The sequence below is a fragment of the Ambystoma mexicanum genome, chromosome 1p, assembly GCF_040938575.1.
Source record: "Ambystoma mexicanum isolate Mex_15411 chromosome 1p, UKY_AmexF1_1, whole genome shotgun sequence".
NCBI classification, from domain to species: domain Eukaryota; kingdom Metazoa; phylum Chordata; class Amphibia; order Caudata; family Ambystomatidae; genus Ambystoma; species Ambystoma mexicanum.
In genome coordinates, this window is record NC_090921.1 from 1,325,665,928 (window position 1) to 1,325,954,285 (window position 288,358).

Sequence of the window (288,358 nt, forward strand, 5' to 3'; positions counted from 1 at the left end):
CTGTTTTTACATATACTTATACAGAAAGATAACTTTTCACAGAGCTACCACTGAATATTAGTTGGACAAAAAGAATTGAAATCAGCAGACTGCAAGGGAGTTGACTCTCCCACTTTAGTTTTTAGATCCACCAGAGCAAACATAAACCATGCAAATGGAAGCAGTATAAAGCCTAAAAATAATAATTTAGCATGTGTCTCACAGAGCAAAAACCTTACAGAATTGTACACTTCATCAGCCTGCCCTGAGACTGTGTGGAGGGGCTCCACTTGGCCCGGCGAGGCCTTTCTCAGCATGGCCGACAGACTGCCTGAAGACGATTGGCCAGCTATTCTAACATAGCCCCTTGCTCCGGGAGCTGCATGCGAATGCCGACCCCATCCAAGGGCCTCATTTAAGGGCTGCTTGAGACCCTCTTTGCCCGTATGGATCCTGCAGAGCCTGGAGGGTTGAGATCCTCGTTGGGGATGTTGCTGCCTTCTCTGGATCCTCTGCACTTCTCTGCTGGAAGGCACTGACTTTCTGCAACACTCTGCTCTTCAAGATTTAGATTTTCTTCCATTACAGCCTGGAGTGTGAGGGTCGTTGTGCTCCCCGTTACTGATCCCAAGCAGTGTGCTCTGGTTTCCTGATCAACCTGGAGCGCATATACTGAAGGTAGAGTTTCGACAGTTACATTTACACTGTCATAAACCGTCACCTGTGTCCATTCTGGACTTTGTGGTCCCTGACCTATAGAGGACTGAATGCCCTGATCCTCCCAACATGGCCGCCTGATACAGAACGCAGCTTGCCAGTCTTTACGCGCCACGCTCAACGTTCTACTAAACAGACAACCCCTGCTGTAGTTGGACATGTGTTGCCGGAGTTCGCTCGGGACTTTCTTCTGTATCCTGTTTCCTGATTCCTTGAATCTTCCTCCTTTCCTTCCCTTTCCTCGAACTTACCTTTGAGCTTCCTTCATGGATTTTTGCCTGCACTCGGGTCACGGCGTTCCATGCTTCCGAGCCCGGACATTGTTCCTTCCTGATTCCCGTCCTGGACATCTGAACGTCTCCTGGAGTTGGATTACTATCCTCACGCTGGACCCCGAAGACCTGCACACGGGTTTATACAAATCCCGGAGTGTGCGAAAGAAATCATCAAAGAAGGTCGCCAGCAAACAGGAAAAACAGGTGAGAAAGGGAGAGACTTGTGACAGATTGAGACACCTAAAAAAACAATACGGATACAGAAATGGAAGCCGCGGTTCAAGACCTCATGCGAGGTATGCAGGAACTAACCACAGAAGTCCAGAACCTTAAGGCAGAGAATGCTGCTTTAAAACAGTTAGTCTTGTCTCGTGACTCTGCAACTAAGGAAAGTGTATCATTGGGAGGAGTAGTAGACAAATATGATGGCTCTTCAAAGGACCTTTGTGCCTGCCTTGATTCATGTTTGGTGCACTCCACCTTCAAGCACTACTACTTTTCCACCCCAAAAGCAAAGGTGGGGCTTATGATCTCACACCTCACTGGTAACGTCTTGACCTGGGCAATCCCCCTAGTTAATTCGGGCGACGCCCTCCCGGATGATTATGATGGGTTCGTGGAAGCCCTAAAAGCCATGTTTGATCGTCCAGAGCGGGTTTACAGTGCTCAAGAACGATTACTGGAATTTCAACAAGGATCCCAGGATATGCTTACCTATGTGACCCGCTTCAAACAACTTGTGAAGAAGGCTGATTGGTCCCAAGAAGTCAGTTTCATCCTCTTTCGAAGAGGCCTGAATGAAGAAATAAAGGACGAGTTAGCCAGGGTAGCTCGCCCAAGCTCCTTCCAGGCCCTCATGGACCTTTCCCTACAAATTGACTTTCGAACCCAGGAAAGAAAGACAGAGAAAAAGAAGTCTAAATCAAATTCCAAAAGGCTGCCACAGACCATCCTTACAGACCAGAGCCCACAGCTTCTCCAACCTCGGATCCAGAACCCATGCAACTGGGGGCCTTCCGTGGACCCATTACCCCACAAGAAAGGATGCGCCGGATTCACACTGGTCTGTGCATGTACTGCGCCTCCGATAAACACCTCATGAGAAAGTGCCCTATCGCTCCTTCACGGCGTTCAGGAAATGCCAGCTCCCGATCCTAGATGGGGCACAGTTTCGGGAGAAAGGTGTCTGCTCCACATCAATTCCTTCCTTGAACTCTCCTGGACAAAATAATCTTGTGATTCTACAGGCATTCCTATTGCCTTCCAAGAAAGACTCTTACCCCATCCTGGCTTTAGTGGATTGCAGAGCCATGGGCATATTCATAGATCATGATTGGGTTACTACTCACAACATTCCACAAGAAACAAGAGAGACTATGCAACCTGTTGAACCTATTGATGGAAGACGCCTGTCTTCAGGACCCATAACCCTTCAAACCAAAGAGATTCTTCTTTCTATAAATCACCACCAAGAGAGGATTAAATTTGATATTATAAGATCTGCCCACTATCCAGTGGTTCTAGGCATGCCCTGGTTACAGAATCATAACCCCTACATCAATTGGGCAGCAGGCTCTTTGTTTCTTGGTTCAGAATATTGTATGTCCCACTGGTTGTCCCTAGACACCTCACCAAGGTCCTCTGAAGACTCTGAAGAAACTCAGCAAATTCCAGTCACCGTCCAAGAAGGATTCCAAGGAGCTTAGGCCATGTCTGTATTACCGTGGCCTTAACCAATGCACTCTCAAGGACCGTTACCCATTGCCTCTCATCTCGGACATCCTGGAAGCAGTCAGAGGTGCAGTCATCTTCACAAAATTAGATCTCAGGGGTGCCTACAATCTTATTCATATAAAAGAAGGTGATGAATGGAAAACAGCCTTTAGAACACCCTTCGGCCATTTTGAATACTTGGCCATGCCCTTTGGACTTGCTAATGCCCCAGCAATTTTCCAACGTTTTATGGATCGGGTGTTTTCTGATATGCTGTTCCTCTTCATCATTGTATATCTAGACGACATACTGATCTACTCCAAGGACCATTTGCCCAGCCGACCCCTCCTGCAGCACGAGAGACTGCAGCCACGACGACTGCAGCAACAAAGATCCACCTGGATCAGCCATCTACAGCCCCAGCAGCCCGTGCCTACCATCTGCCCATACAGATCTGCACATTTCTTTGTGCCTAAATCGCCCGAGGCACCCGATCCCACACTGCGCTGCTGCCTGCCTGACCCTCCAAAATGGCCGGCGCAACGCGGCATGAGAGCGAGGCTCTCGGTTGCTAGGCAACCCAACAATACATCTGCGATCCCACCCCACCGGCAGGCGGAAGCCGGCGGCAGAACAAGGCCAGGATAAAGGCCATCGCCCCCTGTTTGCCCCTGTTCGGCATCGTGAGCCCACCAGAGACCCTCCGACCTCGAGAGCGATCAACAATCTCACATCATCAGTCCAAACCACAGAGGACTTGAAACACAATGGTAAGGTTCACCGCCGAACCCGAACTAACCCTAAAAGGACTAAGCAACTCTGCCCTACTGTTACACTAGTGTGTGCTCTAGCGACACACCACAAACACTATGCAATTCCGCACTATACTACCGCTTGTTTTGCTAACGTCTAACTCTCCCACTACGGGATTTAACTCTACAGCCGCCTGAGAGGTTGTAGCCACCCTCCCTCCCTCTTTCTCCTTCATGTACAGGTTCCTCCGGTAAGGCCGCCGCCTTGCAAACCACCAATGTTCTTGCAACGTAACTATGATTCCTGTGATATAGCTAAAATCTACTACCATAATGTAACTAAGTAAGCTGTCCTATGATGTAACTAAGAAAGTATGCCTGCTGTGCAATTATAAAAGTATTCTTGTAAATGTAACAAACTGACCATTATCATAACATCAGTGAAAAGTATTCCTGTCCTGTAACTAAGAAAGTATTCATTCATGCGATGTAACCAAAACAGCATTGCTGTCATGTATCCCTGTTACCCCTCCCTGTAACTTAGATCCCTACAAGTAACAGTGCCACAATGCCCGAGGGCTGCATGTGCGCTATACAAATTTAAATAAATAAATACATTTGAAACACGAAGAGCATGTAAGAGCAGTCTTACAACGTCTACGTGAACGTAAGCTCCTGGCCATCCCAAGAAGTGTCTTTTCCATGTATCTATATCTACTGTTCACTATCTCGGATTCATCCTTAGCCCAAAGGATATTGGAATGGACTCTTCTAAGGTTGACTATCTTGGCCTGTTCCAACCACTGTAAAGCAAATTCAATCCTTCCTGGGGCTTGCTAATTTCTACAGGAAATGTATGCCAACATTTTCTGAGATTGTGCACCCTATTGTCACATTACTAAAGAAAGACACCCCCTTTCAGTGGACCTCAGCCCATGATTCGGCGTTTCAACAGTTGAAGTCGGCGTTCACACAAGCTCCCATCCTGGCTCAACCCGACATTGATCGACCTTTCCTTGTTGAAACTGATGCCTCCAACTATGCCATTGGGGCAGTCCTGAAACAGGAATTTTGCAACAAGTTAGAATACCCCATCGCCTATCTCTCCCGCACCTTCACTCCCAGTGAAACTCATTATTCCGTCCTGGAGAAGGAATTGTTAGCCATTTGTCAAGCCTTCACTGATTGGCGTCATCTCCTTCTGGGAGCCAAATACCCGGTACAAGTCCTCACGGACCATCGGAATCTTCAAGTCCTACAATCCCTAGAATGTAGAAACAGTCGCCAAGCCCGTTCGGCCTTCTTTTTTGCCCAATACCAATTTCAAATCCATAATTTCCCTGGAACACATTACATTATAGCCGATGCCTTATCCAGACGTCCTGATTATGAAACCCTTGAGGATCGAACCTTCCCTAAGATGTTTCCTAACACAGTATTTGTTGCTCAAGCAATTACTCTCCAGGAGGATATTCAAATCCAAACTCAGTCCTCTGAACCTTGGAAGGAGTTTAGGAGAAACCACCGATGTAATCTCAAAACAAAAGACGGATATCTAATCAAGGATAATTGGTTGGTCATCCCTACTCCCGGACTGAGACAAAAGATCACAAGTCTATGTCATGATACTTTCCAATCAGGACACCGTGGCATAACCAACACCCTCCATTTAATACAAAGACAGTTTTGGTGGCCAAGGATGAAGGATGATATCAAGATCCATGTCCAGACTTGTGCAGTCTGCAATCAGAAGAAACATGACAATAAAAGGCCAGCAGGTCTCCTGCTCCAACCAGCACTACCAACAAGACCCTGGGAAATCATTGCCACTGACTTTATTGTGGAACTACCTTCTTCCAGGGGCTACACAACTATAATGGTTACCATTGATTTCTTCACACATATGGCTCATTTTACACCACTATACAAACTACCATCCTCATCCGAACTTGCTGGCATTTTCCTAGAACACATATTCCGGCTTCATGGGCTACCTTCCAAAATAATTTCTGACCGAGGACCCCAGTACATATCCCAGTTCTGGAAACAGCTATGTCGTATACTGGGAATCCATCGTGCATTGTCTTCGGGTTATCATCCTCAGACCAATGGAGTTACCGAACGAGTAAACCAAATCCTGGAACAATATCTTTGTTGCTTCGCCACCAAAGTCCAGGATGATTGGTCACTTTTAATACCTGTGGCCGAATGCGCATTCAACAATTCGGATCACTCTGCTATCAAGACCAGTCCCTTCTTCTGTAGTCAAGGATTTCACCCTTCATTCCTCCCGTCCATTCTTCCACATCCTACCCCAGTTCCTGCGGTTGATTCCTGGATTGAAACACTAATCAATGTGCACAAAGAAGCAAAGCAACACCTAGAAAAGGCCCGAAGAGACGTTAAACATTATGCTGACTCCAAAAGAAGGCCTAGGCCTTCCTATTCAATAGGCGATAAGGTCTTGTTATCCTCGAAACTCCTTCCTCGTCACCTATGACCAAACAAATTGGCTCCCAGATATTATGGGCCCTTTTCTATAAAAAGAAATCGGCAACCCAGTGGCCTTTCGACTCCGACTACCAGAGTCATGGAAAAGGATTCATCCAGTATTCCACACTTCTCTGTTAAAACCATATGTTCAGCCCTCTCGAAATGCTCCAAGATCTACCCCAGTGATTGTCAATGACCAACTCGAATACGAGGTCTCCAGAATTTGTGACTCTAGGTACTGACGTGGTCAACTACAGTATTTGGTCAAATGGAAAGGGTATCCTCCCAGTGAGCGCACCTGGGAACCCATGTCAAACATGAATGCTCCCTGGCTGATACGAAGATACCATCTCATCCATCCAGGCAAACCCGGAGGAGCTGGGCTTCAGAGGAGGCATACTGTCATGAACCGTCGCCTGCGTCCATTCTGGACTTCGTGGTCCCTGACCCATAGAGGACTGAATGCCCTGTTCCTCCCAACATGGCCGCCTGATACAGAACGCAGCTTGCCAGTCTTTACGCACCACGCTCAATGTTCTACTAAAGAGAGACGCCCCCGCGGCTATGCGCGTCTCAACGCTACTGCTCGCTGTAGTTGGACGTGTGTTGCCGGAGTTCGCTCGGGGCTTTCTTCCATATCCTGTTTCCCAATTCCTTGAATCTTCTCCTTTCCTCCCCTTTCCTCGAACTTACCTTTGAGCTTCCTTCCTGGATTTTCGCCTGCACTCGGGCCACGGCGTTCCATGCCTCCGAGCCCGGACATTGTTCCTTCCTGATTCCCGTCCTGGACATCTGAACATCTCCTGGAGTTGGATTACTATCCTCACGCTGGACCCCGAAGTCCTGCACACGGATTTATACAAATCCCAGAGCATGCAAAAGAAATCATCAAAGAAGGTCGCAAGCAAACAGGAAAAACAGGTGAGAAAGGGAGAGACTTGTGACACACACTGCACACAAATCAATAAGGTCCATGCATAAATTGCATATATTTTAATTACTTGGAAGTCAGCCTGACACGTGTTTCGAGCTATGAGCTCTTTTTTTGGAGGCTTTTGGAATCCTGGTCTCAATCGATGTCACAATTGTCAATTGACCGTAGAATCACTGTTTGTGCAATCCTTAACTATATAAACTGGCGGTTGCGTGCTTCCATAAGCTTGTTCTACGGTCAATTGACAATTGTGACATAGATTGAGACCAGGATTCCAAAAGCCTCCGAAAAAGAGCTCATTGCTTGAAACACGTGTCAGGCTGACCTGCAATCAATTAAAATGTATGCAACTTATGCATGGATTCTATGGATTTGTGCGCAGTGTGAATGTAACTGTTGAACCTGTATTCTCTAATTGTGGTGTGCTTGGCAGGCTACCCACACTTCACATTCACCCGCAGCCGTATCTATATTTAATACCTCAGTACAAGCGCTAAGTTTTCCAATTTCTCTTTCTGCCACACTTTTCGGTTTTTATACTGAAGGTAAGGCCTTCTTCTACGTCGAATCCTACAGTGAGGTGTTGCACTTGTGTAGTGGCATAAAATTGCATCTTTATTAGTATATTCACCACGCTGCTATCTTGTGTTGCCTTCTCCATGCCGCCGCACCTGCGAGCCTGCCAGACCTTGCTACACACAGAACTAAGCATCCCTGCCTCAGGACCATGAACAATGTGCCAACACTCTGCACCATTAAACATGCCAGATCATCTGCCTTGACCCAAATATCTCCTTCTGGTCGCTTGCTGACTGTTGCCTCTCATGTCCCACACCCTCACTGCTAACTGCCTCCTCCTCCCTCTCGACATGGTTTCTTTCTGTACACCTCATTCATAGCTTTCTTCTGCAGCCTAAGGGCCTGATTCATAGAAGCATCTTACAATGGTGAAATCCCATTGGAAAACGCTGTGTGAATCATGCCGTAAGTGTGCCACACCCGTTTTTCCTAGTAGAGCACCTAAACTTCTTTACCCTCTTTTTATGGTGCACTGGTGCTCTTTGTTAAATCTAGGTGTGCTTTCTAAATTGTTGCATCCTTCATTTTGAGCTATTTTTGTGCTCTTTGGCAAAGTTAAATATAGGTGTGGTCGGCCGATACTCTATTTTTTTTAAAAGCTGGCTGACAGGTTTTGAACAGGTCTGCCTACGTATAAGTGCCACTTATAGAGTTGTTTTCAAATAAACAAGTTTTAGACTTTAGACATCTAAGACACGTTTCGGCAATAGAGCCACCTGCTGGGCAAAGAAAATCAATAAATTGCCTTCCTCAGGGCGAAAAACAGCTGGACACTGTGGGGAAGCAGACATAAAAAGTAAAATTTAAATTGGAAAAAGAGAAAAGATAATTTATTCTTTAGTTAATAATATCAAGATTGCTTTCAGAGTATGTTAAACCATATTGGCAACTGCCAATTTTCTAGACTGTAGCTGAATTCTAGCCCCAAATGTGATGCCTACCCAAATTTCCAGGGAAGAGCATGTGAGGAAGTCAGCCGGAGTTGGCCTCAATGACACAGCACCGACATGGAGGGGCGAGGCAGGAAAACAACCTGTGTGAACAAAAGGTAATTGAACCCTGTGTCATTATAACGTTGTAAAACGGAATAATGAACCAACACAGGACTGAGGAAGCATATACATTTTAGGTAAAATATGTTTAGATTATGTCTAAAAGCTTGATAGAATAAATGAATACAAAAATAAATTGATAGAAAGCCCTATCCACAATACCTTGTTGCGTTGTGCCAAAATACGCAGTCCAAAAAGGTGGTGCTAATGAAGAGTTGTGGCTCAAAGGTAAGTGGAGGCAACGCCGATCAAATGGAAGTGGTTTTGCGGGGGGCAGTGCCCTATGAAATGGGTAATAAATATGAAGCTGTAATTCCCTATACTACTAGGTCGTCATCCCAAACATTAAACAAATTACAAAATTTCAATCATGAAATGTCAGTGGCAGAAACGTGATCTGTAATACGATTGAGCAAGTTATCCTTTTGTTGACAATAACAAAATACAAATTATTATTTTTGTGAAATGTCCGCCTACCTGGGTTGGTGTTAAGAGATCCAACTGTATATGATAATGTGCTATCTGGCGAGTGAAGGACTATGGTCTTTCACCTTCCACTGGTTTCAAATGCGGGTTTTGCTAGAAGACGGCGGGCAGGAAGCCTCATGCCTCTATAATTGCTTTCATGGAGCCGCACTATCGAAAAAGAACAGAACACGACTGAGGTGCACCATGAGTAAAAAGTTGTGGTTTTGAGGTGAACTGACATGCCTGATAGCGAATCAATAGAGAAAAACAAAGAAATGTACCTTAAAGCATTGCATCAGACTCCGGTTTCCAAGTCGCACTCCAAGGGTTGCCAATGGAGACAAAGGTAAACCCAGGGGCTAACGAGGCTCAGCAACGTGCTGCCTGCATCCCGATTGGATGAGGACGGACGTGCCTCTTAGACGTCCGCGTCTGAATCGGATGCGTGCAACCAAGCCCTCAGTGCTACTCGTACACTTATTGGATGAGGTTGGACGTGCCTCTTAGACGTCCACGGCGGGATTGGATGAGAGCAGCCAAACCCTCACTGCATACATACCAACTCGGCTGGACACACTCTCAATGCCTTCATCCACACTGATCTCCTGCTCTCTGCTCCACTCTCCACCTCTCTCCTTGTCAGACCACTCCCTCCTCTCCCTCCACCTGCGTCCTCTCGGCCCTCTGACCACACCTCCCCCCAGCTCTATCAGCCTCGTTCACGGACATCCGTCCAATGATTCTAACTCTACTTCTGACTCGGCACTCAACAACCTCCATCTCACCATCACTAAAACGCTGGACATTCTTGCGCCTGTCATGACTGTCCACTTGAAACCTGCTACCAAGCGTAACACTTGCTACGACTCTGAGCTAGCAGCCTGGAAACGCAAGTGCATAGCTGCTGAGCAGAAGTGCCAGACCTCGAGCTCATCCTCTGACAAACTGGCCTGGATCCTTCTCCAAAGGCAACATTATCTCTCCATTTGTTCCAAAAAGACAAAAAGAGGACCCACATCCATGCTTGCATCTCTGGAACATCCAACAACACGGCTGAACTCTTTAAAGTCTGCAAGGAACTAGCCAATTCTTCTGTAGTCTCCACCTTGCCTCTCCCCTACTGCACTGCACTGGCCACCTGCTTCACTGCAAAAACTCAGAACAGCATGAGTACTCTTATATCTTCCCTTTCCCCCTTTCCTCCTCCCATCTCCTGGCCACCGCTGGCCTCTCATCCTCCCTCATCCTCTCTCTCCTCCTTCTCTCCTATCACATCTGAAGAGGTCACTAGAGTTGTCTGCTCTATGAAGGTCTCCTCCAAACAGGTCTGCCCCTGTTCTTCCAGAACTATTAAGGACAACACCTGCTCCCTTGCCCCTGCACTCATTTATGTAATCATTCTCTTGCTACTAGGTCTTTCCCATCCTCCCTCCAGCACTCCCTTGTGCACCCCCTCTTGAAAAAGCCTTCCTTCGACTGCCACTGCCACATCTCTATCACTCCCTTCCTCTGAAAACCTATGGAGAAGTTGGCCTTCCCCCAACTAACCCAGCATACCTAGCTTGTTGGTTGCCTACACGACCATCAATCTGGATTCTCAGCATCCAGAGGCATGGAAACTCATCTCCTCAACACCCGTGAAGAACTACTCACCTCTCTTGACTCTAACTCACCTGCTGTTCTCATTCTACTCAACCTCTCCTATGCTTTCAATACGGTCAACCACTCTATCCTCATAAAGTGGTTCCATTATACCCTGGGTATCTCAGAGCAGGCACTGGACTGGCTGACTTCCTTCCTCACTGACAGTCCCTCCCAGATAATCCTAGGTTCTTTCTCCTACCCCACCTTTATCTCTACTTGTGGCGTTCCGAAGGCTCTATCCTCTCACCCTGGTTCTTTAAAATCTACCTTGCACTGCATGCTCACCTTATTTCCACTTTCTCCCTGCACTTCCAGTGCTATTCAGATGACTCTCAACTCTTTTCCAAACTTCCCTCTGAACCTCTTCCCACTTCCTCTACCATTCCTGGTGGTCTGCTAGCCAGCCTTGGTGTGCCTCTAATGATCTATCTCTCAATGCCAGCAAGACTGAGATCCTTCCTATTGTGACTCCTGTTCCTGATTTCCTCCCTTCATTATGGCTCCCCCCTCTGCTTCATCTGAACTCCAGAAACCTTGGAGTCATCTTCGACTCGTCTCTCTCCTTCCTTCCTCACATCCTGGACCTTGCAAACAAGGCCCATTTCCAAATCAACCTCCTCAGAGGTACCCTTCTTTTCCTCACTTTCCCCCAGAAACTCAATGGGCCTGATTCACAGAGCATTTTTCAATGGGATTGCACCAATTTAAAACGCTTCTGTGAATCAGGCCTAATGTCTTTAGAGCTCTGGTACTCTCCAGGCTGGACTATTGCAACAGCCTCTTCCTTAATCTATGCTCTTCCTCTCTCTGCCCCCTCCAGCTAATCCAGAATAGGGCTACAAGATTTATCCTTGGCCTCAAGCACAGGGACCACATCTGTCCAGCCCTAAAATCTCTCCACAGGCTCCTGGTTGCTGCAAGGATCAAATTCAAATCCCTCTGCATCATCTATAAGGCAGTTTGGGGCCTGGGACCATGCTATCTACAATTTGCTCTCACGAAATACTCTCCCTCCGGATCTCTCTGATCTTCCGGCTCAAACTCTCTGCTTGTCAAGCGTTCTCTAAACAGCAAGCGGGTGGCCGATCTCCCTCCTCAGCTGGCTCCTTTTTCCGGAATAGCCTTCCCCTTCCTCTCCAAGTTGAGCCGAATCTCCTCAAATTCCTCAAGCTCCTCAAGACTTTCCTCTTCTCCTCCTCCTTCCCTCTCTACCTCCTGTGCTAACCCCCAGTCACTGGAATTGGTGGCCCGGGCCCCTTTGTGTCCTTCTGGCCCCTAGCCTTCTGTCCAATCGCCTGCAGCCTCCACCCTCCTCCTGCACTTGCCTTAAGGTACCAACTGGCCTGTGTTGTGTCACAGGCCCGCACATTTTGTACTTGCAGGTGACCACTCCCCTACTTAGTGGTAACTGCCTTGCAATTACGAGTTGCCCTTCAAGTGTCTCTCTGGCACTTCCACTTCTGTGGAACCTCTAGCGCTTACCCTCCTCACCTGTCCTTCTATCTCTCTGAACTTGCATGTTCCAAATGTTCACAAGGCCTAGTAGGACCAACTCTGCCTTTTGCTGATCATTGTTATTTTATTCCAATGTCTTGTTTTGTTCCCTTGTTCCCTCCCCTTTGCCCTGTAGGCGCGTTAAAACACAATTTCTTGATGTATAAGCACCTTACAAATGCAACATAAATAAATAAATAAATAAATAAATAAATAAATAAAATAAACAAAAGATTGGCGAGCTGCTAAATTCATGGGTTATTTTTGGGGATGCTGATTAGTACCCATGGAACACCTACCATTCACATGGTCTTCCTCCTTAGCGCTGGCTCCCCCAGAAACTTGCAAACCTTCCTGATTATATATTTCTTTTGCCAGTGCAACAGTGATGGAAAAAAATGTAAACATGCCCTACTGACAAGGAGGAGACTGCCAGGACCCCAGTAGGGGATTGGGGCATGTCGCAGGGCTCTATCGGGGATGGCAGGAGCATGTCCCCTCTCTCAGGGCCCTCATTTTTTACCCATGAGTGAACTCGAACCTTTTCGGGATGAAACTCAATAAAACGTTCTGAACGTTTGTGGAAATGAAACCACCCGAAATGTGTGTTGTGTGCTAAACTGAGAGTACCATTTTCACCTTCTACTGACTTTATGTACGTTTGTGGTAAAGTGTATAGTTTAAAGTGTACCTCACTGTTTAGGTCCAACAAGGTGGAAATAAGTCTGGGGTAGCTTGTGTTCCGTTACAGTGGAGACATAACCTAGACGTTATGACTATACTGCTCCAGGACCAAAACTGGTTTGCAAATGGTTAGTTGACCTCCATCTCTAACGGCACAGACCAGCTATAACATGTATGCTATGGTTGCTCAGTGCAATACCAGTGGTTATGTGTAATTCAAAACCTTCCCTAAATCACTTTATTTTAGTGGAAAGCAGAAACAAGGCCTAGACAGTGCCTCGGTGGCACGTGTCTGTGCTGTCACTTCCTGTGATGTCAGTCTCGTTATGTCACTTTCAATGACATCACATGTCTCAAGGGCTGTGCCCTAAGGCCATCCACACCGCTATGAGTTTAAACATTCCCACTGATGATACTAGTGTGGGGCAAGAATCTGGGTGAACGGTTAGACTGTGTGCTCCTTTCTGAAAGTCTGAGAAATGGGAGAGAGTCGTACAGTACAATAGAATGCCTGACGCTGGGCTCTTTTTTTTAGTTAGATCTGGTCAAGCGACCCGTATTAGAATTCTCGGCTTAAGCATGGCTATTTCAAACCCCGTAAATTGGTCTGAGTGAATGGTTAAACAATCCCTTCTTCTGCTGTTAGCCGAGTTGCCCGGTTCCCTGTGTGTAGATCAGTGTAACGGATGTTGCAGTGGCAATCATTGTGCAATACATATAAACAACTTTCAACGCAGCATTCTTCACTCCCCTCACTAGCTTGTGGCCGGCGGCTTGGCATAAAGGCTGCGTTTGACGGGAATCCCCCTCTGGTGGCGCGTTTTGTTTTTGTCTGCCAGGTTCCTGGTAGGTACTGAGCGCTCACGGAGCAGCAGATTTTGGCATCAGTGGAGGAATCTGACGAAGGGCAAGGCGCCATCCTTGCCAAACGTTCAGACAGTGAGCTGCCAGATAACACGGCAACCACGGAGAGGAAAGGCATTGCTGGGAGCCGTCGTGTGGAGAAAGACACGCTCGCCACCTTCTTCCATCAGGTAAGGGTGCCGCCCTTTGTCTCCAAAATTCCCCTGTCTTTCGACAAAATTCAAGCACATATTGGGATTTCTAAAATTGTGTTCCTCGTAATGGGGACAGGAGGGCATGATTGGCCGTTGGAGAGGGTTTGTTTGTTTGTTTATTTATTTGTAATGCGCGCCAGACCCATGGGCATTAGGGCGCAGGAGATACAAGAAAACTTTCCGCTTAGGTTAGACAGTAATATACAGAAATACAAATAAGGATATACGAGTTCAAGATATACAGGTAATGGTAGGTGCATACAATACAGAAGGAAAAATATACAGCAGGAACAACATTTAAGATGGTAACCTGGGAATATTTACAGTGCGGGTGTATTAAGAGACAGATAAGGGACAGCTGGTTCGTTAGTGCATTAGTGGTCATTTTCTTTAAGCCAGTTGATAAGATTCTGTCTGAAGTTCAAGTAGGTTTAGTCAGCTCTCAGGGAGGGAGGTATGGAGTTCCAAAACTGTGATGCTTTAACTGGAAAGCTGCTTCCCCCGACTTTAGATAGTTTAAAAAGGTGGTTTTAAAAGGTTAATGCACAAATGTCAGCGATCACAGGAACCATGGATGACAACTTCTCAGTTTCGCTATGGGGGGCGAGCAGAAATATTCACACCGAGAAAAGTGGGGGTGCTGAATCCAACCCCAGGTCCAAAGACCACTTTTTACAGCACATTTAGCATCAGGAATTGGAAAAAAGGTATAGCATTTACACATAGGCCTAAACATATATAATCCGAGCAACAGTCGCCTAACCCGCTGATCTGCCTTTGGGCAGCATTTTGCTTTAGAATTTCCTACTTCTCTGATTCCCTCAGCCCCTCCACTCCCCTCAGGCCAAACAAACTGTAAATCCGAAAGGTTAGTGAGATGGCTAATCACGCCGCCCGCCACACCGGTGCGGCTGGCAATCCCCCGCCATGTATTTGGTAAGCGCTCCTGCACGGAAAATTTTGAAGAGAAATAGTATGGGAAGCCACATTCGTAAAAAATGCAAAATCAAAACAAAGCAGTAATTTTATGAAACGAATAGAAATTGCATTGCAATGCATGCAGTTCCCCCTTATTTTTTGCATCCACGCTCTGATTGTAGAACAATAGCACAGGGTTGCACAAGATGATTTATCACCAGTTGTCGGCAAATGCAGAAATAACACTCTGATCCTCCCTGATCTCCCTTTCCAATAAAAGGGGTGCTGGGCGCACTGGCATTATTACCTTTAGTGCGGCCAGCCCCTCATTTTAAATGAGAGGACAGACTGGGCACACCAAAGATGCCACACCAGTGCTCCCCAACTCTCACATGCAGCAGCCAGCCCTGTCATTGAAGGAGCTGCATTGTTGAAGGGTTTCCCGCAGACCCCCACAGGCATCCCTTTTATCACACGACTCCTTGAGTGAAATGGCTGGCTGCTGTGTGATGCCCCTGTGCTAAGAGGCAGGAGGAGGGCTGGAGCGCCCGGCTCTCCTTTTGTTTCTGAGTAAAGATTTGTAGCATGAATCCTTTTAACCTTGCAGTTTCACCACAGGTATCGGTACTTCGGTATTTAGAAAAAAGAAGTGCCAATGCCTTTTCTTTTTCCCAATCTGCAGTGCTTACACCTGCATGCAGCTCTTTAACCATGCAGCGATTAGGCTACAAAGGCTGAGTGAGGTGTCAGCATGGCTGGGGCTAGTCAGGGGTGAGACCCGGGAGGGCTTTATCTTGGAAGACCTTTTGGGAGACTGCCAGGCTCTGCCCCGTCCCAGTTAATGTCCTGGAGCCTGAGTCGTTTAGAAATGCAGATTTGATATCTTGGTTTATGGTTGCAGAATCTGCACAGGTAGCAAAATGACACTCCTGTCCCCACTGCTCAAGGAGAATGTTAGGTTATTGTGATTTATACTGCATACTGCTGCCGTTTTTATGGTCTCCAGGCACCCAGGCGGATCTTAAATGGATCGGGGTGGGCATGGCTTTATTTAGTGAATTGATCGGGAAAAGTGCAAAAGAGCCTTGATGTGCTGTTGGTGGCTTCAGTTCAGAAAAAAACAGTCACTGTGTGCTGGTATGTTTTTAGTTGATCGAAATTTGTGTGGTGTTTGCTGGGTGGTTGTATGCAGGTGTTTTATGTGGGTTTTGGGTGTTGTGTAGAATTGGCAGAGTGTCTGTAGTTCGGGGTGCTTTTGTTTTTGTGGCAATAGTATGTGTCTTGTTTCTTCAGTGTTGTGTGCTGGGAACAGAGATATTAGAGAGTTTTTAGTAGGATCAGTCAGGTTTGTCTGGGTCTTTTTCTGTGTGTTGGGCTGATCCATTGGGCTAGTCTTCTATTGAGTTTGGGGTCGAGTTTTCTTTGGGTGATCCGGCTTTGTAGATTCTTATTGTGTATCATTGGTGTTTTGTCTCTCTCCGGTGTTCTTTCATTAGCTTCGTGCATTCAAGAGCCATGTTTTTACCAGTTGTCTGAATTTTAGGTGATCTTCTGTTATTCATATGTCCTTTGGGAGCAAGTTCCAAAGTCTCACCACTATTCAGGAGAATGGTAATCCCCACATTTGTGTTTTGCGTGTTGTTTCAGTTCGAGGCAAATGTTGTTGCTGGACCTTAGTGTTCGTGTTGTTTGTAGATGACAATTTTTTCCTGTATGATTTCTGCTCCTTGGCCATGGATTGCTCTCTGTGTTATGCAGAGTGTTTTGAAGAAGATTCGTTTTTTGACTGGTAGCCAATCTAGTGTTCTCAGTGCTGGGGTGATGTGCACTCTCTTAGTGAGTCTGAGGAGCAGTCTTGCTGCTGCATTCTGTGTTTGTTGTAGTTTCCTCATAAGGTTGTCTGGCATTCTGAGTCAGATGCTGTTGGCGTTGTCTACTCTTGACATGACGAGAGAGATGATGGCAAGTATTCTGTGTGTTAAGGTGAAGAAGGGAAGTATCTTGATTTTGTGGAGGTGGAAAAAGCATTTCTTAACTACTGTGTTGACTTGTGACTCTTGTGTTAGTTCGTTGTCCATTGAGATTCTAAGACTTTTGATCACTTTGGATGGTTCTGGTGGGATTCCCAGCTCGATGGGCCATGAGTTGTGGTGGTTGTTCAATGGGTCATTGGATGCGATCATGATTTCGGTTTTGTCCGGCTTGAGTTTAAGGCTGTTGGTGCTCATCTACTGGTTTAATTCAGTGAGGCAATTGGTGAGTGTTGGGTTTTGTTCTTCACTGCTGTAGATTATGTAGATGATTGCGTAGTTGTAGCGGTGAGGCTGTGTTTTTTAATGAGGTTAATCAGGAGGGTCATGTAGATGTTGAAGAGTAGTGGTTATAGCGATGAGCCCCGTGGGACTCCCCATGCTGTTTTTCAAGGTGCTGACATGAATGGTGCTATCCAAGTTGTTTCCGTTCTTTCTGTCAAGATGGATTTTAGCCAGAGGAGAGCTGTGTTGCTGATTCAAATACCTTCTAGTATGTAGATGAGTGTATCATGGTTGATTGTGTTGAAGGCTGTTGACAAATCAAGCAGTACTATTGCTGAACTGACTTTGTAGTAATAGTTGGTCTTTAGGTCATCCCATATAGATAGTAATGCAGTTTCTGTTTCTCTCATGTGTCTGACGCCTACTTGTGCCTGGTCTAGTATCTGATTGTTTTATACATGTTCCATAATTTGTTTGTAGACATAGCTTTCTAGTAGTTTCGCTGGGGATGGGATATTTGAGATTGGGCATTAGTTGGTTAGGTCTTGTGTGTTTCACGATGGATATATAAGGAGTGGCTTGATGTATGCCGATTTGAAGGCTTGTTGCATGGTTCCTGTGGCTAGTGAGTGGGTGAAGAGGTTGAGATAATATTCTGCAGGTGTTCTCTGGATGAAGATGGTCTTGTAGACATCTAGTGGGCATGGGTCTGCTGGATAGCCGGCTCTGTTGCTTTTGCTCACCAGGCTGTTGAATTTATCTGTCGAGATCGGCAGGAGGTGGTTTAGTCTAGTAGGTGCTTCCGGTGTTGGCTGGTTGAGGTGGTCAATGGTGCTTTTTGGCTTGCTCTCTATGATTTGCTGTATGTTTGTGATTTTGTTCTTGAAGTGGTTAGCAAGGTCATCACATAGGTTTTGCAATGTGGTTGGTGTGCTATTGAACACTGGTGGGTTTCTTTTCTCGTTAATGATGTTGAACATCTCTTTCTGGGTGTTGCTTGAGTTTGTGATCTGGTTGTTGTAGAATGTCTTTTTTTGCTTTGAGCATTCAGCCTTGTATAATCTAATCTGTCTTTGATATGTGTTTCTTTTTGTAGGTCATAGTTCTTCCTCCATTCTTGCTCCAGTCTTCTTTTAGTTTTTTCAGTGCTCTGGGGTGGCATGTGAACCATTTTTCCATTGATTTCTTTAGCAAGGGGGTGAATGGTTTTTCTTGTGCAATGTCATCCAGTGTTTTCACGATTCATTTATGAATTGTTCCTTTTCTTTCTTCTATGCTGGCTGAGTCTAGAATAGTGATTGATGTTTTTGTAGCTTCCAGTCTCGTGTTAAGTTCCACAATGTTAATGCATTGCCAGTTTCTTTTCAGAATTGGAGGCTTTTTTGGGGGGTGATCAGGTATTCATGTCGGCTGCTGGACCACAAAGGGTACAATGAGGTGGTTGCTCCAGAGCAATTGCATTGGAGGTGCAGTTGTGGCCAGGTTTTCGTTGCAGAAGATTGCATCTAGTATGTGGCATGCTGAGCGTGTCGCACCTTTCACCAGTTGTTGCAGATGCATTGTTGCAAAGTTTTGAGTGAGTTGATGTTCTCTTCTTCGAACCAGATCTTGAAGTCTCCAAGTATGATCAGATGATCATGTTTAATGGTGATGTTGGTGTTGGCTTCCACGAAAGTGTCTATGTCGGTAGGGTTGTAAGTCGGTGGCTTGTAGATAAGTAGAAATGTTAGGTTGGTTTGAGGACCTAAAGCTGGGTGCAGGAGGAGTGATTCGCAGTTTGGGATGTTTGGCTGTGTTGCTGTTGTTATTTTTAGCTGGCCCTTGTATGCTACGGTAAGATCGCATCCTCTTTTTCCTTCTCTGTTGACTTGTTTAAGTTTGAAATTGTTGGGTTGGCAGTCATGCAGTATTACATTATAGTGCTTAGTTAGCCAGGTTTCAGTGAGGAATAGGATGTCGGTTCCTCCATCGCTAGCAGTTTGTATATTTCTGTTGTGTGTTTGGACATTGATCTTGCTCTGACTAGGTTGCAGTGTGTCCTTTTGTTTCGTGCAGTTTGTTTGGTATTTGGCTGTGTATTTTGGTGATTGTGTTGGCATTGGTAATTATTTCCACCAGCTTGTGTGTTCAGCTCAGTTGTTGCTGTTTCTTCGTTGAGTAGTTCAGCTAGGTTTCTTACTTGATTGATGTCTTCTTCACAGTCCTCTCCCTGCAACGTTGATGATTCAATTTGTCGCGCCAATTATTTGTGATGAATGGCGTGTTGGTGTTGTTTCTTTCCCGTTTGATTCTGTTTGTTTCCCATCTTTCCAGTGGGTTTCCAGTTAACCTACTAATGTGTTTACGGTTCTTGAGGATAGATGGTTGTCTGAGTGTGTGGAAGTTGACAGGTAGGGCAACAAGTAGAACAATTTTGATCTTGTTCTGGCGAATGTACTTGTTTGAGTTGAACGTGTAGGTGTGTCACCTCTTGGTATATATAGGTTGGTTCTCGGGTTTGGTGTTCTGAAATCGTTCCACTTATTTCTGTGTTGGTTATTTCTTATGCGTCAGTCTTTCCTGGTGCGGGGGCATTTTGTGATTGGGTCATCCCAAGAGTGGGTCTATCTCAGGGAGGAGGACTATCACTGGGTTGGGCTGTCTCAGGAGATGGGGCTGTCCCATGGGTATCACAAAGGTTGTGAATCTGTGATTCGGTCTATCATGAGGATGTGCTCTATCCCACGGCAGGGCTATTATGGGGTCAGGCTGTCCTAGGAGAAGGGGCCTTCCGAGGGGCTGAGGGTATCCCCCGGGTTGTGAACTAACCGTGGTGGTCGGGGACTGACCCTGGTAGTTGGGGACTAACCCTGGCAGTTCGGGACTAACCCTGGTGATCAGGGAGTAACCCTGGCAATAGGGGGACTAATCCTGGCAGTTGAGGACTAACTCGAGTGGTCTGTGTTGTGGTTCCTTATCCCTTGTTCTGAAGGGTGACTTAGCTTTGTTTTAGTCTATCAATGGTTTGTTTTTCCTTTGTGGGGTCCTGCATGGTTATCTGCTTCACAGTGATGATGGCCTCTCTGTGGTTGTTGTATTTCAGTCTCAGAGTCTTCTGGATTTTGGGTGCTTCAGGTTTCTGGGGTTTTGTAGTTGTATTGGGCTCACAGTGGCAAAAGCCTTGTGGTGTCCCATTCAGTTATCTATTTCACAGTGGCAACGATCTCTCCATGGTGGTTGTATTTCAAACTGTATTTCAAACTCACAGCCTCATCATGCCGAGATGTAAACTCCAAAAAGCTGGTGGGGTGAGTTTCCCTGTCCTAGCTTCCAAACTTTGGAACACTCTGCCCACACCTATTAGAACTGAACCATTGATCCACTCCTTCAAGAACAATGCTAAAACATGGCTGTTCTCCCAAGATCCATGATACCCTTACTCAGTCCAGTCTCCCTGTGCGGTACAGGACATGTATATACATCTCTGTCTGCTCTGTACTTGTATTATATTTTGTTAATGGTACCCCTCTGTTCATGTATATATGCTGTATATTTTGTAACTTACTGTGTAACTACTGTTTTTATTGTAACATGTTTAAGAGTATGTGCCCGGTTGACCCTGGGCTTTATAAATAAAATAAAATCAAATAAAATCAAATTCAGTTTCAGAGGGCTTGGAGCCTCCGGTTACTGGGGTTTTGTAATTGTAGTTGTATCGAGTTCACAGTGGTGAAAGCCTCCCTGTGGTGACCTGTGGTGGCCTGTGGTTTAATCTTCCCTGTGGGGTTCTGTTTAGTTGATTCACCTTGTGGGGTCTCTCCTTATGTAGTTGTAGTTGCATCGGGTTCACAGTGACGAAAGCCTCCCTTTGGTGACATGGTGTGTCCTGTGGTTTGATCTTTTCTTGTGGGGTCCTCTATAGTTGTCTCCCCTTGTGGGGTCCCGTAGTTTTGTAGTTGTATCGGGTTCACAGTGGCGAAAGCCTCCCCGTGGTGACCTGTGGTCGCCTGTAGCTTGATCATCACTTGTGGGGTCCTGTTTAGTTGTTGTCTCCCCTTGTGGAGTCCCATATAGTTATCTGCTTCGCAGTGGCAAGGACCTCTCTGTGGTGGTTTTATTTCAATTTCACAGTCTTGTCGGGCTTGGAGGATTCAGGCTGTTGGGGTTTTGAAGTTGTTTTGGGTTCACAGTGGAAGAAAGCATCCCTGTGGTGGCTAGATGCTTGGTAGCTGCAAAGTGTAACCAATCTTGCATCCGAACTGCACTGTGGGAGGAAATGCAATGTGGTGTAATACTCCATCACTAGAGCAAATTGAATCCAAGCCCAATTTAAGGGTTTTTTGTGGACAAAGTTTTTACTTTGGTGGATCTAGTTTCAGAATGCAGCATTATCACTATGTCAAAGTACCTTAGCTGTGTGTCGCTGCAGATGGCTACAGCTATCCCTTGCGGGATGGGACGCCAGGGCCAAACAGCAGGCAGGTGCTCTAGTGGGGTAAGCTGCCTTTGGTGTTGCCCCAATTTCAGAGTGCAGCACGATTTAAAGCAATGGGAACCTTCACAGGGAACCCGGATTCAACACAATCTTGCGCTCCCGTAATGTAGGGTGCCGGTACGGGACTGGCACCCTTCATTACGGGACTCCCTATTACGAGGTTCCCTTGCGGGACCCTTTAAGGACGCCTGGTAAAACCAGGTGTTCTTAGTGAGTCCTGCTAGGGGACCTGGGAGCTAATAACGGGCCCGTTATTAGCTCCATCCCCATTCCCTTTGAGCCCTATGGGGGCTGAAATGGGAAAGGCGATGGGTTTTTCCACTGAGGACTTTCCATGTCCTCCAAGGTTGGAATGCCCCGGTAAGTCCCCATTGGAAGAATTCGGTACTGGAACCCGGTATGGAGACAGCCATGCCCTTAATAAGGGCATGGCTGCCTTCATACTCGTAATGTCTAACTTCAGAGCGCAGCAATTTATAAAGCAGTGGCACATTTCACAAGGCACCTGGATTGAACAAAAATGGCTAGCTTCAGAGTGCAGCAACTTTAGGGCAGAAGCAGACTTCACAAGGCACATGAATCGAGCAAAATGGCTAACTTCAGAGCGCAGTAACTTTAGGTAGAGTAGTAAACACAATGGCAAACTTCAGTGCGCAGCAACTTATAAAGCGGTGGCAAATTTCACAAGGCACCTGGATTGAACAAAAATGGCTAGCTTCAGAGTGCAGCAACTTTAGGGCAGAGCAGACTTCACAAGGCACATGAATCGAGCACAGTGGCTAACTTCAGAGCACTGTAACTGTAAGGGCAGTAGTAAACACAATGGCTAACCTCAGAGCATGGTAACGTTTAAAGAAGTGGGAAACTTCACAGACACTTGGGTTCAACAAAAGGCTAACTTCAGAGCACAGCAACTTATTAACCAGTGGTAAACGTCACAAAGCACCTGGATTGAACAAAATGACTAACTTCAGAGCGCAGTAACTAACACAATGGTGCATGGATTCAACAAAGCAGTTCACTTCAGAGCGCAGCAACCTTTAGAGCCGTGGCAAACTTCGGAGGTCCTTGGGTTCAACAAAAGGACAACTTCAGAGTGCAGCAACTTATAAACCAGCGCCAAACTTCACAAAGCACCTGGATTGAACAAAATGGCTAACTTGAGAGTGTAGCAACTTTTTACACAATGGCAAACTACACAAAGCAGCCAGAATTGATAAAATGGCCAACTTCAGGGCACAGCAGATTTTAGTGCAGTGTCCATCTTCATAAGGTGCCTGGATTCAACAAAGCTGCTAGCTTCAGAGCGAAGCAACTTTTAGAACGGTGGCAATTTTCATAATTTTCACAAGACACCTGAGTTCAACAAAATGGCTAACTTCAGAGTGCTTATCCCACTCAGCACCAGAGTGGCTATACTGTAAATGTTCTCCTACATTTGACAGTGGCTATACTGTAAATATCCACCTATTTGTATTTATTGTTTATTTATATAGCGCTTATACACAGGTGAAGTGCTTCAAAGCACTTCAAGGTGGGAAGAGAACAAGGGAATACAGTAATCATTCTTAGGCCTTTAAGATTCCGAATGATCTAAACAGGAAGCTAGCATACTAAGCCGGACAACCTTTCACCTAGTGCAAGTGCATGAAGTGGTACAGTTGAGACTAAGCCCGGGAGGTGGGGCGGAAAGCGGTTGGGGGGGCAGGACGGACGAACTAACTGGTCCAAGTACATTTAGGTCATGCATACGTACAGATAGTGGTGCAGAGACTCGGGGTGGGGGTGCGTGGGAACAAAGAGTCCTGTCCAGCATGGCCCTGAGTTAAGTACAGAGAGGTTGCCCCGCTCAAGAAGCGTAAACTGTAAGTACAGTAATGTTGAACAAAGTACAGCGGCCCGGAGGCAAGTGCAAAAGACTGGCGGAGGAGCCCAGGACCTGTAGGCCCTGGAGGAGAACCAGGCAAACGGTTAGCAAAAACTGAACAGAGTTAGGGTGGAGAAGGGGGTGGAGGGAAAAGAAAGGATGTTAGCAGGGGAGAGGGAGGGAGAAGGAGGAAGAGAAAAGGAAGGTCTTGAGGAGTTTCCGGAACGTAAGGTGCTCACGCTCAAGATGGAGAGAGTCATGGAGGCTGTTCCAGAGTAGAGCACCTGCAGAGGATAAAGATATACCCCCAAATCTCTGTTTGTGAAAGTGGCTCACCCGCAGAGGGTTGGAGGAGGACGATCAAAGGACTCTTGAGGGAGAGTATTTAGGAAGAGAGATAGTGTGGGCCCCAGCCTCAGAAAGCCTTGTAGATTATGCAGTGGGTCTTGAACTTGATCCTTGCAGCCACGGAAAGAGCCAGTGGATGGATGTCAGCACCAAAGAGATGCGATCCCAGGGCTTGAGGCCAAGGATAAGTCTTGCGGTTCTGTTGTGGATGAGTTGTAGAGGACTGAGAGTAAAAGTAGGAAGATTGAGAAAGAGGCTGTTGTAATAATCCAGCCTAGAGAGTACCAGGGCTTTCGAGGTGACGAGCCTCTGGGGAAAAGTGAGAAAAGGTAGAATATCTCTGAGGAGGCGCAGTTGGTCTTTTTTTGAGATGTCTGAGATTTGAGAAGAGAAGGGGAGAGTGGAGTCGAAGATGACCCCCAGATTTTAGGCCTTGTTGGCAGGTGAGGGTGCAGGGCCAAGGGAGGCAGGCCAGTGAGAAAGTGGGAAAGCAGGTGCAGGGGTCCCAATGAGTACGATCTCTGTCTTACTCGCATTCAGGCATAGATCGTTAGCAGCACACCAAGCTTCAAATGCAGATAGACAGTCTGGGATGAGCGAGGAGGAGGACGGTAAGGGTAGCTTGAAAGAGAGCTCTGTGTCATCTGCATGACACTGAAAGTTAGAGGTCAAGGTAGAGATTCTGTGGGCCAACGGGGCCATGTAGATATTGAAGAAACAGGGGGAAAGGGTAGATCCCTGGTGGGCACCACAAGTAGAAAGAGTGGTAGATAAAAGAAAGGGCCCAGGTTCCACCTGGGAGTGCCGGTCAGAGAGAAAGGAGGTGAGCCGCGCAAGGGCCTGATCAGTGATGACCAGGGTATCACGGAGATGGGTGATCAGGATGTTGTGGTTTACTGTATCTAAAGCAGAAGAGAGGATAAGGAAGAATGAGGACAGAAGGAGAGTTGGAGTCAAGATTTCAGAGCAGGTCTTCATCAGTGTTCAGAAGAGCAATTTCCATGCCTCTGGATGCTCTAAAGCCAGACTGATGGTCATGGAGACAACCAAAAGATTCAGTATGGAGGATAAGTTGAGTGATATCCAGCTTCTCCAGGAGTTTCCCCAGGAAAGGGGTGATGGAGATCGGGCGATAGTTTGTCGGAATGGATGGGTCGGCAGAGGGTTTTGTGAGCAGAGGGTGCACAAGAGAGTGCTTGAGAGGAGAGGGGAAAACACCAGTGGCAAAAGAGAGGTTGCAGATGTCGGCCAAGGTTGGAGCGAGAGTGTCAATATTGCTCTTGATGGTTTTTGAGGGGCAGAGGTCCACCTGTTTGGAGGAGGCATTCATAGACCAGACTTATCTAGAGACCTCAACAGGTGTGACAGGGGAAAGGGAGGAGAGAAGAGGGGGAGCTGTGCGGGTGGCCGAGGGGTGCCCACAAGATGTTGATGCTGGGGTGGGAGTGCAAAAGATAGAAGACAGGCCATCCTGTGTTTCGTTGGTGAACTGTGCAGCCAGGGCCGAGCAAAGTGCCTGGGTAGATGTAGTAGTGGATGCGGCTGCGGTAGGGTTGGCCAGTTCTTTGCAGACTTTGAAGAGTTTGGCCAAGTTGTTAGACGCCGCAGAGATGTGGGCTTGAATGTAGACTATTTTCTTGTAGTGGATGCAGAGTCTATATTGCCATTGAAGAAGGCGGCAGGCCAGTTTGGCAGGCCAGTTTGTCAGAGGGTGCACCTGAAGATCCCCTTTTCCCTTCTACTGCTCTGCACTTGCGTTTAAGGGCAGCCAGATCGGAGTTGTACCAAGTGTTGCATTTATCGCCAGGCTTCAGCCGGCCCCTCATGACGGGCAAAAATGTCAAGAGTGTTGGAGATGGAATGATGAAAGTTGGAGAGGGCTGTGTCAGGGTGGGAGTCAGCCGCAGGAACAGAAGGAGGAGAGTAGGTGGAGACAAAGGCAGCCGCTGACACTCCTTTCATGGGTCAGATGACCTTGAAGGCAGGAGGTGTGTATGGAGTGCTATTGCCAAAGGAGAAGAGAGCTTCACGTGAGAAGAGAGAAGAGAATGATCAGTCCATGGGAGTGTAGTAGTGAGAGGAATAGAGAGTGGGATGTCTGTGGTGCTGAGAGCATCAACGGTCTGGCCATCAGTGAGCATTGGACCAGAGGGTAGAATGGAAAGCGAAAGGGAGTCACATTAGTTTCAGAAATGTCCCTAAGAGTCAGGAGAATCAAGGATGTTAAGATCCCCCAGGAGGAGGAGTTGGGAAGAGGAGGAGAGGAGAGAAAAGGCCAGGTCAACCAATTCAGAGAGGAAGAGGGTGGACTGGCCCGGTGGCCAATAGAAGGTTGTCAGAGTAAGAGAGGCGACCGGTGAGAGAGTGAGCCTGCATACTAGGTACTCAAAGGATGATTAGACCTGAGTGGGGATAATGGAAACAGGGATCAACTCAGGAAATATCAAGGCTACTCCACCTCCTGGCCTGTTGGGCCTGGGCATGGAGAGGATCGTGTAACCTTCAGGGAGGAGTGTGTCAAAACCTGTGACAGAGCTGTCCATAAACCATGTCTCACTAAGAGAAACAACATCAAGGTCCAGGAGTTCCAGGAGATGGCAGATGTCAGAGGAGTGCTTGACAACAGAGCGAGAGTTTAGTTTGGCGACATGGAGCAGGTTGCCACTTTTGAAGAACTTATGTGGGGGGATGCAGGGGACAGAGGTCCCCCCGAAAGCTGCAAGAGTGCTTGAGAGTTAGAGGTAGGAGGAGACAGAGGAGGCAAGGGAGCTCCAGATTCAGTGGCAGTGGGTGGCCATGGCAGCAGGGTGGATGGGGTTGATGAGGTTGTCAGTGTGGTGTGAGTAGGCAAGGGAGCCTGTACAGTTGAGAACGACAATGGGGAAGTTGTGAGGTTTGAAGGAGACACAGTAGCCAGGGTGTGCATGGTTGGCGGAGGAGCCTGGGCGGCCGTAGGGGCAGGTGGCAAGGGAGCCTGTGAAGAGGAAAGAGAAAAGTTGATAAGGCGAGGAAGGAGCCTATCAAAAGTAATAGGTTGGGTTGAGGCCCTCGACGATGTCGATAGACATTTATGATGGCCCTGAAGGAAAAAGAGGAGGCAAGAAGGGTCTGCCAGCGGGTGCCAACATTTATGTGTGACGAAGAGTAAGGAGAGAGAAAGGCGGCCATATGGGGAGTCCATAGGTTGGGGGAAGGAACGACAAACAGGATGTCAGTGAGAATCTCTGTGGCAGAAGCACTGACATAGGTGTCAGTGATGGGAAGGCCTGGGTTGGAGGCAAGTATGTCCTTCTTGAGTTTCTTCCTGCCAGACCTAGTGAGAGGTGAAGGATAGAAGATGGAGAAACAGTTAGAGTAGATGGGGAAGATGGAAAGTGCCATATTGAGGGGCAAGGTGTGGTACACTTAACCATGCAGAACAATTGAGTTCCGTGAGAGGAGGTAGGCAAGGAGGGAGCAAGCGCACAGGGAGACACAGACAGGATAGGGAAGAGACAATAGGAGATGATGAGGGAAAGGAACAGATAGCAGACCAGACAGAGAACAGAGGGGGCAAACCTGTCAACACATTCTCATGAAAAGCAGGATGGTAGCACAGCTCAAAACGATTTCGAACAGCAGCAAGACAATCAGGATGTGCAAACAGCTAAATCCAATTTTAAACAGCAGCAAGACAATCAGGATGTGCACACAGCTAAATTCGATTTTCATTTTAGGTCAACAGGTATAGCAGCACAACATTATAGGGGTGTAGTCAGTGGAGGTGAAAGTCCATGGAAGGAAGTGGGTGTTATGGTTCGGTGCTTTGAAACAAAAAGAGAACATGAACAGAAAGAAAAATGCCTTCTGAAGATAGTTTATAGAGCTTGTCAGGAGAGTCAAATTCCAGAGGATGAGGAATGCAGCGTAGAATAGTCCACACCTACGTGATAGCTCAGGGGGCGATCACATAGCCCAAGAGTGTCTGGATACTGTCCCCAGCGTCCTGGTGCATATTGAGAGACTGGCAAAAGTAGTGGGGCCCACAACGACCTGCCAGGGCCAGACAGGAACAGGCAGGGCCTTAGATGAGGGCCTTTGATTGGATGGGCCGGCTCCCGCCTCCCGGTGCAGAAGATTGGCTCAAGAAGGCAAGGCCAGCCAATGGTAGAGGAGCAGGCTGAGGCCAGAATAAATGGCTTCAGCCCGGAAGGGCTATGAGCGCAAGGTCAATGCAGGGGAATGAGCCCTAACAACGTGTGTCTGTTTGTTTCAATTGTAGGTGATATTTGAAAAGTATAAAAACGTGGCAAATAAATGCCCTAATGCAGATTTTACAATCCCCTTTTGAGAAGTGAAGGGGACGGAGCACACCCATGTGTGAAGCCACAGATAGGCTTACCTTCTTTATGGAGGTTTGCGAGCTAGAGCAGAAGAAATGCAGGCCTGCCGGAGCACGTGGATCAGCTGTTTTCAAGGTGAAGATCGACGAAGGTAGGAATTCCCCAGGGCCTCCTAGACCTAGATTCAACTCTTATACTGTAAATATTCCCCTAGATTCAACAGTGGCTGTACTCTAAAAATTCACCTAGATTCAACTGTGAGTATGCATAGGAATGTGGTTAGTTAAAGATAAGTGTCACCAATACAGTGCTTACCATGGAACAAAAGTCGTCTTTTATCTGGAGGTTGCTGCACACAGCTTTAGAGTGCCCCCTTTGCCTCCACGCACTCGGCACCCATGACAGGGTCATTTTTGGATATGAAGGTCATTGGAAAACACTTTTATAAAACGTGAATGTTTTCATGAGATTAATCACAGCAGTGGGAATTGTACTCAGGACTTGGGGAAATGTTTTAAGCAGGAATTGTGCAGAGTTAGTCTAAGCTCGGGAAGGAGCACTTGGGTGAGCCTAAGGGAACTGTTCTAAAAAGGAGACTCTTTGCCCTCATTTGAAAATGTTACGTCTCCATTTAACACTCCAGCCTATTTTCCAGCACTGACAAGGCAGCGAGGTCAGAGAGGAGCAGAGATTGGATCCCTGTCATTAATTCCTCCTCTGTGTCAGTGAGTTGTTTCACACCTGCATGAGGTTTTCATGAAGGCTTGAAACTATTGATTCTTATGGAATCCGCCTTGGTTTAGCACTGTCTAAAGACCAGGCCGATTCCTTAGAAATCCATTAGCAAATGCTGCCTGCAAATTGTATTTGCTAGCAACATTTACTTTTTCATAACACGGAAAGGAAAATGAAAGAGCAAACGTGAGTTCACTGCGCTTTTACTCTTTCTGTCTCCCATCGACCTAGTGAATTTGTACAATTGCATGCAGAGGACCCCCACATAAAGTGAGGGCTAATGTTGGGGGTCCCCTGCATTCAATTAACACGTTTAAGACAATGAGGTTTAAGTGCTAATCATGTTGCATGCAATTAGCACTTATTATAACATGATCCACTTAGTATTTAAGGAATCCGTGAATACATTCAGAAAAAAAAAAGAATGGGAGATTTGTTCGAAAATTGGCTGTATGGAAATTACGTACAGCCAAACATTTCTAATAAATCCCCCATTCGGGTCATTATAGTGAACAAGGGGAGCGGGGCCAAGATGGCCCCGGCGGTGTTCTTCACCACTCAGCATCCTTCCTTTTGAGGCAAGGGAAGAAGTACTTCTAACAGAGACAACCAAGCACCCCTCGGATGGGCAGCAGCCCCCAAATCCTCTCCAATCTAAGGCGCAGCTATCCCATCTCCCAGGGTGTGTCAGTTGGGCGAGGGTCAACAAATTCAGAGGAGCATGGGCAGATACCTAGATTAAATGGGTGATGCAGATTGTCTCCTCTGGTTATACCATAAAGTTCAGCCCTCTCCTACCAGAGAACTGCTCGCTTGTCCCTCACCTTCTGCTGGAGTGAGTGAAGAGGCACATACTGTTGGTTGGGATCCAACGATTGCTGGTGAAGAAGACTACTTCCAACGTTTTTGGGAAGACAAAGGTCAGTGAATGATCTTAATCTTGTTTTTTGGTCAGTAAACCAAGGGGGGATTATAGACCAGTGATGGATCTGAAGACCATAAACCAGGACGTCCACTACAAGTTGTTCTAGATGGAAATACCTCCATATGTCATCTTGCCGATTCAACAAAATAATTGACTGATCTCAGTGGACCCTGATGAAGCTGGCCTGCATACCCCTTTCTTTCAGCGACATTAACCATTTCTGAGGAGTGACAGGATCGACGTACCAGTTCAGTTCTGCTTCCTTTTAGGTTGACAGCTGCATCATGGGTGTTCACTAAGGTGTTGGCCTAGTGATGGGTGTCCTCCAAGGAAAAGTCATCAGAGAGCACCCTTATTTGGACTTACTGCTTGTCCAAGCCTCTTCCCATAAGGGAATGAGAGTACAAGTGGCTCAGGTATTCAATTTAGTTAATTTCAAGGCATCTCACTCTGCAAAGCCACACAGGATATTGGGCCTCATTATGAGGAGGGTGGTAAGGGGTTAACAGCGCAGGTAAAGGTGCCGGAGCCGTTAACCCCTTACCGCCCTATTATGAGGTCTGCTCGCGGGACCCGCTAAGGACAGCTGATTCACCAGGCGTCCTTAGCGGGTCCCGTGAGCAGCCCAGCATGCTAACAACGGGCCCGTCATTAACGGGAATGTTAACAACGGGCCCGTCATTAGAATGGGAATGGGTTCCTGGAATGGGGAAATACCGGGCCCTCCTAAGTCGGAATGGCCTGGTATTTCCCCATTCAGGAAACCTGGACCCAAGTTTGGAGGTGGCCATGCCTACTGCGAAAATCGTAATGAGGCCCATTGTCTTTATTGAACCCTGATTCCTGATGAATATGAGCAATTCCCTGAAGGAATTACTTTCCAGGGAGCAAGCACCCTCATGATTATGGCTGCTATCCCACAATGGGATGGCAACCTGTACCAGCACAGTTACATTTGGCCAGATTTAATTTCTGTCCATTAATATGTCATCTGAGCAGCCACTGGTCTCCATTGACTGGGCTATACATTAACTGATCTCTGTATCAAGACAACTGATGATGAAGCTGAATTAGTGGTTCGCTTTATTTTATATCCCTCCTTGATCATATTTACAACCGGTTGACAGCCATCTAAGAATGGGAGTGATGTTAGGAGATTGGACTATGCAAGGAAGATAGACCTGGATGCTTGTGAGGAAGTCTTCAAATTGGAGGGCGTTATAGGTAGGTCTTCAGACCCTGGAACCTAAGGAAGAGAATACAGGTTCATACCAATAACCAGAGCAATGGGGCACAAGATCGCAAACCCTTGAGAAGGTTGGGGCAGAGATTGGAGACTGCAGTGGGAAATACCTTCTGCATCATCTGGCAACGGCGCGCCTGTTGACTTTTCCTCAGGATTCTCCTCCAATCGTCTCGCCAATTATCCCACTGGAGACTTTAAAGAGACTTTGACTAGCAGAATACAGTTTGAACAGCCGGCTTTCAGGCCTTGGAATGCCAACATTAACAGCAAATTCAGTCCCAAACCTTTGCCAGCTGGCATCCCTGAGTCGTACTTTGAGCATTGGCTGCCTTTTTATTGCTTGTTGTGCCTTCGGAGGGGTGGACCCAGTAAAAGAAAACCACTGGTGGATCCTCAATTTTCTGTTCACGGTGTTCATATCGCAGTAGAGCTATGTTGGACGGGCAGTTGATAGCAATAAGAGCCTGCCAGGAACCTTCAGCATTCTTAGTTCATCTATTGCCTTCTGTTATCCGTATCCTCAAGAGCAGCCATGTGAGAATCCCCTGAACTCATTGTGGATTTTACCACTGGTCCTCTAGCAGCTGTAGAATGTCTCCTTTGAACCACTGAGGGAAGTGAATCTGATGTTTCTGACATGCAAAGTCCCCTTCCTGAATACGATTACATCCACTGTGTGGTTGAGTGAGCTGGTGAATGTATCATATCGTAAGTTCTTCACAGACAGAGTGGTCCTTTGGGCAAGCTCCAAACTACCTTCCTAATGCCTGTTCTACCTTTGCCATGGACCAGGATATAGTTTTGCCTCCATTCTACAGCAATCTAAGTGGTCTTGTTTAGAAGTTTTCTGTCACGTTTGTTGGCCTTGCTGCACATTGCTCTGTAGGAAAAATGGGGTCATGGGCCATTAGTTGGACAGTGAGAGAGGCAGGCGTGAAAACTGTGGTGTTGGGTGCAGGTCGGAAGAACCTGTTTCTGTGTGCCGATCTGCTTTTATAAAGGTTTGACACAGGCACTTGGGAGTATGGTATCCATAGGAAAGAGACCAAGGTCTGATAGACTAAGTACTTTGGGTCTGGTTAGCCACTAATGTGGGAGGGTGTGGCAGAAATAAAGAGGCGAGGTTAGAAAGGAGCACTAGAGAAGAAGAAAGTGTGCATGCCCTCGATGTTTTCAGGGCATTGTCGATCTATGAAAAATGTACAGATGCGTTCAGATCGGTGGAAAGCATCTTGGAGTCATTTGAGGTCCACTTTAGAGAAAGGGAAGAAGCAGATGACTACTAAATTCTACATCCTTGAGTAATACACTCAGGCAATCATCGATCCTCTGCAGCAGTTCAAAGAAAGTCTACCCAAGGATTCACAGTCTCCTGGGCTAAAGCACAAGGCATCCCAATGGTGGGCCTCCGTAAAGCTGCCAAATGTCTGTCCCCCTTGACCTTTGTGCAACATTACATGCTTCTTTTATGTGGAGTCTGGTTTTAAGTGCTGTCCTCCTCTCAGGGAATAATTGTCAATAAAATTCTATTTTTAGGCATCATTTGATGTTCTTTTTCTCTTGATTAGGCAACCCTGTGACACTGCTGGGTATATCTTCATGAAGTAACAACTGGAGTCAGGAGGGAAAATGGGAGTTAAGGCTTCATCATGCATGTTAATCGACATCACTCCTTGATCCTCATGACTCACCACAAACCTGCCTGGCCATTCCTGCTGCTCATAGTTGATAGCCCTGCACAAGCTGAAATATGCAGGAAGTAAAATAGGCATGGAGGGTTGTATAAGTGAAGGAGGAAGAGGGAAAAAAGCTGTTGTTTTTGCAAGCTGTGCAACATCAGCATCTGTCCAAGAGCATCTGCCCTTCACAAAGGTAGGACTGCAGTGATTTGTGAGGATTGCTGAGTAATGCTGATTATCATATGTAACAAGACATTTTTATAAGGTTGACAAACTATACCATTAATCTGACTAATAATAACATCACCTAGGACACAATGAAGCAGGAAGAATCCTCCTTGAAATGGCATACAACAAATGTATACTACTAATTGATCATGCAATCAATATACCATTGGTAATGGTTATAATTATTTGATTTTTTCCTATTACCTCAAATAATTTTTCAGCATTAGCCTCGCTAGCTTATGCCTCTAACACTAGCCTAATGAGAGATTGACTGCAAGACCCTCTATAGAGTAGGGCTTGGATTTTGAGATCTCACTGTGTAGAGGGACTTTGCCTTTGGGACCCTGCCTCTCATGAGAGGTGCTTTCACTGCAATTCCACTAGTTTCCTAGTCTTGAGAGCTGCAATCTAGAATTTTACCTAGTCTCATCCTTCACGCCTAGTTGGAGGGGCTGTAACTGAGACCATTCCAGTCAGAGGTGCTCTGACTCTGAATGCCTTCTAGCTTGGGTATTTCCTCTGAGGTCCCTATCTCAGAGGATAGCTGCATTGAGATCTTCAAATTAGGGTGTTGATGTGCTCCACATGGGGATTGGCTGTGACCCTGTGGACTTCATACTCGAAGTATCCTCACTCTAAAAACACTTTAAATTCTGGGAGAAACAACTCTGAACCTCAATCTAATCTATGGGGATGTGATTCCTTGCTGGAGAGCTACTGACACTGATAGCCTAGTAGTCTGAGGGGCCCAGACCATGAAACTATCTTGCTCTGGGAGCATCTGTTTCTGGCATCCTCCTGACTTTGAAATTGAAGTTATTTAGAACCCTAAAGCTTAAACAGGGTTGTGACTTGTAGAAAAAGTCTAGACCCAGAACATCTATTTGCAGAGGTTTACATTTGTCCATTGTTAGGTGTGTGATTTCCACCCAGTACTGCATTGTTTCTTTACATTGTAGCACTTTCAGTATTAAGTGTCTTCTATAAGAAAGGCCAGCCTACAAATACCAAAGAAAAACTAGGGCAACTGACACCAGAAATGGGTTAATTTTCTAACCCTCCCTGGTAAACTCCCTGGTAACCAGTGCTTCAGAGACAGTCCTGGCATGACAAGACCCTCTCAAACTGAGCTGCTGTTTACTGGAGTTCTTTTGAAGTAGACAGATGAAGGGGGTGGTGTTAGAGTAGCACAGAGAAGCGCTTTGGTTCAGAGATGGGTTCCACCATCCCGAATTCTGTTGAAGGCAAAGATCACGTGTTACCGCAGTTTGAATTGGATCCTTGACAAAAGGCTTGCTTTGGATCAATGCACTGTAGCATTTTGCCTTTAAAGGGGGACAGAAGGATTCACCTGGAGCCCTGTTGGGGATACAGTCTACTCCAAATTTCTCTGCCATAGTAGTGAAGACAGAGGACGCCAAGGAAGAGGTACGTTTTTCTCCCCACCCACTGTGAGACAGGCATGGTATCAATAGTGACACAGACTCAACGATGTTAGTTTCAAAACCTTTATTTACTAAGGTTCTTGGGTTGGTATAATGCCTAGCTGGTCCTAACTCTAAAGGGATGGTTCCCTGAACTGATGTTTCTAAGTCCAAAACAATAGTCCCCTCTGTGTCTAAACCTATGCTCTCCCTCACTCTTTACATAAATGTGTTGGGAATTCTTCAAAAAGGAAAGATAGTGGTTCAACAAAAATAGGAAACCAAGGTTGGTTTTCAGGTGACTTTCCGACCAAGTGTGCGGTGGTCAGCTTCACATAAATGAGTTCAATCAACAAAGGGCTGTTCTTCAGACCTTCTCCATAGTTCTTGTTGCAGTCTTACTCTTTCAAATGGATTCCCTTCCCCAAGCTTTAGTTCTTCCAAGTTCCAAAACACAACCAAAAATGGGGGTATACAATTAGAGACTTTTGAAACCGCCAGGTTCTTTGCTTCTCCTAGGCGTGACCACTTTATTGGTATCCCCTCTTTTTATTCCTTGCTCTTTCCTCTCAACATCTCTTCCTGCACCCCTTTCTTGCTTTCCTTTGTTTCTTTTACTTTCTTCTGCATTCTTGCACCTTCCTCTGCTTAGTTCTATCGGAATTGTGCCTCTTGCACACTTTCCACACTTTCCTTTCTTTAACATACACACTTGAACGTGGTTAACATGCACACTTGCACCTGTTTGTATTCTTCCTGTGCCTCTGCACACTTTACACACTTTCCTTCCCTTAAGGTGCACACTTGCACCTGTTCATTTTCTTCCATGTCTCTGCACACTTTAAATGTCTTTACTTTCCTTCTGCACCGCTAGCACCTTTTCCTTCTTTCTGCTTTCCTTGAACGAAGTTCTTAAGCTTCTTTTCGCTTTCTGCTCTGTGCAGCTTTATAAACTTTCTCTCGTTTTTCCATGCCGTGCCGCTTTACAAACAGTGTCTTTCTCCCGCTCTGCTCCAATCAACTGCACGCTTCAGAGTTTCTCTCTCACTGGCATAAAACTCTCTGGGCAGCGTCGGATTAATGAGCGGTCTCTCTGGACACACAGGGTTGAGGTTAGGTTCTCGCCATCTGCCCCTCAGGCACCTATGGGACAGGCACCAGTCCCAAGGGAACGAGCATTTCGTCGGACACCAACAGCAGAATGCTGGCTGCCTCACTTCGGCTCCTTGGAGACACGGGTCCCTAGTCACGCTGAAGTCCCTCAGAAACACTGGGCCAGCGTTTCGGCACATCGTTCTCCCCCAGGCTTCAGATCCTGCGGCTCTCTGCTCCATGGCCTCTCTGGTTGGGACAATATCCCCATCTCGCTTAATCCTCGGTGAAAAACCACACCTTTTATAGTTGAACAAACAGTCAAGTGGAGTCAGGTGTGAGTGGTTGTTAGGAAAGATTTCGTAATTGTAGGGAATTTTCCTTCCATGTGGCAACCCCTAAACTTTTTGCTATTGTTTTTAACCTTGTTCTTGACTTTGCCAGAGAAGTACAGCCTTCTGCCGCACTTCTCTGGGCTTTCGCTCCTTTTCTTATGGGGAAACTGACATGCCCTTAAGACAGTCAGTACCGGGGAACGCTGTTTCCCGTAGTTTCTTTTATCATGTTGCGGCTTTAGTGCAACATGACACAAGAGGGCACTGTAAGCTAAGTTACAGCTCTCTTGGGTCTCTAGCCTTCTACAGGCCCTAGATACTCTTTTAGGATGGTATTTGATCGGTGCAAGTCATTCAGGGACTGGAATGGTGGCAGCGATCGTTTTGTTTATTTTGAGCTCCTTTTGGCGTTCTGAGCACGTTTTTCGCACTGAACCCAAAATGGTGGCCTGGCTCCCAAAATGGCCAGTCCACGAGGCTCCTTTGTCCTGTCCACTGACCGTCTTGCTCCCTTCACCTTCCCCAGGTCGGGCGACCCGGGGCCTTCCTTATTTGGGCATGTACTTTCCCGCAAAACGTGGTTGCTTTCGCGGGCTTCTACATGTCGTTTGTGTGCCTCCAGGGTGTGGGCTGGGATGTCTGGTCCCAATACACATCCTGGGTGCCAGAGAGTCTGGGGTGGTGTGAATGCCTGGGACCACCGTGGTCCGTGATTGGTCCACGTATGGTATGTGTGTTGATGTGCGGATCTCCCATTGGCTCCCCTCCGTTTTGGCGCGAAGGGAACCGTGGATAAGAGGGGGCTGGAAACACCACTACCATGTCGATCTCCTGAGTTCTCACGAACGAAGGAATACAGGAGCCAAGTATCCTGCAACCCAGAGGCTGGACCGAGGAATCGCTGGTGACCGCTGAAGGAATCCTCCTTTACACTGCTGTCGTCCTGTGAAGCCCTTTCCTCCTTGGATCGAACCAGAAGGCCTGTACTGGTGCTTCGACCTTTGGAATAGCAGGAACAGCTATTCCCGGCGACTTCATCATCTCCTGCCAAGCCTTCGGAAGTGTCTCTGGGCCATCCAGTTGACTGACCAGCTTACAAGGGAGTCCTGCTCTGTAACTGCCGCCAGGTTGTGTTGTATTTCGAGTCCTTGTCACTCTCCCACGCTTCGTACACTTGGCGTTCCCAAGTCTGAAGGGAGGAGTGTACATTTGGCTTGAATACACACGGCCGCTCCGTTGTCCTGCTGCGGCAACAAAACTGTGCTGGTTTCGTCGATTGGGACGTCTTTTTGCTCTACACGACTACGAGGCGTTCCCTGCTCTTCTGAACCTGCCAGCTGCTGAAACTAACGTGGAGAAGCCTGGGTCTGCTTGCTTCGGGGACCGGTGAGTAGTTTAGCTAGGATCTGGTCGCCCTCCTGCAGTATCCCATTGCTTTTCCCTGCTGTGTAAAAACAGCACCCTTTTTGCCGTACTAGCGCTCTGCTTCTGCCCGCTGTGGAGGCTGCGCTTGAGTTGCGGAACCTGTTCTCCTTCTGCTGTGCACTAACCCGAACTGCCTGACTTCCTCCGAAGAGCTTCCCCTTTTGCCCGTTGGCACCGGCGTGGCAGGTACTTTGAGCACAAGGCTCCACTCTTCGCAGGGCTCGGACTTCCATCTAGTTAGGTGCCTCTGAAGGCGAACTGAGTCTAAAGCGTTATCGCACTGCCTGTTTTCCTTTCCTTTCAGGTGGACTACATATTTCGTGCTTTAAACGCTTGCGACTGTGTATTTGTATATATATTGAGTTGATATGGTATGTGTTGGTTTAATATTGTGATATTGTGATTTTCTCGCTACGGTCATTATTTTAAAGGCCTTAAAATAAATGTGTATCTATTTTTGATATAACAACTGTTTGGAGTAGTTTGTAAGCGCTCTTGCTTTGTGTGCTCATTGCGGGCTTTCAGTCACCCTCACCCCTCTTGAGACCTAGTCTTGACCGCCGCGATCGCTACCTTGATTGGTCTGGCTTGTCCAGAGGTTACCCTGTTCCAAGTAATTAGGTTGGCCTTCTGAACTTCTGCGCCACCAGGACAGAGTTCAGAAATCCGTCTTAACAGTGGTCATTATCAAATGCCTTACCCTGCCTGACTATTAAGGGGACAACTTGTGTTCTTTATATAGTAGGTTTCCCTTACTTTCCCCATGTTATTTTTATGGGTAATCTTCACTGATCCTAGTTGCATCCTCTTTGTCTCAGTATTTGCTGGAAATGGGGAGGGGGAGATGGTGTGAGATTGAAAATACCCCATGCAGGCTATGGGAAAGTGGGTTGGGGTATTATTGGGAATGGTGGAATACCATGTCTCGCCTTTGGGTATCCTCCTCCCAATCCCTCGTAAACCCTCGACTCAGGTGATCCTCCCTCGATTCTCCAGCTCCAGGGTTGGAATTCCAAAAGCGATGGCCCTTCCCTGGCCACCTGAATGGAAGATCCAGAAGGAGTAGATGGGAGAATACCATCAGGTTTCTCACACCACCTAGGCCTCTGTTCTGCATGTGCAATGTAACTAGCATCTGGCTCACTACAGTTGAAGGAAGGTGGAAGCATGGAACAAAGGAACAAAGGACGAACCTTGTCCTGGAGACCTGGGACTGGGTCTCACAGAAACCCAGATTACCAGGAGCAGCTCAGAACCCTATTTCCTGCCTCTGGACACTTTTGAGCTTGTGCAAGCCCAATCAACTCAATTTGAGCTGTGAAAGGACCTGCAGAGCTGCTTTTGGCTCTCTACTAACCTCAAACCACTTAACTGCTTATTCGAGCCTTTTAAACACCGGCCCTCATTAGGACTCCGGCGCTAAACCATGGTGCTAATAGCACCATGGTCCATGCCGGAGTCCGCCAAGGAGAAAGGGGGAATTACCACCCCATTCCAAAGTTGGCGGGGCGGTAATTCCCCCTTTCTCCATGGCCCTTCCCCATTCCCATTTTTGCCCCATAAGGCTCAATGGGAATGTGGAAGGCAGCAATTACGGTACCGCAAATTGCGGTACCGTAATTGCCATCAAGGTCCCTTTGCGGGTCCCTACTTTAACAGGTGGTCCAGACCAGTCGTTCAGGTCGGGTCCCGCAAAGCGACCTCGTAGTAAGGCGCTAAGGGGTTAACGGCGCCGCAGCCTTTTACGGCACCGTTAACCCCTTAGCGCCAGGGTCGTAATGACCCCCACTGACTTGATCCAGTGAAGTGCATCACCACTTGTGCTTAACCGCCGGTTTGTTGCTGTGGAAACACTCAAATTGCAGAATCTCAAGTGCCAACTTGAACCAACAGAAGCATTGGGCCTCATTATGAGGAATGCGTTAAGGTGTTAACGGTGCCGTTAAAGGTACCGGAACCGTTAACCCCTTACCACCCCATTACGAGGTCTGCTTGCGGGAACCCGCTAAGGACTCCTGGTTTAACCAGGCGTCCTTAGCGGGTCCCGCAAGCAGACCAGGATGCTAACAACGGGCCCGTTATTAACGGGCCCGTTGTTAGCATCCACCCCATTCCCATTGAGCCCTATGGGGGCTCGAATGGGAATGGGGATGTACTGGGTACGGGTTCCTTGAATGAGGAATTACCGGGCCCTCCAGGGTCGGAATGGCCCGGTAATTCCTCATTCAAGGAACCCGGACCCGGACCCGGTACCCGGTATAGGGGTAGCCATGCCGCTAAAAGCGGCATGGTTACCTCCATCCTCGTAATGAGGCCCATTGTATTGACCCGACTTGAAAGCTGACTGAACCCGTGAGAAGCTATCGACTCCCCTGTCTCAGATGCCAATTGGCACCAGCGGAAGCATTGTCTCAATCCATCTTGCCTGCTGACTCAACCTTTTGAGAGCCATCTACTCGACCTGTCTTGAATGCCGCCTCGATCCACAGAGAGCCCTGTTTCAAAGCCACCTTGACACTGACTTGTTACTCGAACAGGACAATCGTCTATCTCAAAACCATCGCTACTGCAGAAGAGTGCCAAGAAACAAGCCATTAAGACAAGAAATAAATATTATTGCGTTGATCCTGTACCCATTGTCTGCCTTAAAGAACCCCAACTAATGGCATGTAAGGCCCCACTTTGTGCCTTTTCAAGACACTTTCAAGTACTTTTGACATCTGCTGATTAAATCAATTGCCTGCACCCCTGTCTTCATCTACAGTGCCCGCTTTGCTCTAAAAGTCTGCATTCTCTGTGAATCCTTTACAGGACTGGGTCGTAAGTGTATTTAATTAGTTGTGTGCAGGGTTAGTTGTATTAAAGTTCCAATTTATTTATAGAGCATTGGTTGGACATTCTTTTATTTTGGTACCACCATACTATTGTTGTTTGGGTTGCATCTGTATCAGCTCTCACCACCCCTGATGAGTATAGTCTGCATCACCGAAAGAGCCTAAGGAGGTATATCTGACGGGGTGTGCCTGTTTGACCATTATAATTGGGATCACTGCTGGTTTACTACTAGTGTGAGACTGAGTAGGCACTATAGCCACTACTTATCCATGCACTCCTTCAGAGCACTAGTCATTTCCTCTCAGTGTAGTAAGTAGCAGCAGAGGGAGCAATGCATGATTGCATTTGTGTTGTGTGGTTGTTGTCCCTTCTCCATTAGGGGGAGACCTTTCCCATAGGGTCAGGGTGGTGCGTCCACAGTACAATAGTCCCTCTGGGGGTGGTGCACCGAGGGAGGATCACATGGTGGAGGAAACCCCTTATGGGATTAAGGACGACCATGTTCAGAGAACACGGTACGTCCCCGCATTCGTACACCTAAATCTTTCTACAATGTTCAATCCTCCCCTCCCTTCATAAAATAGGGCCAGTCTCTGTTATTGTCAAGTTAGTCATCCAGATATTCTTGACAAGATTCAAACTTCAGAGATTGCAAAGTATGTTACATCTGACTCTGTCATGTAGTGAGAAGAAGAATATGACCATGAGGCCAAGGATCACAATGGAGAAACAGAATGAGCACACTTATCTTCTCAGCGACTGAGAAGAAGAAGATGATCAGGAGTTCAAGGATCGCTCTGGAGAAGCAGAGTGAGCTCTCTAGCTTCTCAACAAATGGTATTGGCCCAAAATGATTCTGTTTTCCAATGCAGGAGTTTAACATCACCATAGCTGAAATGCGAAGGGAGAGCTGTCCTCCAAAGAGGAATCCAGCAGGCCGTGTGGTACACGAAAGGGACTAGAGCCAGCAGGAGGGAAGCCGAGTGAAGGAGGAGAACCTGAATGGGGTCCGAGAAGCAAGGATTGCTCGGGCTGCTGCTGTGTGAAGCCTCCGGCGCATCCAGAGCACCGGGGAAGTGTCCATAAGAGAGGATGCACCGCTGAAGAGAAGCAGACTTCAGGAGAATTCCGCAGGCTGCGAAGGAGCCCCTAATGCTACCAGAGCATAAAGAGACGCAGCAGCTGCTCAGGAAAGGACGGTACCTACCAGAAGGAAGCAAACAGGTCCGCGAGTTACCCGAGTGGTGCTGGAGGTCCCGGGGAGCAACGGGGTGAAGGCGAAAGCTGGATCAAGATGGTCTGGAACTCAGGGAACTAAGTGCCAGTCTGGGATATACACCCATATGAGAAACTGAAACAAAGCCAAACAGAATATTTCGAGTCTTGGACCCGCACTCAAGGAGAGATTGGCAGGAGAGTAATCCAAGCAACTGTGAATATTACAAGTCTGGGACTTGTACCCAAAGAGGGAGAGTCCACGAGAGGACGAAAACTTGGCAGCAGAGTATAACAAGTTGATCCGAAAATTTTGAGTATGGGACCCGCATCAAATGACAGTGAACCAAGCAGTTATACATATTGCGAGTTTGGGACTTGCACCCAAAAGAGGGACAGTCCATGAGCGAGCAATTGCTTGGCAGAGAAGTAAACCAAGCCATTCGGAATACTGAGAGTCTGGGACTCGCACCCAAACCTACACTTAGCAAAAGGAGTGTGCCAAGTTGGTGGGATGAATAGGAGAAACATAAGGAGAATATTCTTGTGAACTGCCTACTGGCATTTATATAAGCAAGAACAGGCCTGAGAGGCCCCAACAGGAGAGAAACACTAGAAGGAATCTAGGGAAAGGACTCCCACCTAATCTTGGAGCCTATAGTGTTGAACATTTCTTTATTCTTGCCACTTGTTATTACCCTAGAGACTGGGAACATTTCTGTTGATTGGATCTACAAAGAACACTTTACCTTAGGAAGAGATCATCTTTGCACAGTTGGTTTAAGTTAGTATTGTTAGGGACCGAAGTAGGCTCTTTGATACACAAGAGTAACAGACTTTATAATTTGAACATTATGACAATTTCCTTAGTTTTCGTAGAACCAGGAAAACCTCTCTTAGTTTTAGGGACAGAGGGGCATTTTTCCAACCGAGGGGCATTTTTCCAACCCTTTTTCATATACTAAAGGTTTCTGCCCATAAACATGCCACCATTGTGTCTGAGCCTTACTTCTGCACCCTCACAAATCATAGCAGCTTTGTGGTATGTGTGTGCGGAAGGAAGCTGCAGGTGTTGCTATCCTGAAGGTATCCCGGTTGCTGTGTTACTAAGGAGGATTGCCCTGCCAATGAATTGTGGTTTACTTGATGATTGCGTGTGACAATTTGATGGGGGATAATGGTATTAGTGTGTGCCGGGGAACAGGGTTCTAACTGCTGTCACCTGCAGTGACAATATGTTTAGTATATGGTGGGCAGTAGACCTGTAAGCAGGTTATTTAATGCAACAAGGTGGTTAGGTGTATTCATAAACCGCAACTAAAGAAACGCATTTGCCATATTGTGAGTCAAAGGGGGGACACCCAGGTGTGAAGCCCCCTTTCAATTGAAATAGGTCACATGCCTCATTGGTGGCACTTTTCACAAAGAACTGAGTAACATGTCTTCAAAGGACAATGTTCTTCTACAGTAGGTTTTGGAAAGGGGCATGTTGGGACTTTAAAATGATGATCTTAAAAGTGTTCCTTTAACAGTAAATACAGATAGAGGGGTATTCTTGGACTTGAGGTTGTCTTAAATTGGCAATGTTCTTGTAGTATATTGTATTGTATTGTATTGTACTTGTCATTTGTATAGCACCTTTTACCATTATTATAGTCTCAATGAGCTGTTAGTGGGAACCTCCTCAGAGGACTGAAGTCCAGAGTGTTGAAGGTAATTGGGAGGGGTCAGAAATGAGAGACGGACACAAAGTTGTAATGTTTTCAACATTAGATATTTTCTTAAAATGAAAGGGTTTGAATAAAGGCATTCCTGTCCCTTTCCAAATGAGTTTCCCTGCCTATGAAATCAAAACTAGTGAACAGTCTGTGTCTCGTCATCCAACTTAAGCAAACTGTCCTTGTGTCCAAAACATATGTGACCCTCACACTAAAAATGGACAACAGAAATGTGCAAGGTAAATGTCTCTGCTTTAAAAATGAGTGCAAAAATGAAGTATGTAATTCCAACAAAACAAGCCTTGTATCCAGGCAGGGAGGATTCCCTTCCCCTCAAATGTTTCAGGTAGAATATTGGAAAGATTCAGTTGACACAATAGTCCTTGAAGAGTGGTAGAAATATCTCTTTCACACAGCACTTCCTTAAAGATGAAAGTGTCTCTTCCAAACAAATGATGTTTTAAGGATGCTAATGTATATCTTGACAACTTAAGTAATGAGGTTTTAGCATTTTCATAGGGATGATGAAAACATCCTTCCCAAACAATGGCTCCCCAAGTATAGTGGAAATGTTTCTCTTATCCAACACTTTCTTAAGCATGACAAAGAGTATCTTCTCAAAGCAATTCATGATTTTTGTAAGGGTGGCGAAAAAGTGTCTCTTCCACTCTTCCGCTCAGTGACTTATTGATGAGTATTTCCAGGTATACTCCCCTGCCAGGAACTCTTTCAAAATGTCTTTTCTTCTTTCACATACTTTGGCTGGATTACCTGGTGTACTCCCCTGCCAGGTATACCCCCTCTCCTTGTCTTGGTAGATCCCTGATATACTCTACTGCCAGGTATCATTCCCCAATGGCTCACTGCCGGATGCAATACCTTCACCAGGTAAATCCTTTAATTGTTTTGTATAACACAGTTCTTACTCTTTCACTGTTTTATGCTCTTTAGGCTTCAGTTATTACTTGTTACAAACATGCCCCATACTGGCATCCCTTATATGGAGGCTTGTTCAAGTCTTGCTTGTTCATTTAATTAGTAATGTTCATTGGCGTGTGGCAATGTTGGTTCCAATCTTCCCCATATCGACCTTTCATACATGAAGATTTGTACAGATTTTGCCTTTCAATTACTTCACTAGTAATATTCATTGGCTTGTGGTAATGCTTGTTCCAATCTTCCCCATATTGAACTTTCATATATGAAGAACCTTTCAGATCTTACCTTTCAATTACTTCATTAGTAATGTTAATTTTCTTTTTACAACATTTACGCCAACTTTCCCCATATTGGCATCCCTTATATGGAGACTTATGTAAACATAGTCTTTCAATGTTACTTGCTGGTACTCAAAACAGCTTGGTAATTGTGTGTACGCCTGTCTGTGTGCTCTAGGCCTTCTAATACTGCAGGGCAGACTTACCAGTGTGTTCTGGCGTTCCCGACCCTTTGAGTCTGCTGCCATGATGTTTGTGCGGTGGGAAAGCATTACCCGCTCTTCAGACATTTCTCTGGTCTTCCCGCTGGCTCCTCATTTGCTTGAGGGGGGATGGTTGCTTCTCAGCGCGACCGCGCTCCCCGACAGCCTTCTCCTTGCTACCAGCTCTCAAACGGTCCCCTGTCTGCACCTGCAATGCCTTTCCCTGCCTCCTTCAGCGTAGCTTGCTTGCATGTGTCTGCCTCCAGTTGTGCTTCCTCTGCGCGCGCTCTGCATCTCTTCTCTCCTATTGCTCTGCATTTCTAAAGGCACACCATTTTTAAATGTCCAGCACAGCTGACTAGTTTCCCAACAACTAGTCTGCACATTCAGCGTGGTTTGCTTTCCGCTACAGATTACCTCCTTTCACCTCTTCCATGTCCCAGTACTAGACGTTTTATGGGATTTTGAGTCCATTGGAGTTTGAGACTCTGTAAAGCTATCAGGCTTTGGATTTGTATTTAAGTCCAGACTGTCAGATATAGAAGATGTTATATGAATATTATGTGCACATGAAGTGTGAATGTTATCCTGCTTAAGGTGTCTGGCAAGAAGAGGTCTGAGTTTTATTATAAAAAGGATTGGTATAGTGACAATATGCCATCATTAAATCAGGGATTATAGGATCTTCTTCATATGGAAGAGGAATACGTTGTGTCTCTCCTGATGGGGTCACCACATCTCCCCGGCAGCCATCTCCTTCCATGTGATCCACCCTCATAATACCTCCCCCAGGATCAGGATCAGGCAGTGGCTGCGTCCCCTGGCCACATGGAAAGAGACTTTAGGCAGGGGAACAGTGATGACTCCACAGGATTCATCCCATCATGGAGTAGTACGCATGTGTGCGTTTGGCCAAAAATAGTTTAGTAGGGCTGGTCAGGCTCCGGTAGTGAAGGAACCCATGTGGTCAGGCATGTGGATGGGTGCTGAGAGGAGCCGGGAGAATGCATGGGTGCTAGAGACTTGCTATGTGTTCAGCGTTCCCAAATGTGTCCTAGGTATGCGCTGCATTCTGCTGTTAGAGATGTTGAGGCATATTATGGTGTAAGTAGGCAGAGAATTATGTGAACAGCACAACCACATTTTGTGATATAGTCCTTGCTGTATACTGATTTGTGTGGATAGCCATGTCTTCGGCCAGTGGTGTGTAATATGTACCTTGCCGAAATCGATGGCGCTTTGTTGTTTGGGCACCCGCTCAGGTACTTGGCTTCTTCTGTCAGTTCCTGCGGCTGTGATAAAATGGTTATCAAAAGTGACAGTCTGTTTGTTGGTATGTTTATTTGGTAATGCGCACCGAACCGTTAGGTAACTGGTCGCAACAGGTACAAGGATACTTAAAGCTTAGTTACATACTGGTATGAGTACAATACATGAGTCTATGCTCCAAAACCTACTCATCCCATCATTCCTTCCAGAGTGACGCAGTGCTTGTTTTCGATTGCCCCCTGTAGTTATTATAGTTATTATAGTTATTATAATTATAATTGATCTTTTATAATGTGCTTACTAGCAGAGATTGGTTTCAAAGTGCGGGTATCAGGATTTGAGCCTGTGTTGCGCTGAGTTGTCTTGCTTCCAAGACAGATACTTTGCCCTGGAGCTATCTCCCGTGCACAGGTGACCCCCACCTGGCCTGCTGGTTTGGGACATGGCATGGCGGCACAACCGCCCATGACAATTCCCTGTAGTGCATCCCAATGTGTCCGATTGGGATGGTGGTGGGTCTATCACACCACTGGGCTACCACCATGTTTGCGATTTGCCTGCTTTCCCATGCATGCCTGGTGCAGTCATTCATCAATCCTATGACATTGCATATATCAGGGTTGTGATTCAGCTAGTGGTGCCTGAGGGGAATAGGTTCATGATAGGTGTATGATAGTGTGTGTGGTCCGGGCTCGTCAGGTGCTTAGAGGTCGGTGTCGCTGTGAACCCAGCTGGCACCGCCTGGGGTGACTGTTCATATGCCCGAGGCTAAGGGCGAGGCATTCTCCTGCAGTTGGTCCTTGGATCTGGTGCTGGGAAGCGCTGTGGGACCCCTCCAAACTGGCTGATAACTATGGGCAGTGCTTAAAGTGGGCCGGGGCCTGCCGGGGCCGGGCCCCGTCAGTCTCCAAAAAGTGGGACTGAGCCGGGGCCCTGCCGGGGCCCCCCATCCTACACAACATTGGCGGGATGCATTATCCCGCCGCGGCCGCAGCTGCGACGGGAGATGCGCCCGCCAGTTTAATTTCAGGCGAGCTGACAGAAGTGCCAGCCAGGCACAGCGTCGCTGAGGCTGGCTGGCTGGCACTTCTGTCAGTCACTGTAACTTCCCTGATGACCCCTCATTTGAGGGGTCATCAGGGAAGTTACAGTTCCTTTGTTTGCCCTCGCCAGGTCACTGACCCTCAGCGAACCTGCGGGCTCCATGATCTAAAATGCAGATTAGATCACGGAGCCCGCGGGTTTGCAGAGGGTGAAAGGCGCCTCGGGCTCAGTGATTTATCTGCTCTGAGCAGAGATCAAGGAGCCCGAGGCGCCTTTCTCCATCAGCAAAGCTTTATAAAAGATGCCTTGAATTGTATACGTTTCAAGCCATCTTTTATAAACGTAGAAATATTTCTATGTTTATAAAAGACCGCTTGAAACGTGCACAAATCAAGGCATCTTTTATAAAGCTTTGTCGATGGACAAAGCCACCTCGGGTTTTGTCCGTCCTCAACGCTTTATAAAAGATGCCTTGAATTGTTTACGTTTCAAGCCGTCTTTTATAAACATAGAAATATGTTATAAATCTCTATGCTTATAAAAGGTGGCTTGAAAAGTGCACAAACCATAGTAAGGTAAGCACACAAGTGTGCGTAAATTACTATGGTTTGTGCACTTTTCAAGCCACCTTTTTATAAACATAGAAATACGTAACATTGGTATGTTTATAAGGCTTGAAAGGTACACAAACCATAGTAGTACGCATACAAATATATAAATGCTCACATACATTTATATATTTGTTTGCGCACCTTACAATGATTTGTGCACGTTTTAGGCCACGTCCACAATGGAAGCCACGCCCCCAAACGAGGGCCGTCCCTCAATTTCTTACCCCACTTAAAGCACTGACTATGGGACAAGCGAGCCCTTGGCGAAGCGTGAGGCTAAGGGAAAGGCAGTCTCCTGCAGTCTGCTGTGGGCCGGCTGGGATACTCGTTGGAGCTTGTGAGCATTGGCTGCAATTTGTGATTGCCCGTGATTATCTGTCTATTGCCATCTTTGGGGTTAAAGTGTTTGGATAGTTTAAACCAGACTAAGTTAACTGTCGCACTCCATCGATGTTGTGTCGCTGAGGTTCGCGCATGCGCGTGAAAAATAAAGGCGGTGCCCACGGCAGTTCATGCCGGGGACCGGAGCATCAACACGTCTCCGGCGTGTGTTCTTGTGCGAATGCTGATGCATGCATGAGAGCGAGTGCGAGGGGCCCCAGGCCGTGTGCTACCCACACCAGCACACAACACTGGCGACGAAGTGGGATCGGAGTCGTTCTCTGCTCCGACAGCGTCGGAGAGATGGAACGTTGCTCCGTGATTACGGACCCGCTTGAAAGGCCGGCGGGCATCTTGGATTTTTTTTTTCTCAATTCTCATACGCAGCTGCAGTGGTTGCGGCCCGCGATGGTGCTCGTGCGCCATCTGCCAGCTGCAATTTTTCCTGCCAATTTTTGGACCCTCCACAGCCAGCTGGTGCAAGGCTGTGGCACCATTTGAAGTAAGAAGAAGAATTGTGAACTCTACACGTTGAAGCCACACCACCTCCTCACTTGGTGGCAGCAAGTGTGAGTACCGGTTGCCGTAGTGGGGGAGGAGACAGATGAAGAGGGTGCTGTTGCCCCAATACCACGCAGAACGCACAGCACTCTAGCCCCCATGCCTGAATTTGATACCACAGGGCCCCCATCCAAACTGGGCCCCAAGTGGCTTTTGTGGGTCAGGAAACTGGAAATGATTTCAGAGCCTTGGGGGAAAGAGATGATGAGGCGAAGGTTGCCATTATGATATACTCGGCAGGGACTGAGGTCCACAAGATATATGACTCTCTCAACATCCCCAGAGTGACGTATGATGCAGTCAAGCAAGCACTTCGGGGCCATTTTCTTCCCATGGCAAATGTGGATTTCGACAGATTCGTCATGGGTGCTGAAAAACAACTGGATGATGAGTCGTTGGACAAGTTTTGTGCCCGCCTGAGACACCTAGCGAGCTCCTGCAGGTGGGCGAACGAGGAGGAAATGGTTCGCAACCAGCTGCTGCAACGGTGTATGTTAAGACGGATTTCTGAACTCTGTCCTGGTGGCGCAGAAGTTCAGAAGGCCAACCTAATTACTTGGAACAGGGTAACCTCTGGACAAGCCAGACCAATCAAGGTAGCGATCGCGGCGGTCAAGACTAGGTCTCAAGAGGGGTGAGGGTGACTGAAAGCCCACAGTGAGCACACAAAGCAAGAGCGCGTACAAACTACTCCAAACAGTTGTTTATATCAAAAATAGATACACATTTATTATAAGGCCTTGAAACTAATAACCACAGTAAAAGCAGCAATATACAACGATATTAAACCAACACATACACTATCCACCCAATATATATACAGAATACACAGTTTCACAGCATTAGCAGCACGAAATATGTTATCCACCTGCAGGGGAAGGAAAACAGGCAGTGCGAACCAATGCGTGTGATATGTCCGCCTTCTGAGGCCCCTAACTGGATGGTAGTCCAATCCCTACGAAGAGTGGAGCCTAGCGCTCAAAAGTACCTGCACACGCCGGTGCCAATGGGCAGAAGGTGAAGCTCTTCGAAGGACGTTGAACAGCTCTGTAGGGAGCTCTAATGAAGGAGAACACGGTCCGCGACTCTAGCGCAGCCTCCACTGTGAGGCAGAAGCAGGGCGCGAGTACGGACAAGGGGTGCTGTATTCACAGCGGGGAAAAGCAAAGGGGCACTGCAGGAGGGCGACCAGATCCTAGCTAATCTACTCACCGGTCCCCGAAGCAAGCAGGCCCGAGCTTCTCCTCGATAGATGCAGCTTCTGGCAGGTTCTGAAGAGCAGGGAACGTCTCGTCGTCGTGCAGAGTAAAAAGACGTCCCGATCGAAGAAACAAGCACAGTTTTGTCGCCACAGCAGGGCAACGGAACGGCCGGGTGTATTCAAGCCAAACGAGCACTGCTCACCTCTAGCTTAGGGTTGCTAAGCAAACAAAGCGTGTGAGCGTGCCCCGGACTCAGAATACCACCCAACCTGTCGGCGATTACAGAGCAGGACTCCTTAGTAAGCTGGTCAGTCAACTGGATGGCCCAGAGACACTTCCGAAGGCTTACGGCAGGAGTTGATGAAGGTGCCGGGAATAGCTGGTCCTGCTATTCCAATAGGTCGAAGCGCCAGTACAGGCCTTCTTGTTCGATCTTAGGTGGAAAGGGCTTCACCGGACGACAGCAATGAGGAGCAGAAGTTCTTCAGGGGGTCACCAGTGATTCCTCGGTCCAGCCTCGTGTTCGCAGGATACTTGGCTCCTGTATCCCTGGGTTCGTAAGAACTCAGGAGATCGACATGGTAGTGGTGTTTCCAGCTCCCTCTTATCCACGGTTCCCTTCGCGCCAAAATGGAGGGGAGCCAATGGGAGATCCGCTCATCAACACACATACCATACGTGGACCAATCACGGACCACAGTGGTCCCAGGCATTCACACCACCCTAGACTCTCTGGCACCCAGGATGTGTATTGGGACCAGACAGCCCAGCCCACATCCTGGGGGCACTCAAACGACATGTAGAAGCCCGCGAAAGCAACCGTGTTTCGCGGGAAACTACATGCCCAAATAAGGAAGGCCCCGGGTCGCCTGACCCGGGGGAAGGTAAAGGGAGCAAGACGGACAGTGGACGAGACAAAGGAGCCTCGTGGTCCGGCCATTTTGGGTAGCCGGGCCACCCTTTTGTGTTCGCGGCAAAAAGGTGCTCAGAACGGCAAAAGGAGCTCAAAATAAACCAAATGATCGCTGCCACCAGCCCAGTCCCTGAATGACTTGCACCGATCCAAAAACCATCCTACAAGAGTGTCTAGGGTCTGTAGAAGGCTAGAGACCCAAGAGAGCTGTAACTTAGCTTACAGTGCCCTCTTGTGTCGTGTTGCTCTAAAATGGCGACACGATAAAAGAAACTACGGGAAACAGCGTTCCCCGGTACTGACTGTCTTAAGGGCATGTCAGTTTCCCCGTAAGAAAGGAGCGAAATCCCAGAGGAGTACGGCAGAAGGCTGCACTTCTCTGGCAAAGTCAAGAAAACAGGTTGAAAACAATAGCAAAAAGTTTAGGGGTTGCCACATGGAAGGAAAGTTCCCTACAATAACGAAATCTTTCCTAACACTCGCCCCTCCCAGACTATGGACAGGGGGAACTAATCCACCCCTGGATGAGTCTCTTGTTCAGGTCGGTAAAACATTCTGGACAACCCATCAGCATTGCTATGTTGGACACCTGGCCTATGCTCAATAGTGAAGTCGAAGCCTTGTAGACTTATGGACCACCTAAGCAACTTTGGATTCTCCCCCTTCATGTTCATTAGCCACTTTAACGGCTTATGGTCAGTCTGCACAGTGAAGTGGGTCCCATAGAGGTAGGGCCGCAGCTTCCTTAGGGCCCACACAACAGAGAAACATTCTTTCTCTACCGTGGACCATCTGAGCTCTCTGTCCTTAAGCTGGCGACTAATAAAACCGATAGGGTGTTCCTTACCCTTCTCATCTACTTGTGATAGTACAGCTCCTATCCCAGTGTCAGAGGCATCCGTCTGCACGATAAAAGGTCTTTGATAATCAGGGGCCCTGAGCACAGGGGCCTGGCACAAGGAGTCTTTCAAGCCATTGAAGGCCTTCTCACACTCGTCAGTCCAAGTTACCTTCTTGGGTTTCTTCGGAGTTGTGAGGGCAGTCAGAGGAGCAGCTATGGTGCCATAGTCTGCCATAAAATTGCGGTAATAACCCGTGAGTCCTAAGAAGGCTCTCACTTGGGTTTGTGTAGTGGGGGTAGGCCAGTCTTGTACTGCTTGTACTTTACTGGGGAGAGGCTGTATCCTTCCTCCACCTACTTCATGCCCAAGGTAAACCACTGAGCCTTGTCCAATCTGGCATTTACTCGCCTTTATGGTCAAGTGGGCTTTCTGAAGAGCCTGGAGCACAATCCCGAGGTGTTTCACATGGTCTTCCCAGGTGGCACTGAAAACTGCTATATCGTCTAGATATGCAAGACAGAATTCGTCCAACCCATTCAACACATGATTCACAAGCCTCTGGAAAGTGGCAGGTGCATTCTTCAATCCGAACGGCATTACCCGGAATTGGTAAAGCCCGTCGGGAGTTGAAAATGCTGTCTTCTCCTTGGCATGTTCTGCTAAAGCTATTTGCCAATAGCCCGCAGTCAGGTCAAACGTGCTGAGGTACTTGGAGGCACCCAAGGTATCCACCAGCTCGTCAGTTCGAGGCAAGGGGTGAGCGTCTGTCTTGGTGACAGCATTCAGAGCCCTGTAATCCACGCAGAACCTCAATTCAGAAGTGCCTGCCTTTGGAACCAGAACCACAGGACTGGACCAAGGACTACTAGAGGGTTCAATCACCCCAAGGTCTAACATCTTGTTGACCTCGGTCTTAATATAAGACCGTACTTTATCCGACATCCTGTATCCCCTACTTTTGGTAGGTACACTGTCTCCTGTGTCAATGTTATGTTTGCACCAAGGTGTCAAACCAGGCGACTGTGAAAACAGGGGGGAAAACTGCCTAAGCAAACTTTTCACCTCAGCCTGCTGATCAGAAGTCAGGTGAGGGGCCACTCGGACACCCTCAACGGAGCTATCTGAAGGACCGCTTTGGAACAGGTCGGGGAGAGGTTCTGACTCCTCTTCCTCGACGTCTGACGCCAGTAGCAGTGCTGCGATTTCGACTCTTGGGACGAAAGCCTTCAGCCTATTTACGTGGAACACTTTTGGAGCCTGTCCAGGCCTTCCAAGGTCCACTAAATAGTTCACCTCACCCAGGGGCTCCACCACTGTGTAAGGGCCTGACCATTTGTCCTGTAAAGCGCGAGGCCTTATAGGGTTCATGATCAGGACTTGCTGACCAGGGGTAAAGTGAATTAAGGAAGCTTTCTGGTCGTACCAATGTTTCACCAGCGCTTGTCCTGCCTTCAACTTTTCACTAGCCAAGCCCATCAGGAGTACCATCCGTTTTCTGAGCCCTAGCACATAGTCAACTACATTGGTAGTAACAGGGGGAGTGGGCGTCTCCCATCCCTCTTTGACGATGGCTAAGGGTCCCCGTACGGGATGACCGAACAGAAGTTCGAAGGGGCTGAAGCCAACACCCTCCTGTGGTACCTCTCTGTAGGCAAACAGCAGGCATGGTAAAAGAAGATCCCATTTTCTTCTCTGGGGCTCCTCCAGAGCCCCAATCATGCTCTTTAACGTTCTGTTGAAACGTTCCACCAGACCATTGGTCTGGGGGTGATATGCAGAAGAGAACTTGTAGGTGACCCCACATTCTTTCCACATAGCCTGCATATACTTCGACATAAAGTTGCTGCCACGATCTGACACAACTTCTTTAGGGAAGCCAACCCTAGTAAATATGCCGAGTAAAGCTTTTGCAACTGACTTGGCAGTTACAGTCTTTAATGGGATGGCCTCAGGATACCTGGTTGCATGGTCGACCAGTACCAGGATAAACCTATTGCCTGAGGATGTTTGCGGGTCAAGGGGACCAACGATGTCGATCCCTACCCTTTCAAATGGTACCCCCACAACTGGGAGCGGTACCAACGGAGCTTGGATTGTCGCGCCAACCTTACCAGACAACTGGCAGGAGGCACAACTCCTGCAGTGACTTTCTACTTGCACCCCCATCTTGGGCCAGTAGAAGTGCATAGATAACCTTTGCTTGGTCCTCTTCATTCCAAGGTGACCAGCAAGGGGAACTTCATGCGCCAACTGCAGGAGGAAGGGTCTAACAGAAAGGGGAACCACCAACCTCCTATGGTCTCCTTCTGTAGACTCTGTGGGCTCACTGTACAGGAGTCCACCTTCCCAATAAATCCGATGCTTCCCAGGAGGTTCACCCTCAAGCTGGGAGCAGGCCTGTCTCCTTAGGCCTTCCAGAGATGGGCACTCACGTTGGCCCTTACTGAAGTCGTCCCTATCAGGACCTCCTTCAACTAACAAGTCTTTTAGTTCAGGATGGTCGTTGGGGTCGAACACTTCAGGCATCGCCACCTCCTCGTCAGGCTCGGGCGATTGACCAACTCCCTCCACCGCAGTGGTAGGCGAGCTCGGGGGAATATTCTCTTTCCCCCGTCGGGACTTGTTGACTCCTTTCGCCTTGGGTTTCCCCTTCGGCTGGGGCGGCGTATTGGACTTGGCCAATGCTGCCCGTGCTTGAGACCGTGTGTAGGGTCTTTCGGCAGTGTCTCCTACGAGCCCTAGAGCTCTGAGATCATTGCCCAACAAGACCTTTCCCGGGACGTTTCTCTGAATGCTCACTGGAATCCTAACTGCTGTACCATTTAAAGTTAGATTAACAGGGATCACGGGAAACATACGGAGGGGGCCGTCAGCCAACTTAGTGGGCATCAGAGGAGCTCTGGCAACTTCCTCTGAGTCTACCAAGGTAGAATCCACTACAGTTCGACTGCACCCACTATCCCTAAGAGCTGGAGTATCCACTCCATTGATCAGCACACTGTCTTTAAAGTAGTGCTTGGTATTATCCGGAATCCTAGCATACGCCTCTGCGACTTTAGGCTCCCAGGAACCCAGGGACACTAAAACTACCTCAGCCTCTATTCCGCTGGGAAATGAGTCTGAGGAGAAGGATGCTCCTGTAATCTCTTCTTCCTCGTAGGAGGAGAAGGCCAGATTAGCGGAGTGGACCCCCAAAGGTCTAACCTTACAACGGGGATCCCCCTTCACATGGTCAGTTGCTCCACAAGAAAAACAAGCCCCAGTGGGTCTGTTTACGTAGGGAGGCTTATTATAACCAGAGTTCTGTTTCGGAGGCGAACCTCCGCTACCCTGTGAGTTCTCGTATGGCTTACCCTTATTTTTCTTTTTGTGGCCCTTATGGGAAGAAGATTTGGCAGATTCCCCACCCTCCATATCTTTGGACTTTTTCCCTTCCTCCTGCTTACCAGGATGAGTCTTGTCCTTATGGGACACTCGATGTGACACCCATAAGTCTGCTGCAATGGCCAGCTTCTTAGGATCTATCTCCTTCGAATCGGCCAAATGCTGCTTAAGCTCCGGGGAAGAAGAAGCAAAAATGTGTTCCAGCATGACCAGATTGATCATGCCTTCGAAGGTAGAAACCTTATAACCTTCAACCCAGCCAGTCAAGTTTTTCAGGGACTCAGCTACATACGACACCCAAGTACCACCTTCCTTTTTCTTATACTCTCTAAACCTTTTCAAATATTGGGTCGGAGTCTTCCCAAACTTTAAAATGAGAGTCTGCTTCAACATTGCAAAATCAGCGCGCTCAGCCTTCGACATTTCCATAATGGCACTGCAACCAGAATGGGGCAGTCTGCTGAGTAACCATGCAATCTTATCCGCATTATCAACCTCTTGAACCTCGCATGCATACTCAAACGCATTTAACCAGTCCATAATGTCATTTCGTTCCTCATACACACTGAGCAGATCTTTTGGAAACCGTGGATGAGAGGAAGCCCCAGAACCATGTCCCGGACCCTTGGACCCATTTGCGAACTGAAGCTTGGCCAGTTCCAACTGGTGATCCCTGTCTTTTTGTTTTTCTGCCTGGTCGATTTTCAGTTTGGCTATGCTGAATTCAAGCTCCTGCTGCCTAAACCGCAGCTCTTGCTTCTTGAATTCAAGCATAGCCTCCCCATCAATACTGGCAGAGGAAACGTTAGACATTACATCCTCCCTGTCCTCGTGGTCGTGATGGATCAGTGCAGCGGCAGAACCGTCGGTTCTGCCAGTGAGAGCAGCCCCACCACCTTCTGCACTGTCCTCGGAAGTTATAGCGTCAAGCTGCGCTTCTTGCCACGCCACGATTCTCTGGATCATTTCCAATTTAGTGCCTTGAGAGGAAACCCCTCTCTCCGCACACATCTTCTTCAATGTTTCAGATTTCGAAGCATTTAAGGTTAATAAAGTATTCGTTTCCATACTGTTGATAGGACTATGGCCTTTTTAACGTTATATTCAATACTATACTGCGTGTCCTGGTTGGAATAACCTGAAAACGCTTTAGCTCGTACGCAACACTGGATACCTTCAGTCGTATCCCACCGCTGTACACCAATTTGTTAAGACGGATTTCTGAACTCTGTCCTGGTGGCGCAGAAGTTCAGAAGGCCAACCTAATTACTTGGAACAGGGTAACCTCTGGACAAGCCAGACCAATCAAGGTAGCGATCGCGGCGGTCAAGACTAGGTCTCAAGAGGGGTGAGGGTGACTGAAAGCCCACAGTGAGCACACAAAGCAAGAGCGCGTACAAACTACTCCAAACAGTTGTTTATATCAAAAATAGATACACATTTATTATAAGGCCTTGAAACTAATAACCACAGTAAAAGCAGCAATATACAACGATATTAAACCAACACATACACTATCCACCCAATATATATACAGAATACACAGTTTCACAGCATTAGCAGCACGAAATATGTTATCCACCTGCAGGGGAAGGAAAACAGGCAGTGCGAACCAATGCGTGTGATATGTCCGCCTTCTGAGGCCCCTAACTGGATGGTAGTCCAATCCCTACGAAGAGTGGAGCCTAGCGCTCAAAAGTACCTGCACACGCCGGTGCCAATGGGCAGAAGGTGAAGCTCTTCGAAGGACGTTGAACAGCTCTGTAGGGAGCTCTAATGAAGGAGAACACGGTCCGCGACTCTAGCGCAGCCTCCACTGTGAGGCAGAAGCAGGGCGCGAGTACGGACAAGGGGTGCTGTATTCACAGCGGGGAAAAGCAAAGGGGCACTGCAGGAGGGCGACCAGATCCTAGCTAATCTACTCACCGGTCCCCGAAGCAAGCAGGCCCGAGCTTCTCCTCGATAGATGCAGCTTCTGGCAGGTTCTGAAGAGCAGGGAACGTCTCGTCGTCGTGCAGAGTAAAAAGACGTCCCGATCGAAGAAACAAGCACAGTTTTGTCGCCACAGCAGGGCAACGGAACGGCCGGGTGTATTCAAGCCAAACGAGCACTGCTCACCTCTAGCTTAGGGTTGCTAAGCAAACGAAGCGTGTGAGCGTGCCCCGGACTCAGAATACCACCCAACCTGTCGGCGATTACAGAGCAGGACTCCTTAGTAAGCTGGTCAGTCAACTGGATGGCCCAGAGACACTTCCGAAGGCTTACGGCAGGAGTTGATGAAGGTGCCGGGAATAGCTGGTCCTGCTATTCCAATAGGTCGAAGCGCCAGTACAGGCCTTCTTGTTCGATCTTAGGTGGAAAGGGCTTCACCGGACGACAGCAATGAGGAGCAGAAGTTCTTCAGGGGGTCACCAGTGATTCCTCGGTCCAGCCTCGTGTTCGCAGGATACTTGGCTCCTGTATCCCTGGGTTCGTAAGAACTCAGGAGATCGACATGGTAGTGGTGTTTCCAGCTCCCTCTTATCCACGGTTCCCTTCGCGCCAAAATGGAGGGGAGCCAATGGGAGATCCGCTCATCAACACACATACCATACGTGGACCAATCACGGACCACAGTGGTCCCAGGCATTCACACCACCCTAGACTCTCTGGCACCCAGGATGTGTATTGGGACCAGACAGCCCAGCCCACATCCTGGGGGCACTCAAACGACATGTAGAAGCCCGCGAAAGCAACCGTGTTTCGCGGGAAACTACATGCCCAAATAAGGAAGGCCCCGGGTCGCCTGACCCGGGGGAAGGTAAAGGGAGCAAGACGGACAGTGGACGAGACAAAGGAGCCTCGTGGTCCGGCCATTTTGGGTAGCCGGGCCACCCTTTTGTGTTCGCGGCAAAAAGGTGCTCAGAACGGCAAAAGGAGCTCAAAATAAACCAAATGATCGCTGCCACCAGCCCAGTCCCTGAATGACTTGCACCGATCCAAAAACCATCCTACAAGAGTGTCTAGGGTCTGTAGAAGGCTAGAGACCCAAGAGAGCTGTAACTTAGCTTACAGTGCCCTCTTGTGTCGTGTTGCTCTAAAATGGCGACACGATAAAAGAAACTACGGGAAACAGCGTTCCCCGGTACTGACTGTCTTAAGGGCATGTCAGTTTCCCCGTAAGAAAGGAGCGAAATCCCAGAGGAGTACGGCAGAAGGCTGCACTTCTCTGGCAAAGTCAAGAAAACAGGTTGAAAACAATAGCAAAAAGTTTAGGGGTTGCCACATGGAAGGAAAGTTCCCTACAATAACGAAATCTTTCCTAACAGTGTAGCTCAGGCAAACTGAGAAGACAGGTTCCGAGAGAGCCTGGACTGACTCTACAGCAGACTTTGGACATGGGGAGAGCGTATGAGCTGGCGGAAGCCAGAGGGGCCAGGATGGATGCTGCCACACATTTCAGGAAAGATGAAGAGGCATTCGCAGTAGGACGATCCGCCCCTGGGAGAGCGAGATGGACTCCAAAGAGAGCAGATGGCCCTTCAACGTCAGGTACCACTGCATCGTGCTCTTACTGTGGGTATGACCTTCCGCACGGTGGCGAATGCCCGGCGAAGTCGAGGGTGTGTGGCCGGTGTGGTACGCCAGGACACTATGCGAGGATGTGCAGAGCATCCACACCTGTAGCAGCATTGAGAGGGCCAGAGAGAGTTGGAAGGGGTGGCACTCGTAGAGTAAGAGGCATATCGTCTATTGATCAGGACATGCAAGACCTAAATATCGCTGAAGAGGAAGAGGAGGAGGAAGAGATTTTCTTCATTTCCAGCATTGTGAAAGGTCCTGGCACAAGACGCCAACCCACATGTACTGTCAACATTGGTGAAATTCCCACTCCTGTCCTCATAGACACGGGTGCGTCGGTCTGTGTCTTAGCAACCAAGCACTACAAGGCTCTCCCAGGCCCACCAGACCTGTCACCATCCAAAGCACAAATATATGCATTTGGGGGAGATGCGCCCCTGCCCATCCAAGGTGTGTTTGTGGCTCCGGTGACCCATGGACAAAACACCATTAAAGCAAGGTTCTTTGTCACCAGCGTAAGCCCGCACTCCCTTCTAAGCTGTGCCGCATCGGAAGCGCTGAACATTGTACATTTCACCCTTGCGGTGTACCACACTGATCTGGACTGTCTGTTACAACAATTTGAGACACTCTTCGAGGGCATTGGAAAACGGAAAGCCCCGCCCATACGGCTACACATCGATGGGTCTGTGAGACCGACTGCGCTCAAACATCGCCGCATTCCCTTTCACTTGAGGGCACAAGTGGAAGAAGAGTTGCAGCTACTGGTGGATCGTGACATTATCGAGAGGGTAGAAGGGCCCACTCCCTGGGTCTCTCCCATTGTGGTGGCCCCGAAGCCCAAACAGCCCGGGGCAGTACGTATCTGTGTAGATATGAGGTTACCCAATGTTGCAATCAAACGAGAACGTCATCTTACACCCACCCTAGATGACATTGTTGGGGAACTCCAGGGAGCAAAAGTCTTTTCGAAACTGGATTTAAGATCAGGTTACCACCAGTTGGAGCTCCACCCCGAGTCGAGATACATTACGACATTCACAACTCATGAGGGGCTATACCAGTATAAAAGATTAAGCTTTGGGATCTCATCTGCGGCAGAGGTTTTCCAAAATGCCATTAGAGGAGCCCTGTCCGGACTAAAAGGGGTCATCAATATGTCGGATGACATCCTAGTCTTTGCTAAGTCTGAAGCTGAACACCTCAAGCGATTGGAGAGCACTTTTGAAAGGTTACGCAGCGTGGGGCTGACTTTGCACAAAGAAAAGTGCGAGTCCTTGAAGGACAAATTGGAATTCTTTGGGTTCGTATTTCATGCCGGCGGCATCTCCCCGGATCCGGAGAAGGTGAAAGATATCAAGGAAGCCTCGCCACCAACATCACCGGCAGAAATCCGAAGTTTCCTCGGGATGGTTAATTATTGTGGCCGTTTTATTAGAGACTTGGCTTCGTTGTCAGAACCCCTAAGAGCGCTCACAAGAAATGAGATAGCGTGGTCATGGACGGAAAAGGAGCAAAGGGCCTTCACGGCCATCAAGGAGGCCTTGTCTGAACAAGAAACCATGGCCTATTTCAACCCTGGCCGTGAATCTGAGATCGTGGTTGATGCCAGCCCGGTAGGGCTGGGGGCAGCCTTCATGCAAGCAGATGGACAAGGGGCCATGTGACCCATTGCATATGCCAGCAAGGCCCTCACCGACACAGAAAGGAGATACTCCCAGATTGAGCGAGAGGCCCTGGCCATTCTGTGGGGGTGCAAGCATTTCAGAATATACATCCTGGGTAAACCCGTTGTGGTCGTCACCGACCACAAGCCTCTAATACCTATTTTGTCAGGCACCTCATCCAAGCCACCCCCTCGAATAGAAAGGTAGATGCTGTTGCTGATGGAATACGGCGTCAGGTTGCTGTATCGCCCAGGGACCCATAACCCAGCAGACTATCTCTCCCGCCACCCAGGCTCAGGACGCTCCAGGGACTTAGCAGAAGTAGGGGACTGTGTGGATGTCATTCGCCTGGTCATCGAATCCGCAATGCCCCTCGCTCTGTCAAGACAGGATATTGCCGACGAATCCAACTCCGACGAAGCATTTCTAAGAGTGAAGAGTGCAGTGGCCACGGGAGAATGGCGGGAGATTCTTTTGAACAATGCTCGAAGGAACATGGAGGTACAAAGAGACCTACAAATTCTCTGGAAGGCTCGAAATGAGTTATCGGTGACAACAGACTGGCTGTTGTTGAGAGGACACCAGATCGTAATACCAAGAGCATTGGTGGCGAAAGTCCTTCAACTGGCCCACAAAGGACATCAGGGGATGGCCAAGATGAAAGCGCGCCTCAGGCTTAAAGTTTGGTTTCCCCGATCTCGAGCATAGAGTGGCAGAGTTTGTGAGGACTTGCATTCCCTGCCAAGCCACATGCCCGGTGGAGATGGGGCCGCCAATTCAGACCATGGAAAGGAGCAATGTACCATGGGGGACGGTACACGCGGATTCCGGTTCCACAGGCAGGGGACTATACTTCCTAGTGGTTACCGACCAGTGGTCACGATATCCGGAGGTGGAGCTGGTCGAATCCACAGCTAGTGACCACACCACCCTGGCGATGGACAAAATATTTGCCACACATGGTTTCCCCTTTGAGATATGCTCGGTCAATGGGGCACCCTTCCGAGGACAGCAATTTGCTAGATATTGTGAAGAAAGGGGAATAAGGCATCGAAGAGTTACGCCGCTCTGGCCGAGAGCAAATGGTGAAGTAGAGCGCTTCATGCGGACGCTGAATAAGGTGTTTCGCATATCGGCAAATGGAGGGGAAGACCTATGGCATAACCTATTTGAGTTTCTCCGTGAGTACCGCACCACTCCGCATCGATCCACTGGGATTGCCCCCGCCGAGGCGCTTTTCAAGAGAATACCAAGAGGACTGATTCCTGAAGCCGAAGGGAGAAGCCCGGGAGTGATCGACAATGCCCAGGTGGAAGCAGAGAGAGCGGATCAGAATGAGCATGAGACAGCACGGCGAAGACTACCTGAGAGAGAGAGATCGCAGTGGGAGACACTGTGCTCGTCCGCAATAGGAGACCTGAAGGAAAGCTGTCGATGACATACGAGACACAACCACTGGGGGTGACGCACGTAAAAGGGTCAATGATCACCGCTGCCAACGTCCGGGGTACCGTAACGAGAAATGTCTCATTCTTCAAGCGCATAGGGCCAACGACATGTGAGGAAGAACCCCGTCAAGGCCCGGATCAAACTACTGAAGCACCGCTGGAAGATGACGCACCGCCAGAGAGGCCAGGGACACCCGAAATCCCCGCTGGCGAAGGCACGCAGGTACCCGAGCCGAGTAGGGCGAAGGCCCCCGCAGAGGTTCCAAGACTTTATCATGGACCCGGCACCGTGAACGGTGACCCCTGACAGTGGAAGTTTTGAATAGAACCACGTTGGTTCGCCAGTTGTCCATTATTTGTTGTTTGGGGGGAAAAGGAGGGATGTTGTGTACGGCGTACACTGTTGTACGCATGCGCGAGCCTCGCTGAGGTTCGCGCATCTGCGTGAAAAATAAAGGCAGTGCCCACGGCAGTTCGCGCCGGGGACCGGAGCATCAACACGTCTCCGGCGTGTGTTCTTGCGCGAATGCTGATGCATGCATGAGAGCGAGTGCGAGGGGCCCCAGGCTGTGTGCTACCCACACCAGCACACAACAATCATGAAGCAAGGCTCTGCTAACGTCTGAACGTCCAAGGGATCGCTGAAAAGTACTGTTTCTCTCTCTCTCTATGCTTGTTCTATTAAGTTCTGAATCCGGGTTTGTCTGCTGCACGCTGCTGTAACTTGGACCCCCGTCCCCCACCACCCCATGAACTCCTAAAACTGCGGCGCCTTCAGTTTGCTTACCATTGCATTGAATTAATGTTTTTCAGTGCTATAGTAAGAAAACTGAAGGCGCCGCCGCCGTAATTATAGTGCTTTCAATCCAATGGCATTGATTGAAAGCACTATTATGAAGGCGGAAGCGCATTCAGCCTGCTTCAGTTTTGCTTACTATAGCATTGAATGAATTATTTTCAATGCTATAGTAAGGAAACTGAAGCCTACAACAACCGTGTTTACCTTTTGGGCGTGTGGGCGGAGCCGTGTGCAAATGGGCGGAGTCTTGTGTGGCTGTGGGCGGGGCATAAATCTCAGGAATTTTGATTTTGAAATGTAGGCAGGTATGGGGCACGGGTGTTAGTGCCTGCCGGGTTTTCACACTCTGCAGACATCCAGCTTTGTTCTATCCTTTGACTGGAAGCAATTCCCCCTGGTGCCCCACCTGCGAGCTTCAAAGGGGGCTCCCGAGCGGGCGGCGGAAGCCGTGAAAAGTCTGCAGGTCATCAAAGTACAGCGGGATATGGAAAAGCCAGGCACAGTGACAGCGTCAGCTCAGTTAAGAGTTAAGGTGAGCGGGCAGGGCTTTAGCTGTTTACCACGATCAACACAAAGTTCAACAAAGACTGCTGAGAAGTCTAACCTGTTTAGGAGCATTGCGTCTGTTAAAGAGGATCAGGCAGATTAAGTGAAATAACAGTGGTATAGTGTCCTGCAAGCGTTCAAACCCACAGGCATCTACTCATGGCCAGTTCATCAGCAGCTATGACAGCACCTGCCATTTATGACTCTCTAACTGCACCTGCACCAGCGCCAGTATTTAAAGCACAACACACAATTTATTTTGTGAAAAGAAAATTTGCGGCAGTAGATTGAGTTACCTCAGCAAATGCAAATGCCACAGAGACTAAATCAGTGAATCCTGTAGGGCCCCAAGGGAAGCCCATTGTCTCACCATAGCGATCCATGATATGATATGATTGTTTATTTATAACGCGATTAATTCCCAGAGGTTTCTAAGCGCGGTCCCGGGGATCGAACCCGTGTTGCACCGTGGCATCTTGCTTCCAAGGCGAGCGCGTTACCCCTGATCGTTTGGTGCCCCCGTTAGTTTTGATCCTTGGAAAAACGATGTTCATCATATCATGCCCACCACTGAAGAAGCTACTGAAAAAGCTACATGTGCGAACAAGGAAGGTCTGGACCCAGTATTATCTGTAATCGCTGCTGTAGGTCATTTGAGCGGGCCAGTGAGGGGCGCCACTGACCATGTTGCAGATCATGTTTGCGATACTAGAATCCCGACTCTGACTCTGATTGTCGGCAACCACCGTGTCTATCGTGGGTTTTGCTGTTCTATGGCCTAGTGATTGTCACTGGCCCCCACTGATAAAGATGCACTGGAGGCATTCCTGCCTACATTTCAAAATCAAAATTCCTGAGATTTATGCCCCGCCCACAGCCACACAAGACTCCGCCCATTTGCACACGGCTCCGCCCACACGGCCAAAAGGTAAATACGGTTGTTGTAGGCTTCAGTTTCCTTACTATAGCATTGAAAATAATTCATTCAATGCTATAGTAAGCAAAACTGAAGCAGGCTGAAGGCGCTGCCGCCTTCATAATAGTGCTTTCAATCAATGCCATTGGATTGAAAGCACTATAATTACGGCGGCGGCGCCTTCAGTTTTCTTACTATAGCACTGAAAAACATTAATTCAATGCAATGGTAAGCAAACTGAAGGCGCCGCTGCGTCGAAATAATGCTGCTTTTAATCCATGTTGTGATGTCGGGCAGCGACTACACATGCAGCCCGACTGTGAGGATGGGGCCTTGATGGGCCGCGAGCAACGCGCAGCGCAGCGGGGTCGCGGGCACAGAAGAGACACGACCACAGGGTTGGATGCATAAACCCAGACTGACGTTCTAACGTCAGTTCCGGTGATACCTTTATTTCCCGTGTGTCACGTGGCCCGGAACTAACTGGGCACGTGACACCACATTCCTTCCCAACTTGGAGGTGTTTGCACTATTATTTAACATCAACAATAATAACAGGACATTAACACATTCAGGTGCCTCGTTTCGTTGGAGTTCATCTCAGCGGGTATCTGTAGGTACACTCCGTCCACTACGTATCCTTGGAGACGGGATGACGGTCTGGGCTTTTCTCTCAACAGGTATCGGGTGCTGCCTCTCCCCAGCGCGTCCGCTCTTGGGCTCACAAGTTCAGTCCGGTCGTCGTGCTGGTGTGGTATTTCGGGGCCTACTGGCATGGCAGGGGCTCTTGGCGGCGCCTGGCCTCGGGGCGTGTGTTGCACCATCGTTTCCCTTCTCGGGGACTCTGAGTGCTCTTCCCATAGTTCGGATGGTACTCTTCGGAGGTGTGACACGTTTCTTGTCACGGTTTCAGTCCCTCGGGTAGCAGTGACCATGCTGTGGTTCGTTGCACTGACTGTCCATGGTTGGAGCTCAAAATTGAGGGACATCTTCTTGGGCGTTGCTCTGTTTTTGACAATAACCGTATCGCCCGGTGTTAGCTCTCTGTGACAGGCTCGCCTGGCGATGCTTTCTTGTTCGTTCCGCTTTGTTCGCATGGCATCTATGGCTGGGATGTCCTGTTCGGGAGCTACCCACTGAGGGTGGATGGGAAGTTCTGCCTGTATGGGCACTCCGAGCATGAGCGCGGCAGGGCTGATGCCTGTGGAGGAGTGCGGGGTTTGCCTGTGGGTTCTCAAGAACCAATATACCGCCTTCAGCCATGGGTGACCTCGTTCTTTGGCAATGCGAATAACTTTGTTGAGCGATCCCATAAATCTTTCAGCGTCGCCATTCGCCTGGGGCCATCTCGGGGTGATTCGCTGGTGTTTTGACGTTTACGTCCTTGAAGTACTCGCGTAGTTCTTGGCTAGTGAATGATGGGCCATTGTCGCTCTTTATTTTTCTTGGGATCCCATGTGTTGCAAAGATCTTTTTTAGCGTGAGAATTGTGGTCTCAGCATTGGTAGATGCTACGTGTTCCACTTCAGGATACCTGCTGAACTCATCAATCACTACGAGTAAGTATCCTTCACCGGCAATTGTGCAGTGGTCCATGCTGACCGCATCCCATCGCTTGCTGCTTCTTGGAGCATTGCTGATGGGTTCTGGGTTCTCCAGTCTTCTGGATGCTTGGCAGGCTGCGCAGGACTCTACTAATTCCACTACTCTTTGTTGTATGTTGGGCATCCACATTCTGGACTTTAGATATGCCGTTGTTTTGACAATGCCTTGATGCCCGCTGTGAGCTAGCCGGAGGGCCCTCTCTTCCAGTGACGCAGGTAGTATGATCCGGTGTCCTTTGAGGAGCACCCCCTCGGGGGCAACGGAGAGTTCATGTCGGATCCCGAAAAGTGCTCGGAGTTTGACTTGAGCTGACATGGTGCGTGGGGCCATGGATGCGAGGTAGTTCTTCCAATTCCCTCACTTAATGGCGGCGGTGGTATGTTGCAGGATGGTGTCTGACTCCGTCTCACGTGCCACTTTATGTAGGGTCAGGGCTCGTGGTCGGGCGCAGGCGATTACGTGACAGACATGTTCATCCGTTTCTTTTGCATGGCGTTGTTCTCCCTCCGTGGCTGGCCTCGGGTGGCGGGACAGGTAGTCGGCGGGGTTGTCTGTTCCTGGGCGATAGCCAACTTCTATGTTGTAAGGTTGCAGTTGTAGCATCCATTTCTCGATGCGTGCTGGTGGGTGGGGAGCAGATCCTCGGAATATCGGGATCAGGGGCTTGTGATCCGAGAAGACTTTCGCTCGTTTGCCAAGCAGGTACACTTTGAAGTGACGGCATCCCCATAGAATAGCAAGGGCTTCTTTTTCTATGTGAGCATAGTTCTGCTCGGGCTTAGTGAGTGCCCGACTGGCGAATGCAATGGGGAACACATTGCCGTCGTTGTCCGTTTGGGTTAGTACTGCCCCTAGGCCAACCGGGCTGGCATCAACGAGGAGCTCGGTCTGTCTTTCTATGTTGAAGAATGCCATGGTGGTGGATGCTGACAATGTGTCCTTGATTTGTTGAAATGCATGTTGGTGGGTTGGGGTACATTCCCATTTTTGGTCTTTCTTCGTCAGTTCTCAGAGTGGGCTTGCGATGCTGGCGAGGTCTGGAATGAAAAGCGCGCAGTACGTCACCATCCCCATGAAGCTTCTCACCTCCGTGGCCGACTGAGGTGCTTTGGTTTTCTTTATGTCTTGCACCTTGGAAGGGTCTGGGGATACACCTTTGGCGCTGAAAATGTATCCAAAGAAGCATAGTTCTTCTTTCTTGAACTCACACTTTTCCGCATTTAGTGTCAGGCCCGCCTCTTCCAGCCTGCTTAGTACTGCTGCTAAGTGTTTGTGATGCTCTTTCTCATTCGATGCTAATACCAGAATGTCGTCACTGATGTTTGTGGTGCCCTCTAGGCCAGTGATGACTCTGCGGATTTCGTGTTGGAATACCTCCGCAGCTGACGATATTCCAAAGTTGAGCCTTTTGTACCTCATTAAGCCAAGGTGAGTGGAGAAGGTTGTGATATATCTCGACTCTCTGGCTAGTCTGAGTTGATGATAGCCAGACCTAAGGTCAAGTTTGCTGAAGATGGTTGCCCCTGTGAGGTCCACAATGAGCTCATCTATTGTTGGGGTCACGTGACGTTCTCTACCAATGGCTGCGTTGGGAAGCCTCATATCTATACAGATCCTTACTGCGTTAGGCTGCTTGGGTTTCTGGGCCACCACCATGGGCGATACCCACGGGGTCGGGCCTGATGGTTTTTCTATTATGCCTGCATCTTCAAGCTTGGCCAGTTCTTTTTCCACTGCTTCTCTCAGGTGAAATGGTATCCGTCGGTGTCGTACGGCCTTTGGCTCTATGGTGGGGTCTATATGCAGCTTGATGGTACGATCTTTTAGGCATCCTATGCCTTGGAACAGTTTCTTGTGTTGTTGTAACAAGTCATCGAGTTTGTTGTGTTGAAGGTCGAATGCGAAATGGATCAGCTTCAGTTTTTCTGCTGTCCGGCAGCTGAGTAGTGTCTCGCAGCCGGCATCTACGACATAGATGCGCGCTCGGCAATTAGTGTTTTTGTGTGCGAAATTGGATTTGAAGGATCCTTTCACGGGTAGGGGTTTCTTGCACCCATATGCATACAGTCGGACCTTCTTCTTGTGGAGCATGGGCTTCGGGTGAAGTTTGCTGAATGCTGTTGCTGGCATTACGTTCACTGTTGCCCCAGTGTCAATGACAACTTTCAATGGCTCCCCTTTGGAAAGGACTGTGCACGACGGCCTCTTCTTTTGTCGTGATCGGTGTGGTTCGACAGCGGATATGAGGTGTATTCGGTGTATCCTGTTATTCCTTTTCTTCCGTCTCTCTTTTCTCTCAGGGGACGCACTGTCGTCGCTGTCGTCGCTGTCGTCGCTATCGCTCGTGTCCGGAGATCTTTGCGAATGGTCAACGGCTCTGGCTTTTCCTTTCCGGTTGTGTTGGTATGAAGACTCTCTCTTGGTGCAAACTTCTTCCGGCGCTCTTGTGCCGGTCTGGAGGGAGTCTCCTTGTCATTTCGGTTTGGCGGGTTTAGGCAGACTGCAGCATAGTGATTGAGGCGGTTGCATTTTCTGCCCGGGCAGGATTCTCCTTTGTGCCATGGGCCGCCGCACCATTTGCAGGCTTTGTTACCTTCTTGCGGCATATGTGTTTTCTGGCTATGTTTCGTGCGAGTGTTCTGGTGCTTAGATATGGCCGCATTGTCCTCTGTTGGCTTGGGGTTGTCAAGCGGCAGTCTTTGGATTTCTGCCTCGATCACCGTGACTTGATCTTCTGTCTGCTCACGGGGGCACGCCATTTCCAGAATGCGGGACAGGCGCATGTTCCTCTCCGAGAGTATATCCCTTCTCAGCTTTTCCAAGGATATGCCATTGATTATTTGGAGGCGGATTGGGAACTCCTCGTCGGGGAACTCACAGCCGACTGCCATCTCGCGAAGGCGAGCATGAAATTTGTCTACAGTTTCTTTTTCACGCTGCCTGGCCATGCAAAAGTGAAAGCGTTCATAGTCAGGGTTAAGATCTGGCCTAAACATATTCGTGAGTACAGCTTTGGCCGCGTCGTAGTTGTTGTGGTCTCCACGGTCTGGGGTGGCGTTGAATAGGCGTAGGGTGGCAGCCCCAATGTTGAGTAGAAGAAAAGTTCGCTTCTTCTTTGGTATAGTGATATCTCTGGCATCGAGGTGCATTTCGAACTGTTGTAGCCAGATTTCCCATCTGATGGCTGCTCCCGTGGTGAATGGGTCAAATGGCGGCATTAACGCGGTCAGCGCTGGGTCTGGGTGGTCCGTGGTGAGGCTTTTCCTCGCGGAAAAACTCGTGCTGGCCCTCGCGGGGCTGGATTCCGAGCTGGACATGTTGTAGGGGAGCGTTGCACGTTAGTGAGGGTGGTTGTGGCCTACTCACCGGTGCAGTTTGCTTCTTGCATTAGCACTGGTCATTTCTGCATGATGTGCGATGTGAAAGATTGCACAGCTACTCAGAAAACGCGAAGTATTATGCAGCCAAAGTTACTTCTCTTTTCCCAAAAATAGTGTTCAGTGAGCGTAAGACATGCATCTCCCTTCTTCCATGCTGTAGTAGTGTTTGGGGATGGTTTGCAGGAGCTTTGATGATGTGCGTGTACACGCGCGGTGAATTGGAACGTTGGGTAGGCTTCCCGCCGTTACTGCAGCTGATACGCGGGTGAATGAAGACACGCGTATGACACGCGGTTCGCGTAGACGTTGTAATGCTGGTGGAGCGCGTATGATACGCGGCTCGTGTGGATGGTGTGGCCGACACGCGGCCTTGTGGAGCGTTCCACCCTAGTGAGGGTTGATGGTCTGCATGCGGCGCGCGGAATTGCCGTTGGCTGGTCTGACCTGATTTTCCACAGAGTAGCGTCGCTCCGTAGCTGCAGCCGGTGCAGGGCTGGCAGGTGCGTGTTGGGTCGCGCAGGTTCTTCCTACGGCCTCGTCGCCAATGTGATGTCGGGCAGCAGCTACACATGCAGCCCGACTGTGAGGATGGGGCCTTGATGGGCCGCGAGCAGTGCGCAGCGGGGTCGCGAGCACAGAAGAGACATGACCACAGGGTTGGATGCATAAACCCGGACTGACGTTCTAACGTCAGTTCCGGTGATACCTTTATTTCCCGTGTGTCACGTGGCCCGGAACTAACTGAGCATGTGACACCACACATGTAATTGGATTGAAAGCAGCATTATTTTTGCTGCGGTGCCCCCTTCATTTTGCTTTCTATAGCATTGAATTGAATGATTTTGGTAAGCAAAATGAACGTGGCACCGCCGCCGTAATAATACTGCTTTCAATCCAATGATATGGATTGAAAGCACTATTACGGGGCTCAGGGGCTGCATTGAGCGCCGTTTCCGGGTCAGGGCCACTTCTCCACCCGGTTGGCTACCGGCGGCAGCCAATCAGGTGGAGAATATGACGGGACCCGGAAAGAATCTCAAAATTCCTGAGATTCACAGGACTTTTCCGGAGACCCGGAGAAATGCTTAAAATGCCGGAGTCTCCGGAAATATTCCAGAGGTTAGGCAGGTATGACTGGAGGCGGGGCGGGCCATAAAGCAACTTAAGATGAATACAACTGATGAGCCCTAACGCCTTTGAATCTATGTTTTGCCCATTTGGGCCATATACAGGGTCACTGTAGGGTGGAGGAGCAAATCCCCAGAATGAAAACAAGGAAAGGACGGTAGAGTCCTCGCAGTTCAAACTAATAGAGTCTGATAACATCCTGTCGCCTAGCGGACCATCTAGCCCATTATTACCCTGCGAGCAAGGGGTCAAATCCAGTTGGAACCGGCTTGATGAGGGGAGCACTGCGCTGAACAAGTGCCTAGGTAGCACTGTCCTGGCCGAACATTTGACACTAAAATACGTATCCCTGAATGCAGTGGTTGGAAAGGGAATGAGTACAGAGAGGTCCGTGCATTACCAAGAGGGGGGAAAAATGGACATGGTCAAACTGGTGGAATCCACATTTTCTTTGTCCGATTCTTGTCCCCATTGAGTCTTTATTAAAAAACAAACTCCATAATTGTTCCAATGGATGATGGGGTATCACCTAAATTGGACCTGAATGGCTGTTACTCTGGTTGGAGTTCACAATTCCCTGCCCCCCCACCCCTCCAACCCAACTGATACAGAATTCCTGGCCAAAGGAGGATGGAGCATCACGGGCGAATAACCCACTTCCCGAGCCTACTAGTAAGTTGGGCCATGTCTCTTTCGCCTCCTTTGGTAAAACCAATGAATCACTTACATCTAGGATAGGAAGGTCGATACACTTGCATAGGGTCCCTAAACTGGTTTCAAGCCAGTATGATGCTTGGGATGCCCCCTGGACAAATGTATATATTGGCTTCTGTGAGAGGGACTGTCTGTTTGTAACACAGGAACAGATTATAAACTGTACTCGGATCAGCGGGGGGGGGGAATTACCTTGATTCCCTCAGAATTGATATCAGGAACAGCTGAGTGTATAGTGAGTTTCAGTAGGAGGTGCCACCCCCCGACGAGCAGCACATTACAGCTTAGTGTTTCCCCCCTGGAAAGCACGCCACAGTGGCCCGTGCTCTGGGGAGCAAATGCTATCCCACTGGGGAACAGGCCCCAACGTGTCTCCCTCTGTCCTAGATTACCACAGCAGACGACTACCTAATACCAGTATGACTTTCTGCAGACATTTCCTGACTAGTCCTTCCCATAAACTAAGTTACTTCAATGAAATCTACTCACATGAACTTGAACAGGGTGCAATTGGCTCTGGGTCAAGCCTCCACGATCTCGGGCCCGCTGGCTCTACTGCAAATAGATTTTGAAAAGGAGTTTGATTCAGTGTATTAGGAATCGCTATGGGAAACTAGAGTGAGCATAGGCTTTGGGGAAGCTGGGTGTGCCTACTATACAAATTGCCCGTTGCGGAGGTGCAGGTCAATGGGTTTTGCTCTAAGACGTTTCCCCTGGGCCGGGGAATGAGACCGGTCTGTCCTCTCTCTCTCTTGCTCCTCACCCTAGCAGTGGAACCGCTGGTTGTGCAGCACAGTTCAAGCAGGGAGTGGGTGGGTTTCAAGTGGCCCTGGGAAGGTGAGGAGAGGATGGGCCTCATTACACGGTAGGCGGTAACCATGGCGCTATTTGCGCCATGGTTGCCGCCGGTATTTTACCATGTCCGCCTTGGTGGATGGCGGAATTACCGCCCTACTCCAAGGTGAGCGGGGGCGGTAATTCCCCATTCACCAAGGCACTTCCCCATTCCCATTTTTGCCCCCATAGGGCATAATGGTAATGGGGAAGGGGCTATTTACGGTACTGCAAATTGCGGTACCGTAATTAGCACCAAGGTCCCTTTGCGGCACCCTACTTTAACGGCTGGTAAAACCAGCCGTTAAGGTCGGGTCCCGCAAAGGGAACTCGTAGTAAGGTGGTAAGGGTTTACCGGTACCGGTGCCCTTACCGGTACCGGTACACCCTTACCGCCTACCGTGTAATGAGGCCCGATATCTCTATACTCAGACGACCTATTGATATACATGGGGAAACCCAGCTTACTCCTGTCCGGCGGTGACAGACATACTAAGGGAGTATCATGGTGCCAGCGGCTTGAAGATCAACTGGCAGCAATCGTTTTTTTTCCTATACAGGGAGGGGATGCGGTGCTCCCGTACGACTGTCCACACCAACTGTCTAGCACATCCTTCAGTACCTCTAGATTCAGCTAGGCGACCAGTTTGTGACATTTCCCGATTTGAACCTGAACCCAATTATTGTCAAGGTGAAGTTGGACGTCACGCACCGGCAGTCTCTTCTGCTGGGTCTATTAGGGAAGGCGGCCCTTTTCAAAATGATAGCACTGCCTGGGTTTTTGTATGTGCATCAGAATGCGCCAATCATAACCAGGACGGTCTTTAAGGGGATTGATGGGGCACTTGGGGAGTTTCTTTGGTGAGGTAAACTGACTCTCATTGCCCTCAAGACCCTCCAAAGGTCTGTTTGGGAGGGGGAAGATTGGCCTGCTCAGCCTGCATTAGTACTACTGGGCAGCACAATCGGGAGTAGTAAACGACTGGCTGCACGGAGACCCAGGGTTGCTTCTTATTAGATCTGAGCAGAGCTGGAAGGGGGGATGGGGAGGACCCCAGTGCAGGTGTTTATGTGGTAAGGAGGGGAGCGGAGGGGCACTCCTACTTATGTCGGCGCATGTGTGGCAGGCGTGGAAGGAGGCACATGCACACATCGGTTGGAGTGGCAGGCAGACTCGAATTCAACCCTTGTGGGGCAATGCATATCTTCCAGAGCTTCTTAAGTTAGGTCACTTTAGGCAGTGGGAGAGTTTGGGGAATCAGTCCCTGTGGACGTTTTACAGGGGGATGGTCTCCTTCTTTTTGAGGAGCTGCAGGAGTGGTTTTCCCTTGGCAGCGGCGAACGTTTTAGGTGCATACAGTTGTTGCATGCTGTGAGTGCCCAGTTCCCTATCTTGAGTGAGATCCCACAGTGTTCCCCATTGGAGGCGAATGTACTCCGCAGGCGAATTGAGGCAAGGGTCACATCCACATTATACCATGTAATCAATGCTTAAGGGACTCGGCATTATCCAGCATCATGGATAGGCGGGAGAGAGGTGTAGGCTCTATGGAATCAGAGGAATGGGTGGAAGCGTTGATGTTTCCCCGGGAGATTGGCATGTTAGCCAGGCGTCGCCTTATCCAGTATAAGATCTTACACAGGGTTTACTATTCTCGAGGTGCATGTTCTATCATGCCCTTTGGGATTGCGCTGTGGCACAATGGTTTTGGGGGAAATATATAGGTAATCTGTCAAGGGTAATGAATGTGGTGGTCCCTAGAGACCTGAAATGTGCACTACTGGGAATATGGGGTGATAAGGGGCTGTCCAAGCACGAAAAGACATTCCTGGCAGTCGCCCTGGGACTAATAAAGAAAAGGTATTGCTAAAAAAATTCAACCTAGCTCCATTGGAACGGAAAATTCCAAGTCAAACGGTTGCGCCCCCTAATGTCAGCAAAGAGAAGATGGCAATCACTCGCCATGAAAAGAAAAAAACAAAAACTAGAATCTGAATTGAGGAACAATAACACCGCTGCAAACAAATTTAAATTCCTACAACAGATCCACGCATATAAAAAGGAAATACAAAAAGCAAAGAGGAAATATTACGACAACTGAATCTTCAAAGCACCAAACGCTCAAAAAGAACTATTCAAAATCATAAACGAAATAAAAAACCCACCGGCCTGCAACAACACGCCAATCCCATCGACAAAACTTTGCGAGGACCTCGGAGACCACTTCAAAAATAAAATAACCTCCATACAACTCACCATACAAAACAGACCAAGCGTTTACAGCTCAAACCCCAACGACACAGACGAGGAACACGCAAACAAGCTACGAAACTTCCCAGAAATATCAGTTGAGGCTATCGTCAAACTGGTAAACCAAAGCAACAAATCGGGCTCTCCTGAAGACCCTTGCCCCCCGGAAATATACAAAACAATTCTCAAACAAGGAACCCCCATGGAATACCACAGGAACCTCCTCAACCTCTCAATGGCAACAGGTAAAGTACCTCAGCCCTTCAAATTGGCTTACATCAAGCCGCTACTCAAAGACACCACAGGAAACGTAGAGGACTTATTTAACTACAGACCCATCTCCAACATACCCTACATAGCCAAACTGCTAGAAACGTACGTCTACCAAATAACTCAATAATTCATAGAAGAGCACTGCCTACTAGACCAGGCACAAGTCGGCTTCAGACCCATGAGAGGAACAGAATCGGCTCTCCTCTCAATATGGGACGACCTAAAAACAAATTCAGACAAAGACAACAGCACCGCCCTGATTCTCCTTGATCTATCTGCAGCCTTCGACACTGTCAACCACGCCATACTCATAAAGAGATTAGAAGGACTAGGGATAACGGACACTGCCCTACTATGGATCAAATCCTTCCTAACAAACAGAACAGAAACAATATGGATGCAACCTTGTAAATCCAAACCCAGAGTCTCCATGTGCGGAGTACCACAAGGATCATCCTTCTCCCCGCTTCCATTCAACATCTACATGTACCTATTAATCAAACTCATCAAAAAACACGGCCTCACATGCTACAACTACGCCGACGATACCCAAATAATCTTCAACATACAAGACACCCGAGAAGGAAACACCACACTAGAGAATTGCCTTTGTGACATATTCAACTGGATGAACCTCAACCATCTCAAAATCAACCCAGGCAAAACAGAGATTATGATTGTTTCAAAAAAGGGAGGAGACATCAACTACATCCCCTGGCCAAGAGAGCTTGGCACCACACCAGAACCATCAACTGTAAAAAACCTAGGGGTCCTGATGGATAACAACCTCACTCTGGAGCCACAAGCAAACTCGGTAATCAAGAAATGTTTCTTCCTCCTGCGAGCAGCAAAAAGGATCCTACCGTTCCTGTTGTTCGCCAACAAAACACTTACCATCATCGCTCTGATCATGTCCAGAGTAGACTATGCCAATAGCCTATACCTGGGCATGCCCGAACGACTTCTAAAAAAACTGCAACGCATACAAAATGCAGCAGCCAGACTCCTCCTCAAGCTACCCAGAAGAGAACACATCACACCCACGCAAAAAATACTACTACTACACTGGCTACCGCTGAAACAACGAATAAAGTTCAAGGCCATGTGCATCACGCACAGAGCAATACACAAACAAGGCGCAGAATTCCTAAGCGACAAACTACGCCTACACCAACCGACAAGAACACTAAAATCAAGCACCGACATACGCCTGGAACCAAAACCCTACAACAGAAAAAAACTCGGAGGATCGTCTTTCTCTCACCAGGCACCCAAAACCTGAAATGACCTACCTAAGAATATACAGAATACAACAAACCACCTAGCATTCAGGAAACTCCGCAAATCATGGCTCTTCAAAGCATAACCACAACGGAGACTCAATAGAATGCCCAGACATTAAAACAATGACGAAAATAACTTCAACCTCGACCACTCTCAAATTGGACAAACACTCAAACCAAAGAACCAACCACCCGACAGAGCATAAGACATCATGGAAAATAGCCACAAAGGAAGGCTGCAGAGACTGACCACATACCTAGACCCAGACGAAAGCCTCAAGTGACTCTCCCACTCGTACGTACCGGACGAACATATCCAGACCGGCAGAAGCATCTAGATAGACGCTGGCCTGCGTCGCATCTAGATAGGATCGATTGAAGGATAACATGCCCGCACCTAGAAAAACCTGAATGCTAACATGTGCCACACCTAGAGTTGTGAACACCAGCCTGCGTGGCGCTCAGATGGAGTTGTGAATGTTAGCATGCCCACACCTGGACGGGTCTCTAAACACTAGCCTGCGCCGCATCCAGATAAAAGTGGGAATGTTGGCATGACCACACCTGGATGGAGTCCTAAACATGGCCCTACGCTGCGTCTAGATGGGAATGTGAGGGCCAACAAGTGCCACACTCAGACAGAACTGTGAATGTTAGCATGGTAAAGGTCAAGTAACCCACTAACCAATATAAGCTTAAACTCTGCATACTTATCTCACTCAAAAACTCACACAACCATCTCTCGCACAACAAGCCGCACGCACTTCACAACACTGCAACAACACATAAGCCGGAACAACAGTACACGCAGACTGACTCCGATCCGATACCCGCACCAAAGCTCAGCACCCGGTGTATACTGAGTTGAAGCTGCCAACAGAACACCACTCCTCTCACTATCCTACTCTCTTCTTCACCTTACTAACCCATCCCACCTTTATTGTTTACAGATCCGCCTGAGCGCCTGGGCAACAATTCCGTTGATGACGGTGCACGGTACAAATACCTTTAACATTTAACATTAACATTTCATTGGGTCCCAGCACCATTCTGTTAAATGTAGTGAAATGTATGATTGGAGCGAACTGTTTTCTTATGTTTCATTTTGTTTGTTATATTTGTCTGACATTTGTGGTGATATACTTTCATGGCTGTACACCGAATAAAGTTATGAAGAAGAAGACTGTTCATATGCACGGAGTGGGGATTAGACGTTTTAGGGAGGTTTTCAGGATAATGCAGTAGATAGTCAGGTTTTTAGTGCTTTTTTGAATTTCGGTGCACCGGCTGTGCAGAAGAAGAGTGTTCCAGATGGTAGGAGCTAGGATAGACAAAGCCGAGCCATCAACTCTGGAGAAGTGTTGAGGTGGAATAGCCAAGAGGAGAGCTGAGCCCAATTGGAGGTCTCTGGGGGGCTGGTAGTGGATGATTTTGCTCTGAAGGAACTCGGGTCACGTTTTATGGAGGGCTCGGTGTGATGCACATGATTTTGAAAGTTGCTCTTAGGCTAACTGGGAGCCATTGCAGAATTCTGATTGTGAGGGTGATGTGTTCTCTGGGAGAGAGGGCAACAAGCAGTCTGGTGGCTGCGTTTTGGATACATCGAAGTTTCCTGAGCTGGTGTGCAGGGATGCCGAGATAGAGGGAGTTGGCATAGTCCAGGCGGGAGATAAGAATGGCCAGTATTGTGGAGACTCTTTGAGGGTAAGAGAGGTAGGGGGAGATGTGTTTTAAGATGTGTAATTGTTATTGGGCAGATCAACTGCTGTCATTTTCATTATGGTTGCTTGGTGCCTAGGACATGCAAGAGAATGGGTTTGGTTTGGTACGTATAAGGAGATGCAGTATACCTCAATACTGCTTTTCTGTTGTGTTGATGGGTCTACAATGTAAGGTAATCAAGAAACCACAAATAGCAATCCATAACATGTCTGAGCAAGGCATGACAATGACCAGAATGCACAACCAAGCTTCAAAAGGCATTACAAAAAATGAAAAGGCATATCAACACACAACATGACAACCTGTGCTCACACTACTGGCCTCTTCGGGCATGGCATATGTTCCCTTTCTCACTTTTTTTTCCTACTGTTATCCACCTTTAACGTAATCAGTGGCCAATAAATAACCACATTTCTGTGTGTTGACTGAGCCGTCTCTATGGGCCGAAGTAAGTCATTGTATCTTGTTTCTGCTGTCTGAGTAGGAATGTTTGATTGCCCCTCTCCAGGTGGCATTTTAGTATGGGGAATGCTCATGAATGATTGGTCTATGCTGACATCTGGGTGATGGGTTTGCCAGTGAACTGCAAACAGGTCATCAATGGCTAAGAAAGTTCTGAATCTCTAATGTTTTCTAGGATCCAAATCCTGATTGGCTGAATTGGGCTTCCCACATACATTTTTCACATATGCAATCAAGGAGCTGTATGTACTCTTCTTGTACGCCAATCTAGTGCGCTCTCTACGTCTCTCTCTCTCTCTCTCTGTCTTTCTCTCGCTCTCTCATGCTATTTCTGCCTCTTCCTTACATTGCCACCAGGTGCGTGTTTACTGGAGCCGCCCCATCAATTTCTGGCACCTGAGCGAGCATAGAAAACAATACAGGCATCTTGAAGGGGACGTGGCTGTGCGTTTCTTTTTGTACAAAAGCAGCTATTTAAAAAAAGGAAACGATGGATGAGATCACAAAGGCAGGTGTGCCTTTGCTAGAGCCTCCCCAGTTGTTGCTGATAATTGCCACACAGAGAAATAAACGGATACCTTGAGGGGGCCTGCGTTTCTTTTGCAAAAACAGCTATTTAAAAAAAGGAAATATTTAATTGTGCTTAACTGACTACACTTGAAACGTTTTAGTGTTTATTTCTAATGATCACTTACAGTACATTTTGTAGTCATAAGAATGTTACATTTCTCTTATTATCCAACTGAGAAAAGCATATGATCAAAACCTAGAATAACTGTTTAACTTATTTTCTAATATAAGGGTATTGTTCCAAGATAGACAGTCTGGTGCACTCCTATTGCACTCTTTCGAAATACCTCGATGAGAAAGGGAAACAACCAAATAGCACCAGTGAGGGTTCCCTCCTGCACTGAATACAATCAAAGAGCATTTTAGGAACATAAGAATGAACATAGATCTTTATATTTGACAAATATGTCTCTGATAAAAGGGTTTTATGCTTGAATCTCTAAGTACATAATGCGCACTGGGATTGGTGCTCATTTAATTTTTCACAACAATCACCCTAACTTTACATTGTTTGTAGGATTAAAGCATATATGCTGATTTAGACAACCACAAATTTGAAGTAACAATAAAATGTCTTTGACAACATTCACGTCATTGGAGCCCAAAGGCCATTTGGAGATAATGTTTCCTTTCACATGCAGGTCTTTAGCTGGGTCTCAGACATTGGTGTCTTCTTTGTTACTGCGCTGCCCTTTCTTTTGGTTGAGAGATGTACGTTTAGGTTAACATTATATTGTACATTTCAAATGCTAATATAAACGCACATCATCTCTCGTCCGAAGCACAGTGCAAGGCAGCACAGTCAACCTGAGTAATTCGTTTGCAAGGGGGACTATGCTGCCTGCCTCTGTGCAAAGGCTATGTATTTATATGTATTTATTTATTTATAACATTTATGTAACACGAAATCCAAGAGTATCACAGCGTTTGCACAATATACAGGTTAAAGACACAAGGTACAACCAGTTGAGGCTGGCATGTTTGAAGCAGGTGGTTACAATGGTTTTAAAGACAATATTCATATTTATTGAAAAGCCAGGTTTTCAGCGAAATCTTAAAGGTAGTATAAGAGCGTTCATCTGTGATGCTTGGTGGTAGTGAGTTCCAGAGTGAATGCGCAGTGACAGTAAAACGTACACCTCCAGCTTTGGACTGTTTGTATCATGGAATGACAAGAGCAATGCAGTTGGAGGAGCGGAGCGCATGTGAGTGGTGTTTCTGAGAGATGCTCTTGTTCAAGTAGATGGTGGCATCATTGTAAATGCAAGCGTGTGCCAGAGTCAGAGTTTTGAACTCGATGCATGCCTTTAAAAGTAGCCAGTGGGCTTTGCGCCTGGAAGCCAAAATGTGGTCGGATTATCTCAGACCCAGTGCTGCCCTGCCCGCAAAGCTTTGTTTTGGAGAAGTTGCAGCTTTGAAAGATTAGCTGCATAAGGGCCAGTGAGGAAAGCTTTGAAATTGTGAAGTTTGCTGATAACAATAGCTCTTGAGTGTGAGACAATTGGAAGGTGATAGAAATTGTCTGCCCAGGGAGATGAGTTTCGCGGTGTATGCAGTAGAGGATGTTAATGTGTTAATGTGCTTAGACACGTTCAGTTCCGCGTCTAAGTAGACCCTCAGGGTTTTGACATGTTTGAGGACTGGGATGAAGGTGCCATCGATGGAAAACGAGGAGGAGGTAGGCAGTGGCCAGCTTGCTGCCGTGAGCTGGGGGCCCCACAATCAGTTGCTCTGTTTTATCGTCACTTAAACAGAGATTGTGAGAGGCCATCCAGTTTGGATAGTGGAGTAGATCTTATTGATAATAATAGTGTCCTCGGTGTGATTGCCAGTCATGGGGATGAGGATTTGTGTATCGATTTGTGACGCCAGACAGAGTGGTGCACATGCGAGACCCACTGAGACGGAGGCAACAACCCCAGCCAATCCTTACCATCCCCTACCGCCCTATAGCTACAACTAGGTACCACTGGGTTGTGTAACTGACGAGATACCACCAATCACCGCACTAACTGAGATATGGACACTGGCAGGTGCACTAGCCATGTGGGTGGGGCCGAGGAACATGCAACGTTGATGAAGGAACGGGCGGAAGAAGCAGCAAGATGCTCAAGGGGCCTCGAATTAAAAAAATGAGCACGAACCTCCAGAGGCACGTGGTGCCCAAGCACCCCATCGAGCGAGATTACGTGAGCCCAATTGGTGAACCCAGGATAGAGATGCCAACTAACCGATACCACTAACAATTTCCTCCTCTGCATACACCTCTCAAACTCGAAACCAAACACAACCACAAACCGCCAGCACAACAAACCGCACAAACTTCACTACACTGCAACAACAAAACAATAAACGCACATAGACTCGCACACCAATACACGATGACTAGCGGCCGCATACACCCCAGGCCCAGCCGACGGACCCACCGGGCTGAGGCTGCCAACAGTACATCACTGCTCTCTTGCACTTTTCCAGCCTCCACCCACTAACTCACCCGCCCTCCCTCTTTCAGAGCCGCCAGAGCACCAGGGGACCCAGAGCACCAGGGGACCAGTCCGGTGGTGATAGTGCGCGGTACAAATGTCCTTTAACATTAACATTAACATATCATCTGCAAAGCTGGTATACGTAATGTTGAGAGAGTCAAGGATGTCAAATAAAGGTTTAGTAAAGGTGTTGTAAAGAGTTGAAGACAGACAGGAACCTTGGGGACACCTAGAGGAGCTGGGATATGATATGATATGGCATTTATAACACGCCTAGACACAAGTGTTTCAAGGCGCAACGAGGCAAGGGAGGGGAACAGAGGGAAGACAGAGACAATGTTCTTACTAGGCCTGGTGACATTGAGATCGTGCAAGTGCAGGGGGGGAGAAAAGTGTGAGGGGGAAAGGGGGAAATGCAGTACATAGGATAAGAGTAAATAAATAAGTACAATAAATAAGAACAATAAATAAGAAGTGCGGCCAGCTGGTGGCAGGTGCAAAGGTAAGTGCCGACTTCAGGTGACGGGACTGTATGGATACAGAAACAGCCCCGGAGAGCAAGGGTTGCCAGGTGGGCAATGTAGGCGTGCAACTGGTGGGAGGGGACCTGGGCCCAAGAGCAGAGGGTAGCCAGGTGACCAGTGCAATTTCAGTTTCAGCCAGGAGTTCAGCAGGGAAGAGGAGGAGAGAAAGCAGAAGCAAAGAGAAAGGTCTTGAGGTGCTTCCAGGACCAGAAATGGTTCTCCTCAATTTTCAGAGAGGCAGGGAGGCTGTTCCAGAGGGAGGCCCCTGCCAAAGAAAAAGATCTACCACCAACTTGTTGCTTGGAGAAGTGACTGACCCTGAGGGAGTTGGAGGCGGATGAGCGAAGAGCTCGGCAAGGAAGATATTTCGGAAGAGAGAGTTGAAGGTATTGAGGCCCCAAACCCCAGAAGGCCTTGCGGACAATGCAGAGGGTTCTGAATTGAATCCTTGCATCCACTGGTAGCCAATGCAGAGATTTCAGTCCTGGAGAGATACGATCCATGGGCTTGAGGCCAAGGACAAGTCTTGCAGTCCTGTCTGGATGAGTTGCAGACGGTGGAGAGTAGAAGCAGGCAGATTAAGAAAGAGGCTGTTGTAGTAGTTCAGCCTAGAGAGAACCAGAGCTCTAGAGACAATGAGCCTCTGGGGGAAGAAGAGGAAAGGAAGAATCCCTCTGAGGAGGTTCAGCTGGTAGTGTGACTTCTTAGAGATTTCTGAGATGTGAGTAGAGAAGGAGAGTGTGGAGTCGAAGATGACCCCAAGGTTTTTAGCCGCACAGGTGGGAACAGGAAGAGGGGCAAGGGGTCAGCTGGGGTGAGCTGCAGAATTCCCTATGCAGATTCATGAGGTGCGATCTCCATGAAAGGATTCAACCCAGGCAATGGCATCTGAAGAGAAGAGGAAATGAGAGTCAAGGTGTTGGCAAAGAGTATTGTGGTGAACCAGGTGAAATGCAGTGGAAAGGCCAAGGAGTAGGAGAATGACCAGATTGCCTGCATCCCGGATACTGTCAAGCAGCATTTTAAGAACCAAAAAAGCAGGTTCGGCACTGTGTTTAGGTCGAAATCCCGATTGTCTTGCTCCAAGGAGATGGTGGGATTCTAAGAAGTGTTGGACTTGGGAATGGACGATGCGGCCAAGTATTTGGAGCCGGAAGGGGACAGAGGTGATGGGTCAGAAGTTGGTGGGTAGGGAAGGATTGAGAGAAGGTTTGTTGATGAGTGGGGTGATCCAAGCAGATTTGATGCTGTCTGGAACATTACCTGACTTGAAGGAGGCGTTTTCAAACTCAGTGATGATGAGTGACAATGTAGGTGCACAAAGCTTGATAATGTAAGGTGAGCAGGAGTCACCCTCGCAGTTCGATGGTTTGAGAGCCAGGATGGTCATTAGGGCAGTCACTTCAGAGACTTGTGAGAAAGATAAAGGGGTTATCTCAGTGAGGTCTGGGAGTTTTGATGTTAGTAGGGTGGTCAGGGTGGGAGCTTTGGAAGAAAATTGGTGTTTTTTGGCAGATATCTTGTTTCGCAGGAAATCCATTTTGTTTGCCAGGGTGTCTTGAATGATGGTACATCATTCTTTATCAGCCTTGTACTGGTTGTAAGGACTGACAGGGTTTTCCAGCTCTCACAAGATGGAGAATAATTATTTTGAATTAGAGCCGGCATTGGTATATTGTTCCGTTTGCGATGTGTGCAAAAGACATAAAGCTCAATAATGAGAGTCTGGCTCTCATTATTTCGCCAAACAATATGTGCGTCCATCAGCACACGCTGACTGACAAGAGACAAGTCATATCCTGGTGGCCATGGTGCTCAGAGGAGAAGAGAGGTGGACCATCTGGTAATGTTTGATGACAGTGTGCTGAGTGTGTGAGCGGTAAGTTAAGTAGTTATGAAGGTGCATGTTTGTGAGTTTGTATGTAGACGTGCATGCAAGGGGGTTGTCTGAGGGTGCATGTATGAATGCATGTGCATATGAATGTGTGTATGTTTGTGGGGTTCTTGTTGTGTATGTGTGCATGTAAGGAGTTGTCTGAATGCTGGATGAATGCACGGATGAATGTGAGCTGTGAAGGACCATGGAATGGGTCTCTAATTTTATGGTGGGGGAGGGGTTGGCTACTTGTATCATGGCATTTGTTTACTATGAATCATGTGCAAAACAAAGTAAGTAACAGTTATTACATGCCTAGTCTGGCCCACATTCGCATGGCCAGTCTGGACAGGTTTTCATACTGTGGCATGGCATCTTCTACTGTGCATCAAAGGTAAAACCGATATGTTTTATTATGTTGGTAGACTGCCCACATTGGTGTAGCACATCTGGATATACTTTCTAACTGTATCGTGGCATGTTTTACTAGATATCAATAGTAAAGCAAACATTATGCATGTTCTTACGTGGTCATACTGGCTTACATTGGTGCAGCCAGCATGGACATGTTTTCTTATTGTGCCATGGAATAACTAAAGGCAAAGCCAACAGGAGTCTGTTCTTATATGGTAATAATGACAAATATTGGTGCGGTCTGCATGAACATATATAGGCACTGCCAGCATGAATATGTTTTATACTAACTTATACTGTGGGTAAAGGCGCCATACAAATGTGGTAGAACATCTTCCTATACACTGTTGGTGGCTTGCAGCTATTGTATGTTACCACACAAATCCGATTGCGGACTGTGTGGCTTTATACCCAATTTTTTTTTTTAAAAGACACCATTTTAAACCATTATCTTGACGAAAAAAATATCGGGGATCCCCCAAGCACCACTCTTTGTTGGTTCCGGCACTCCCGCTACACTTGGTCGCTCCCATGTATTCGTGGGGATCATTTGCACCTCTCTAATTAAAAAATGATCCAACAGCCACTGATCTCAGGGTAAGGATGGCTGCGCACATGCTCAGTTCCCAACGGACACACATCCTAAGAGAAAAGTATACAACGAATGATGAAGATTGTGCGATTTGTATTACAGTTGATAAATTGATCCATGCTGATTGTCCGTAATGAACAGAGCGTACTTTGTTCTTGGCTACGGAACAGAGTTTGCAGTTCCCATTTATTAAACAGCCCGTTAGTATGTGAGATAGGCAGTTCCTCTAATACTTCCTGTTCTAACTTCCCCTTAAACTTCTCTAGCCATTACATTTCAGGACACCGCTCATCTTTATGTGCTTGCTAGCGGAGTCTAAAACCAAATGTAATCATTCACCCAGCAATGTGGCCCTTCTCTATTCTGATCAAATTCAAATTAAGGCTTGAATGCCGGCACCTTAGGTGAAGAAGGGGTCCCATACCGCAACTTCCCAGCGGTAATGACAGAAATGACTTCCTCTGACGAGGAGCCTAAAACTCTCTGACAGAATGTCCCTCTTCGCACTTGTTGCCAGTGTCCGGAGTGTACAAAAAGAAACCGTGGAACTATGTCTGGCCCCGCTCTCCACAAACCCCTTCGCTGCACGCCCCCTCCCACGCGCAATTCAAACCCCCAAACAAGAACACCTGCTGTTTAGGGGATGTTCAACTGCAAGTTTCAATTTATTCCTACACTTTTATTTCACAACTAAACCATTCCAGACCGGTTTCTTTTTAAAATAAAAGTATAGGAACAGTACAACTTAAAAAATAAAAGTAGAGGAGCACTGCTCCCAACCGCTTCGACCACTGCTTGTTACACTGAAGCGAGAAATGTATAAACAGGCCAGTGCTCAACCTCATTGCAGTCCCAACATACGAATGGTCCTAACTGTCAAGCCTGGTCCTCGCCTATTATTCTGGCGCTAGTAAAAGTTGGCATAAGACACTGCAGCAATATATTGTATGTGTTTCCAGCCCAGTCCTCATCGGGGCCATCACCTACCGCAGAATTCCATGTCAATTTTCCCCAAATCCACACCACCAATCTTTCAACCATCTTGATTCAGAACTCGTTTTCATCCTTCCCCGAATCCAAGCAAAATGGTTGTGCTTACCACGTGTTATACCTCGCCCTCTCTGCATAACATTCACTGCATGCGCTTGTATGTTCCAAAAGGGCAGAAATCCTATTCTCGAACTTTACAGTCACCGACTGCTTCTTTTCCAGGTCATTCTCCTCCCGGGCCCCTCCTTCCACCTAACCTAACAAAGAACAACATCGCGAATATATGCTTTCGTGAGATATAGAGCCTGATTCATGGAACGTTTTCCTATGGGATTTCAGCATTATAAAACACTTCCATGAATATGGCCCACAGTGTCATGAGTCAGTTATTATTATTTATTTTTTTTTGTTTTATTTGTATATAGTATTTAAACTTTTACAAACATTCATATTAGCACTTTAAAAACCACAATAGAAATTATTACAGCCAAACAAACAAAATCACAATCTTTTAACATACCACATTTTACCATGCTTCCATATTTGGCAGTCAGTCATACTTTTAGCTAGGTTAATACAATTCTTAAAATTCAACATTACTAGGCAATATCAGATTATTCCACTACTAATTAAAATCTACCCTCCACCAGTCTAAATGAATACCAGTAAATGTGCCAAGTGGATATAGAGTATTTAAGAAGCCATCAGTACACACCTGTGTCCACCCTCTTTTCACAATTAATCATCATAGGAACAAAAAAAAATCCAACGTGCCATAATGTATTTGCATTATGGCACTACGGCACTGCATCGATAACAATGTGATGTGATTTGGGTGAGGTGGAGGAGAGGCGATGGTGGGGCAACAGTTCCGGGGGTTCCCCACCTCGGATTTCATCAGATATAATTAATGTAGCAAGAGGACTAAAGAAAACAAGAAAACAACATGTCAACAAACACAGATGAATGTCCCTTTTTCCTTTTTTTCACTGCCACTCAAATCACCCGAGCACCTCTAGGTGACCATGAAGAACACCATTTTAGGCACGATTTTCTTTTGCAAGGAATGAGGAACGATTTTCTGGTAGCAATATATAGCCATATTTCGAGGGAGCAGTGATTTAGGACTGATTAAATTCCTACAATCCAAAATGCCTCTCTTCTGCCTCTCTCCTGCTTACTGCGGAAATATGAATGACACTTCCCTGATGCCACAATGCCACCACTCTATCAGCCCTATTTATTTTATTGTTTGCTTGTTAGGCGCTTATGCAGCAAGTAAAATACTGTTTCAAAGCGCCCACAGGGCAGAGGGAACTAGAGAGTGAAACACATTATAAAACAAAATATTTAAGAGCATTAGCAGGAAAAAGGGAAAAGGACGAACCTACTATGCCCTGTGAGTATTCAGAATGTGCAAGTGCTGAAAGGAAGAGGGCAGAAGGGATAAGTGCTGGGGAGTCTGAGCTCATGGGTGAGCCACAGATGAAGTGCTATGATTCTTGAGTGTGACACGGCCAGAGCCACGTTAGGTGTAAGTGCGAACCTCTAGGGCACAGGATGTGCCAATGCAAGTGCTGAGGGTAGACATGTGCTGGGCCAATTGGGTGTGGGAGGTCAGGGGCCCTGAGAAGGCATAAAGGCCCCGGACACCGATCACAGCAACTGTAGGATTAGCAGAGGAGAGTGGAAGGGAAGGAGGAGGTAAAGAGGAAAGTCTTGAGGAGCTTCCGGTATCTAAGAACATCCTGCACAAGGTACAAAGGGAGGGGGAGGCTGCTACATAGGAGAGAGCCAGCTGAGGAAAGCAAACAACCACCTACCCTCTGTTTAGCAAAACACTTTACACACAAAGAGTTGGTGCCAGAGGAACGTAGTGGTCTAGAGGGAGAGTATTTAGTAAGATAAAGTTGAAGACAGTGTGGTCCCCGGGCATAGACAGCCATGTGGATGATGCAGAGGGATTTGAAATTAATCCATGCAGCAACCGGGAGCCAGTGAAGACATTTTAGGGCAGGAGAGATTCGGTCCCTGGGCTTAAGGCCAAGGATAAGTCTTGCTGCCCTATTCTGGATTTGCTGGATGGGTCGCAGAGTGGAATAAGTTAGATTCAGGAGGAGGCTATTGCAATAGTCAAGCCTAGAGAGAATCACAGTTTGGGTAACATTGAGCCTCTGGGGTAAAGTGAGAAAAGGGAGAATTCCTTAGAGAAGTAAGAGCTGAAAGTGGGACTTCTTGGCAATGTCCTGAGTGTGAAGGAGGAAGGAGAGAGAGGAGTCAAAGATGACTCCAAGGTTTTTGACTTCAAAAGAAGGAGCATGGGGCAAACTGAAGGAGGAATGCCAGAGTGAAGGGAAGAAGGAGGGAGCAGGGGTCCCAATGGGAAGGATCTCAGTTTTCCGGGCATTGAGGCAGAGATTGTTGGCTTTGCATCAGGATTGGATAGCAGATAGGCAGTCAGGGATGATGGAGGGTGCAAGAGGGTCAGCAGGAAGTTTGAAAAAGAGCTGTGGGTCGTCTGCATAACACTGGAAGTTGGAGGAGAAGGAGGAGGTGAGGTGTGCAAGCAGAGCAAGGTAGATGTTAAAGAGCCAAGGGGAGAGGATAGAACCCTGGGGGACACCACAGGTGGAAAATGAAGTAGGAGAGAAGAAGGTGCCCAGAATGACCTGGGAAGAATGGTCAGTAAGGAAGGATGTCAGCCAGTCCAAGTGCCCTTTCCGAGAATACCAAGGGTATTGTGGAGCCTTTGTATGAGGATGGAATGGTTGACTGTGTTAAAGGCAGAGGAGAGCTTGAGAAGGATGAGGGCAGCAGGAGAGTTGTAGAACAGAGATGCAAGCTGTTCTTCATGGGTGTTCCGAAGAGCAGTTTCCATGCCTCTGGAATCCAGATTAATGGTTGTGTAGACCACCAACAAGTTTGGTGTGTGAGTTGAGTTGGGGCAATGCCAACTTCTCCAGCAGCTTCCCAGGGAGGAGTGATGGAAACAGGGCAGTAGTTGGCAGGGCAGGTCGGGTCTGCTGAAGGTTTTTAAGGAGTGGGTGCACAAGGGAGTGCTTAAGGGAGGAGGGGAAAGATCCAGTGTCAAAAGAGTGATTGCAGAAATTAGCAAGTGCAGTGGCAAGAGAGCCAATGTTATCCTTGATGGCCCTGGATGAGCAAGGGAAACCTGTTTAGACAAGACCTTCATGGAGCGGACAACTTTGGTAACCTCTTCAGGTGTAACACAGGAAAAGGAGAAGGCGGAAGGAAGAGGGTGTGGGGCCAAGGGAAGTAAGGGGGCGTGTGATGGGTTGTGAGGGTGTGTAGCAAAGTTGATCAGGATGTCCTGTATTTTGGTGGCAAAGTGTGTGGCCAGTGCATTGCAGAGGGCCTCGGAAGGAGAAGGGGAGGAGGAGACTACAGAAGGGTTTGCTGGTTCCCTACAGATCTTGAAAACTTCAGCCATGTTGTAGGATGCACTGGAATCCCGTGCCTGTATATGAGATCTTTTCTTGGCACGGATGGAGAGCCTGTATTGCCTTTGGAGTGGGCGGCAGGCCAGTTTGACAGAGGATGAGCCTGAGGTTTGCTACTTCCGTTCTGCCGCCCTGCACTTTTGTTTCAGGGCCGCAAGTTCAGAGTCGTACCAGGTGTTACGCTTAGAGGCAGGTTTCAGGAGGATCCTCATGACTGGCGCAAGAATGTCAAGAGTATTGGTGATGGAAAGGTGGAGGTTGCTGAGGTAGAATCAGAGTCAGAGGTAGAATCAGAGGTTGCAGGGTGAGGGGGATGAAGGTGGAAGCAAAGGCAGCAGCTGACACTCGTTTCATCGGGCGGATGTTAGCGAACAAGGTTGGCAGGCTTTTGGGAGGCAGTCAGAGGGCCAAAGGGACCCAGGTAGGAGGATAGGAGAGAATGGTCTGGCCAGGAGAGAGGGGTGACTAGTGAGGGGTGGGGAGAGAGGTCAGAGTGTATGAGCACATCCAGAGTGTGTCCAACTCAGTGGGTTGGCCCAGAAGGGAGAATGGAGAGGGAAAGCGAGGTGCAGAGGTCAGTGAAGAGGATGGATGCAGAGCCAGAGGACTCCAGTTGGATGTTGAAATCACCCAGGCGGAGGAGGTTCGAGGTGGATGAAAGTAAGGAGCAGCAGAAATCAGCCCATTCAGAGAGGAACAGGTTGGTGGCACCTTGAGGCTGGTAAATGGTAGCAATGGTCAGGGTGGAGATGGGAGAGATATCCAACTTGCAAACCAGGCTCTCAAAGGAAGAGTAGAGCTGGGTGGGTAAAATGGAAGCAGGAACTCACTCAGGGAAGATTAAGGCAACCCCCGCGCCAGTGTGATGAGGTCGATGCTTGGAGATGATCTTGAAGCCATCAGGGAGGAGGGAGTCAAAAGCCGTGACTTAGCAGGCATTGAACCATGTCTCGGTAAGAGCGAGAATGATGAGGTCAATGTCTTCAAGAAGGAGGCGGATGTCAGTGGAATGTTTGTTGGCTGAGCGGGCGGTAAGACTCACCAGGTGGAGGAGGTCTGTGCCTTTGAAGGTTTTCTGAAATGGTCTACAGGGGCATGGTACACCAGTCAGAGGAGGGAGAGAGAGAGTAGAAGGGGAGATGCAGGAGAAGGAAGGATGTTGAGAGAAGGCAGGATCTGGTCAGAGAGGAGGAGGTTGGGTTGTGGACCCTGAACTAGGATAGTGCCTGTGTGATAGACATTAACGAAGCAACGTGAGGATGAGAAGCCAGCCAAGAACACTTCCCACTTGGTGCCACCATTAATGATAGAGGATGAGGAAGGAGAGAGAGTGGACATGAGATGGGGTGTCCATAGACCTGGAGATGGGACAGAGAAGAGGATATCAGTGAAAACCTCTCTAGAGGAAGCGCTGACATAGGTGTCTGCGATGGGAAGTCCAGGGTTTGCACTCAAGATGTCTTTTTTTGTGTGCGTTCTTCTACCAGACTTTGTGAGAGAGGGGGGATAGGTGATAGTGTAGCAGTTAGAGAAAATAGGAGAGATGGAGAGAGCCATACGGGTGGCAGAGGTTAGTTGCGGAATGAGAGGAAAGTGGCTGCATTGCACAGAATTACAACAGACAAGAGGTTCACAGATGAAAAAGTAAACACCTAAAAAAAATATATATATTTTTAAAAAGGAGGCACGGTGCAGGGGGTTCACAGATGAAAATGTAAACACACCTAAAATATTTTCTTTAAAAAGGAGGCACAATGCAGGTGGGTTCACAGATGAAAAAGTGAACACCTAAAATCGTTTCTCTTTTAAGGTGCCCCTTTGTGACTGTCTTTTTTTAATATAATGGTTTTGTAGCTGAGAAGACATTGGTTAGTTGCGGCAAGGATGGTAGAGTGTCAGGGCACAGAAAAAGGTTCAGCAGAGGTTAGTGGAGGAGTTCCGCCATAGCTCACTTGCAGATCTTCAGGGTGCATAGATGTCCATTAATACAATAACATGGGGAAGTAGTTATTAGTCTGGAAGCCGAGACATAGTTTGAGGCGGGATAGGCAGCCCTCCAGGCCCTCCTCGGCCCGGACAGGCACAGACAGGGGCCTTAGAATCGGGACCTTGGGAGGCAGGCCGGCTTCACCTACCGGCTCACCTGATTGGTCCTTTGATGGAAGAGGGGCCAAATCACAGCAGGGCTTTCCAACCCAAGGCAGGCATTCCAGTGCTTACAAATACAGCAGCGGCCATGATGGAGAGGATGGCCCTCAACTGAAGCCAATAGATGGTAGAATGCACACAGCAGCAATGCAGGGGCAGGCATTTTTCTTTTAATTTAAAGTCTTGCAAAAGATAATTAATTCGTTTTTCTGATATTTAGGCAAAAATGCATGTGCGCCCAGAGTGCTTAGGGCTCCCCAAAAGCCCAACAGGGCTTACCTTTCATCTGGGAGGTCAGGGGACTCCTCCAAGCCTCGTGGGGAGGAGAATGCAATTATTTTCTGGCTGGATGACTTCAGGAGAGAAAGGATGCATGGGAGGGCACAGGCAGGTGCCTTAGAATCGCCTTAGAAACCCTAGAGATATTTATATAAATAGCAGCTCAAGGGGGTAAGCCCTTCCGTTGAAAGAACACTACTCAGACAAAAATCCAGACAAAATGCATCAGTCAAATTGATCTTTGCAAGATACTACAGGATCAGGAGAGATTATTACAATGACTCACATGGAGGTGTGTTGTGATACATCTTCCAGTCGGCAGTTCTGTATATACTGCTTTTAAACCCTCAAAATAAATGAACTGCATGTCCACCATGACGTTTGAGAAAACGCCTACCCATTGAGCATAATTATAATTGTTCATTTATAATGCGTTTAATACCAGGAGTGGTTTCTAAGCACGGGATCAGGACTCAAACCTGCGTTGCGCTGGGTTGTCTTGATTCCAAGACAAACGCGTTACCCCTGAGTTATCCTTCTTCCCCGTGTAATGCAAGTATACCTATGAGTACTGGCAGGCACATTACAATTGGTAAACAAAACACCCACTGTAAAGTACTTGTCACCAATATTTGTAATGTTGGCAACACATGAGGTGGCCTTTCCTGCAAGACAATACCCAGCATCTCAATGAGCCATCACACGTGCATTAATTGATGTTTTCCCATTTTCAATACATCAATAAATGCACAACTCTCTCCACTCTCTCTTCAGCGTGGTGCAGAGTGACACCACGTTGCCTATACACAAGGTTTGGCCATACCCAGAATGTTGCATTTCCTAATACCCTTCAGTGTAGGCAGTGAAAGCCATCTCCAATATGGCGCCTGGTGCATAGTGATATATTGTGCAGTGTTTACACTTTATATGCCTATACAAGCTTCATGTTCAGAGCATTGATAGTGCAGAGGAATGGATAGAGACTTTGAAATAAGGGGTCAGACTTATGAGCTGAATTTCAACCTCTCTGCAAGAGCGCTTGTAAACACTTGTGATCCAAAATGGCCTACAATTAATGAACATTGTTTGATTAAAAAGTGCATTATTGTTTTTCAAACCAATTGGCTAAGTAGAAAATAAAACAATAGATATAAAATAAAGGGTATGTTACATGGAATTAATAAAAGAGATGAAATGGGAGCTGTGTTTGATCCCCCTCCCTACCCCTGTGTTTGACCCCCCTCCCTGCCCCCCTTGCTAGAGTTCTACTTTTTCGGTCTGTTTTTAATTTTCCTGAATGCAAACTGACCCTTTCCCTTTCCACATGCCTGTCATTATGGAATGTATTATGACACCACACAGAGTGCCTGCCGAAAATGGAGGTGACAGGAAAAGGAATGGAGCCCTAACAGAAATCATGGTGGTGGGACCCTTCTCTCAGACTACCTCCCCTCTCTGGCTATTTTAACTTTGCCCCTTTCCCAGGCCTGATCACTTCAAATGGACTCCAGGGGCCAGCACGCAGGTGTGAGAGTGGGTTTATTATGTCAGTCCTGCCTCTGAAGCACAGGTTCACTTGAGGCCTCCTAGAGGAAGTTCCTGTGCCCTGATGGAAGGGGTTGCTTCCCTGCAAGTCCTGTCATATCTGAGCATTGCTCAATGAGCTGACACTAGTGTGATATCAGATTGCTATGGTGGTTTAGATGCATGCCCTTAGCAGTCACTGTGTCACAAAGAGGCATGTTTGTATTTACGCAAAACAAATGAGGTGATGGCTGGAAGGTTTGCAATGAATCCTAACCACTGGCATTGCTCTAGGCAATCCTCCAGACCATTGCTCTTCACCTGCCAAGTCATTACAAAAGGGGAAAGACCATACGCAAATCAAGTTTGGTCCCACCCCAAAAGGGGCAGCCAAGCCAGAATTGATTGGTCACATCCCTTCTGCACGAGACCACAGGCATCCCCAAACATGTTTCAGCCTTGTTGGACCCCATTCGTGAGGAGTAGCTTGGGTATCTAGGCGAGCAGGCACAGAACTCAGGTCTGGGCATTTCCATCCCACTGAGGGTGACGTACGCAAAAGACGTGATGGCTGTAAGGTTTGGAATTCATCCTAATCTCTGGCATTGCCCATGACAACCTTCCTGACCATCGTTCTTCAGCTGCCAAGCCATTGCAAAAGAGGAAAGACCATATGCAAATCACGCTTGGTCCCACCCCAAAAGGGACAGTCCCGCCCGAACTGCTTGATCACATCCCTTCTGAACAAAACCACAAGCATCCCAAAACATGTTTCGGCCTTGTTGGGCCTCATCAGTGAATAGTAGCTTGGGTCTCTAGGCCCAGCAGGCACGGGACATATGACCGGGCATACCCGTCCCACTCAGGGTGACTTACGTAAAAGAAAAGAGGTGATGGCTGGAAGGTTTGGAATTAATCCTAACCTCTGGCATTGCTCTGGTTAACACTCCAGACCATCGTTCTTCGCCTGCCAATCCATATAAAAAGGGAAAAGACCATATGCAAATCAGGCTTCGTCCTGCCGCAAAATGGGCAGTCCAGCCCGATCTGCTTGGTCACACCCCTTCTGCATGAGACCACAAGCATCCCCAAATATGTTTCGGCCTTGGTGGACCTCATCAGTGCTTGTATTTAAACATTTACCTGTCACAAGACAGACTAAGGAATACAGTTATTATAATTTTGATCATTGGTGCAGATTAAAACGCCAACGCTTCCAGGAGGAAGTTTGCGTTGAAGCAGCTGTCAGAGAGATTATATTTAAAAATGTCCCCAGGAAAGTGTAGTCATGTGAAAATGTAATCGGCAAAAAGTCGTTTAAAATGTTTTTGTCATTCAATACAAGCAATGCGAAGAGTGAAAATGTTGCCAGTGTTAAAGTTGCCAAAAAAGCTTAATTTTAAATAGATAAATGTACAAGGCTGTAACCTTAAATATGGCATTAACCTCTAACGAAACCTCCACAATCACCGTAACTCCCTTCCTAAACCTTCCCCTAACACTTTTTACAGCCCTTATCCTACTCTGACCTCTTAGAGAACACGAACCCTTCAGCGTGCTAAAGCATTTTATTTGCATGCTACCCAATACAAACTAAATAGAAAATGAGCAGTGAACCTACCTACAAACTCATCACCAGTTTGCCATACATTATGTAGCCCTTGCCCAAACCCAAACCCTTGCTCTAATACTGACTTTAGTCTTACCGTAAATGCAACTCTACCATGTACCCTAATGCTTTCTGTACCCTAAGCACTAGGTTTTTTCCTAACTGCTATCCTACGTCAACATCACCAGCCCTGTCCATTTCTTCAACATTTACCCAAACCATCACTCTATTAGCCTTGGGCTTTCCATAACCTCTACCCTAACACTTACCATGACACTTCAAACCCCAACATATTTACTCTAACCCATATCCTAACCCTAAACTAAACCAGGCAATCAAAAGCCCACTAAACCCTCCCTAATCCTACCAATGACCCTAGTAGTACTACATTTTTGGCCACCTTTCAGCTGCATGCACTCATTACTTTTTGCTTGGCAACCTTTTCACTGCAGAGGTATTTTCAGCACAACATTTTCTCTGACTACATTTTTGTTGGCTAGTTTTTCACTGGATACCGTCAGGGATTGCCAAGGGACCTTTGAACCTGTTCGGTGCTACGGGAGAGCTGGGGCTGTAGATGTCAGGAAACTGGTTCCAGCAAAGGGGCATGCCTAGTGTAATTTTGGAACTGATCATTTTATGAAAGGCAGTGTGATTAGCAGGCCGCTCTTTCGGGGTCAAAATTACCTGCAGCATTGTAGTATTAAAAATCAAAAAAGCTAGAGCTTTTACCCAGGTATCATCACATCAGGATTAGGGACTTGCTTTGAATTTTCCTCCTAAAAAGAACGCAAAGACCTGTTGTGAAGCATTTTCCCAGTGTGGCTCACGACTGGTTCTTTGATGGTTCGTGACAGCAGATGAGAATTAAAAGATTAACTCGTGAAGTGTTTGGTGCTCATTTTAGTTTGTTTGATTGAGCATAGGGCATAGCCAAAAGGGGTTTAATAAGAATATAGTAGAATAGCAGGAGTTAGTAGGCAGGACACTCGCATTGGCATCAAACCCCCTAACACTAGAGTGTGAGAAGTGCAAGCTGCTGGGATTAAACAGAGAGTTAGGAGTGGGATTATGGAGCTTGGAACCGAAGCAGAGTATTCTAGTTAATTACACATAGGTGACTGTGAATGTCATACCATGTAGTACCTGGCGTTTGTGGAGCCGATGGCGACGCGGAGGCTAGTTTCGTTCCGTTCAGCCTCCGCTTAGCCACGCCCCCTTTTCCTGTGTTTCTCTCTTCTGCCCTGATTCCATTGGTTGTGACGCTCCCCGGCTCAGAGTCTTTACCAGCTCGTTCCGGGTCAGGGATGCGTTGCAACGCTTCCGGGTTTCGGACCTTCAGCGCCTTGCCTGCTGTTCCCGTTCGCCTCCCTTTGGTTCGTGCCTTCAGCTCTTTCCCCTGTGTGGAACCTCGCGCCTTTTTCTGGCGCCTCTCCTCCCGTCTGGTTCCCCACTGCACCAGTCTTTTCTTTTTCTCCTTTCCCGTATCTTTTCTCGTACCCGCCTTCTCCTTCTCCTTCCCGCCTTTTACCTCCCTTCCTCCCTTCTCCGTTCTACGCTTTCCTTTCTTCCCCTTCTGGTTTCCTTGTTTCCTCATATTCTTCCTTTCGGGGTTTTTCTCCCGCCTGACTCTCCTGTTTTCTGGATACCTCTGCCCTTGCCCTACAGTGTACCGGATCCTTGCCTGTTCTCTGGACTGCCTCTTCTTGCCGTCTTGGATACCTGCCGATTTGCTTACCGTGTACCGGATTCCTGCCTGCCTTTTGGACTGCCTTCGCATACCGTTTGGGAAAATTGGTGGATATCAGGCGCCTTTGTTTGTTCTTGGCTGGTCTTGGACTATTGCCCTTCCCGGGTACCATTCCACGGAGTACCCCCAGATCTCCTGTTCTACACACCCTCCCAGAGATTCCCAGTGGTACCACAACCAACGAACACTGTAGAATTCAGGGTTTTTTTGTGCCTCGTAGGCTTTTTCCCCTCCTGGGCGATTCCGGGAGAGGAGCCCCCTGGTCTTCCTTATTGGAGACACGGTGGCTTCCTTTCGGAGTCGTCCCTACCTCCATAAAAAAAAAGAACCTTCACGGAGAAGAGAAAAGAAGGGTACCTGGAAAGAAGAAGAAGGTGAGGAGTTAGGGGAGGGGGCAACTTCAGAGTCTGATTCATCTGACAAAGAGATCACTGATTCCGGTGACAGTTTGCGACGCCTAAAGAAAGTGATGGCCACCCCGCAGCAGGTACAAGAGCTAGTAGCTGCAGTACAAAGCTTAAATCTGGAAATGCAGAACCTAAAGGCCGCTAGTGCCACCCTACAACAGCGGCTGACGGACCGAGAAAGACTCTCCCCTGACTTACCTCCGCTTCCCCTTGTGTCAGGAAAGTTTGATGGCTCCCCAAAAAAGGTCAAGGAGTTTCTGGATGCATGCAATTTACATTTCGCTTTTCGCACACAGACCTTTGCCTCTGACCACGCAAAGGTAGGATTTATGATTACACATATATCCGGGAACGCCCTAGCCTGGGCTACCCCACTTGTTAACCTACCGGACCCCGTACTGCAAGATTTCAATGCCTTTAAAAATCTGCTACAACAAACCTTTCTATGAACTGAAAGCACCTTCCTAGCCTCAGAAGACCTGCTTGATATTAGACAGGGTAGCTCAGACCTCCTAACCTACATCACCACCTTTAAACAAGTGGCCGCTGAAGCAGGTTGGCAGGAGCAGGCCCAGTATGCCATATTCCGGCGGGGTTTAAGGGAAGACCTCAAGGACGAACTAGCACGGATAGAAAGGCCAGGATCTTTTGCAGAGCTTCTAACCGCTACCCTGCGAATCGATTTCAGGATGTCGGAAAGACGTCAAGAGAAGAAAAGAATTAAGTCAAGCGCACCCCCCCTCTGGGATCCTTCATCCTCATCGGTACCCTTCCAACGGTCCGCGAAAGAAGAACCCATGCAGATCGGAATGGCTCGAGCACCACTTACCCCAGAGGAGCGAAAACGGCGAAGGGAGAACTCCCTGTGTATGTACTGTGGGTCTGCCTCCCACTTACTCAGAAATTGTCCGGATGTACCACTCAGAAAGCCGGGAAAAGTGTGCCCTCGGTAAATGTTGGGACACATAACCGAGGGGCCGTTCACAGTCCCTATGCTCCTCTCTCGGTATCCTCAACAGAGGTCTCTGAGGATTCCCGGTTGATGGTGCTCACAGTCACACTCAGAATCGACTCTAAGGAAGTCACCACTTTAGCCCTACTTGATTGTGGGGCTGCAGGAAATTTCATGGACATCCACTGGGCAGACAGACAAGGAATTAAGAGAATCGCTAAACAAGAAAATCAGAAAGTCGAAGGGGTGGATGGCAAGCCCCTGAGTTTGGGCATGATTACTCACACCACCATAGCCCTCACTTTGTCTATCCAACAACACGTTGAAAGTATCGCGTTTGACATCATCAGAGCGGCCCACTTCCCCATTATTTTGGGTATCTGCTGGTTACGCAGACACAATCCCAGAATCGACTGGTCTAGTAATATGTTGGATTTTCAATCTTCGTATTGCAAGACAGAATGCTTACCCGAACCCAAGTTCGAGATGGTAAAGACCTCCAATAGCTGTGAAGTCCGAACAGTACACTGTCTACCACACTACCTTGAGGAATTTAACGAGGTAGTAACAGAAAAGACACCCATCGAACTCCCACCACATCGGCCTGAAGATTGCTGCATAGATATAAACCCAGGAGCATTGGTGCCTTTTGGGAGGATGTTTTCCCTTACACTGGAAGAAAAACAATACCTTCGCGAATATCTGGATCGCAAAATGGAAAACGGACTCATAAAACCATCGAAATCACCCGCCGGAGCTTCACTGTTCTTCATATCCAAGAAGGGATCTAAGGAACTGAGGCCGTGTATTGATTATCGCGGTCTCAACAAAGTCACCATAAAGGATAGGTACCCCATGCCTTTGATCACCGAAATCTTACAAGCAGTTCACGGAGCCAAGATCTTCACTAAACTTGACCTAAGAAACGCTTACCACCTCCTCCGGGTTCAAGACGGGGACGAATGGAAAACGGCATTCCAGACTCCATTTGGCCTTTTTGAGTATAGAGTAATGCCTTTTGGGTTAGTTAACGCTCCATCGATATTTCAACGATTCATGGACCGGCTATTTTCTGATCTACTGTGCCAAACCACGTTGGTGTACCTAGACGATATTCTTATCTTCTCCAAAACTCCTGAAGACCATAAAAAACACGTCAAGGAAGTTTTTCGCAGGCTTCAAACCAACCATTTGTCCGTCAAGCTTGCCAAGTGCGTGTTCGCAGCCTCCTCCATCCCTTATCTCTGGTTCATACTTTCGGACCACGGAATCGCCATGGATCCTTACAAGGTGTCTTCCATCCTGGACTGGCCTTCTCCGACTTCAGTCAAAGAGGTCCAACGGTTTTTGGGTCTGGCGAACTTCTATAGGAGGTTTATCCCCAACTTTTCTCAAAAAATTCTGCCTATCACTTCTCTCCTAAAGAAGACGACAACATCATTCAAATGGTCAATTGAGGCCGAAGACAGTTTCAAGATCCTCAAGAAAGCTTTCTGCTCAGCCCCCATCCTACAACAACCTAACCAACACCGGCCCTTCATTCTGGAGACAGACGCTTCCTCAGCAGCTATAGGAGCTGTTCTGCTTCAAGAAATACGGAATGTTGAACATCCGGTGGCTTACTTCTCCAAGACCTTAACCCCTAGTCAAAGGAATTACTCGGTCATAGAAAGGGAGTTATTAGCTATGAAAGCGGCTTGTTTGGAATGGCGTCACCTCCTCCAGGGAGGTGAGTTTCCATTCACCATACGGACGGACCATAAAAACTTACAGGTCCTAAGACAATTCGAGTGCTACAACACCCGACAGGCACGATGGGCCCACTTCTTCGCACAATTTGATTTTCATGTCACATACATCCCAGGCAAACTGAACCTGCTAGCAGACTCACTTTCCCGCCGCAGCGACTATCTGCCAGAGACAGAGACATCTTCCGAATTCATGTTCCCCAAAACAAGAACCATCGGAGTGGTTTCAACATTCCTCAGACAAGTACAGGAGGACTCTGGAGGTCGCTTCGAGTTGGAAAAACACCCCAAAGACTTGTCTTATGAAGTCAGAGACGGTCTTTATCTAGTCAAGGGAAGACTGTACCTACCCACACAATCTTTCCGCAAGATGGCACTGAACTGGTGCCATGACTCCAAACTAGCGGGACATCGAGGCGGAACCAACACTCTCGAGTATCTTCAACGACACTTTTACTGGCCAAAGATGAGAGAGGATGTGGATCGTTATGTTCAGTCCTGCATCGTTTGTCTTCGGAACAAGTCTTCACGCCAACGACCAATCGGTCTTCTCGAACCAGGTGAAGTGCCCAAGAGTCCTTGGGGCACCATCTTTACTGACTTTATTGTGGACTTACCCCCATCTCAAGGTTGCACATGTATCATGGTAGTGGTGGACTCGTTCACCAAGCTGGCTCACTTTTCCCCATTACCAGGGGTTCCCACAGTGGACAAGATGGCGGGTGTATTTCTCCAGGACATCTTTCGGTTGCATGGTATGCCAAACAAGATAATATCAGACCGCGGTAGCCAGTACACCTCCCGGTTCTGGAAGGCATTATGTGTCAGACTGGGTATTGAAAGAGCTCTCACTTCAGGATTTCACCCGCAATCCAACGGACAAACTGAACGTTTGAACGGGACTCTAGAGCAGTACCTACGGTGCTTTATCAATTCCCAACAGGATAACTGGTACACATTACTCCCACTCGCAGAATTCTCCTATAATAATTCTGTACATTCTGCTATTGGGTGTAGTCCTTTTTTTTGCACCTATGGATACCATCCTCGTTCTATTCTCCCTGTCTCTGGTCTTTCTTCTGATTTGCCAGCTGTCGATTCATCCCTCTCTCTTCTCAAGGAAACTCACAAGAAGGCACAGGAGGGCCTTCGATCGGCTCAAGCGCGCTATTGCGTTCAAGCCAATAAACATTGTTGGCCAGTTCCGGGGTGGGAGGTAGGAACCAGAGTCATGCTTTCCACTAGATAGCTCCCTTGTTGGGTCCATCCCTCCAAGCTCTCTCCCAAGTTCCTAGGGCCATATGAGATAATACAAAAGATCAACCCAGTGGCCTTTCGTTTGCGATTACCCACAAACCTAAAGAGGGTTCACCCTGTATTCCATGCCTCCCAACTTAAATCTTTCCAGGCTGACCCCTGGGCACGTCAGGCAAATCAAAACCCGATCCCTCGGGGTTCCTCACAGACGGAGTTTGAAGTTGCCCAACTCTGTGACTCAAGATATCGTAGGGGTAGACTAGAGTATTTGGTCAAGTGGAAAGGCTATCCCTCCTCGGAAAATTCCTGGGAACCCATCCCTCACATTAATGCACCTTCCTTGCTTCGCAAGTACCACTTTTTTCACCCGGGGAAGCCGGGGGGTGGGGCCTATCGGAGGGGGCATAATGTCATACCATGTAGTACCTGGCGTTTGTGGAGCCGATGGCGACGCGGACGCTAGTTTCGTTCCGTTCAGCCACTGCTTAGCCACGCCCCCTTTTCCTGTGTTTCTCTCTTCTGCCCTGATTCCATTGGTTGTGACGCTCCCCGGCTCAGAGTCTTTACCAGCTCTTTCCGGGTCGGGGATGCGTCGCAACGCTTCCGGGTTTCGGACCTTCAGCGCCTTGCCTGCTGTTCCCGTTCGCCTCCCTTTGGTTCGTGCCTTCAGCTCTTTCCCCTGTGTGGAACCTCGTGCCTTTTTCTGGCGCCTCTCCTCCCGTCTGGTTCCCCACTGCACCAGTCTTTTCTTTTTCTCCTTTCCCGTATCTTTTCTCGTACCCGCCTTCTCCTTCTCCTTCCCGCCTTTTACCTCCCTTCCTCCCTTCTCCGTTCTACGCTTTCCTTTCTTCCCCTTCTGGTTTCCTTGTTTCCTCATATTCTTCCTTTCGGGGTTTTTCTCCCGCCTGACTCTCCTGTTTTCTGGATACCTCTGCCCTTGCCCTACAGTGTACCGGATCCTTGCCTGTTCTCTGGACTGCCTCTTCTTGCCGTCTTGGATACCTGCCGATTTGCTTACCGTGTACCGGATTCCTGCCTGCCTTTTTGGACTGCCTTCGCATACCGTTTGGGAAAATTGGTGGATATCAGGCGCCTTTGTTTGTTCTTGGCTGGTCTTGGACTATTGCCCTTCCCGGGTACCATTCCAAGAAATACCCCGACATAACTCCTATTCTACACACCCTGCCAGAGATTCCCAGTGGTACCACAACCAACGAACACTGTAGAATTCAGGGGTTTTTTGTGCCTCGTAGGCTTTTTCCCCTCCTGGGCGATTCCGGGAGAGGGGCCCCCTGGTCTTCCTTATTGGAGACACGGTGGCTTCCTTTCGGAGTCGTCCCTTCCTCCATAAAAAAAAAAAACCTTCACGGAGAAGAGAAAAGAAGGGTACCTGGAAAGAAGAAGGAGGTGAGGAGTTAGGGGAGGGGGTAACTTCAGAGTCTGATTCATCTGACAAAGAGATCACTGATTCTGGTGACAGTGAATGCCAAATCTCCCAGGCATATCTGGGCAGTCAAGTCTTACACAGCAGTGCGCTGGAGAGGAAGGTGCACAGTAGTGCGCAGGAGAGGAAGGTGCAGCGTAGTGCGCGGTAGAGGAAGGTGCGCCGTAGTGCGCTGGAGAGGAAGGTGCACCGTAGTGCGCTGGAGAGGAAGGTGCACCGTAGTGCGCTGGAGAGGAAGGTGCACAGTAGTGCGCTGGAGAGGAAGGTGCAGCGTAGTGCGCTGGAGAGGAAGGTGCAGCGTAGTGCGCGGTAGAGGAAGGTGCACCATAGTGCGCTGGAGAGGAAGGTGCACCGTAGTGCGCTGGAGAGGAAGGTGCACAGTAGTGCGCTGGAGAGGAAGGTGCAGCGTAGTGCGCTGAGAGGAAGGTGCACCGTAGTGCGCTGGAGAGGAAGGTGCACCGTAGTGTATTGGAGAGGCGATGGCCTGCTGGGAAATTGAGAGCATTCCTGAAAGTCCAGTGAATCTGAAAGGGTACTAAGACTGGGGCAGAGAACATCAGATGATTCTACCCAGGCTCTAACACCCACTCAGATGTGTAAGTGACTCATCACCAGCCCTACTTACCTTTCAGAGTCATTAGACTTTGTTTTTTTTTATAGGCCAGTGTGCCTGTGCTGGGCGTGGAGAGTGTACCTTCTAAAAAAAACAATCTGCTTTTCGTTTCATCCTGCAATGCCACAGTAAAACCATCCAATGAAAGAGGCACATGCGTGTTTATTCATCACATGTAAGGCACAGCTTCACATGTTCAGGTGCAGCCATCAATATTCCAAGAACAACCTCAAATGCTCCAGTAATGCCATCCATTGTCAGTTGCATTATAGTCACCATGTCCGTTTACTGCCATGAAATTGTAATTTAAAGGTAGCCACTGAACTTGGTGCACCCATTGTCTTCCACGGGTGTTCAATAGTGGTGTGTTTCTACTTTGGGCATGAAGAGATATTTAGACCCTTCCTTTGACTAATGTTTTGGGTATTAAGTGAGTTTTAACATGTGTCACTATGTCAGTAGTACACAAATACTCCAATCCTTGGCTTTGGTGTAACAAACTGACGGCCAGTTGAAGGCTGCATACTACTATTTTAATTAAGCACAAATACAGGCACATTTGCCTATTTGTACCGCATCATTTCCTGTTTTTCGCAACACGTTTCAAATCAATGCCAGTTTATTCTAGAGGGACTGCCTACATCTCAGTCACCCCTTTTGTAAATTACAATGAGAAATGGGGGTAGCGGAGTGGGCCATACTAAGCAATGATGCAAATTAGCAAAACACTGTATCCATAATTCACCGGCTCTAGGTACATGAAGAAGTGAAAATGGTAAACACCGGCTTGATCTCTGTAGCATCCTGTCACGATTGGAGGAGTGGGCAGCTGCTCCCTCACCAGGGTGAGTGGATGCATCATTAACTTAAGCAAGCAATCCATACCATCTCACCATTAGTTGTGGTTGCCTGAAGGTGTACATACACATGATGCCCGTCTGCCTCAAAATATATAACCTCTGTTGGAAACAAACGAGATCAATCAGGCCCTGCTTGAATTAAGAGAGGGAAAGCAGTAATGTTGGCTGCTAAAAACCCAATGTGAAAGGTATGGGCCAGCTGTGGCATGGGCACTCATTTTATAGATTCAAGGTTTACTCCTGTGGAGATGGTTGTATCCCCATCGTGGCATAGAGGTCAGTGATGTTGGGGGGGGGGGGGGTGTTCAGCTATTTACTGAAGTTCAAATGGGGCCATGAGGATCTGTTAGGGGCTCTCATTGGGGTCTGTATGCCGGTTCATACTGAAGTAGCAAGTGTCTTATGGGGCTATGAAAAGGTCTTTTGTGTGTTATGTGAGGTTTGATGGAATTATGTGAAGATCTGTCTAAACCACCAAATGAAGGTATGTTTTCTGGCACTGTGGGACTCTAGCTTACTGATTCAGTCTGTTGTGCTCCAATGGGAATGTACTTGGAAGCTATGTGAGGGTCTACTGGGAGATAGTAGATGGTTTGTTCTGGGCCATGTCAGGGAATGCTGTTTGCTAAAGAGAGTCTGTTGTGGCTTGCTTGGTGTTCTCTTCATGGATATTTGGAGGTCTGTTTGGTGCTGTTTGAGTGTCTGGAAGGCAGAAGGTGTTGTCGGCCAGAAGCTTTGAGAAAGTCAGAGGTCGAGGAGCAGAGGGGGAACAAAAACAAGGAGAAGCAGGCAAGAGCGGTGGCGTTACCCTGGAGGAGTGGCCTGGCGAGTCCAAGAACTACACTGAGACCGCTGCAGCCTTGAATCAGCAGAGAAGGATCCAAAGCAGACGGAACGAGAAACCAAGCTGTCCTGATAATGCACAAAGTCCCGCTCCTACAAACAGGCCCAGTGACACCAACCCTCGAAACGCAAGGAAAGTGGGACGGCGCGAGACCTTGGAGGGAACACAGCAACAAAGAATACTGTCAGGCTACTCGGCACAGTGAATTGCCCGAAGTTAGGAAGTGTGACAAACACTCTGGTACTCAGCCTACTCATCCCAATAAGTGGCCTGAAGTTAAGAAGATTGACAAACACTCTGGGACATTGGAAGGAACGCCATCAAATGGGTGACAAGGCAGGCATTAGATTTATTGGAATAAAAACCATTCAAAAAGACCCTAGGGGTGTTGATAAACAAAAAGAGCTTTGAAGGATGGACGCTAGAATGATATGCAAATATAGAACGGTCCTCAGGGGTCTAAATTCAGATCATGAAATGGGGATCTTTCTACAAAGAGGTGTACAAAAGAAGTACTTGATATTGTCTACACTCGTGGCATGTATAAAATCTTAATGTGTAAAGAGTATCAAGAATAACAATGACAAGATGGTCGAATTGGCGTATTCATGCCAGTTGAATATGTCCATGTCTGCAGGAATTTTGCCTGTGAACCCAAACAAGCCCTGTACCAATTAAATGCTATATGTGAGAATCATTACAAGCAGGTTTAAATACGTTAGAAGGACAGTCACCAAATTCACCAGATCCTTTGTAAGATCTGGTGAATTTGATATGACCTGATATGTGGTATGTGTGGTACAGAGCAATGGTATGTGATGGATAATAGAGCATGGATCAAACCAAACAAAATTGTGAATTGAAGATGTGAAATTAGTTCTAGTATTAGGCACAGTCTGGTTGGGTGTCCAGCAACAAGACAGTGTGTTAACGAAGGTGTCAAATTTAATGGTAGGTTAATAATGTTAACTACAATGCAGTTCTTGAGTCCATGCCCTGTTCTAGAACATTATTGGCAGTCTAGCATTAGCAACACTATTGTTTTACTTTTATATTATGTTAACACGCCGTGGGTGGTGCGGTTGGGTCCTGGTGTGTTTACTTATGCAAATGGAATGACCCCAGACATTGTGTCTGATAATATGCCAGACCCACTTAGCAGATGGCGCACTAGCACCACACGGATCACAGCATTTCGAATCTGAAAGTTGTTGGGACATTTGCATATTAGGTCACCATAGGCATAACATATGAGCGCCACTGCAGAATATAAAGGTATGGTGTTTGGAGAAAACGCTGTGTTCATAAATGCAGATTATGTAACGTCAGACGCTGCAGTCCGACGTTCTGTGGGCTATATATAGGAGCAAGAAACAAAATGGCACCCTCGCACTGTGCGGATTGCCGCAGTATGACGGATGGAGTGGAGCAGGGGCCTTAAGCCAGATATATGTAAGTCTCTGATGGGTAATTTGTGTATTAAATAGATGGATACTAGATTGCCAGCAACCCCATATATCGGATGGCTGTCTGAATGAGACGTGGGCGCAAGCAGGTCATAGTAAAGTGAGGGATGCTAAAAATCTTGCTTTAAGCAGGAATAGAGTGGGTCTAAATTCATGAGTCACACTTTATATTGATATACAAATTTGGCTGACTTAAGGTTATTATTTTTAGGATTTCGTGTTGCTGGAAACTAACACCGGGTCTCTTTTAGAGTCCCCAAAGGCACATGTATTTCGCCAATCTTGTAAAACGTGTTTACCAAGTCTTTTTGACTGCCTAGACAAATTGGGTGTCACGTATACTAATTACATGGACGACCCCCAAATACTCTTACCAATCACTCGAACACACAAACACCGATTCTAACCTGTTAAACAAAATAATAATAATAATAATAATAATTAGGCTTTTATATAGCGCTACAAACCCTCAGGTATCTGAGCGCTGCTTATTATTACCCACGGTGTGTGGTGCTCATTTATCGACCTCGGAAGGATGAAAGGCTGAGTTTGGCCCCGCCGGGATTCGAACCTGCGTTAACAGGCTCTGCACGGGTGTCAAAGCGGGCGCTCTACTCGCTGTGCCACTTGACCGGCTAAAATATACCTCACCATCCAACCATGGATGTTGCAAAACGAGTTATGTCTCAACGATGAGAAAACTGAATTACTCATCATCGGTAGCCAATCGAAATTGAATAATCTACCCCAGCCGTACAGATCGTTCAACATTGATGGCAACGTCATAACTGTAGGCAAGGAGGTAAAAACCTTAGGTGTCTAGATTGTCTCCTCACTTACACTGACAAGGCAAGTCAACGCTATAGTCTCCTCAGCAGCCTACACCACGAAATTGATCAGAGCCAGCAGACCCTTTTTATACACAGATAACTGCATCACCTTCGCCAGAGCACTCATCCTATCAAGGGTTGATTACTGAAGCTTCCTTTTTGTTGGTTCTTTTACCCAAAACATTAACAAGCTACAGATTGTGCAAAACAATGCTATCAGAGCAGCACTTAACATCCCCAAACACGAACACATCTCCTCAGCCAGACGTAATATCCACTGACCTCCGGTGCGATACAAGATCAAATTCAAAACCCTCTCACTTACACATAAATGCCTCTCCAATAGTGCCCGGCTTACCTGACAAGTCAAGTTTCAAAAACCCAGTCCAATAGCCCTACTCGATTGATCTACGCTGGCCTTGTTGCTATCTCCAGGTTCGGACGACAAAAAGTGGGCGGTTCCAGCTTCCCAGTGTTTGTGGCCAAACAGTGGAACTCCATGCCTTTAGCCTTGAGGACAGACCCATCGTTTTGGTCCTTTTCCAAAGGCCTCAATACTTGGCTTATTAGCCAAGATCTCATCTAACTTAAGGCTGGTGGCATCACAGGCAGCTAACAGGTGTTACTTATGCAATCCTGTCTGTATCCTCTGTATTCCACACTTGATGCAGAGGCTGACTGCAACTAATGTAAACAATGCAACTAATTACCACTTCATATGACCTTTAACTAACGCAAGATAACAGTGTAACTGGTAATTTGCTACACTCGTGACCTTTCTGTGCAATGACTGTAGCCTGTTGCCACAAGCACCTTCTGTAACAGAATTCCTAAGCAAAAAGCACATAGATGCCTTTAGGTTATGTGTGCTATATAAATGTCAAAATAAATAAATAACCCAAAGGACAAGTGTCGTGCATACTATTGCAACTTTGGATAATTCGATTTTTGATAGGCACAGAGCCATTAGGTAGGAAAAATGAAAATAATTATCATCTGAGTAGTGATTATTGAGGTTAACACTTGGTGGAGCACCAAGGGGTTTTGCCCTATGGGGTATATCTTATGTAGACACGGGTCATGAATATAAATGGGTAATGTGTAACTATTAAATGAGTACAATTATGGGAGCTAAGACATTATGTCATGTATATTTGAACTAATCATAGTTTTTGATAAATTGACTTAATAAGTGGTCAGCCGAGTGCAATACTAGCCCAGTATCTTTTTTAACTCACTCCCGGACTCAGCCTACTCGTCCCAATAAGCGGCCTGAAGTTAAGAAGGGTGGCAAACATGCTGGACTCAGCCTACTCGTCCCAGTGAGTGGACCGAATTTAAGGAGTGAATTGGAAGAGAGGGAATATAATGTCAATTGTCTCATGCACAAAGGGTTGAAGAAGAATTGTGGCAACAGAGAGAATAAGAACTACACAAATAGGGAATCAGTCTCCCTATTTGAATAAAGAATCATGAAATTACAAAAACCTCTGTCTCTTCCTTCTGACCTCCCTGAATACCTTTAATTTTATTCCGATCCGACTAAAAATGTTAAAGAGCGGGTAGTGGCACAGACTGTTCGCACTGTGAGACGGGAGAGGAGTGCTCATCCGCCGATCTATGCTATATGCTCCACTCTCTTGGCTGCAGTTTAAAATCCCACAGCAGCAGAGCGGGCAGCGGCGCAGGTTGTTCCCGCTGCGAGACAGCAGGAGGAGGGCTCATCCAACGATCTGCGCTCTATTCTGCTGCAGTTTAAAATACCACAGCAGCATAGCGGGTTGCGGCTTAGGCAGTTCCTGCAGTGAGACAGGAGGAGGAGGGCTCATCCGACACTCTACGCTATATGCTCGACTCTCTTTGCTGCAATTTTAAATTCCACAGCAACGGAGCAGGAGGAGGCGTGGGCTGTACCCTCTGCTCCCCACTGCTTATTCGCTGTATTCTCGCTCCTCCAATCCATCAGTGGTTACTTGTATATGTGTATATCCTGTGCCTGGACTGGCTATCAACGCTTGTTTCATTGAGTAAACAGGAACTCTCTGGGCCACAGTCTAAGGAAGCCTTGATCTGCCCTTAATACGTTGCTCCTATCGAGCTGGGAGAATGCATCTGTTTTAAATGAAGAAGTGCCCAGCTGTATTCTCGCTCCTCCAATCCATCAGTGGTTACTTGTATATGTGTATATCCTGTGCCTGGACTGGCTATCAACGCTTGTTTCATTGAGTAAACAGGAACTCTCTGGGCCACAGTCTAAGGAAGCCTTGATCTGCCCTTAATACGTTGCTCCTATGGAGCTGGGAGAATGCATCTGTTTTAAATGAAGAAGGGCCCAGCCTTTCCCCAAATGGAAGTGATCTCGGACTGGGTGTATCCAGTGATCTTACTGGTGATTTTTTATTCGAGGCATTTTTTACCAAAACAGTTTTACCGAAAAAAAACGGAATGTTTTGTAAAATATATGTATGGGCTTAAGGGGTTAAAACAGGTGGAGAGAGTGTTGGGGTGAGCCCCCAAAATAAAAAAAAATAAACATTTTGTATTTATTTGGTAAAATCCTTTTGGTAAAAAATGCCTCGAATAAAAAATATTCGGTAAAATCACATACAACTGGACTGGGAGATATTCCGTGTCAGCTAGAGGCCTCTGAACAGGGGCCCGGAAAGCTGATAAGCCGATAAGCCTGAAATACTTAATTGTACAATTGATAAATGGAGGGAGGGGAGGCGTGCTCAGCCATATGATACTACTGTGTGGAGGCCGATAATAGCGTAAACGCAAAGAGAGTAGATATTATTTGCCACAATAGTATTGGGAAGCATTATAACAGGGAACCAGTGGGTGATTGGGAAGAGAGCAGTGGTTATAGCAGTCCCCGGTGACACCTTAAAAGGATAAAAGGGAACAGGTTGGGGGGGGGGTTACAAGTTACAAGACAGACTCTGATTGACCCCCAAGCTTTCGCGGCATTCTGTTTTCTGCCATGTGCCTCTCTGGGGACGAGTTTGCACGTGTTGCACGACTCATACGGCAAGGAGGCCTACTAGCAGTAGTGAAATGGAAAACCGGAAAGCCAACACCAGACTAGAAGACACCTGGGATTGTTTGGCGAGCGAACGGAGAGTAAGTGGGGAGTAAGAAGCAGTCTCCTTTGCTCCACCCTGAAGCCTGCAGGAACTTTAGAACTTCAGAAAAAGTAAAAGGTGAAAAGAACGCCTTTACTTTTAAAAAGCAGACAAACTTTTTTTTTTTTTTTTTCTTCCGGTGACTCGCATGTCACGTGTGTAGCAGCTGAGCTCATTAGGACACCTGATGCACGCTTGTGGCGAAAGCCCTGTGGCAGAAGGGCTGTGCGAATCTGTTTAGCTGTCTGGAGGCTTTGGCATGCGTGCCAGAACTTACATTATAAAAGGAAAGCTCGAGTGTGAGAAGGGCAAGTGATTTTTTTTTTTAATTTTCTTTTCACTGTTTGGCGGTTTGCTGCTCTGTTGCCTGGCTGTCTGGCCGGGTTGCTTCCCCTGAGCAACTTGTGGCTATCCGAGAATAACATAAAGCACAAGAAAGTACTGTTTGCTGTTTGCTGGGACTGAATGCTCCTGCATTAAGGATTGTGTTTTGAACTCTGCCGCCTTTGTAGAACAGCTGAGTCTTTGCCGAGCGGACGTTTTTTCCCGCGGCACGGGAAGCTGCCTGACTTCAAACTGTGAAACTATCTACTGATTGGGTCGTGGCTCTTGCTTTTTTTTTTTTTTTTTTAAATTATTAATTAATTTATTAGTTAAAGTTGTCTTTATTTTTTTAAGTGGTTTTTGTATATCAATCTTATTTAACTGTGTTGGGATTCTTGTGGCAAACTACGAAAAGAGAAAGTTAAAATCCTTTTGCGAATTGCACAAGTGAATTGCTAAGTGCTTTTCTGTCTCGCTGTGTCTCGCCGGGTTGCCAGAGGATTCTTGTCGGACAAACACATTACTGGACACGCTTTCCTGCTTTTGAAGGACTGATCCTATTGGGTTTTACTTTATAATATACCTGTGTTCTTATTTGAAGAATTATACAATCTTTCTTTATGTCACGTCAAATCAATTCGCTAAAAGCGGGAATGCCTGAGTCTGTAGCTAATACGTATAACCTAGTGCCACCTTTACCTAAAAAGACCTTGATCACTAAAAGAATTAAAGAAAATAAAGAGAGGAAACGAGCGACTTCTCTTAATGTGGATATTCGTTCCTATTGCATCACAGATGTTGTAGGATCAGAAAAAACTTCAGCAATGCCCTTACAAATGGAAAAAACTCTGTCGTCAATAACTGTTTCCTCGGCGCCAGAGCTAGCTATGGCCAATCAGGTGATTTGCCTAATGTGTTTGAGACGGCCATTATTCAGCACTTGGTCTGTCCTAACACTACAGTTCTGTGCAGAGTCTTGCCGCCCATAATTCCTGTCTCTGAAGAGTCTGTAATAAATTCAGTGCCCTTAAGTACTAACTTAGAGATGGATGTGATTGCCTCAAAAACATGTATTACTAGTGTTCAACTTCAACAAGCAAGAACAGAAGTAGCGGATGCCTCAATTGCATTAGCCTATACATCAGGCGAAATATGCACATCACAAGCAGTTACTACTGTAGCGGCTAAACCGTATGCACCCCCCCCCTGTACCTTTATGCTCTGTTGAAGCTCAGCAGTTACTACGAACTGAATATGCTAAATTGACAGCGGTTGGTGAATTTGGAGATGATACATTAGCATCTATCTTAGCATCCAGTCCTCATGAATCCGCAACACCTGACATAATGTATATTTGCTCAAACACGGGTGATCTGATTCAATTGGCTGATCACTCACACATCCATACAAGCGAGTGTATAGATCATGCTCAAAAGCTAAATACCACCCCACCAGTTGAGACTGAGAATCCTGATTTATACAAATCTCCGGTCTTATTCGACAAATCTCCATCATCAATCTCAAATACATCTTTTGTGGCCCCAAAACCTAGACGTACCAGGTTCATAGAACCTGATACTAGTCATCCTTATTTTATTCGTGATAGTCAGATGCCATTTAAAGAAAATAGGTTCTCTTTTCCTGAAGCACCAGCTTTAAACAACACGTTGAGTGCCATGAATAACGCCCTATTGTCATTGGCTAAGCTTTACGAATCATTAGATGAAAAGATGCGTTGCCAGAATAGCGAACTACATGTGTTACACATGCTTCTTAAAAAAGAAAAGAAGGCACGCGTTCTGACATCTCACTCTACTATACTCAAGATGACAAATCAATCTATGCAAACAAATACAAGTGATGCACTAGATGTGATGGTAGGCTTGCCGTCAAATTCAATACCAAATATAAAGTCAGTCTCAAGTATCACCCTTGATGCTGGAGCTCATTTAGTGCCCATCAATCCTTCTGAGGTAATGACAAAAGAACAGAGTATTTTGCCTCCAATTCCACAAGTTTCTATCCAGTCAGCACCTCTTATGCCGATTGGGATAATCCCAAAAGTACAAGGTGTATCATTTGCTCCAATATTCAGTACCTTGAAAGCTCTTCCTGTGTCCATCTTAGGTCAAACTCTACTTGAACCGGAACCAAAAAAGCGTCTACCATTTGTCAATACAAGTTCTAAGTTAAAAGTAAAGAAAGCTGTTAGACTTGTGACATCAGTCAGGAAAAAACGAAAATTGAGCATAGACATTGAAAATCAGACTACACAGGATGCTTTAGAATATCAACCACTTGATGATTTGCTTGATAGTGTAACAACATTATCTCTAAATCCATTAGATCAGAGTATTCAGACTCAAAATGGGGCAACTATATCCCGTCTGCAATTGTAGGGGGTCCTCAACCACCATCTGTTGAAGAAAGGACATTGGCTAAGAGTTTATGTGCTGATCGAGCTCAATCCTCTGCTGTTTTTGAAAATGCTTCAAGTACTACTGATGACATCTTACACGATTTACGAGCTGAACTACAAGCCTCTTTTGACAGATTAAAGTCAATGAAGCTCTTGTACAGCGTTACATTGCGCCAACTAATGAGAATAAGATTAAACAAACGAATATTACCCGCCCGCAAGATGATAAAATGCAAGCGCTTCGTGCTGATGGGATACTACAAGATTTGAGTGAGGAGATACGAGCTTCTTTCGCAAGATATACTAGAGAAAATGAAGCATTTACACAAACTGGTAGGTCAGTTAACCAGGGATCACTGGGTAAAATTGATCTAACTGCCCAGGATTATCAAAGGGCTATACCCAGTACTGAACCCTTGTTACTTGGACCTCAAAAACTTCAAAAAATAACAGCACAGGACACTGTGGATGTGGGAATCAGGGGTTCATCATCTTCTATCATGTTACCTATGAGCAAACAGAGTGAGCATATCCCAGGGTCATCTAGACTTGTCGGTAAATCGCAATTTAAAAATCACCATCGCCTTCTTATAAAATGTCGTGGTCACCCATTCCCCACTTATGACCTTAATCGAGACAGCTTTTTGAATATCTGTGCTGATATCGCTGCTCTTGAAGATTTAACATCAGCTGATATTAGCTTGGTTGAATTTACTAGTGACCAAGATCTAACAGAAGCACGTTTATATGTACAATCAAGAGTGGTTTTAAACACGCTATGGCTGGCTCGGACTGCCTTTTATAATTTGGGCTTTCTACTATCACAAGATGTGCTCCATGATGATCTGAAACAATCCAATAATCAACATCCTAAAAGTCGAATGTATGGTGACAACATAGCCTCCACGAGATCGGGGGCAGGAGCTGCACATAATGTATGGACCCGTGACAGTGACAATTTGAGATCGTAACCATCCCAGAAGATGGAATCTGTTAGTCTTCTCTCTTGGAACACTAGAGGTCATAGACACTTTATTAATAATGGAAACAACAACCTCTTCCAGTTTGATATACTAGTGTTTCAGGAGACATGGCTTCCCGATACACCAACATGGGATCAATATAATATCTTTGTGGTACCAGCCATAGAGCCGGTGAAGGGACGACCTATGGTCGGGCTCCTCATGGCCTTCCGAAAGAATAAGAACATTGAAATTATTTGGCACAGATCACCGTCACCCTGCTTTCAGTATGTAAAGCTTCATGTTGGAGAAAGCTTTTATGCCATGATAAACATCTATTGGGGGAAAAAACATATATCCTCAAAGGTTTTCTTTGAAACTTTGATCATGATCCTTGATCAATTATTATTAGATGTTACCATTACCAACACGTTTATAATGGGGGATCTGAATCTTCACCTCTTAGCTCCTAATCTCTCGAGTCCCATGTCTGATGAACGTCGCTGGTTAACTCTAATGGCTGATCACAATTTTGTAATGGTTAATGGATCTATACCTGGGGATGTACCTCCTAAACCTACATGGCACAATGTTAATAACCATGTAACGTTGGATTACATCTTTGTTAATACTCTTTTTTTGAATAATATAACTATGTTCTCCATTAAACCAACTATTCTGAGTGATCATAGTTTACTACATCTAAAATATGATTGGGCTGAAACGAAGAAACTCCCTCAGAATATGAATGTGACTAATCTATACATTAATAATGCTGGTAATCGATTAAAATGGACTCACAGAAAATTATGTCAGCTCAGAGATACCTTGTGGGAACAATATACTGGTAATAATGAATGTCTTAGTGGTTGTTATGTACATGCCATACAGCACTTTTCAATACAGAGGGCGTGTCCTAAAGGCTCCACCCAGGTTCATCGTCATGCCTTCGATTTAGAAGTAAAATATAGGAAGAGTGAATTGAGAAGGCTTGTTAGGAGGCTATCAAATGGGTACACTCTTGTCCCGGGCTCTAAACAAGATCAGACCAAACGATTACAAAAGGAGTATAAAAATTGGCTTAGACATCGCCGTGCCTCCCAATACCAACTTGATGGGGCGGCGATGTTGAAACAAATTATCCTCAAATCATCGGCAGGAATATGGGCTCTGTTAAATAACACTGCGGTTAAAAACCAACATTCATTACAGGTGAACTCCATCCCCCAAGAATCTTGGAATGATTTCTATGGCAATATATACACCTCGCCTTTCCTAGATCTTGACATAACCTGGGATAATATTACAGCTAATCATACTGTTAATTTTGGCCGCGAGGATATACTGTTTTTTATATCTAAATTGAGTGTATCCAGAGCTGCCGGACCAGATGGGCTACATAATGCCATGATAAAGCAAAATAAACATTTGTGGTCAGACATTCTATTTCATATGTTTCAACACATTATGTTAACAGGTTTAGTGCCCGCGAATTGGAAAACATCAATTATTCTCCCCATATTCAAGTAAGGAGACAGGACAAATCCAGCATCATATAGACCCATTGCTTTGCTTGACTGTCCGGGAAAAATGTTTGCCCGCTTGATCCTAGGTGAGTTTAACCATTGGTTAAATCAACTCAATTACAGAGATCCTTTTCAAACTGGGTTTGTTCCAGGGTTAGGCACTGCCATCAATTTGATCACTTTAAAGGCTATTATTCACCTGAACAACCAACGCAATCAGCCAATTTATATGGCTTTTGTTGATTTTAGGGCAGCTTTTGATTTGGTCCCAAGGGAATTGTTATTTAAAAAATGGATGGATTTAAAGTGCCCCTGGCATATCCTAAAATGGATAATTCAATTACATTCAAACACCTCAATCTCTATTCGCCTGAACAACGAGGGCCTCTTGTCCGAACCCATACAGACCACTCGGGGTCTGAAACAAGGATGCCTGTTAGCGTCCGCCTTGTTTAATTACTTTCTTTTGGATTTTGGCACTAGTATTGAGGGGCTGATTGTTGACCCTCCGAAATTACAAGGTGTTGCAATTAAGTGGCTCTTGTACGCCGATGACATGGTGTTACTGTCCAAAACGCCCATTGGCCTATGTAATCTGCTAAATGCATTAGATATATATGCTAAACGTAATTGTATTAGCATTAATACTAAAAAAACTCAAGTAATGCAATTTGGAGTTAATAGAGGTCAGAAAACATGTTGTTGGCAACTTCAAGGCACTGATTTGCTGCTTGTAAAATCATACATCTATTTGGGGGTCTGTGTGGCTAGCAAATTGTCTGATAAAATGCAGGAACATCGTCTGCAACTAAAACATTCGAGTGAACTATCTCAACTACGAATAATCCGGGCAAAATATTGCAAATTTTCTATTGACCCTATGGTTATATTTTACAAGCAAAAATATGTGCCTACCATTTTGTATGGTTCTGAAGCCGAGATATGCCAAACATACACATATTGGGTTAAATATGAAAGCAAGTTTTGGAAAAGATCGCTCATGCTTCCAAATTCTGAATCTATTTCTATCATTAGATACGAACTGGGGCTTATATCCCTTTACGCTGTGTATAAATGGAAGGTTTGTTTATTATATCAAAAATGTATCATGAAAGATAGCACTAATGGGCTACTTGAAATCATATCTAGCTACTTATTGTTATCAGATGAAATCTTTCCAATGAAATGGTGTACTTCTGCTAGAAAATTCTTGAAAGGAGCTGATGTCTCTGAAATCTTGCTTATCGAAAATCCCAATAAAGCCAAAACTAAGTTGTGGGAATCCTACTGGATCAAAACCCGTGATGCATGCATGAAAATAATTAAATTCGGGTCGAATCCTTTTGCCTTAAAAGCACAAGGCCATACAGAAACTTATTTAAGACAATCTCCAAATCCGAGACATCGTGCAGATTTCATGCACTTTAGATTGAACATTTGGCCTGCAAGAGAGATTCTGTTTAGATGGAAGAAGACATCTGCTCAAACTTGTCGATTCTGTCATAAACAGATAGAAACGATGAAACACTTAGTGGTAGAATGTGTTAGTCTTTTATCATCAAGAATAAATTATTTTAAGCACTTGATCAACAAGACGGTGGTTATGCATGATGAATTATGGTTAATGTTATTTAGAGGACATTCAAAACAATTAAGGTATGCGCTTGTGAATTATCTAAATTCATTGAAAATTAGGTTACCAGACATTAATGCTGTTCAAGAAGAAGAGATGTAACAACTATATGTATCTCATGTTATTTAACTCTGAGAGTGAATCAGGTCCAAATCATGTGCAAAATCTGAAGGTGAATTATTTAAAAATTAGTGAAATTTAAGTTATCAGAGATTAACGATGTTAAAGAAAGAGCGATGTGATAAATCTTTTAATTTTATGTTATAATTTCGAAAAGTGATGTATGTAATAACTGCATAAAGATTCGACTGTTGTTATGAAATATTGTAAAATTGAATGTAATATATTTTTATCTTTATATATTTTTCTTTTTTCTTTTTTAAAATTTGTAATGATATGTTGAAAGGTCAGGTTTTAATGATCAAAACAACAATAAATAAAAATAAAAAAAAAAAAAAACCACCTGGGTAAAAGGGCTAAAAGTAGTTTGGTGCCCACACATAACAAGCTAATTCAATCCTTATTTCCTAACTCCAAGAGATGTCTGGGAAATTAGAAGAAAAGATATCGGATGTGGGGAAAGAATTGATGGCTACGGGACAACGTCTAATTACCCCCTCACTTGAATTAGTATCTGGACCTTCAGAGCCCCAAGTTGACACCGCTGAGCTGGAAAGTGTCAGTTCTATCAATCCAGTTGCCCTACCATCGGAGTGTGGGGATCTCGCCATTACATCAAGGGTGCGGGGCCCCTCACAAAAGGGTGCGCTTAATAATGTGAGCTCGTGGACAAGTTTACACAAAGAAACACTGGTATATGAAGCTCAAAATGTGAAGGGGCACTCTCAGCGCATGATAGGCAACCCGGAAGGAAATCATTGCGCTGGAGAAAAGACCCAGAGTGGGAGAATATCTCAGGACGTGGCTGAGAGGTCCAGCGAGGTGGGAGAGGAGGTCACTCCTTCAGAGCACCTACAGAGCGTTAATACAGATTTGATACAAAATCTGGTAGAGCTTTATTCTGAGTCCAATGGTACTTTTTTAAAGGAACAATTGCAGCCTTTATGGGAGTTCTTAAAAGGTTATAAAAAACCCTTTTTAAATGGGTGGTGTCATTAGGCAAACGAAAAAGGATGTAGTTCATTGATAGAATTAGTAAATACATGTGTAACCAAAAACCCCCAGTTGGAAGTTACCTCCAGTGCCATTCTACAGGAAGCTGCAACGCAAATACACACAGCGTCAGGGTGGAACTAGCACAGTGCCTACAAGAAAACACAAATACAAGCCATGCACAACATGGAGAGAGAGTTGGGTCTTAGCCCTTAAATGTGGCGGTAACTCTATTACTGCCGCATTTAAGGTTGGCCAAATCAGGAGTCGGGCAGTAAGTGGGAGTTTTACCTCCAGCTTTTTGCTATCTGCCGGTGGTAATAGCGCCCCCTAACCCCATTGGGTCCAATTACCGCTGGGATACCACCACACTCCTCATGAGGCAAGGGTATTCCTCTAGGGATGGGATTGGGAGCAACAACAGTAACACCCATAGATAGACCAAATGACATGGGCCTCATCATGAGTTTGGCCTGAGCCCTTGAATGCGGCAGAAGCAGTATTACCGCCGCATTTAAGGACTGGCCAAATCACAAGTTGGGTGGAAAATGTCATTTTTACCTCAAGCCTCTTGCTGGAGATAAAAATTACCAATTTGTGGCTGCTTTTGGCGCTGTTGCAGCTGTTAAATTACCGCTGGTGGTAATAATGCCTCCAATCCCATTGGGTCCTATAGAACCAATGGGGGATGGGGATATACCGCCCCCCATAACTCGTGATCCAGTAAATGTCCCGGGATACCGCCCAATGCTAGAAGTGTTACCGCAACTCGGTCCGGCGCAATTTGCGTCAGATCCTGAGTTGAAGTGATCGCTGTTAATCCCCATTTATTTTGAGTCCATAAGACTCAATGGGGCTTTTCGGCTGATTGCGTAGTGCATAATTGTATAGCTTGATCAAGCTTATGAATGGTATTGTTCTTGGATTATGGGTTGAGCACAATCACCCTCGATTAATTGTGATAGATAGCTTTAGGCCTCTGAGCGTACGGAATTCATGTGGCTGAGGTGAAGAATGCATTCTGTCAAGTACAGACTTCTGTCATGATCCTGCTATGATTCGGGTTCAAGACTGGGCAAAGGTTCTAGGTGGTGAAGTTAGATAGCGTCAGGCCTGACGGTCTATGGCAGGGTCTGTAAGCAGCGGGTTGCCATGCCTGCTGTCGGTCGTGGGGGTCGGTCGGGTGGTTCACTGCGTTCCCTTGTGTGTTTTGAGGCAAAGAGACAGATTTTTAGTGCTTTCAGGAAGGCCATGTAGTCTTTGCTAGGGCTAATGCGGGGAGACAGTGAATTGCACAAAGTTGTCACCAGGGTTGAGTTGGCAGATCCTGCGATCCAGGCCATATTAGAGGTCGGGACCACTAGGAGGAGGGCAGTGCTTGACCTAAGGGTGCAAGTCAGGTGATAAGGCGTAATCCTATCTTGTAGGAATTTGGGGCCCGATTTGTGCACCGCTCAGTGGGTAATGCATAGGAATCTGAAGGTGGCCTTGCATCCAATTGGAAGCCATTGTAGGGTGTAGAGAGCCGGCGAGATGTCTTCCCTTCGTACCAGTACAAGAAGCAGTCTAGCTGCCGAATTTTGTTGTCTTTGGAGTTTGTTTAACTGGTAGGCCGGTGCATCCAGGTAGAAAGAGTTTGCATAGTTTGCCGTCACCTCTAGACTTAATCATGAACATTAGCCGGCGTCGCATTCTTGAAGGGATCGTGAAGGTCAGCATGTGCCACACTCAGAATTGTGTTTATCAGCATGTGCCACACCTTGACGTTATCATTAACATTAGCCGGTGTTGCATCTAGACGTAATCGTAAATACTAGCCGGTGTCGCATCTAGATAGGTTGACAATGTCAGCATGTGCCACATGTAGACAGAATTGTGATTGTTAGCATTTGCCCAATTAACCAGTCCACTAACAATTTCACCCCTCTGCATATACCTCTCAAACTCTAATCAAATACAACCACAAGCCTATAACACAACAATCCGCTCAAACTTCAGTACACTGCAACAACAAACCAAACCACACATAGACTCGCACAACAGCACACGACGGCTACCCTGACCGAAAAACACCCCAAGCCCAGCCAACGGAATTCCAGGTTGAGGCCGCCAACAGCACATCACTGCTCTCTTGCACTTTTCTAGCTTATCCCCACAAACTCACCCCCCACTCCCTTTTCTGAGCCGCCAGAGCGCCTGGGGACCACTCTGGTGGTGATAGTGTGCGGTACAAATGTCCTTGAATATTAACATTTACATTAACTATTGCCACCAGCAGTAATAGCACAAGCGGTAATAGCACCGAAAATGGGCGGAAAGCTGCAGATTTACCTCCATCTGAAAGCTGAAGGTCAATCTCCAACTTTCCGCCCACACTCGGGATTGGGCAGAGCGGTAATATGGCGGTAATAGCATTACTGCTCCATTTGTACTGCTCCGTCCTACCCGTGATGAGGGCTAACAAGTTTACTACCCTTAATTTACCACCAGTTGCAGCTGCTCTGATGGGTGCATTAGTGAATGTTATACCTTTACCCAAAGATGTGTATGAACAACAATATTGATAAACAAGTCATCTCACTTGATAAATACCAAGTTGCACAGGCCTAGGATCAACCCTCAATCTATCCTTATGGCAGGGAGGGTTAATTGGTGGGAAACACAACCAAATCTAATGAAGGTAACTGTATAGTATTAACTTTTGCATCACCGCAGGTGGCTGCTTATGTGCTTCACTCTAGCCTGAAGCTTCCACAGTGGTCTTCCAGGGTGAGATTAGTTCCCCTCTCCATCTTTTATCCTAAGCAAGATGATCAATGCCAAGTACAACATTATACACATGCATGCATCGGGTAGGGGGTATATGCTAATGATAGGTCATATGTAAACCCGCCCTCTCAACAGACAAGCAGAACTCTAGTACAGGGCTCAACATGGCCACACAAACCCATGGGGGGATCAAATGAATGTTCAGAGGGAGAAAGCAAAGAAACTAAATTTTATGCAAGCAACTAAATCAAAGGAACTAGTAGCAGGGGGTATCACACTGGAAAACAGCTTCAAAGCTCTAGAATCTCTGGAAGAAATGAATTGCCCATCAATGATAATTAAGGCTAGAGCTGAGCTGAAAATGCTACCCCGAGGGAAATACAGGTCCCAGAACAGAGGTTAGCTAATAATATTGCTAACATTGAACTTCAGAACGAATTTGGTAGTCAACCCCTCAATTGTACGCTCTCAATTCTGTCCTGGAATATTGCAGAGGCTAAAGGTAAATTAGCCAATACAACAATCAAGCCCCTCCTCACTAAGCATGAGGTTATTGTACTTCAGGAAACATGTGAGAGTAGGGACCTGATATTGGACGGGTATTCGGTATATCCGTCCAATGTCTATATCTGCTTCAGCAAGGCAAGACCTCACTCCTCCCACTATTAGATCTTTCGGCGGCCTTTGACTTGGTTGACCATAAGATCCTGTGCAAAGACCTCATCGGCACAGCACACTTCTCCCAAGAAGCCACCGCCTGGATCACTTCCTTCTTGGACGGTCGAGTTATGAGAGTCTTCTCGGACCAGGCATCTACCCAACATCACCCATTGGCTGTGGAGTACCACAGGGCTCATGCACCTCCCCCACTTTCTACAACCTTTTCACTCTCCCCTTATTGAGCGACCTAGAAGACTACGGCAAAGCCTTTACAAACTATGCTGATGACACACAAAGTCCCCGCCCCCCTTAACAGGCAACTATGAGCAAGACTTCAAGACCCTCCAAGACACCTATGCATACATCCAGGCTTGGATGACGGCCAATGGTCTATGCCTAAATGGGGAAAAAACAGAAATATTATTTGTAGGCCCCAAAGAAGCCTTAAAAAGACTAGTTGACAACTATAGCTCCATCAGCATCGAAGACACCGTCATTAAACCATCAGCTGCAGTCAAAACTCTCAGAGTCTATCTGGACTCCACCTTATCAATGGATAGGCAAGTCAGCGCCATCTCATCAGCAGCAGCACTCCCATCAAAAATCATAAATGCTGTGAAACCCTACCTATCTCCAAATAACTGCCTCAACATTGCGAGAGCCACAATTGGTGTAAAGCTTGATTACTGTAACATCCTACTCCTAGGCACTTCCAATAACAACATCAACAGACTGCAAATTGCACAAACCACTGCCCATAGAGCTGCACTCGGCATACCTAGAGGAGAGCACATATCCCAGGCAAGGAAAGATGCTCATTGGCTCCCAGTTAAAGAGTGTATAACATTCAAAGCCCTCACAATCACACATAGATGCCTTGCCCAGACGGCCCCAGAATACCTAGCAGAGAGAATACACCAATCACCAGCCCACAGACCAAAACGTGACCAATACTCACACCAACTCTCAATCCCAGCATTCAACAGAGCTAAAGCTGGCGGAGCTCGCTTTGACGTACTAGCCCCCGAAGCCTAGAACTCACTTCCTCTCAGTCTAAGAAAGGAAGAATCCCTGGCAACATTCAGAAAATTTCTAAAAACAAAGCTGTTTAACTAAACTGGTTTCCTTTCTGCACTGCATTCTACATGGTTCCTCTTTAACCTTGGAACACCTACAATGTCATCTAATGTCTATATCTGCTTCTGTAACTAATGTGATAACCTGTACTAAGTGAATACTCTGTAACAGCGCCACGATGCCCCCAGGCCGCTGGCTGCTTTATAAATCCAAATAAATAAATAAATCAAATTAAGGCAAATAAAAAGGACAGAGGGAGATTTTATGGTGGCCTGGTGACCATGTTTAGGAATTCGTTTGGCTGAAAGGTAATTGAACTGGAGAGACATCATGATGCCCCATTTAAACTATTTGTACTAGTGCCAAAGCATGCCAAATCTATCTACCTACTTGTGTATAATAGTCCCTTGCCCTCGAGTAGGATTGCATCTCTTGCAGTAATAAAATGCAAAATTGAAGAACTTATTAATCATTCGCCCTATAAAGATCCACAAGTACTGGGAGGCGGGGATCTAAATTCAAAATTGGGAAATGGGCCTCCAGAAGGTTTGTTCGACCCTCAGGAGGTTATAACACTAGGGATACCGGAACCACAAATAGTAGATCCAAGAGTCTGCAGTGAGGGCCTGAAAATCTGGCACTGGCTGTTTGAAAGGGGAATGAGGACAATTTAACGGTAGGACAAAAGTTGACTCCCTTGGGTCCCTAATGTTTAGGAGTGAAAGAGGAAGCACAACTATTGATAACTTCATGGTTACATTTAATCTCTGGGGAAACATTAACCAACTTCGGATCCATCATGGTCTTTTTAGTGACCACCATGCTATAATCCTAACAATACAATCTGATGGGGGCCAACAAACAAATAATATGATTTCCCATTTAGGTGGAGTTGCGTGCGAGGGGGTAACAACTAAGAGATTAAGATGGGATACAGGGAATAAACAATGGTACTCTGTCAGATAATTAACTGAGACCAGCTGCTTTTTCAGACCGTGTTAAATGAGAAGTGCCAGAGACAATGTTATCTACCTTTACACATCTTTTACCAAATCTATCTAAAGCATTTAGGGTTACACGTTTTGCAGAGCCAATTTTGCAAAAGAATAAGGGCTGGTTTGATGAGCATTGCAGAATGACCAAAAAGGCCTTATTTTGTCTATTAAAGATTAATAATGCGTCGACGGTAGAGGTCAAGCCTGCTAGGGCACATTACAAACAAGAAATTAAAAGTAGAAAATTAGAATTCAATAAATATAGCCTGGAACGAACTGGCGGAAGCGAGTTAAGGAAACGATCCCAAACAATTCTGGGAACCAGTTAATAGAGGTCCGCTAAACAATGAGCATCAGTCTGGCCTAGAAACTTTGATCCCTGACCATCTTTGGGTCGATCATTTTAAAGAACTCCACAAATACCCAGAGGCTGATGAAGGATGGGGTGGGGGTAGCAATCAAGGGAATTCAGCGTGCAATGATAATATGATCAGACTCGCAATGGGAGAACCTTTACTTTTTAACATCACTAAGGTCAAAACGGCCATTATGTCACAGGCATGTAATAGATCCCCTGGAACAGATTGTATCCTAGCATACTATTTTCAAGATAAAATTGAAGTTTGGGCTCCTCTGCTAACTTTACTGTTTAATGCTTTAGTGAAGATTAATAAAATCCCGGATAGTTGGCGTCGAGCAATAATCATCTCAATGTTCAAAAAGGCAAATAGAGGCAGTCCACAGTCATGTAGACTGATCTAGCTTCTTAATACTAGATTCAAAATATTTGGAAGATACTTCCTATATATTATGTGGTGCTAAGTGGAGTTGGCCGGAGTTGCCTTTAACCACTGGATTTTGCTGTGTTTTGTGAAGCTCAGAAGCTGCGCTACGCTGCCTCTTTAAGAACATTAGCGGTTTGTAAGGGCCTCCCTGTTTACCAGCTGACTGCTCCTGGACATATAAACCCACTTGGTCCGCGACGCAGAGCAATTTGGTGCTAATTGGAGTTGACCGGAGTTACCTTTAACCACTGGATTTTGCTGTGTTTTGTGAAGCTCAGAAGCTGCGCTACGGTGCCACTTTAAGAGAATTGGCGGTTTGTAAGCGTCTCGAACAAATAAACCCACTTACTCCGCAAAGTGGTGCTAAGTGAAGTTGACCGGATTTAGCCTGAAGAAGTAGACGAGCCCAATGTGCTCGATACCCAACCACCACGTTGTCCAAGGAATGCTGATGAATGGTAGCCCTGAGGGGGCTCGAAGACGATTGCAGGTAAGGAAGGGAGCCACAAAGGCCCACAACTATGAGGTGAAGACCCTGGATTTAGCTGTGGGAAAAGAACTAGAAGCTCTGACGGTCAGCCGTGAATCGGAAGTCCAGGCTAGTGCGTATCATCAGGAGGCGGAGGTGGAGAAGGTGGGGGGAGCTCGTTGATAAGAATACCCGATTGCATCAAAGTGAGGGATCGGGGCTGGCTGCCCGGAATCAGTCTGAGAAAACGGCAATTAAAGCCAACACATCGATGCAGAGAAATAACCAAAACATGGGTATGGAAAAATCGGAAGGCACTCAACCTAGATCTACATTGGTGGAGGATATCCGAAAAGGCGACCCCCCACCCCCTGATTTGTCCACAAAGTACACTTATAACTCCAAACTGTGTGATGACTAATAGCCTTACGGAGAAAGAAAGGTTGGAGTCAAACCAACAGACAGACATGCAGGAAACACAGGAATTGAGACAAAGAGATTTCATCCAGAAAGAACAGAGTTGTCAAGTCCACGAATCTAATGAGAGCGAGTCAGTAGGGTGGCCCGCTAATTACCAGCATGTGGGTTTGGCGAAGGAACTCTCGGAGATGACTTTGAAAATCGCCCAACAAAAACGCCTCAGTTTGACACGGGTCAATGTTCGACTACAAATTCTTGACCAGTCACTGCAACAGGCGGACACGGCTGTGGAATTGCAGACTGCAAAATGGAGTTCTGCATCTGCTTATTTACACAATGGGGAGGGGCCAGTGGAGAGGAAATCTGCTAGTCAGCAAACAGACATGCTGGCAGCGACAGGAGGGATGGATGAGGTTGAAACTGCTGATTATAAGAACCAAAAAACCCTGTTAGGTTCTGGCATGGACAAGGGAGATGTTCAGCCTCGCATAAGGATAACAAGTTGGAACTCTGAGTTAAATGGGGAGGATCAAGTGTTTGAGGCTTGTGAAACCACTGCCTCAACCACCTTGTCGTCATCCTGCAATGAACACCCGGAGTATGCTGGAAAGAAGGATTGGAGTATGAGATGGCCTCTTACAAACTGAGGACAAGGCCCTCCTCCAACAGCTCATGATGGCATCGTTAACAACGTCATTAGTACCCTTCACCAAGCTTTATGAGGCAATTAATACCAACCTACAGGATCAATCTGCACAGATCACAGGAATATCAAATAAACTGATTGGACTGGAATTTCTGGCAAATAAGGTGGAGGCGAGGATAGACAAAGAAGCTGAAACCTCTGCAAACTGGCAAAACCGCTTATGTGACCTCACCAGAAAAGAAACCATGGATAAGACTTCAATGATGGAGACTCTATTACTAGACTGTGAATGGATGTGGACCCATTTTAAGACAATGCAAAGGATAGAAAGACCAAGACTTGATGATTCTCTGGTAGTAATAGAAAAGGCTACTCCCTCTGGGAGGGCTCCGTTGACACCAGCTGAACAGGAACCAGAGAAAGGGGGCAAAGAAAGTAACATCTTTGCAATGTTCAAACTACAAATGTCTATTGGAATCCATAAAGCAGTGGCTCCAAGAAAAGCCTCCATGGTAAGAAAAAGAAAAAAAAATATGTCAGGACTACCTAAGTCAAAATCCAACTGGTCAAGAGCTTTCCTGAGAAATCTACATTCGCTGCCGCTGTTGGATGATCTGCCGGTCTATAAAAGGGCAAGAAAGGAGCAAATCCTTCCGGATGTAAAGTCAACGAATGAGCCGGCAATTGTATTGGTGATGGATAAAGAAGAGGAATTGGGGATGCCGCCAGAGATAGATTTGAGCGACTTAATTGAAGAACTGGAGAAAGCAGAAGAGGATGAGTTGTGGAAGGACGTGGGCTCCTCAGAATGGGCAAATATCGAGGGTCAGATGGACTTGGCTACTAAGCTCCAAAACAAGACAGAGCAAAGATCAAGCAAAACATTGAAACAACAAGTGCCACAAAGAGACCCTGTGGCCTTTGGAACACTGGAAGACAAGAGAAAGGGATGTCTACAAGCAGGTATTATTAAGTCACCAGCTGGCCTGGTGGATAAAAGAGTAAAAGAAGGGAATAAAATGCCAGATCACTCTGCAAAAGCGGTGAAAGAAAATAGCCAAAAAAACAGTGCTAAGATAAATGTGCAGGCAAGGTATAAAATATACATAGAAAGGATTGTTTCAGGATCAAGTATGCCGATTCTAAATAGGAGGAATGTTTTAATATTGCTGAACTGCATCCTTGCGGCTCGTCAGATGTCCTCAGGGGATATCAAAATTGTTGCATTTGTGCATGAGAAAAGGACCGACTGGGTCATACTACATTTGAACTCACAGTACAAGAAAGACCTAGTAATGTCACTTAAAGAGAACATTCTGCTTCTCGGCTACAAAGAAAGTGACTATCATGCAAGGTAATAACAGAGAGCATGCCAACTGCTCCTATACAAAATAAAGGAGTAAATGAAGCCAAGGTCAACAGGAGTACGCCTGAGGAAAAAATAACCCCGTTTATGAAAAAAGACATGATCCCATTGAAATTTGCAGTCTCCAACCAGAAGAAAAGTAAAGTGGTAGAGAAAGAGGCCGACACAAGGGAGATTAGCACATGGGCCTGGTTAGCGGGAGCTCTGAATAGCCCACGGGGGGATTAGACTCAAAACTCTGGCAGTCAAGAGCCTGTGAAAATAGCCTCTTGGAACACAAGAGGCTTTCGGGCATTATTCACTGAAAATGTCCCAGATTTGGAGAAATTTGATGTTCTGTGCTTTCAAGATACTCGGCTAAGGACGCTGCCGCAATGTGAAGGCTATGATGCATTTTACTATCCGGCTCCCAAGGGTATAACAAGGTATCCATTTGCTGGCCTTCCAACTTTGTTTAAAATTGAATCTGGCGGGAATGTAGTAAGAGTTGAATGTCCCAACCCATATTCCCAGGTCTTAACTTTGGAACTAACGGGAGATGAACACAAAATCCTGTTACTCTTCATCAACGTTTATTGGAGAGTCAATATGTCCAAAGAGACAAAACTAATAGAATCAATTATGGGAGCAATTGACGGAGTAATGCGAGAGTGGGATGATTCCAGGATTGTTATATGTGGAGATTTAAACATCAAGCTCCTTAACAAAACTGGTTATCCAATGAAAGAGGGTGAATGGAAGGAAAGAGAGTGTGAGTGGATGAATAATATGAAAATGAGGGAGATGCACATGCTCAATTCCCAAACTGTGGGCGATATCCCCGGATGTTGTATGTGGAAATGTGGGGAATTGGAATCATGTATCGACTACTGCTTTGTGTCGAAGAATCTAAGAGTGAATATCAGAATAAAGAATAGAGTCAACGGCTACCCCTTTCATAGACGCACAGGAGGTGCACCTACACTACAGTGAGGATAGCTTACATATCGTTCCATGTCATTTCATTGTGGGATGTTTTTTCGTGGGGTTTGTTACTGTGATTTTTTTTCATGAAAAAACCCATCAAATTTGTTTTTAAATTATTTTTGGGGGGTTCCCCCTCCACCCTCCCCCCCATTTTCTTTAATTTGTGTTTATTCCCAAACACCCACACCCATATATCTAATTTAATTAACCCCCCTAAAAATTTAGATGGGTTTTTTCGAAAAAGAATTTGTGGCAAAAAACCCAGTGAAAAAACATCCCGCGATGAATGGACGTCGTACCCTTACATATATGCTAATCCAAGGAACACAAGAGGGAAGGCTGGGTCAAGAAACAAAGTTTAATTGAGGATTTAACTATTAAAAATTAGGCAAAAGGCCAAAGCAATAAAAATATTATAGAAATAAAAAGGAAACCAAGACAAATAATGGTGGGTTAGTAACAACCATGTGCAATTTCATGTGCTGCTTTATCTATAGCGGCACACAATCATTGTCGACATATTTGTTGGGTGTTTCTGGTTCGGATGATAAAAGGAAAACCACAGGTGCTGCGATGATGAGGCAAGGATTACTGTGGGTACCGAACTGTCGTCAGGACTCAGGTAATGGTGTAGAGGCAGACAATTGGTGTAGAGGCTTGGTTCACCTAAAGTGTTAAAAGAGGATGTGTTTTAAAATGTGATCGCCCCATAGAAGATTTAGGGTGAAGGAGGGAGACACTGTAGAAGGTAACCTACCAGAAAAGATTCAGGTGGCGTCTTGAAAATAACGGGTAATTTCTGCTGTCATTAATACAAGTACGAAGATAGATTTAGATACGGCAGGGGCTGGTATCTGGTGAGAGAAAGGCTTTGAATTAGCCCAAAATGGAGTCAAAATTAGTTGTAAGTAATGTTGACGAAGGCCTCATGGCCTACCTGGCATCTCGAGGAGAATCTAAGAGACAAAGTGGGGAGCTTCATGATTATGCCACAGAATTTTAGCAATCATGATCTGTTGGCTCTCTCCATTTCTGGATGGGAAACGGGTACATGTTTGGAAAAAATGGGAGAGGTTGAATTGGAATGGGGGTGTAATCGCTTATGGCTTTTACATACTACATTTAATGTTACATATCCCTGAAGTATATAACGATAACTAAGTCTTCTATTTGATTAAACATTACAATTGGATTTGAGAGTAGTGATCTTATTTATTTGGGATTTAGGTCACACTGGCCATGCTCTATGGCCTTAATGTACTACATAGATTGTATGTATTATACTATTTGTTCTACCAACCTATTATCAATGAGGATTCCCACCCTTTTTTTAGGCTCAACCATAGTGGGTTATTGAGTTAGTAAGAACGGGATTTAGATAGCGTCCATTCGAATATGGCGACCTCCTACTACCATTCAGGTAGCTCTACTACCTGTCTAGTTTTTAAACTGCATATCCATATATGAAACAAGCCGATTCAGCAGCCTTTTCACTGAATTCTCTGTTGGAGTTGAGTAGGAGAGGGAGTAGTGCTCTGCTCTTGAATAAATACTGGAATAGTGAGTGCCCTTTTAATAGTGTGACACTGACAACTAAGGAATGAGAATATAGAGATACATTTAGCGTATTCTAATCCACTCCAGATACAACTTTTCTATGAAGAACATCATTTATATGCAAAATACAGACTTTGCTGCGTTTTCAATGAATTCTCTTGGAGATGAGCAGCTCCTTGCTTATTGAATGAATATTGGAACGGTGAGTGACCTTTTAACAGTTTGACACTGACAACTAAGGAATGAGAATATAGAGATAGGTTTAGTATATTCTTATCCATGACAGATACAGCCTTAATTTACTGTGATGAACATCATTGGCCTTGTATGGCAAGGACCGACATATTTGGCCTGCTGACCTTGAAGGTTAGTAGTAACTAGGAATTGTAGATATCTATTTCTTTAACACTCCAGTGAAGTAATTATGTATAGTATTTATTGTACAGAATTAATGAAGGGGATCACAATATCGTACTCCTTAGGACGTAAAACACCCGAAACTATAGCTATTGTCCCAACTTTGAACATGTTTAATACCCATCAAAATTGTTTCCAGTTTAAATGTGTATAATATTGACACACTTTATTGTTACATTCTAAATGCCCATTTTCTTTTGCAATAGTTTGTTGCAAACATTTATATTTTCTTTTGTCCTAAACCATTTCTAAACTTTGATTTGATAAATGACCCCGCAGTGTGAATTTATTATTGGATTATTCCTTTCTGAAGTGCAGTATTGCTCACACAAACTTGTAGTAAGTGTTTATGGTTATGATTATGTACTGATGGGTGTGGCTAGTAGACCCATTGATACCGGCATTGATACATTTATAGGAATTTATTTTTGAAATATTTGTTAACATACTTGGAATATGTTTTCTAACCAGTTGAGTGTGGTCTATTTGTATTGGTCAGGTTTCCTGGGACAGCTTTGGTCCTCAGGACAGAAAAGACTCCTGTGCTGGTGGTGGGAACCTTTCTTTTACATTGGGCGCTGGCCAGCAAGAGGGAGCCTTGGGAAGCCTCCATTAGAGTGGTGTAGCCAGCCTCACTTTCTTTTGGGGGGGGGGCTGAGGGGTGGTGAGGGGTGGCCGGATTACAGTTTTGAAAGCTCACCATGATAGGGTATATTGGTATGTTGTCCTCTGCCACTGTATGTTTGCTGCTGCTGCCAAGTTAATTAATGTTTATATGTAAAATAGTCTTCCCTCCCAGGTGAGAAATCTGACAGGATCTTGGTAGCACTCATTTCGCATTGGTGCCCAGGGCGTAGCACTCGGACATCAAGGCAGAGTGCTACCTTCTTCCTGCAACCTCCTCAAAGTGGGAGGCATACGCCCACCCAAGCCAGAGGCTGGCACTAGTTATTTAAGTGCAAAGCTCCCAGCTACTGTGCTGGCTCCTGCCTCACCTTCACGGGGGTACAGGGGGGAAGCTCACCCAGACTCTGGCAGAGCTAAGGCCAGCCTTGGACTTTGTTGTTGTGCAAAGTGAGGATAATTTGGGGGAGGGTCACCCGATTTGCTCACACCGTCTCACTAGGGGAGAGTTATAAGTAGCATATGCAATTACATGCTTGCACGGCTTACATTTGAAGGCATTATCCCATGAAAAGGTTTTTAAATGCTGGTTCTTCCTGCTATGACATCTCACCGGTTTAATATGAAAGTTGTAGTCCACTTGCTTGACATCACAGCAGGGCAATATAGCATTGTCTCTGCCTCCCCACATCCAGTGGGGCATGGAAGACATGGTATTATTCTGGGACCCTGGTCCCCTATTCATCCCTCATTGCCCACGTTTTCAACCCTCTGCACTGCTGGTCCATGGGGACAGCACAGGTGACGGGACTAGGCTGCTGAGTGGGCCATACACAGCATAACATTGTAGTTTTGCATCTGTTAGCTTTAGGGTTCTGCCCACCTTGAGGTTCTGAGTGATTTCAAAGACAACTCGCACTCACTTTGATTAATCAGCTGTCACTCTCATCCCCTTGGAGGAACATGCTGCCATTGCTAATAGCGACCCATCAACATTTCTATTTATGATGACACATGGAGCTATATCATTAATGGATGGGAATTCCTCAAACGAAAAACCTTCCGATGAGCACTGACCATATGTAAATGATGTTTTGGTTCTAATCTTGTTTCATATTGGTTATTGCTGGTGCTACATTATGACTTCTCTTATTGGACTCTATGGCCCTCATTACGACCCAGGCGTTGGACCATGGTGCTAATAGCACCATGGTCCATGCCGGTAACTTACCGACTCCGCCATGGCGGAATGGGGAATTACCGCCCCATTCCGAGGTTGGCGGGGCGGTAATTCCCCATGCCGCCATGGCCCTTCCCCATTCCCATTTTTGCCCCATAGGGCTCAATGGGACCGGGGAAGGCGCTAATTACGGCACCGTAAATTACGGTGCCGTAATTAGCTCCTAGGTCCCTTTGCGGGTTGTTTTTTTAACGCCTGCTAAAAGCAGGTGTTAAAGTGCCACCCGCAAAGGGACCTCGTAATTAGGCGTTAAGGGTTTAACGGCGCCGCCACCTTTTACGGCGCCGTTAACCCCTTAACGCCTGGGTTGTAATAAGGGCGTGGGGTTTCTGCTTTTGACATATTTTTCATATGGGAATGTTCATGCCAGGGATAGGTTAGGTGCAATTTCAAATTTTGTCATACATGAGCATGTTTTGTGTAATCATGATTATAGTTAGCACTAACACACTTTATTATTTTACATTTAATAATCAAGATATGATGTGCAGTTGACAAATGATGCACTAGCCCTTTAAATATGTGCCTGGATGAATGTTACCATTTAACCAAATTAAAATGTTGTAACAATAATTCAGATAAACTAGCAGCACTAGCATTCTAATGTGTCTGGCCGGATTGCTTTTCAATGTAATACTAACTTCATGGCGAATGTAGCGCTTTTTCAAAAATGTGTTAGTTTATGGAGCTCATCCTTGATCATTGTTATAAGAACTAATTTTATATAGTTGTTTACACTTAAGCACCTTAGGCACCTAAAACTTTAACAGGATAGACGAACAATAGTAAAATAATGGTCTATTATTTAGCAACATTATGAGGGTTCTTACTGACAATATTTTGATATTTTTAAAGTGCTTGTATGTGGTTATTTCAATATAAAACATTGTTGCTTTAAGAACCATGTGATTCTGGTTCTGGGAAAATTAAACTCCTACTGAATTTGCGCAGTCTTGACAAATCTTTAGCAGAGGTGAACCAAGCGTCGATGGAACCTTTCAGATAAAATATTGGCGCGGCACGCTTTTTAATAGATTTTAACTTTTACAAGAAAACGTTCTGGGTCATAAGAACCATATAGAGCAGTGATCCCCAACATGTAGCTCGCGAGCAACATGTTGCTCTCCTGACCCTAAAATGTTGCTCGCCCGTTGCTCTGGGTCATTGTGTGAAGGCTAAGAAGGACATTCAGATATGAGACAACAATGGCAGTGTACCCTGAGCCAGAACTGTGCAGGAAGGCTAGCCAATCAGCCTACTCTATTTGACAGGCATAACATACTGTTAGGTATTGACGCTTTAGCTGTGGAGGCATCAGTAGAGTGGTCTGAGTGGTGGGGCAGGCCAGGTGGGTGCAGGGAGCAAGGGGGGGCGGTTACAGAAATTAATCTCTTGGGGCTTCAGATGAGACAGTCCCCAGTGATTGAAGAGAACCTGAAGCACAGAAACTAAGCTGGCCTGGCCACCCATGTGAATACCCATGGTACTGCTCTGTAATCAGAAGTAAAAAGGACTCCCCACTGAATCCACCCTTATTCAGACAATTTCTGTTTTAGCACTCTAAAATGTATATGCCACTTGAAACTCTGGTACACTATGAGGTGCATCGCTGGCTGGATCAAGAATACAATCTACGAAGATAATGTTGCCGCCAACTGAGCCTTCCCCCGTTGCACTCAGGTAGACCGCAAAGGGGTTAGTCGTCGAATAGTACGAAAAGAAGTAGGAAAATGAGTGACTTGAATGCCCAACTGTCAAGGAAGTTCCAATAAGATTCTTTTGTACATGTATGATTTGCGTTTGTTGCCAAAATGTAATTTTGTTGGTCCAAAATGTTTCACAATAATTGCATAATCTTTGTGAAAACATTTTCATCTTCTGATTCTTCTTTCTAGTACGGAAGTGCATTAATGGGAAAAATAATTGAACCAAATGCCTGTGTTTGTGTTCTGGTGACAATTGCCAGCCTCTGTGCCTTTATACAGCTGGTGCCGACATATTGGGCAAATAAGTGGCATGCATGCTCAAACTTTCCTTCTTAAACAATTTGCTTATGCCAGTTTCTTTACATGTGAAGTTTGTGTTTTCGGGCCCCATGCCTCATAATTGGCACAAATGTTACATACTACTTGTATTGCAGTGCCTGGTGGGAACATTCACATTGTATGATGCTTTGCTTATCTGGCATATGGCTATCTGGCATATGACTAATGGATTTCTAAGGGGAATTAGCTCCAAATTGTGCACACTTAATTAGTGTAGCTACCAATTGCAATTCACTTATGTTACTGAAAATAATTTCTTAGTGACATAGAAATTATTTTTACTTTAATATAGTGTTTCTTGCTAGATTCTTCCTGCTTCTAAATTCTTTAAGAACGGATATTACCCAATGTAATGTAATGAATTAATCAACATCGAGCAATGAATGACTAAATCGACCCTGCCACAGGTATGAACATGCGAAGTGCAGGCTGACCCCATGTCAAGGGAGTGCTTTTAACAATTGAGGTATACAACCATAAACATATAATGTGTACAATATGAAGGAAGAATGCCACCCCTTCTGTAAAGTGGTCTTCAAAAGTTCGTTTGTGTACAATGTTACTGGCCCACTAGCATGCTTAAGAATGCACCACTTACAACTATATTTCCCAGGGGATTGCTTGGGTAAAGAGTACCCAAATCCATCAGAAATCGTTTTTTTTATTCCTAATCACTTGTCTTCAATGTAACAGACCTTGAGTGCTTTAAAAAGCACTATTTTCCGCTAGATTTCTTAGGTGGATAAACCTCCCCTCACACAAAGCCTGGTTGAAATGATCTTTAAATTCTACCATATTCTGTCTAGTTTTACTCATCCTGTTCTCCTAAAAATGCCCAATTTGCCCCTAAAGATCCTGACAATCCCTTTGGAGGGATAGATGGGGCAGCACCAAAATAAGCCTTTATATTTTGGAGTAAATGCTACTGTTAAAACGTGCTTAAAAAACATTTACCATTAAATCGCTTGAACATTTCCTGGGAGAGAACTCCAAGCACTCAAATATTTTCATACATCCTGCAATGTTTTTGAATAATTTTGCTGGCCCAGTGCCTAGAAATGCACTGTTTGCCACTTAATTTACTAAAGATTGTATTTCTATACCAGTTTAATGTCAAATGATGTTATGATTTGTTCCAATCATTTTACCACTGAATGCCGATAAATTGCATCAAAGTGCTGAAGTTGCTCACCATTTCATCTGACGCTCAAATGTTGCTCATTGCTAACAAAAGGTTGGGGACCCCTGATATAGAGTGTGGTTTGCACCTGCTGGGGTTTGATGTTTCTCTATGGGAGATTAGCACTCCTGTCTCATAGGCTTTTGTTCATGTTAACAGTTAACAAATATAGTTGAATGAGCCTTTCTCCAGGAAACTTAAAAGCTACCATATTGGACCAGCAGGAATTAGGATTTATGGTCTAAGGTTCTACTATGCAACTCACTTGAGTCTTGCCAGTACTTTGCCTACGTAATGGTGGATAGCTCACGGGTAATTTGCCATCCCTTGCCAATACTAAGGACCGCTCCTGCAGAGGGATCCAAACGTATTTTACCATCTACCCAAACCCTGCGCCCCGTGGGGCAGCCCTGAGTGCCAAGGATCACGCCCTAGTTGGTGCTATAACCTCCTACAGGCCTACCATGAACAAAAGCTGCAGGAAACCCCAGATAAACAGCCAACCAGGCTGTGCTACACTGCAGCCCAGCTGCAAGCAGACTACACCACAAACTAAGGCTATCCCACCTGCCACCCTATACTAGAGCACCAGCCTCACACCAATGCCTTCAGGCAAACTTTAATGTCTAGTCAACTGTATTCAGGAGTAAACAGTAGACACCCTACAGGTTCAAACCCGCTAGCCTCACCCAATAGCACTCACGGGCACCCATCCACTACCCCACCAACCGTCCAAGCTAGGAACTTAAGACTAGGCATTGGGCACACCAGGTCATACTCCCACTACAACCCTGTATCCATTTGATCCAGCAATGCCCACCTAGGCATGAGATCATGGCTGATAACTAAACTCTCTCTTCAAGCCTCTCTAACACCCTGGTCAGTAGCCTCTTGACTTGCAATCACCGGCACCCCCAATCCACGAGAGTCACCTCCATCAATCACGAATTAGGCCTGCTGAACCCAGCATCCAACATTTTTGTAGGCCCTAAGAACTCAACCACGCGGAACGCATCCTACATTGCCCGCCCCCCCCTAGTTCTACACCTAGCCACCATGATATGAAGTCCTGATCTCTCACATCACCACAAGCTATGATCCCCTGGCACTCAATCTCACCCCCCATCCATCCTCAAAGGAGACCTTGTCAACTCTAGATCGCTCCCGGCCCATGCCCGAGGCATACATGACCTGATCACATCCCAACACCTTGATCTGCTAGCTATAACTGAGACCTGTCTCCATCAAGCTTCAAGCCAGCATTGTCATTAGCACTCCCCAACAGCTTCGCCATTCTCAGAAATGACAACGAGAATGCCTGAGGAGGTGTCACACTTATCTACAGAGACTCTCTTAACATTAGACAGACTAACTATGCGATGAAATGTAATTTTGAACTCCTGACAGTCAAACTCACCACCTCACCGGTATACTCAATCACCATCTACATCATCTACTGTGTGCCGGGCCAAGCTGTCTCCTTCGAGGAAGACTTCATTCATTTGTTTGGAAAAAACCTCAAGCCCACCTTGAGAACCATAATACTTGGGGACCTCAATTTAGGACTTAATGAACCCTCCGACATCACTGTCTCAGCGGACACCAAAGCACTCTCCGACCTCGGCTTGAAACATCGAGTCTCAGCCCCAACCCATAGTCAGGGCAGAACCCTGGATTGGGTAGCGGATCTGAATAACCAGATTTCGATCACTTCCAACCTACTATGCCCATGGTCAGATCACCACACTGTGCTGTTCACCCTCCCATTACAGAAACAGCAGCCCCATACCCTGCCAGCCTTGCCTCCCTCTCTTTCGTGCAGCACCCGTAGAATCTCCAAAGAATCCATCTCATCTCATTTTACACCACTCCTACCATAGAACCTCACTTCCGCTGACCCTAAAACCCTAGAAGAAATCTACTTAAACACCATGAGGCTATAAACCTAGTGGCCCCACTTGTGCCTTGGAGAGTGAAACCAGTCTCATCAGAAAAAGACCAACAGAAACGGCTTGAAGAAAGGACCCAAGAGCACAATCTAAAGCCTCCTTCAATTCTATTGCCAAAGAAAATAAACAGGCTATTATCACAGCCAAATCAAGGGCATATAACACAAGAATAATGGATGCCAGCTCAAACTCACAGGAAATCTTTAGAATCCTTAGAGAGCTAGAAACACTGTCCACCCAACACACCACTATCACCAAAGATGAGGAATGGTGCATAGATAGAAAAAATGATATGCACTCTAAAATTACCTCTCTAACTGAAAATAGAAAAGGAAAAAGCCCTGTTCACCACTCCTACACCACAACCCTCTACACTTCACCAACATACACCGTCCTTTCACTTCAGAGAAGTGTCGGAAGTTCAAACAGCCAATGTACTTAGAAAACTCAAACCGTCCAGATGTACTGGAGACATCTGGCCCGCTAACATCATTAAAGACTGCTTAGAAGACCTAGTCCCGTTCATTATGAGATTTATCAATACATCCTCTATGAGTCTAGTGTCATGAATCATCGGACGTGTCCCTTTTGGACTTCCTGGTCCCTGGCACATCGGGGCTTGCACTCTGCGCTACTACCAACTAGGCCGTCAAACACGGAACGTTGCTTACCAGCTTCCGCGCCGGACGTAGTACGTTCTATTAGTAAGCCACGCCCCCGCGGCCCTGCGCGTCTCAAGGCTATCACTTGCAGTGGCTAGACATGTGCTGCCGTAGTTCGCTCTGGCTGACTACTCGATTCCGGGTTCCTGGTCCTATTATTCCCTTCCTCCTTCATTCCCTTCCGTTCACCTTCCTCCTGTTTCCCGGACTTCTGTGTACCCGTTTCCGAGTACTCTTCGTCAACTCCTGGATTTCCCGGACATACTGAACGTTCCTGGTGTTGGAATGCCGAACGCACACTGGACTCCGAAGACGTCCACATGGGACTATACAAGACCCGGACTGTGCGCTAGAAGGCTCCTTCCAAGAGCTCCAGCAAACAGCGACATGTGAGAAGGGGGGAAACCTGTGACAGATTGAGACGCCAATGAACTGAAATAGATACGAAGATCTCATGAGCGGCATGCAGGAGCTAACAACTGAGGTGCAGAATTTTAAGGCCGAGAATGCCGCGTTAAAACAATTGGTTTTGTCCTGGGATTCCGTGACCAAGGAAAGCGTATTGCTGGGAAGAGTGGTTGATAAATACGAAGGTTCTTCAAAAACCCTTCACGGATTCCTTAACTCATGCTTAGTCCATTTCACCTTCAAGCCCTACTACTTTTCTACCCCCAGGGCAAAGGTGGGCTTTATGATTTCGCATCTTTCCGGGAATGCACTGACTTGGGTTACGTCCTTAATCAATTCCAGAGATGCCCTCCTGGATGACTACGATGGATTCGTACAAGCTCTGAAGACCATGATTGACCGCCCAGAACAGGTCTATAGTGCCCAAGAACGCCTATTGGATTTCCAACAAGGTTCCCAAGACATGCTTACTTATGTGACACGTTTTAAGCAATTAGCCAAAGAAGCAGATTGGTCCTCAGAAGCCTGGGTATCTGTTCAAGGATAATGGCCTGGTCATCCCCACACAGAAACTACAACAAAAAATCATAATTCTCTGTCACGATACCCTTCACTCAGGACATCGTGGTATCACCAACACCCTCCGCCTAATACAAAGACAATTTTGGTGGCCAAGAATGAAGACTGATGTTCAACTGTATGACCAAGCCTGCGCTATTTGCAATCAAAATAAACACGATAACCAGAGACCGGCTGGCCACCTACTTCAACCTACATTACCAACAAGACCCTGGGAAGTCATCGCTACAGACTTCATTGTAGAATTACCCCCTTCCAGGGAATACACGACCATCATGGTCACCATTGATTTATTCACTCATTTGGCTCATTTTACACGACTGTACAAACTACCATCTTCATCAGAACTTGCTGGAATCTTCCTGGAACACATATTCCGACTTCATGGACTCCCTTCCAAGATTATATCTGACAGAGGGCCTCAATACATTTCTCAGTTTTGGAAACACTTATGCCGAATACTAGGGATCCAGCGCGACCTCTCCTCAGGCTATCATCCACAGACCAACGGAGCTACAGAACGTGTGAACCAAACCCTAGAGCAGTATCTTCGATGCTTCACTACCAAGATACAAGATACTCTTAATACCCCTGGCTGAATTTGCCTAGAACAATTCGGATCACTCGGCTGTCAAGACCAGCCCTTTCTTCTGCAGTCAAGGATTCCACCCTTCAGTCCTACCTTCCGTTCTCCCACATCCTACACCAGTACCCACAGTCGACTCCTGGATCGAAACTCTCATCAACGTGCACAAGGAAGCCAAGGAACACCTGGAAAGGGCCCGAACTCACATCCAGCATTATGTGGATTCCAAAAGAAGACCAGGACCATCCTATGCAGTGAGTGATAAGGCCTGGCTATCCTCAAAACTACTTCCTCGACATCTACGACCGAACAAGCTGGCTCCCCGGTATTATGGCCCCTTTTCCATAAAGGAAATCATAAACCCAGTGGCCTTCCGACTCAAACTACCCGACTCTTGGAAGAAGGTCCACCCAGTGTTTTATACGTCCCTACTGAAGCCATACATCCAGTCTTCCCGAACTACCACCAGGCCTAACCCTGTACTTATCAATGATCAACTGGAATACGAAGTGTCCCGAATATGTGACTCCAGATACAAACATGGTCAGCTACAATACCTGGTTGAGTGGAAAGGGTATCCGCCTAGTGAACGCACTTGGGCACCAATTTCAAATCTGAATGCTCCCAGATTGCTTAGAAGGTATCACCTCATACACCCGGGCAAACCCGGAGGGACAGGTCTTTGGAGGAGGCATGCTGTCATGAGTCGTCGGACGTGTCCCTTTTGGACTTCCTGGTACCTGGCACATCGGGGCTTGCACTCTGCGCTACTATCAACATGGCTGTCAAACACGGAACGTTGCTTACCAGCTTCCATGCCGGATGTAGCATGTTCTATAAGTAAGCCACGCCCCACGGCCCCGCACGTCTCAACGCTACCGCTTGCAGTGGCTAGACGTGTGCTGCCGTAGTTCGCTCTCGCTGACTACTCGATTCCCGGTTCCTGGTCCTATTATCCCTTCCTCCTTCATTCCCTTCTGTTCACCTTCCTCCTGTTTACCGGACTTCTGTGTACCCGTTTCCGAGTACTCTTCTTCAACTCCTGGATTTCCCGGACATACTGAACGTTCCTGGCATTGGAACACCGAACGCACACTGGACTCCGAAGACGTCCACACGGGCCTATACAAGACCCGGACTGTGCGCAAGAAGGCTCCTTCCAAGAGCTCCAGCAAACAACAGCGACAGGTGAGAAGGGGGGAAACCTGTGACATCTAGTCCTAGCCAGCCTAAAAGAATCATGGGTTCTAGCGCTACTTAAAAAAACAACAGTCCCTTTCCTGCTAAAGATCCTGGACAGGGCACCCTACGATCAAATCCAATCCTTCCTAGAAGCCAACCAAATCCTTGGGATGCGCCAGTCAGGTTTCCGGGCAGGACACGGGACAGAATAGGTGCTCTTAGTCCTGAAAAACCAGCTTGATGTCTTCAAAGATGAAGGCAAGCCAGCCCTCCTAGATCTCCCTGCCACCTTCGACTTGGTGGACCACAAAACCCTTTGCAACCATTTTATGGACTCTGACAACTTCTCACGTGTAGCCACATTTTGGATAGCCTTCTTCTTGGAAGGAAGATCCATGAGAGTCTTCTCTGAGATGGGCATTGCCCCTCCCATACCTATTCTGTGTGGGGTGCCATAAGGACCCTTCATCTCCCCTTCCCTCTATAACATTTTTACCAAGCCTCTCTTCGACCTCTTAGGCTCCATCAGCACAGCCTACACCAAGTATGTTGATGACACCCAAATCCTCTGCCCACCATCAGGAATCTATGACGCAGACTCCCTCACTATCAACAGAATATACTCAACAATACAAGCCTGGATGGCCACGAATTACCTATGCCTCAATGACGATAAGACGGAGATGCTACTGGTGGGGTCCCCGTCCATGCCCAAAAAACGTAACACCCCAATTTTCAGCCTTCACGATAGACGGCATCCACATCCCGGTCTCAGCATCTGTAAAAATGTTGGGTGTATACATGGATGCTTCCTTCACCAGACATGTTAGCGTGATCGCTTCATCTGCTGCATGAACAGCAAAACTCATCTATGCAGCCAGACAATTCCTCACGACGACCAGCTGCCTCACCATCGCCAGAGCAATCATAGGAGCGAGGCTTGACTACTGTAACATACTCTTTACGGGGACCTCAAAACAAAACATTAACAAAATGCAGGTAATACAAAACAATTCCCTAGGTGCACTGCTCAACATACCAAAAAAGGATCACATATCAGCTTCAAGAAAGAAGGTGCATTGGCTCCCAGTCCGAGAAAGAACTATTTTCAAAATACTATCCATTATGTCCAAATTCCTTGCCAATGCTGCCCCAGAATACCTGTCTCAGAAAATCGGGAGAACCAAATTCATCAGACCGGTCAGGGCCGTCCACGCCCACTGCCTTGTGCCCCCAACCTTCAAGACAGTCAGAGGAGGCAGCTGCAGCTTCCTGGCAGTGTAACAATGGAATGCACTCCCCTCAGCCTTAAGGGCAGAGGAAGATTAATGGCCATTCCGTAAGGCCTCGTAAACTTGACTCTTTGCCTAAAATGACACTTAAATACCCAGTACATATACAGAAATGTCCTGCATGCGAGGTTAGCTCCCTGACCAGCACTCTCCTTTGTTTTGATGTCTTTGTGTGTAACTGGTTCCTGATGCCCTTGGGTTTAGGCACTTTACAAATGTAAAAAATAAATAAATACAAATAATGCGTTCTCCTCGGATATAAGGCCAGCCTGACTTTGCAAGTTTGAATCCCGTCTGGGCCAAATTAGTCCTACTTATGTCACAGCTTGATAAATTATGTTCCATTGAACTGCATAATAGTAACTAACACACACATACACGCACAACACGCACACACACCACAGCACCACCCCCCTTTAGAAGTAGGAGGAATCTCTTTTTAAGTTCTATTTAACAGTGTACTATTGTCTGCTCCTAAAGGGTTACTACAGTCAGTGACAGAGACATTTGGCTATTGAGATAGCCTAAAGACCTCACCAATCAGATAACAGGATTTACATCATGCTACATTGAAGTGAAGGAAACCACCAAGATAAAATCCCTTAACCGTTTTATGGCGAATCCCTTTATCACTGCCAGAAAGAAGCTGTTCTGCTTTTTGTGGCGGGCAAGGCTGAAGATCATTTTCAGGACTGAAGAAGTCAGGCTCCTGATATTTCCAGTGGAAAGGCACTCTTCAATTTATGCAGGCAGCAGCGTCTTACTCGCGGTTCGAGGCCAGAACCCCTGAAAGGAGAGCCTGGCATCGTTGTGCTTAGCCTTTCCAATGGAGAGGTTGAAGGAGGATTAGATCAGATAACTTTAGTGGTCTTTGAGTGTGACCCAAAGGAGAGTGTTTTGGTTGCTAAATCCTGGCAACCTGGAGCACAGCATTCAGAATGCAGAGCCGACTGGATAATAGCAAACCAATGCTGGTGCAAGGCAAGTGTCGCCCAGGACCCTCCTCCTCTGGTAGTAGAGTACAAAGATAACATAGTATTCAGAACCCCCCACTTAGTACCAAAGCACTGTGGACTTCTGCATGAGTCTCATCTGCGGGTAGAGAATTATATAGCTGCTGTGACAGGTCAGAGAACTGACCCTGCCAACAAGGAGAGATGTGACCTTTTTCAACCAGGGGAAAGACTGAGGCCCATCAGGTTGTGTTCCAGAGAAAGTTCAGACGTAGAGACAGGGTGAGGGAGTTGGGGTGGTGGCAGCCTCTAACCCTTCTACATTTGCCTGGATGCAATTATCAAGTGCCACTTGTGCTTGCTCCATACCTGCCATGTCCCATGATGGCCAGTATTCTCTTTTTTTCTCTCCCAGGACTACAGAGACCAGAGGTCCTTATGGTGGAAGAGGGAATGCACAACGCATCAGCAAGAGAGCCAGCAATGAACAGCAAGCCGTCAGAGTGTCGAACCCTGAAGACTGCCAGTTCAGATGCTCTTTCCATGTGGAGTACCATTTCAGAAACAGACTCTGACTCTAACGGGTAGCCATTGCGGATTACTGGGGGGCAAACGTTCAAGAAAGGGACAGCTCTTGAAGAGGGTTATTGGTGTTTCCATCTCTGTGAAACAGTCACTGGGGGTTTAGGGGGGTGTGGTTGGCCTAGGGAACAAGGTATCAATAGGCCTGGGGAACCATGTGCGTACCTGAAACATTGGTGACCGAAAGACCAGGCAGAAAAGGGACAGTACAGCAGAGTATAAAGATTTCAGAGAGTGGGTACAAGGTTAGGTATTGGTTGGCGAGAGAAACTGGTACTTGGGTGTGAGAGTGTGTGTATGGTAATTGAGGAGAGTGACTGAGGTTAAGTGTGAAGGTATGGAGTGTAAGTGAAGGTAAGTGAACCAGGTGACTGAGAGAGTGAAAGGAGGGTGATATTGAGAGAAGGAGGGGTGGATTGGAGGGCAGTGGGGTATAGTGTTGTGGTTGGATAATGTAGTGTAGCGTAGTGGAGAGTAGTGGGAGAAGACAGTGGTAGAAAGAAAGGGGAGGAGAGCGTAGTATGGAGTAGTGGGAGTAAAGTGGAGATTAGTAGAGTGGAGAGTAGTGGGAAATAGAGGGAAGGGAGAGTAGTAGAGAGGGGAGTGAAGAGTAGCAGAGAGAGGAAGGGGTTGCAGAAGAACATTGGAGGGACAGAGAAAGGAAGAGCAAGAAAGGGAGTGGAGGATGAGAATAGGAGAAGAAGAGGAAGGAGAGGATGGTTAAGAAAAAGGAATGAAAAAACATCAAGGTGAGGAGTACAAAAATGTGAGAGGTAACGACCAAGTGAGACCTCATTGATTGGAATTAATCAATACTTAAGACCATTATTTTAGTAGGGACCCAGGTTAGGATCCACTTAGATAATCCCAGGAGTAAGAGAGATAAGGTGATGGCCTTTAGAACCTCACAAATAGCCATCCAGATCTTGGATAGTAGGTTTTGCAGAGCACTAGTGCCCACCTTGCAGTTTAGGGACTAGGGGTGTCACGGTATTCGTTTTATGATGGTACGATAACCTTCTTGCCAAATGACGGTATATCATGGTTATCGCGGTATAGCAGGTGGAGTTAACGGATCGTAACAAATATTTTCTAAAAGGTCATAAATTGACAGATGTATCATCACAAACAAAACCAGGCAACCAGGGCCATAACTGGGCTTTTCAACATGCTTTCCACTGAAATGCCTTGCTTCCACCAAACACAAACACACGTGTGGAGAGGAGGGGGTGGGGTGGAGGCCTGCTGCAACTGGCAAAGCAAACTGAATAGCTTTTCTTAAGTGGTCATTTAGGCTTTTTGATTCCCCACTGGCTACTGGTGAAGATGAACATGTTGCCATCTTGATAACCTGCATGCCACAGATCAATGGAGGCTGATGGTAGTATACGCTTGTGTACACACACACACACGCACGCACGCACGCACGCACGCACACACACACACACACACACACACACACACCCCACCACCACACACACCCCACCACCACCCCCCCCCACGCCCACATACACACACACAGAGATTAGTGACTATCGATGTGTGACTTATTATATGTAAATTCAATGATACAACCAGGGAAATCACCCATTGACATATGTTTAGAGAACATTATTCATTATAAATATATAAACCCCAAAGCCGCCACCCCAAAGTAAAACCTTTTCCTTCTTGGCACTGTATTCTTCCTATTGCTAACATATTGATTTTGTGTAAGACACGTGTGGTTTATGGAATGGCATTAAAAACTGCTCCAACTGAAACTACTTGGCAGACGGCACATCCAACAGTGCAAAACCAAGACTGCGCAGCAATTGCTTACTGCAGCCTTTCCAAATCAGATTGAAAAGCACACTTAACGGTATGAACGGTATAACGGTATAAACAATGTGACAGTTATTATTGTTCAATTAAGTGGTTCACGGTATACCGTTATACCGTTACATCCCTATTAGGGACTCATGGGCTAGAGATGACAAAGCCAGGGAAGACCAGTGCTCTCCCTTCATAAACATTATTATTATTTTTTTAAACTGTTATTGTTGTTGGCAGAGGTTTACAACAAACACAACTGCTAAAGCAATCCAAGACTAAGTGGGAGAGTAATAAAGTATGGCATACCACAACATTCAAGTACTTCACTGTGAAACCAGAGACGAACCGCTCTCAGACGTGCTCTCCTCTTGGCTGTTAAGGTAACTGTTGAATGTAGACCATATGTTCTTGGGGCGAGAGTGAGTAGGGAGCATAGTAAGGTACTCTTCTTCACAATTTCGGGACCATGTAAGCACACTCAGCCACTTCTGAAATGTCGGGGGGGGCGGGACTCTTCCAGCTTTGAAGTACACATTTCTTGGCCACCATGCAGCTTATATTTAGAAATTTAGCCATGTGTTTAATGTCGTCGGATTGCCACACCCCAAACAGGACTCCCAGTGGATCAGGATCGATCACACTATCAATGATATCAGCAAGTGTCCCTAGGATTCCCTCACAGAATTCCCTCAGAGTTTATGGCATGTCCAGAACATATGCAGATGGTCCGCGTTCTCCTCCTTGCAGCGGGGACAGAAATGTGTGGTAGTGTGAGCAAATTTAGAGATGCTGAGTGTGGTGTAGTATAACATGTTCAGTAGTTTATACTGCATAGCTCGATGGCGGAAATTGAGGGAAACTTTATTGGTGTGTGAGCACATCTTTTCCTATAACTGGTCAGAGACCACAAGGCCGAATTCCTCTGCCCATTCACTACGTGCCCTGGAAGGCTGGGCTGGGGTGTCCACCAATAACATCTTATATAGCGAGGAGACCACGCTGCGGGCGTTGCCCGAATTGGCAATGTATACAATCCCTGGAGTGTCAGGGGGCTTGTTGGGGAAGGTGGGGCATGTGGCACGGAACGCAGCACGGAGCCTATAATATTGCTGGGTCTCCAGCGCAGACCCTGAATGACCCGGCTTCCATGTCTGTGGTTCTATAAACCTTCCATCGGGATAGAAGTCTGTTAGCGCCTGGTAGCTTAGAGTCCCCCAGTGCCGAGCCAGGGCAGTGTCGTGTGTAGGCTCCAGCCCAGGAAAACCCCATACGGGAAGCCATTTATAATAGGGTTGGGATTCCGCAGTTGTGCTCAGTAGTCGACCCCAGGCATGCAGGGTAGTTCCGACTGGATCAATGGGAGAGTCGGGTGTATAATGCTGATGTAGTATGAGGGTCATTATATTAACTCCAGCTGCTGCCAGGATTTCCAGTTTAACATGTGTGTGGGGAGCCAGGATACCAGTGTGTGGCGTGTTGGGCCTGTGCCGCTATCCAATATAATGTTAGGTCAGGGGCAGTAAATCCCCCACTTTCATATGGGAGCGCCATATCTGACCATTTCTTGCGCACCGCATCAGAGTGCCATAGGAACTGTGTACATGATTGGTGTAGTCTCTTAAAGTATTTCCCCCGGGCCAGATGGGAACATTACTGAAGGTGTATATGAACTTGGGGAGCAAGACCATCTTGATGAGGGAAAGCCTCACGGCGAATAAGAGTGGGAGAGAGCGCCACCGGGCTATTTTCGACTCGGCTAGCTGTGCTGCGGCCAGGTAGTTGTCTGCCAGCAGGGTGGTCTTGGTCAGGGACACCTGGACTCCCAAATATCTTATTCCGCCAGGGGACCAGCGTGGTGGGTATTCGGTGGCTGGTTGTTGGGTAGAGTTAGTAAGCGGAAAGACCTCGGACTTGGAATAATGGATTGTGAATCCCAAGAAGGTTCCTATGCGTGTGATGTCCCGTAACACGGGATCAAGATGAGTGGCAGGGTCCCTAATGCATAATAACACATCATCTGCATAAAGGGATATAATCTTGGGGGTGTCTTTCAATTGTATTCCCCTATGGGAATGGCATGCTCTGATGTAGTCTGCCTTTGGCTCTATTGCTAGTGCAAAGAGGATCGGGGAGAATGGGCATCCCTGTCGGGTGCCTCTGAAGAGTGTGAACAGGTTGGATGTCAGAGAATTACCCCGGACCCTAGCTACTGGAGAGGTGTATAGTAGTTTAATGTATCCAATCATATTGGGGCCAATGCCCATTGTCTCCACAACCAGCCACATATACTTCCATGATACCATATCAAACACTGCCTCACCATCGCCAGAGCAATCATAGGAGCGAGGCTTGACTACTGTAACATACTCTTTACGGGGACCTCAAAACAAAACATTAACAAAATGCAGGTAATACAAAACAATTCCCTAGGTGCACTGCTCAACATACCAAAAAAGGATCACATATCAGCTTCAAGAAAGAAGGTGCATTGGCTCCCAGTCCGAGAAAGAACTATTTTCAAAATACTATCCATTATGTCCAAATTCCTTGCCAATGCTGCCCCAGAATACCTGTCTCAGAAAATCGGGAGAACCAAATTCATCAGACCGGTCAGGGCCGTCCACGCCCACTGCCTTGTGCCCCCAACCTTCAAGACAGTCAGAGGAGGCAGCTGCAGCTTCCCGGCAGTGTAACAATGGAATGCACTCCCCTCAGCCTTAAGGGCAGAGGAAGATTAATGGCCATTCCGTAAGGCCTCGTAAACTTGACTCTTTGCCTAAAATGACACTTAAATACCCAGTACATATACAGAAATGTCCTGCATGCGAGGTTAGCTCCCTGACCAGCACTCTCCTTTGTTTTGATGTCTTTGTGTGTAACTGGTTCCTGATGCCCTTGGGTTTAGGCACTTTACAAATGTAAAAAATAAATAAATACAAATAATGCGTTCTCCTCGGATATAAGGCCAGCCTGACTTTGCAAGTTTGAATCACGTCTGGGCCAAATTAGTCCTACTTATGTCACAGCTTGATAAATTATGTTCCATTGAACTGCATAATAGTAACTAACACACACATACACACACAACACGCACACACACCACAACACCACCCCCCTTTAGAAGTAGGAGGAATCTCTTTTTAAGTTCTATTTAACAGTGTACTATTGTCTGCTCCTAAAAGGTTACTACAGTCAGTGACAGAGACATTTGGCTATTGAGATAGCCTAAAGACCTCACCAATCAGATAACAGGATTTACATCATGCTACATTGAAGTGAAGGAAACCACCAAGATAAAATCCCTTAACCGTTTTATGGAGAATCCCTTTATCACTGCCAGAAAGAAGCTGTTCTGCTTTTTGTGGCGGGCAAGGCTGAAGATCATTTTCAGGACTGAAGAAGTCAGGCTCCTGATATTTCCAGTGGAAAGGCACTCTTCAATTTATGCAGGCAGCAGCGTCTTACTCACGGTTCGAGGCCAGAACCCCTGAAAGGAGAGCCTGGCATCGTTGTGCTTAGCCTTTCCAATGGAGAGGTTGAAGGAGGATTAGATCAGATAACTTTAGTGGTCTTTGAGTGTGACCCAAAGGAGAGTGTTTTGGTTGCTAAATCCTGGCAACCTGGAGCACAGCATTCAGAATGCAGAGCCGACTGGATAATAGCAAACCAATGCTGGTGCAAGGCAAGTGTCGCCCAGGACCCTCCTCCTCTGGTAGTAGAGTACAAAGATAACATAGTATTCAGAACCCCCCACTTAGTACCAAAGCACTGTGGACTTCTGCATGAGTCTCATCTGCGGGTAGAGAATTATATAGCTGCTGTGACAGATCAGAGAACTGACCCTGCCAACAAGGAGAGATGTGACCTTTTTCAACCAGGGGAAAGACTGAGGCCCATCAGGTTGTGTTCCAGAGACAGTTCAGACGTAGAGACAGGGTGAGGGAGTTGGGGTGGTGGCAGCCTCTAACCCTTCTACATTTGCCTGGATGCAATTATCAAGTGCCACTTGTGCTTGCTCCATACCTGCCATGTCCCATGATGGCCAGTATTCTCTTTTTTTCTCTCCCAGGACTACAGAGACCAGAGGTCCTTATGGTGGAAGAGGGAATGCACAACGCATCAGCAAGAGAGCCAGCAATGAACAGCAAGCCGTCAGAGTGTCGAACCCTGAAGACTGCCAGTTCAGATGCTCTTTCCATGTGGAGTACCATTTCAGAAACAGACTCTGACTCTAACGGGTAGCCATTGCGGATTACTGGGGGGCAAACGTTCAAGAAAGGGACAGCTCTTGAAGAGGGTTATTGGTGTTTCCATCTCTGTGAAACAGTCACTGGGGATTTAGGGGGGTGTGGTTGGCCTAGGGAACAAGGTATCAATAGGCCTGGGGAACCATGTGCGTACCTGAAACATTGGTGACCGAAAGACCAGGCAGAAAAGGGACAGTACAGCAGAGTATGAAGATTTCAGAGAGTGGGTACAAGGTTAGGTATTGGTTGGCGAGAGAAACTGGTACTTGGGTGTGAGAGTGTGTGTATGGTAATTGAGGAGAGTGACTGAGGTTAAGTGTGAAGGTATGGAGTGTAAGTGAAGGTAAGTGAACCAGGTGACAGAGAGTGAAAGGAGGGTGATATTGAGAGAAGGAGGGGTGGATTGGAGGGCAGTGGGGTATAGTGTTGTGGTTGGGTAATGTAGTGTAGCGTAGTGGAGAGTAGTGGGAGAAGACAGTGGTAGAAAGAAAGGGGAGGAGAGCGTAGTATGGAGTAGTGGGAGTAAAGTGGAGATTAGTAGAGTGGAGAGTAGTGGGAAATAGAGGGAAGGGAGAGTAGTAGAGAGGGGAGTGAAGAGTAGCAGAGAGAGGAAGGGGTTGCAGAAGAACATTGGAGGGACAGAGAAAGGAAGAGCAAGAAAGGGAGTAGAGGATGAGAATAGGAGAAGAAGAGGAAGGAGAGGATGGTTAAGAAAAAGGAATGAAAAAACATCAAGGTGAGGAGTACAAAAATGTGAGAGGTAACGACCAAGTGAGACCTCATTGATTGGAATTAATCAATACTTAAGACCATTATTTTAGTAGGGACCCAGGTTAGGATCCACTTAGATAATCCCAGGAGTAAGAGAGATAAGGTGATGGCCTTTAGACCCTCACAAATAGCCATCCAGATCTTGGATAGTAGGTTTTGCAGAGCACTAGTGCCCACCTTGCAGTTTAGGGACTAGGGGTGTCACGGTATTCGTTTTATGATGGTACGATAACCTTCTTGCCAAATGACGGTATATCATGGTTATCGCGGTATAGCAGGTGGAGTTAACGGATCGTAACAAATATTTTCTAAAAGGTCATAAATTGACAGATGTATCATCACAAACAAAACCAGGCACCCAGGGCCATAACTGGGCTTTTCAACATGCTTTCCACTGAAATGCCTTGCTTCCACCAAACACAAACACACGTGTGGAGAGGAGGGGGTGGGGTGGAGGCCTGCTGCAACTGGCAAAGCAAACTGAATAGCTTTTCTTAAGTGGTCATTTAGGCTTTTTGATTCCCCACTGGCTACTGGTGAAGATGAACATGTTGCCATCTTGATAACCTGCATGCCACAGATCAATGGAGGCTGATGGTAGTATACGCTTGTGTACACACACACACACACACACGCACGCACGCACGCACGCACGCACGCACACACACACACACACACACCCCACCACCACACACACCCCACCACCACCCCCCACCCCACGCCCACATACACACACACAGAGATTAGTGACTATCGATGTGTGACTTATTATATGTAAATTCAATGATACAACCAGGGAAATCACCCATTGACATATGTTTAGAGAACATTATTCATTATAAATATATAAACCCCAAAGCCGCCACCCCAAAGTAAACCCTTTTCCTTCTTGGCACTGTATTCTTCCTATTGCTAACATATTGATTTTGTGTAAGACACGTGTGGTTTATGGAATGGCATTAAAAACTGCTCCAACTGAAACTACTTGGCAGACGGCACATCCAACAGTGCAAAACCAAGACTGCACAGCAATTGCTTACTGCAGCCTTTCCAAATCAGATTGAAAAGCACACTTAACGGTATGAACGGTATAACGGTATAAACAATGTGACAGTTATTATTGTTCAATTAAGTGGTTCACGGTATACCGTTATACCGTTACATCCCTATTAGGGACTCATGGGCTAGAGATGACAAAGCCAGGGAAGACCAGTGCTCTCCCTTCATAAACATTATTATTATTTTTTTAAACTGTTATTGTTGTTGGCAGAGGTTTACAACAAACACAACTGCTAAAGCAATCCAAGACTAAGTGGGAGAGTAATAAAGTATGGCACACCACAACATTCAAGTATTTCATTGTGAAACCAGAGACGAACCGCTCTCAGACGTGCTCTCCTCTTGGCTGTTAAGGTAACTGTTGAATGTAGACCATATGTTCTTGGGGCGAGAGTGAGTAGGGAGCATAGTAAGGTACTCTTCTTCACAATTTCGGGACCATGTAAGCACACTCAGCCACTTCTGAAATGTCGGGGGGGGCGGGACTCTTCCAGCTTTGAAGTACACATTTCTTGGCCACCATGCAGCTTATATTCAGAAATTTAGCCATGTGTTTAATGTCGTCGGATTGCCACACCCCAAACAGGACTCCCAGTGGATCAGGATCGATCACACTATCAATGATATCAGCAAGTGTCCCTAGGATTCCCTCACAGAATTCCCTCAGAGTTTATGGCATGTCCAGAACATATGCAGATGGTCCGCGTTCTCCTCCTTGCAGCGGGGACAGAAATGTGTGGTAGTGTGAGCAAATTTAGAGATGCTGAGTGTGGTGTAGTATAACATGTTCAGTAGTTTATACTGCATAGCTCGATGGCGGAAATTGAGGGAAACTTTATTGGTGTGTGAGCACATCTTTTCCTATAACTGGTCAGAGACCACAAGGCCGAATTCCTCTGCCCATTCACTACGTGCCCTGGAAGGCTGGGCTGGGGTGTCCACCAATAACATCTTATATAGCGAGGAGACCACGCTGCGGGCGCTGCCCGAATTGGCAATGTATACAATCCCTGGAGTGTCAGGGGGCTTGTTGGGGAAGGTGGGGCATGTGGCACGGAACGCAGCACGGAGCCTATAATATTGCTGGGTCTCCAGCGCAGACCCTGAATGACCCGGCTTCCATGTCTGTGGTTCTATAAACCTTCCATCGGGATAGAAGTCTGTTAGCGCCTGGTAGCTTAGAGTCCCCCAGTGCCGAGCCAGGGCAGTGTCGTGTGTAGGCTCCAGCCCAGGAAAACCCCATACGGGAAGCCATTTATAATAGGGTTGGGATTCCGCAGTTGTGCTCAGTAGTCGACCCCAGGCATGCAGGGTAGTTCCGACTGGATCAATGAGAGAGTCGGGTGTATAATGCTGATGTAGTATGAGGGTCATTATATTAACTCCAGCTGCTGCCAGGATTTCCAGTTTAACATGTGTGTGGGGAGCCAGGATACCAGTGTGTGGCGTGTTGGGCCTGTGCCGCTATCCAATATAATGTTAGGTCAGGGGCAGTAAATCCCCCACTTTCATATGGGAGCGCCATATCTGACGATTTCTTGCGCACCGCATCAGAGTGCCATAGGAACTGTGTACATGATTGGTGTAGTCTCTTAAAGTATTTCCCCCGGGCCAGATGGGAACATTACTGAAGGTGTATATGAACTTGGGGAGCAAGACCATCTTGATGAGGGAAAGCCTCACGGCGAATAAGAGTGGGAGAGAGCGCCACCGGGCTATTTTCGACTCGGCTAGCTGTGCTGCGGCCAGGTAGTTGTCTGCCAGCAGGGTGGTCTTGGTCAGGGACACCTGGACTCCCAAATATCTTATTCCGCCAGGGGACCAGCGTGGTGGGTATTCGGTGGCTGGTTGTTGGGTAGAGTTAGTAAGCGGAAAGACTTCGGACTTGGAATAATGGATTGTGAATCCCAAGAAGGTTCCTATGCGTGTGATGTCCCGTAAAACGGGATCAAGATGAGTGGCAGGGTCCCTAATGTATAATAACACATCATCTGCATAAAGGGATATAATCTTGGGGGTGTCTTTCAATTGTATTCCCCTATGGGAATGGCATGCTCTGATGTAGTCTGCCTTTGGCTCTATTGCTAGTGCAAAGAGGATCGGGGAGAATGGGCATCCCTGTCGGGTGCCTCTGAAGAGTGTGAACAGGTTGGATGTCAGAGAATTACCCCGGACCCTAGCTACTGGAGAGGTGTATAGTAGTTTAATGTATCCAATCATATTGGGGCCAATGCCCATTGTCTCCACAACCAGCCACATATACTTCCATGATACCATATCAAACACTTTTTGAGCGTCGAGTGTGACCACTATATCATTTGAGTCCTGGTCTATTCGGCCCTCACATTAAACAGCTGCCTGATGTTGTGGGAAGTGGATCTGCCTGGCACAAAGCCTGCTTGATCTTCATGGACCAAGTACGTCATAATCTGGAGGAAACGGTTCGCTATCACCTTGGCGAAGATCTTGGTGTCCAAATTCATAAGGGAAAGGGGCCTGTATGACCCACATTCATCGCCTGATTTGTCGGGCTTTAGTAAACCATTATGATGGCTTCGTGCAAGGAGGGAGGGAGGACAGCCATGTGTAGTGACTCATCACAGACCTCCAGTAGTTTGGGAGCTAGTATGGCTATGTGTTCCTGATAAAATTCAGCTGTGAGCCCTTTAGGGCCGGTGCTTTGCCTTTAGGGAGGTCTGATATGGCCCTAACTATCTCGTTCAATAGGATCAGAGAGTCCAGCTGGTCCCTGGCCGGGGAGGAGATACATGTTGTAGGTATTAGATCGAGGAGATCCCTCATATGCCGTTCACTGTATTCGGGGGTAGGGAATATAGGTTTGTGCAGAATTTGGTGAAGATATTCAGTATTTGCTGTTCTGACCATCGTGGGACGCCTTGTCCATCCTTGATAGAAGCAATCTGGGCCTGGCCCCATTCTCCCCTTGTTAGGTGTGCTAATGTTTTCCCGGGTCTATCACCCTCCCCATACCTTTGTGCAGCCTGTGGGCAGCTGAAGTATTGAACTTCCCTGGTGGAGTGTGTAAAATGTCTGGAATTCCTCGCTAATTAGAGCGAGTTTGGCAGGGTCAGCCTCTGTTGAGCAGTCCTGTTCCAGCTCACGCAGTCTGGATTCAGAGCGATTGAGGTCTGCCCTTATCGTTTTCAGCACTCCCGCTTTTCTAGATATGGACATTCCTCTAATGCAGAGGTCTTCAAAAAAGTGGCCCATTTTTACTGGCCTACACTAGCATTTTGCATTTTTGGTACGGTCATCTCCCGATTGCCCTATAGGCCAGTCCAAGCCTGCCGGCTCATCCATGATGGGTGAGGGGGCGTCCACCCACTAGACACCTCACTCATTATGGAGGAGCCGAGGAGCCATCCCAGTGAAACACTGAGAACTCCCTCAGCTGCTTTTTCCAGCTTAGGGAGTGCTAATGGGCTGGCTGACCTGTCAAAGGGAAACTCTGTTTGCCTTTGACAGTTTATTTCCCCAGCCGCACATGATCACTGAGCCATTCAACGCTGGGGGTGTTTTGATTCGCCAGCCTTACATAGCTCATTGGAAATGCTGGCTGGGGCACTGCATGTATGTATGTGCAAGGAGGTGCTCCTGCGTCTTCTCGCACATACGGGCAGAGCAACCTGGAGCGGGGCATTTTAGCAACCACATGAGGTTCGTTTATGGCGATTTATTTTTTATTTAAATGTGTATGGATGTGTGTATGCTTGTGTTATGGGACTGTGGTGGGAGCAGGATGGGCGGCAGCACTGGGATAGTGGTGGGAGTAGGGTGGGGAGAGCCCAGGGTCTGTACTGGTAGTAGGGTGCGGTGACGGCACGCAAAAGTTCATAGCGATTTCTACATACTGTCCATCTGGCACATTTGCGGGGGGGCCCGGCCTGCCCTAACTTTGCTCAGGGGGGGGCCAGGCCAAAAAAGTTTGAAGACCACTGCTCTAATGTATGCTTTGAAGGCATCCCACAGGACGCCGGCAGAGGTACCCTGAGGGGTGTTTCACTCAAAGAAGGACTCAATATCTGCCAATGTATCAGCCTTGAACACAATGTCTCTGAGGGCAGCGGACTTGAAGCGCCATGTGCTAAAAGTCGGGATGGGTGCTCCCAGTTCTAACGATAAGGTAATTGGGGCATGGTCAGATAGCGTGCGGGTCAGAATCGTTGCTTCCTCCACCCTGCCCATCATTTCACTAGACACTAGGAACAGATTGATTCTGGAGGAGCTATCGTGGACAGAGAAGTAATAGGTATATTCACGCAGTTGAGGATGCAGTGTCCTCCAAGCGTCTCGTATGCTAAGTGTTGCACAGTGTATATGCAATCTGCATGCCGCACCTGAAAGGGACCTGGGAGCGGTCCCCGTCCAGTCTAGGCTGACGTCTAGTATCAAGTTCATGTCACCTCCCCGGATGAGCGGGATTCCCACATAACCCAACAGTATAGAGGCCACAGTGTCCACAAAGTCAGGGGTGTCTACATTGGGACCGTACGTGTTTACAAGAAGGTACTCTCCATTTACTATTGTACAGTGTAATATGACATATCTGCCTTCCGGATCTATGTAGCTCTTGTGCAGTATGAATTTAATGGATTTGTGGATGAGTGTAAGCATGCCTCTGGCCTGTGTGGAATAGGAAGTGTAGTATATGTTAGGTCCCCATGAAGGTGCCATGCTCGTTGCCAGGCGACAATTGGAGTGCATTTCTTGCAACAGCAGTATCTTACTGCCGTGTCTATGGGCATAGGCCATGATTTTGGGGACCTTGGTGTAATTACTAAATCCCCTTACATTCCAGGACATTATGGTAGTGGGCATTTCATTTGTCTAGGGTACATCCCAACTCACTCATCGTGGCATGTGTCTGCAGTTTGTGTTGTTACTCTTGAGATGCTCTAACATAACGTGGTGTGCTAGTCCGCCTCTGCCATGTCCCATATAACTTCCCCAAACAAAACCTCCCCCCACCCTCGCCACCCCACCATAGCCGGCAGCTCCCTTACCCTCCCTCTTCCCATTGTCACTAACAACTACCCAGATATGGGTGTCAGTGGGCCAATTCCAACGTGGACCGACCACACTCCTAGCCCAACGGGGGCTTACATCAAACAAAACTTCCAATGTAGTGATTGCAACTGCAATAGGGTGCGCTGTTGCAGTGTTGCCAACCAATAAACCAAAAGGTGCGTGAGTTTGGCTGTGATGGCTATTCGGACGTGGGTTTCCCTTCACAGGGCATGTGGGCCAGTGGACGGTACTGATGCAGGTGTACATCTGGCCCAGTATTTTCGATCAGTCCAGCTCAAGAATAACAAGATATATAGGGGTATAAGCTAGTGTCTTCTCGTGACTAGTATGGATGTCATCAGGCGATCCCACTGATGACCCAAGTGGCATGGCGAGTCTGGCGCCAGGGCACCACGCACGCCCGAGAAGAAAAGCGGCCATGCCAAATGTTGAGGGATTCTATTTGCCAGGTCCTCGGTGAGATCAGGAGCAGTTCAGGTGCAGATCAGTCATTGTCCATCTCCATGTGACCCACATCAGGGTTATTGAGTGGTATCTGTGCCTCTATGAACTTCACAGCTTCATCGGGAACCGTGAAGAAGTAAAGTTTCCCCCTGAAGTTGAACTTCAGCCGTGCCGGAAACAGTATTGCATACAAGATGTTCCGCTCCCGCAGCATCTTCTTGATCCCGAGGATCTGGCGCTGTTCCTGCTGTACCCCCACTGAGAAGTCGCAGAAGATCCTGATTATTTGGGAGCCAGGGCGCAGTTCCCTTTTATCATGTGATAGACGGAGTATAAGGTTCCTGTCTCTATAATTAAGTATTTTGGCAATGACAGGCCTGGGGAAATCTCTGGGTGCAGGACGTGATGATAAGGCACAGCGAGCCCGTTCCACCGTAAAGAAAGGGGACAGAGCGGGGTTGTCAAGCAGGTCCTTTAGCAAGTCTTCAACCGCCAGTTCCATGCGACCCTTCAGAGCATTTTCAGGAACGCCGATTATGCGTATGTTGTTCCTGCACAATCTTGATTCCAGGTCGTCGCATTTGGCTTTAACTAATTTCATATCCCGGCTAAGGGAACCAACTGTGTCTTGAAGAGTGTGTAGGCTATCCTCATTGGCACTAATTCGTGCTTCTGCCTCCGTGATGTGATCCTGGTGCCTGCGTGATCTAACTGGGATTTGAGTGATGCGACGTTGGCATTTATATCGTCTAATTTCTCATGAAAGGAGGCAATGTTCTTGGTCATTGATTCCATCATCGCCACCAGGTCAGGTGCCGGGGCAGGTGGGGGCGAGGCAGGTTCTTCTCGACTGGATGAGGTATGGCCCTGTTCTGATCTAGGGGTTACTTTAGTAAACTTATCCATGGCTCCAATTTTTTGCTAGCGCCCCGGGATCTGTTAGACATGTCAATGTAGTGGGTGTATGAAAGCAGCAGATGTTGGTGTCTGGGTGCTGCAGTAAGAAGCCAATTGAGTGGGGGCCCAGAGGTACCCTGCAGCAGCAGCTAAGGTAGAGGGTATGCCCCAGTGTAAGTCCAGGTGCACCGTGGCAATCAACTGGGGTCAGCGCGCTGATTGTGTTTCTCCCAGCAGAAGGGTGGATGTTCCGGTATGGTGATGTAGGCACGGCCGTGGGTCACGGTTTAAGCGGTGATGGCGTGGACAACGGAGATCAGAGGTGGTGTGTGGGTGTCTTCATCCCCACTGTCTGCTAACGTTTTCCGTGGCCAGTGATGTCTCTATGCATGGACCCCAGACTTAGGCGTGAAATATGGTCCTCAAAGGAGTGATTTATAAGCAGATCTGCTGAGTCTTAGGGCCAGTGGTGGTCAGGGATTTCCCGGTCACAGCTTGTAGGCCCAGACCGCCGCGTATTAACCTCGGTCAGGCGGTTGTGGTGGGGAGGCAGCCTCCTTGGTTACTGTGGGCAGTGAGGAGTCTAAAGCTTGCTGGTGGGGGTCGTGTGAAGGGGTGTTGAGACCACCAGGGGGGCCCAGGGGCGTGAACAGGGAGAGAGCAAGCACCAGCCTAGGACCGGCCCCCCAGTGCCCACCTCTCAGCCCCAGGGCAGTTGTGCACATACCTCATATAGAGTCCAGCAGGAGGGCTATGGAGCGGCCCAACACAGGAGCCGTGGCTCAGTCACGGTGGTGTGCACTCTCCGCACAGCCCTCAGAGATGGCACCTCTCCCGGGGCGGCCAAGTGTTGTCGTGTGTCCGGGAGGGACCGGGGCCCTCCGCGCAGTGTTGCAGCCTGTCGGCTCCAACCCTGGTCCCAGCGGGCAGATGCAGGCTGTATGGAGGGATGTGGAAGGAGAAGGGGAGCAATTCTGCAACCGTTCTCCCGACGTCTGGATGTTACTGCCTGCAGGTATTGGGCCCCCTCTGGTGCCAAGCCTCTGGCCGCAGGGGGCAGTACGGGCAGCCTCGCGGGTAGATGGATCCCCGGATCGGGTTCGGCAACGGAGCCCCTCCAATGGCCGTTACCCGTCGCAGTAAGGCCGGAAGGCTCCCAGGCCCCCCCGTGAGGTGCCGAGGCCTGTCGGATCCCCCAAGTTCGCAGCGGGCAGGCACCAAGCCACGCCGGGGTTCACAGGAGGTTCGCAGGAGGAGCGGGGGAGCAGTCCGCCACGGCTCCCTCGCATCAAAGTTTTGTTGGGGGTGGGATGTTTCCAGGCCCCGAGGTCCAGCCGGCGTCGCTCCTATGGTCGCGGAAAGCACAGGCAGGCGGCCATACAGGTCTATGGGAGTCCAAGGTGGGCTCCAAGGGGCCCGCAGGTGTAGTTGGTGAAGAGCGACACACCTGGCAGCAGCGCGGCCAGCATGTTGGTCAGCCTGAGGAAAGGCCTGCTGAGTAACTGTGAAAGACTAGCAGGTGTGTTTACTCTCCTATTGCTTGCCTTGAGTATGTGCGGGGTGGGGAGGGGGGTGTCACAAGACTGTTGTGGTCCATAGTACTTAAAATGACAAAAATGTGAAGCGCTGTGTACCTTGTGGGGTGTAGCTTCTGTTGATGCTTGTAAGACACCAGCGAGCCACTTGCTGGATGTTCCTGTTGTTGCAATACCTGTTGGGTATGTCCACTGGTGTGGACTCCCTGAGCCTTTCACAATCACACTCCAAACTCAGGAATGACCAGGAGCCTTGACACGGTTCGACTTCCTTTATTCCCTCGCAAATACATACTAACTCCTTTTCCCACGCCTCTCCTCTTCCCCTTTCTTTCCACGTGCGACTGTGTACCTTTTAAGGTTGTCCTACCAGTTAAGGGCATGCTGGTCTGTTCAACTTTACAACATCTCCTGCCCCCACCCCCCCAACTTAACATGAGATGTCTCAAATCTGTTAAATTAGTCTCTGGGTCCACTTTATTATCCTTCAGATTTCCTCCACCACAGCGTCCATTTAGGGGGAAACACAGTTGATTTCGCAGTATCTTCGTTGTGTTGGAAACCCTCAGGTGTCCTTCATGGGCCAGGCTCCTCTTTCTTAGAGTCTTGGGTACCACTAACCGGCTGTTCCTTAGGAGCATCCCTTGATCTGTGGTGGCAAGTTTGTTGTGTATCTTGGCAACCCTCTTCATCTCCTTCAGGTCCACCTCTCCGGCCCATTGTAGTCTCTCCACCTGTTCTGGTTTATCACCTGGACCGCAGCCTCGATGGGGTAATTTCCACACTGAGTGTCTGTGGCAGAGCATTCTCTGAAATGTATTGGATGTAGTGCTCTGATTCACTCTCCAGCGAGTCCTCTGTTCTTGCCCCAGGGTGCCTTGACAAGTACTTGGCTGGATTCAGTTCCCCTCCCGATGTGTGAATGATTTTGAAATGATACCTTTGTAGCCTAATGCCCCAACTTTCAATCCATGGGGGCATCCGGGTCTTTGGGTTCCCAAAGAGGGACAGGAGGGACTGATGGTCCATTACTAGGGTGAACTGCCACCCTATCACAAAATGGTGAAACCTTTCGCAGGAACAAAACAACAACATTTGAGAGGTAGAGGGAAATCCAAACCATCAAATGATCCCTCAAGAAAAGGGGTGATACCCTTTACATCAACAAACACAAAAAGCTTGTGGTTTATGCTGTTCATCTATTTTGATCTCTTACAACTAAAGTGACTTGTGCTGTGAAAATTCACACTGGACATACCTCATTCAAAAGCACTCCTCCGCTTACATCTCAGTCATACCGTTCTCATCATCCCCAATACACACTCAATGCATAAAAAACATATATAAACAATGAACCTCTCGCAGGCCCACACGGCTGCCATATTCTCTCTCTCTCGGCCTGGGATTATGCTGCTTTGGTGGGCGAGAGAGCCCTGCTGGCATATGTTACAATGAGTTTCCCTGGCACTGTCTCTGAGTCACACTGTGCCAGGATGGCCCCTCGGCCCACGGGGCTTGCGTCCACCATTATCTCAGTGTACCAGGCGGGGTCAAAATATGCCAACCGCCAGGCTTGTGATGAGCTCGTTTTTAATGTCCTGAAAGGCGACTTGCAATCTTCCCCCCATAGGCATTTTCTGGTGGTGCTAAGTTCACGATGCCACTGATCTTGTCCAGATCGGCTGTCTTCCCCTGATCGGAGAATACGTGTCCAAAAAATCTCAGAGTTGGTTTGTTGATGTCACATTTTGCCCAATTGAGGGTGAGACCTGCCTTCTGTAGAATTTCACACTTTCAGAAACGTCTTATCATGCGTTTCCTGCAATGTTCCGACGACAGGGATGTCTTCCCTATAATTGAATGCAGATGTCACCGGGGATATGAGTCTTCAGATGGTGTCTTGAAATATCTCGTTCCGCCTCTGTTAGCGGAACAATCCATCATGGGTGACGTAGTTGGTGATGGGTCTGGAATCAGGGTGTATGACAAGCTGGTGGTAGACCTGGTTTAAATCGAGCTTTGAGAATCACACCGCTTGGTTGAGCCATATATTCATATCTTCTATGCTCAGCCCCGGGTGTCGCTCACGTTGTTTGGAGATATTTGGGATGAGCATGTCTATGCAAACCCTGAGCCGGTCATTGTCCGCCGGGACTGCCACCAACGTAGATACCCAGGGTATGGATCCTGTCACTCATTCAATGATATCATCCTTCAGAGGTAGGTGCAGTTCCTTAGACACTTGTGCCTGGAGGGGGAATCCCACTCTGCCTGGGTACTGCAGCACCACGGTGATGGTTGGATCAATGTGGAGAGTGATGACATTGTCCTTCAACATTCCTACCCCCTTAAATAGGTCTCGAAACTCCTCTTGTATGTAATGGAGGTAGAGGCATTGGTTTCCCACCATGTTGGTCTGACCTGTATTCATTGGGTGGCCCTGCAACACCTCTGTGTCATATAGAAGTTTGATGAGTGTGAGGGCTCTGGCTGTCCGATAACTCAGTAAGCATCTTCCTGCTATGGGACTCTGGATAACATGGATCGTGGCAATCACAATGCAATCCTTGTGATGTAGATTGCACTTGAACTGCCCTTTCGAGTGGAGTGGTGTGTTGGACCCCATTGGAATATTCTTGCCATGGACGGCATCAGGAGACAGTGTTTTTTATCATTTGATGGTCTTCCTCACTCATAACGTCGATGGTCGCTCCTGTGTTAATGATAAATGGATGTTTTCTCCCTCCTATCTGCAGAGTCACTCTCTGGGGTATCTCCATCTGCTTCCATGCTTATTAGCCGTACATACTCTCTTCTGTTTCAGTCCTCTGGGTTATAGTTCTCGAGATCCTGGTGTGTGGGTGGGTAGTCAAATTGATCTTCAACAACGGTGGCTCATGCCCATACTCATGGTCTTCGTGTGACTCTCCCGGGATCTGCGTGTTCTCCGTGTCCTCCTGGAAATCCGGTGCCACCTGGATGTTGATATTCTCCATGACCCTAATCATTTTGTGCTGTGGGGTGACCGGCATGTTGCTGTAGGCTGGTTGTGGCCATGGGTAGTTTTGCAGCTGGTATCTCAGATTGTTGGCTGCTCAGGCCATGTTTTTGGATGCATCATCCGCTGGTGGCAATGCTGCTTTATGCCAAGGGTAGAATGGTGGTCTTTCCCTGTAGATTGACTGGAAATGGTTCTCTTTGGTGCTCCTCATGCCTAGCTGTTCCACGGCAGGACACTGTCCTTTGTGTGGAAAAGTAAACCTGCACCGATAGCACAGTCTCTCCCCTTGGCTTCTCAGGTACGGGCTGCCGTAAGCTTGTCTCGGGGCTCAGCAACGATGTCCCATGCATCGCCGCAACTCCTTCCGTCTTCTTCGGCTTTTCTATTGTGGCTGCTTGGCTATCCACTCCCTCATGCACCCATGCAAGGTCTATTATTTCCGGCCCAGTGATCGGTTTCTTCAGCAGGTGCTTTTGGAATGCTGATGATGTGCATCCGTCGATAATTCTTAGTCTCGTGGCTTTGACATCTGAAAAAGGCACAAAGCCACAGTACGTTGTTTTCTTCTGCAGGCGAAGGACCAATTCATCCATCGTCTCTTGTGGCAACTAGATGCATTGATTGAATTAGTACCTCTCACAGTCTCTGTTGGAAAGGAATATCACTTTTTTGTTGAGCACTGCTACTGTCATCTCGTATGTGCTTCTCTTCTACTGCAATATAATTTTGAGAATGCCTTTTATTCCCTGCCCTGCAAGGTTGGTGAAAATGTCGAGTAGGTTGGCTGAGTTGTTATCTCCAACTGCATTAAAAAGTTGTTGAACTCCTCCAGCCATTCCTCCCACATTGGTCCTCTATCCTGCTGTGGTTGTAGGGAGAGTGGGTGTGGTCTCCTCAAGTGCGTGGCTCTGGAGGAGGTGCTGACCATGACTGCTGCTTATGCTGCTGGGTTTGCGGCCTCCTCTGTGTTGCCAACCATTCTGGCGGTCACAGACATGCTCTTCACCACTACATCATCCTTTGGTCTCTCACATGTTGCCCTGTTCTGTCTCTCTTCTGCACTGGGCCCTCTGGGCCTCTTCACTTACTTTGTGTCTCTGTCAGTATGTGTTCCTTTGGCGCCATTCGCCGTGTTTCTGGCGTCTCCCACACTACTTTGGTGCCTGCATCCTTGTGGCCCTTTTCCACAGGCTTGGACTCTCTTCACTCTGCTTTGTTTCTTCCACACTCCCCTGGCGCTCTTCCCACTTTTTCCTTCTGCTTGTCCTCTTTCTTTTCATGGTACACCCGGTGCTCTCTTTCCCTTGTCCTGTGTCTTTCACAATATTCCCAACATTTTTTTCCTGTATGCAGCTGGTGCTGTCTTCCCTTATATGTACCTCGCAGCACTTGCCCCACGTCTTGCACGCACTCCACACTCCTTAATCACTTGCGCTCGCTTGGCGCTATTTTCTACTCTTGCACTCAAGTTGTCTTTCCCCATTATGCTGCTGGCACTCTTTTCTTTTTTTTCTGGCATACCTGTACCTGTTGCTTTTCTTGCTCATGCAGCAACTTTCCTCACAGGCTTGTCTTCCTTGTTCATACCTTGGCAGCTGCTGCTGGCTCCAGGCACCCATCCAGCACAGCGTCGTCGACCCACTGCTTCTGCATCACACACTGCTGCTGGTCGGTTTGGCTCTCTGGGCGAGCAGCGTCTCCCCTGCTCATGCTCCTCCATCTCTGATTTCCAGTTGCCCCCTTGCTGGCAATCCGAAGTAGTGTGTTGTTCCCCTCACCGGGCTGCTATGGGTCCTCTGCTCGGTCCTCCTTCTGCCTGTACGGCACAGCCACTCTTCAGCACGCGGGTGATACTGCATCTTGTCGGCGTACAGGGTTCCAGGCCTTATAGCTCTGCTTGCCTGTACGTAGGATCTTCCCTCTCATCGCCAGTTGTTGTGGTGATACCTGCAGGGTACAGCCACTGGTGTGTGCTCCCTGAGCCTTTCACAATCCCATGGGACACACTCCAAACTCAGGAGCGACCAGGAGCCTTGAGACAGTTCAACTTCCTTCATTCCCTCACCAATCCACACTAATTTCTTTTCCCTCACCCCTCGTCTTCCCCTTTATTTATTTTTGTATTTGTAGCAGCGCATTGAACGCTCAGGTATCTAGGTGCTACTTACATTAAGAAAAGGGGGAAGAGGGTGTACAAGTAAAGGTGAACAGGAAAGCAGGAGGCATAGATTCAAGACCTTCAGCAGTGATACGGTGTCTTGGCTCTGAGGAGCAGAGGCAAAAAGCCAGGTTTTCAAGTTTCTCCTGAAGGTCCAATAGGAGGGTTCCATTCTCAGGAACATGGGGAGATTGTTCCACAGTTTGGCAGCGATGACAGGGAAGCTTGAACCGCCTGCTGTTTGGTGATTTACGCTGGGCACTTTGAGCAAGTGGTCGTGTGAGGATCTTGTGTATTTTTCCAAACGCTGAGAAAGGTATGCCGTTGCAATTTCAGAGAGGCACTTGTGAACGATGGAGAGGATCTTGAAATTGATTTGGTCTCGGATCAGTAGCCAGTGTGCGTCTTTTCTGGCTTGTGATTCATGGGAGTGTTTGGTAAGACTGAGGGCAGCTCGGAGGGCATTGTTTTGGATGATTTGTAACTTTTTCAGGTTGCGTTCCGAGGTACCAGTGAAGAGGGCGTTGCAGTAATCCAATTTGGCCCTGGTGATGGCTCTGGCAATTGTGAGGTAAATGGGTATGGAGAGGAAAGGCTTACTGGCGTTGAGCAGTTTGGCTATGTGGGCAGCAGTGGAGGAGATGGTGTTAACTTGACGCGAGGGGTCAAGTGAAGTGTCCAGATAGATACCCAGAGGTTTGGTGCCGGGTGAGATGGGGATTAGGTTTCCACTGATGTTGAAGGATTTTTAGGCCAGCTCCAAGTTGGGAAGAGTGGTGGGGAGCCAACAATGAGGATCTATGTTTTATCGTTGTTTAAGCATAGCATGGGTGTTGCCATCCAGTTTTGGACGATGTTGTAGACTGAGTTCATGTTAGCGGTGTCTTGGTGGTGGGTGTCATCATCGTAGTTTGTGTAGGAGATGCCAAGGACATCTAGGTGATCGAAAAGAGGTTTTGTATACATTTTATGCAGAGTCGGGGAAAGGCAAGAACCTTGGGGGACGCCACAGGTAACTGGCGTGGGTGAGGCGGCATGAGCGTCTATGAAGACCCAAGAGGATATGTCTGCTAAGAAGGATCTGATCCAGTCAATGGCTGCAGGAGAGCAGTTTGCTGTGGTGGTGAGGTGATCGCAGAGAAACTGATGGTCGGCAAGATCAAACGTGGCTGAGAGATCCAGCATGAGGAGCATGTCAGGTTTACCTGCGTCTTTGATGTCGCCTATTTGATTTTTCAGATCGAGCACGGCAGTTTTAATTCCATGCCTTGTCCCTGATTGACAGGTGCCTAGGATGTGGTTGGCCTCAATGCATTGTTGTACCTGGATGTAGGATGCACTGTCGAGGATCTTTAGGATGAAGGGCACTGTCGTGATGGGACGGTAGTCAGTAGGGGTCGAGAGAGTTTAACGTTTGTTTAGTAGCAGGAGGATCCATGCTTCTTTCAGTGATGCTGGTACAGTTTTTGCAGAGAAGAAGACGTTGATTATGGCTGTGATGAACGGTGTGAGTGGCTCTGCGCAGTCTCTGATGATTGGGCCCCGGCAGGCGTCACCTTTGCAGAGGGATGGCTTGAGGCTTTTGATTAAGTTGGCTACTTCCAGTTCTGAGACAGGGTGAAAGTCAAATCGCGTGGAGGATGGGGAGTGTGGTGCTGAAGGACGACAGGATGGTGGTGGTTTGGCTCGGATGGCTAGTATCTTGGAGTAGATTTTTTTCTGGAGTGTGAGGGTTTTTCCTATAAGGGCTTCTTGCACCTTGGAGGGGTGACTGGAAACTCGAGTTTGCACAATATTGTGAGGAGTTTGCGAGAATTAGATTTGGCCCTTTCTATTCTCCTGTTGTAGTTGTTGAATTTGGCGGTGTGCATGGCCTTTTTGTACTCTTTGGTGAGAGAAGTGAATTGGTTTTGTAAGCTGAGGAAGGGTTTTTCCTCCAAGTCATTTCTGCAGCACATTTCAGAGTGTGTGAAGCAAGGAGTTCAGGGGTGTACTAGTTTTTCTTTAGAGCAGGTTTAGCTTTGTGCTGTTTGAGCGGGGTGAATATGTCAACTGCTTGAGCAATCGTGGCATTGTACAGACCGACTATGGCCACAGGGTCAGTTGTTCTCTTGGTTGGGTTCTTGAGGTCTGAGAGGAGTGGTGGGAGGTGGTCTTTGCCAAAGTTCTTGGTGCAGCAGGCTAGGCCTTTAGGTTTCATTGGGTGGCAGGAGGAGGGCCTTTTGCCAATCGTGATATCAAAGGTGATGGTGTGGTGATCTGACTATGTGCAGGTCGAGATGGGCAGGAGGTGCTGCAATTGAGATCAGCAATCCAATCAAGGGTGCGGCCATGGTTGAGGGTAGGGTCAGTGATTTGCTGAAGGCAGCCAGATTGATCGAGAGACATGGCTAGGCTTTTGGCGTGTGTGTCAGAGTGATCATTGAGGCCCAGATTGAGGTCACCTAAAATGAGGGGTTTGGAGCTCAGCTTTAATGAGGGATTGATGACTTGTAAGAGATCATCCTCGAAGGAGGCGATGGGACCAGGGGGATGGTAAATGAGGTGGAGATTGATTGTCCATGTTGGTGAGATGGAGAGCTTGGTGGAGAATGATTCACAGTTAGGGATAGGGCTCGAGTTTATGGTTCTGATGGTAAGGGTGTTCTTGAAGATGAGTGCGACTCTGCCACCTCTGTAGAGGATACTGTCATTCCGTAGGATGGCCTAGCTGGGCCGGATGGCAATGGATAATGCAGGGTCAGCGGCAGGATGGAGCCATGTTTTGGATATGGCAAACAAGTCAAGGTTGTTGGAGGTCAGGAGGTCATAGTTCTCAGGGGCATGAGCTGGGACAGACCCAGTGTTGATTAAAGCACATTTGAGGGGCGTGGTATCGGTAGGGCCGGTGGGATGGCAATGGGGTATTTTGGCTGGGCGCTGTTGGTGGTGGGTTGGCCATGTGCACATACTTGTTTCTGGTATGGATGGCGTGTGGGGCTGTGGATGGGGGAGCGAGTAGGAATGTGGAGGGTCTCCTGGTGCGGGTTTGGAGGTGATGGTACCTGATGGTGAGTGATGGAGGAAGGCTGGTGAGGGCAGAGGTGCTTGCCATGGTATGTGCAAACATGGGTCATCTGGCAGCGGAGCAGGATTAGCGTATATTTTGAGTACCACCTGATGAGGGCCAATCCTGAAGCCCAAGTCCTGAGGGGCGCGGGCTGTGGATTGGCTAGATTACGCTGTAAAACGTCCTGTTCTGAGAGGCGCTGTTACGGGCTCTGTGTTGTCCTTTCCTTTTATGTGCCAGGGTATGTGAGATCTACCCCATGATTGCTGATTGTAGCTACTGCTCTTGTGTTTGTGAGCTTTTTGCAGCTCGGGCCAGGACAGGCTGTGCCAGGCTCCTGGACTGTAGAGTGTGAGACTTTCCACGTGCGACTGGTTCCTTTTAAGGTCGTCCTCCCAGTTAAGGACGTGCTGGTCTGTTCCACCCTGCAACAGTTCCATGGAGTCAACACGCTGTTTACACCTTGCGGTGCATGATGAAGCTGATTGTTGTCTGGCAGCACGTTCGACTGCACTGAAGGAGGCTGGCGTGTGTCTGTGAGTTTTGGAAGAGATACATGGTGAGCATGCCAAGGACGCCAGCTGTATTGGACTGGGTGCAGATATTGTGCACACTTAATTACTAGGTTATCAAATATAACCGTTGCCAGGGCGGTGCCACCCTGAGGGTATTCGAATGTACGGACCTTCTGTGAGGATGAGTTCTTCCTCATGGTCTCGGATTCCATGAAATGGCTCAGGTTTTTAGCCCTTTCTTGGGCAGGCTGTTGCTGTATGCCCCGGTAAGCACGGAGCAGAGGGGGCGCGCGTGGCACTGCAGCTCAGACTCTGCTGAAGGGAGCCTGGGAAAACGAAGTTCAATTCTTTTAAATGAACACACGCGAAAGTGTGTGTTTAATATGCTTTAAATTCAGCCAAAGTGCATGGCTTGTGGAACTGGCCTCACCAACAAGAATCTGATTCAGCCGATAACCCACTGTATCCGCTGGTAGCAAATGGAGCAACAGGTTACCCCATTTGTAACATGCTGTTTGTCTGAGTATACTTGCCGGCGGCCAACTTTAGGATCAAGGTCACAGACTCGTATGTTTACTAAATACAAACAGTGGGGGCAAATGACCTTTCTTGATTCCTAGCCACACCAGCAGAACCATAGATTGCGTGGAATTCGTGGGTTGATGCCCTACAAAGTACCTCAAAGTAGCCAGTTCTGCTACGTATGTTGATGACCAAAAGAAGATGGAACTATTAAATATCGTAGAACAGAAGGCTTCTGTGTATGTAGGCACTGTCCAAGAGAGGATGTGCAATCATCATCTCAATGGCAGGCGGAGGGGAAGATGTCATGCCTTTTGTATGAGGCTTCATTAAGCAATTTGGAGAGGCGATTTGGCAATAGGCCTAATGTAGTATTGACGCGCTATCATTTGTTTGCTCATGCACAAAACATGGGGGACAGTGTCAATGCCTATATCATGGCATCCAGGTCCTTTGCAACCCCTTGCAACTACATGGGGGCAATTGGTGAGTACATCAGGGACCAATTGATGAGGAGAACTTGCAGTGTAAAAATATGGTTCAATGGTGGATTGCCAAGGACCGAACACTGCATGAAGCCCTTGAGGTGACAAAGGCGTTAGAGGAGACTTGTAAGAGTATCCAGAGGTGACCAACAGGAAGGCCTATGTGGTTGGGGAATAGGTTCAGGTGGGTCTACCCACTAGAAGCACTGATATTTTCAAAGGCACGGAGGGAGGTGATGCAAGCAGGTCACATGGAGCCAAATCTGAGCATGGGTGCAAGGAGTGGTCATGGGGTGCCAAGATTGCTTGTCCTAAATGCAGGTGTTATAGCCACAGTAACAGTGTGAGGAAGTGGCCTGCACGTGGAGTGGTGGGTGGTTATGAATAGTCCTAGACTCAATATAAGAGCAAGCCGGGCAAAAGAAAATTGTATGTGGCCTTTAAGGGTAAAGAGTTTCAGGTTGAGAGAAAAAAGGTGCTTTGGACATCCAATTACACCTTAGTGAAGATGTTCCCACCCTACATATGGGAGGCTGAGGAGAGGAGTCAATTGAGGGGGTGACCAAGTTATATCCACGGATTTGCTTTTGACAAGCTAAGCAAACTTGAGTGGTACTCCCACAAAATCATAATTAGCAAGGTGGTGATTCCTAACGTGCATAAAGATAGGACGTTTACAGTTTCACCAGAAATGCTCTCAAGTTGAAAGTGGACAGGCTTAAGCAGGGTAAGGAGACTGTATGCTCTTAGGTTTGTCCATTGTAGGCTTGGCCTGCAAATAAGATGATGGATTGAGAATGTCTGTTGAGTTGCAGTAATTGCCTGCCAGTATGTGGGCTGACCGCCATCCCATGCATAACATCAAGGAGCTAGTGTCTGGCATGGGTCGGGCGACATCGTTTTCTATCTTTTGCATCTCCTCTTCATAGCACCAGCACACCCTGCATGTGGCTTCATGACCCTACACCGCATGTGTGTTGCCCTTTGGTGTTTATAGGTTGTGCAAGATGCCGATTGGTCTGGTTTCGGCGTTGGTCATGTTCCAGTGCCTTATGCAAGAATTATTGGGTGGTGTGCCTGGGCTGAGCTATTTTCAAGTTGACATACTTGTGTGGAGTAGGGCAGAATCTGAGCACAATGAGAGTACTTAATAGTCACCAGGGCAATGGCCTGACAATCAAAATGCCCAAGGTCAAATACAAGTGCAGAGTGTGACTTATCCAGAGCATGCCATAGATGTGAGTGGCATAAGGCCATGCGAGAGGTTGGTGAAGGTGATGCTCCAGGCACCTGCACCAGAGTTAAAGAAACCACTCAGGTCATTCCTTGGGAGGGCTGAATATTATTTCACATTCATTCCATTGTTTGCTGCAAAGACTGTGTGCATGAGCGAGTTGCTTGAGAAGCATGCTCCGTTTGTGGTGATGCTGCACTACCAAAAGTAATTTGATATCTTGAAGAGTCACGTGGACAAGAGACATTCTTTGGTTCTTTGGCCACATTTGTTAGGAGGTGCTAAACCATACTCACTATGGATAATAGTGCAATTGGGGTCGGGGCAGTTCTTGTGCAATGGCAGAACGGTGAGTCCATCCCATTTCATGATACACAGGGATGCTGATAGGAGGTATGTTGTTATTGAGAAGCAAGCCGTGGCAGTTTGTTGTCCATGCAAGCATTTTCAGGCATTGTTGCAAGGTCTTCCATGTGTTGCCAGGACTGACCACAAATCCCGCACTTATATTCTGACTCCTAAGGGCTTGAATTCCATGTTTCCCTGCATTGCAAAGTGGAAAGTCGATTTGCAAGTGTACAGTTTTGCTCTGGAGTAGATATCATCATCCTCAAGGATGTTATGGCTAATTGTCATGGTTGCCATCACCTGAGCAACAAGTGGATTATGATGAAGATGGTGTGCAGGTGGCCAGTGGGTTGCTGGCTCTTGCCAAGGGTGGTTAATAGAGTGTGGAAAGGACTCAGAATGGAACTGGTTATGAAAGGGCTTGCATGAGGGATGGGCATGGACGACATTTGGGAGATGCCAGGGGACGTAGCTGCGACCTCTCTCGTCCCAGCTGCTACACCTATTGCCTGGCATGCGACCCCTGTATTAAAATAAATAAATATATTACTATTTTTAAATGCTTAATTTTCTCCATTGCCAACTTTACACCCGTTGATATAGACAGTCATCACCAGTAGCAACTGATTCAGCTGAGCACATGGTTATATATATATCTGTCATTAACCACCATGAAAACTTATATTAAGATTCCATTAAGCTACATACCCTTTTCTAACTCTTAACTTTGCTTACCCTTCCTATTAGACAAACCATCTGTCATGTGGTACACTCTTCCTGGCACAGTGCCGTTCAATGAGCGTCTTCAGAGTCTACTGCCATGGAGCTTCATGACAGTCCCTCACATGGGAAGCGAAGGACGCAGACGGGCCATGCTGCAATAGGTGTCACAAGCGGTGGGTTACTATGCAAGCAGACGTTTTAAAACGTAGGCCTGTTTAATTGCAAAGATGTCCTGTGCAGACACAACAGCACCTTGGAACTCGAGCCTAGAAGGGAGCCATATTTATCACAATTGGTTTACATGTGGAATGGGGCCCTGAAGGTACTGTTTTATGAGGTCTCTTATGCAAACGCTTGTGCCACATCCCACCCTAAACATAATGTGTGAGTTAAAGGAGTATGAGTACCAATTTCGGTTGGGTGATTTTGTATGTAAATATGTGCTCTGTAAAGCGCTTTGGATTAAGGCGCTATATACATAAATACATAAACACATCATGATGGAAATGCTGACTGTGTGAATTATTTGTGCCAGAACTTAGGCAGGCTTGATGCAACGCTGCCCATTTCGATTAATATCGTAAGTATGATAGAGCTCTATTTTGGCTGGGACATCATGGATGTCACGCTAGGTTAAGGTTCCAGACCCATATATTTTAATCACCTCAGTGTGTCGGAACCGGTGCATGTAGAATGATCTGGATGGAATAGGTCAATTAGTAAATTTAGGGGTTCACTTTCGTACATTAGTTGCACATTATATACATTTTGAGGGCCATATTCCCGAGGGTCGTCTAGGTTTCATCTAAGTCCAGCTTAAAAAGGTCTTTCCAAGAAATGCGTTGCTGTTGTAGATGTTTCTGGTACAAATGACTACATCTATAATCATGTTATCTGATCTGACGAATACATTGATCTTAAATACATTTATTGTAAACCAATTGGAAATTATTTTCTGAATTGAACGATTTGGTATTTTATTTGGAAAAATGTGTGTTTACAGTTAGGCAGACATTGTTAATGTACAAATAGAAAACAGCTGTGTTGTTAGAATGGCCAAAACAGTTCATTAATTTCCAATGCAATTCACCAAATGTAAATTTATTTCAGACATATTGATTGTGGATGTCCTGAAAACCTGACTGGATTATTTTATTGTGCAGCATATTGGCAAATACAGGCCTATTTTACAGTGTTGTGTTTGCACGATTCTTGTGTTGTGTTGTGACCCTCCCACGTTTGTTTCCCTTTTAATGTGATGTGTCCCTCCCCTGTGTATTGCCCTTTTAAGATGATAAAAGGAGCCCCTGCAGGCACCTGCAGCAGAACTGCTGCAGACTACAAAGTCGAACGACTTAGTCCGGCCCTCATTTAGGACTTCAGGCCCACACCGTATGTGCACGGGCCTGCAGGTCATGTTGCCATGAGGCCCTCTTGCCAGCAAGGTGGCCAGGGTCCGCATGTGCTGAGCATGGTCTGCTCTGCCCCCATCCAAGACTGGATGTTCCCCGGCAACCCCCTGAGGCACTGGGCCTCTGTAGTGCTGGTGTCCTATAGCACCCACTGGGGTCCGGCTTGAAGGCTTGGCTGGCTCCCTCAACAATGGTGATAAGGAAGAACCCCTGTGAGGGTCCTTGTCCCCGCTGTCCCTCAAACTTGTGTTGTCCTCGAAGAAGGATGGGGAGAATTGGAGACGGCTGCCATCGCTGTGAGAAAGGAGGAAAAGAGCTAGCCCTGCGAGGGAGAAGAAAGGAGCTGTCCCCGCTAGGGAGAGGAGGAGTGGCATCCAGAAATAATGCTGGAGTTCTGCCGGTGAACCCCCCTGGCCGCAGCCCTCTGTGAGGAGGGTGCTTGTGTGGTCAGGGTGGGAGCCAACACGCAGCCCCCTGCAGCATCCAACATGAGAAGAGAAGGAGAGAGGAGCTGGGAGGCTGCTGCTGCCTATTCCAAGGTGGGTGTAACACCAGTCCCCTCAAGAGAAAGAAGAAAGACCGCCCGCTGAGATTCCTGGACCGCCCGGGAAGAGAAAGGAGGGAGCACAGCTGTCCGCGCATTCACCAGGATGACCGGGCTGCTAGGCGGTCGGAGCAGAGGAGGAGCTAACCCTGCTGCCCCTGCGCCGCCAGCATGGTGGGGAGGTCTACCACAGAGAAGCGGCTCCTGCCGCGAAGGTGCAGCCCAGCACCGGTGGCTGGGTACGGCAGTGGGAAGCAAGAAAGTGGCTGCATCGCTGGCCCCAGGGAACCATCCCGGGCCAATGGCAGTGAGGTGATCTGAGCTCCCTGTCGGCGCAAAGATTGGAGGACATTCTGGTATCCGAGTCAGTAAAGAAAGCATGATCTGGGGTCCACCATCGGTGACCATCTGCAGTGCTCCACGTCAGAGCAGGGGTATTGGTATGTGCATGGCCCTCGGCGGAACGTCCGGGATGCCTGGCGGTGAAATGAGCAGCTCAATACCGGAAGAAAGATGGATGGTGCTCCGGGGTTAGAGCAAGGAAAGTGAAGGTCCAAGACCGGCGGGCGGTGAAATGAAATACAGAGGCTGCCTGTTTACACCAATGATGCAGGCAGCACTCTGCTGTGCCGACGTCACTGGCAGTGGGTGAATGCAGTAGCATCTCCGGCGTCGAGGCGGAAGTATGGCCCCAGTAAGATCCCTGGGCCCATTGGCAGTGATACACTGAAGCAGCACTCCATATTGGGGCGGGAGAGGAAATGAAAGTGCGCCCATATCAGCGCTTGGGAAACAAACATTACTGTAGTGTAGGGGGCCAATCACTGGCAACAATACAGTCACTGTACAGGCATTGAGGTTTTCACAAGTCTGGATGTGGTGCTGAACTCAAACAGCAGCAAATGTACTCTGATTCCATCGTGTGCACCATTGTGTCACCTCTCAGCAGTTTTGGCTCCTCATTGTAATTGTGTGCTGAGTGCGTTTCCCACCATACAGTTCCTGGCGGTTGATGCCCCTCAACATAGCAGCTGCCCTACAAGATTGGGCACAATTACTATTCCCAGCATAGGCTGAGTAGTGTGGGCTCCCCCCCCTGGTCTTGTACCTAAAACCTGTCACCTGAGATAGATAATGAAATGATATTCTAGGCGTTTTTGTTTTGTGGAAAAATTGTGGCCGTAGGCCTTTTTATTTTCTACAGAAAATAATGCCATACAATAAACATGACAGCCACACATCCTTATCAATCGCTTTTGGGCACCTCGTGTCCAGTGGTTATGGATGCCGAGCCTTCCCTTAGCCCAGTTTTCATTGCCCTGCGGCATCTCTTCCTGGACACGTGCCGCTGCCTACGACTTATTCTTCTTCTACCATGTACCGATGAAGAGTACTTGGCGTCCTTGCTCTCACTCCTTCTTCTCTTGTTGGGTGGTAACGCTTCCTTATCCCTTTTCTCAGGTCTGAGGAGCCTACCCGAGTGAGGTGGGCTCCGGACCTGTTTGTGATTCCTTGGGGATTTACGGGGGTATTTATCCCCCGCTGTACCTTTGATGTGTTGTTGGGGGCCTGGCTTCTTCCTGCCTCCCCCTACTGTTTCTTTCGCACCTTTTGGTGCGTTCCCCTGGCAATGTCGGGGGTGGGGGCGCCGCTTTGTCTGCCCCTCCCTCTTTGCTTCCCGCGTTCGTTTCCCCCACCCTGCGCCTAACCCCCCAGGCCCTCCATCGTGTCATGCTCTGTATGCCACGGGGCCTGGGGCAATCTGCTGTTTCACTGAGTGAGTCTGGAAGTCCCTGACATCACTGCACCAAGTCATCCAAGACTCCTGCCTGGGGGAGTAAAGGTAGTGGAGAGGCCCTAATACCCTACCACCAATGACACCCTGCCCCCAGTGTCACCCTACCCCTGGTGGGTGCCCTCTGCTAATGGCAGTTTCCTGTCCAGACTCCTGCCTGGGGGAGAGAACCAAGCAGAAAGTGGCCTCATCGCCCTGCCACTGGTGTACGCCCTGCCGGGCCCGCCATCCATGGACCAGACCGATGTGGCCCTAGGTACGATCCCTGCAAACCCCGAACTGGGACATCACCTGCACCATCAACAGCAGTAACTCCTGCCTGGGGGAGGAGGCAAAATGGCTCAGACACCCTGTCATCTATGTCTGGCCAACCAACGTCTCGCAGCCCTCATACCCACCACCCGGAAGTCATGAACCAGCAAGGGTTGTTGCTCTGTACGAGTGCTTGTGCGCCCTCCTGTCCCACTACAGTGAAGAAACTGCTACCTGCGTTTTGCTGCCTGTCGCAATCAATATCAAGGGACTAGGCCGATGTGGCCCCTGGTGCCCCCAGGTGTGGCTTTACCGTCCTTTGAACTGTAACATCAACTGACCTGGACCCGTGGAAGTGACTATCCTGAACGGACGCTGGAGCAAAGTGAACTGGTCTCCCGTAGTCCTACAAGTGCTCAGAGAAGTCTCAGCAGACATGTGTTTGGTCGCTGGGGGCCTGCATGTAAATTATGTGCTTAAAGTGGTCCCAGTTAAATGGATGTGAAGCTGTATTCCCGTAAGTTTGCAGGCAATGCTCTAAATGATGCCAGCAGCCAGGAATGGCGTAATTCAGTGGTAGGAGTGCCACAGACCCAAGGTTAATATTACAGGTTGTGTCAAATGTGGTCAAACTGCCAACATTCCACCGGCGGTTCGCCAACCGCAACTGTCCCCCACTGGTTATGTGTAGAGTGTGTTGATATAGGTCATTGTATGTCCATAATTATGTGAGACCTGTGTGTAGCAGTGGCATGTCCTATTTGTTATCGATCCTATAATTCGGAGGTAGCCCAAGTAATGTTGTTCTGTAACGGGGGAGGGAATCATTTATGGTTCAGCAACATTTGTTTGTTTGTTTGTTATGAAAAAGGAGGAGTGTTGTGTCCCTCCCACGTGTGTTGCCCTTATAATGTGATGTGTCTCTCCCATGTGTATTGCCCTTTTAAGATGGGCCATGACTATGAGCTAATAAAATGAGCCCCTGCAGGAACGTGCAACAGAACGGCTGCAGACTCCAAAGTGGAATGACGAGTCTGTCTCTCATTTAGGCCTGCAGGCCCACACCATGTGAGCACGGGCCTTTAAGCCATGTTGTCATGGGGCCTTTTTGCCAGCAAGGTGACCAGGGTCCACATGTGCTGGGCATGGTCCGACATGCCCCACCTAAGACGGGTGTTCCCCCAGAAACCCCCTGAGGCACTGGGGTGTCCCATTGCACCCACAGGACACCCACAGGACACCCCAGTGCCCAGTGGCTTAATGCCTATGGCCGGCCCCCACATCATCTTGGAGGCTATGAGGTGGCTTTATGGTGATGGAAATTGGCAGTAAGGATTTCTTGGTCGGACAAAAACATAACCCTCGCCATTGAAGCTCTGGGGGTGGCAGATTACAACAAGCTCCATAACTTTAATGAGCTGTCAATTGACTGTATAGAGGATTGGATTCATGCTTTCGCAGGAAAGCATGCAGCGATATCTGTGGGGTCAATGATAAGACCTGAGGGGAAAATATTGCCCTATGACAAAACGATCAGAGATATGAAAAGGAACCTCAGAGCTGAGCTCCGTAAGGCCAAGAAAGTGATGGCCCCCTGGGGAGAGATATCATGTAAAAGTCAGGGGGATTAAAAACAGATGTAGAGCGGCCATTAAGGCGAAAAGAAGGGCGGATACATTATTTGCCTGGCAAAGATTGTTGAGGACCATATGTGAAGGAAAGACATGTAATATCTGGTCCCTTCTGGGCGAGGCGCGAGGTGAGCAGAATGGGACATTAACTAACCCCATTGAAGCTAGAGTGTGGGTACAATTCTTGGAAAATCAGAATGCAGAGGACGATTAACTAACAGTATTGGACAGTCCCCCATTAGTAGCTCCGTTTGATATATCACATTAACTTATTTTGAATAAAATTAAAGAGATAAAATCCTCACGAGCAGCGCGCCCTAATGGACTGGCCAACATTGTTATTAAATCGTACCCCGATTTTTGGGCCAGCCTGCTGGGAATATTATTTGAGAAGATCTTAAAATCTGGTAAAATACCCTGTTCATGGCAAACGGCAATATTAATCCCTGTGTTTAAAGGGGAAATAGACTTCACCCTAGCAACTATATGTTCCGTTCAATGTTAGATGCCACGGGGAAGATATTTTCCTCACTTCTGCTAAAAGAGCTACAATTATAGGCAGAGGGTTCTGGTATACTGTCTAAATTTCAAAGTTGGTTTAAACAGGGGTACTCCACCTCCCATAACATCATGATTATGGACATTTTACGATCCAGAGCACTAAGAGGTGGGGCTGTTCCACTGTATGCCTTATATATAGACTTCACAGCGGCTTTCGATTCCATCCCTAGAAGCCACTTGTGGTGTAAATTGAAACTAATGGGCTGTCCGGAAGGTTTACTATATTACCTAAGACTCTTGCATCAAAATAACTCAGTTAAACTGAAATTAGACCAGGAAGGTCATACAACTGTTAATGTTGCCCAAAACAGGGGAGTAAAACAAGGCTGTGTTACAGCACCTCTAATCTGCAACTTGTATGTGTATGACATCCCTGAAGCAATATCTGCAGCAAGCAGCTGCCCCCCCAAAATTCGTAAAGCCACTTGTCCCGTATTAGCATACGCTGATGATCTGGTGATCTTCGATTACACCATCAATGGGATACATAGATCAGCGGCAGCGGGAAAACAAAGGTTATGAGATATACAAACAAGAAAGTATCCCGCGTACTACTTACGGTAGGCCTTGTGAATATCTCCTACGTTCCCCAATATCATTATCTGGGTATTGATTTTGAAGTCACTGGTGACTATGTGGCCTGTAAACAAACGTGTACCATTAGAGCGGCGCAACTGACTGCCCTGTTCTATAGGTTCACTGTCAAACAGTGTGGTTTCACACTGTGGGGCACTCGCCAACTTTACATACAAGCTTTTTCTCCGGCCATAATATACGGGTTGGAAGCCCTTCTGGAGATTGATCTAAAGTGGTTGCAGGTGATCGAAGGTAGACTTTGGCACTGTATTCTTGGCCTACCTCCCTGCATCCCAATGGCCATTATTAGACTAGAATTGGGCTTGATTTCTAAAATGGCATTAGTACTGAAGAAGCGGGCCTCATTATACCTAATAATGACTCGAGATTCTAGTAATCGATTGTTAACAGCTGTCCATCAGGAAATGGCTAGGGAGAATTTGGTTTGCACAACTATTGATCAGATGGCTAAATTGTTCCATGAAATAGGTTGGCAATCCAGGGATGGTGGTTATTCAGAAGAAGTACAAAGGGCTCTGTGTAAACGAATAGAGCTCTGGGACTGGGTAGAGAACTTTGAACATTTAAGGAGCTTGAGAAGCTATCAATTCGTGCAATACAGTATAGACTGTACGAGTTTAAGAAACCACAGAATTATTTGAACATCTGCCCATCAGCCACACTCATACGGTTTATGTTATTACTCAGATTGGAGCAATTGCCCACGATTATGATCACGGGAAGAAAAGATAAGATTGCTGTCAAACTGCAAACATGCCGCCTATGTAAAGCTCAAGATCGGCTGTAAACGGCAAAGCACCTTTTTACTGAATGCCCTGAAATGGCTTGTACATTCAATCCCCTTTTGGACAGTTACATCCATGATAATAAGCATATTAAGGACGACCATTTTTGGCACCATTGTATCAATTCCAATAGCATGCGCCTGTTGACGGCCTTATATACCATCTGGCTGAGAGTTGAAGCTAGTCTGGGCATAACACTTTAGGTTACTGATCAAGTAATTTCATTCCAATTTTGTATAGACAACTGTGAGTTGTACATTTGAATATATGAGGATGGATTTTATATGTTGTATTTTTATGCTATGATTTTTTTGTATGTGTATTCGGACTATGTAGTATTATTTTGTTATTCTAAAGGTTTTGTGTAAAGTTTATAATTTAAACTATATCACAATAAATATAATTAAAGTAAGGGGCTCATGCTTTCCGTCTATCTGAAAACAGTTGATATCTGCAAGCACACTGTGCAAGTGTGCCAGTTGACATACGCTAGCATATTGTGAGTGTGCCAGTTGACATCTACTAGCATACTGTGAAAGTGTGCTAGTTGACGTAAAATTTATAATTGGCTATTTATAACGTGCTTAATATCCAGAGGTTCCTAAGCGCAGACCCAGTATCGAACCCATGTTGCTCTGTGTCGTCTTGCTTCCAAGACGAGCGTGTTGCACCTGAGCTATTCTCAGAGATGCTAGCATACTGTGAAAGTGTGCCAGTTGACATATGCTAGCATACTGTGAAAGTGTGCCTGTTGACATATGCTATAGTATACTGTGAAAGTGTGGCTGTTTATTCCTTGATAGTACACACCTAGACTACTTACTAGTAATTGCTTCTCCACCCTCTGGGTGGAGAAGCGCGGGTGGATAACCTGGGTGGAGGGAACGAGATGTCCTCAGGCGAGACGTAATATTTCGCATTTCCCTTTCAGGAAGAACCATGTATCCCAGGGGCAGTTGTGGGGTATTGCTATTCCTGTCCCACTGACCAGAAAAATGGCAAGAGATGTTACCACTGTAGAAACACTAGGAGGAGGGTGGGAAAGAGAAGGTTCAAGGGTGAGACATAGTATCAGCCTTTCCCTATTGAAAACCAACGTAACCCTCCCCCGGTCTTTATGGCCTGTTGTCAAGCATCGCCCCTCATTTTACCACGCTTTACCTATGACAGTACTGGGACGAGGAAGAGGCGACTAAGAAGGGGAACACTAGTGTGTTAATAAACAACTCTCGTACTGAGATGAGGAAGAGGCATGTAAAGTATTGTAGAGATCAGGTATGTCTCCTTATCTATGGTCAGGCACTTGGACCAAATGACCCACACGTTAGGTCATTTAGTATTTGTCATGAGTATAAGAAGGCAAGCAGTTTGGAGAAGAGAGAGACCGGACAAACCTGCTGACTGGAAGCAGGAGCTGTGGCGCGCTTTGGGAAGGAAACCGGCATGCAACCTCGAGACTGGAGGGCTAGACAAGGGAGAGTGGAAAGATGGAGCCGGCGGCAAGACGGCAGGCAAAAGCAGAAGGGGCAGCTAGAGGACCAGAAGCGAAGCATCCGCTTCGGAGGGTCAGGCCGCTCACCTGCCCAGAGATCGCTGCTCCGCCTGCAGAGAGGAAGCCAGCAAGTGCACACAGAGCTGTGTAGCAGGTGGGAGAGGCAGCCAGATCTCCTCAGCGTATGCGCAGCTGATGCTGCATTAAGCAGAGGTTGTGGAACCTTGAAAAGACGGTGAGCCTGCCAGACACCAGTTGGAAAAGGGTGGTCTAGAAGGGGCAGAGTGCAATCATAAGAGTCTGATACTTGCAACCTTTTGAATACCAAATGAATAGAAAGCACTATTGAATGCCGAATTGAATGAACCCTAGAAGCAAAGCTAAATCCTGCATACTGAATACTGAACTGTATGAAAATCTTATAAGCAAAGCAACTAGCTGATGAAAGTAAAAAGGTAGAATACCATTTGAAAGCAACCTACGAAATAAGAGCGCACGCATGAAAGAATATGACAGAGAGGTGGGGAATGAATAAGACCACCAGAGAGTGAACTTAATGGATGGATACAGTGTGGCAAGGCCAAGACTGGAATGAGATGTTTGACACTGTATGACAAAACAAAGAGTCTAACAAGGGGAAGCCAGGAGAGCGAGAACCTGCACAAAAAACCAAGGGGCCAACAAGGAGAAGCTAAGTGAATGTGAATCGGTACACAAGGGCAAATACAGAAGAACCTGTGTGGGCTTAAGAACCTAGAGTTCCTGGTTGCGCATACCTGTAATGGGTGGACCATGTGGTCTGACAACTGGGCTTTGACCAGGGAGCCCTACAATTTTGAAAGCCAGAGACATGGTGGAACAAACCAAGAGGGAGAACTGTAAGTGAATTGTTTATGCAATCTAGAAGGAGGGTCATGTTGACCTAAAGTTGTTTGAACATTTAGAGACAAGTACAAGTTGCTACCCTAAAATCTTGGGGGAGGGAACCCTGAGACTTGATAAACTGCACATATTGTCTTGCATGCGGAGCCTCAAGACCCTTTCCTTTTGAACTGTGTTGTCTTGAACCTGGGCAAAGGAATCCCAAGAATTGTGCAGAACTGTATTGTCTTGAACTTGGGGAAGGGAACCTCAAGGATTTGTGGAACTTTCTTGAAGTTGTGGAAGGGGAGCTGAAGAGGAAGCTAAGAGCTGGAAGAAGCTCAGAGCTTTGTATTGATCACCATGTCTTGTATCACTGACATCCCTACACATTGTTTACCATTATTTGTGAGGGTAAGGACAGATTTTGGACACAGACAGATTTTTAAATTGGACTCTTTGACTCAGACTTTCCTTAGTTTCATTCGGGTAGGGAAATCCCACCTTAGCATAGGGTAAGTTAGGCCTTCTACCATCCTGATATTTGATTTAATAAACGCTGTGATTTTGAACTTTTAATCTGTAGTCTGTAGGCAACATTGTTTCTTGTTGGTTATGGTGGACTATATATAGGTCTAGGGTTATCGAGGTGGCCAATGCAGAGTCAGAGATGACAGGAAAAGTTATCAATTCCATGTGCAATTCTTTTGACAAGCATGGTATTCCAGAAAGTGTGGTAACTGACAAAGGTAGGCAGTTTGTATTACACAAGATGAATGAGTTCATGAGTGGCCTCGCAGTTGACCACCAAAGAATGACTTGGCAGAGAGGACCAACTCGTTTTCTGAAATGGGTTTACCCCAACATTTTGAAAAAAAAGGCTGAATGCATGTTTACTGTGCATATGAACTGGTATAAAAAAATCGAAGCCCATAAGACCTAACAAGGGCAACAGAGGTTGCGGGGGTGTCTCCCATGCCCCTAGTTCGGTATTATGGGCTGTGGGGTTGGCGGGGAGGGGGCTCCCCCGCATACATTAAATGTCCAACGGGGGGAAATTACAAAATGCAAACAAGTGGGCTTCATAATTTTGTAATTCGAGTTTTGGGGATTCGGTTTTAAAATGTTGATCCTTCTGAAATATGTCATCCAATTAGCTTTAGTGAATAACCGTGACTGGAGAATGAATGTAAGTGCCCTTTAAGTTGCACAGACAAACACCTAGCAGATTTACCGGCCCACACCACTTTCAAAACGATGAGGCAGGAAGTCCGCCTCTAAGTTGTAGCTGGTATGGGTTTGCAATGCTGATATGTGTTGAAAATGGTGTGAAAGCAGTGGTTAAAAGAGTGAAGCATAGACAAATCAGAAAAGCTTGGAATGCTGGTGCTTGGTGGAGTGCCAAGACTGACCAAATTGAGATTGGCTACATGGTCATGGCGTGTAGCCCCAGGTTTGTGCGCAAAGGACTACCTGTGTTTTCATGTCACCCCGCAAGGTAGTCAAGTCTGGTACCGGGTTTGTCAGTTCTGATGATAGTTCCTCTTGGATATCGGGTCCAGATGACCAAAATGCATGGTGGACCGATGAGTAAGGAGAACCTGTCTGTTAGGTTGAAGTTGCGGATGAATATGGGTGGAAAAGATGCAGTGGTGTGTCCCACGGAGGTGCTGGTGTGGAGACAGTCAAGGATGCTGTTCATCTGAATGGGTTCGAGGTGACGTGCAGCGCTGTCAATCCATGCAATTTCCTTTAGAAGCAGGACCACGCTAGGTTCAAGGATTTTGTGTCATATGTGTCCTGCTGGTATAAGATGGATGCTCCTCCTGTTTCCTCAGCTATGCCCATTGCTGGGATCCCAGCAATCCTGGGCGCGCACATTCATTTTCCTTTCGCTGCGCAATTTGGATGCTTCCCTGTTGCATATTCTGTGTTGCCTATGCTGCTCCGGATTTGCTCACGGTGTAGGCTTTGTGAATTAGGTATAAGCAAGCAGGAGCAAATCTGGTATGCCCATGGCATCTCCTGATTTCTTCCTGTGGAAATATGTGTGACCACGGCCCTATGTGTTTACAGTGACCTGAAGGGTGGGCACTAAGAAAACAGTCATATGGGTTAGCTTGTGTCAGTTGCAAAATCGCCCAGGTTTCTCTCGTCAGCCCCATACACCGCTGCTAATTGTCAAGTCTCTTGTGCCTCTGGCAGCATCTGCATTGCGTTCCACTTCTGTTATCAAAACCTCCAATGTGATGGGGCGGGTGAAGAAGAGCATGGGCAACACTGTATGGAGCTTTATGTGCCTACTACTTTTTTATGAGGATGAATGAAATCTAATTTTCTGGTATCAAAAAATATGTATTGTAGCCGTGGTCTTGCTTAAAATAAACTCAAGCGGCAGAGTCAAAAATTAGAAATATTTTGGATTTGTAAAAATTATTTTTCACTGGTAAAAAGAAACTTTATCTAGTCCAGATACGTTTGTATATCCTGCGGGCCACTCACCTTTTCACCCGTTTGAGGTTATTGTGTGTGCTATATAAATGAAATTTTAAGACATGCAATCGCAACAGCCCGAGTGTTTTCCCCTGGCTCTAACTGCCCTTCAACTTTTACAGGTCTTCGATTTGGTGAAGTAGCTCAGTGAGTTGATGAAGTGCTGCATGGAACTGGGTGTAACTTGCAAATCATAGGTTGAGGCTTAATAATACCCAATGGCTTAATGCATCCACGGCACACATCTGTATGTAAACCACAGACCGCATATCAAGTTCCCCATGAAAGAACCGTGCATTTGTGTGTGTAATTTACAGCAGGTGACTCCTTGGAATCCCATCACACGTTACGTATTGTTTCTTAGCCCATGCTTCATTTTCATTCCTTCATTTTGATCTGGTTCCAGAGACCTCCAGGAAAGCAGCCATAAGAGGGATGGCAAACCAAGTCAATAACTGAGTAAATGCTTACAGTGAATACAATCAAAGCAACAGGATTTGCAAGTTGCCACAGCAACTATAGTCAAGCAAGATGTTGCAAATGTTTTGGTAGCGCCTTTACTGCAACCACGAGAGTCAGTGTACCTAACGCAAAGGAAAGCACAAAAGACAATACTTCTTGGCTGACTTAGCCATGCAGCCAGGAGCTCTGGGCACAGGTCCAAGCAAACAATGCTTACACAGAACAGGTGGAGCGATTGCGATATAATTTCAAAACCACAATGGAAATTTGACTACAACTGATCTCTTTCTCCAAAACTCTGTTTGGTCAACAGAAGCAATCCTTTTTCCCTGAAAGGTACACAAAGTATTGTCGCTGGGAGTACTGTCTCGGGAAAGGTGGAGGTTTTTGCTATGCCTGCCATGTTTTCCCACAAGCTTCTGGCAATGCAGAAGCGGCTTTTGTTTCAACTTGTTTTTTATAAACTGGAGGCGTTCACTGGAGTGGTTTTATAAAGCCATATCAACAGAATGGCTCATTGGGAGGCTTCCAAGCAAACTAATAAGAAAAATAGTGTGCCTCATCAGGAGTCGGGCAGAAAGCGGGCGCTATTTGCGCTGGTACTGCTGTGACTCGTGGCACAAATAGCACAGCATCGCAACATAGCGGGCACATGCATCAGGCTCCAGCGGTAACGCTATTTGCACCCTGCAGAAATAGTGCTGAAACACGGGCTACCGCCAAAAAACCCTGTGCAAATAGCACTATCACCCCCTGCCGGTGCTTTTAGCGTCGGCTGGAAATGCATCGCTGCCGAAACGGGAAGTACTACGGTCGCCATTTTGAAAATCACAATCCATTAAATTTCAGAGTTTCTGTAGCTATCCAGACCAGCAATCCAGACAGAGGGCGTCATTGGGACCCAGGGGTTAAGGGGTTAACGGCGCCGTAAAAGGTGTCGGCGCCGTTAAACCCTTAACGCCTTACTACGAGGTCCCTTTGTGGACCCGACCTTAACGGCTTGTCTAGACCAGCCGTTAAAGTAGGGGCCCGCAAAGGGACTCTTGAGATAAGTACGGTACCGCAATTTGCGATACCAGACTTACCGCCTTCCCCATTCCCATTACGCCCTATGGGGCAAAAATGGGAATGGGGAAGGCCCAGGGTGGCATGGGGAATTACCGCCCGCCAACCTTGGAATGGGGTGGTAATTCCCCATTCCGCCATGGCGGACTCCGGCATCGACCATGGTGCTAATAGCACCATGGTTTTCTCCCGGAGTCCTAATGAGGGCCAGAATGTTGCAAGAGAGGGTCAGGGGCAAGGCTGCCCAAGATCGAATCTGCAAAACTAAATTCAGTGAGGGGGAGATGGTGGTGCTCGCTGATGAGGTGGTAGCACACCACGATGAGTTCTATGGGTCCAGGCAGCGAAAAACATTTGCACAGTGCTGGACAGCCATCTGGCACATGATAAGCGAGAAGGTGACAGCGATGTCCAGCGTCCCCCGGGATGGCAAAGTCTACCGCAAATGCTGGAACAACCTGCGGGTCAGGTTGATTGATAGTTTATTTGTATAGTGCCTACACACAATGGGCCTCATTACGAGGTTGGAGGGAGCCATGCCCTTAATAAGGAGATGGCTACCCCCAAACTCGGGTCCGGCTCCGGGTCCCGCGAAAGGGGAATTAACGGGCCATTCCGACTTTGGAGGGCCTGGTAATTTCCCTTTCGCGGGACCCGGAGCCGGTACGTCCCCATTCCCATTTGAGCCCCAACAGGGCTCAATGGGAATGGGGAGGAAGGTAGCAGCAGTACCATTCAGAACGGTATCGTTGATACCATCCTGTTCTGCTTGCGGGTGCCGCTCTGCACGCCTGGTCTGACCAGGCGTGGAGAGCGGCAGCCGCAAGCAGGACTCATAATGTGGCAGCATGGTAACAATGGCGCCGGTAGCTCTACCAGCGCCGTTGTTGCCTTACCGCCACAGACGTAATGAAGCCCAATGTGTTTCAAGGCACTTTAAGGCAGGGGAAGGAGCAAGGGAAAAGTACAATAACATTCTTACAGGCCTTGAGACAACAAGAATGGGTAATTTATTATCGTACTAGGCCTGACAACATTTCAGATAGTGCAAGAGCATTGACAATAAGTGAGAGAAGGGAGGGCGGGGAGGGGAAGAAGGACAGGGGCAACACAGACTTATTATACTAGGCCTGACGACATTTCTGATGGTGCAAGGGATAAGACAATAGGTGAGAGAGTGGAGGGGGCAACAAAGACTTATCGTACTAGTCCTGACGACATTTCTGATGGTGCAAGGGATAATACAGTAGGTGAGGGAGGGGAGAGAGGAGGGAAATGGGCAAACAAAGACTTATCGTAGTAGGCCTGACAACATTTCTGATAGTGCAAGGGATAAAACAGTAGGTGGGGGAGGGGAGAGAGGAGGGAAATGGGCAAACAAAGACTTATAGTACTAGGCCTGACAACATTTCTGATAGTTCAAGGGATAATACAATAGGTGAGGGGGGACAAACAATGTGTATCATACTAGGCCTGATGACATTTGTGATAGTGCAAGTGCGTTAGTTATAGAGAAGGGAGGGGGACAGGAGAGAAAAGTACAGCAAGGTTGAGGAAGAGAAGACTGAGAAACAGTGAGTAAGGTGAGAAGCACAGCAACAAACAAATGAAGTGAGCACCGTCACCAAACTAAAGTAAATGATGAATAGTTTATGACATAAGATTCCAGCAAGTGCATACGACGCTTCAGAGTCATTGATGGGCACAACCTGATCAAGGCCACCATGAATACGAATGATTGAAAAGTCCAGCATGAGAACGTCGAGATTTGAGATGGGAGAACCAGCGTGATTCAAAAGAGACAATTCAAGCATTGGCAGCAAATTGGCAATGGTACGTACGTTCATAATATGGCCATCAGACTCAGACTTTGGACAGGGCGAGTTTGCTGGAGCAGAGGAGGCATAGCAGCTGTGGAATGGCATGAAAGGGGAAAGCATGGAGTGAAGGCTGTGTTGCTAAGGTTCCAGGACAGACAGTGCCAAGGGGGCTAGGGGGGGCGAGGGGGCGGCGGGGTGGGAGGTGTGAAAAGTAGGCAGTGAGGATGAAGGAGAGAGGACGGAGAGGGCAGGGAAGGGGTCAGGGGAGGGCATGGTGTGCCATAACTGCTGGACAAAGGGACAGCTAGTTAAGGTTTTTCAAGGCAGCATGCACAATCAGACAGCAGAGGGGGACATCTAAATACAGGATACAGCCATGCAGGCAGAATCAGACAGCAAAGGGGGGATATCTAAATGCAGGATACAGTCATGCAGGCACCTTCAGACAGCAGAGGAGGGACATCTAAATACAGGATACAGCCATGCAGGCACATTAAGACAGCAGAGGGGGGATATCTAAATACAGGATACAGCCATGCACCATGCAAGCACATTCAGACAGCAAAGGGGGACATCTAAATACAAGATACAGACATGCAGGCTCATTCAGACTGCAGAGGGGGACACCTAAATATGGGATACAGCCATGCAGGCACATTCAGACAGCAGGGGGGGATATTTTAAGACGGGATACAGTCATGCAGGCACATTCAGACAGCAGAGGGGGACATCTAAAGACAGGATACAGTCATGCAGGCACATTCAGACAGCCGAGAGTCACGATGGAGGGGAGGAGGAGGTGGGAGCTGGTGAGGGAACTGACCTTGGGTTAGCAGCCTCCATGAAAGCGAGGGGGTGAGTGATGTCCCCCACACCTGGTCTGGTGGCAGACAGGGAGCAGACAGGGGCCTTACAAGTGGACTTTCAGAGTGGACTTTCAGAGTGGGCCTTCGGAGTGGGCCTTAGGAGTGGGCCTTAGGTGTGGGGCCAGCTAGAGCCTGCAGGTCCCCGATAGGCCCATAAGGATGGAAAATGGTCCAATTGGCAGGCAGATGGAGGTATGAAGGAGGGCTCTGAGTTTTCCCCAAGGATGCCTTCTCCTAGGCAGCCATCTTGGAGTTGCCACGAGGCAACCAGCAAGGGCACATACATGAACCAAACACCCATTTGGCCCCATGCATGCTTCCCCAGAAAGATAAATGGCCAGCGTGTGAAGCACAGAGGTCACCGCATTCAGGAAGTGCAAAATGTAAAATAAATGTTCGATTTTCGGAATTCTTTTTTCTTTTCATGAAAAATGTTCACCACTCTCCCCGAGGCAATCCGACCTTGGGTGGGTAAGGGGGAGCGCGGTAGAGGCTCCCAGTGGAGCCAGCCAGCTCGTCTTGGCTCAAGCTGAAGGAGCACCGGCAGGAGAGCATGGCCACTGGCGGAGGGACTGTGGCGCCTCTTGTAATAACCGCATGGGAGGAGAGGTATAGCTCAGTGCTAGACATCTAGGACATCAAGGGAGTTGGAGGTGCGAAGCGGGTGCCAGCAGCCAGAAGGCAGAAGGTGAGCCAACCCCCCCCCCAACACATGTGCATACAACAATGACACCCTAGCACAGGATACCCCAGTGAATAGACCCATGACCCGGGCATTGTGGCAGGGTACATTGAGTGGGTGCTACTTCAGCCCCCTACCGCAGCATCTATGTGACAATGTACTAAGGCCACCTCCTGTGAGTCAGAGCAGTGGTGAGGGCAGCCACAGGACCAATCCAAGTGGGTTCATAGTGATAATTTCGAGTTTCTACAAACAAAAGTTTTGAAAACAAAGTTTCGAAAAACAAAGCTTTGACGGCCTATATTTAACATGCAAAGTGCATTTCTTTCTAAACCAATCCGTCGACAATAGTCATGGACTGGTTTAAATTGAAATGCACTTTTACATGTTAATTTCTTCTAACTTTGCAACGTTAGATGCAACTGTCCAGTGCTGAAATTACAAAGTTACAAAAAAAAATGCCAATATACACAAAAACTTTGAAACGGTTCATGGAGCTGTCCAGTGCTGTAATTTCAGCACTGGACAACTCCATGTAACGTTTCAAGGTTTTAGTGCATAATGGGGGGTTTCCCCTCTACCTCCCCCAACCTCCACACCACCCTCCCACCCCCCAACCCTAATCCAAGCCCCAACCCTAACCCATGTCGACGGCACTTTCAAATTTTTCAAAAGAATGCCATTTCGACCAACAAAATGCAGACGTTTGCCATTCGAAACTTTCACGTTCGAAAAAATGACAGGACACCATCCAAGTGCCATGCACCACACACCCATAGGGACCTGCCAGTGGCATGTACCCCCCCCCAATCTGTATGGCACCCACAGAGGCGTGGGTGCATGGGGATCAGAAGAATGCATGCCAGACAAAAGCTGCCCCAGCACCGACATCCTGCCATCCTCACACCCATGTCAAATCCAAACATCATATGTGACACCCCCCATATCTGCACCCATCACCATCATTGTGTATCCACTTACAAACGCCCCTGACCAACCATGTCCATCAGCCCAATTGCTGGGGCCCTACTCATGGCCATCCTGCCATCCTCACACCCATGTCAAATCCAAACATCATATGTGACACCCCCCATATCTGCACCCATCACCATCATCGTGTATCCACTTACAAACGCCCCTGACCAACCATGTCCATCAGCCCAATTGCTGGGGCCCTACTCATGGCCATGTATTGAATGTCATGCATGCCAAAAAACATGGGGGAATGAGACATAAATGCCATCTCCTATGTCCCCTAAAGACACACAAGCAATGCCAGAGGCGTCTGAGGACGAACAGAGGGCTGGCCCGTCTGTGAGTGTGACATCCCAGCACACAGACACCACCACCACCCCCCCCCACAAAGGGGCCGACACACCACACAAAGATGGAAATCACGACAAGACACTCTGCATCGCAGCAGGAGCTTGCCCACACCCCCGCCCAGCCCAGCAGGAGCATGCCAATTCCAGCTGCACACATCTCTGCATCTGTGGACATCGCCACGGAGGACACGCCACACAGTCCATTGAACCTGGATACACAGGGAGACAGCAGCCCTGGTGCAGATCTCACGGCATTGCCACCAACCCCTGCGTGCAGGTCTCTGACACCAGCCCTCCACCACACCTGCCTATAATCAAATCCAAAGCTTTCTGGAACAACATAAACTCCTAGGAGAGCGCCAATCAGGATTCCGTCCCCAACACGGCACAGAGACCGCCCTCATTGACCTAAAGGCAAAAAGAGATGAACTAAGGGATAAAGGAAAAATGGCTCTCCTCCTGCTGCTCGACCTCTCGGCGGCATTCAACCTCGTGGACCATGGGGTACTTTGCAGTCATTTAGACTCTGCCGCACATTTCTCCAGAGAGGCCATAACTTGGATTGAATCCTTTCTCAGTGACAGGACCATGAGGGTGTTCTCCCCATCGGCAGGGGCTGACCCAATCCCCATCCGGTGCAGAGTTCCTCGGGGCTCATGTGTCTCCCCGACTCTTTATAACATATTCACTAAACCCTTTTTTGATGATCTGGACCATCTCGGTATCACCTACACTAATTATGCGGATGATACCCAGATTCTTCTCCCACTTTCTGGGGATTACAACAAGGATTTGGCCTTGGTGAATAGGGTGTATATCATCGTCCAGGCATGGATGGCAACCCACGGTCTATGCCTGAACGATGACAAAACAGAGTTGATCATCCTAGGGACACATTCTAACATCAAAAAACGTAGCCAGGACTATACCTCGTTTGAAATTGATGGGAATACCATCAAGGTATAAAAAGAGGTGAAGACACTTGGCTCTATCTGGATGCCATCCTCTCTTTCGATAAGCAGGTGAAGTCATTGGCTTCGGCCACCGCCTACACATGCAAGCTCATTAGAGCAGTCAAGCACTTTCTCTCTGACAACAACTGCCTTATCCTAGCGAGAGCACTAATCCTCTCGAGGCTCGACTATTGTAATGCCCTCTACATTGGAGCAAATAAATCTACTACCCACCGTATTCAAATTCTACAAAACAATGCCCTACGAACCGCCTTCGGTGTGTCTAAAAGATCACATATCTCAAATATCAGGCGTCAAAACAACTGGCTATCCACCCAAAACAAAATCCACTTAAAAGTAGCGTCCCTGGTTCATAAAGCCTCGAACAACGCCGCACCGAGCTATCTCTGTAACAAACTCACAAAAAGAAACCCCACGCGCCCTGCCAGATCCTCAAACGCCAACAGCCTTATCATTCCAAGATTCAGGCTATCTGAGGCGGGGGGTAGCAGCTTCCAGGTTCAAGCGGCCCAATTATGAAACTCATTGCCTAAACCTCTACGTGAGGAGCAGCCCTTTCCTAAATTCAGAACCAACTACATCAATCTGTTGAGGTCTGCCAATGATTAGCCCATTGGCGCCCACTTATCCTCTCATGACCTAGCATATACACTTCATTATCTTGTTCTCCTTGATCTTATGGACCTCCTTACTCTGCCCACCTGGCCGTTGAGCTTACGTCCATCTAGTGCCTGTATATATACTGTCTCTATTGTATTTTGTATTCATTTTGCTTGTATTTTATGTGTACATTGTAATTGCCGCCTACCTGTGATATATTGTTCTGTATATTTTGTACACTGTATGCAACCCATGACCTCCCTGTAACTTAAGCTCCGCATTTTCTTTACTGCTGCTCCCGCTACCTTTGGGTCTGGTGCGCATTATAAGGGAATAAAACAAACAAACAAACACCTGAGAGCCCAACACGTCACCGGCACATGCAAATGCCAGACACTGACATACCCTCAATTGGCTTCTCTGTCAACAGCCCACGCCAACAACACACTCCCTCACCACAACAGCCTACAGCTACAATCACCATGCTGATGTTGAGGCTGAGGGACATAGAACAAACAAAGAGGGATGTGGAGTCCATCAGCAACACCCACTCTGGGCCTTTGCTGGGGATAAGCAATATCATACAGGGGGCAACATGCAGGATGGCGAGGGACAATGCGAGGACCCGGACGGTTACAACTGCCTGAACCGTCACACTGAGGGCATTCGGGCAAAGAGTGTGGGAAATTACAGCAGGCATCTCTGCTCTTGCAGAGGCCATCAGGCAAACCAATGAGCTTCAACACCATCTGCTCCAGGGGGCCAGCTCCATCCCTTCTTGGTCAACAACGCCAACAGGGGAATCCCAGGAGAGCACACCTAGGAACCAGTCCCTGTCTCAGCTGCACGCCATGTCACTGGGTGCTGGGAGTCGGGGGAAGAGGCCACTGCCATAGTAATAGACATGACAGGAATTGGCCTGAGGGGCAATGCCGTGCACTTTTTGTGGGGCGGGAGGAGAGGGGATAGTGTGCTGGGGAGTTGGTGGTGGGTCGGGGGGAGGAGGGATTGATGGTGCACAAAATAAGATTAAAGTTTGTTGAAAATCATTCATGCGTGGACATTCCTGATTATGCTCATGTGCAGTTTATTCACAGTGCTGTAAGTGTACTGAGGCAGGGTATTGTACTAGAAAAAATGGTCTATTAGTGCCTGCCGGGCCACTCTTGCTTCCTCACGTCATCCCTGGAAGTGGTTGCCCTGGCTCCTGCTCATGCTGTTCATCTGCGTCTTCCTCTGGGTGTGGCATGTCTGCATCGGGGTTAGTGGAACATTCCTCCTCAGGCAAATTTTATGTAGCATTGCCCACACCAGCACACTTTAGGCAACCTTGTCAGGAGCGTACATTAGGTCTCTGCCAATGCGATCTAGGCACCGGAATCATGCCTTGAGGAGTCCAAAGGTGCGCTCAATGTACACACAGATCCGGCTGTGAGCATGGTTGTATGCGGTCTCGTGTGCTGTATGTGGGTCACGCACAGGGTTCATCAGCCACACCAGCTGAGGATATCCAAAGTCACCTGCATGGCGTGGCATACACAAATTATTCACTTGTCACATACATAGGTATGCTCTCACACTATATCAGGGCATTGTCGCTGTGCGCATGCATGTGTACATCCCACACATGCAATGTGTATGTGTGCTGTCTGTGCAGCCTTTGTGAATGGTGACATGCATACTTTTGCCTGCACATGCACCCTGTGGCAATGTGGCGGGTGTTCAGTGGCGTGTCCCAGGTGGCTGCATGTGGGCACATGGCTGTGGCACTGGCGGGCCTGTTGTTGGGTGCTGCTGTGTGGATCTGCACTGTGCCGCATTACTGATGCATTGTGGTACATGTGGTCATGTGTATTGTTGTAATGGTAGTGGTATGTGTACATTAGCTTGTGTGTCCAGGTGTGTCTGATGTGTGCATGTTCACTTAGATACCCCGTCATTGGTGCAGGTGCTGGCCAGGTGCTGCTAGTGCATCTACCTGTCAGTGTCAACAACCCCCAGCCCACAATTCTGATTTGGTGCTTCACTGTGCATATGTGGCAGAGATTGTCCTCACCCACTAGCCATGTCCATTTTCCTCTGTGTCTCTCCATGTATCCTGGCCATGTGCTGTTGCATAGGACCATGGAGTCGTGGGGGAACCTGGGTAGTGGGCACAGCAGTGGGTGATGATGAGGTCAGGACTGCAAGTCACCTGCACTTTGAGGGAGTGGTAGTGCTTCTGGTTCCTGTATACGGCCGCATGGGCCTGGGGTGCCACCAACACCACATGGGTGCAGTCATTGGCTAAAATGACATTAGGCAGTTGTGAAGTGGCATTGAACTTTGCCTTCATGTTGTTGACCTGGGCCAGGGTGGTGGGCAGTGCGATATGGTGGTTCACATGCCCCAGGAGGGCATCCATCACCTGGGCCAGAATTGCACAGAATGTGGGCTGTGCCATGCCGTGCACCATGGCCACAGAGTGCTGGAAGGTGCCTGTCCCCAGGAACTGCAGGACTACCACCAGCTTCACCAGTGGGTGTACAGCTGTCCGGATATTGATCCTGCTCCCGATGTCTTCATGGATTGTGGCCAACAGCCTGGTGATGGTCTCCCTGTTTAGGCGGTACAGGGTGACCAACTGGGTGTCGCTGAGGCCCCAGGGTGATGGTATGACCCTGGGGATGGGTTCTCGCCTTGCTTGGATGGTTCTCCCCCTCCTCCTTCTTCTCCTCCTCCTTCCCCCCTGGTGTACACCCTGTGCCCTGGCCTGGTTGGGCAGCATCTCAAGGTCCAGCTGCAGCATTAGCAGCTGCCTGTCCCAGCTCGCAGCAAATAATGGGAGCATGGTGTTGGAAACACTTTTGGGGACATGGGTGTGTCTTAGGTAGCCCTCTGGTGTGCATTTTGTGCACCTGTGGCTTCATTTCTTACACCTCGGTTCACTTAGCTGGAGGTAATTCTCAGCTGTATTAGCGCCGGTTTCCGGTGCTAATACTGCCGTACATGCACTTGTGATACGGCTGTAATTGCGATTTGCGTTGTCTGTGCAATTAGCACCTGCTGTGATAGCGCGGGTCTGTCATCGTTCCGGTACGTTTTGTGTCCTGCAGTATTTGCGCCGACTCGTAATCCTGCAGAGCAGTATTGGGGGTGCTAATTCCGTTACCGCAGGGTTTAAGGGCTACCGCCCAACTTCTGTTGAGGCCTGATGTCTCAGCCAAAGTGTCCAAATCCCATCATTCTTTAGTGGCTGAAAATAGAAACTATCTAAAGCACATCAATGAGTTTATAATGTATCTGGCACAGCAGGATCTGGCACAGGAGGTTCTGGCATTCAGAGGGCATGATCAATCAGAGTAGCCTGCTTGTGAAAGGATGATTTCAGCTGTACATACAGCTTAATTTGAAAGCAAGCTAAAGAATGCCAATTATACTAGCCACAAAATTCTAAATGTATTAATGGACATATGTGCATCCTGAATTCTACATGATGTGTCTAAAGTAGAAATATTAAGCATATTTATTTATTTGTTTTGACATTTATATAGCACACATAACCCAGAGACATATAGGCGCATTTTGCTCAAGAAAGTGGTTACAGTGGTTACTTGCAGACATGAGTTTGGGTGCACAATTTGGAAAGCCACGCCTCATGGTACAGGGTGCAAGTGCAAGTTACTGTGCAAAAAAGTACTTTTGCGGTTAGTGAAGACTTTGTAACAGTTCAGCCTCTTGAACATTTAATGGCCAATGGTCTTGACCATACACTGCTTTATTTCATGCAGACATCTGGTTGTGAGTTGTTAATCTAATAGATCAGTGCAATGATGGTGCAAATGTCTGGTCTCTAAGCCACAATGGTGTGCAGGCAAAGGTGCTGCCGGAATTTACAGAGGCAGGATATGTACTTTGTGCTGCACATCACCTTCACCTTCCCATGATGTGCAGTCTGCTGAAGAGTTATTTTCTGTACTAAAGCTGCTGTCCAACTGTCCATGAACTTTTTATCAAGTGACAAGATGTTTGTAACTGCAGAGTTCGAGAGTTGTCAGACACAAGAAGGACTTTCCGGTCACAATCGGTCACCGTCACCAAATAATGCTTAAAATGAATCATACATGTGCTAGAAAGCATTTCTAGTGTGGGATCTGGAGTCTACATAAGCCCCAACATGCATGCACACGGATGCAGACTCCTTGCTGCTGTCTACCATTTGGATTTGGTTGCAAAAGATTCCTTGTTGGCAGTGGTTTACTAACGATCCAGCTTTGTTGCTTTCCTTCACTACTTTACTGACGTCTTCTATCGAGATTGGTGTGAAGTAGTTCAGTCTTCTGGTTGCTTGTGAAGTTGGGTCATTGCCAAAACTGTTGCTTAAGTTCTTGGGCATAGCATTGATGACTGGTTGGATGTTTATGACTTTGTTTTTTAAGGTCAACTGCACCCTCAATACATATTCTCTGGAGCAACCACCTTAGGATACCTTTTGTGATCGTTGTTGCAACGCGAGTGCCGACTTCCCACATAAACACAACTCTAATTCAGAAAAGAAACATCCTCAACACCGAGAATTCTGCAACATCCTGGTTCTCAACACCAGACTGCAGACCACAAAAACACCAAACACCCTCCTCGACATACACCCAACAGAAAAAAGACTTTTGACACTCCAAAAATGGATCACGGAAGCTCTAGAAGCTGTCACACTGAAGAAACCTTTCACCCCATCACAAAAGAAAATGGCACCCAGATGGTTCAAGCTTCACCTCAGAGCCCTACAAAAACAGGAAAGTGGAGCAAGCTTGGAGGAAAGAGTTTAACCAACAGGACAGAATCACATACTACAAATGGTATGGCTCTACAAAGCTGAAAGTCCTGAAAGCGAAAAAATTACACTATGACAAATGCATCTCAAAAGCAAACAACTCACAGAAAGGGATGACCTTAAAAAGCAAAGTCATAAACATCCAACAAGTCATCAATGCTATGCCCAAGAACTTAAGCAACAATTTTGGCAATGACCCTACTTCACAAGCAACTAGAAGACGGAACTACTTCACACCAATTTTGATAGAAGACTTCACTAAAGTAGTGAAGGAAAGCAACAAAGGTGGATCGTTAGTAAACCACTGCCAACCAGGAATCTACAAGAACATCCTCAACCAAGAGACACCTGCAGAATATTTCTGCAACCTCCTTAGCACGTCACTGGCAACTGTAAACAAACCAAGGAGTTTTAAAGTGACTCACACCAAACTACTTCTCAAAGCTCTTGCAGGAAACACAGAGAGCCCCACCAACTACCAACCTATATTAAACATCCCTTATTTGGTGAAACTCCTAGAAACCTATGCATATGAACACATCCTGACACATGTATAAACCAACCATCTAGTGGACCAGGCACAAGTCAGTTTCAGAAATATGAGAGAAATGGATCAGCACTACTCTCCATGAGACAACCTAAAAATAAACTCACAATCCAACATTATTTCCGTAATGTTACTACTTGATCTTAAAAGAATACATGAATTATGAATAAGCAACACTGAACTACTATGGAAAAAATCCTTCCTGAAAGAAAGTACACAAATCATCAAAGGATATGGTCTCACCTACTACTACTATGCAAATGACACGAAAATCATCTACAAAATCAACACCAGCGAAGAGATACAACAAACCCTTACCAACTGCCTCTCACAAATAAACAGATGTATGACCAGCAACAGCCTTAAACTCAACCTGGAAAAAAACATAAATTATGATCACGCCCAACAACCTCACCATTCAACAGCGTATACCAATCTAAGAGAAGCACACAACTGCAATACAAAGACCAGAAATGATTGGGTCACTTTTCGGGACTCCAAGGTAAAGTCAACCAAGCTGGGTAAGCCAGAGAGGAAGAGAACGTAAAATCGCTAGCCACAGCATGCAGAATTTCGGTCTGAACACCAAACAATCTATACAACATAGAAAGAAGGATCTCTGCTTCCTACCCCTAAACCTACTAAAACTCTCCACACTCCTGCAAACACACAGCACACCTACCAAATAAAACACCCACACACAACTACCACAACACCAACTTTAAAATCATACAGCAAAATACACACCTCCTCCAAGAACTCACTCGATCACAACATGCTCACATTCCAACACTGCACCATAGGCACACACTGAGGTCACATCGTGACTAGAGGCAGTTCACTGCCAGGTTCTCCTTGAGATATGCGCATTACAAATTCAAAATCAAATCAAATAAAAAATGTGCATGTGTGTAAACAGATAGCCTTGGGTGATTGTAAAGTGTATGCTTGCATGTAGGAACGTGGTTGCTTGTACGCTTTGAAGACAATCACTGTTTGTTAAATGATATTGTAAGTTTATAGTGCATACGTGTAAATGAAGTCATGCTCATGCATGTCAAAGAGTGCATCCTTGAATGTAGCAGAATGCATGTCTCTGTGTTCAAAAGGGGAGTGCAGGTCTGTTTTTAAATTGAGTGTTTGTTAGAACAATGTGTGCTTAAAGGGAGTGTGTGCTTGTGTAAGTGCAGTGTCAGCATTTGTGTCTCTTAGGACGTTTGAGTGTATGTATTGAGAGTGACTATGATGAATGTGCGCTTGTGTGGTGGTGTAAGACAAGTGTGTGCTTGAGAACGACAGCCTAGAAGTGTGTACTAACACTTCATGCTTCTTTGTACAGCATATAAATGCCTCTCTATGATTGTGTGTCTCACGAGAAAATGCATGTGAATTTGTAACGCAAATATATTTTTGGAAATTGTAGAAAGAAGGATGTACGCCGCTGAATGGTATGAAGGGGATAGGAAGAGAGGAAGGGATTGTATATGTAGACCAAGAAATCTGGCTTTGTTTTTAATGAGAAAGGTACCCACTTGCATGTGTAAAAGGTGGGAGAAAGGATCATACCTGTTTGTGCGGGAGGTGCATATTGTGTGTGCAAAGAGGAAGGCATATACTTCTATTTATGAAAGGAGTGGGGTGCATACTAGCATGCTTGAAATGAGAAATTAACATGCTTGCACAACTGGAAGGATGAAGGTATATGCGTTTATGTAAAATGACGGCTAAAATGTTATGTAAGGAGGGAAATATATATATATATATATACCGTCAAGCATATACCGTCCAGTATATATATATTATATATATATATATGCAGGACGGTATATGCTTGTTTGTGAAGGTGCATCCTTGCATTGGTTTTGGTGCAAATAGCGGGACAGCGTGTTTGTTGTGTTAACAGGAGGTAGTTTATACAATGATTGTGTTTGGTAGTGTAAGCTATTCGTAACATCATTTATTGATGGTGGCCCAATTTAGTAAAAAGAAAAGTCAACTCCCTTTAAATGGAGGTTGCACAAAGAACTGATTCCAAACACCAGTTTTACGCATACATCTTTACTTTGAAGTGGTTTCAAGTTGGTAAAGAACTCAAACTGGCATCTCAAAGCAGTCAGGGTTCCTCAATCTATTGTGTCGCAATGAACAACATGCTTGCTTAAGGCTTTAGCTACAAGCACAAACTTATTTTTTACTGAGTAATAGTTTTAACAAGAGAGGGTCAGTAAGTTACTGTTGAAGGATCAGAGACCTGCTGTAAAGGGTGTTATTGATGGACCTTCTGATGAATTCTTTGCATATTCGCAGCAGACCAAAAACAACTTTAGCCTTTTTACTTTAACGTGGGATTTCTTATGGTTTGTGGCCTATGTGAGGGGTCAGAAATGAGAGGCGGAAACAAAGCTGTACTGTTTTCAACATTGGTCATTTTATTAAAATAAAAAGGGGTTCGATCAAGGCCTATGTGTCCCTATACTAGAAAGAGTTTCTCTGCCTACAAAACTAAAACTAACGCAAGCTGACCCTGTGTCCAAAATGTATCTGACCCTCACACTAAAACATACAATGAAAAGGTGCAAGGTAAATGTCTCTGCTTCACATTCAGCAAAAAATGGGAGATAAAAAATTGTAAATCCAACAAAACAACCCTTTTATCCAGGGGATGAATCTATTCCCCTGAACTGTCTCAGGTAGAATGTTTAAAGTGTTCGATTCAAACAATTTTCCTTTAAGATTAGTGTAAAAGTCTCTTTCACATAACTTTCTTAAGGATGATCAAAAACTGTATTTGTATTTTCCAAGCAATGGTATTGGAACGGATGGAAAAAGTGTCTTTTGGCAACATTAGTGGTTGAAAGGAAGGCAAAAGTGTCTTTTCTACACAGCAACTTAAGCAATGATGTTTTAACACTTTCTTTTTTTTTTTATTCTTTATTTTTGTTGCACACAGTTAATACAAACACTTAGCTGTAATATTAATATATTCATACATTGTACACTTTCAATTGCTGTTCAGAGTCAGAGTGTTCTTGCTCGGTCTTTTCAAATAGGTACAGTTTGTATCTTTCCCAAATATTCTTTGGCCGGGAAACAGGCAGTACCGAGTCTATGTACAGTTCCTCCATGTCGTTTGCCCATACCTTGTCCCTGTCCCAATCCGCCTTGGTTGGGGGATTTGCACTCTTCCATTTGAGCAGGATTGCCCTCTTGGCTAGGAGCAGACTTAAGTTCAGTAGTTTCCGTCATATCGAGTTCATTTTCTCGACTACCCCCAACAGGCACATCCGTGAGGTCCATTCCACTGGTTGATCCGCCATCCCATCCAATGCTAGACACACCTCCTCCCAATATCCCCTCAGTTTAACACACGCCCATAACATATGGTAAATGTTTGCATTTTCAGCATGGCATCTCGGGCAGTTCCCAGTCATGGCCCGGTATATGCGTTTGAGCTTCATAGGAGTGTAGTGTGTTCTTTGTACTATCTTGTAGTGGATTAGCCTGTATCTAGAGTTACAGGAAATCTGTTTGGTGAGTGCACAGTGTCGGGACCATTCATCGTCTTCAATCTGCTCACCCAAGTCTTGTTCCCACTTGGTCTTAGTTGTGTGTTGCTCTATCGGGCGTGTCTGGAGTATGATCTTATACAGTGCTGATGCCGTTATCTTTTGAGATCCCCCTGTGAACATATATCCCAATCCCATGTTAAGTGGTTGTTCATTAGGAAAGGTCGGACATATGCTTTGTATGGCTGCCCGTATACGGGAATATTGTTGTCTGGTCCCATACGTATTCCCCACTACATCCTTGATATCATCCCACTGGGTAAAGTGCCCATCCGTGAATAGTTGACCCCATTGTGAAATGCCCCTGGAGGACCAATGGCGGGCTACTTCCCCCTCTATACTGAAAGGAGTCTGGGGGGTCACCCCAGAGCGGCATACTCGGGTGGTATATCTTATCCGTGCCATATATCTCAACTATTTTGGCCCACGCCAAAGTCACCACTTTTGTTGGTTTCAGGGAGTTCTAATGCTTGGAAGTGGGCCTCGTAAATTGCTGGAGCGCCAACACGGCCTCTTTTTCGGGCTGGCTCGGTACAGGGCCCGCTGGGTTAAGAAATGTTGTGGCCCACTGGGCGGCATGCTGTGCCTGTGCAGTCAAATAGTATAGTTCGAGGTCTGGTGCCAGCAGACCGCCCTTTGGGTAGTCATCAGTAAGTACCCTCCAGCTCACCCTAGGGTGACCACCCCAAACAAATGAAACACATGCACTAGACATCTTGGAGAATAAGGCCCGCCCCGGCCAGACCGGTACAGTACTAAATAAATAAAATAGCTTTGGGAGAATTATCATTTTCGCTAAGGCGATCCTACCCATCATGGAAATGGGGAGAGCACTCCAACGTTTTAACTTCATACATAGAGAGTCTGGCAGCAAGTTATAGTTTAATGCCCGAGACAACTGAGCCATCCTGGCTATACATGCTCCCAGATACAGAATATGTGTCGGGCACCATTGTAGGCCATGCAGGTCATGGGGTTTACTCGTGTTTTCAGTAATGGGAAACACTTCTGATTTGTTGGGGTTAAGTCGTAGGTCCGAGAGTCTACCAAATTGTTCTACTATTGACAGGACCCTCCCCAATGTTCTGTCTGGGTTTTTTAGGTACAGCAAGATGTCGTCTGCGTATAGATTCATGATGTGTAGTTTGTTCCCTATCCTTAGCCCGTATGCGCTGTGGCGAGCCCTCAATATGTCCGCCAATGGTTCAATTATTAGAGCAAACAGTAACAATGACAATAGGCAACCCTGTCTAGTGCCCCCTCGCAGTTTGAGCTTTTCTGTTAGGGTGCCATTAAGTCTAACTCTGACCTGGGGCCCTGTGTATAGTAATTGTATCCATTTCAGGAAGTTTGGACCGAACCCATAATTTCGTAAGACCCCGAACAGGAAGGGCCAGGATACCGTATCAAATGCTTTGCGCATGTCTAGTGACACGGCTATGGCTTGCTGGTCTGGGGGTGTTGTAGTCAGGATCTCATGGCATTTTCTGACGTTAGTGGCTGTGGACCTGCCAGGAATGAACCCTGCCTGGTCCTCATGGACCATATATAGCATCAAAGGTGTTAACCTAGTGGCGAGTATCTTTGCCAAGACCTTTGCATCCGTATTAATTAATGATAGAGGTCTATAAAACCCGCAGTCATCCGGGAGTTTCCCCGATTTAAGCAGTAACATTATTACTGCTTCCCTTGTAGTCTCCGGGAGTTCTCCCCTGTCCAGGGCTTCGGTCCACATCGCCAGTAGTCTGGGCACCAGAAGATGTTTAAACTCCTTGTAGAACTCTAGGCTAAGGCCATCGGTGCCAGGGGCCTTCCCGTTGGGTAGTGCCTCAATTGCCTACACAACTTCCGCCTCAGATATCGGAGTCTCCAACAACTCTCTGGTATCTTCCGCCAGTAATGTTGTTGGGATCTGGGAGAGGTATTGTTCAGTCTCCGCATCCGTAGCGTCGGATTGAGGTGAGTAAAGTTCTTCATAGAATATGTGAAATTAGTCACGTATCTTACCCTGATCTGTGGCGACCGATCCGTCTGCTGTTTGTATACATGGGATATCTGTTGATCCCCTTTCTCCCCTCACTGCTCTGGCTAACCTCCCCGGGCATTCGCTTTCACCGTAGCGGCGTGCAGCCGCCGGTTTGTCAAAGTAGCGGATCTCTTGGTCCGCTGTGTCCGTATATTCGTCTAGCTTGTTTTTTATATCTAACATGAGTTCTGGTGTCGGAGTGAGCACATATTGGGCTTGTATTGATGCTATTCACGCTTCTAGTCGTTGCAATCTATTCCTAATGTCTTTGAGGATGCCACTTTCCTTTGATATGGATGCGCCCCTTATATACACCTTAAATGCTTGCCACAATTTCGGGAGAGAGGACACTGAGTTCTCATTGAATTAAAAAAATTCTTGTATGTGCTGGTCCATTGCATTTCTGTAGACCAGATCCCGTAGCGCAGCCAGTTTGAATCTCCATGGGGGCCTGCCCACCGCATCGCCGGGTATTCGCAATGCCTTCAGTATGGGGGAATGATCTGAGTATGTCCTGGGGAGTATCTGAGTGTCAGTGACCCACGATAATACTGTGTTATCCAGCAACCAAATATCTATCCTGGAGTGCATGTCGTGTACTGTCGAGTAATATGTGTATCCTCTCGCAGAGGGGTGTAATGTCCTCCATGCATCCTTCAGTCTCAAATCTGCCCTGTGAGTGATAATTGTCTGTGCTGCTTTGGATAATGCTCTCGCTTGTGTCGAGGTACGGTCAATGTTCACATCAAGAATGGTATTAAAGTCCCCCCCGCATATCAGATGGGCTGTGGGGTAGTGTGCCAGTTTCCCGAAGATTGTGGAGTAGAATTCCGGGTCATCTATGTTTGGCCCATATATATTTAGTGGGACTATCTCTTTATCTCGTAGAGTACCATGTACTAACACATATCTCCCCCCAGAGTCACATTCCACTTCTTTGCACGTGAACCGCCAGGTCTTGTGTAACAAGATTGCTGTACCTCTAGCTCTTTTCGAGTAAGTTGTGTAATATTGGTGTGTATCCCAATTCGGAACCAGCTGTCCCCCCTGTTGTGGCCCAATGTGTGTCTCTTGTAGGACGAGAATCTTGGGAGTCTGTCTGTTAATGTATGCTATAATTTTCCGTTTCTTAACTCTCGAGCCTAGACCTCGAACATTCCAGCTCATTACTTTAATATCTTCAATGCTTGTTTCAGCCATTCCACACAAAATGATTGTGAATGTGTGTTTTACTTTACAATGCTTTCAGATTTGCCAGTGTACATTAACTGTATGCTTTTTGCTTTCTTCCCAAACATAACATAACCCCCTCCCAACATGTCAAACTTCCCCCCTCCCCCCACCCTCACAGTTCCCCTAACTTCAACTGCGCTTTTAGGATCCCAACCCTTCCCCTCTTCCAACTGCATATGCACCTGCTACATGAGGGCCTGCGGCGATTCCCAGGGCCTATGCTTTTCCAAACCTTGAATAAGGGTAACCGGTTCCATACCTTGCTCTCACACTTATCATTGTCAGCGGGGGACATTGCAATGCAGCTTATCATACTCATTGAGACATTCCTGTCCCCACTTAAAGCAACCCCCAAAAGGGGGAGCCGATGCTACAGGACTAATGCATCATTGGTTGATCGTTCTGTTAATGTGCACTCATGAGGATTATTCTTGTCCGTTAACTTCAGTGTTCCTCGACGGAGTGGGGGTATGTGTCTCTATGAAGTTGGCGGCTTCCACAGGGAAGGTGAAGAAATGGCTCTTGTTCTGATATTGAATTTTAAGTCTTGCGGATAGAGCATGGCGTACTGAACCTGCCATTCCCGGAGCAGTTTCTTAACCCCATTGAATTGTTTTCTTTCTTGTTGCACCGCTAGTGTAAAGTCCGGGAAGATCCGTATCATGTTGGCTTCCCATCTCAGCTCCTGCTTTTCCCTTGCTGCCCTCAGTATCAGGTCCCTGTCCCTGTAGTTCATCACACGTGCTATTATTGGTCTGGGATATGCTCCCGGCTTCGGTTTCGGGGCCAAAGATCTGTGAGCTCGCTCAATAATGAACATAGGTGACCACCCGGGGTCCCCCAGCAGTGTGTGCAGGAGGGCCTCAACTCCTTTTTCCATGGAGCCCTTCATCGCTTCCTCCGGCACCCCCACTATGCGAATATTGTTGCGTCTTGACCTCGCTTCTAAGTCCTCGCATTTAGTCTTCACCGTTCCTAGTTCGATCGTCATCGTGGATACCGTACTTTTCAGGGCTTCAAGAGCATCTTCAGTGCCCGATATTCTTGTTTCCGCCTCCGTTATACGTGTTGTCGTTTTGTCCAATTTTGATTTAATGAACGCCACGTTTGCGGTGATCCCGTCAAGTTTGTCGTTCAGTGCTGCAAACCCCTGTTGCATTGCGAGGAAGACCCCTTGCGGGTCCATCAGCGTGGTTGGTGCAGCCTGCTGGTCGAGCGGGATCGTTACCTCCTCCATCTCGGACGTTGGATCTTTCTGGATAGTCGTGGTATATTTGTCGATAGCCCCCTTGTTCTTCTTAGGACCAAAATTCTTGGGCATTATCCCCTTTTTTGTTGATCGATTGTTCCACAGGATGAATGTGCTTTGCCTTCTCTGATCGGCGAATGGAGGTAATTGCTATGTGTGGTCGAAGTGTGCACAGCCGACAGCGGGACTGGTCGGGCCAACACAGCGCTTGTTCCGTGAAAAGTTTTATCAGCGATGGGGGGGTCAATATGCTTGTTGCAGGCAGTGCGTAGTCGTAGTGCGTGGTCGGTATCGCAGCACCAGAGCCGTAGTAGAAGGTCGGCACGGCCTGTCGCGAAGCCTCCCGGTCGCTAGCTATGAAGATACAATTCTGAGAGTGTCCCTGAGAGGCCTCGGTTCCCGCCTTCGTATACACTGTCTATGACACACAGTCCAAACTTCTTTCTAATCGTTTCTGTCTGCTGTGTGTGTTTGTAATTCGCCCCAAATATATTACCGGGGCCGAGGGGGTTCGTGTCTTGTGCAATGCTGCCACCTCCCTCTCGCCGCCCCACTTATCTGCGTTGTTCTCGCTGAGAAGGTACCGCTCCAGCAGTACGTCGGTGGATTCTTGTCGCCGGGTAGGGGCTGAGTGCCGGCTGTTCAGTGGTGTTCGAAGGAGGGGGGATGGCGGGGGCCAGCGAGGGGGACTCGGCAGGCGCTCTACGAGGAGCGGAGCACCCGCAGCAGGCCCCAATAACGATGGACCTCCAGTGTCTTGCCGTGTTTCCGCCGAGCTCCTCCCCTCGAGTTCCGGCTTGACCTCAGGCTCCGATCTCCGCTGTCCGAGAAGTTCGTATACTGCTATATCTCGGAGAGTTGTTCACCGTTAGCTTTCAAATTTCACAGCCTTGTTCAGTAGCGATTGCCATTCAATCCATGTTTCATAGAAGTAGAACCGGACCCGTTGAGCAGTTATATTTGCATTACGGCCCTGGTTCACTCCGGAGCTCACACAGGAGCGGCCATTTTCTCCCGTGGGCAACAGCGCCCCCCGTTTTAACACTTTCTTAAGGATGATGAGAAAAATGTTTATTCCAAATAATGATTCCTTAAGAGTAGTACAAATGTCTCTTTTACACAAAACTCTCTTAAGAATAATGAAAGTGTCTGTTCCCAACAATGGTGGTTGAAAGGATGGCAAAAGTGTCTTTTTTATACAACATCTTAAAGCTGGTCTCCTGGTTTATTCTCCTGCCAGGAACCTTTTCACAATGTATTTTCTTTTCACATACTCTACATGGATTAGCTGGTGTATTCTGCTGCCAGGAATCCCCCTCTGGGCTTTGCAGATCCCCTGGTGTACTCTCCTGCCAGGTATCTTTCCCCCAAAAGGCTCACTGCCTGATGCATTTCATTCACCATGTTTTCTTATAACTTTCTCTTTATGCTTCAGTCTCTTTCTCTTTAAGTATAACACAGTTTTACTCCTTCACTGTTTATACTTTATTTGCTCCAGGTATTAATTGTTCTAACTTCACCCATATAGGCATCCCATATATGAAGATTTGTTGAAGCTTTGTTTGTTAACGTCATTATTAGTGTTCATTGGCCTGTGGAAAAACTTGTTCCAATCTTCCCCATATTGACATCTCATATATGAAGAGTTGTACAGATCTTGCCTTTCAATTGTTTCATTAATGTTCACTTGCTTTAGACATCATTTACTCCAGATTTCCCTATGTCGACATTTCACATATGGATATTTGTGTAAGCTCTGTCTTTCTATATCATTGGACTGATAGACACAATAAGTTCCCAACTTTTTGTACCCCTGTCGGTATACGCCCAGGGCCTCCCAATGTTGTTGGGCAGGCTCACCAGTGTTTGCTGGCGTTTCCAACCTGTTGCATATGGCTTTGTCGAAGTCTGTGCTTTGGAAAGCATTTTCCAAACTCTCCTCTGGTTCTCCTGTCAGCTTTTCCTTTGTTTGCCGGTGGATCTCCTGCACTTCGCTGTGTCCGCACCTCCGATAGCCTCCCCACTGCTGCCAGCTCCTCAGCGGATCACCTGCAGCACCGGCTGTGCTTCTCCCGGTCTCCCACCTTGCTGGTAGGAAGCGCCTGCCTCCTTCCACACAGTCCGCTCTTGAGTGTCTGCCTCTGGTTCTGCTTCCCGCTTCACCTGATCTGCATCTCTCTTCTTCTTCTTCTTTCCCCCAAACTTGAAAAGGCACACCATTTATAAATGTCCCGCAGAGCAGATTGCCATTCCAACAACGTGTCTGCACATTTTGCTTGGTGTTTCTTCTCCATATGAACTCCTTTCTACTCTCCCTTGTCCCAGCATTTGAGGATTAATGGGAGTTGGAGTCCATAGGAGTTTTAGACCCATTAAATTTGCATTGCTTTGAATACTTGTTTGAATCAAAACTATTAGAAATGGGAGATGTCAAGTGAGCATTATCTGTGATGATATTTTGTTTGGGACCCTTACTTAGAATAAAACCATCAGAGAAAAAGGATGTTAAGTGTGAATCATGTGTACCTGAGGTGTGAATGTTATTCTGTCTAGGGGTTTTTACAGTAAGGGTTCTTTGGATCCTACAAGGGGATGGACTTGTAAAGTGACAACATGCCATTAGGAATTAGGAATCATAGGGTCTTCCTCATTATTAATAGAAGAATTCTGCGACCTTCCTGATGTGGTCACCACATCTCCCTGACAGCCATCTTCTCTCATGAGATCCTCTCTCAGGATATCACCCACAGGGTCAGGATCAGGAAGTGGCTGCTTTCCCCTGGCCACATGGGAGGAGATCTTAGGTTGGGGATCACTGGTGAATCATGCAACGGACTAATGAGATACACCAAAAATTGGGGATTTTTTAAAATGTAAAGTTGCAAGTTACAAAGTTAATTGCCCCTCAAATATCCAAATACACACATCATTTCTTAGTCACCAATAGTCAATTTTGACCCACCAATGGCTAGTGGCCAGTGCACATTTTGAGGTCTAGGAGGGCACCCTAAAGGCGACCCTCTCTGTTAGCAGTTATCCTATGAATTTGATTTTATGTTGAAGAAATTGCAAAACCAATGAAATGAGCTGTCTTTCCCTGCCTTTACTCTTTAACATGTTTGGAATATCTGTGAGTAAAACAGGATTCAATTACTGTTTTGTGTTGCTACCTATGACAATTAAATGAGAACAGGTTGTTAAATAAAACTATTTTAGATGGCTGCAAAAAGCCAACCGGCCGCTTGGGCACCATTCCTCCTCTTAGGACATCACATCTGACCTCATTGTAAGGGGGAGGAAGCCAGACATGACTGTTTCACCTAGTCTGGCATAAACCTTACATTGACCCTGTTCTTCCCCGAAAATGCATTCAGTTGCTAATGACCTGATATGCAAACAGCTATCCGGCAGTTTAAAGATCATTCTGTTTGACGTTCCGTGCTTGCCTTGAGTCTGGCCTCCTGTGACTGGCCTCCACACCTTTCCCTAGCACTCATCCTTGGAACAGCGATGCGTCTGTAACAGATCTTCACACTGTAGATCTGCATTTACATTTTTTAAGGAAAGTTTATTGGGTTTGTGACCACCTTTAACACCCAGGCCCATAACTCACCAAGACTAAACAGCCTATCAGCCCAGAGCTGTGTCTCATTGGAGGGCTGTCTAAGCACTGAGCCTACCCGTAACTCAGAGCACCAGGTCTGCGTGGTCACCATGTACACAGTAGCTGGAAACCTTTCAAGAGGTGCAAGCGCCCTGATGTATTGATAGGTATTACCCAATTACCCAAATTGTTCTAACACAATTGACCTAATTTCAAGGGTCCAAATTGACCTTTTCACAATTGACCATATATATATATATATATATATATATATATATAAATATAGGGTTTTGGTGGGGGTTTTTGCGTTCGGTGGAGGGTTCCGGGGGGTTCCCCCCCGCATATATGTCACAGTTGACCTTCAAGTTCGGTCAATTGTGAAAAGGTCAATTGTCCTTCGAGCAATTGTGACTCGAACAATTTCTATACAACCGTATTGATATGTTTGTGAAACTTGAACTTAAAAATACATTCCCTCCCCATATTCATTCTTGCACTATACATCTAGAAGCAGATATTACCCTAAATGCAGTGGCAGTGTGTAACGGTCTGGTAGTGTGTTGTGACAGCCTTGATATTGGGCGGTCCCAGCAGGGGAAGTGGGTGATGTCAGTGATGATAGCGGGTGGACAAGTTTAAATATCACTCCAGGACCACTGCCACTTCATTCTTTCGAGTTCTATAAACTGAGTACCATTAACACAGCTATTTGTAGGACCTGAAATTGATGTGCTTAGAAGTTGGAGGATTCTAGAATTAAGTGTGGTAGAAGAGCACACATTAAATATTGATCCTCATGAACCTCTGCATTGTTTGGCCCTATGTCTACAGTCATTTCTCCTTTAGGCTGTGATTGAAGGCCAAAGGTACATTTTACTACAGATATACGTCTTTGGGTCGCAGAGGCAGTCTCTTTACCGCACTAACAAGTTTTTGTTTCAGTCCATAACTAGGTCGGTTCATTAAGCATGTTCATGTGTTTCTTGTGGCCTATGCAGATATGCTTTTGGTTTCACAAGAGCATGTTTGGCGCTTTGTGGAGGTTTGCTGAGACTTATGTGAGGATCTGTTTGTGCTTGTGTGCAAATTTTGTGGCGCTATTCAAGGCTCTACTGGAAGTTATGTCAGGTATTTTGGTACTTATGAACACACCTGCTGGGGCTATTTGAGGCTTCTTTGGGAGCTGTGTGAGGTTCTGTTGGGAGATATTTCAAGTTGTGTTGGGAGTAATGTCAGGTCAAGTGGTGTGTCATTTCAGAGTCTTCTGGATGTTTCATGGCAGTCTGTCGTCTTTAGAGTTTCTATGCAAGCCTACCAATAATTTCCTGCCAAATATTTAATTACATATCCAATTTTGTTGTTCTTTTTTTAGGCCACCTGAGCAGGGGGCATCATCCGGAGTATTTCCATGAAGATACATCATTGGTTTTAGGTTTCAGACATGTGTCAAATGAACATGGCACTTTGGTGGTTCTTGCTAGGTGAGTATTCACATGCAGTGGATGCAAATAAAAGCTGATTGAGTGAGCACATATGTGTATGTATCTATTGGGTTTCATATAGCACAAACCTACCTGGGAAGCAACTGAGCACCGTAGAACAATATGATCCAGTGATAGGATGTAATAATGTGGATACGATTTGACGTATAGGCTATTATTGGGTCATTTAGAAGGAGATACAGAGGGGAGATACAGAGGGTTGTGGGGTAGAAAGACAGCCCTAGAGCGACAGAGATGGATCGTGAGAGTGAAGCTGGCTCAGTCTGGAGTGCCATTGAAATATAAAAGCCAGTACAAAACAGTGATTTCAACATGAGGAAGGGATATTTAAAAGACAATAAGAATGTTGTTATGCCAATATGTTACCTATCGGCAATAACAGGTGGACTAAAGTATATAATTATGACTTTGAGATTTGTTTTATTTTAATGGCTTTTTTGTTTCTTTTCTCCCCCTTTTTTTCTTTTCTTTTCTTTGTCCTAATATGGCTCATTGTACTCTTGTTTGCCCTCTGTATACCCATCCTTTGTCTGCCATTCAACAGATAAGAATTATTTCCATATCATGTGATGAACTTGTTTGTGCAATGATGAATGGACATACTTTGCGATGTGTAGAAACTTTAGACTAATTAAGATGATCTTGGACACTGTTCAAGTTTTGCCTTGAAAAAGACCTAACTGTTCGACACACGTGTTGGCAACTGTAGTAAAACCATTGTGTTGAGACAATGTGGGGCAACTGGAGTAAAACCAATACATTGAGTCATTTGGGCAACACACATTGACTACTATACAAACACTAATGTGTTGAAACATTTGGGCAACTGTAGAAATACCATTATATTGAAACCTTTCAAAATCAGTTGTCTTGTTTAAATAAAATAAGTTAACATTACTAAGAACGTGGTAATGATAGGATCATATTGTAATGAGCGCATTGAGCTTTGCACAAAGGTTGGTAGAGTAGGACATAGTCTTCCACTTTATACTTTATTTGCTATTACACTATGGTCCCTCATATGTGCTATTAAGGTATGATCTCTCTTGTGGTGTCCCATTCGGGATGCGAGTAACACCTTAAGTTCTCTTTTCAATCCTGGTGTTCTGTGAGCTGTTCTCTATGCATTGAGGCATTTACATTATGACCGTAAACCTACACAGGTACCACAATGCATTTGAAACAAATTTGGTTGAATGTAAATGACATTTATATATTTTACATTTCTACAATTCACACGAGCTGCTTGATAAAAAGTCAGGATTGGTAGGAACTGATGCTTATATAATGGACTTGCAGTTGAGCAGTGTCAGAAAGGGTATCCAAGTCCTAGCATGCACAATACCACTGTCTAGAAAAGGAAGCCCGTCTAGCATGGGTTAAGACGCATGTGTGCACTTCCCTGATAGTAATCATATTTTTTCTGTTTTTCAGTATCCGTCGTGGAATTTTCACTCACAGGCAAGTGTCCCCCATTTTGATTGTTTTTTTTATTTTATGTTTTTGTTTTACTTGGGGATCTTGTAGCATGCTCAATACCAACCTAAAGTGCAGATTTTAAGTATGTATTACTGACTCGCCCACCAGAATGGAAGTTTGTTGCACAGGTCATTGGAAGCGTGACACGGCAAAGTGAACACATTACATAGAGTTATAAAGGTTACACATGTTTGCACATACTTTCTTCTGACAATCTACACATGGATGACCCAGGTCTTGTCTTTCTATTCCCTGTTACAGAGCATTTTTGGATAAGCAGCTGCACCTTTTCTGTTGACAAGCGTGGACTAGGGGATATTTAGAGAGAAATACTTAGTAATAGCAACATTTCCGTCTGATGAAGAGGCACCCCTCATTCAAATAAATCGTGGTGGGCAGGTTTCCTGGAGGCAGGGTCGCTGCATACACTGGTCCTCCCCGTCTTTAAGTTCCTCCTTCCAATGTTCCCTGAAGACCAGCCACCTGCCCTCTTACCTCCAACTTCTCCCTAAACTCCCAAACGCTCCTTAAACTGTGCCCGGCACAGAGCAAGCACCTGCGGATCACAGGGAGATTGAGGGGTGCTAGTACCATATACCTAATTTTCCTAAGAGCTTGGATTTCAGAAAGGGCTCCAGAGGGAGGCAAAGCCCTGGCCTACTACGGATTTTTACCCAGTCTGCCAACAGTCTCTGGCTTTCCCTAGGTGGCTTGGGAAATAGGGTCCACCAGTGCTAGGCATTGTCAGGGCTGGAGCACAGCAAGGTTGGTACAGTCGTTTGGTCGGCTAGGCCCATTTTGCCTTAGATTCAGCCCCAACACCAGCTGAACTGTGCCAGCCTCCGCTGATCCACAAGCATTGGCACAGGCACCAGCTTGCCTACTCTATAGGGTGTTGGTCAGTTAAGACCTTTAGGTGTGCCCAGGAGGTCCAATGGCGAGAGACAGTATGAATGCAGAGCAGAGCCGTTCTGACACGTGGCACAGGAGTGCTTCCCTTTTTCATAACACCCAACGTTCCAGTGTCAGAGAGTGACCTAAGTGGCAGGCTTTCTGTTGTGTGGACGTGTGTTCTGATCAACAGAGTGTCAACACACTCAAACATGGTGAGAATGCGAAGTAGGGTGATGGGTTCAATAGTTTAAGGCGCGGGTGGTGCTGCAGAACTTCTGCCGTTAGCCAACCCTCTGCTGCCTTTGTAGTTTCCCAGACTCACTGAAAACATAATGGTAAGGACACTTTTTTGTGGCAAAAACCAAACTCTCTACGGTGGTTTTAGAGGAGTGGGAGTCACATTTAGTCTACCTTTGTTATATAATGCTAATATCTATTTATCACGTGCTCAACCCCGGATGCTGAGGTGGGAACTTGCCAGGTGCATTAATGTCAAGTTAGTGCCCAACGACTAGATGGCAGATTTAGAAAATAGTGTTGTTTATATTTTTTTATTTATTTAATGTGATTTAGTCTAAGTAACTTAAACCTTGCACATATCAAAACACACACACATTTCCCTATCTGCGTAGCTAAACCAAAATACTAAAGTATTGGCTAGAACTATTCACCAATAAGAAATCTGCTCTAGGTGATAATATCAGCTCTAATAAACTGCCATTCGCAATCAGGCTCTCTTCAGTCACAAATAGTCGAATTGCTTTTTGTCAGACTTTATAGCAAAGGGCCCAATCTGGATTCTATCCTTGTCCATATATTATATAAGCCAACTAATAGGCTCATATTCCCAGAGTTCGTGCAGTATTGCCAAAAAGACAATTCACCAATAGTTCCTAAATTGTATACATATTTGGCTAATAGTGACTGGATTGATTTAGCCATGACATGACATTTAGTTAATAAGTGTCTAGCTGTCTCAGGGGTTTCTGCTTGGTTACAGAGACGTCAGATTCGGTCTTCTATCAGAATTTTTGCTCTACTCCCCAGATACATCCTAGTAGGGAGTTGTTCCCATCTTAGTAAGATAATGAATCGCCTGAGTCTTTTGGCTGGGCAAAGGTTTAAGTATGCCTGTGGCTTCCTAAAGTCATAGTGTCTATGATGAACAAAATGGCATCTCTTTAACTTACTCAAATGGGCATATTTTGTAGATTGTTCCTGAATACAAAGTTGTCTCTGATGTAGTTGAATTCAAGGTGAATTTCACAAATCTGGGATTTTATCAAAAGGACAACCACGCTTCCTTGACTTCCTACGGTTCTACATTTTGAATTGAGATGCTTAATGATGTAATTCCACTTGATGGCGTCCAAAGATGGGTGTGTTTCCATAAACTCCCACCGCTAGTACCCATCTCAAGAGGTTCATTTAGAGAATAGAGTTCTATTTCCGTAGGGCCAAATAAAGGGTTTATGGCGAACAGAGGCGTTGCTGGGGGGTAGGAGGGCTGAGGGGGCTACAGACCCGGGTCTTTCAGTTGTAGCCCCAGATAGAAGCTCAGGGATTACAACCAAAAAGGCTAGCTAGCCCCAGTCCCGACAGTCCCGTAATTAGCATAGCCCAGATCTTTTCCAGACCTAGCAACACCCTTGATGGCGAATGTAACAACTATATTCCTATTACATTCATTGTTCATTCCTGAGCCAAGGGGGGAGTTAACAGCAGCCTTCATCCCAGATTTAATCAGCAGCCAGGATGAATTGCTTAACGGTCTGGAGAGATTGAGGCACCAGCTATGTTGAATACTATGATTGGCTGTGTACCTTAGGTTTATTTTTGGTATGACGCTACCTGCATCCAGGAACTGGAGAAGAGCTATGGGCATAGCCCATCCGAGATTCCTTTTCATCCCCAAACATCCTTCATATAACTATTCATATATGGACTGTATCAAACAAGACATCACAGCCACAACCTCTCCTGTTGGCGTGGACAATGGGCCCTTAAGGGCACCCTCACCACCTGAGTATGCTCCCTTTTTCCCACAATGCATACGTGCAATAGCACTCACTCTCTGTCACACTCTATGGGCCTTATAACTAGGTTGGCGGAAATCCGCCGGTACCACCACCGGATTGCCGCCTACCTCATAACACTTAAAGGGCACTTTAAAAATTAAAAATAAAGAAACCTCTTTGATAATTGGGGGCAGTCTCCTTCCGGGTTATTCATACTTTATACTTATGTTCAAGGGTTTTTTTCCTTGGCTAAACCCACAATCCGGTGAGACGCGACCATTTGTATTAAACTATTCACGTTTGAAAAACACCTAATCTCAACAAGCTGATGTAGCCATGTTAGGCCAAACCGCTGCAGCCAAGAGTGTCTGAGAAAATACCTCATAACACCGTTCTCCCGCCTGATATCCTGGTGCCACCGGGACATTACAAGTCCCAGTGGCCCGGGATGTCAGGTGGCGTAAGGTGTACGTCCCCATTCTCATGAAGTCCCAGGACTCCACGGGAATAGGGACACAAAAGCTCCGGCACCGTTGCTAATGGTACCGGTGCTTCTGTGAAAACCATGTCTGCAGGGGCAGGTCCTCCTGGCAGGTCAGACCTGTCAGGAGCACGAGCCTCTCCAGGCATTCTCGTAGTCTTGAGGTCTGGAAAGGGTGCAGGTGCGTTGCTACCGGCACCCTTATTTCCAGACCGCCAGGCTTGTAATGAGGCCCATCTGTCTCGCTCTGTGGGCGAGTATCACATTTGCAGGTGAATGTTTTTCTATGGTTAAAAGTAGGAGAGCAGTAGTGACAGTCAACTCCCGAGGTAGGGAGCAGCCTTGTATTTGGAGACACATACACTGGCATTACGTGTGTTCTGCATGAATGTTGCCATCCCACTGGTGGTGAATTTTCCATACAGGGGGGAAGGAGGCGAAAGCAAATAAGCTCTGCAGCGGGTGCTGGCATTCTGACCGACATTGTATGGAATCAGAGAACCACTCTGCAGGGTCTTCAACTATGTTTATTTTCTATTTTTAATTAATTAATAGTGGCTGTGCCTGTGGTTGCAAATGCACACGTTCTATGGCCCTAGTAACAAATCCATGAGCAGTATACATATACAAACATTGCCCTGGTCATTGCAGAAGAAACAGATATGTAATCTGTGGAGATACGGACTCCAGAGGCTGCAGCACCGGCGACATTTTGCCCTACAGTGGAGAACCATAGTTATGGTTTTCCCCCCTCCCTCTGCTAAGGGTAAGATGTGTGCTCCTGGAGGGGAGTCTTTCCTTGGTCACCTGAATTGAACAAATGATTTCACTACAGCTCCCATAATCCTTAGAGACTGCATTAGCAATTTAATTGGATTCACCTGAAAAGAAGCACAACACAGCCTCCCTGAAGAGTGTTGGGACACGAAAGCGCTAGGAGGAGGAGAACAGCAGTACAAATGCAGCAGAAGGGATTCAACCCTGTGAACATTTCTTGCAACAATTGGGATCCAACCCAGTGAATTGGAGGGATTTACCCAGTTATTCTTTTTCTTTCTTCAGGTAGTATGTTGGCCAGGATTTGGAGTGCGCGCCTCAATCCCCTTTTGTTTTTACACTTCAAGAACAATATCACCAACATACACTAAGTCCTATAAAGCAGACCAATCGACAAACAATGCACCAGCTACCACCAGCCCCTGGACCACAAGGCAAAATGTGCTACTTTCAACAGATGTCAAAAGAAAAAGTACTAAACTGGTTAAAAAGAGTAACAAGGCAGGTTCCCCAATTGACCCCTGCCCTCCAGACATCTATAAATCCATCCTCGCACAGGACACACCATCGGAATACTACCTAAACCTCTTTAATCAATTTTGAATTTATTTGAAAGAACTATGGCCTTCACAGAATGTTAGGAAAGATTTTCTTTAGGCAACTTCCCCTCCATATTCTATAGAGCCCAAACTTTTGGCTTTCGTTTTTTTGAACCTGTGCTGTCTTTTTACATGGAAGTGAAGCCTTCAGCTTCACTCCCCTGGCCTTTGGCTCATTTGTCACGGGGAAACTCTCTCCCTTTTGCCTTTTACATTTTTACCTGTTTGAGTAACTTTTTAACAGTGCACACAGAATCTTACAAAAGTATCCCCACTGCACTGCATTGTACGACCCAAGTCTTTTACACTGGGGATTTCTGGTTACTTTTATATGTGCTGTGAAGGCATCATGAATAAAGACACAGACAACAGATTTGGAATTCAAAACAAATAGTTTTATTAACGTAAAGGAAAGTCTGAGTCAAAGAGTTCAACTGAATAATCTCTGTGTCCAAAACCTATACTTACCCTCACAACTAATCTATACAATGTGTAGGGATGTCAACAACTAAAAGAAACAGTGTCCAACACAAAGTTCCGAGCCTCTTCCGGCTCGTAGCTTCCTTTTAGCTCCCTTCTCCAAGTATAACCAGTTATATCAAAAGTCTCAAAGTTACCGCTCTTGAACTTAGAGTAATGTAGTTTCCACCAGGGCTCAGGGTTCACTTTCCGAAGTTCCCAGCAACACAAATCCACGTACCAATGAATCTTGAGGGGCTCCCTTCCCCAAGACTTAAATGAAGTCCAAGAAATAGAAATAGTTCCAGCCTTAGGGTACCCTTCCCCAAGACTTAAGTTCAGCAACACCACAAATAGTCTTTTGTCTGTGAAAAGGTCTTTGCCACTCGTGGCTCTTCTCTTTATAGTGGATGGATATGAGATAAAGTGTGAAATATACTTAAAACAACTTCAAAGGCTCAATTAGCTGTGCTTCAAAATGTCATTCTTTGTAATGCACAGTGTATGGCTTCATTTGGAATTTGAAATTACTTTGGCCAAGATTTCACTCTGTTCGGTATTCAACACATGTAGAATTGTACGTGTTAAGGTTTTGTTCAGTTTGGCAAATAATTCACTCAGTTCGGTATTCAATACATGTGGAATTGTATTTGTTAAGGTTTTGTTGAGTTTAGAATTCACTGAGCATGGGTTGTATTCAGCACACAGCTTCCCTGTTTACTCGTGATGTAAGTTTGGTGTTCAATGGACATGGGTTGCACTCAAAACACTTTTGCTCTTCAGCCAGCTCTATAACATTTCTTTAGTGACATCAAAAGGAAGTATCCAATGCTCAGAGACCTTTGAAACGTTTGATCTTTCACACAACCACTCTGATACAATGTATTCCTCTAGGGAAGTTCAAACACTTGCATACTGGGTTTCTACTTTGCTAGAAACTCACTGGTTGTGTTTAAGAACCTACCAGCAGCGCTGGTTGCTCGTCCCTCAGCTTTACACATCAGGGATCCAAATCCTACCCCTCAGACACTCATGTGTCACCTTCTTGTTAGGTAAGTTTTTCATAGTTATGATAAATCTTGCTGAACTGTGTCAACCCCAGACCCTTTTGCTTGGACTTGGTAACTAGTTTATCTTGTCCCTAGGAGAAGGGGGATATTTTTCCCCTCTCACCTAGTTTTTTACTCTTTTCATGGGTGACCTTTTTATGTCTCTCCCTAGTGTATGGTTGAAGTTATAGTTTTCCTCAACTTTTGGGCTTAGGTTGGGTTGCCCCTTTGGGCTCGCCTGTTAATACTCTTTCATATACTTGGGTGAACTACTGTTCCCAAGATGTAAGGAGGGATTTTCAACCCCTTTACATTTTTAAGTGTGCCTGCGCACCCCACTTTATGTGTAGTGCTGGGGGTATACAATGTATCCCCTGTCTTACTTACCTGGTAACATTTTGTAACAATTGCAAGTTTCCTTGAATGACTAGTGGCAGTGTAACTACTTGTATGGCTTTTTAGTCCTCTTTACTCACAGGCTGTTAATTCATCCTCGGTAATGCACAGAAGGGCCACCATTTTGCTAAAATGGTGGGCTCCTTCTTATTTTTGCCATTTCTTGTTTGCTTGCCCTTTCTGAAGTCTTCCCCTGACATTGTAGACAAGAACAACCTCGGTGGAAGTTTGGATTCCCCACCCAGGCTCCAGAGTGTCGTAGAAGGCAGGAAGCAAGGGAGGAGTCCAAAACTCTGCAGCCCTTTGTCTTCAACCTTGCCTGAAAGGAACCAACTCTCAGTGGGGTGCTGGATGGCCTGATTGGACAGTCAGACCGCCCTTTCTGTAAAATACAGAGAGAGAGAATGCAGAAGTTGTGCTGTAGTTCCTCTTGAACCTGGAAACTGCTACTTGTTTAGTGTGCCTGTGCATTCCGTAGGTTGACCTGGCCTTCTTTCCTGTTTTCACCCTATTCCTGCCTTCCTCCCACCCCCACAAGCATTTGATTGGGCTTAGCCACCCTTTTCAAACACCTCTCATAGGGCAGCCTCTGCCCATGGCAGCCCCATCGGCTAAGGGCTCCAAGGCAAAGGTCAGCTCTCAAAGAAGCAGCTCCAGTCTGTGTTTGACAGGGACACCAGTTGCCACCCGTCAACCAGTAGCGACTGACGAGGTAAGTGTGGTCTGGGTGGGAAGTGCAACAATCACTGTATTCCAAAAATCCCTGCCACTCTTCTTACCTACATAACATAGCATACCAAAATTAGTAAGCTAGCAAATAGCAATTTTATCACTGCTGTGTACCAATCTTTAGGTGGTTTATTTTACTGTTGTGTCCCATATCGAGTCATTCTCCCTGTATCCAGATATTTCAAATCTAGGTGTTTTGATTTTACTGATTGCGCCTCAAATTAAGGAGTCCACCCTCTGGATTGTGACGTTTAGCCATGTGTCGGACTTAGAGCGAAATGTGAGGACTGACCATGCCTCACTTTGAAATGGAATTGTAATGTTTAGCCATGCATCAAACTTGAATAGAGTTGTGAAGTTTAGCCATGCATCACACTTAGAGTGAAACTTAACTTATTTTCTTGACTCTATATTAGCATACAGTCTGATGTGTTCAGCCCACAGTTAGTATAGTAATTCTGTCTCGCAACTAGCCTGTGTTAGTTGGCCATATCTTGCATCTAGCCTGATTTAATAGTTAGCCACATCTCACATTTAGAGTTATTGTGTTAGTTAGCTATATCTTGCATCTAGCCTGATTGCTTTGACAAACCATAAGTGTTTATTGTCACTGCACTTACTCTTGTGCCCCCATATTAGGCCATTCTCCCTCTATCCAGGTGTCCCAAATCTAGGTTTGACTGTTTTTACTGTTGTAGATTTACAGTTTTATCCCCATTTATATGTCTCCCCTCTATCCAGGTGTCCCAAATCTAGGTGCTTCTGCATTTTAACATCTACTGTTGCATCCTTACTTAGGCGTCTCTCTCTCCATCCAGGCGTCCCAAATCTACGTGTTAGTGCATTTACTGTTGTAATCCCATTTAGGCGTCTCTCCCTCCATCCAGTCATCCCGGATATAGATGCTACAGAAATCTACTGTCTACTGTTGTATCCCCATTTAGGCTTCGCTGACGTTATCCAGGTGTCTTAAATCTAGGTGCTACTGCATTTTAATGTCTACTGTTGTATCCCCATTTAGGCATCCCTCCCTCTATCCAGGTGTCCCATATCTAGGTTTTACTGCATTTACTGTTGTAATCCCATGTATTTATTTATCCATTTGTAATGCACCGGAGCCAGCAGGCTTCAAGGCGCAGAATAAAGATAGAGAGAGAAACAAGAACACAGAAGCATGATCACAGTGATGTCCACAGTATTATTCGAACCAAACCATTTTCAGCCGTTTCCTGAAACTCGGAAGGTTATGTTCTGGACGGAAGTCTTTCAAGTTTATTCCAGGCTTGGGCCACCTGAATCAGGAATGATCTACAATGCCCTCTGACACGCTTGAGCGAGCATACATGATATGATATAATATGATAGGTTATTTATAACGTGCTTAATACCCAGAGGTTTCTAAGCGCGGACCCGGGATCAAATCTGTGTTGCTCTGCGTCATCTTGCTTCCAAGGCAAGCACGTTGCCCCTGAGCTATCCTCCCGAGACATATCCTGTCGCTTGACCTGGTAGTTCTCCCGGGTTTATGCACCTTTATGTGATATTTTAGATAGCCTGGAGCTTGTCCATAAAAACATTTATGAACAATAGTGAGGGCCTTGAAGCAAATCCCAGCTTCAACTGAGAGGCAATGCAAATTTCTCCTATGGACAGAAATAGGTTTGTGCCTAGGCACGCTTTTTACGATGCGTACAGCATTGTTTCGCAACACCTGCATACACCCCACGCCTCCCTTACTAGCGCCAATATACAGCGCATTGCAATAGTCAATCCTTGGCATGATATGTGCGCAGACCAAAGTGGTGCAATTAGCTTCGGAGACATAGCGTTTGACTATTTGCAGTAGTCTAAGATGGTATTGGGTTTTGTTAATGACATTCTGGATGTGGGTGTCCGAGCTCAATAATGCTTCAAAAATAGCCCCCAGGGTCTTCACCTTATTGACTGTGTGGTTGAGGTGTTCATCAATGGTGAAGCCAACGTACCAACCCTCAAGTTTCCTCTGAGCCTGGAAAAGCCAAAGAGCAACAACTCTGTCTTGGCTGCGTTGAACCACATTCCATTACTCGTCATCCAGTTTTGGATTGAATTGCAAATCAAGGAGACCCTCTCAGTGTCTGTCTCGTACACTCAACTTAACTCTATGACAAGCTGCGTGTCATCGGCGTAGTTGGTAAAACACACTCCTAGCTGGTCCAATGGGTCGCACAATGGTTGACAATACATATTAAAGATGGATGGAGAGACGCAGGCGCCCTGTGGCATGCCATGTTTCAACAGTTCTGGTGGAGAACAAGCATTGCCCCATACAATTCTGGACATCCTCTTTCCTAAAAAGGATTTGATCCAGGCAACCGCTTCACCGGAACAACCCCCTTCATTCTTCTAGTCAGGAGCTTCTCATGGTTCACCAGATCGAAGACTGCTGATAGTTCCAATAACATCAGCAGCCCGCCTTACTTTTGTTCATGATTTGAAACATTTTCATCTGCAAGTTCACCAGCGCACTCTCCGTGCGTACAAGACCCTGAAGCCAGATTGCCTATGAATTAAAGCCTCTGAACCTTCCAGATGTTCCTGTAATTGTGCCGTTGCCAATTTAACAATTATTCCCAGTAAAAAGGGCACATTGGAGATGGGTTTAAAATTTGAATAGTCCTTATGGTCCAGTCCTGGTTTCTTTATCAACTGAATCAATGTAACCTTTTTCTGGGAGTCAGGGACTTGACTCAAAAAGATGCATGTGTGCATTTTGCTAGGTTGGGACTTAGGTGGGCTGGCTAGACTGCAGTAAGCAGTTAGCGCCAGTTAGGCATCTCTACCTCCATCCAGATGTCCCAAATCTAGGTGCGACTGCATTTTACTGTCTAATGTTGTATCCCCATTTAGGCGTTCCTCCCTCCATCCAAGTGTCCCAAATCTAGGTGCCACAGCTATTTACTGTCTACTATTGTATCTCCATTTCGGCATCCCTTCCTCTATCTAGGTATCCCAAATGTAGATGCTACTGCATTTTACTATCTACTATTGCATCCCCATCCAGGCGTCTCTCCTTCTATCCAGGTGTCCCAAATCTAGGTGGTACTACATTTACTGTTGTAACCCCATTTAGGCATCCCTCCCTCCACCCAGGCATCCCAAATCTAGGTGCTACTGCATTTTACTGTCTACTATTGTAATCCTGTTTAGGCATCCCTACCTCCATCCAGGTACCCCAAATAGAGGTGCTACTGCATTTTACTGTCTATGATTGCAAACCCCATTTAGGCGTTTCTCCCGCTATCCACTTGTCCCAAATCTAGGTGGCTGCTCCATTTTACTCTCTATGATGGTACACCATTTAGACCCCCCCCTACCTCGAGACCCCTCTGCCACTGCTCAGACTTTCATTCCAGGGAGACAGACCATGAATAGTGAGAACAGCCAGTCGCATTGGACCAGGAAAAAGAACTTTGCAGTCAAAACTCCATGCAAGCATACGGTACCTACACCTTACACCACGTCTGTGGACACAGGCACGGCCACCCATCCATCCACCCTACACAAATGACAACTACAATACACTGCAAATACAATACTTACAACAGGGAGAGTACCAAGAGGCCTACATCAAACCTCTGCTCAAGGACACAACGGATGTGGAAGACCTCTCAAACTATAGACCAATCCCAAACATCCCATACCCGAAAAAACGATTAGAAACCTACGTCTATGAACATCTACTGGAGCACGTTGAAAATCATCACCCACTGGACCAGGCACAAGTAGGCTTCAGACCATTGAGAGGAACGGAGACAGTACTAGTCTCGATATGAGACGACCTAAAGACTAACGCAGACTCCAACAACGAATCAGCACTGACATTACTGGATCTCTAAGCTGCCTTTGATACAGTCAATCACAACATCCTAATAAAAAGACTGGAATAAATAGGACTCACTGACATAGCGCTGCTCTCGATCAAATCTTTGCTCTCGGAAATAACAGAAACAGTTTGGCTTAAACCTTTCAAACACGCACCACAGGACACCACCTGTGGAGTACCCCAAGGCTCATCGCTATCACTGCTACTCTTCAACATCCACATGACACCTCTAATTAACCTCATCAAAAAACACAGACTAACATTTTTCAACTACGCATATGATACACAAATCATCTTCAAATACAATGACACTCTTGCACCTTTTAGGGGTGCAAGAGAATGCACCCCTAATGGAGTGTGTGAAGGAGCTCTACCAATGGATCAACATCAAAGAGTTCAAAGTTAACCCAGACAAAACTGAAATCATGATTACACCGGAAGACAGAGGAAACAATCAGCGGATTCCATGGTCCAGAGAACTGGGAAACCCACAGACACCATCTGCAGCTGTAAAAAACCTTGAAACCATCATGGATAAAGAGTTAACACTAGAACCCCAAGTTAATACGATAATCCAGAAGTGCTTCTTCCAACTACAAACGAGTAAACAAAATCCTACCATTTCTCTCATTCATGCACAAAAGACTGCCCATCATTTCACTCATCATATCCAGGATGGATTATGCTAACAGCATATAGCTCGGAATGTCAGACTACCTACTAAGGAAACTACAACAAATACAAAACACAGCAGCCAGACTTCTCCATAAACTCAACAGAAGAGATCACATCACACCAGCTCTTAGGATATTACATTGGCACCCAGTCAAAAAAAGAATCACTTTCAAAACAATGTGCATAATGCACAGAGCAATACACGTCCAGGGAGCAGAATTTATTCAAAAGAAACTTTCCAGCTACAAACCAACCAGAACCCTGAGATCCTGCATCGACATCCGCCTAGAACCCAAACAATATACGAAGAAAAAACTAGGTGGATCAGCATTGTCCTGCTTAGCCGTGAAATTATGGAACTCCCTTCCCAGGGAAATACGAACCATGGAGGATCATAGAAAATTCAAAAAACTTCTTAAAACCTGTCTCTTCAGCTCTGAACACAATGAGACTGACTGAACACCGCCTGTCCACCTCGTAACCTGCCAAGTACTGAAAAAGGAGAAATAGCCGAAAACAATAGAGGAATGAGGGACAGGTCTAGGAAGAGAGACCTTAAACAGAGACGCCCCCCAGCTGTGCCATAAATGAGGGAATACTCTGAAACAGGAGAAGCTGGTAGGCCTGATGCGATTAGGGCAAGGAAGGAGGCTCTAGGGAGACTGGGGTAGGGGAAATCAGGGAAAAGAGACTCTCAGCCTGGGCGTACCCTCTCTGAGGACCAACAAGTGAACAGGAGTAATGCACCAGACCCTCTCCAATAGAAAATAGAGAATGCCATAGGTTATAGAGGAAGACGATTAACCATTCCCTGCGGACTCCCCTTAGGCCAGTGAATACATCGCCTAGCTACAAATTGGGCTTGTACTAAAAAATCAGACAGCCTAACGAACTCTGGCGAACCCTAGGAATCATGACCACTGCGGTGACAAATTCAGGTAAACCCAGAAAGAGCAACTACAAGATGACAAAAGGTGACACAGTTAGATGAATTTCAAGGGTAGGAAAGGAGATGCACTTAGACATATTTCAGGGATGGGAATTGTGATGCACTTGGATGGATGCTAGGGTTAGGGAATACGACAGATTGATTCCTGGGGTGAGAGGTCTGATGCATTTGGATGGATTTTCGGGGGTGGGAGGGTGTGACACATTTGAATTGATTCCTAGGGTGGCAGATGTGGTGCACTTGGGTGGATTTCGGGGGTAGGAGGTGTGGAGCGCTGGATTTTCAGGGCTTCAACCAACAATCTGTACTAATAAACTCACGCCTCTGCATACACCTCTGAAACTCTGGACACAACCAGACCTCTACAGCACCACAGTTTGGACGTACTTCACAAAACCACCACAACAACAAAACAATCCACGCACAATCCCGCACAACAGCACATGGTGGCCAACTTCAGAAAATCGCATTTATTTTCAGTGAACAGTGTTTCCGAACTGAAGCTGCCAACAGCACATCACAGCTCTCTTGCTCTTTTCTCGGTCAAACCCTACTGACGACCCTCCCACCCTCCTTGCATTACAGATCGGCCTAAGCGCCTGGAGACCACACAAGTGGCATCAGCGCGCAGTATAAAAACTTTTTACATTAGCATTAACAATGGGAGCAAAACGCTCTTTTTACGTAAACATAATTTAGGAATCCTGAATAGCCTCACCCACCATATGTGTGTTTGGCAAAAGGACTAAAGTTGGATAGAAGGGGGGCTAAGTGGGTATGGGTAGAGCCCCTCATGAAGGGTAAGGAGAAACAAAATGGGTGGGGTTAATAAAAACGAGCCAAATTTGTTTAAAGTGTTTTGAGCAAAAGAGGGTTGCTCTTCCCTCGCAGCAGTCTTCAAGTCGCCCACTAGCCATGTTAGAGGATTGCCAACGTTTGGCTACTTATAAATATTTATCTGAAATTCAGCCAGTCAAGTTCTGCTCAATACTTTTATTATCGACTATCAGAAATTAAACATTTAAAAGTGAACTTTTTAAATGCTGGTACATATGAAAAACTCACATAACTGCATTATACAAATGTATCAAATGTATTTATTGATTTTATGGTTTTATTGATTTAATTACACAAGTCGGGCCAATCACAATAAGAAGAATAGAGGCAGAGCCAGCTGCGCCACAAGGAGAATGTATCCTCTCGGCCTTCATCACAGGCACAACTTCTGGGAACTTCCATATTTTCCCTAGGTCACAAAATCTCTCCTGCAGATAGGAGAACATGGGTGTGTAACCAGAGAGGCTGGGATAATCCTTCTTCTGCAATAAAGTATTTCATAAATTGAGAAATACTGTAGAGATTACAGAATTCTGTCAGGGTGACCCAAGATGGCGATCAGAGACCCTCCACTGATATGGCCAGCGACTCCTTGAAGTTGAGGATTGCGAGGTGCAATGGCGGCATTGGAAGGGGAAAACACTGAGGCAGGAGAGTGTGGGATTCTCAATCGAAGGAGAGCCAGTCAGTGTGACTGCATGTATTGTTTTCAGGAAGAATTACAATACTGTGGCAAGGAGGCAACCCTGCTGGATCCTCGCCCTTAAAATAGTAATTGCTCAGAGGTGCCCGCTCTTTGATGGCCATGGATTCCAATGGCAGCATTGAATTGAAGTCAGCAAAGCTGTGGCGTCAGCTGGTATCTCCCCTCACTTACCAGACGGCAAACTGTGTAGTATAATAGTTGTAAGGATGACAGGAGGCGTCTTAGTAATAGTGATGTCCTTTATTCAGCATACAACATCATTTATCATATATAGATAAGTAGGTGGTAAATCCACTTGGGCAGCTTGCCTCTAATGTAAGGGGTTTCAGCTGGGAGGCTGTAATGTCTTCTGCTAGGCCTGGGGCCTACTTCTCGGAGGAGCTGGGAGAGGACGTCTTACCGCGTCCTCTGCTGCTCCCGTAATGCGCGCCGAGCGCGCAGGGGCGGCCCTAGTGGCCGCGGCCGAGATCTTGCGAGAGTTGCGGCTCTCGCGATATCTCTACACACCTCCCCCTGATAATGCAAAGGCAGTTCATTGCAATACATAGTCATTGTATCTCACCGGTCTTCTGTTTTCTCTTCTTGGCCGGTCACCTTTCTCGCTGTGGGCATCCTGGTGTTCCAGTTCTCGTTCTGCTGTGGGTGCATCCGGTTCCATCTCTGTTTCCTCCCTTTCTCCGTCATCATTCTCTGGCTCGCGTTCTTCTTCTCTCTTGCAGTCCATTCCTCCTTCCGCTTCTGATCTCTCCGTCTTTTCTGGAATAGGGCCACTCTTTCCAGGTTCCAAGTGCGCCCGTCTTCGGTGCGGACGTGGTTGGTTCCTCTGTGGATCACTTTTATTGGTCTGCTGTACAGAGAGCCCGTGATTTGATCCTTTGTCGGTAGTCGTATTTTGATCCAATCTCCCTCTTTAACGTCTGACACTTGTTTAGTCCTTCTTCTTCTGTCACTCCACGTTTTCATGCGTGTTTTACTGTTTTCAATTCTCCACACCACCTCTGATATGTCTACTTCTTCGTCTTCTCTTAATTTGGACAGCCATGGTGGTATAAGCATCGAAGCTGCTCTTCTCCCTCTTAACATTCGAAACGGGGATATTTGAGTGATCCCGTTGGGAGCAAGTCTGTGGGCCGCTATGGCCTCTTTGGTTGTTTTGAGCGGGTCCATTCCGGAAGCGGTTGCTAGCTGGATAGCACCTTTTATAAACCTGTTGGCTCTCTCTACCAGTCCATTGGCTTGAGGATGATACAACGCTGCTTTCTTCTGGTGTATGTGGTGCTTCCTCAGGAATTGTTCCATGTCCCTTGAAACTAGTTGTACCCCATTGTCCGTTACCACTTCGTTGGGGAGTCCTTCCCTTTGAAATATTTCAGTGAGGACTTCGATTACTGTCGCGGTGGTGATGTTTGGGACAAACTCAGCCTCAACCCACTTTTGATAAGTAGTCCACTAGTACTATGCGATAGCGATGTACCGGCGCCATCGCCTCCAAGGTTCCTATAAAGTCTATACCTACTTTTGACCACACCGCTTCTGGTACTTCTGTGGGAATCAGAGGCGCCTGTCTGACCTTTAAGCGCTTGTCGCTGTTGAGGCATTCATGACATCTCTCTATCATGTTGCGAATCTCTTGATCCATGGACGCCCACCAGTAGGCCTCTCTCACTCTGCGACGGGTCATAGTGTTCCCTAGGTGGCCCGCATGGGCTCTGCAGAGAATGGTCCTTCTCATACCTGCGGGTGGGATTATCTGGTCCGTTTTCAATATTATTCCATCTGTTTCTGATATCTCATCTGCCACCTTCCAATAGGGCCTCATTCCTTCTGGCATCGCTTTTTCATTCGGCCACCCTTCCCTGATCCACTCTCGTATTCTCGCCATGGTTGGGTCCTTTCCGTCTTCTTCCAACCAATGCTTCTCACTGAGTTCCAAGTAGTCCGGTGCTTTGAGATCTGTGATGGATGCCACGATGCATTCCTCTTGTAAAAACGTGGTGGCCTTGTCTTTACCCTCAGGTAATCTTGACATGCAGTCTGCCTGCAAATTCTTCCATCCTGAGATGTGCTGTACTTCAAATGTTTACTCCTGCAGTTTGGCTGCTATGCGTGCCAACCTGGGTGTTGACGCTTTGGTGCCTCCTGGGCTGAGCATGTGGATGAGGGGTTTATGGTCGGTTACCAACCTAAATTTTTTGCCCCACACGTATGTTCTGAAATGTTCTACCGCCCATGCACACGCTAACATTTCCTTTTCTATGGTGGAGTAATTCTGTTCGGCCGAGGATAAGGCTTTCGAGGCAAAGGCTACCACATGTTCCGTGTCACCTTTCTTCTGCGTTAGGACAGCTCCTAATCCGTACGCATTGGCGTCTGTGGTGATGACTGTACCTCACTCGGGGTTAAATGGTTGAAGACACGGCGCTTCCATTATGTGGTGTTTTATGCTTTCTACCGCTTTCTTTTGGGGTTCTTGCCACGAGTACTCCGACCCCTTTTTGAGGAGTTCGCGGAGGGGTGCTGAGGTTTCCGAGAATTTAGGGATAAATTTTGCGTAGTACTCCGCCAGTCCGAGGAATGACCTTACTTCCTCTTTGCTGGTGGGTTCCGGTGCTTTAATTATGGCATGCATTAAATTTTGTTTGGGACTTATCCCTTGCTCGGATATTTTGTACCCTACGTACTCAACTTCTTTCGCCTTGAATACGCATTTCTCGTAGTGTAACCTCACCCCCGCTTCTTGCAGCTTGGTTAGGACTGTTCTCAATGTGGCATCGTGTGTCTGTTCGTCCCTTGCATAGACAAGGATGTCATCCTGAAAATACGCACATTTTTGACCTTCCGTAGTAGGACATCCATCATTCGTTGAAAAGCCGATGCAGCCGAAGATAAGCCGAATGGCATCTTGGTGAACTGATAGGTGCCAAACGGAGTGATGAATGCTGTGAGGGGCTTGGATTCCTTGTGCAATTGTATTTGGTGGTACGCGTTTCTCATATCCAGTTTTGAGAATACTTTGGCTTCTTTCATCATAAGAATCAGTTCATTTATGCTCATTTATCATATATAGATAAGTAGGTGGTAAATCCACTTGGGCAGCTTGCCTCTAATGTAAGGGGTTGCAGCTTGGAGGCTGTAATGTCTTCTGCTAGGCCTGGGGCCTACTTCTCGGAGGAGCTGGGAGAGGACGTCTTCCCGCGTCCTCTGCTGCTCCCGTAATGCGCGATGAGCGCGTGGGGGCGGCCCTAGTGGCCGCGGCCGAGATCTCGCGAGAGTTGCGGCTCTCGCGATATCTCTACAAACTGCCATCCTTCCTGCCTTAAAGAACCTGCAAGAGAACTGGTGGCGGATTCTACTGAGTGTCAGATCCACAGAGAGGTGACCTTTGTGATTTAGAAATAACGAGAGAGCTGGGCACCGAAGACCCAATTTGTTCCTTTGGAACAAGACTCAATTCCTTTCGAAAAGAGGTTTCAAAAACAGAGTTTTTTATTACAAGATGGGCACCTGGGAGAGGGCGGATCTCTTGGCATGAAATTAAAGCTTGCTCTCGATTGATATCTTTGTTGGACACTGTGTGTTGTGAGCATGGTGCTTCTGATGCAACCATACTACACAGGGCGGGTAATTATGGGGGCTGTAGTGTGCAGAGAGTAGGCAGTTACAGAGGGACCGACCAAAATGATGGCAAGAGGCAGCTGTGGGAGATCCAAGGTCCTGAGTATAAGCCAGGGCTGCTGCGATTGGGATGGTCGATTTGCTTATTCTAGTATGATATGCAAAGATGTTTCATCCTTCCCCAATCCCCTTTTCCACCTCCCACTTCTGGATCCAGTTGGGGCTCAGAAGGTTAAGAAAGAAAAAGCACATTCTTTATATTAAAATTAAAGTTACTGTAGTGTTTATAAAGGTCTAACGTACTTGATACCATAGTCAAGAAAAATATGCTCGATCGCACACAAAAAAATATATGTTCACAAAATGAATAAAAATAAGAGGAATAAAAGCAAATCATCCAGGCAAAATGCAAAAAGTCATTTTTGTTGCATTCATTAAATGTGTTAATCAACTTCGCAACTTTGATTCTGTGAGTTGTTCATGCCAACTTTCCAAAGACTGTCCAAGCTACTAAGTGTATAAAGCTGATCACTCTAGAGGGGAGCAGAGAAATCTTCACACAGGGCCTCATTCCGAGATTGGAGGTAGTCATGGCGCTATTTGCGCCATGACTGCCTCCAATAACGGGTACGGCACCGGTCTTGTTCAATGGGGGCTTACTGGTGCAGTCCTGGCGGGACCAGTAAGTCCCATTGAACAAACCATTCCCCATTCCCATTTGAGCCCCCAGAGGGCTCAATGGGAATGGGGAGGGCACTAATAATGGGCTCGCAACTAGCAAGCCCGTTATTAGCGCCCTGGTACCTTAGCAGGACCAGTAAGGGACGTGTGGTCAGACCACACGTTCCTTACGGTTCCCTCCAAGGGACCTCGGAATCGGGTAGTAAGGGATTACCGGCACCGGTCTCCTTACCGGTTCCCGGTATCCCTTACCGCCCGACTTGTAATGACCACCACAGTCATAAGAAAACGAGTGATCATCAGTTCCAAGCCTGAATCCATGGAAACCTGTAAGACACCCACCAATGTTCTTACCTGATATATGTGAGGGCATTCTCCTCTACAAGACACATTCTTCTAGCCCACTCCTCCTGGCAGGCTACTGATCGTTTGCATAGTAGTCTTCTTCCAAGACCTGCCCAGTGGTGATTCGTGCTTAGTATTGACCACCTCAACTTGTTCTCGCTGCCACCTCTCTGTATTATGGCTTTGGCACCTTCACAGCTTCTGGCCCGTGGCTGCTTTGACTCAACTCAACCAACCCTCCTGCTTCTTTCTCCATTCCTCCAGCATCTCAGCCGCTGCTGCTAACTCTGGCCTCTGATCCCGACAGGATGCTATCTACTGTGACCTCCATTGTCAGAACCATATCTGGGTGCTGCAGAATTGTGAAATCACACTGAGCATCGGATTGCAGGGCGCATTTCAAAAATAGTCAAAAGTGTCAAACTTGGCTTGTCAGTAATTCCTCTGTCCTCCACATGCACAGTCTGGTGCTGGGTGACAGGTTCCACCGGGTAAAACCAGACACAGCTCAGACAGTATTAGGAGCAAGCGGAGGAGGTAACAGATCCTCCTGAAGCAGATTTGAGTAGGACACACGCAGCACTAGTCTTTAGGAGATACTAGTGAGCTTTCTCATTCTCTTGCTTGCTTCATCCCAGGACTATGGGCTCAAAGTAATGGGGGCCTAGCCGCCCGCTTGCTCTCCTTTTGCAGAAGGACTACGCAGTAACACTGACTCAGAACATATGCTGTTGTACAATGAGGAATAACCCTTTGCCACACGCCTGACACAGACTGTACATCACAAATGTGCAGCAGAACTTGCCATCGCCTACCATACAGATCCTGCATGGGAATCTGAAGAAGCGGACATAGCTTCACTACTGAAGAGTGGTCAGCACAGGGTCCCTGTCCTTGCCAACGCTCAGTCCAGTATTGGGTCAATGGTCACTTTACTAACCCAAGCAGAACTAGGGGGCACCTAAAACACCCTCATCTAGCTGGACCAGCTATTGCTGTTGTTGTGCTGTGAATGCACCACCACACCTGTGGTGCTAGGTTTAAGTGTTTTGCAGGATCCACAGCATCACATTTAAGACAAGCACAAGTGAACACAACAAGTCACAATATGCATTGGGGCACCACATTCAGGTGGCCATCTTGTGTGGCATCTGAGTATTTTGACTGGCCCCACCTGAGGTTTTCTTGTAGTGCTCACTCAGAGCTCTTCATTCCAGCTGCTGAGGACCACCCTTACCGATTCCATAGTCAGAAAGACATCACCTGAAACCCAAGCTCCCGTGAGATGTTGTGGGTCCCTTAACTTCTCTGAGCTCCAACAAGTGAGAGCTAAGTTCTCGTAAGGGAAAAGCCACAGTTTATCCTTTAGAGCATGCATGTTTTAGTGATAACATTTAGGAGTGCTTGATTCAGGAACTGGACTTAATAAAAAAGGAAGTCAGAGGAGCTAGCACACTTTGAGAATATACTAGTTGTAGATAATTGACTAAGAATGATTATTCGGGTGTGAATATTATTGGAACCTATATCTAAATATATATACATTGGAGAGATGCTCTTTCTCCTCCTACCACCATTCCTTGCGGCGTCCCCCAGGGAGCCAGCTTATCACCTGTGTTGTTCAATATGTACATCCTGCCACTCGTGTCCTAACTGAGAGCCTGGGTATCTATTTCACCAACTACACGGATGATACACAGCTGGACAAGGAATTTAGTGGGACCCACCCAGAAGACTCATCCACCCTTCTCTCGATTTATAATCTGGTCGAATCATGGAATGGGCGAGAATTGGATGTGTATCAACAGGGGGAAAACAGAATTATCTCCCTGGTACCAGTTCAGATTAAAGTAAAAACCCTCAGAGTCACTCTCGAAGCCTCATTAAACCTGGATGAACATTTCAAAATGATCACCAAAAATGGTAACCTTTATCTTTGCCTCATTAGGAACATTCGACCTTTCCTAACAGAGCCAAACGTGGCTACTATTGCTCGTGCAGTCATCTTTCCAAGGCTGGATTACTGTAACACGCTGCTCCTTCGAGCTAGCATTACCTGTGTAAAGAGGTGTCAGCGGATACAGAATGACGCTGTGCGAATTGTTAAAAGGATCCTGTGGAAGGAGCATATGTCCAACCACAGGAAAGATCTACATTGGCTGTCCTTACAGGACCGTATCAATTTCAAAGCATGCACCATCGTTCACCGATGCCTGTATGGTAAAGCCCCCTTCTACCTCAAAACAGTGACAACTCGCTATACCCCCAGCAGACAATAGCGCTAAGCGGAAAAGGCCCTGGCCTCCTGCCCCACCTTCAAACGCACAAGGGGGATGGGCAGATCTTTTCCAGTACGTCCCGCCCAGTTGTGGAACTCTCTCCCTGAGAACCTAAGGCAGGAAGCAAACCTTTGATGTTTCAGGAAAATTTTGAAAACGACACTTTTCAAATAAATCAATCCCGCCGTACCTGACTTTACATGCTTTCTCGTCCTCTCCCTATGTTTTAGCGGTTGTTTCCTGTGTTTGTGTGCCCCAATGCCTGCAGGCTGCCAACACGTTCGAAATGTATAAATAAATAAATAATAAATAAAAATGATGTTTATTCTTTTCAGAGATTTCATGAAGTAAAGTTGAAGGATGTCCGAACATATTTACAAGTTTCTTTTTGATTGATTGAAGGAAAACACTAATAATTAGGCCACCCAATTGCATCCATCACTAACAAGTAGTGCAGGTACCATGTTTACTTTATCTCTAATAATGTTTCTCAATGCAATCATTATTACCATGCGCAAGATCAACACGTGAGTTTTTGGAGTTGAGCATTTCTCACTAGATGAAGAATACAGGAAATAGGGAAGGTTTGGGATCCATGGAGATGGAAAAGAAAAGAGAGATCCTTAAAGTTATTCTTCCTTTCCTCTCCTTCCCTCTGAAACTCGAGGAGAACCATCTCCTGTTCCAGAAACACCTCAAAACCTTCCTCCTTGCTTCTGCTTTCTCTCCTCCCCTCCCTTGCTGAATTCCTGACTGAAATTGCACTGGTTACCTGGCCACCCTTTCTGATCTCTGGCCCAGGCCCCGTCAATTACCCATCTGCACTGCCTCCCTGGCAACCCCTGCACTTGGGGACCGTTTTTCTGTATATCTTCAGTCCCTCTACCAGCAATTACGTCTGCACTTCCTTGCACTTGCCACTAGCTGGCTGTTTTATGTGTCTTATTTATTCCACTTACCATGTACTGCACTTTTCCCTCTCCCTTCCCCCTGCGCACTTTTCCTTTTCCCCCTTCCCATGCACTTGCGTGATCCGAATGACACCTGGCCTAGTAAGATCGTTGTCTGTCCTCCCTTTGCCCCCCCCTTGCCTCATCGCGCCTTGAAACACTTGTGTATAGGCGCGTTATAAAGGCCATATCATATTATATCATATCAAGATGCAATCTGGCCATACCTAACAGTTTCCAGCTCCAGAACAAGCCGGAGATTCCCTTCCGAGATCGATCCCAGTGATGATGCCATAGCCGGTTAATTCTAAAAACAGGAAGCACTCCAAGGTCAAGGTGAAAGTTCCTTCATAAGTAGAGCTGGTACTAAAATGGCTTCCAGACAGTGGTTCTTCCTGCATGCCTTGGTTTGGTATTCCCCACTTTCTTTGACCAACCATTTTGCCGAATTACATTTCCCACAGTTTTTACCATTTCTTTACCCCTAAAAAGTTATATGTTTTTTTTGGGGTAAGTATATGGAAAGGGTGTGAGGGGTGAGAGGGTGGCGATGGGGCGATGCACAGGATTTCCCACCACTTTCTGGGCTAAAATGTTTTTGCAAAAGCGTTAAAAGAAAAATTCAGCAGAGTGTAATTCGGCCAAAAAAAGTCAAGGAACCTTCACATATCTCTTGGTTGGTGTGTTTTCTCTGAAGATTCTCTCGTGGAGAATGTTTGTTATGGTGCTTTGTTCTTGTCCTTTCATTCCTTGGATCTTGTTAGTTGGACTTTCCAACTTTCCTTTCCACCATTTAGTTGAGGACATTAATTCGTCCATCCTCTTATCCTATGGCTATTCCCCCTGCTTCTATATCTTTATCCCTCGCAATAGTGCTTCAGTGCTTTGCTCAGCTCTACAGCTCCTCCATCTTCCTCGTTCATTTGGTTGCATGGCTGGTCATTCTGTATAGTCTATGCTCTCTAGCTCCCTCTCTCTCACAACACTTTTCTAGAGGGGGTTTATTCCCCATTCAGCACTCAACTGTGCCAGTCAGAGTTCTCCATTCTCCAACCTCTGTCCCACCATCCACTGCTGAGGCGTTTTACCAGTCCACAAAATAATTGGTCTTCATAGTCTTAGAAGCACAATGACTGCCCATATTACCACACACTATTTTACTTCTTCCTTTTCTGCTGGATCCACCCTTTAGCTATTCTCTGTCTATTCTTATAGTCCACTTATTTGAAATGTATGTAATTAGGGGTTCCTACATTTTACTCTCTTAAATGGGAGAGGTTTATTTCTGTAGTCCTTAGAAGGACCATCATTATTAGCACAATCCTTGGGGAGATGAACACGTAAGATAGTTGTCCATTCATTGTGCCCCTTTATCTTCTAGGTTTCTAGTTCGGTTGCAGTCCATACCCAATGATTGTTTCCTCTTTTCCTCCGACATGAGATCTTCCAGTCCATCTATGGTACGGACTAGGAAATCCCAGGCGTGGAATTGACAGTTGCCAGCATGCTACAGTACTCAAAGTGAACTCTTGGCTCAGGTTTGGGCTTGTGACACTCACAACAGATGCCGGTTGTGTGACAGGCGTTTAAACAACGTATGAAGACCATTGTAACGGGACATTGTTTTGCTTTCTGCATGTTTCAATTGCAAATTTAATCACTCATCATACTTCCCAATACTTGCATAGAGTTTGAACCCTCAGTGCTCCTTCCATTCCATATTTGTGCAGGTCAGTGTTCCTTTTCGTTGAGTCCACGGTACATTGGGGAGACACATTTTCGGTCTCCTTGAAGCTTTTGTGGTTTGTCAAATCTTTACATCATAGTACTCCCACAAAGTCCCTTCAATCAGGTAGCATTAGTTTACTCAAGGATAAATTTACATAATCGCTGAAGCTTATTTAGCTTTTGAGTACAGTGAATGGTGCTTCCTATTCTGATTGCTATTTAACAAAGGGCAAAGAGTTCCAATTGGTGCCGAAGCTGAAATGAAGTAGAGAGTTTGGGCTTAACTTATAGGTTGCTGAATATTTTACCCAAAGACATTCTAAATCTGAGTGACTTGAAACAATAGGGGGATTGCGAGTTTCAGTCCGCTTAAGATTCCAAACTACTGCCAACCACAAAATATTTATACTGAGGCAGATTGAAAATCATCATGACAGGATTCATATTCAGGACTGTCACCTATACCATTCGGACCACTTTACTACAGTCTTATATGTTTGACAAATTTGAATAAGTTCTATTGATGCATCATCGAAAATTTTGATTGGACGAATTTATTTGGATTAGAAGTATTGATTATTGAAAAATGAAGTATTGTTACATTGTTTGAGCAAGTGTTAAGAACAACATGGATATATGATGTTAATTGAACAAATTGTGAATTAAATGTATACATGTGTTGCAAAGCTAATTTTTTAACTCTTTCAAATATATAATGATTTTCAGATTTATATAGAATTTCCAATTAAATCACAATGTATTCCTAAGAGAAGAGTTAGTCACTCGATAAGAGTGCAGGAGGTTTAACAACAGTGGAGCTGTTGTGACTATTTAGGTATTTTTTGGTAACCATAGTACAGCCATGGGCAGAGGGACATTCCCATCTACACCCACCCACATTGAAGTAATTGAATCACTAACAATTCCATTGGCAAATCCCATAAAGTATTTGGTGGTCCTTCTAAGTATAAATCCCACACAGTGTCCAACGACACATCCTGTTTTTCTCAATTTCTCTGAACTTTTCAAATAAGCGAGACCCCAGTACTTCTTGCATTCGTATCTTTGTGTATCCATTGTGCCAGAAGTAGATTGTGAGGGAAGATGACAGGTGGATGTCTGGTGTCTCTGTGAAGTTATTGTGGTTTATCAGATCTTTACAGTCATTTTCCAACCCTGCGCAGTGACAATGCATTGTCTCCCTCCGCTCAACATCACCTTCATCAAGCGATGCAGGTTCCATATCATCCCTGGCACTGCTGCATGAGCCGCACCCATGTCATAGTGGTGCAGGATCTACAGGTGTTCTCCCCAAACAGTCGTTTCTCTCTCAGGACAATGTAGCTGTGCTATTTTGAATACAATGTATTGAGAACATTTGATTCGTCAAAGGATATCCTTAATATGTCATCTGGTTCTGGATGTTATGGGAAGGTTCTGAGGGTGGCAGTTGGGCCAGCAGATGACGACATGGAGGTTTTGCAGGAGGTGTCCGAGTGCTTGGTTTATGTAAAACCTATACTGAATGTAGGAAACCGCCTTCAAATCGAGGCTGGTAATGGTCTTCATAACAAGAGCATTGTATGGATTTAGGTGATGTCACAAGGACTTCTAAATGGGCATCAGGGCGACTTGCAGTCAAACTCAGTTGTGGTCATGTGTTGTCCCCTAAGGAGGGCACATGCAGGTTTCCTCTATCTACTCAGTCCCCAACCTATGGATTCATCATAAGAGGATCAATATCCTCTCAGCGGTCTTACCTACAGGTAGCAGTCGTTCAATGATCCAGGCTATGATATTTACATTTGTGTGTGGTGAAATGAGCACATTCTAAAACAAATTGTATCTTGGAATCCTCCTGGTTAAAACACTTCTCTGACTCTTTTACCACAGTTAGGGTATCTACTCAACCAGGGGAGGAATATCCGATGTTGCCATGGACCTTGAACTTTAATCAGGAAGATTTAGAGGAGGCTGTACGAAAGCTTAATAATCCTTGAGCTTGCAGCCTCGATGCAGTTGCTAATATTGAGCTAAAAGCCAATGTTATTATGTGGGCAGTCATTTTATTAACCCTCTTTAATCAGGTGGCATCCACCTTGAGTAGTCCAAAATCATGGCAGAGTGCGATATATAAAAACAGAGACAGGTTCACCCTGAATAGCTATAGGCCCATCTCTCTGATACACACCTCTAGTAACCTTTTAACTGGCTTTTTGCTCAAAGAACTAGAGAAGTGGATTGAAAACATGAGGAGATTGTGTATCTACAAAACGGGCTTTAGGAAGGGGCTGGGGACTACTCTAAATGGTCTAGTCTACACACTCTGCCACACCAAAGCCTGTCAGAGAGTGGGTCAGACACTTTATTCAGAAAGTTTAGACCTATCGGCAGCGTTCGATAGGGTGGATTGGGGGTTGTTTTGGCATAAATTAGCTAACTGAGCAATACCATCTGGTTAATTAAATATGCCTTTGTTGTTCTATTCTGTGCACAACTTAAAGATTTATTTGAACTCTGAAGGAACATTCTCAAGGGAAGGGCCCGCCCTCTTCAATCTGTATATTTCAGGCATCCAGTTTACTTTACAAAACTCAACGCTAAATCCTCCAAAGCTGGGTTCCTTGGAGGTGGGGTAGTTGGCCTATGCCGATGACCTTCTTTTGTTGGGTGCAACCCCCATTGGTCTTCAATGAAGCTCATAGCTGGCCGGCAGTTATACTCAACCAAATCATTTAATAATAAACCCCTCAAATTGTAGGATTTTAGTATACAATAAGAAGGCAAAGTATAAGAACATTAGTTGGCGCATTAATGGTAGCAATATTGAGGAGGTAAATCACCTTGTATATCTAGGTTTTATCGTTGCAAATTAAAATCATTTGAGTCTGATCAAAGACAAATTAGTTTCAAGAATGGTGACTTTCTTCCATCAGATGAAGCTCATTCAGTCCAAATATTGTCAGTATTCCCTAAAGCCATTAATACAACTATATAGAGCTAAGGTTATTCCAACCTGTATGGTCTGGAACTACTACCTATGAGTATCAAGAAATTACTAAACGTATTTGAAGGCAAAATATTGCTCTCACTTTTAGGTCTTCCCCACTCTTTTCCAATTAGGGTAATTCGCTTAGAACTGGGGATAAATTCCTTGAGGATCGTATATAAATTGTCAAAATTGGGTCTATACTTCTGGATAAAGGTAGTTAGTGGAAGTTCTTTATTTATTAGGTTGGGTGAAGTAGAGCAGAAAAATCTGCACCCTACCCTAACAGAGTTTATGCTCACATGTGAAAACTTTAGAGGAGGCAGGGTTAGAAGTGAACTCTCATATTATGGCAATAATGAAAAAGCTGAGAGAGTGGAATGTTATTCAAAGTAGAGACAGCCTAATCGACTTTAAATTATTTAAAGAATATCATTATTTTCTACATGCTTAAAAAAAAAGATGCCCTATATAAATAAGCCCCCATCCCACAAGGTTAGGTTGTGGTTTTCTTAGATGCGGGAGCAATTGTTTGGCCACATTGGAAGTACTGGGCCCAAGAATAGTCCTGCCTTGAGATTGTAGGATATGTCATCTTTGCAAATCTGATCAGGTAGAAACACTTCATCACTTAATCTTGGACTGTTCGGCTTTGTTACAGAGAAGAAGATTTCATCTCATCTGGAAAAATGTCTTCATTCACCCACAGCTGTAGTAGCGACCATATAGTGGGCATGTCTGATGAGAGGCAATCAACTATCTTTAACAATTGCCTTAGTTGTCTTTTTAAAGGAGAATGTTAATGTTTTAGGAAACATTCTGTCATTGGCAGACCTGGTGTTGAATCTGCAAGATGGAGTAGGTTATACTTCTTAACTTGATTCGTTTTTAGTGTAGTGTTCAGGTTAATATTGCAAGTGTTTTTTGACACTAACTTAGAAGCAATTTAATTGATTTAAAATGCAGTCTCGGCAGGATAGCTCAGCGGCAACATGCTCGCCTTGGAAGCAAGACGACACAGAGCAACCCAGGTTTGATCCCCAAGTCCGCGCTTAGAAACTTCTGGGTCTTAAGCGTGTTATAAATAACCTATCATATCATAATGAACTTGTAATGTGGGAGAGAGGGAAATATGAATTGATGGATATATGATTTGTATTATGATTATTTAATTTAATAAATGTTAGAATTGATAATTGCGTGTGATGGCTGTTTTAAGCAAAGAATTGATGAAAGGTTTCACTTTTAAATTAAAACACAATAATACATAAATAAATAAAAAATTAATTAATGCCGGTTGGATGTTATTTATAAAAGAAATATGGTTCCTTTACTCACGCTGTCAGAACTATAGGGTAAAGATAAGGAAAGGAGAAAGCGAGCTTCTCCTAGGATTTGCATGCTCATAAATGCTCTTTATATCTCATATGGTGATCCAGCATGAAGATGTACCTCATGTGGCAAGGGAACAATATCTCAGTGTCCTTTTAAGCAGTCAGAGTTTTGCGATCATCTGCGCTCACAGGTTGAGTAGTGAAACATCATGGAACGGAGTCAGAGGCAAAATCTTCCTCCGGCCGAGGCCCCGTTACGGAGTGAGAATAACCAAAGTATTTCACACACTGCCCATATCCACTGCTTCCCTACCCTACGTGGGGAATGTTCTGACCTGCTTTCAGTCCATTTCAATGAATATGAATGCTGAGGACAATGCTGTGGGATCCCTTGTTCATAGAAGAGGCTTACAGATTATTCCCATACGGCACGTGCAGCCTCACAGGAATTCATCCCAGATCAGCCTGTGGACCCATTTTCCCCAGGTCCCTGGGATAAAGGTAAAACTGATAGGATGCTTTCTCAGTCTCTTCATTTCACTTCTACTGAACTGAGATGCTCTTTTTCCTGCTCATTCAACATGCAACTCTTCTTCTTCTTCTTCTTCTTCTTCTTCTTCTTCTTCTTCTTCTTCTTCTTCTTCTTCTTCTTCTTCTTCTTCTTCTTCTTCTTCTTCTTCTTCTTCTTCTTCTTCTTCTTCTTCTTCTTCTTCTTCTTCTTCTTCTTCTTCTTCTTCTTCTTCTTCTTCTTCTTCCCCGTCCCCCCATACTTCTACTCCTTCTCACTACTTGCTCCCCCACATTTTGGAATGCCCTCTGCTTGTCAGTACGCTCTGCACCTACTCATCCTACTTTCCCTTGTTCTCTGAAAGCTCATCTTTTATCAATGTCTAATATTAATTCCCGGCATCGTGAAGATTGCTCCCTTTTTTCATGATTTTATTCAAGCATCATTGCCCAGAGCTGCATGCAATATGGGATCTTATCCGTCCGGAAACTCGATTTCTGGGCCAGAGCAAAGTGAGGGCACTTAAAACAGGCTCGGGGATCATAAGATGCCGTATTGCCCGGCAGCTCTGGGCAGTAAGTCTGTTTGTCCAGGTGCTAGGTGAATACTGTGAAATAAACCTTCTGGCATGACCTCCGAGCAACAGTAGCTCGACGGCCTAAAGGCAGAAATCCTCCTTCACTTTTGGCGGTGCCTGCACATTAGGCAGTAAGAAGGGGGCAAGTTGATTCAGGGAACAAAAGCAGAAGGGCCATGGTGCCAAGGGTCAAGGCGAAAAGAGGGTCTCCAGATGTCTGTGAGGTGGCTGGTGGAGTATCACAGAATAGATGGTGACAGGCGAGGGGACTTTGAGACATCTGAGGTAGTTAGCCTATATCAACAGTTTACAGTAAAACACACATTCAATCTTTACTGTGATTAATACATAGTCAGTGATTTATTAATAGCTTCAATTAGAACAAATACATTTAAAAAAACAAAAGCACATATGCTGTCGCTTGAGGTAGTGAAGACTAAAACACTGTTCTAAAAAAACAGACAAAATAGTCGTGACATAAGAGCCTAAATCAAGTTAGGTAATGTGTCTTTTCTTAACGTTGAGTTGATCTTGGGCTTGTTGTAACAGTTTTAACAATTTTACAGCAAACCAAATTCATATTAATTGATTGCTCTGTTCATCTATCTAGTCATTTCTTGCCTAAAAAGAGAAAAACTCGACATGTTTCAGTTCTCTTAGGGTTATTACGGAACTTTCTTCAGGAGATATGTCTCTGTATAAACTATTGTTACAGTTAAAATTCAAGAACAATTGTAAAAAAACATTAGTAAATCTCAATCGTAGTTCTTGATAGCAGTGTTCAACATTTAATTTTCGTGTTTGAGCTGTAGCTAGTTCAGTAGCTGTGAGTGGACTTGTAGAGGTAGGGTCCTGAGTGAAGCAGGTTCTGAGTCCTCTAATAGTGTTAATGACTTCGTTGTAAGTCAGCTTGCAACCTATTTTAATAGGACTGGAGAGGAAAACACAGTACGGCATGTCGACTGTTCAAGGTAAGGTCTTTTTGCGGTTCTGGTCAGTAGAAAACACTTCTATTTTGGTAAGTGCTAGGTTCGATAGGAATGGCTTCGTCTCTTAGAGCTATATTTCCTCGCTACTGGTTGTCATTGTGGTGGTGTATTACTCCGTTTGGAGTTTGAATTAGAGCACTTTGTCCTCTGATAGTGAAGTTTAAATGGATAATTTTTGTGGTTCTTTTGGTAGAAACTTCAACTTGTGTAGATATCGAGTGAAGAGTGATAATCTTGCCGTAGTCGGTGCGCTCATTCACGCCGTCTGGTCTCCTCTGTCAATACAGGAGTCCTCAGACGAGGGGAGGCATGCTGGAGACAGCAGGACACTGGTAGTGACAGGTAGGAGTGGCATGATGTGTGCAAGACGACAAATGGCGAATATTGCTCAGAAGCCCTAGATCTTGATAGGTTCTTAGGATTCCAACATTCCACCAAGAGTGCTAATATCATTTATTATACGACTTTTCTAAATCCAAATTAATAAAAACATTCTTTGAAAGGTGATACTCCCACATACCGGGCAATATAGCCTCACTATCCCTTCTCTTCACTTGAATTATTCTCGTTTAGTTATCAGACCTTCTTCAACACAAGCTGGGGGAGTTCCATCCGCCAGGTTTTGGATAGCCCCATTTCGATAACAGGCAAAGAATTTTGGATCGTTTTTTGAGCAAATACAAATTTGAATGCACCAAAGATTTAAAAAACATTTTCTCAATTTTTAAAGTTAAAAAATGATAGCTTTATGCTTTTCATTTCTGTTTTTATTGACCATGCTTCTATTTTTCTTGAATAGCCTTTGCATCTGCATCAACTTCTCCCCCCTCCTGCTACATAGTACATGTTCTTTGCACAATCTCTTTTTTTATGTTGCACATTTTAACAGTTGAAGGGCGACGGGCCACACTATTCTCTTGCTAAGAAATCGGACCCTGATATCCCTGGAGCAAACCATTTCTTATAATATTTTAATAGGGGGGTTTCAAAACAGCATTTCCAATGTTTCTCTTCCTGACAACCACTTTACTTTCCCTCACATTTTATTTCGAACTGCATTTTCACACTGTCTGTTGGATTTTCAAACTCACATTTCTCCAATTTTATGTTTTTTACACTTTCATTTTCAAACTTATATTTTTCAAACTTTAATTTAGGGCTATCTGAAGGCTCACTATATGATCACGATGCGGATTACCACAGCACCTTGACTAAATAATGTGCGTTCCATGCTACTTAGATGAAAATCACTCTCCTTCTAGCAGGGCCCTTTGCCCCACACTCTTATGCATTGTTGCCTGGGTCTTGCTCTCAATGGCATATGCTACCAAGTAGATAGAACAACATGCCCACACTGGAATCTCTTCACAGGCACAACCTGTTCCCTCCAAAAGGCAAATGTACTCTCAACTGCCAGTGAAAATATGTCCCTCACACGCATTCCCTAAGTGCTAAACTGCAGCGGTAGAGGCAGGTTTTTGTGCTACAGGGAGTTATTGGAAAATCATGGCACGCCCCGGTCAGTACCATTTCACTGCTTTGCGAGTTGCAGGGGGTGCACCTCCATATCTGAAAGGAGCACTGGTGGGGTGACTGCCTATGCTAGCGTCACCACTACCAAACAAAATACATCTCTGGAATACCCTATACAATCTGTCATTAATATCCCCAATCTAGCCAACCTGTCACTCCCTAAGAGGATTTGGACAACAACTCCTATCAGCACCAGTCAACATAGCCAGTGGAGAGGGATCATGAAAGTTGTAGGCCAAACACATCTGGATAAGACAGTCCTGGCTTTACAGTTAGATTTTTCTTTGAGCATCGACCCCGGAAAGTTCTTTTAAGAGCCGATCGGTGGGAAAACACATCTCCTCTGTCCCTTCCCTTCACTTACAGCCAATAACAAAGGGAAAGCAGATCAAGACAGCCTACATTACTAATAAGATCCTGGTAGAGGTAATCCCTTGTTAGCTCACTCTACACTGTAAGCTATACTTGCACTATGAATTTGTATTTATTAACATTTGGGGTGTCATTTTGACCAGAAATGATGTACATAGGAAAAGGTACAGGAGGTGGAAGCAGTTATGGGATGGGGTGCCTTTACAACAGATTCAGTGTAACATATCGATCCCGCTCCCGCAATGCTTGTTCTGATTTCGGCAGGCGGAGCACACTTTTGTTTCTTCAGCACTGGAGGTTGCCGTGGAGACGCGGGGGATGCTTCGCGTGGCACCGTACAATGTCACGTGTCAAACCAGGTGATCGCGGCAGGTCAGGGTCTGCCCACCGGCAAAACAGTTATAACGCTCCTCGCGGGTGAAGACGCTGCTTCTAATTGGCGTTTTCTTACCTACTTTATTGGATTACTTGTTGTTTGTGTATCGAACCTTGGAATTCCTTCTGACAATTATTCTTGTCTTTTCCTCGAATTTGGTGAACCGGAACCGGTCTCTGTACCGGATTTTCTCTTACTCCTGCAGCTACCCTCAGATCCCATCTCCTCTGTTCTGGGGATCCATTCGCTGCAGTCTCCCATGGTGTGTCCACGTAACAGCACACCAATCGTGCTGGCTGGAGTTCTAACAGCCCGCTCCCTGCTGCTGAACACTTTCTGAAACCCAGGTGAGCCTTGTCCACTCCTGTTTCTCTTGCTCTATTCTTCTTGTCTCATATCTAAAGGAAACTAGAACAGTGTTAGTTGTGTTACTCATCTCCTGGATCTCCCACCTTTGCTCAAGAGGATCTGGATATTCATAGAGACCATTTCAATTGTGGAACTGCTTGTTTGTTCACCTCTCTGGAAACCTAGTGCACATTGGACGCTATCCTGCTTGATGCACCAGCCTGACACTAGTTGCGTGCCGTTGCCGTCCGGGGTACTTCCCTGTACTAACCATCCTGTTTGTTATTTTCTCCTATCGTTTCCTCTTCCTCTGGTACCATTCCTGCCTTCCCTTGGGTAAGAAACATTTAGGTGTCTAAATTCCTCTGCATTTACCTTAGGGAGGCCTGGGTAACCATATTCTTTTGTGTCTACTTTCCCTTAGCTGGTGGTTATTCTGAGAAACATTCCTTTAATCTTCCATCCCTGGGCATTACAGGTAGATAACATCTAGAACAGGGTTTTTGTTACATTTCTTTTTGGTTGATCATCTAACGTGTTCCTTTCTTTCCTTACAGCCTTGTCATAGCGGTGCGGGTATCTCCGCTCTTTTGAGCAATCCATCACTTTGTCTGTTACTTCAGCAGAGGGTTATATTGCCTAAAAGAGATCCTCGAGTTGAGGAGGCTCTGTTCTGAGTGTATCCTTAATTGGAAACACACAGCTTCAGCTGAACTATTATCTGGAGCAGCTCCCTCTTATCTGAGGATTCGAGGTCGAGCAATGCCCCGGGCTGTTCAGCTATTGGTGAGTTACAGAATTGGAAGCCATGGATCCTACGGAAGCAATGACTCAGATGTTACAAGTATTTGCTGATCTGAGGGCTGAAATGTCTTCCATGAAGGTTCCTTTCCAACAGCGCATTGATGCTATCCACTCCTTGGTTGCATCCGGGCAACAAGGGGCAGAGGCATCGGGGGCTACCGCATCTGGTTCCGGGTTTCCCCCGACCAGGCAAGAGGCTACTCCAATAGAGCTTTCAGCACAATTCCCTTTGGCCCCACCTGAACGGTTTTTGGGCGACCCAAAACAGTATAGGACATTCGTTAACCAATGCAAACTACATTACTTGTGTCGACCCGCTTCTTTCCCCACTTCTACCACCAAGGCTGCGTTCATCTTATCCCATTTGGGTGGCACCGCTGCTGCCTGGGCTAATCCACTTTTGGAGGCCAACAGCCATGTGCTATACAATTGTGATGCACTATTAACCGCCATGAGCAGAGTTTTTGACCCTCGGTATACCTCCCAAGCCTCAGACCTGGAGCTACTCAAACTAAGACAAGGCACTTCTTCCCTACTGGCTTATCTAGCCCGTTTCAATCAACTAACAGCTGAAACCGACTGGCCTGAAGAAAAGAAATCTGCCGTTTTTTATCAGGGCCTTTCAGAAGAGTTGAAAGACACCCTATCCACAGTACCTATCGTCCCAACTGCATTTGGGGAACTCTTGGATATGGTGCTCCAATAGACGCTCGCAAGACAGAACGGAAGGGAGAGAAAAGATCCAACATTGTTCCTCTGCTTTCAGAGGTCCCTACGGCAGTTGTCCCTACACCTGAACCTATGCAAATAGGAGCCATTCGGGAGCCTTTTACTCCTGCACAGAGGGAGCATCACCGTAGTCATAATCTATGTATGTATTGTGGCTCTTCTGAACATCTTCTTCCTGAATGTACCCAGAAACCCAAGAAGAAGGCGGGAAACACCAAATCCTAACAGTAGTTGGAGTCCCTACGTCGGGAAGGCTAGCTTTGGACTCTCGCCTTCATCCACAGACAGGTTTATTCGTTTGTCTGTTTCGTTTACGGTGGCTGCAGGTTTACCGTTTCCCGTTACGGTGATCATAGACTCAGGGGCCACAGGAAATTATATTGATCGACAGTTTGCTATGACCTCTGGGGTAGAGCTGGTAAATAAGACATACCCTGAGTCAGTCAGTGCAGTTGATGGTTCTGCATTGATTTCTGGTCTGGTTACTCAACAAACTGTTCCCATCTCCATGTGCACATTGGAGGGTCATTCTGAAGAGATCACCTTTGATGTTATTACAGCCCGGCATACAAAGTCATCCTTGGCATCCCTTGGCTACGATTACATAATCCTGTAATAGACTGAGTCTTGGGTTCAATTCAGTTTCCCTCTTCCTTTTACTACAGTACCTGTTTTTCTGTTCTTGGTATCGTGTCTGAGGTTCCTAGTCAGATGCTTTCCGCCATACCTGCATGCATAAGGGCAGCTACGCTCACATCGGTTTCGACTATTCCTAGTGAATATGCCAAGTACCACAACGTTTTTGATAAGGGAAGAGCAGAATCCTTGCCTCCTCACAGGATTTATGACTGTCCCATAGATCTTGTTCCTGGAGCTAAAATTCCTTCAGGTCGTGTGTATTATCTGTCTTTGAAGGAAGACCGCGTATTGAAGGAGTATCTTGATAAGGCCCTTGCCATGGGATTTATACGTCCTTCCAAATCACCTGCGGCCTCTCCGTTATTCTTTGTGCCCAATAAAGAGGGCGATTTACGTCCATGCATCGACTACCGGGCGTTGAATGAAGTAACAGTAAAAAACCAGTACCCATTACCTCTTATTTCCGTCCTGGTTGACCAATTGGGTAATTCTAAAATATTCACCAAACTCGATTTGCGAGGCACCTACAATTTGGTCCGTATTTGATGTGGGGATGAATGGAAAACGGCATTCAAAACACGTTTCGGACTTTTCGAATACCTGGTGATGCCGTTCGGTCTTTGCAACGCCCCGGCTACATTCCAGGCGTTCATGAACAACATATTTCATGACATAGAAGATCAATACGTGGTAGTCTATCTTGACGATATTCTCATCTATTCTGAGTCCATGCATGAACATGTACAACATGTCTCGAATGTTCTACAGAGATTGAGGTATAACCACCTGTATGTCAAAGCCGAAAGGTGTGTGTTCCATACCACAGAAGTGGAATTCCTGGGATTTGATATCACTGACAAAGGCATCAGGATGAGTTCCTCCAAGATAAAGGCAGTATTGGAATGGCCCATTCCTACATCAGTGAAAACAATACAATCCTTTCTAGGGTTTGCTAACTTTTACCGCCGGTTTATACATTCCTTTTCGTCCATTTCTGCACCATGTACGGCTTTGACTAGTTCCAAAACCATGTTCCTTTGGACCCCTGCTGCTTAAACGGCTTTTGATCAGTTAAAGGAGGCTTTTACTTCGGCCCCGGTTTTGCAGCATCCCAATCCGGAATTGCCATTCATTGTGGAGGCTGACGCCTCGGGTTATGCCCTCGGTGCTGTGTTGTCCCAGTCTTGTCCACAGTCTGGCGAGACACATCCTGTTGCTTTCTACTCCCGCAAACTGTCCAGTTTTGAAAGAAATTATCCTATCACGGAAAGGGAGTTATTGGCCATCAAAGACGCCTTCATGGAATGGAGACACCATCTCCTGGGGGGCCAGACATATTGTCACTGTTTATTCTGATCACAGAAGTCTCCTTGCTTTCAAATCCATGAAATGTCTCACTGCGCGTCAGGCACGTTGGCACTTGTTTTTCTCTTAGTTCAACTTTGTTATCACCTACCGACCAGCCCGTCTTCACGTCCCCGCAGATGCCTTGTCAGGACAGACTGCAATGGTTCAATTTCCAAGAACAGACGCTGGTCCTCTCTTGCCAGACAACATAGTTTGTGGGTGTTCCATCCAACCGTCATTGCGGTCCATCATCACGAATTGGGTGAATACTGATCCAGCGGAGGTTGCCTCCTTTAACCTCGTTATACATGATGGTTTGCCATTCATTCAGGGCCGTGTTTTTGTGCCGTCTGGTCCAGCTCGGCTGCATGCTTTGCAATGGGCTCACGATTCGGTTGTAGCCACACACCCAGGCCATCAGAAGACGCTGGAATCGCTTCAGCGTTGGTCATGGTGGCCATCGATGTCTCACGATGTCTTGGACTACATCTCTACCTGTGCCGTTTGTGCCCAGTGCAAGCAGTCAAGGACTAAACCCATGGGCCTTCTTCAACCACTTCCGGTTCCATATAAACTGTGGCAGATGCTGTCCATGGATTTTGTGGTGGAACTGCCTGCAATTAAAGGATTCGACACCATCCTGGTGGTCATCGACTACTTTACCAAGTACGCCATCTTTGTTCGTTGTTCCGGACTACCGTCCGCTCCTACTTTGGCCACGCTCTTTGCTGCTCATGTGTTCAGACGTTTTGGACTACCGTCTGTCATTGTGTCGGACAGGGGACCTCAGTTCACCTCCAAATTTTGGAAGGCGCTTACCTCATCTCTTAAAATAGAAGACAGGTTTTCGTCTGCCTTCCACCCACAGACAGATGGGCAGACGGAACGTCTTAGTTCAACTATGGAACAGTACTTACGGTGTTTATGCCTACAATTCCAATGCACCTGGCTCACTGCCTTGCCCCAAGCCGAGTTCGCGTACAATAATTCCCTGCACTCGGCTGCTGGTTCGTCTCCTTTTTACGCCTTGCATGGCTTTCACCCCAGGTCTTAGCTACTTGACCCATCTTTACCTACTGAAAATCCTGCTGCTGTTTCTTGTGTCAGGGATTTGGACCAGGTTCATCGGGATGTGCGTTTTCATCTTCTTCGTGCCCAATCTAGGGCTAAAAAGTATGCAGATGCGCACAGGTCCCCAGCCCCGACTTACCTGCCTGGCATGAAGGTATGGTTGTCTATGCGAAATCTGAAGATTCCTGGGAAGAGGCTTTTGCTTCCCAAGTTTGTAGGTCCTTACCCTATTTTGTCTGTTGTCAATCGTGCTGCAGTTCGTCTATCCTTGCCCTCCTCATGGCAAATCCATCCAGTGTTTCATGTTTCACTTGTGAAACCATTCCTTGCTGGCACCCGATTGTTGCGTCGGCCTGCCCCTATCCTTGTCGATGGGGAGGAGGAATTTGAGGTCTCGGCTATCCTAGACATTCGATGGTCCAGGGGCAGGCCGTTCTATTTGGTGGATTTGAAGGGGTATGGGCCTGAGGACCGAACATGGGAGCCGTTGTGCAATATCCACTCGCCTGTGTTACTGCGGGCATTTCATGCTGCCAGGGGGTTGCCCTGGCCTTTGGGGGCGGATACTGTAACATATCGATCCCGCTCCCGCAATGCTTGTTCTGATTTCGGCAGGCGGAGCACACTTTCGTTTCTTCAGCACTTGAGGTTGCCGTGGAGACGCGGGAGACGCTTCGCATGGCTCCGCACCATGTCACGTGTCAAACCAGGTGATCGCGGCAGGTCAGGGTCTGCCCACCGGCAAAACAGTTATAACGCTCCTCGCGGGTGGAGACGCTGCTTCTAATTGGCGTTTTCTTACCTACTTTATCGGATTACTTGTTTTTTGTGTATCGAACCTTGGAATTCCTTCTGACAATTCTACTTGTCTTTTCCTCGAATTTGGCGTACCGGATTTTCTCGTACTCCTGCAGCTACCCTCGGATCCCATCTCCTCTGTTCTGGGGATCCTTCCGCTGCAGTCTCCCGTGGTGTGTCCACGTAACAGCATACCAATCGTGCTGGCTGGAGTTCTAACAGCCCGCTCCCTGCTGCTGAACACTTTCTGAAACCCAGGTGAGCCTTGTCCACTCCTGTTTCTCTTGCTCTATTCTTCTTGTCTCATATCTAAAGGAAACTAGGACAGTGTTAGTTGTGTTACTCATCTCCTGGATCTACCACCTTTCCTCAAGAGGATCTGGATATTCATAGAGACCATTTCAATTGTGGAACTGCTTGTTTGTTCACCTCTCTGCCGTCCGGGGTACTTCCCTGTACTAACCATCCTGTTTGTTATTTTCTCCTATCGTTGTTTCCTCTTCCTCTGGTACCATTCCTGCCTTCCCTTGGGTAAGAAACATTTAGGTGTCTAAATTCCTCTGCATTTACCTTAGGGAGGCCTGGGTAACCATATTCTTTTGTGTCTACTTTCCCTTAGCTGGTGGTTATTCTGAGAAACATTCCTTTAATCTTCCATCCCTGGGCATTACAGGTAGATAACATCTAGAACAGGGTTTTTGTTACGTTTCTTTTTGGTTGATCATCTAACGTGTTCCTTTCTTTCCTTACAGCCTTGTCATAGCGGTGTGGGTATCTCCGCTCTTTTGAGCAATCCATCACTCTGTCTGTTACTTCAGCAGAGGGTTATATTGCCTTAAAGAGATCCTCGAGTTGAGAAGGCTCGGTTCTGAGTGTATCCTTAATTGGAAACACACAGCTTGAGCTGAACTATTATCTGGAGCAGCTCCCTCTTATCGGCGGATTCGAGTGCGAGCAACGCCCCGGCCTGTTCAGCTATTGGTGAGTTACATTCAGGGTATCTAGGAATGAGAAGCCGGTTGTTGAGGGGGACCGGTATTGAGGTATAGAAGCCTGCGTCATGGACAATGTAAGAGACAACGCTAGTACACATAGGCCTAGTGCCACAATATATCATATTATACATATTCACATATTCACAGCTAAACACACGAGTTGCGCTTCATGGCCAAGGTGATCTGCGTTCATTTTAGGAGGGTCAGTGGAGTCTCTTTGCAGGCCAGAGAATGGAGCTTGCAGCAAGTCTTGAAGTGTTGAACAGATGGCATAGTTTTGATATTGGATGGAGCCCATTCCAGTGGCACAGGGCAAGTAAGGAGAAGAAGTGGAAGCAGGAGTCGGCACGTGTGGGCTGAGAACAGAGAGGGTGAGGAGTTAGGAAGAGCATGGACTTGTTATGGAGAGTACAGCGAGATGCAGTCAGAAGGATATGGAGGCAATCTCTCAGTCTCCTGAAGCAAAGCTAACCTGCATTTCTGATTGCAAAGGGCTACCCTCCTTATTTTGGGAGCCAGGGTTCAGCACTCTTTGCCATTCACACTGTGCCTGTAACAAGGTCATCTTAAGTTAATCATTATTATCCCGCAGGGTTACAATTTCCATCCACTTTTGCATCCAAAACTTGTTTTGGAGTTCTCTGAAACCACTTTGGGTGGTATGCTTGTGGATAGGGGGTACCATCAAAGCAAGCACAATTCTTCTTCTTAAAATATTCTGCTGAAAATACCTTCCTACTCGAGCTCTTCGCTCCTCCAACTCCCTCAGGGTCAATCGCTTCTCCAAGCAAAGAGTTGGTGGTATATCTCTTTCTTCGGCTGGGTCCGCCCTCTGGAACAGCCTCCCTGCCTCTCTGAAACTTGAGGAGAACCATCTCCGGTTCCGGAAGCACCTCAAGACCTTTCCCTTTGCTTCTGCCTTCTCTCCTCCTCTCCCCTGCTGATTTCCTGACTGATACTGCACTGGTCACCTGGGTAACCTCTCATTCGGGCCAAGGTCCCTGCCCGCCCAATTGCACACCCGCACTTCCTCCCGGCAACCCTTGCACTTGGGTCTGTATCTGTAACCCTACAGTCCCCCTACCTGCACTTTTGGACACCTGCTGTCTGCACTTACCGTTGCACCTGCCACCTGCTGGCCGCATTTCTTGTTATTGTTTTGATCTCGGGTACAGCACTGCCCCCTCCCCTTTCCCCTGGCACTTTTCCCCTCCCTCTCCCCTGCACTTGCGTGATCGCAATATCACTTGGCCTAGTAAGATCGCTGTCTCTGTACTTCCTCTGTTCCCCCTTCCTTGCCTCGTCGCGCCTTGAAACACTTGTGTATTGGCGCGTAACAAATGCCTTATCAAATCATATCATATCAAAACGCAGACGTTTTAAAGAAACCTTTTCTCTAAAACGTATCCTTTCTTGAAAAAAGGGCTAGCCAGTAAGTGATTTAAAATTACAATATTGTGCTTCTTTGCTTTCAAATGTTGCATATTTGTTTTATTGCGGTCGTAGAGCATGTTTGGCAAAGAAATGAATAATCACTTATAGAACCATTTCGACCTAATGTAAAAAATCTTTATGAAAGGTAAAATGCGAGCTTGCCATAGGTTTGCGAAAAACAGTGGGCATGGGTGTGCAGGCGTCGGGGGCAGGGCGTTTAGAGTTGAAGGTTTCAGGATACAAGAGCAGCCATAGGGTTCCTAAGACACAGAAAGACAGGTCTCCCAGAAACTGTTCAATGGCACAGACATGAACTAAACACAGCCCAGGCCTTGCAGGGATAGTGCTAGAAAGGCATTTGGATACAGAGGGATGAGGTCACACCATCGAGTTGAGAACTATATGAAGGCTTCCATGTTATTTTTTCGATTTTTGTAGGTCGCCTAACCAAAAGACCGATTTTTTTTTTGCCCGATTGTAGTCGACCTACAAAAATAGAAAAGAAGGGCATTTCCTCGCAGAGGCTGACAGTTCGAATTAGAAAGAACAGATCTTTCTAAATCGTTTTTTTTCCTTGTTTGCTTTTTATAAAAAGGTCTTTTGACCTAGAACGATATGGTATATGGACAAGTCTGAGGTCTGCACTGATTAATAGGTGAAAGGGACAGTTCATAGATTTTAGTGACAAATATATAGTGCCAGAAACAATCAACAGCATACAGATTGGGGATTCCTAATTAGTAGCTGCAGGGGGGAGCTGCACAATTTGTTTTTTTCATGTATGTGTTTATTGAGCGTTACCCTAGCTTCGGGAAGGCACAGGTCCAGAGACCGGGGATTTCCAGGCATGCATTAGGTGGTTATGTGGGTCAGTACTTAATAATGTTGTCTCAGGTCCAGTTGATCGTCCGCCTTCTCTGTGCTCTCTGGAAACTCATTTCAAGTGGAAAGGGGAAGTGGAACTAGCTCCTTTTCCATAAAGGCCTATTTGTAAATAGCATTAGACCTCTTTAAGGGTGATGTCATTTGATTTCCTCAGAAAGTGATCATATCAGCACTGTCTGGCTGAAAACTTGAAGTTATGATGAAGAAATTGTGCTGAAATTGTGTTGAAAGGTCGAACACATTGCAACATATGATGAAACAGTTTTTATGTGATGAGGTTTCACTTCCCAGTCGCCCTCAACAACAGATGTATCACCAGCAGAAGCAGCATATAATTATTAGTGATTATTCAAATCCAAAGCCCTCGTTATGAATTTTATAGTGTTGGTAAAGGCCTCAATAGGAGTGTGGTGGCCACGGGATGAACGGTGCCGGTAAGGGACCGGCACCGTTCATTCCGGGCCGCCACATTACGAGGTCTGCAGCGGGTCCCACTCTTCACCCCTGACCAGACGTGCTGAGCGGGACCCGCTAGCAGACCAGGATGCTAACAATGGGCCCGTCATTAACGGGCCGTTTTTAGCATCCTCCCCATTCCCATTGAGACTATGGGGGCTCAAATGGGAATGGGGATGTACCGGGTCCCGTGAAAGGGAATTACTGGGCCCTACAAGGTCGGAATGGCCCAGTAAATCCCCTTTTGCAGGACCCAGACCCGTGTTTTCCGAGGTAGCCATGCTGCCAAAAACGGCATGGCTACCTCCAAACTCGTAATGAGGCCCATTGAGTATTTAAAATGCTGCGCGATTTGCAATCTACCTAATTATAAGGGGGGTTTTGAATTAGCTATTCTCTGCATGCAGATGTTCATAAAGTCCACATGCTGTATTAGCTGGCTAATTATGAGTTGTGAGGCAGCCTAAAAACGACCAAAAATACCTCACATTTGGAATCCAGCAGAGGGCCCAACCGCTGAAGTGGCTGTTAAGAGGCAGTTGGTGAGAGCAATGGGGCCTGAGCTTGAGAAAAGAAGCAGGGCACCTGGTATCTAGTTGGATAGCCTTGACACCTGGACCCAGACAGTGGCGGGGCCAAAAGCCTAAAAGACCCATAGGCTAGCCATGAGTTATTGTCCTGATTATGGTGGATCTGTGGAACTCACTGGGCCTGGAGTTGTGAGGGACAGTGTTTGGAAGACTCAAGAGGACAATGAACCAGGGGGCGGACGTGGCCTCCCCGGGTCATGTCTACCATTGGCTTCGGTACAAACTGAGTACCTGCTATCTGAAGTTCGACCCAAGATAGAAAGAAAAGAAAACAACCGCCTTTGGAGACTCTGCGACTGATGCCCTGGGTGGCCATCGTTCGCAAGCAACTAATGGCTCCATGGACCGAGGTGAACAAAGAGAACCGTGAGGGCCTATTCGTTAATGCTGTCCCCTGAAGGCAAACTGCCGTAGCAAGAGTGCTTGGACAACTGATCACTGATGCGTGCTTTCCTGTGACGTTTCACACTGCTTTGCAAATATACACTAACATTTTATGATAGCTTCTGTGTTGAATATTGTGTTGATCCCCTTGGTCTGTGAAAGCAGTAAGCCCTGCACCAGCAATGCAGCGCTGCCGTGGGCACACATTGCGAAAGATAGTTGATCAGCCATGCCTTTCAGGTCACCTCACGTGCGTGCCTGTCACAAAAGGCCAGGACTAATGGAGAAACCTTTGAAGGCCTTTTTGAACCTTGAGGACTTGGTCATAAGCAACATGCCTACCCTATGAATTTCAAGCTGCAGCTTTTCTCTCTTTGCTTATTTCATTATTTCCTCTTTTGCATCCACAGTATTGTAATCCAAGTTATATGTCCCATTTCCTTGCTCAGCCCAATAAAAATGCAATTTACCATTGGTTTCACAAATCCTCCTTCATTCTCTAATGCTTTTAGCATTGGCTGAAAGCGGGCCAGAGTACGGTGAAAAAACAAGATGTACTGTCAGCTTTTCTTTCTGCCTAACCCTTCCTTCATTTCCTTTGCTTTAAAGAATAATGAATTGCATCCTTTAGTAGTAGTAGCATTCCTGAATCCATTCCTGTACCACGTCGTGGTACCTCCGGGTTTGGGCGTGTAACAAATACCATAAATAAATAAAATAATGTACTTTTCACACCTCTTTTTCCTCACTCCCTTTGACCTTCAAGCATTGGCGCATGCAGTAGCCATTCCTGTGCCTCTATGGCTCTAACTTTTTATTTCTATTTCTTTTTCTAGTGGATATTTACAAAGTGCAACATTCGCTCAATGCATGCATCTGTGGAAAACACTAAAATTAGTATGAGTTACCAAGTAAGAATGTAGAAGCAAGTATTCAATGTATTTCTTGAACTAAAAGTGTGTCGGGGTGGATCTTAGCTCATTCAGTGGTGCCCTTCAATGAGTAATTGTGCCTGGAATTGGGCACCCTTTCAAAGAGGCAATGCCGATAAGGGCATATTTCATATTGGGCCTAATGTTCGGAAGGTCACACCAGTCTGGGTTTTAAGTGACCAGGGATAACTACTATGGGCCTCATCACAAGTTGGGTGGAGAGGTAAAATGAGGCGGTATTACCACCAGATTTACAGCTCCACCCAATCTCTATTTGGGTGGAAAGTTGGAATTTTACTGCCAGCTTTTTTCTGGAGGTAAAAATCTCCACTTTCCGCCCTTTTTCAGCACTAATACCGCAGCGCTAATTGCACCGGCACTAATGGCACTGAGAAACCCCCATTGGGTCAGAAGGACTCAATGGGAAATGGGGGATTTACCGCCTTCACTCATGATCCAGCGCAAATTGCTCTGGACCGAGTAGTGGTAACGCTAATTGCGTTGGACAGTATCCCGGCGCAATTACCACCAGGATACCGCCCAACTTGTGATGAGGCCCTATGGGTTTGGGCATATGATGAAGTATGCTTCTTATTGAGGAAGATTTATTTCATATACTAATTGCAGTACATTGATCGTGAAATGATTGATGGGAGCAAAGGGCATTTGATGATCCAAAGAATTTACTTGCGGCGCAACCTCTATAGTTGGCTTGATTAAAAGTGATGTAAACACATGTACAATGGTCCTCATTTCAGAGGTAGGGCGATAGGTCTGAGTGCCTTGCACGTATGAACATTACATTAATAATGCCTTTTCTTTTCAGGTAATTTGCCCTGAATAGTTCGAATTCTCCTTGATAATCTTAAAGAAGTTTGCTGCTTTAAGGCGTCAACCATGCCTTCTGAATAGAAGCATTGATCGCGCTTGATCAATGGCTTTTGAATTATTATTACTCATGAATATCTCTTCCCCTATTCCCAGAATCACACACTCTCTTTTCGTTTGGTCTGTTACCCATCTAGACCTCATCATTCATGTTGTCATGATTTGGGTTTTTTTAGTGTCGAAACTTTGATTTCTCTCTACCCATCTTAGTTCACATTTCATGCCTTCAAACTTCAGAAAAATCAGTTCCAGTTGTTTATCCCGCCCTTTCTTACATGTGCATCTTCCGTTCATCTGATCTTTCGCTCTGCCGATTTCCAAAACAGCTTTGGACTATTCCTCTATTTCATAACTCCCCTCCTTTGATCATTTACTCTGTTGTACCCCTAAACCTTCTAATTCTTGCACATTACCCTTCTTTATGCAGCGTCATTTGTGACTCTGTGATGGAATAGCTTCCGCATCTGCTCTTTACTTTTTCTGACCTTCGCTCCTTAAGATGCCAAAGATTCTTTCACAAAACTCTTAACACTTCTTTAGCTCCTCTTCCTTGTTTCATTTCTGTTTGCAGTGATTCACTCACTCCTCCCATTTCTGCAAAATTCTAAAGCATCTTCACACAGTGGTATATTCTTGGTAGTGTGTATTCTGCTGTCTCCCCATACTTCTCCTTTTCTACTCAAACACTACTCCTTTTAAAGCCACTTTACACTTGTCACTGAATTTGATATCTTTTCCTTTCTCGAATGAGCCAGACATTTAACTTCACCAGCTAAATCTCTTCCTGATGTATTATTCCACTTCTCTTTTTTTCAATTTTTTTATGCATATAGCTATTTATAAGATTTTTTTAAAACAAAGTTTTACATAAAACAAATACATGGATGCGGTTTTCAAATGTTCAAAACCATCTAATTCGTAAATAATATCCTTGTTTCAATCTCTTTGAGAATCCACTAAAATTATTTATCACACCTACATTTTGTTAACTGTAAATCAAAAAGGGACGTATGGAAGAAAAGAGAGTCAGGAAAAGGGGAAATAAGATTTTGAATGAGCCATACTGAGTAAGAGGACGTTTCTTGCAAGATCCAGGTTCTTTCTATTGATATCAACATCATTTCATTAAATGATCCCCAAATCTTGCTTTAATTCTCCAAAGTGTCTTTCCTTGCAAATTATGCTTTGTGTTTTGCTGATAAAATGATCATTCCTTGAGTCCAATTTGCATGCATCCATTTGTCAGAGCTTTTCAATTTTTTCAGAATCTGTTTTTTAATACTATTAAAGACCTATGTATCCAGTATTTCCTCTTATATGAGATAGATGGAATTATTGATATCAGTGTCAAATCGATGTCTGCTTCCCTGTGGCTGCAATGAGGGAATTCCAACATGGTGTCTGCTATGTGCAGTAGTGGTCTAGTGTTCACCCAAAAACTTGCAGTGTTCAATGGAGGATCCCGACTCCAGGAAGTGAAGGAAGTTACAAAGTTGAATGCAGCACCTCAGTTCCTCACGTTGTAACATCCATAGCTTGGCGCTCGTGAGTACTCACTTCTAGGGATCTGTATGTGGAATGAATGTTGGAGCGAGTGCCCTTTTTCTTTAATGCATCTCTGTTGTTATTCTATACTTTCTTCAGTGCCCCAGGTTTCCTGCGACCACTCCTTTTTCATCCAGTGCACCCATCTCCTTCTCCACTCTCCTAAGCATCAGCATGATCAGTTCTATTTCCAAAGTTACCATCGGCACACGTCGTTGAAGACATATGTTGCTTTATTGATATATTTTTATTTTTTTTAATTTAATTTAATTGTACAAGCCAACTTTTAAGATAATTAATCACATCACCAAATCACATGATAAAGAAAAACATGATCACTTATTAAGACAATACATCCAGAATTGATACAATTTCCCTCCATAACAAAGAGAAGTGATAGGTACAGCCCTCCAAATTCCCTGCCATAAAAGCCTGCCATACCTCGTCAGGTGAGAGCGGCACCTACATGCACCCACCCCCCTCTAAGTGAAATTAGCAGCAAGGAATGAAACGCTTCACAACTCATTAGTGGGTGTTTTGCCGACCCAATGCAGTCTTCTCCACAGAAATGGCACTGACGTTGTTTTCCGGGGAATACTTTGCCAGACCCCAATTATCTCATTTGTCATTACACAGTTAAACTTGATTTTGACTTAGTCCCAAACCACAGCATTCCCAGTGAACATTGCCAGGTCTTGTTATGAAATATTCAAGAAAGCATGCATTTACACATAGAACTGACTTCATGTGTTTCTTGAATTTACCAATTGGCCAGCTCAGCAGCTGATCAGGGTCCATCTCCAGCCAGATGTTACCAGCAGCCTGAATTCTCACAACGTTGCTATTTGGCAAGAGCCTAGCTCTAGATTGTATAACCTTTTGCAAAAGATCCAGCAATGAGTTGTGAGGTTCATTTCAAAGTTTCCAGACCAGTGACAAACAACACAGTTGCAACATTACGTAAACAGATGTTACATTAAACTCCAAATAGAGCAATTCAATGGGCACACATGGTGGCAGTCAGAATAATCTCCTAAGCAGCTTTCCTGCTAGTCTTGCAATACCCTCCATGTGAGATAGTGCCCAGATCTCAGCACAGTAGATGATAGTAGAAACAATCTTAGACTGATACAGTTGCAGGAGAGTCTTTAGGGAATAACCACCTCCCTCATTTGTGAGTGAACTTACTGACCCAGTCGCAATTGCAGTTTTCAGTTTATTGTGTTCCAGGTGGCAAATCCCCCGTAACTCAGCATCTTGGTGAATGCCCAGGTATTTAAACTCAGTCACCACTCCCACAGTTACTCCCTTTATAGATAGCCCTTTCATTCTCCTGCCCCTCATGCAAAATACCATTGTCTTCTGCGTAATGTACCAGTCTGTCCAGGGTCGCCTGAAGGCCCCACGGGGTATAGTTTTAAGATGGCAAGGTCGTCAGCGTAGCCCAACCACTGGAATTAAACACACCCCTCCACCGAGATCCGCAAGGTAAATATTGAATAGCATGGGTGCCAACATGTATCCTGCTTAAGCCCCTTATTTGTGTCAATCCAGCCGGAGGTTCTCCCTGCTTGATCAACATGAACCTTCACGCATTTGCTGTCATGTAAGGGAATTATCATTTTAAGAAGCCCCGGGGGAATGTCCCATAGTTTCGATATGTCCACCGTATAGAACGCCGCACTGAAATCTATAAATGCGGCGTACACTGATGTTTGACTGATGGACCAGCCATGCTGAATAATTGTCACCAGGACTAAGCTATTGATTTTTGTGTCACATCACTTACGGTGCCCAGTCTGATTTGGGTGCACAATATTTTTCTCAACCACCCATTCTTCCAGCTCTGCCAATAGTAATCGGGAAAAGATCTTTGCTGGAATATCCAGCCTGGCCAATAGGCTATAATTTTCTGGTTAATAAGGCCTTCGCTTCTTGTGGACTGGGATGATTATTCTATGCCTCAATTACGTGGATTAGTCTGCGAAACACTAATCCAGCTAAACAACCAATTAAGCGCTTCTGCCCACACCGCTGGCTCCAGCTTAAGGAGTGAGCTACAAACCCTATCAGGGCCCAGCGCCTGGGAAGGTTTACATGCCCTGATTATCTCCTCTAAGTCGCCGCTATTTTTCATGTATAGCCATACAGAGCCAGCAACGTGGTCTGAGATGTTATAGGACCACACTCCCGGAAAATGTTGTGCCCGAAGGATTTCCCAGCATTCCCGAGAGACCCCATTTAAGTGTGTATGTTGGAATGCCCATTAATTGTTTTCCCAAACAAGGTGGGATCGTTCGACTGAGACAACCAGACCAGAAGGTGCCATTTAGTGCATTCCTTTTCAAATGTATGCTTCCTTAGCCACATTGCATACCCTTTTCTTGTTGTTCTCAGTGCCCCAGCATGTGCAGCAACATCTAGCACCTTTCGGGAGACGGCGTGCAGTTCCTGTCGCAGGACTCTTTTATTGGCCTGAATTACTTTATCGTATATGTGTGAGTCGTTCTTAAGGAAGCACAATATCGACCCAAAAGGTTGTATCCAGAAGACCGTACACATGGCTTTCCAGCATTAGCCATATATATAAAATCACGAATCCGGAAATACAGAGGTAGGTGTGCAGGTGTTGCGGGGGTGTCCCCTGCACTCATACCTCAGTATTTTCCATTAAGGGGCCTGCGGTGGTGTCACCCGCATACATGAAAGTAAATGCAGAGGACATAAAAAGCACATGTCTGTTCTTTTAGTATTTTTTTGGGAAGTCTATCAAACAGGCGTTACTGCACTCTATGCAGGCTTTGAAATGACTTATCGCACTTATGATGGGCAAGGTACTACTCACTCACCGGCTAGTACCCCAAACTCGACAAAAAATATTGAGGCTATCCCATTCCCTAATAGAAGCCTTCCTTGGATTCACATAATTCCAGGATATCCGGCTCAATGCTCTGTTCACTGACAGCTGGCACAGATCAATAGATGCCAGTTTCACCTAGATGCAGTTTAGTTTCACAATCAGCAGGAAGTGGTCACTCTCAGTCCAGTCTCCCACACACATGTCAGCAATAACCTTATTAGGTTTGGTAACAATTACATAATCAAGTATGCTGCTGGTGGCTCTCCCCACCATCATGTAGCCCCGTGGACTGTCTGAAGGAGAGCTTCGGTTAATCATTTCAAAGTTATTGGGGTATGGCAGACTGGCCCAGCTGACTCCACGTATACAGCCAGGGGTCAATCTGCCCAGGCAACCACCAGATGAGCGATCTAGCGCATCCCTCGGTGCTGCCTGGGACAGATTCGGGATCCATACGGTTATTCACATTAAGCATCTGCAAGCTTCCTCAGGATCTCTTGTGCCTTGCGGTTCTGCGTTACTGATTTTGGCTAATGCAAAAAATAATAAAAGCATCAACAGTATGTGTATGTATCTGTCCTCTAACTAAAGAGCTGTGTAAGCATGTTCTTCATGTATACAAGTGTGTGTTTGTGTGATGCGGTGCAGGGCTGCGAATGTGCTTCATATATAACGCTGCTGCGTCGTGGTGTCACTAGTGATGTCAGCACTGTGCCTTCTTGGCTTTCAGTCGAGGCTGTTCATATAGGCGTCTCTGTCCACGATCTCTGGCTCCTTTTGTCAATCATTGGTGCACTCGTGATCCGCCCGAAATAAGACGGGTGGCTGCAAGCATTTCTGGCCTTTTTCATCTCGACATGAATTTGGGGGTGGGGGACGCGGAGGGGTGGTCTCGGGACCCCCTCTTCAGTTTGTATTTAGTTGGCCCTTACTGACCCCAACCTGAGTCGTTTGCAGAGTAATGCCAGCCCTTTCATCAGTATTGCTCTTTCCCCCCACATTACATTCCGTGGCTTGCTCTCTTTGTATTTGTACCAAAGTTGCCCAATTTCATAAAGGTGTGCACTTTTGCAACACCCCCAAAGATCCAGGCATCCCCACTCCTCTGATGTGATTCACGGGTTCTTTTACGTTACACCTAGATTTAAGAGCTGCCCTCAGAACTCTCTTTTTCTTTTCCGTAGCCAGATCTTCATACATAATAGCTTGTTTCAGCTGCTTCTTCTTTTGTTGATACCACTCTGAGGCTTTCGGCTCCAGATTGTCAGAAACAGGCCTTTTGGGTAATCTCGTCAGTTTGTTGACTGATATACTTTCTTGCTAGCTTCGATAGGAGTGCAGAAGATTGGTCCTGAGTATTGGCAAGCACGGCCACTGCCTTAGACAGATTTTCAACGCAGGCCACTGAGTGAGACGTAGTGACCTGGACCTTCGCCAGGGTAGCCTCCATGCTGTCGCATTTGAGATGTAAATGATCCAGTAACGTTTCCAAGATGTTTAACATGATTAGCTTTAGCTTTAGTTTTGGCATTGGACTTAACACTCACAGTATTGGCTGTGTTTTCTAGAGCCACCACACGCTGCAGGCCTACTTTCAGTGAACGAGAGGAATGAGAGCCATACATTTAATCAGGAATAGCACTGGCAGCAACTCATCGATAGAGCACTCGGCCACCACCACCACCTCAATAGACTCAGTGGTTAGCCCCTGGTTATGGTAAGGGATTTAGAGAGCTGCAGTGCAATGATAGTTCTTCTCTCACTCCCACCCAAAGCCGTAAAGCTTTGAGAGTCTCACTCCGGTGAAATGAAGGCTATTGCATCTCCAGCCTTGCGTTTAGCAGCACATGTCTTAATAGTGGTTAGAGCATCCCCGCTTTGGCATGATTTGCAAAATACCTCCCAGGTAAATAACACTACTATTGTCTGTGGTCAAAGGGGATAAAAGTATTCAAAAAGTGTTAAAAACAAGGTTGATGCGGAACCAAGTAGTCAGAGATTATAGGAAAAGTTATAGGTAAACTTATCTGCAGCCCCTCGCAGCCCCCACGCCAGACCACCTCAGGACCACTTGACTCCACTTTTCAGCTCTGCTTTCCACAGTAGAATGGCTTTTGAAGATAGGGTAGCTGAGCTCCGGCAATGGACCACACCTCCAACAGAGTACACAGCAGAATGGGCACAGCAGAAAATATCCACCACAGGACCACTTGACTCCACTTGTGTTGTTTTTTTCCCCCGTACAATGTCACCTTCACGGTCATACCCAGGAAATCCAACTGCATGGCTGATAGTCTGTCGAGGAAGTACAAAGAAACATCTCACCAGGTCTATGCAGAAATGTTGTTTCCTACAGCTACATTTATGTTTTTTGTTCATTTGTTCCTGCAAGATGTACAAAAGTGCACAGCTGTCTTCCTGTCAGTCCATACCTACAACCTATCATCTGACCCTTGATGGTGATCTCTTCTTTCAGGTTTCTCGTGTGCTTATCCCAACCGATGCCTTAGGTTGGTCTGTTTTATGTATGTTTCATGGTTCACTTATGGCAGGCCATTGGGGCATCAAGACGACTACAGAAGTAATTTCTGGTGGCCTGGGTTAGGTAAAGATGTGAAGGAGTATGTCTCTTCTTGTGTGGTTTGTTTGCAATCTAAGGACCCTAGGATATCCCTGGTGGGTCATTTGGTCCAACCTTTATTACCTTCACTCACCTGGCATTCTATCTCTACTGACTTCATTCTCCAAGTTGGCACATTTTAAAGCTTTACCTGATTACATATCATCCCATCGGCACCTCAGATGGCATGTCTTTTTCTGCGCTCAATATTTTCCCGACATGACTTACCTGATTCCATTTTATCGGACAGGGGTCCCCAGTACACCTCTAGGTATTGGTTCATTTTCAGGCTACCTTCAACCTCCTCTTCTCCTTCCCTCATCACTGACTGTCTGTCTGCTATCCAGGAGTGGTGTGCTGCCAATGACCTCTGACTTAATGCCCATAAGACTGAGATTCTCCTCATCGGCACACCCACTCTATCCTTTCCTGTCACACTCTGGCCGGCCTCACTTGGCCCTCCTCCTGCTCCCACCTGTGAGGCTAAAAACCTCGGGGTCATCTTCGGCTCCACACTCTCCTTCTCTCCTCACATCTCTGACGTCTATAAGAAGTCACACTACCAACTCCATCTCCTCAGAGGTAGTCTTCCTTTCCTCTCCTTTCCCCAGAAGTTCACTGTCTCCAGAGCTCTGGTTCTCTCTAGGCTGGACTATTGCAACAGCCTCTTTCTAAATCTGCCTGCCTCTACTCTCTGCCCACTGCAACTCATCCAAAACAGGACTGCAAGACTTGTCCTTGGCCTCAAGCCCAGGGAGCGTATCTCCCCAGGACTGAAATCTCTGCACTGGCTCCCAGTGGCTACGGGGATTAAGTTCAAAACCCTTTGCATTGTCCACAAGGTCTTCTGGGGTCCTGGGGCCTCAATATGGTCAACTCTCTATTCCTAAATATCTCCCTTCTCGAGCTCTTTGTTCATCGCCTCCAACTCCCTCAGGGTCAGTCGCTTCTCCAAGCAACAAATTGGTGGTAGATCTCTTTCTGTGGCTGGGGCCTCCCTCTGGAACAGCCCCCTAAACTTTGGGGAGAACCATCTCTGGTTCCGGAAGCACCGCAAAACCTTTCTTTGCTTCTGCTTTTTCTCTTCCTCTCCCCTGCTGACCTCCTGGTTGAAACAGCAACTGCACTGGCTTATCTGGCCACCCTCTGATCTCGGGCCCAGGTGCCTCCCACACCAGTCGCACATGCCTGCACTGCATGCCCGGCTGGCCATTATTTTTACTTTTGTTATTATTCTATTCCCATGTATTGCACTGTCCCCTCCCCTCTGCCCGCACTTTTCCCCTTCCCCCATCCCATGCACTTGTGCGATCTGAATGACACCTGGCTAGTAGGATTGTTGTCTGTCCTCCCTTTGTTCCCCCTTCCTTGCCTCGTCGCGCCTTGATACACTTGTGTATAGGCGCGTTATAAATGCCATATCATATCATATCATATCATATCATATCATATGCAAAGTGCTAGGGACTAAAAGCGATCTCACTTCTGGATATAATCCGCAATCTGATGGGCAAGCCGAAAGACTTCACCAAACTCTGGGAACCTATCATTGTTGTTTTGCTTCCTCAACAAAGGGCAATTGGTTCGATGTGTTGCCTCTGACAGAGTTTGCTTACAATAACTCCCCTCAGTCCACATTGGTGGTCAGTCCTTTTTCGATGTACCTACAAATTCGACCCATCTTGTTTTCCTGCAATGGTCCCTTCAAATACTTGTTTTCCATCAGTCGATCTCTGATTTCCGACATCCAAGAGGGTCACAAGACTGCTTTAGCAGCCCTTATGGCATGAAGCTTACGATTCAAGACATTCGCAGACTAAAGAGAATGTTTTTCATCCAGGGGATAAGGTTTGGCTAGCCTCTCGATTTCTTCCTTGTCATTTGATTCCTTCAATCTGTCTCTGAAGTATTTTGGTACCTTTTCAATTCTGGCTGATAGGGGTCCAGTTGCTTACAAACTACAACTGCCCCTTTCTTTGTCGTGCCTACTGCGTGTTTCATGTTTTGCAGTTGAAGCTGCATGTACCAGACTGTTTTCGGAGGTATGGAAACATTAAACCCCCTCCTGTGGATACAGAGTCTGGCCCTGAATATGAAGTTTCTGGTATTTACAAATCTCACTACATACAAGGTTGTCTTCATTACCTGGTTGATTGGAAGGACTATGGGCTTCCGATCGTACTTGAGAACCTGCTGTCCATGTTCATGCTCCTCGTCTTGTGCGCTCCTTTCATTGTTTGTGTTCATTGCAGCCTGATCCCAGGCCCCCTGGAAGGGGGAATACTGTCACAACGTGCCAGGCCCAATGGTCTCTATGCCAATGCTGGTAGCTTCCGCCATGTGCTTCCTTGTGGCTGCAAGGAGGGAATTCCAACATAGCGTCTGCTACGTGCAGTAGCGGTCTAGTGTTCGCCCAACAACGTACACTGTTCAACGGCGGATCCCGACTCCAGGAAGTGAAGGACGTTACAAAGATGAATTGAGCACCCAAGGTCTGCTTGTCACTACATCCATAGCTTGGCACTCGTGAGTACTTGCTTCTAGGGATCTGTATGTGGATTTTGTGTTGGAGCGAATGACCTTTTTCTTTAATACCTCTCTGTTGTTATTCTATACTTTCTCGAGTGCCTCAAGTTTCCCACGACCGTTCCTCTTTTGTCCCGTGAACCCATCTCCTTCTCTGTTCTCCTAAGCAGCAGCCTGATCAGTTCTATTTCTTAAGTTACCCTCGCCACACGTTGTGAAGACTTACCTGCATATCTTACTACATAGTCTGTGATCCTTGACACATCATCTCTACATAATTAGCGACCAGGGTTTTCTTACCCAGATGGTTTGCCTGCTGCCTTTTGCCCATCTGTGACATCAGTCTTTCAGAAGGTAAAAGGTAACAGGGGGATCTTTATTAGCTACGCCCAGTGATTCTTCTGCTCACAGGTCAGTGTTTATTTTAGTGCTTAACTTCTCATTACAATCAGTCCTAAAATACAAAATAATGGTGACTGAGGAATGTTGCATCCTGTGAAAATCTCCATTTGCTGCAAGATGTTTTCCCAATTTTGAGTTATTTTACCACATTCCCAGAACATATGTACATTTGTTCCTCTCTTTTTACATGCCCAACACAATTATGAAGAGGTGAGTTTACAATCTTTAATTCTTGATGGCGTCCAAACAATCTTTAATTCTTGATGGTGTCCAAAGTATCCAATGAATGATTCTCTGTTAGGTATATCACAGATCTAAGTCTACTTTCGATGTTTTTACATATTTTTGACCGGTCGTGGTCGGATATTAGCAGGATCATCCCATTCTCCCACTTTGATCTTTTTCACCTTCTGAATTCCCACCTAATTGCATCTTTTAACATCTCTTTCTAGTGAGTTATTCAACTCTTTGAAACACACCACTAATAGAGCACTCCATTAAAAACTCTTTCCCAGTCCACAGCTACCTACTATTCTCCTCCTCCTTTTTTCCTCTTTTCATCAGAACTTCTTTAAGACTTTTTCCTATTAACCTTCTACCTACTTTGATTTTCCTCTCCTCCTTTCTCCCCTTTAATCCAGCTTCAACAGCACCTGCACTTCCAATATTGCTCTCCATTCCAATTGCAAGTATAAAACTTCTACCAGACACTATACACATGTATGTAGTGTCCTGTGTCTTCCCTGCCTGAATAGAACCTTGGGTGCCTGCCTCTACTGTGGCCAATTGGAATGGGAATGTTCCCTGAGTGTTCTATCCTGAGTACTCCATGTTGGTCACTTGTGAGAGTGAGCTGTCTTGTAGATGTCAGGTATCTCTGTCACCATCTTATCTACCTGCACCTGCCACCTGAAGATCCTGGTCTTACCAATAAAGGACAACTTCATCTCACTACCGTCTGTTGGTCACCTTGGACTCCAGAACACTGAAATATAACAATATTCAGTTTGTTTCTGTTGTGTTAAGGGTGATTAAATAAAGACAACAAAACTGCACATAGATCAAGGGTTATGCAACCTTTGGCTCGCCATATCTTTTGCGCTGCAACTTCTATCAGCCCCATCCAGTATATCAGATGGTGAGGGATAATGGAAGTGTAGGCCCCAAGTATAGATAACTATCTTTCCATTAATGAAGATACTGCCAATTATCATGTAGTGTGGGGTGTATTTGAGTCCTTGCCAAGAAGGCAACAAGATAAGGCTCTCTAATATGAAATGCAAGCCCTAAAAGAATTCCATTGAGAAAGACACAGGGCTGTTAAATTAAGAAAGTTAAAGAAAACAGATTTAGGTAGAGGTTTAGTCAACAATCAAACATATCCTAAACTAACATTTGGAATTAGTAAATGAAATGGACACTTCCTGGTGTAAAAGAGGCCATTCAGAAAAAGAAACATGTAATATTTAGAGCAGTACCTATGTAGAAAAATCAGTTAAAATAAATATGCTACATATTCCTGTTTTTATATTAGAAGTTGCATAAAGAAAGTCAATCAGATTGAAAGACATATTTATAAAAAGTAGAGATTGAAACACCATCTGGAGACCAGCATATATTAATAGGGGAGCGTGGGAGGTCAGAGGAAGGACGCAGACAACTGGACATGATTCAACTCTAGGAGTTTTATTAAAGTAAAATAAAACCCCTCATCTAGCCCAATTGCTACTGAGGAGATTACCTATTCTAAGAAAATATCAAAAGATGATTGTCAGGATGTCGTACATAAAGTAATCTGCTTTCTGCATGAACCTAACCTATACTTCTAACTGGCCATGCCACTAACAAAGAAACATAAACTTCACCTACAGAGGTTTCTTGCTCCCCCTTGTTTGACATATGCTGGATGGTGCATGATCCATCCCAACACTGTCTCTAGAATAATTCCTCTTGGCTTTCCAGGGTGTTCTCGTGCAGTTCAAGGAAGCAATACAATATTTGGATTCCACCACAAGTAAAATGGGCACACTCCTGGCCCCTCCACCAACATTTACATCTTTTCTTTTCACACAGTTCTGCAAAACAACAAATCTCTTGAATTTATGGATATTGCAGTTGTTCAACTGTTGTCTCTCGCTCACCCCTCCAGGGCGTCACAGATTTGTGCCAAAAGCAAGTTCCTGTGGCCCTTCGGGTACCTTTCTCTCTTTGTCTCACTTTGTGTCTCTGTCTTTCTCTTTGCAGGAGCGTTATGTCATCAGGGGCATTACGCCATGCTCTCTGTATTCTCCATCTTTGTCTATGCAATTTGGTATGACCCATGAAGGGTAATCCTCTAGTGTGGTCTTATATTTTAGTAGTTCTTTTCAGATTGATTTTGCTGTCATGGACAATTCCCTCCTCTTGAAAGTCCTCTGTGATAGTTACAATTCACAAGAAGTGGGATAGACAAAACCCCTTCAATTATCGGCCAATTGCCCTACTTGACGTCTCGAGTAAAATACTTACATCTTTGATTGAACAACAGTTAACAGGAATGGGCATCGGAAGCTGGAACTTTAGACTGGTTTCATGAAGGGCATTGGTACTATGGTCAATGGCTTTTTGGTAAACACTCCGGAAGCCAAGGCTTTTAGCAGAGGCCCAGAGGTGTTTTTTGTTTCTTGTAAATTGCATCAAAGCACTACATTCCCTGCATTCCCCTGGCACTTGTACACCTGGACTCCCCTTAGCCCTCACCTAGCCCAGGAGCCCTCTTCGCCCCTAAGCCCCCCAGTTCTTTCGCACTCTGCACTCCGACCTGCACTTCCCTTCCCAGCTTAGCATCATTGCATTCCGCTCTGACCTGCACTTCCCACCCTCCCCACTCCCTGCACTTCTTGTTACTGCACTGGCATGATCCGAATGACACAAGGCCTAGTAGGAACGTTTTTGTTATGTTTCATCCCTGACCCCCCCCCCCTTTTGTCTTGTGGCACCTTGAAACATCATTTGCTGTATAGGCGCTTTATAAATACCCAATAAATAAAATAAATTAACCGCAATTAGTATCCGATTGAATAATAAGGGGCTCTTGTTGGCGCTCGTTAAATTTGAGCTGGGTGTGTGTTGGTCTCATTCCTTTCTAACATTTTTATTTCTGATCTGGGTGGTACCTTATCCAAAGCTCACTCATTTCCTCCGCGATTGGGTGCTCTGGCCCTTAATTGGCTAGTTTACGCTGATTACTTGGTCTTACAGCTGCCACCAATACCTGAGCTAGAGCCTCCAGATGTATATTCTACAACTGCATCTAGAAGGGTCTCTAGTTTAACCTTCCTTTGCAGACTGGTCTCTTCTAAGGGGTGGCTCATTTGACTTAGTCACCTGACGGTCTGTACCTTCTTGGCTATTTGGCTTGGCCACTGTAGCTTCTACCTATCTAGCTCATTTCCTCTACCTTCTCTCACTACAACACAGATCGTAGTTTGGAACACTGCCTTAAGACCCTGGAAAATACCATATTGCTGCACCAGTTCATGACCGGATGTTCCCTAATGGTTCAACCCCCTCCCCCATATGATAACTTTGAATCTCATTTATTTGTATTTGTTGAGCGCTCTTGCCAAAGCACTGGAAATGTTGTAAAAAAGGTATTAAAGAAAGGTACAATGGTAAGGTGTGGATGTCAAATTAATGACAGGAGAGAATTGACAATGGAAGATGAAGGAGAATGTGTCAGTAATTGGAAAAAGAGGAAAGAAGTGTGATTTAAACCAGGTTTGGAAGATACGAAGGGAGGATGATGAGCAAACAGTGAGAGGAAAAGTGTTCCAATGTTTTGGATCAAGGAGAGATAAAGAACAGAAAATGGGATGAAGCGCAACAGGGTCTGGGCACAGTAAATAGGAACTGATTTTGAGAGTCAGAGAATGAGAGCGGGAGTAGACAGAGATAAGGGAGGAAAGATAAAGTGGGGCGAGATCGTGGATGCATTTGTAGACGATAGTAAGAATGAAAAAGAATATGAGCGTCAAAGAGTAGAAGGGAGATGGATAGTATGGAAGCATTAATAGAAGTGCAGGAAAAAGAGATGAACAGCTGAGTTATGTAGAGATGGAAGAAAAGTGACATTGGAATCATGAATGCCAAATAGGAGATCAGAACAATAATCGATCCAAGAGAAAATGTGAAAACTGATAAGAAGATTGTTGGCATGGAAAGATAAGAAAGGGTGAGCATGACTTATATTGAAAAGGAAGAAGAAGCAAGAGCGGGCATTGTTAGAGCTATGCAAAGGGAAGGAGAGGGAAGAATGAAAGATCCACCTTAGGTTATGAGCTGAGGTGGGGACACTAAGGGAAAGCCCTCCCACCCCCCATCACTACACCTACTTTCTCGGTCATTGGGCCCATGAAGCATGTGTCAGTGGATGCCCTTCCCTCTACTTTCTTTGCTCCTCCTACTCGTGCGGCTGACTCACACCCTGACACAGCCCTTTCTAATCTGCATCTTTCTATTTCCAACACCCTGGACATCCTTGCCCCTGTTATGAGTGTAAAGTAGTCCAGAGGATCAGGGGTTCACACCACATTTCAATGCTTAGCAGAGTACCCAGGGACCATCAAACCCTCCCCTGGAAATGTCAGAGGACTCAACCATGGGGCAAAGCAGATCTGTCTTTTATTTTCCAAACAGACAGGGATCATACAGACAATGGCAAAATATCCAGCAATCACAGATCCTGAGCCCTTGTCATGAGCATTTATCCATTTATGACATCACAGTTCTTAACCCTTCCTCAAAAACATAAGAACAAGTTCTATTGGGTTGCTCGGGTACTATCACCTATAGGGATCCCCTATAGGAGTGGTCTAACTGGTCCTTCCATGTCAGGTGGGTTTGCCTGAGACTTCCCCAAAAATGATCTATTACATTGTTGCATGGTTGCAGGATGGCCATTGGCCCTTGCCCCATTACACACCACCGTAGGATTTGTGCTCCCTGATTGGCTGGAGCGGGTCCCCTCAGGTCTGGGACCCTGCTCTGTTCCAAGCGCACAGTGTACCTTTTCATGGTAATGGGAAAGACAATGGGCCTCATTACAATGTTGCTGGTCCAGAAACAAGGGTGCCAATAAGCTCATTGGCACCCTTGTTTCTGGACCGGCAAACTATGCGTCTGCCTGCCGGAGCCTCTGTGCCAAATAGGTCTGACCCTGCCAGGCACAGCGGCCACGATAGGCAGACTGCTCACAGAAGCACTGATACTGTTAGCAATGGTGCCGGTACTTCCATGTTGTTAGGAAAGATTTCATAATTGTATGTAATTATCCCTTCATGTGTCAAACCCAAACTTTTTGCTGCTGTTTAGACACCATTGACTGACTTTGCCAGAGAATCACAGCCTTCAGCTGCACTCCTCTGGGCTTTCACTCACTTTTTATGGGGAAACTGACATGCCCTAAAGACAGTCAGTACTGGGAGACTTTGTTTACCTTAGTCCGTTTCCCATGTTGCAACATTTGTGCAAGATGTAACAAGTGTGCAATGGATCTTACCATACAGCACACTTGGGTCTATAGTCATTTCCAAAGGCCCTAGAAACTCTCGCTGGACTTTTTATGGACTGTGCAGATGTGTCATGGACAGGACTGGTGGCAGCTATCTTTTCGCATTATTTTAACCCTTTCCTGCCATGTTAACTGCATTAACCATGTTTGGCACGAATAGGTGGCCTGGCTCCAAAATGGCCATGCCACGAGGTTCTTTGTCTTGTCCTTTGGCCATCTTGCCCCGTCACCTTGCCCAGGTCGAGTCAACCCGGGTCAATCCTTATTTGGTCATGCACTTTTCCGCGAATCCCAATGCTTTCGCGGGCTTCTGCACGCATTGTGTGTGTGCCTCCAGGATGTGGGCTGGAACGTCTGGCTCCAATACACATCCTGGGTGCCAGAGAGTCTGGAGTGCCATGAATGACTCGACCACTGTGGTCCGTGATTGGTCCACATATGGAGTGTGTGTTTGTGAGCAAATCTCCCATTGGATCCTCTCCGTTTTGGCACAAAGGGAACTTTGGATAAGAGGAGGCTGAAAACACCACTACCATGTCGATCTCCTGAGTTCTCACTGAACAAAGGATAGGATCCAAGTATCATGCAACACGAAGCCGAATCGAGGAACCCTTGGTGACCCGCTAGAAGGTTTGGCACTCTGAGCCTGCTGTCGTCCCGTAGGACCCCTCTGCATCTGGTCGTCCTAGAAGGTCTGCGAAGATGCTTCAACCCATTGGAATAGTGGCACCAACTATTCTCGGCACCTTCATCAAACCCTGCAACTAAACTTTCTCCGAAGTGTCCCTGGGCCAACAAGTGGACTGACCAGCTTACCCAGTTGCTTTGCTCTGTCACAGCTGTCGTTTCGAGGAGGCCCTCGAAACTTGGTATACTGCTAGCTCTGTGACCCTGGCATTCTCACACCGAATTTCGTACACTTGGCATTCCCAGGTCTGAAGTGAGAAGAGTGCGCCAGGACCGGAGTAAACGCGGTTACCATGTTGCCCTGCCGCAGCAACGTCCTTTGCAGTCTGCTGCATTTGTGTCCCTCTTGCCCCTGAAGCCTGCTGCAGTGAAACTGGTTCGATTCATCCACCCAGAGCGGAGAAATCGCCACTGTATCATTTGGGAATCATCTCTGTATCTCAGGAACTGAAAGGTGCCGAGACGTCCATTTTGCCGCATTCGAATCTTCAAGTGAAGTGGACTGAACTGGCGAAGTTTGGGTCTGCTTGCATCGGGGACCGGTGAGTACTCCATACCTAAACCAGTGTCCCCTTGCCAAGGGCCCATTTTTATGCACGAGTGGCCCCTGGGGGCCCCTCTGCTTTCCACCGCTATTGCGAAATAGCGACTGCATCCCGAACTCTCAAACTGCCTCTGCCTTCAAGTGGAGGTCCTTCTTGATTAGTGGGAACTTGTTCTCCATAGCCTCATCCACCTTCATGAGCTGTTAGAGACCCCTGAAGAGACCCTGTTTCGCCCATTGGAACAACCGCGTGCGCTGGCATTGCATGTACTATTGAGCACAAGGCTCCTCTCTTCTTAGGACTTGGACTGCCTCTTAAGTGTATTATCGATGTCGAACTGGGCCTAAAGACTACCTGCACTGCCAGTTTCCTTCCCCTCTAGGTTGTCGACATATTTTGTGCATTTAACCCTTTAGACCCCAATGGTCTTGTATATACATTGTATTGATAGTGTTGTGTTGGTTTACTTAGTGTTACTGTGATTCTATAAATGTGTCTATATTTTTGATATAACACCTGTCTGGAGTAATTTGTAAGTGTCCTTGCTATGTGTGCTCATTGAGGTCCTTCAGTCACCCTCACCCCTCCTGAGACTTAGGGGGTCATTACGACCCAGGCGTTAACCATGGCGGAATTACCGCCCCATTCCAAGGTTGGCGGGGTGGTAATTCTCCATTCACCATTGGTCCTTCCCCATTCACATTTTTGCCCCATAGGGCTCAATGGGAATGGGGAAGGCGGTAATTACGGTACCGCAAACTGCGGTACCGTAATTACCTCCAAGGTCCCTTTGCGGTTCCAATCCTTAACGGCTGGTAAAACCTAAGGTAGGGACCCGCAAAGGGACCTCGTAATTAGGTGGTAAGGGGTTAACGACGCCGCCACCTTTTACGGCGCCGTTAACCCCTTACCGCCCGGGTCGTAATGAGGCCCTTAGTCTTGACCACCTGCCATAGCTACCATGATTGGTCTGGCTTGTCTAGGGGTTACCCTGTTCCAAGAAACTAGGCTGGCCTTCTGAACCTCTGCCCTTCCAGGTCAGGGTTCAGAAATCCATCTTAACACATGTCCCCACATGTCCCCACTCCCATAGAGTCCCAAAGGACTCTATGGGAATGGAGATTAACAAATATACCGGCGCCTGACTTCCCGGCCGCCGGACTTGTAATGAGCCGTTGGCAGCGGGAGGTCAGATGCCAGTAAATTATTCCGAGTCTGGCAGCAACCCGCAGGTAGCACCGGCAGGGTTACCGCCAGACTAGGAATGAAGCCCGGTGTGTCCCTATTGTTGCCACTGGTATAGCCACCTAGCCTGGGAGAGTGCCGGCAGGTTGCAATGTTCGTTGGGCAACACATGTAACAATTCTGTCCGTCTTCGCTGGGAATCGCTTCTCTTACCACCATGGGTAAATGGCTATTGTTCGGCTTGGCTCTGTTACATGGGTGAGGACTCCTAAACTGAGCTTTTGGGTATGCAATTAATGAGGATTTATACTGTTATTTTGCACGTGGCTCCCTGTCTCGGGAGCCAGGAATGTTCCACACGTCCCTGTCCTTGGCTGCAAGCACTGGCCCCATGTTTGTGCTGCAGAATCTGCATCTCTTTGATCCTTATTCTGAGGGCTGTGGCTTCATGTGAATTCACTACAGTCATTCTATGGTTTTCAAACATATATAAATTGTAGTATTCTCTGTAGGGGTTACTAGTATTCAGCTCTTCCAGATTTCTTATATGTCCCTGAAATTTTTTATGGTTAGTTGCAGTGAAGCGGTACTAAGCGTGCTCTGTGTGACTTTTTGCTTTCTTGTGTTTCTGCGTTTGGCTAGTGAAAAGAAAAAGGCTTCTAACAGTATGTACATGTATCTGTCCTCTATTTACCGAACTGTGTATGCATGTTCTTCGTGTGTGCACATGCGTGTCTGTGTAACTTTGTGCAGGGATGCAAGTTTACTTTGTGACTAACGTTACTATGTAGTGGTGTCACTAATGGCATAAGCACAGCGGGATATATATCATTAGTCAACCTCTGGGTTCAATCAGGTGGGCACCTATATCTGCAAAGACAACAGCAGAGTAGGGTTTGAATGGTTGCCTAAGGGAGTATCTGCTCACATACATGGAATGCACCTGCCCACCTGGTGGTTAGCCAAACAGTGACTGACATCTGTCATTTCTTGTTCTTTGGGCAGTCTTACAAATAGGGGACACGGGGGCCATTCCAGGGACCCTCGCTACATGAGAATCCATTTGAAGCCTACATCCAAGTGCAACTCTTGGTACGATTCTGACCTCGCTGTCAGGAAATGCAAGTGCAGGGTGGCTGAGAGGAAGTGGAGGGCTTTGGGCGCATCCTCTGACAAAATGACCTGCTTCCTGCTCCAAAGGCAATACAGACTCCATGTCTTGTCCAAAAAAAGAGCACACATTGAAGCCTGCATCTCTGCAGCCTCTAACAACAAGGTTGCACTCTTCAAAATCTTCAAGGAACTGGCCAATCCTGTTGAAGTCTCTACCTCTACTGTTCCCTCCCAGGTCTTCTGTACAGCTCTGGGCTCTCACTTCTCGGATGAAATTCAAGACATTCTGTCCTCTGTCTCCTCTTCCTCTCTGGACCCCCCATTGGCCATCTCTCCCTCCACCTCCTCCTTTCTTCTCATCTTCCTCTCTGACAACACTTGAAAAGGTTTCTAGACAGGTGCGATCTATGAAAGTGTCATCGAAAAAGGTGCTCCCCTGCTCCTCCAGAATCATCAGAACCATATTAACACCTTCGCTCCAGCATTGGCTGATTTCTGTAATCACTCTTTCATCACTGGAACCTTCCCCTCTCTCCTTAAGTACTCCCTTGTGCACCCCCTCCTAAAGAAGCAGTGTGACGATCCTACCTGCCTAGCAAACTATCGCCAAATCTTCATTATCCCTTTCCTGGGAAAACTCTTGGAAAAGCTGGCCATCTCCCAGCTTACTCTCCACACTGAATCTATTGGTTGTCTCCATGACCATCAGTCTGGCTTCAGAGCTTCCAGAGGCACGGAAACTGCTCTGCTGAGCCCCCGTGAAGATCTGCTCTCTAACCTTGATTCCAGCATTCCTTCTACCCTCATCCTCCTTGATCTTTCCTCTGCTTTCGAAATGGTCAACCAGGCCATCCTGATCAATAGACTCTGTGAGAACCTGGGCATCACAGATCAGGCCTTGGAGTGGCTAACATCCTTCATCTTGGACCGCCCCTCCCAGGTCCACCTTGGTCCCTTTCTCTCCACCACCTCTCTCTCTACCTGTGGCATTCCCCATGGCTCTATTCTCTAACCCTGGTTTTTCAACCTCTACTCGGCCCCATTTGGTCCACCTGATCCATACCTTCTCCTCTAACTTTCAGTGTTATGAGGATGACACTCAGCTTTCCTTCAAGCTCCCCTCAGCCCCCTCTCCTCTGTCGCTCATTCATGACTGTCTATCTGCGATTCAGCATTGGTGCGACTCCAACGATCTCTGCCTTAATGCCAGTAAAACAGAAATCCTTCTCATTGGGACCCCTGCTGTCCCTCTCTCACTCTGGTCGCCCACCTTGGGCCTTCTTCCTTCACCTTCCTGTGAGGCAAAAAACCTTGGTGTCATCTTCGACTCCACTCTCTCTTTCTGTCCTCACATCTTGGATGTCGCCAAAACTTCCACTACCAACTGCACCTCCACATAGGGACTCTTCCCTTTCTCACTTTCCGCCAGAAGCTCACTGTCTCCAGACCCCTGGTTCTCACTAGTCTGGACTACTGCAACAACCTCTTTCTGAATCTGCCTTTCTCTACTCTCCGCCCTCTGCAACTAATCCAGAACAGACTGCGATACCTATCCTTGGCCTCAAGCCCAGGGACCGTATCTATCCAGCCATGAAACCTCTCCACTGGCTCCCGGTGGCTGCACTGATCGAGTTGAAGACCCTTTGCATTGTCCACATGGCTTTCTGTAGCCGGGCCAGCACTACATCCAATGCTCTCTTCCAAAATACCTTCCTTCTCAAGCCCTTCGCTCAGCTACCTCCAACTCTCTAAGGGTTAGACGCTTCTCCAGGCAGAGAGTGGGGGCTAGATCTCTCTCCTCTGCAGGTGCTTCCCTCTGGAATGACATCTCTGCTCCTCTCAAACTTGAGCTGGACCACCTGATGTTCCGGAAGCTGCTCAAAACGTTGCTATTCTCTTCGGCTTTCTCTCTCTCCCTCCCCTGCTGACCTACCTGACCTACATGTCTGCTGTACTGACTGGTTGCTTGGCTACCTTCAGAGTCTTACTGGGTACCAGGCTCTTTCTTGATCAGTCACCCTTGCACTTCCTCTAGCCTACGTCGCACTTGGGGGCTTACAACTATAACCTTACAGTCCCTTGATCTCATTGTACTACTCAGAGCTGCACTAGCATGGTTGCACTTACTCAGAGCATTGCTACCCTGTTTTCCCCTCTCCTCTCCCTTGCACTCACTCGCCCCTCCCTTTCTCCGTGCACTTCTCGTTCTCGTACTTGCACAATCTGAATGACTCAAGGCCTAGTAAGATTGTTTTTCTTGTCCTCCCTCTGTCTTCCCTTCCTTCTCTTGTCATGTCTAGAAAAACTTGTGTACAGGCGCGTTATAAATGACTTAACATATCATATCATATCAAGAGGGAGGATATGAAAGGGGAGGAGGGATGGGGTGGTGATTTATTTATTTATTGCATTTATGTAACGCGCAGACCCAGTGGTATCACAGCGTTCCGTACAATGGTAGACTGCAGAAGGTACATCAAAAGGAACCTCAGTCATATTTGTTAACAGCCAAGTTTTTTGAAGGATGGGTAGCAATGCTCATTTCTAATGAACGCCGGAAGTGAGTTCTGTTGGGAGGGTGCTGTGACACAAAAACAAACGCCTCCCGCGGTCTTCTTTTTTGTATCGAGGAGTGAGTAGTGAGATGTCAGGGGTGGATCTTAGCAAGCACACGTGATGTTGTTGAGGTAGAGGGTGACCTCTTTGTAGATGCAGTAGTGTGGAGTAGTTAGTGTTTTGAAATCACTACAGGCTTTGATGGTAACCAGTGGACCTCTTGTCTGGTTGCTGAAATGTGTCTGATCAGCGTAGGCCCAAGGCAGCATGCAGGGATTTGTTCTGAAGTAGTTGAAGTTTGGCGAGGCTAGTTAATGATGTGCGCATGAGGAGAAAATTGCAGTAGTCCAGTTTGCTGCTAAGAGCTCTAGTGAGCGTAAGGCAATTGCTCAGGAAGAGGAATCACCTTCTCAGGGAGATGAGACTAGAGGTGTGGGCTCTGGCTGATGCTAGTGCATTAATATGTTTGGTCATAGTCTGCTTCCAGGTGTGCAGGCAGGGCTTTGACGTGCTTAAGGAACATTATGACAGAGCCATCAATACAGAAGGTGGAGGAGGCCGGGTCGAGGCTTTTGAATCGGTATGGTGAGCCCACTATGAGCAGCTCTGTTTTGACATCATTAAGGCAAAGATTGTAGGTGGCCATCCAATTTTGGATGGTACTGTATAATCTGTTTATGGTGGCCGAGTCAGAGATGTGGTTGCCTGTGACAGTGTTGAGGATTTGGGTGTCATCTGTGAATTTGGTGTAGACGATACCAAGGGAGTCCATAAGGTCAAATAGAGGTTTAGTGTTGGTATTGTAGAGGGTAGGTGAGAGACAAGAGCCTTGGGGGACACCGAGGGTGACCCATATGGGATCAGCAGCTACATCTCCAATATACACTCTTGAGGTGTGTTCACTGGGGAAAGATTTAATCCAGGTTGTGGCCTCGGCAGCAAAGTGGAAATGCAAACTGAGGGGGTTGGCAGAGGGTGTCATGGTCTACTACAAGGCTTAACGCTGCTGAGAGATCTAGTAGGAGAAATATAACTAGGTTAGCTGAGTCACGGATGTTGTCCATTTGTATTTTCAGGTTGCGCAGGGCTGTTTCAGTACTGCGTTTAGGGTGAAGCCAGATTTTCTAGCTCCTAGCAGGTGGTGTTGTTTTAGGAACAATTGTACTTGAGAATAGGCCAGACGGTCTAGTATTTTGAGTAGGAAGGGGTCTGAGATGATAGGGTGATAGTAGAGAGGGTTGGGTCGAAAGACGGTTTCTTAAGGAGCCGGGTGACCCAAGCTGATTTTATGCTGGTGGTGACTTCATTGGAAAAGATTTTTTATTTTTTTTATTATTGTATTGTGCATTTGTAAGGCACTTATATGTCAAGTAACTTGTGTTTCAAAGTGCCATCAGGTCAACAGGGAGGGATCAAGGGAATGGAAATCAAATATGACAATGAAAGAATAGAGGCAAACCTACTAGGCCTTGTGAGCATTCAGAACGTGCAAGTGCAGAGGGAGAGAAGGGATGAGGCAGTGGGGGGTGAGGTATGGGTGTACCCAGAGGGAAGTGCTAGGGAGTGAGAAGCCATAAGTGCTCAGTAAGAGTGGTCAGCTACCATTAAAAATGTAAGTGCAGGCATGTGGTGGCATAGGCCAGTAGTGCCAAGTCAAGTGCTCAGAGTGGGCAGAGGCTATAGGCAATTGGGTGTGCGAGGCCAAGACCAAGGAGGACATATAAGTGCCCTGTCACCAATCTCAACAACAGTGGGAATTAGCAGAGGAGGGAGAGTACTTAGTGAAAGCAAGTTGTAGATAGTGTGGTCCCCGGCCCCAAACAGCCTTATGGATGATGCAGAGGGATATGAATTTGATCCTGCAGTAACCAGGAGCCAGTGGAGAGTTTTTTAGGGCTGGAGAGATGAGGTCCCTGTGCTTGAGGCCAAGAATAAGTCTTGCAGCCCTATTCTGGATTAGCTGGAGGGATCGTGGAGAAGAAGAGGATAGATACAGGAAGAGGCTATTGCAGTAATCTAGCCTAGTGAGAACCAGTGCTCTAGAAACATTGAGCTCTGAGGGAAGTGAGGAAAGGAAGAATTCCTTTGAGGAGGCAGAGTTGAATATTGGCCTTCTTGGCAAGGTCTTGAATGTGAGGGAGGAAGGAAAGAGAGGAGTTGAAGATATCTCCAAGGTTTCTGGCTTCAGATGAGGTAGTAGGGGGAGAGTCCATAGAAGATGGACAGAGTTAGGGGCAGAAAGAGGGAGCAGGAGTCCCAGTAGGAAGGATCTGAGTCGTGCTGGCGTTGAGGCAGAGATCATTGGATGTACACCAGGACTGGATGGCAGATAGGCAGTCAAGGATGATGGACGAAGTAAGGAGAGGATCAGAGAGGCAGGTTTGCAGAAGGGTTGTGTGTCATCTGCATACCACTCGAAGTTTGGGGAGAAGGTGGAAATGAGGTATGCAAGTGGAGCAAGATAGGTGTTAAAGAGCCAGGGAGAAAGGGTTGAGCCCTGCGGGACACCGCAGGTGGACATAGAGGTGGAGGAGGAGAAAGAGCCTAGAATAACCTGAAATGGACGGTCACTGAGGAAGGAGGTCAGCCAGTCCTAGGGTATCATGGAGCCGTTTTATGAGGAGGAAGTGGTTCACTGTATCTAATGCCATGCAGAGTTCAAGTAGAATGAGAACAGCTGGAGAGTTGGAATCAAGAGATGCAAGCAGTTCCTCACGGGTGTTCAGAGGAGCAGTTCCCGTGCCTCTGGGTGCTCGGAATCCAGATTGATGGTTGTGGAGGCAACCAACAAGTTCAGTGTGCTGGGTCAGTTGGGGGAAGACCAGCTCCTCCAAGAGTTTCCCAAGGAATGGAGTGACAGATATGGGGTGGTAGTTAGCTAGACAAGAAGGGTCTGCAGAAGGTTTTTTCAGGAGGGGGGGCACAATGTAGTGCTTGAGGGAGGAGGGGAAATATCCAGTAAGGAAAGAGTGGTTGCAGAAATCCGTGAGTGTAGGGGCAAGAGAGCTAATATTGTCATTAATGGCTCTGGAGAAGCATGGGGAAACCTTTTTGGAGGAGACCTTCATCTGTTTGGAGGAGACATTCATGGAGCGGACAACTCTGGTGACCTTATCAGGTGTGATAGAAGTGAGGGAGGAAGGGAGGCCATAGGAGGCTGTCGGGTGTGGGTAAGGGAGGGGGAGTGGTGCTCAAAGGTGCTCAGGATGTCCTGAGTTTTTGCATTAAAGTGTGTGGCCAGTGCGTCGCAGAGAGCCTGGAGAGGAAAGGGTGAGGAGGAGACTGCAGAAGGGTTGGCCAGTTCCCTGCAGATTTGATTTGCAGAGTTCAATTGTGTTGTTGGATGCACCAGAGACTCAAGCCTGGATGTGGGCTCTTTTCTTGGTGTGGATTCAGAATCTGTATTGCCTTGGGATCAGGTGACAGGCCAGTTTGTCAGAGGGTGAGCTTGATGTCTGCCACTTCCGTTCCACAGCTCTGCACATGCGTTTCAGGGCTGCAGGTTCGGAGTCATACCAGGTGTTCTGCTTGGAAGCATGTTTCAGGTGGATCCTCATGACTGGGTCAATAATGTTGAGAGTATTAGTAATGACCAGATGGAGGTTGCTGAGAGCAGAGTCAGAGGTAAAGTCTGCAATGGGGATGGGGGGATGAAGGTAGATGCAAAGGCAGTGACTGACACTCGTTTCATCGGATGGATGTTCATGAATGAGGTTGGCAGGGCTGGGGGGTTGTGGTCAGAGGCTGAGAGGACCCAGGTGAGCAAAGAGGAGAGAGTGGTCTGACGAAGAGAGTGGGATGATCTGTGGGGAGGAGAGTGAATGATCAGTGTGGATGAAGGCGAGTGAGGTGCAGAGGTCACGGAAGAGAGTGGATGTTGTGATTGAGGAGTCAAGGTGGATATTGAAATTGACCACGAGAAGGAGTTTAGAGGTGGTTGTGAGGGGAGAGGAAGAGAGATCAGCCCATTCAGAGAGGGACAGGGTGGTAGAGCCAGGTGGCCTGTAGATAGTGGCAATGGTCAAAGAGAAAGTGGGAGAGATGACCAGCTTGCAAACTAGGCTTTTGAAGGAAGAGTAAGGCTGGGAAGGGACCCACTCAGGGAAGATCAGAGCAACAGAACGACCAGCACATTTAAGACGAGGCTTGGAGATGATCGCGGAGAAGTGAGTCAAAAGCAGTGACTGAACTGGCCTTGAACCACGTCTCGGTAAGAGCAAGCATATCGAGGTCAAGGTCTTGAAGAAGGAGGCAGATGTTGGCAGAGTGTTTGATGGCAGACCAGGCATTAAGCGTGGCTAGATGCAAGAGGTCTCCACCTTTGAACTTTTTACACGCAGGGGTACAGGGGTGTGGTACACCAGTCGCAGGAGGCAGACAGAGCGAGTGGAAGAAAGGAGTAGCAGGAGTCGGTAGGAATTATTTGAGGGATGGCAGGCACTGGTCAAAGAGAAGGAGGTTGGGTTGAGGACCCTTAACCAAGATAGTGCCAGTGTGGTAGATATTAATGATACACCTGGTTGATGCGAGCCCACCAAGAGGGGCTCCCATTAAGTGCCAACATTAATGGGTGAGGGTGAGAAAGGAGAGAGAGTAGAGATGAGATGAGGAGGCCATACATCTGGAGAGGGGACAGAAAATAGGATCTTTGTAAAGATCCATCTGGAAGTTGTGCTGACATAGGTGTCTGTGATAGGTAGGCCAAGGTTAGTGGTCAGGATGTCTTTTTGAGAGAAGGAGGATAGGTGATAGTGTAGCAGTTAGAGAAGATAGGTGAGATGGTGAGTGCCATAGGGGCATCAGTAGATAGTAAGGAGAAGAGGAGGTGTTGCACAGCACAGTCCGAGCACAAACTCACCAGGTGGCCTAGTAGCCAGGCAAACACTGCAGAGAGAACAGATGCCCTGGGAATACTTTAAGTACCTTAGATGGGTGCAACACGCCAGGTTTTGGTTTATCAGAAGGACACACAAATGCAGTGCAAAATGGGGTGCACAAGATATTAAAAACACACACCAGGTTTCAATTTGGCAAAAGGAGACACACATGCAATGCAAAATGGGGTGCACAAAATATTAAAACCACATACCAAGTTTAGATTTGGCAAAAGGGTACACAAATGCAATTGAATGTGGGGTGCACAAAATGTTAAAAACACACACATGGTTTCGATTTGGCAAAAAGAGACACAAATGCAATGCAAAATACACACACCAGGTTTCGATTTGGCAGAAATAGACACAAATGTGGTGATAGAAGGAATGAGAGAGATTGGGTAGAGCAAGGAGGCATAATGATGTAGGCACACAAGGTTCATCAATTGTTAGGAGTAGTGGAGAGGCAATGTCAATGTCAAGCCATCACTCACTGTTAGTCAGCGGGGTGCGTAGAGTATCAGAGGTCCAAAGTTTGTGGGAGAACGGGCTTGGTACCTGGGGAGTGATCCATGATGTGCCCAGTAGTGAAAGGAGGAAGGGGCCCACCGAGCCCTCCTAGGCCCGATAGGGACAGGCAGGATGTCATGATCTCTGCTTCCAAAAGGTCAGGGTTTTCCCAACTCCCTTGGAAGCAGATCCATAACCCAGGTTCCGAGTGCCAACCAGTCCCAATTGGGACCTTTTGGACCCAGTCCTGGCGCCAGTGGCACCAGGCTCATAAATATGCCCAGTCCCAGCGCTGGAAGCGCCGGGCTCATAATGCTTGGGTGGACTTACCTGCAGCAGACCATGCTGCTTACTTGCCTGCCAGTTGAGCCTCTGATCCTCTTCTGTTTGGAACTACTTTTCCTGTTGGGTGGGGCAGGAGCCACTCCCTAGATTCAGAACACTGGAACTCTTCTGGAAAGCAGGAACTCTTTTCTTACCTAGGCGTGGCTGTGGAAGGAGACACCTAAGCACTGCAGGAGGCTATTTAAACCACACCCGGTGGATGAATCTTGCTTTGCGTTATTCTGCATCCTCTGCAGCAGAACGCTCATCGTGTCTTCTGCATCGGATCCTGGGCCTAAGGAAAAAGGCTTACCATCCTGAATCCAGTCTTCAGCAACACCTATAAAGACAAGAAAGAACAGGTTAGCATTCCGGCATCTGAAAGACAAAGGCTTACCTACTCTTCGTGCGCTCCGGAGGTCTTCACACTGCATTCCGGCATCTGAAAGACAAAGGCTTACCTACTCTTTGTGCGCTCCGGAGGTCTTCACACTGCATTCCGGCATCTGAAAGACAAAAGCTTACCAACTCTTCGCACGCTCCGGAGGCCTTCGGCGCTGCATCCCGCATCTGAAAGACAAAACAAGGTGCTTTTAAAGACATTGGGGAACTTTAATACTCACGTGCCATTACTCCTTTCCACATCTAACCCAGTGGGTATTCCGGCACCCTGCAGCCGCTCCGAACTCGTACCTGCAAAATAAAAAGACAGTTAGAGCGCATCGTGAAGCAGGCAACAAGCGCTTACTTACGTGCTTCCAGGCGCTTCTATTCATCACACGGACTCCATCTTCAACTCATTTCAGCCCGTCATCCGCCATCGCCGGAACCCTGCAAAACAAGAGACATCATTACTAAAGACTTTAAAGACAATAGAATTACTCGAAACTTACCGTTCGTGCAGTAAACGACGGACAGCAGTCCTCTGAAGTCAAGAGGCCTGCGCTACCTATCCAGTGAAGAAACTGGTTACAGCACCCTGCCCCGAGGCAGATGGAGAGCTCGGCATTCACTTACCTAAGGTGAGAGCGTTAACCTTTGGGGGTCTACAGGAGAGCAAAAAAGGAAAGAGATAGGGACACCCCAATAACCCCAGTTCATTAATCCCATATTTTCTATCTGCAGACATCTTACTCTTGAAGTCAGGCATACAGTTCACAGAGGTCCAGCCCAAAGAGCCAACCGGGTGCTACACATCACCTTTGAAGATACGGTAGTTGCCCAGTCAAGACCGGCGCCTCTGCGAGAATCAGGTGAGCGTTACACAGGAGCCTTTCTAAGGGGCCTTGAAAAAAGGAGCCAGCTTCCGCCTGCCAGCGCACACAGTTTGCTTCTTGTGTGCAAGGCCTGCCCAATCACAGACAAGCGGCTGCATAGGTAGAGCGTTTTCTCCTCTCACGAGGATGCGGGGGCCATCTTGGAATTAAATTTTGAATTAGACAATGAAATGGCCAAGTGGCTTCTGTAAAGTTTGAGCACCTTCATTAGGACAATGCCCACATTTGCACAAGATGGAAAATTCTCCAGGCAGTGTGATAGGAATGTGGAGCGCTCGCAGTGCAATTCCCAATTTCTCTTTTCTTTTTTAAGATTCAGCATCAAAAAAGCCCATCAGGGCTTACTTTCTTCCTGGCAGTGGATTTGCTGCTCCTGCAGCGTCCCACGATAAAAGGATACATTCACAGAGTCAGCGATAATGGGCGCCAAAGTGGGTGCACAGAGCTTGACTATGTGTGCTGGACAGTTATCTGCTTGTGGGCACCTTGGTTCAGCGAGTGGGTGGATTTGGCAGCAAGTAAGGCTTTTTTGTCATGATGTTAGCGCGTAGTGAGTCCATTTTGTTGGAGACTGTGGCTTGGATGGTGGAACACCATGCTTTAACTGATTCGGGCATGCGATAATGGGGACAGGGTTTTCTAGCTCTCTCAGAATGGAGAAGAGCTCTTTGGTGTTGGAGCCAGCTTTGGAGATTCTGGCATCATAGGAATTTGCTTTGTGTATGTCTACCGCTTTCTTGTAGGTCTTAATAGCTTTTGAACAGTGTTTTGTGGTTACTTGTGGGCGGGGGGATATTTCCTGCAGAGATGTTTAAGGGCTCTTGAGGTATTTTAGCTTTGATCGGTGCATGATGATGCATATTATTTAGGAGGATCTGATGGTAAAGATTGGATAGATCTTGGGGGCTGTTTTTGCTTGGTACCGAGAGCTTAGTGAGTATAGTCAGGAGAGCGGGCTTGAGTAGCTCATGCGTAAGGTTACTGGTATTATGGACCAGTACTGAACTCAATGAGGGTGAGGATGTAGTAGACGGTTTGGAGAGGGAGAGACCAAACTTTGGGGTTGGTAGCAAGTTTGAGTAGCAGTATTTCAAGCTGGGAATGGGCGGGATAGGTCTAATCTGTAGACACGTTTTAGCGATGAGAGCAACGCCACCTCCTGGGGTGTTTAAGTGGTCTGCTCTAAAGATAGTGTAGTTGGGCGGGTGGAGAGGGTGGCGAGGGAGAGCAGCGGGCCTGAGGTATTATGGAGCCAGATTCCCTGGTGGTCAAGATGTCGAGGTGGTGGTCAAGAACTCCAATGGCATGTGCTCCCAGTGAGCATACGTTTAGCAGGGCACAGTTAAGTGCTACCGCCTGGTCTACTGGCGACCGAGGGACAGTGATGACAGGGGTGTGGTGGACCTCACTGATGAATGGGATGGGGGGAGCTATGCGGGAGCTACGTCTAGTACGTCTGGATTCACCTAATGTAGGGCGAGATAGATCAAATAGCGATGTTGACTTGTAGCATTCTGGAACAGAGCTTGTGCAATCAGGGGACACCCACGCACGAGAGGCCAATCGTCATCATTTCTGCACGTGGGATACATTGTGATTTAGTGCATGGAGGCCCAAGGTCGGAAGGCCTTGTGGAGTGCAAGGCAAGGCGGTTGAGTAGCTACTGGCTAAGGTGCCAGGTATGCATAGTGCAGGTGTAGGACAAGGCAACTTAGTTGAGGGCAACTTGGTTGAGTGGCTACTGGCTAAGGCAGCTTGGTTGAGGGCAACTTGGTCGTGTGGCTGCTGTTTAAGGTGCTGGATATGCGTGGTAGTGGTGCTGGGAAGAGGTCAGGAAGGAAGGGTTTGGGTTTAGGTATGGCATGAGAGGAGTATGGGAGGGGGAGACACACAGTGCCAGAGTGCAGAAGAATGTGGTCTGGTGGCATGGAGTGTGGCATAATGCGACAGTGAGTTAGCTAGCGCTAGATGTAGAAATGCCAGTGGTAGGAATGGGGTGGGAGGCGGAAGGTTAAGGTTAAAAGTGAGCGAGGAAGGAGCAGAATTAATTTGAGCAGTGGACTCACTCTGAGGAGATGACTTCGGAAGAAACGTCCATGGGTGAGCAGGAGGTAGAGGCAGGGGTGAAACTGGGGTTCTATGTCATTTCATTGACACCCATTTTTACAACAGGTGTTTTGCCGCAGTATTTTTGCCGAAAAAAGTGTTGAAACTTTTTTTTACATTATTTTTGGCGGTTTCCCCCCCAAGTCCCCTGTCATTTACCTATTTTCTTTTATTCCCGACCCCCAACCCTTTATATGCCCTTGCCCACCCCCCCAAAAAAATGCGAAGAGGGTTTTTTCCACATAAATACTGCGGAAAAACACCCATCGTAAAAACAGGCATATGTGAAAGGATGCTATACCGGAACTGGAAGACTGAGCCACACTTAGCATTACTGCTAAGGTTGAGGTACACAGATTTGCCTTGTGAGGCAGAGTAGGCATTACTTTGTGGAAGGTTTTGAGGGGCCGCCAGTACTTCAGAGCTAGCAGATCCTACCTCCTGGTGTGAGCATAGTATGTCCATAGGAGGCACGGGATCCGGTAGCAGGGTAAGGTTACTGCGGCATTGTGGAGGGGCAGGCACGCCGGTCATGCCCGGACAGGCACAGACAGATTTGGATGACTTTAGAAGCAGGCCTTTGGTTGCGGCTAGCTCTGCTGGCCGGCTGATGTGTTTGGGTGAATTCATATCACCTGCAAGCCAATCAGGGAAGCTGGCTGCAGGGTGCTTGGCAGGGGGCTGCAGCGCAGCCTGGAGGATCCAACCCGAAGTCGGTAGTGATCATGGCGGTGGCCATGTTAGAAGGGCTGTGTTAGCAGGAAAGACGAGGATCTCCTTTTTAGAGGGGTTAAGGTGTAAGAAGTTAGAAGCCATCCAGTGTCTTATAGCAGAGAATCAGAGACATTGGAATGGAGAGAATCAGTAAATGAAGTGAAAGAGAAGATTTGAATATCATCAGCATAGAAATGATAAGGTAAGTTATAAGATTATATAAGAGTAAAGAGAGGAATAGTATAGAGGGAAAAAAGCAAAGGGCCGGTACAGACCGTTGAGGGACACCATATAGACATGTCAAATGTCCCCTTAGGCTGATTTATTTGGGGTGTTTCCCCAGGATATTCCAGTGGTTGCTTGAACACCACTGTGGCCACTTTTAGATGAGCTGGGGAAAAACTGGGAGAGTTCTTGGGAGCCTCCATGTAATGATATAATATGATATGATAAGGCTTTTATAAAGTGCCTATACACAAGTGTTTCAAGGTGCGATGAGGCAAGGGAGGGGGAACACAGTGAGGACAGACAGTGATCCTACTAGGCCAGGTGTCATTCAGATCGCACAAGTGCGTGGGACGGGGGAAGGGACAGTGCAGTACATGGGAATAGATGCAGACAGCAGGTATCAAGTGCTGGTAGGGGGACTGTAGGGATACACAAACAGTCCCCAAGTGCAGGGGTTGCCAGACAGGCAGTACAGGTGTGAGAGACTGGCGGGGGAGGGACCTGGGTCCGGGATCAGAGGGTGTCGAGGTAATCCAGTGCAGATCTGGTTAGAGCCAGCAGGTCAGCAGGAGAGAGGAGGAGAAATGACAGAAGCAAAGAGAAAGGTTTTGAGGTGTTTCCGGAACAGGAAATGGTTCTCCTCAAGTTTAAGGGAGGCAGGGAGGCTGTTCCAGAGGGAGGCTACAGTCGAAGAAAGAGATCTACCACCAACTCGTTGCTTGGAGAAGCGACTGACCCTGAGGGAGTTGGAGGCGGATGAGCGAAGAGCTCACGAAGGAAGATATTTAGGAAGAGAGAGTTGAAGGTATTGAGGCCCTGTGCCCCAGAAGGCCTTGTGGACAATGCATAGGGTTTTTAACTTAATGCTTCCAGTGGTTGCATCACAGTGATATCTGTATCCCCAGTCCTCCTCAACCTCTATCTCCCTCCTCCCTGTCAAATTGTTTCTACTTTCTGCATGGACGACACTTCACTTTACCCATGAAGCATGGCAGGAAACCTTGTACATCACCAAACCCACCTCTCTCAAACCTCTCTAGCACCCCTCCACTCCTGCTTTTCTTCCCCTTTCTCCGCCACATTGATCTAGTTTTTACCCACCTACCTGTGAGCTGGCAACCCCCACAAGACTGTGAAGACCACCAGCCCTGTGACCCTACTGAAATCCTTATCATTGCACACTTCATGGATTAGAAACAATCCATCCATGACCTCTTTCTTTATAGCAAACCTGACTCATCTGTTATCACTGAGAGTGGATCGCCAGTGAACTATGCTCCAAGAATTCATGTGTCTATTTGTTTAGGCAACTAAGTACCAGCGACAAATCATTCACTCAAAATAGCCAATGGGATAGCAACAGAATACAAATTAAAGATCAATGAC

At 46.6% G+C, this 288,358-nt stretch overlaps 1 long non-coding RNA gene across 1 annotated transcript; it reads left to right on the top strand.

Moving 5' to 3' along the window:
* Window positions 1-13,547: 13,547 nt before the first annotated feature.
* Window positions 13,548-210,321, top strand: LOC138453652 (uncharacterized). The gene is made up of 3 exons (XR_011260490.1): window positions 13,548-13,818; window positions 208,731-208,839; window positions 210,295-210,321. It is a non-coding gene; the product is annotated as an uncharacterized lncRNA (long non-coding RNA).
* Window positions 210,322-288,358: the final 78,037 nt, after the last annotated feature.